The 288,358-nt window shown below is 39.5% G+C and overlaps 1 protein-coding gene and 1 pseudogene across 1 annotated transcript; both read left to right on the top strand.

Annotated features, from left to right (window-relative positions):
* The first annotated feature begins 67,952 nt into the window (after positions 1–67,952).
* Positions 67,953–241,101, top strand: eEF2 (eukaryotic translation elongation factor 2). The gene is made up of 18 exons (XM_067145871.2): positions 67,953–68,077; positions 68,857–69,071; positions 69,152–69,345; positions 109,544–109,752; positions 121,983–122,107; positions 136,752–136,860; positions 161,834–161,947; positions 162,023–162,169; positions 178,403–178,504; positions 183,456–183,594; positions 192,777–192,944; positions 198,243–198,352; positions 201,620–201,799; positions 201,923–202,132; positions 207,429–207,611; positions 228,737–228,869; positions 238,536–238,660; positions 240,734–241,101. The coding sequence occupies exons 1-18, from the start codon at positions 68,075–68,077 to the stop codon at positions 240,800–240,802; spliced, it is 2,535 nt and encodes an 844-aa protein (XP_067001972.1). The 5' UTR covers positions 67,953–68,074; the 3' UTR covers positions 240,803–241,101.
* A 42,677-nt stretch (positions 241,102–283,778) lies between these two features.
* LOC136872304 (uncharacterized) overlaps positions 283,779–288,358 on the top strand; it is a 5,194-nt pseudogene continuing 614 nt past the window's right edge.

Here is a 288,358-nt window from a genome sequence, read left to right as displayed (position 1 = left end):
ATTGTTTTAAGAGGAAGTACAACTAGGCAAACTTCCTCTATAATACACTAATCAGTGTGAATGGAAGGGGTCCGACACTTCGAAAATGAAGGTACCGGCCAAAGAAAGACAAGGACAACGAAGGGCGTTAAAATGAAAAACTCTCTATTCTTCCATACGTAATATATTCGGGGTCGGAAAAGAACAAGTGTTGATCTAGAGAGGTCGGAGAGGATAGATGAAATTGAGGAGCCTGGCACAAGTAAGTCGAAGCAATACAGGACTCAGCTAAGGGCCCCGTGGTCACCAACACACGCTCTAAACTTCAGAGCACCTGGGACCCTTTTCAGTCGCCCCTTACGACAGGCAGGGGATATCGTGGGTGATATTCTACCGCCCCCACCCACAGAGGGTGTTACGCGCTCATCATATGAATTTGTGTATAATATATGTATAAATGAGTAGGGAATTTACCGTATTCTCTCAATTTGATCGAAGCTCATCATCGTGATTGATATCCGTTCTCTGCTAAAAAAGTAAGTTTAATTCTTTGATTATTATTATTATTGTACCGGGCGGTACACCTCCACGCCGCTAATTTAAAAATTGCGCCAGGTGAAACTCCTCTGCTGGAGGAAGTCTGAACTTTATCTACGCTGTTAATTCTTTACCTTCTCAGAAGATGTCACCACGTGGAAAATTTTGAGTTTTTGAACTGTGTCATTTTTGATGTGTTTTTGTTTCGCTTGAAGTAAGAAGTGTGAACTTTCTCTCCTAGAGGACACTACTGAAGATCAACAAGAGTGCACCCTAGTGCGGAGTCAAAGAACTATTTTGTTGGAGAAATTTTTATTTCAAATGTTTGTTTCTTGTTAAATTTCCTTCTGTTATTGTTTAAGTTGGCTGTATACCCCTCTTTTTCCCCTTGTTTTAGGTTTATCCTATCCCGAATTTCTTTTAGTAATTTCCGACCAATCCGATGTATTTTCCCCCAACTTGGATATGTTTCTGTACGCTAGCCAATAAAATTATTGTGGGCGGGTGTTTTCATTCCCCTAACGCCTAGAACCTTCCGCGAGAGGATATAAACTGCTGATTTTTGGGTCTCTGCGCCAATTCTGTTCCATCTTTCAGTGTGTTAAGTACATAGCAGGGGGCGGGAAGCGCCTCTTTCTTCGGCAGCGGTCAACAACAAGGTAATGGCCGATTAATAACTTCTTTCTTTGCTAGCTCAGCAGTTTAACTTTCGGGGCGGGTTCTAAGCGTTCAACCATGTAACCTTTTCCTAAAATGTAACTACTCTTTTCATATATTCTATTTTAAAACGACATATCGGGATAGAGAGTGCTTAACCCTCTCGAGCTCCCACTCACATCGTCTTGAGGTGAACTTATTTTTCTCAACCAATTCTTCCGTAATGTAATGTAAATTGCTATTAAGTCACCTCTGTAGTATGGGATTAGCCCTTGTATTAACGGCCTAGTGCCAAGTAGGTCTTAAGCAAAGTGTATTAGGAGTGCAAGTTCGCCTCCTCTCAAATTGTATTTTAGAGGTCATGTATTAACCTTCTTGTCATTTAACAGACCTCAGTAGGTTGGGTATTTTATCCCTGTGTATATGTCCTTTGAGGACAGCTTAAAGGTGGAGTTCGGAGTGGCCTATGATAGGCTTGTATTTTAGGGGGAAGTTGCCCTTTCTTGAAAATTGTGTTTCTGCCTCAAGGAGGCTTTTGGGTGTAATTGGAAGCAAATGTTTCTGGCATGTTTGGGGGTTTTCGGCCCCTTTGTTGTATGGTGTTTATTGTAAGGTTGGGCTCATTGCTCAAGAATTATGTTTCTGACTTTTGAAGCCCCAAATGGGATACCTATGTAAATGTATTTTTCAATCGTGTTTCGGCTACTAAGTACCTGTTCTATTTGTTGTTACCTAATTTTGAAAAGAAAATATAACCTTGTTAAATTTTAAAATTAATTTCACTTTAGTAGCTTGAAACCTATTCACCACCCAGCACCTTCTTTCATGCATAACTACAACCAAAATACGGTAACAAGTGGTAGCAGAGCGTGGTTGAATGGGTCTCAATTTAGCCCCTTTTGACGGCTAAATATTGTTTGTTCCGAACTCTAACTATTTTCCCAGTTGCTGGAATTTTTTGACTTTTTCAAAATTGTTCTGTTATCATGCCAGGCCCTCGCGATGTTCTCCATCTTAATTATTTGCGCAAAGAGGAGTTGATCTATGAATTAACTATCAGAAATGTGCAATCTGGAGGCACGGTTGCAGTAGACACTAACAAGCTTAGAGAGTCCCTAGATTTGCCCATTTCCATCCCCAATTTGGGAGAGAAAGAAATTGACGACTCTCTTTCCACGATCACGGAGAATATTACTGGGCTAGCTTCTGTAGTTAGTTTTTTTGATGAAAATGATCCTTCTCCCAATCAAATTAAGCGTGTGCAAGGCAGGCTATATCATTTTTCGAATAGGGTTAACGATCTGTTGTCTCTAAAACTGAATGACGTTCAGAGGAAGGAAGCTAGTACGCTCCTGGAAAATATTTCCGAATTATCTAGTAAGGTCACTCTATTGTTGACTGGGGAAGTTCCTCCCAAATCTGATCAACCCACCATAGTGAATGCAGGTAGCGAGGAAGCACCTCCTAAGGGAGAAGTAAATAGGAAAACCATTGCTGCCCAAACTATCTCTGCCCCATTGGACAACGAGCCTGAACGCCGTGCATCGTTGAGTAACATCCGTTCTGAATTAACTTCCTTGCCATTGAAACCTTTACCTACTATGTCACCCGGGTTTAGCAGCTTGCCTCATCCATTGGCAATGTTGCTCAGAGGTATCTCTAAGTTTTCGGTTAATACCACCAGTGAAATAATTTCATTTTTACGATTTCTGGTTGAATTTCAGGATCATGCCCTTGTGTTTTCTCTTTCTCCATGTCAAATTTTGCAAATTATCTATCCGTATGCTATTGGTATTCTCTCTGATAAAATCGTAAGAGCCATTGCCGAGCAATCATCTATTGAGGATTTCCATGCCCATTTGCTAGCTAATTTCATCCCGGCTAGGGCCAGGTCCTCCCTTATTCAGAAGTACTATTATCGTGTACAGCGCTTGGATGAAAACTTGGCTGATTTCATACAGGACATTAAGTTTTACACTAGGGTGTTTGCCCTTCATTTTCCTGAAGATCAGATTGTACAGGCTATTGTAGAAGGCATTTCACCATCTTATAGGTCATACTTGTGTTTCGCGGCGTGCCCGCAAACTTTCTCTGAACTTGAAGCGTTGGCCGTCTCAGCGGAAGGAGTTAGGTACGCCGATTCCTTGCGTGTGGCAAAAGAACCCCCTCCTTCGTTTAGTAATACTCGGCCTCCACCTCGCCGACCAGTCACACCCCGTAAATGTTATGCTTGCGGGTCGCCTGACCATCTTCACAATAAATGTCCATTGGTCAAAAGTAGTAGGGCAAATAATGGAGCTGGTTCAGCACAAGGCTGTTTTAAATGTGGGGCTTTCTCACATATCGCCAAGAATTGCCCAAACTCGAATAGCACCCCCTCCTGCTCAACTTCTGGTGCAAATTCTACCTATGCCAATAATAAAAAGTGACTAGTGGCTTCGGCTGAGTCAACTAATCCATCTTCCCGAGACTCAGCCCCTGGTAAACAGGTTGTAAATTTAGAGAACGAGCAACTTTCAAATTTATCTTTTGAAGGTCCCAAAGAGTGTCTTAGGATTGCGGCGGATTCCCCCGCACCGGTTCCTTTTCTTAAGATTGAGTTAAATAACGAGCCTATTACAGCTCTCTTAGATTCAGGCAGTGTTTGTTCGATTATTTCGGCTGAATGGTATTCTAAATTGAAATCGGTTTGTAAACTTCCTGACTATGTCTCTTCTCCTGTTCAATACGTTTCGGCTAATTCATCTCCATTAGGAATTCTAGGTTCCTTATTGGTCAAAATTCGTATTTTTAGTTTACATGGAAAGTTAAATTGTTTGTGGCCAAGCAATTGTCTTGCCCCATTATATTGGGAGCTGACTTTATTTCTCACACTGGTCTTGTGCTCGATCTCCAGTCTAGGTCGTGCACATTCAAATTTGCTTCTAATTGTAAAATCCCACTATTAAAGTGTAATTCTGTGTCATGTTCGTCTATTTCGCCTACCCAGGATGAGATGTTGTTAGACCTTAGACATCTAACTGAGGAGCAGGCTGATAGTATTCGCAAACTGTGTCAGTCGTTTCCCGAGGTGTTCTCTGATACTCTTGGTGTTACTGACCTTATTGAATACAAAATTGAGGTCACGGATTCGATTCCTGTCCGTTTTCCACCTTATAGGCTATCTCCACCTAAAATGAAGGCTCTGAAATAAATTATCGATCAGATGTTGAAGGATGGTATTATTAGGCCCTCTAAGTCGGCGTATTCATCGAATATTTTCCTAGTCCCGAAACCCCAAGGCGGCTTCAGGCCTGTCATTGATTACAGGGCTCTCAATCGGAAGGTGGTGTTGCAATCTGTGCCCCTTCCTGACCTTCATTCTTGTTTTTCATGGTTTCGTAAGGCCAAGTTCTTCACCATCTTGGACTTAAATCAGGCCTACAATCAAATTCCCCTTGCCGAAGAGTCTAAACACCTTACAGCGTTTGCCACGGACTGGAATTTATATGAATACAACCGCGTGCCTTTCGGGCTCCCCACCGGAGCAGCTGTGCTCACTAGGCTACTAGATAGGGTCTTCTCCGACATCAAATTCGAATACTTATATCACTATTTAGATGATGTCGTCGTATTTTCAGAGACTTTTGAAGAACATCTAGATCATTTGCGAGAAGTTCTCGATCGCCTTCGTAAGGCTGGGTTAACTGTTAAGTTGTCCAAGGTTGCCTTTGCTAAGCCCTCTATGTCATTCCTAGGGCATATTGTGTCACCCGATGGTGTATCAGTCGATCATTCTAGAACACAGGCCATCCGTGATTTTAAACCTCCCAAGGACATTAAAGGTATCGCCAGGTTCATTGGTATGGTGAATTTCTTCAGAAAGTTCATTCCTAACTTTGCTAATAGAGCGGCGCCCTTAAACCTTCTTCTAGGAAAGGCATCAAATTCGAGTGGGGACCTTCTCAACAAGCCGCTTTTGAAGATCTGAAATTAGCTCTCTGTAATGCCCCTGTCCTTGCTATGCCTGATTTCTCAAAGAAATTCATCGTCCAAACGGACGCGTCATCGTCAGCTGTAGCTGCAGTCCTTCTTCAAGAGACTGAACTAGGGAGGCGACCCATCGCCTATGCATCTAGGACTCTATCGGCTCAAGAAGCCAAGTATTCCATCTATGAGCTCGAAGGGTTGGCAGTCTTATTTGCCTTAGAAAAGTTCCGTCTCTATCTGGAACATGTCAAATTCGACCTGGAGACAGATAATCAAGCCTTAAGCTGGGTCTTAGGTAGGCCGCGTCGTACTGGTCGTATAGTCCGCTGGGCTATTCGTATTTCCGCCTTCCAGTTTGATGTTAGACATATCAGAGGTACCGAAAATGTTGTTGCTGATGGACTCAGCCGTATGTTTCATAACGACGTCGAGACCCACGAACCGGTCGACAGTTCATCACCTTCCGAGTCCATACTATCTGGTGTTAATGCCATCCTAACAGATGCTCCCATGCTCTTTACGGATATCGAAAAATACCAACGTGAAGATCCGACGCTGGCTCCGATAATGGAAACCCTTTCTTCTGGGGAACATGTTGTCCCTTATGTTCTGAGGAATGGTGTTCTATGTTGCCCTTCGAGGCATGATAAGTTGATGAAAGTTGTTGTTCCAGCGGTTCTTGTACCTATGATCTTCAAGTATTATCATGAGACCCCATTAGGAGGGCATCTTGGTATCTTTAAAACCCGTGAAAAGATTCGTGAAATGTTCATCTGGAAAGGTATGGACGGCGAAATTCGTGAACTTGTAAAAGCTTGTAAATCTTGTTTGCTCAGTAAACCGACCATGTCCACCAAGGTAGGCCTCTTGTCTTCTCAGCAAGCGTCGCGCCCCATGGAACGCCTGTATATTGATTACGTAGGACCATTCCCCCAGTCAAAGGGTAATGCCAACAAGTTCATCCTTGTGTGTGTACATGGTTTTACAAGATTTTCGTGGTTATTTCCGACTAAGCTGGCTACCGCTCAGTCTACCATTACTTGCTTAAATTCTATTTTTGCTTCTTTTGGTCCGTGCCAATATATTGTATCTGATAATGCTAAGGCTCTTACATCTAATCTTTTTCGTAAATTCTGTTTTGACTTGTCCATCTCTCATGTAACTACTTGCTTATTACCCTCAACCATCCCTGGCTGAACGGGTTAACCGTAATCTCAGGTCCGCACTTATTGCCTATCATCATGAAGATCATTCCAGGTGGGACACGTCCCTGCATTGGTTAGCTTTTGCTTTGAATTCGGCGGTTCATGAATCTCATAAGTTCACTCCAGCTTCCTTGATGTTCAAGTTTATTCCCAACACGCCGCTCTCTAACCTTTGGTCTCTGAGTGACATTCTACCCGAGACAATAGATCCGGATAATATTAAAGATCTTTGGAAGAAGGCTAAAGCCAATCTTAAGGTATCTCCTGAAAAGGTTAGAGAAAAGTATGATCGTGGACGGAGACCCACCACTTTGAAGGTAGGTGACCAGGTGATGGTCAAGAATTTTGTTCCCGCGGGCAAGCTTGCCCCCAGATTTCATGGGCCTTGTATAATTCTCGATTTTCTTACGCCAGTTACGTTGTTAGTAAGCAATCCAGCCACCGAGAGGATATTTAGGGTTCACCTGTCACAGGTGAAACCTGTGTAAATTTTGTGTCAACTTGCTTCATATAATTTGAAAGGAATATGAAGGTTATACTTTTTTTGAGTTCAACTTTTAAGGCTTTCTGCCCCTTCTATAATATTTTGTCTTATATGTATGCCTCTTGTAAAACCTTCCCCGATCCGTTAAACTGCCATTCTGTCCTTGCCTCGGCCATTACCATGCTCCCGTCTCCTGCTTCAATACACACTGTGGCTTGATTTGAGTAAATGCCATGGATATCTGCACGCCGCTGACCCCTCAACCTCCTCACCGAGCCTGTGCCCTTAAAAAAAAAGATGATGGTCCAACACAATTCTGCCGCCAAGCTTTAATGTTTCAGTGCCCCCGCAGCCGCGCGGCGCCGTGCAGCAACTGGAGCAGAGGACGGGCCCCCTCGGCCCCAGCGAGGACGACGTGTGCACGGCGAGCCGGAGCTCTCCTCCCGGCCAAGGCTGATGTGCGGCGCACGACCTGCTACTTGCCCGCAGCCTGTATATGTTCACCGCGGGCGCGGCGTGCTTCAACACCTCTGCTCCCCTCATAGTGCGGGCGAGCGGTATCTCAGGGTACTTGAGGGGTCCGAGCGGCCTCCTTTGGACGCAAGCCGCAACGGCCGGTCTGGCCATCCCACTTCATCACCATCTACTACATGAACAGTTACTATAAGTAATGACTACACTTGGGAATTCAACTGCAATATTTGGTGGACTTTGAAATTTTTTTTTTCCTTCACTTTCAAGTATAAAAAGTTATCTTCAGAAATTCAACTTCTACAAATATAAAGACTTTACTTCATCTGCAACAACAAAATTTTGAAACTAAATCAAACCAAATTAAGAAATCTTATAAAGGCTTCTGCAATCAATCTTCATATCCACAGCATAACTTGGACCTTGTTTCAAACAGATTTCATGTGTCACCCCTGGAGGAACTTTTTGGGGGGGGGGGAGGTCTGTACCGGGCGGTACACCTCCACGCCGCTAATTTAAAAATTGCGCCAGGTGAAACTCCTCTGCTGGAGGAAGTCTGAACTTTATCTACGCTGTTAATTCTTTACCTTCTCAGAAGATGTCACCACGTGGAAAATTTTGAGTTTTTGAACTGTGTCATTTTTGATGTGTTTTTGTTTCGCTTGAAGTAAGAAGTGTAAACTTTCTCTCCTAGAGGACACTACTGAAGATCAACAATAGTGCACCCTAGTGCGGAGTCAAAGAACTATTTTGTTGGAGAAATTTTTATTTCAAATGTTTGTTTCTTGTTAAATTTCCTTCTGTTATTGTTTAAGTTGGCTGTATACCCCTCTTTTTCCCCTTGTTTTAGGTTTATCCTATCCCGAATTTCTTTTAGTAATTTCCGACCAATCCGATGTATTTTCCCCCAACTTGGATATGTTTCTGTACGCTAGCCAATAAAATTATTGTGGGCGGGTGTTTTCATTCCCCTAACGCCTAGAACCTTCCGCGAGAGGATATAAACTGCTGATTTTTGGGTCTCTGCGCCACTTCTGTTCCATCTTTCAGTGTGTTAAGTACATAGCAGGGGGCGGGAAGCGCCTCTTTCTTCGGCAGCGGTCAACAACAAGGTAATGGCCGATTAATAACTTCTTTCTTTGCTAGCTCAGCAGTTTAACTTTCGGGGCGGGTTCTAAGCGTTCAACCATGTAACCTTTTCCTAAAATGTAACTACTCTTTTCATATATTCTATTTTAAAACGACATATCGGGATAGAGAGTGCTTAACCCTCTCGAGCTCCCACTCACATCGTCTTGAGGTGAACTTATTTTTCTCAACCAATTCTTCCGTAATGTAATGTAAATTGCTATTAAGTCACCTCTGTAGTATGGGATTAGCCCTTGTATTAACGGCCTAGTGCCAAGTAGGTCTTAAGCAAAGTGTATTAGGAGTGCAAGTTCGCCTCCTCTCAAATTGTATTTTAGAGGTCATGTATTAACCTTCTTGTCATTTAACAGACCTCAGTAGGTTGGGTATTTTACCCCTGTGTATATGTCCTTTGAGGACAGCTTAAAGGTGGAGTTCGGAGTGGCCTATGATAGGCTTGTATTTTAGGGGGAAGTTGCCCTTTCTTGAAAATTGTGTTTCTGCCTCAAGGAGGCTTTTGGGTGTAATTGGAAGCAAATGTTTCTGGCATGTTTGGGGGTTTTCGGCCCCTTTGTTGTATGGTGTTTATTGTAAGGTTGGGCTCATTGCTCAAGAATTATGTTTCTGACTTTTGAAGCCCCAAATGGGATACCTATGTAAATGTATTTTTCAATCGTGTTTCGGCTACTAAGTACCTGTTCTATTTGTTGTTACCTAATTTTGAAAAGAAAATATAACCTTGTTAAATTTTAAAATTAATTTCACTTTAGTAGCTTGAGACCTATTCACCACCCAGCACCTTCTTTCATGCATAACTACCACCAAAATACGGTAACAATTATTATTATTATTATTATTATTATTATTATTATTATTATTCTTGTACCGGGCGGTACACCTCCACGTCGTTAGTTCAAATATTGCGCCAATTGAAACTCCTCTACAGGAGAAAGCCTGAACTTTAAAAAAATGTATTATCTCAACAGTTTCTCCGAAGATGGCTGTGTGAATTTTGATGTGTTTTTGTTTGTCATTGATCAAGAAGTGTGGACGTTCTCTACGAGATGCCTCTACAAAAAAACTATGATCATGCACTCTGGTGCAAAGGAATGAACCTTGTTGAAGAAATTTTGTATTCAAAAGTTGTTGTCTTTACTAAATTTTTGTTCTTTTATTTTTGGGTTGGCAATATTAATCCTTCCTTCCGCCAGGTTTGAACTTAGCCAATCCCGAATTTATTTAATTAATTCTCAGCCAATCATGTATGTCTTCTTCGATATGGATATGTAGCTCTAAGCTATCCAATAAAGTTGAGGGGGTGTGTCAACTCATTCTTGAAAGGTCTCGAATTTTCCACGAGGGTATAAAAACTGCTGATTTTCTTGTCTCCAGGCCACTAGTATAACATCTAAGTCAGTGTGTGGATATGTAGCAGGGGGTGGGAAGCGCCCCGTTCTTCAGGCACCAGTTCTTCATCAAGGTAATGGCCTCTTAACATCTTTTCTCTTGCTAGCTCAGCAGTTTTACTCTCGGGGAAGGTTCGAAACATTTTATATGTAACCTACCTCTTTAAAATGTAAATTCCTTTTCAGTCTATGTAAAAACTACAAATCCCTTTTACTGTAAAGCGGGGATAGAGAGTGATTTACCCTCTCGAGCTCCCCTTCATTTTGAAATTGAGGTGACTACGTTTCCATAACCGTTTCTACGCTTCCTTAATGTGTTAAGTTTCCTCATACGAGTCACCTCCATAGATCGGGATTAGCCCCTGTATTATCGGCCTAGTGCCTCTTAGGTTTTAATATGATATTTAGGAGTGCAAGTTCTCGCCTCCATTCCCCTTGTATTTAGGGCCGTTTAAATTAATCTATTATTTTTCATTTGAGGCCCAGTAGAATGGGTACAAGTTGCCCCTGTTTATTTATACTGTAAGTATGCCTTAAGGGCAGTTGAGTGTAAGGTCTGCTTATGGCCTCCTGATAGGCTTGAACTAATGAGAACAGGTCGGCTCTTTCCTAAATTTGATCTCGGTGTGCCTCTAGGAGGCTTAACATTGTAATTAGGAGCAAGTGCTCCTTGGCATGAAGGGGTTTTCTGCCCTTTGTTAAATTGTGGGTGTGAGCTGAGAGCTCAAACTTTGGGGCTTGTAGCCCAGAATTTGTAAAGTTGCTGTGTACCTGATTTAACTGTTGTTATTTGTTGTACGCTCAAAATTCTATGTTACCATTGATAAGTTTTGAAAATATAACCTTGTTGAAATGTATGAAATGAAATGGCGTATGGCTTTTAGTGCCGGGAGTGTCCGAAGACAAGTTCGGCTCGCCAGGTGCAGGTCTTTCTATTCGACACCCGTAGGTGACCTGCGCGTCGTGATGAGGATGAAATTATGATGAAGACAGCACATACACCCAGCCCCCGTGCCATTGGAATTAACCAATTAAGGTTAAAATCCCCGACCCGGCCGGGAATCGAACCCGGGACCCTCTGAACCGAAGGCCAGTACGCTGACCGTTCAACCAACGAGTCGGACTGTTGAAATGTTAATTCATTTTTCGAACTTTTGTAGTTGAGACCTTTTCCAGCCCGCACATTCTTTCACCTCTAACTACCACGGATATTTCCGTAACAAGTGGTAGCAGAGCGTGGTTGAATGAGTCTCAATTTAGCCCCTTTTGACGGCTAAACATTGATTTTGTTTCGAACTCTAACAATTTTCTCCGTCGCTGGAATTTTCCCATTTTTTAAAATTGTAAATTTCTGTCATCATGTCCGGCCCTCCCGATGTCCTCCGTCCCGGCTATTTGCGCAAGGAGGAATTGATTTATGAATTAACAATTAGAAATGTGCAATCTGGAGGCACGGTTGCAGTAGATACCAACAAGCTTAAAGATTCCCTTGATTTATCTATTTCCATCCCCACTTTGGGAGAGAAAGAGATTGACGATGCTCTCTCCACGATCACGGATAATACTACTGAGCTAGCATCCGTGGTTAGGTTTTTGAAGAAAATGATCCTTCTCCAAATCAACTTAAACGTGTGCAAGCTAGATTGTTTCATTTGTACAATAGGGTCACTGATCTATTGCCTCTTAAGTTAAATGACAGTCAAAGGAATTAAGTTGGTGCAGTTCTCGAAAACCTTCTGAATTGTCCAGTAAGGTTAGCCTTTTGTTAACTAAAACCGACCAACCCACTGTGGTAAACGTTGTCAGCGAGGAGCATTCTCCCACGGGGGAAGTAAGTAAAAAAACTGTTGAAGTACGACAAGATTATGTTCCATTTGAAACTGAGTCCATTCGTCGCACCTCCATTCCTCCCTTTGTGTTGAATAATGCACCTTCTGAATCTGCTTCTCCGCCACTTAGGCCCCTTCCTACTACGTCACCTGGCTTCAGCAGTTTGCCCTATCCTTTAGCAATGTTGTTCAGAGGTATTTCTAAGTTTTCTCTTAACTCTACCAGTGACGTTATTTCATTCTTAAGGTTTTTTGTTGAATTCCAAGATCATGCTCTTGTCTTTTCTCTTTCCTCGTGTGAAATTCTGCAGATGATTTACCCTATTCAATTGTTCTACCTGACCAAATAGGGCAATTGCCGAACAATCATCCATAGAGGACTTCCACGCCCATCTGTTAGCTAATTATTCCGGCTCGAGCTAGGTCATCTCTAATTCAGAAGTACTATTATAGAGTACAGCGACTTGATGAAAACCTGGCAGACTTCATACAAGACATCAAATTCTATACTAGGGTATTTGCCCTTCATTTTCCCGAAGATCAAATCGTCCAAGCCATTGTGGAAGGAATTTCACCATCCTACAGGTCATACTTGTGTTTTGCGTCGCACCCTCAAACTTTTGCCGAGCTAGAGGCTATGGCTGTGTCAGCCGAAGAGGTTAGGTACGCTGACACATTACGTGTTGCGAGGGAGCCCCCTCCGTCTTCAAGTAACTTTCGGCCTCTGTCTCGCCGAACCGTAACACCCCGCATATATTATGCTTGTGGGTCACCCGACCATCTTCGAAACAAGTGCCCCTTGATGAAATCCAATGGGACAAACAAGGGAGCAGGGTCATCTCAAGGCTGTTTTAAATGCGGCACTTTTTCCCATATTGCCAAGAATTGCCCGAATTCTAATTGCACACCCTCCTGCTCAACTTCGTGTGTAACTTCCACCAACAATAATAAAAAGTGACTAGTGGCATCGGCTGAGTCCGTGACTTCCTCTTCACAAGGCTCAAACCTGACGAAAATTCAGGGAAAAGTCAGAACTCTTCTAAATTACCATTTGAATGTCCCAAAGAATGTCTTAGGATTGCGGCGGATTCACCCGCACCTGTTCCATTTCTCAAAATTGAATTGAAAAATGAACCTGTAACAGCTCTATTAGATTCTGGCAGTGTGTGTTCCATTATTTCGGACGAGTGGTACTCCAAATTGAAATCTGTTTTTAAACTTCCTGATTTTTGTTCGTCTTCGGTTCAATATGTTTCGGCTAACTCATCTCCCTAAGAAATTTTAGGTTCTCTGTTTGCCAAAATCCGCATTTTGAAATTCACATGGAAAGTAAAACTGTTCGTGGCTAAGCACTTGTCTTGCCCCATTATATTGGGAGCGGACTTCATGTCTCACACTGGTCTAGCGCTCGACCTTCAGAGCAAGTCGTGCACTTTCAAATTTGTCAGTAATTTCAAAATACTCTTGTTATCATGTAGTTCTGAGTCATGTTCATCTATTTCGCCTACCCAGGATGAGATGTTGTTAGACCTTAGACATCTACCTGAGGAGCAGGCTGATAGTATTCGCAAGCTGTGTCAGTCGTTTCCAGAGGTTTTCTCTGATACTCTTGGTGTTACTGACCTCATTGAATACAAGATTGAGGTTACGGATTCGATTCCAGTCCGGTTTCCGCCTTATAGGCTGTCTCCACCTAAAATGAAGGCTCTGAAAGAAATAATAGATCAGATGCTAAAAGATGGTATTATTCGCCCCTCTAAGTCGGCATATTCTTCGCCTATTTTTCTAGTCCCGAAACCCCAAGGTGGCTTCAGGCCTGTGATTGATTATAGGGCTCTCAATCGCAAGGTGGTATTACAATCTGTGCCCCTTCCCGACCTTCACTCTTGTTTTTCATTGTTTCGTAAAGCTAAGTTCTTTACCATCTTAGATCTTAATCAGGCTTATAATCAGATACCGCTAGCAAAGGAATCTAAACACCTGACAGCTTTTGCCACAGGTTGGAACTTGTACGAATACAACCGCGTAGCTTTCGGGCTCCCCACGGGAGCAGCCGTGCTTACGAGACTGCTAGACAGGGTCTTCTCCGACATCAAATTTGAGTATCTATACCATTATCTTGATGATGTCGTCGTATTTTCTGAGACCTTTGAAGAACATCTAGATCATCTGAAAGAGGTCCTGCGTCGCCATCCTAAGGCAGGGTTGACGGTGAAGTTGTCCAAGGTTGCTTTCGCTAAGCCTTCTATGTCATTTCTAGGGCATATTGTGTCGCCCGATGCTGTCGCAGTGGATCATTCTAGAACACAGGACATCCGTGATTTTAAACCTCATAAGGACGTCAGGGGTATTGCCAGGTTCATAGGCATGGTGAACTTCTTTAGGAAATTTATTCCTAACTTTGCTAATAGAGCGGTGCCCTTGAACCTTCTTCGTAGGAAAGGCATCAAATTTGAGTGGGGGCCTTCTCAACAAGCCGCTTTCGAAGACCTCAAATTAGCCCTTTGTAATGCCCCTGTCCTCGCTATGCCCAATTTCTCTAAGAAATTCATCGTCCAAACCGACGCGTCGTCGTCGGCGTTAGCTGCAGTCCTTCTTCAAGAGACTGAACTAAGGAGGCGACCCATCGCCTATGCCTCTAGGACATTATCGGCCCAAGAATCCAAGTATTCCATCTATGAACTTGAAGGTTTAGCAGTCTTATTTGCTATAGAAAAGTTCCGTCTCTATCTGGAACATGTCAAGTTCGACTTGGAAACAGATAACCGAGCCTTAAGCTGGGTCCTAGCTACGCCGCGTCGTTCTGGTCGTATAGCCAGGTGGGCCATCCGAATTTCTGCCTTCCAGTTTGACGTTAGGCATATTAGAGGTACTAAAATGTTGTGGCTGACGGACTAAGCCATATGTTTTCTAATAATGTAGAAACCTCTGAACAGGAAGACAGTTCTTCACTTTCCGAGTCCCTTCTAAGTGAGGTTAATGCCATTCTAACTGATGCTCCCATGCTCTTTAGGGATATCGAAAAATATCAACGTGAAAATCTGACGCTGGCCCCTATCATTGAAACCCTTTTCTTCTGGGGAATATGTCGTCCTTATGTGTTGAGGAATGGTGTTCATGTTGCCCGTCGGGGCATGATAAGAAGATGAAAGTTGTGATTCCAGCCGTTCTCGTGCCCATGATCTTCAAGTATTATCATGAGACCCCATTAGGGGGGCATTTAGGCATCTTTAAAACCAGAGAAAAGATCAGAGAAATGTTCATTTGGAAGGGTATGGACGGAGAAATCCGTGAATTGGTAAAAGCTTGTAAATCTTGTTGGCTTAGTAAACCCACCATGTCCACTAAGCAAGGGCTCTTGTCTTCTCATCAAGCGTCGCGCCCCATGGACGCTTTCCCCAGTCAAAGGGAAATGCCAATAAATTCATCCTTGTGTGTGTAGATGGTTTTACAAGATTTTCTTGGTTATTTCCGACTAAGCTGGCTACCGCTCAGTCCACTATTTCTTGTTTAAATTCTATTTTTGCTTCTTTTGGTCCGTGTCAATATGTTGTGTCTGATAATGCTAAAGCTTTCACATCCAATATCTTTCGTAAATTCTGATTTGATCTGTCCATCTCTCATGTGACTACTTCTGCTTACTATCCTCAACCATCTCTAGCTGAACGGGTCAGTCGTAATCTGAGGTCGGCTCTGATTGCCTATCACCATGAAGATCATTCTAGGTGGGACACGTCCCTGGATGGGTTAGCTTTCGCTTTGAATTCGGCGGTTCATGAATCCCATAAGTTTACTCCAGCTTCTTTGATGTATACGTTTGTACCCAACACGCCGCTCTCTAACCTTTGGTCTCTTAGTGATATTCTACCTGAGACAATAGATCCAGATAATATTAAATATCTTTGGAAGAAGGCTAAGGACAACCTTAAACATTCTCATGAAAAGTTTAGGGAAAGATATGATCGTGGACGGAGGCCCACCAATTTAGAAGTAGGAGACCAAGTTATGGTCAAAAACTTTGTTCCCGCGGGCAAGCTTGCCCCCAGATTTCATAGGCCGTGCACCGTCTTGGATTTTTTAACGCCGGTGACATTGTTAGTGAGAAATCCAGCCACCGAGAGATTCTTTAGGGTTCACCTGTCTCAGGTGAAACATGTGTAAATTACTTGCTCATTGTATCTTTAACATCTTGTAAGAACCCCAAAGGTTATATTTTTCTCTAAATCTTAGGCCTTCTGCCCCTTATAGTTTTACATTTCGTTTTTTTCTGCTCTGTATAAATATTGTAAAACCTTCTCTGAGGGTACTCTGCTGTCCTCTCCGTATGGCCATTACCAAGCTCCCGTCTCCTGCTAAACCACACCAGTGACATTAAAATAAAATAAAATAATACAAAATAAAAGTTTCCACGCCGCTGGTCCCTCTGCCTCAACTCCAAGACAGTGCCCTAAAAACATTAATGTACAACACAAATTCTTCCGCCGAGATCTTACTGTTACAGTGCCCCCGCAGCCGTGCGGCGCCGTACCGCCTCTGAGTGAGGTCAACTAGCGTACGGCGAGCCGGAGCCCTCCTTCCGGCCAAGGCTGATGTGCGGCGCACCACCCGCAAGCTACTCGAGGACTGCAAACACACTTTGCATCTGCGGCGTGCTTCACCATGACTACCCCTCTCATAGTAGCGGGAGAGAGGTATCTCAGGGTACTTGAGGGGTCCGCGCGGCCTCCACTGGACACAAGCAGCGGCGACAGTTCTTGCCGTCAAAATTAAGCGACAGATAATGTACTTCTTAAGCTACATGGACATTCCATATCCGCAATTACTACATTTTTGCTCCAATCAACCTTTGGTGGACTTAGAAAATTTTACTTCCATGAATTAATGTTTTCGTTTCGCAAATTCTACAACAACAAAGAAATTCTAAACTGGATTTAAACTAGTCCCACCCATCAATATCAAACCAATTAAGAGACCTCTGACTACTGAAAAATTGTATTTGCTCTGCTAAATTTTTCTTCTACCTATCTGCAACAAACTTGGACTTTGTTTTGGAAAAAAAAAATTCTCTGCTGTGTCACCCTTTGGACGGACTTTGAGGGGTGGGGGGGAGGTCTGTACCGGGCGATACACCTCCACGCCGCTAGTTCAAATATTGCGCCAATTGAAACTCCTCTACAGGAGGAAGCCTGAACTTTAAAAAAAACTGTATTATCTCAACAGTTTCTCCGAAGATGGCTCTGTGTGAATTTTGATGTGTTTTTGTTTGTCATTGATCAAGAAGTGTGGACGTTCTCTACGAGATGCCTCTACAAAAAAAACTATGATCATGCACTCTGGTGCAAAGGAATGAACCTTGTTGAAGAAATTTTGTATTCAAAAGTTGTTGTCTTTACTAAATTTTTGTTCTTTTATTTTTGGGTTGGCAATATTAATCCTTCCTTCCGCCAGGTTTGAACTTAGCCAATCCCGAATTTATTTAATTCTCAGCCAATCATGTATGTCTTCTTCGATATGGATATGTAGCTCTAAGCTATCCAATAAAGTTGAGGGGGGTGTGTCAACTCATTCTTGAAAGGTCTCGAATTTTCCACGAGGGTATAAAAACTGCTGATTTTTTTGTCTCCGGGCCACTAGTATAACATCTAACTCAGTATGTGGATATGTAGCAGGGGGCGAGAAGCGCCCCGTTCTTCAGGCACCAGTTCTTCATCAAGGTAATGGCCTCTTAACATCTTTTCTCTTGCTAGCTCAGCAGTTTAACTCTCGGGGAAGGTTCGAAACATTTTATATGTAACCTACCGCTTTAAAATGTAAATTCCTTTTCAGTCTATGTAAAAACTACAAATCTCTTTTACTGTAAAGCGTGGACAGAGAGTGATTTACCCTCTCGAGCTCCCCTTCATTTTGAAATTGAGGTGACTACGTTTTCATAACCGTTTCTACGCTTCCTTAATGTGTTAAGTTTCCTCATAAGAGTCACCTCCATAGATTGGGATTAGCCCCTGTATTATCGGCCTAGTGCCTCTTAGGTTTTAATATGGTATTTAGGAGTGCAAGTTCTCGCCTCCATTCCCCTTGTATTTAGGGCCGTTTAAATTAATCTATTATTTTTCATTTGAGGCCCAGTAGAATGGGTACAAGTTGCCCCTGTTTATTTATACTGTAAGTATGCCTTAAGGGCAGCTGAGTGTAAGGTCTGCTTATGGCCTCCTGATAGGCTTGAACTATTGAGAACAGGTCGGCTCTTTCCTAAATTTGATATCGGTGTGCCTCTAGGAGGCTTAACATTGTAATTAGGAGCAAGCGCTGCTTGGCATGAAGGGTTTTCTGCAATTTGTTAAATTGTGGGTGTGAGCTGAGAGCTCAAACTTTGGGGCTTGTAGCCCAAAATTTGTAAAGTTGCTGTGTACCTGATTTAACTGTTGTTATTTGTTGTACGCTCAAAATTCTATGTTACCATTGATAAGTTTTGAAAATATAACCTTGTTGAAATGTTAATTCATTTTTCGAACTTTTGTAGTTGAGACCTATTCCAGCCCGCACGTTCTTTCACCTCTAACTACCACGGATATTTCCGTAACAATTATTATTATTATTATTATTATTATTATTATTATTATTATTATTATTATTATTATTATTATTATTATTATTATTATTATGGTTATTTTCGATATTTGTATATTTACGATTTCTTTTTGCTTTTAGAAAATCATAATCGTCGTTGATATCTGTCGTCTACTTCATTCGACTGCTATCTGCTAAACAGTAAGTTTATTGATCTGCTTCACTTTTATACCTGGCTTTAAGTAACAAATGTGCTGATAGCGGAACTGTTGAGTATCCGACTAACCTTGGAGCTGAGTGTTTGCTATAAATCGTGTAATGCATTCGGGTACAAACTTCTTGCTGTGTGAAACACAACTACCTACCGCTTCCTTTGTGATGCCTATGCTATCTATAGCGGAGCTGTTGAGGATTTAACTATCGTTCAAGGTACATACTGCTACCTTTCCACCCCACGCCATTTGCCGCATAGAACCAAATGACTGCATGATAATCCCTAAAAAGTCGGGATACCGCCATATAGCACCATACGCCAAAGCGCCTGATGGAAAGGGACCTTTTTAGTCTAGAGTCAAATGCCACCTCATCAGGAAGGAACAACAAAAAAAAATTTCACAATGATGGGTGAGCAAATGCTCTTCCGACCGTGCAAGGGTCTACTGCACTCTTCCGTTCCATAGAATCAAACCACCGACCTCCCAAGGCCATGGTGCGTTCGCGGCAGAAGATCAAAGAAAATAACACATAACTAGCTTAAAGGCATAAATGAACGGAAGGAAACCTGGGATACAATGTTATTCGGCAAAATGACAGGCAGACAAAAGTTTAAATACCTATTTATTGAGCCTTGATAAATCAAATTAATTAAAGGTTGATCCTGAATATTTATATTATATCAATGTTGAATATGCAATGTCCAATGGACTAAATACAAATTGTAAAGTGTCAAAAAATTTATTTCTCCTTTACCTCTTTCTTCTTCCCGACATGATGATAAATATTACATTATAATTTGTATAACATACTTTTAAAAAATCAGAAATATCCTTATAAATGCGACGGTTATCATTAAGAACTTTCTTCACTATCAGAAGAAGCAATTATTTATACAACAAATTAAATTGAAGATAACTTGAAGTGGTCACCTAGCTAAATTAATTATATTACAAAAATAAACAAAGAATAAATGAATGCTAGTCTATATAATCCTAATCAAAATAAAATGACTGATGTCGGGTCCAGAAATCGAACCCACATCCCAATGAATCCAATGACAAAAATTACGAAAATAAAACTCGATTTGTCATCCACATAAAGAGTTAAACACGACTAAAAGAATGTATAAAAAAGGAAAATATGTACACATAATATGAAAAAACAATAACAATATACACATGCAATTGGCTGTATATAAAAAAATATGTGACAACAAAAATCCATGGTTGCCTCTGAACTCGAACCGATGATATCCAAGATGGCATCGACAAACGGGACAAAAACTGCCTTTCTTAATTAATCATAGGGTCAACAAATAAATAATAATACTGGCGTTCCAGTTAGTTAAATATTATTATAAGATCATACATGGAAAAGTAAAAGAATCCTTTAAACAATAATCGGTGTCGCACTGCCTTCATTCTAAGTGGAATAGCTCGAACAATACAGCATACAGTAATCCTCTACAAGGGGCAAGCCCTCTTCACTCTCCCCTGGGGTCGTAAATATCCGGACGTCAAAGCCCTAGCAAATAATGGCCCGGTGTGGCAGAAATATCCTTTCAACATCTCAAGGTGAAAGCAAATCGTTTCCCTTGGAACACATATTTGTTAAATAATCTTATTTCATTATATATTCTCATATCATATTTCCAAGCTCCACTGGCTTATAAATTCACTGTCCTGCCACAATTCTATAATACAGTATCAATCCACTGTTCATTGTCTCATATTCACATCGTTCAACTTAGAATGACCGGCTTCGATTCCATCCGATTACAGAATACAGCCTAGGTTTTTCCTACATTTTAAAATCAAATCAATAAAATCAAATATGGATTTTAAACATATCCATAATGTTATTCTCATATATAGAAAGGGAAAATATTCGACATTAAAGGAAAACGCTAATCCCAATAGGAGGGCGTCTGTTCGATGTTTAAGCATGTCACAAGTTACGCTTATAATTAATACAGTCATCTACAAATATTTTATCATGCAAATTACGTGAAAATAAGAGTGCCTTGCTATCCTGATGTTAACAGTCGATAATCCATTTTTACAAGCATAATCACCATGCATTATCATAATAAGCTTGGATATCACGTAAATAAATTATACAAAATTACGGTTTGGGTCAGTGCCAAACCAAATCTACTTTCTATTACTTTTACCTAATCTAAGCACTCTCAAACTAACTAATATTTTATCATCACGTCAAAAACATGCATTACGTTAATTATATATATATTTAAGCCCATGGAGTAGACTATTAATTCCATGAAATGAACATAAATGAATATGAAGACCACTCACAAGTTCTCTCTCTAATGAAAAAAATACGTGCAATTTACATGTCTAACCTAATTTACGTGATCTGCATAATGAATAACCGCGCATTTATTAAAAAAATATTTCATTTTAGTACTTATCATCATGTCGTAACAATCCAAGGTTCGGGTCCGGGGTAAGACCCTCATCTTCATCTTTTAAGCTTCCATGGTGTTGACGTTGGTCACGGGTTCATGTCCGTTGCTACTCCCGCTGAGCACGTTCATAATCCAATGGTTATCTTCTACACTTATAACAGTTTTTATGAGATTAAGACTTGTTGCGTCACTTTAACACAAAAAATACCATTATTACACTATAATGAAATTAATACTTGTTGAATCACTTAAAAAGTTACAATTATACCGTTCTTGCGATCACATAACTTCAACCTTTTTTTAAATACTATTGTTTGTAGACAATTACAATATTCTCGAAGATATAAACTGTACATTTACAGTCTGAAACACTAAATAGATCAGAACACCATCAAACCGTGGTTCTGCTTTGGATCCTTCGCGGGAAGTGGATACTGTTGTCATCGTCGCGATACCTTTTATAAACTTTCCCCCTTCCATGCAAGAGACAGTGGATAATCCCCACTACTTTTTTAATTAATAGTTCCACGTGTCGTATGACATCGGTAATACACTCAAACGTGTGACTCAGATTCTTAAGTAGTCTGGTTATGTGCGGAACCTGAATTGTTCGCCCATTTATTTAAAATTAATTATCAAAATAATGCCCCTACAATGTCCTCCATGAGGGTGCTACGTACAAGGGACGCTTAGCATGTTATATAATGCAACGATTGCGTATTCTTCCACACGTGAATATATTATAAAGAACTGGAATTTTGGCAGATGTCTATAATGAAATCATATAACATCCCGAGGTTTCCCATATTAAATATTATGCATGTCTCGAAATCTCATCATACAAATGCAACTCGCGAGCTGGCAACATCGTGTTCGGCCATTTTTTCAACGGGTGAAGGTATCATTATCGATTTTTCTGGCTTGGCATTTTCTTCTCTCTCTCTCTATCTGTGTATTCTTTTAGTTAAGACGGAGTGGTGTTTAGCAGGCTACAAAGGTTGTGTAAGCATGTGCAATCTAATGCAACTTTTTGTAACAAGTACGAGGGAGCTTTACAAAGGTTTTTCACTGCTAAATAATTAATAAATAAATATGTACATGACCGATAAGGTCACAATACATACATTAATAATTTATTTTTTGTTTTCTAGCTACAACAGGAATTACCGTCGTCGTTGATATTTGCTGTTTTCTTCATCCGACTCGCAGTGTGCTGTCTACGGAAGGTGTATCTATATTTAACGTGCACATCTTAAGGTATGTTCCGATCTTTTTATCAATCTCATGTGTATGAATAGTAAAAATTCTAAAAAATAGTATTTCGCTTTTTGTAGAGACAAATGGAGAGGATTAACCATCTAGGTCATATTTCAGTTCCAACAACCAGGTAGCTCACCAGTCTTCCGCTAAATGAGCGATTTAAAGTGATTTCGCTTCGAAAACTATAAACAAAATTTAGTGAAAGAATGTGGTGCGTCTGTGAGGTCTTCCAAATACTTCTACCCAATAGATTTAGTGTGCTAACCGATTTAGAAATGGAACAACTAAATCAACGTTCTATTATAATATATACCGTGGAATGGAGAACCAATATTGTGTGATTAGTTTTGTTGATTTGTAATTATGGCAACAAATTGGGAAACTATACATACATGTTTTTCATCGCGTAAACTAAGCGGTGTTATACGAAATTCATTGAATGTTTTAGATCCAAATTCTTTCTTACACTCTTGCTATAATGTTTTCGAAGAAAAAATCACGTCTTTGCTGTCTATGCACACGGTGGTTAAACTAAACGCCGCTAGCCTTGCTTGTTCCTTCATTCGTTTCAAGGAAAATTAGTAAATTGATGAAACATTTTACATTTCTTCTAAAATGACGAAACTCTTATGTTCAGACAATATTTCGGAATGGTTTCGCAAACACATGGTCGATGAATTGCTAGGTAAATTTCATAAATTTGAAGAAGGGGCGAGTAATAATGCACTTGAAAATATTTTGCATCATCAAATTAATGTATTGTACTCGCTCAAAGGTAGCATTTATCTCAGGGGGTGTTACAGTCCGAATCTATCGCAACTAATAAACAATAAAAAATTATGAAGATATAAGATCTCCAAATAAATGTATGAGCGCCATCCAATTAGTACTACAATGTTGAACGGGACACTCTAACCATTAACTTTAAAGCTCATCAAAAAACTCACAAAAATATATTAAATCAGATCAAAGGGAAAAATATGAAGGCTCCGTCCTAGGAATGGGGACGGATATTTAAACGGTCACCAAGGGTTTAATATGCTACAAGAACAAGAACCTGGAACTGTTTCCTTGCAAATGCTAAAGGAGCATTTTATTTAATTTGAAAAATTTTACACACAACAAAATTCGTTGAGCCTTAATTGGCCGGTTATTTGGCAAATCATTCCTGAAAATTTACACAATATTTTACACTTTTGGGTGGTGGAACCGTTGCTTTCTGAAAACATTTAACACAGTGACCATTGATGGTCATGGACCAATTACCTGTTGGCCAAGTGGGCACGATCACATGAATCATGTCATCGTCTCCACTTTCATTGATATGAAACCAACCCGGATACTACAAACTCTCCTCGGGTTCCTAACCAAGATATGCTAATCGTTAACTGTATGAAACGACAAAGGGACTCTAACCTAATGGTCCAGGTGTAGGGATTTGTCATAACTTTACAAATAACAAACTTATTATTTACAACTTGACATTATTATGTTATTTCGCCAGCTGACTTCCCTAGTATCATTCAATATCCTCATCCGAAATAATAAAAATTATATTAATTTCATTATTATTATTATTATTATTATTATTATTATTATTATTATTATTATTATTATTATTATTAATATTATTATTATTAGGGCTCGGATATTTAAGACCTACAAATAGCCCGAATAAGCAAGCAAATATGAGCTCAAAAGTGACGAAATATGACCTAAAAATTACAAAATATGTTCTGAAAATGAGTAATTTAAATCTGGTCATTTGAAAATAAGTTATAAATCGAAACGGCAATTCCTTTGATATATATTTACATATTTGTTTACTAAATTATTTATTCTTACTTGCATATTCATTTCCTGAACATGCATGTTTAGCAGTTATTCACAGTCTGTCTTTGATTTGATTTTGGACGACATACCTGTAAATTACTAAGTTCGCTAACATTATCAGATTACACAACATTTTAAAAATCAAAAAATGTTCACCTTGCATTGGTGGTTTGAAATACGAAAAAACTAGAAATCACTCTACTTTTAAAAATGTTTTAGAACGTTTAGGCCCAGATTTCATTAATGTTACTAAAATGCGGTATGGTTTAAATTGAGCACCAGAAAACGAATTAAGAATGTGTCTTTCAATACATTATGGTAGGGCGGCAGGGCGTATTATGTAAACTCGCATAGCTTTTTATTCTTCTCCGCGGTGCAATTAAATTGTATGACAAGATTCATCTTCAAAGCATCAGGCGCGAAAGACGTCCGATTATCACTTAACACATTCTTGTAAGGAAAGAAGCTCCTTTCTTTGTCACAAGACGTTATTGGTGCATATTTAAATAATATTAAATCACTGCTGTCGAGTATGCACTCATCTTGAAGTGTACTGGTACCTTCTCCTCTAAGAACATAATTTATCTTGTAAACTCGGCGAAAACCGTCATTTCGATTAAGCACGTTTTGAAGTTTCCGCTTCACACTGTCGCCAACTATTCCATGTGATTTTGTTGTACTGGAAGTTCGACACTTCTCACAATTTCAGTACTTGCATGAGTTTCTAATTTAGCAGCTTCTGAAGGAGTAATTGCACTCGATATATTGTAATTCCAAAGTTGGACTTAATCTATGCCGGACTTTCTGAAAACTGTTGGAAAACAATTACTGCGCAATCTTTCTAGAAGAGGCAGATTGTTCCACGTGTATTAACTACAGATGTGATACCGATAAGCAGTTTGGTGAACACCAGTTCGCATTCGGTAAGTTGAAGATGATTTTGCACAGCTACCTACAGCTGTCATCAAACCGCCGAAATAGACCAAAATATCACGTTTCTACAAAAATAGCTCAAAATATGACCTTATGACAAAAAATAGCCAAAATATGCGTTTATATGACAAATAAAACAATTGTGACGATAATCACCTGATTTGCACCGAAATACAACCAGGCAAGAAAATAGAGACAAAGAAAAAGTATGAATTTTTCCTAAACATCCGAGCCCTAATTATTATTATTATTATTATTATTATTATTATTATTATTATTATTATTAATATTATTATTATCAGTAGATATCATGATTATCGTAACCCGTAATCATCATTGATTTAATGTTTCAATTTCATATTTCACCATTCTGATTAGACTCAATATTAATTTAATAAATTCTTCTTCTTATTCCTCAAATTATTATTATTTTTAGTTTGAAAATTCTATATTTTAATTTTAATTGTTACGTGGCAGTTAACTATTATTATGTTTAACGCATAACCCCTTTTACAATTCCGATCTAGTTTGGCACTTAATCAATTAAGCCATGATTTACTTGGAATATTATTATTATTATTTCGAAAATTTATATTTTAATTTCAACCTTTAGAACTTAGTCACATATGTTAACTCCTAAATATGAACCACCAAGATCTGATTTCATATCGCTCGGGACATACTAACGGTATTTGAACCCGCAACCTTATTTTCGTTCTGTCGTTAATTTATGGGAACACCATGTCCTCCCGAGACAAATCTCAAGACCTATGGCACCTCGCAGTTGGGCAAATACATCCAATCTCTGCAAGTGATAAATTATTCCCTCTATTTCATTTTGAAGTCCATTTATTCCACTGGAACTCTTCAATCATTTAATTCGTTCATTAATTTTCGGTAAGTGGACACCTGACACTCATGACACCGAATCGGCATATTATATCGACGTAGGCATCGAGATTTATATTTCATCATCAAAAACAGTACGGCTCAATTCTCACCTCATGCCGGATTTTCGTCTCGCACGACTTCCGATCTCAAAATTTCGCTCAAACCACTCTGGGCTTTCAACATATCATGACCATCGTATACACGGGCCTCAATCACTTCTAAACAAATATTTATGATTATTATGGAGTCCAAAAACGTTAAATCAACATTAAGATTAAAATCAAATTTACTGCCTGAATTACAGTCTTCCACGCCATATGTTACCTCAACATTGAAATTACTTTAACTTGCGATCATTCTATCAACTTAGGCCCGTGCCATTATTCACAAAGCATTACTACAAACACGCATTTACACATTACCCATGTTCATTTATCACTCCGATACTTCTACTGATTATTATATTTCTGTCCACTGGCGAAACTTCGCGGTAAAAATAATCATCGATATTTACGGACAATTCAATGGACTTCATTCCATCCCACAACAATTAAAATTACTTGGCAACCCTCTACCTCTGTATAATCTTACAACATGCCTTAATATCTATAAAGTTTCCGATAACTGAAAACCACATTTGAGCACTTCTAGAATATTGATCTTATCTTTACGTGAGTAGTATAATTGGACAGTTCTGCGGCCACCACCACCACAGGCTCCCAGAGGCCTCCTCAACCAACACCACAGCCAGAGGCCTCCCAGAGGCCTCCTCCACCCCCACCAGAGCCAGAGGCCTCGCAGAGGTCTCCTCCACCACCCGCGTGAAATTTGAATATGTAAACAAAGCCTCGTGCTTTTTGACAGCTATCATCGACAACAACGCATCGCTAACCTCACTGCTGCCATCATGACGGGCCTAAACCTCAGTTGTACCAACTTAACCTAACTAGCGCGAGATAAACAAATCCACGTGCTTTTGACAGCCACGTGCTTTTTGACAGACAACAACGCATCGCTAACCTCAGTACTGCCATCTTGACAGGCCTAAACCTCAGTAGTACAAACTTAACCTAACTAGCGCGAGATTTGAATTTGTAAACAAATCCACGTGCTTTTTTGACAGCTGTCATCCGCCATCTTTAAACTACAGTGCACCGTGCTGCCCTCTTTATCGCAGTAGCTGCAAATTCGTCACCTGTCATCGGCAGTGCTGCCATCTTCGCGGGCCGAAACCTTAGTGCTTCCAACTTAACCTCACTAGCGCGAGATAAACAAATCCACGTGCTTCTTTGACAGCTGTCATCCGCCATCTTTAATCTATAGAGCACAGTGCTGCCCTCTTTAGCTACTTAGCTTTGAAATGTGGTACGTCACAGCTGTCATCCGCCATCTTGCATCGCGAACCTCAGTGCTGCACTCCTTACCTACATACCTTTGAAATGTAGTGGCGGCAATTTGAAAAATTCTTTATGCTCTTGTTTGGAAACAAACCTATGCGCTTTTCTTGACAGCTATCATCCGCCATCTTTAATCCAGGGAGCACCATGCTGCCCTCTTTAGCTACTTACCTTTGAAATGTGGTGGTGGCAAATTCTACGCGCTCTTGTTTGGAAACAAACCTATGTGCTTTTCTGACAGCTGTCAACCGCCATCTTTAATCTAGAGAGCACCGTGCTGCCCTCTTTGTACCGGTGGTAAATTCCACGAGCTCTTGTTTGGAAACAAACTCACGTGCTTTTTGACAGCTGTCATCCGCCATCTTGCATCACAAACCTCAGTGCTGTACTCTTTAGCTAGATACCTTTGAAATGTGGTGGCGGCAAATTCCACGTGCGCTTGTTTGGAAACAAAGCCTCGTGCTTTTTTGACAGCTGTCATCCGCCATCTTTAATCAATAGAGCACTGTGCTGCTATCATGCGGGTAATTTCGTCAGCTGTCATCCGCCATCTTTAATCCACAGAGCACCGTGCTGCTCTCTGTAGTAGCGAGCAATTTGAAAAGTTCTGTTAGCTGTCATCCGTCATCTTTAGTCAAGAGAGCACCGTGCTGCCATCTTTAGCTAGATACCTTTGAAATGTGGTGGCGGCAAATTGAAAAATTCCACGTGCTCTTGTTTAGTAAACAAACTCACGCGCTTTTTGTCAGCTGTCATCCGCCATCTTACATCGCAAACCTCAGTGCTACACTCTTTAGTTGAAATATGGTGGCGGATAATTTAAAAAGAAAAATTCTACAGCAGCCATCTCTCGACGCTAATTGCACAAGATGGTGGCTATACATGACTCCTTAAAGGTGCTTATGCAAGATGGTCGCTATACATAGGTTCTTATGAGACGCCCTTGGGATGCTTGCGCAAGATGGCGGTTGCTCTTATGAGGTGGCTTAAGGGTCCTTGCACAAGATGGCTAGAGACGCCCCTAAGGATGCTTCCGCAAGATGGCGGACGCAAGATGGTGGCTATACACGACTCCTTATGAGACGCTTTAAGGGTGATTGCGCAAGATGGCTGCCGCTCGTAGCTTAGAGGCTAACGTGTCGTGCTAGTTATTAAATTTAGGGCTTAAATGCAAAATGTTAAATATCTCGAAACGGTGCATTGTAGAGCAAAAGGGACAAAATTGTTCTGCCTAATACCTAGGTTCGCAGTATCAGGAAAAAGAAAAACATAGTCTAATGATGAGATCAACGGTTAGATTCCTACTTAAACCCTTTGGCATTGGCAGCTATCTAATTCTACAAGGTGGTGACTGCTCTTATGAGACACAAGATGGCTTGAGACGTCCTAGGGATGCTTACGCAAGATGGCGGACACAAAATGGTGACTATACATAGCTCCTTATGAGACAGCCTAGGGGGTGCTCGCACAAGATGGCGGCTACTCTTATGAAGAAAGCTAGCTTAGAGGCTACTGCGCAAGATAACGGTTGCTGTTATGCATGCGGTGGAGAGCAAATTGAAATTCTATGTGCTTAATCAACAGAGCACCCTGCTGCCCTCTTTAGCTGAAATGTGGTGGTGGATAATTTGAAAAATTCTTTTGACAGGTGTCATCTTTAAGCAATGGCGACTATACATAGGCTGTTAAGGCCTTATCATTCTCCTCGTCCTCCTTCTCTACCTCCTCCGCCTCCTCCTCCTCCGCCTCTTATGTCAAGGCATAGCTTTATATCGAACAAGTTTAAACCTGCATCGCGAAGGCAAGCGTGTGCAGCGATAACATTATTGTACATGTTTAGACTTGCGAAACATAAGAAGAGAAGAATCAAAAGCTGTACTCGATACAACATGTGATCAGAACATTGATTGATGTGTTCAGAACACAAAATAAGTAATCAAGACTAGAATCGAACACTGTACTCGATACAACATGTCAGGGGATGCCCTTGTTCTAAGAAGATCAGATTGAAACATAACAAGACTTGAATCGAACACTGTACTCGATGTCGTTAACTTCAACATGTGATTAAAACATTGTTTGGTGTGTTCAGAACACTACATAAGTAGGATCGAACGCTGTACTTAATACAACATGTTAGGGGATACCTTTGTTCTAAGAAGATCAGATTGAAACATAACAAGACTAGAATTGAACACTGTACTCAATACAACGCGTCAGGGGATAACTTTGTTCTAAAAAGATCAAATTGAAACATAACAAGACTAGAATCGAACACTGCACTCGATGTCGTTAACCTTAACATGTGATTCAGAACATTGATTGATGTGTTCAGATCACTAAACAACTAGAATCGAACACTGTTCTCGATGATGTTAACTTCAACATGTGATTTGAAAATTGTCTGATGTGTTCAGATCACTAAACAACTAGAATTGAACACTGTACTCAATACAACACGTCAGGGGATAACTTTGTTCTAAGAAGATCAAATTGAAACATAACAAGACTAGAATCGAACACTGCACTCGATACAACATGTGATCAGAATATTGATTGATGTGTTCAGATCACTAAACAAGTAGAACCGAACACTATACTCGATACAAACTGTCAGGGGATACCTTTGTTGTAAGAAAATTAGATTGAAACATAACAAGACTAGAATCGAACACTACACTCGATGTCGTTAACCTTAACATGTGATCCGATACAACATGTTAGGGGATACCTTTGTTCTGAGAACATTAGATTGAAACATAGCAAGACTAGAATCGAACACTGTAGTCGATACAACATGTGATTAGAACATTGTTTGATGTGTTCAGAGCAAAAGTACAACTTCAATGATTTACTTAGTGTAAAAATCAAAAACATACACTGTGCACATATCGCATAGCTATCTCGCTTAGTAAACGATACAACTTTAATGATTTGCCTAGTACGAAAATCAAAAACACACTGTGCACATATCGCATAGCTAACTCGGCAACATTTCAAATGATTTGCTTAGTGCGAAAATATAAAAATCTATACCGCGTAGCTAACTCGTTCACCGCACTGCTAAGACGCTTAGTAATTGCAAATACACTGATATATGTCATGCGAAAATCAAGAAAGCACACTGCGTAACCAACTCGCTCGGTCACACTGCAAATACATTACGATACGTTACTCTTTTTTCTCTCGAAACACACACACACAAACACACACACGGATAATAATGTTGCGAGATACTACATACTTACATGTTTTTTTAAAAAAATAGGGGGTGAAAAACCATAAATTATATGTACACATGTTGTCTCCTCCAGGTTGTAAGACGAAATAGACGCAGTACTGCGAGTTTCCACTATAGCTGGCGAACGGAAGTAGCAAGATATCTCAGCAAAAAATACGCGTGAGCTTGCATACACGCAAGTCAGACACAATGATGGATACCGCGATTCAAATCCTGGCAACTTATGCCGTCAGGAAGGGCATCTGGCTAGATCATGTAATTACACGTTATGACGATCGCGCAGGTCCCAGGCCTAGCATCTGCTATTTTTTACGGCTTCCGACAGTAGGAGTTCGAACCCGCTATCTCCCGAAGTAGCGAGAATGATTGCGGGTACAAGAGTGTTGATGGTGATAGTGTTCGGTTGTACTTGTTTAGTGATCTGAACACATCAATCAATGTTCTGATCACATGTTGATTCGAATGCAGTGTTCGATTCTAGTCTTGTTATGTTTCAATTTGATCTTCCTAGAACAAAGTTATCCCCTGACGTGTTGTATTGAGTACAGTGCTCAATTCTAGTTGTTTAGTGATCTGAACACATCAGACAATTTTCAAATCACATGTTGAAGTTAACAACATCGAGAACAGTGTTCGATTCTAGTTGTTTACTGATCTGAACACATCAATCAATGTTCTGAATCACATCGAGTGCAGTGTTCGATTCTAGTCTTGTTGTGTTTCAATTTGATCTTCTTAGAACAAAGTTATCCCCTGACGCGTTGTATTGAGTACAGTGTTCAATTCTAGTCTTGTTATGTTTCAATCTGATCTTCTTAGAACAAAGGTATCCCCTAACATGTTGTATTAAGTACAGCGTTCGATTCTACTTATGTAGTGTTCTGAACACACCAAACAATGTTTTAATCACATGTTGAAGTTAACGACATCGAGTACAGTGTTCGATTCAAGTCTTGTTATGTTTCAATCTGATCTTCTTAGAACAAGGTTATCCCCTGACATGTTGTATCGAGTACAGTGTTCGAGTCTAGTCTTGATTACTTATTTTGTGTTCTGAACACATCAATCAATGTTCTGATCACATGTTGTATCGAGTACAGCTTTTGATTCTTCTCTTCTTATGTTTCGCAAGTCTAAACATGTACAATAATGTTATCGCTGCACACGCTTGCCTTCGCGATGCAGGTTTAAACTTGTTCGATATAAAGCTATGCCTTAAGAGGCGGAGGACGAGGAGGAGGAGGCGGAGGAGGTAGAGTATGAGGACGAGGAGAATGATAAGGCCTCAACAGCCTATGTATAGTCGCCATTGTTTAAAGATGACACCTGTCAAATGAATTTTTAATTATCCACCACCACATTTCAGCTAAAGAGCGCAACAGGGTGCTCTGTTGATTAAGCACATAGAATTTCAATTTGCTCTCCACCGCATGCATAACAGCAACCGTTATCTTGCGCAGTAGCCTCTAAGCTGGCTTTCTTCATAAGAGTAGCCGCCATCTTGTGCGAGCACCCCCTAGGCTGCCTCATAAGGAGCTATGTATAGTCACCATTTTGTGTCCGCTATCTTGCGTAAGCATCCCTAGGACGTCTCAAAACATCTTGTGTCTCATAAGAGCAGTCACCATCTTGTAGAATTAGATAGCTGCCAATGCCAAAGGGCTTAAGTAGGAATCGAACCGTTGATCTCATCATTAGACTATGTTTTTCTTTTTCCTGATACTGCGAACCTAGGTATTAGGCAGAACAGTTTTGTCTGTTTTGCTCTATGATGCACCGTTTCGAGATATTTAACATTTTGCATTTAAGCCCGAAATTTAATAACTAGCACGACACGTTAGCCTCTAAGCTACGAGCGGCAGCCATCTTGCGCAATCACCCTTAAAACTTCTCATAAGGAGTCGTGTATAGCTGCCATCTTGCGTCCGCCATCTTGCGCAAGCATTCTTAGGGGCGTCTCTAGCCATCTTGTGCAAGGACCCTTAAGCCGCCTCATAAGAGCAACCGCCATCTTGCGCAAGCATCCCTAGGGTGTCTCATAAGGAGCCTTGTATAACCGCCATCTTGCGCAAGCATCCCAAGGGTGTCTCATAAGAACCTATGTATAGCGACCATCTTGCATAAGCACCTTTAAGGAGTCATGTATAGCCACCATCTTGTGCAATTAGCGTCGAGAGATGGCTGCTGTAGAATTTTTCTTTTTAAATTATCCGCCACCATATTTCAACTAAAGAGTGTAGCACTGAGGTTTGCGATGTAAGATGGCGGATGACAGCTGACAAAAAGCGCGTGAGTTTGTTTACTAAACAAGAGCACGTGGAATTTTTCAATTTGCCGCCACCACATTTCAAAGGTATCTAGCTAAAGATGGCAGCACGGTGCCCTCTTGATTAAAGATGGCGGATGACAGCTAACAGAACTTTTCAAATTCCTCGCTACTACAGAGCGCAGCACGGTGCTCTGTGGATTAAAGATGGCGGATGACAGCTGACGAAATTACCCGCATGATAGCAGCACAGTGCTCTATTGATTAAAGATGGCGGATGACAGCTGTCAAAAAAGCACGTGGCTTTGTTTCCAAACAAGCGCACGTGGAATTTGCCGCCATCACGTTTCAAAGGTATCTAGCTGAAGAGTACAGCACTGAGGTTTGTGATGCAAGATGGCGGATGACAGCTGTCAAAAAGCACGTGAGTTTGTTTCCAAACAAGAGCACGTGGAATTTACCACCGGTACAAAGAGGGCAGCACTTTGCTCTCTAGATTAAAGATGGCGGTTGACAGCTGTCAGGATAGCACATAGGTTTGTTTCCGAAAAAGAGCGCGTAGAATTTGCCACCACCACATTTCAAAGGTAAGTAGCTAAAGAGGGCAGCACGGTGCTCTCTGGATTAAAGATGGCGGATGATAGCTGTCAAAAAAAGCGCATAGGTTTGTTTCCAAACAAGAGCATAAAGAATTTTTCAAATTGCCGCCACTACATTTCAAAGGTATCTAGCTAAAGAGTGCAGCACTGAGGTTTGCGATGCAAGATGGCGGATGACAGCTGTGACGTGCCACATTTCAAAGGTAAGTAGCTAAAGAGGGCAGCACGGTGCTCTCTGGATTAAAGATGGCGGATGAGAGGTGTCAAAAAAAAGCGCATAGGTTTGTTTCCAAACAATAGCATAAAGAATTTTTCAAATTGCTGCCACTAAATTTCAAAGGTATCTAGCTAAAGAGTGCAGCACTGAGGTTTGCGATGCAAGATTGCGGATGACAGCTGTGACGTACCACATTTCAAAGCTAAGTAGCTAAAGAGGGCAGCACGGTGCTCTCTGGAATAAAGATGGCGGTTGATAGCTGTCAAAAAAAACGCATAGGTTTGTTTCCAAACCAGAGCATAAAGAATTTTTCAAATTGCCGCTACTACATTTCAAAGGTATCTAGCTAAAGAGTGCAGCACTGAGGTTTGCGATGCAAGATGGCGGATGACAGCTGTGACGTACCACATTTAAAAGGTAAGTAGCTAAAGAGGGTAGCACTCTGCTCTATAGATTAAAGATGGCGGATGACAGCTGTCAAAAAAGCACGTGGATTTGTTTATCTCGCGCTGGTGAGGTTAAGTTGGTACAACTGAGATTTAGGCCCGTCATGATGGCAGCAGTGAGGTTAGCGATGCGTTGTTGTCGATGATAGCTGTCAAAAAGCACGTGGCTTTGTTTACAAATTCAAATTTCCCGCGGGTGGTGGAGGAGACCTCTGGGAGGCCTCTGGCTGTGGTGGTGGTGGTGGAGGAGGCCTCTGGGAGCCTGTGGTGGTGGTGGCCTCGGGACTGTCCAATTATACTACTTGCGTGAAACATGCTACATATAATTTCAAAAAATTCAAGCACTTGAATAAACAAATCAACACTACTCTACTCTATTAAGGAAACAAAATTATGATGAGTGCTTCATCTAATTATGTACATATTAATTTGTCCCTTTTCTATCTCTGAATTTATACGAGCCGGAAACGGTTCGTTTCACAATCAAGTTACCACAATATAAGAATATGATTTCCTCCCGCTAACGATAGCAATCTACAAATATATATTAAGTGGGTAGTCACCTCAGCCTGTAGTTTGCTAAACCGGACGAGGAGCCTAGCCCCATCCGGTTTGGCACTGCATCCTACTGGTATTCAGCCAGCTTGAAGAGGTAATCCTTGACACTTTTTATTATTATACATTTTAAATCTTATAGAAACAAAACAACTAACTTTTTCACTTGTAATCATTTGCACTCTAACTTTAACATATAATTTTAACACTCTTGGCTTTTTATCTAGCCCACTTAATGTAAATATACATTATTCGTTCTTTCCCCGGACACTAGCACCACGTAACACCTCGGTATTACTTTCAGCGGCCCGGCGCGCACTCGTTTTTTCCCGTCTCACGTGCGTGTAGCTGACCAGGTATCAGTTATTAATTGATTGTTTCCTTGGTGAAATTCCGTCGATCACCCACGACCGTTCTCACGTAACGTACTTCCTATTCTGGAGATGGAATCTCACACTCCTATCCGTAGGTGTTGATTTAATGAGTTCATGTATATATTCGAGCTCTGCTGGTATACTGTTCAAGACTGTAATATGGACTACTTCACGTCATGGTCCACTGTGCTACGTAACATTATAATACCTCAAACAATATTCCACGAGTGACTACACACACGTACTGGCGTATTAACAGCACCAACAATTTATCACAAGTAAGATACGTCCGTCTCCACGAATATGTATTTTTCGACTCCCCTCTCCTCCGAGGTCACGAGAGGTCATCTTAGGGCGCACAGTTCCAATATCCTCATACCAATATTTGCGGCCCAGCCAGTGGCTTAAACTTGGGATCCACTGATGTAATTAAGTTATATTAGCCTCCATGCCAAGTCTCAAATAATATCGTTCGCTGGTAATTGATATAATCTAAATTTCACCTTATCTCGAATTTAGAAATCACTTCCTTCTATAAATTTAATTCGTGGAGTTAACGTTGATAGTGCTTCTTACAACACGAAGTTGTCGTACCTGCTTCTGGTCTGCGAATTTTCGATTGGTCCAAGCTCACGCGGGACTGAGAAGTTACATATTTTTTCTTTAAGTACCAACCTTGCATTCAGCCCTCGCTAGTACCTTGGAGATCCCCTGACATCATTTCTAGGAATTCTGCACCCGGCCACATCTGGTGTGTAGCACTATAATTTTGCCCGCGGCTCTGAAACCTTTCCACTGATTTGGAAATAACTCTTGCCTGTCTCTTCCCCCTCGTCACAATTTCCGAGAATTCTAATACTGCTGGCCATTGTATTTCTTAATCTTAGAGGCGACAGATGTCTGTGGCAGGTTTCGCAATACTATCTCGGCCTGGCCTGTACTTACAATATATAAAGTGAATTATTCTTGCTTCTGAAAATGAAATATATATTCCTCAATAATTAATTCTAATTGATTGACGCCTATCACACCCCCACCAGGGCGCAGTATGCAAATTCGACCCCTTCAATTCAGGCAGGCGACACATTAAATTTCCTCAAGTGATTGTAAATAAGACAGCAGTAATCAATATTGAGAATAACGGGGACACTTGCTTTTTATGGTGTATCGCAATGACGATGAACCCAGCAACAACAGACAGACCATCGAGAACATTTCACTATAAGAATATGTTTATTCAGTTAAAACAGTCATTAAATTTTGAAGGTGTTCCTTTTCCTATGAATTTAACAAACATTTCTACGTTTGGAAACAACTCTAATTTTTCCTTTTCTGTATACGGTGTCGACTGAGACCGTATTGTAGGACCACTTTACACAGCTTCTTCTCAGAAACAACACAATCTTCATTTGGTATATGCTTGCAATGAAAACACAAGCCGCTACTGCCTTATAACTAATCTTTCGCGTTTGTTAAGTTCTCAAGTATCATTACACGATGAGAAAAAGTATATATGTGACAGATGCTTGCAGTACCTCGCTACAGAAAGCTACATACGTAAATGATTGTGCAACGCACCCAGTCGGAAAACTTTGTCTGCCAACCGCGGAAAATGCAGAAGTGAAGTTTGAGAATTATTATCGACAAGAACCTGTTCCCTTTACGGTTTATGCAGATTTTGAATACTTTACTGTACCTTTTCATCGTTGCCAACCAGACTTGAGCGAATCCTACACGGATTACGTGCAAAAGCACACTCCGTTTTCAGTAGCTTACAAAGTCGTTTGTTCCTATGATGCATCTCTATGTATGTATGTATGTATGTTTGGTCATCAGCCCGAAGGCTGGTTGGATCCTCAACAGCTCAGCCATCAGCTGTCATAGATGGCCTAGGCATCACTGAAGAGGCGTACTAGGGAAATGAGGAGTGAGGTAGTTTCCCTTTGCCTTCCTCTCTGAGCCAGAAGTTGCTATTACATATCAGTTTGCCAAGCCCACTGAAATGCATGCCCCAACCGAACTTATGAGCAATAGTTTCACACCATTCATAGCAGAGACTGGCTGCATAAGGAATGGCATTACTAGTATCGCTCATACCTCAGTCACTATCATATTTTCAAAGCCAAGTATAAGACAGAGACAGATCAATGAAAGTAACAAAATATCCTTCTTTTAAGATGCATCGCGGACAAACTGTACGGCATGGCTGTTAAAAGAATTACAAGAGTTAATACTACGCGTTTATTCGCTTATTTCGCAACCAATGCCCATTCAAATGACATTAGATGAGATGATTTTGCATGATGAAACTGATGAATGTTACATCAGTAAACAGCCAGTTACTTTCCCACAGATTAAGGTTAGAGATCACTGCCACTTTACTGGGAAATATCGAGGACCTGCACATGATTCGTGCAATCTTTCATTTCGTGTACCTAAATTCATTCCATGCTTTTTCCATAACTTGTCAGGCTACGACAGTCACTACATCGTTAATGAGTTTGTACAATTAAATTGTAGAAAGTTCACTGTGATAGTGCAAAATCATGAACGCTTTATTAATTCAGTTATCGTGTAGGCGATATTAGAATTCGCTTTCTAGATTCCTATAAACTGATGAACTTTTCACTTGATAAACTTGTAAATGGGCTTTCAAACGACGACTTGAAATACATTCGAGAGTATTTTCTAGATTCTCAACAATTTAAACGTTGTATAAGGAAAGGTATTCTGCCCTATGACTATATTCAGAGCTTTCAAACATTACAAGAAAAAAAATATCTCCTCAGCATGCATTTACAAGTGTGTTAAGTGAATGTAGTACACCGTCACTCAGCTCATCGTCATACGATAAGCATACGGTATCGATTTCTGAAGAAGACTATTTACTTGTCTGCCAGGTGTGGTCAACGTTTCATCTACACACACTAGGTGAATATGCAGACTTGTATTTGAAGGTAGATACACTTTTACTCTGCGATGTGTTTGAAAAGTTCCGTAAAATGTGTTTATCTCTTTACGGATTAGACCCTTGCTATTACTACACTACACCCGGTCTGCCATGGGATGCAATGCTAAAGTGTGCCGGTGTTCAACTTGATCTTCTTACGGATGTCGACATGCTTTTGATTTTTGAACGCGGCATTCGCGGCGGACTAGTTTCCCTTATCAACAGGCATGCGATCCCGAATAATCCCTACCTCGACAACTATAATTCAGAGAAAGAAATTTCTTATCTGATGTATTTTGATGTCAATAAACTGTATGGATGAGCCATCTCACAGCCATTACCGTGTAAAAATTTTGTATGGCTAACAAAAAGTGAAATTCAACATTTTGATGTTTATGAGGCTGCTAAAGATCCTCATCTCGGCTACGTGCTGGAAGCTTCTCTTGCATACCTTTCTTATCTGCACGATTTACATTCCGACCTTCCTTTTTGTGTTGAATAAATGATCCCACCTAATGATACATCGAAACATAGTAAACTCCTTGTTACTAATTTTCCGAAAAAGCGCTATGTTGTCCACATACAATGTCTTGTTCAATGTCTCGAATACGGCTTACAGTTAGAGTGTATTAATCGTATCGTTGCGTTTAAGCAGGAAGCATGGCTTAAACCGTACATAGATTTGAATACTGAACATCGTCAACGTGCTACAACAAAATTTGAGAGTACGTTTTTCAAACTGATGAAAAACTCGATCTATGGAAAAAAACATGTCAAATGTACGCAAACTTCGCGACATTTAATTAATCAATGGGATGGCCGCCATGGGGCGCGCAAGTACATCTTAAAACCAAATTTCTAAGTCTATCTTGTTATTAATCGTGACCTTATTTTTGTTGAAATGAAAACTGAGATCGTCTATGCCAAGTCAGTTTATTTGGGAATGGCTATACTTGATTTTTCAAAATTGCTTGTGTGCTTGTCGTTTTAAAGGGCCTAACATTGAAGGTTATCGGCCCTTTTTCAAAAATTAAAAATGTATGATTTTCATTATGGATTTGCAAAGCAACAGTTTTCTGATCTTACACTTTTGTATATGGATACAGATAGTTTCATTTTTCATATTACGAAGACGGGCGTCTACAATGTGATGCGAAACCATTCTCAATACTTTGACACTTTTCCCTTTTCATCTACTAATCCATTTTACATTCGGCCACAAAACAAGAAAGTCATAGGGATTATGAAATATGAATGTAGCATGAGTATCATGCCTGAGTTTATTGGTTTAGCACTAAAAATGTATGCCTATGACACTCAAAATTCACAATCTGTTAAAAAAGCAAAAGGCGTACGTTCAAGCGTCATTAGCCGTTTACACGTTCAACACTATCACGATGTACTCACATCTAGAAATGCCACTTTCTGTACGCAAAAAAAAAAAGGATTCAATCACGCAAACATCATGTATATACGATCGAAGAAAATAAATGTTCATTGCTTCCTTTCGATGACAAACGTGTATGGGATTGTGATTCCCTTACCAGTGTTCCATGGAGGTACAGCAACAACCTGTAGGAAAGAGGGAATTGGATTATCATTTAAGAAGGGAGATGTATACCAACATTGTAAAAAATACATTATCATTTAGGAGAAATCACGAATAGTATAGTACAGCAAATGATTCAAGATGAATCTTGTACATACAAGATGCGATGTAGAATTAGCATAACAAGATGCATCATTAACTTGTAAGAAATAGAGAATCGCATTATCATTTAAGAAGGGAGAGGTACACGAACATTGTAAGATGCAGAGTATATACATATATGAAGCGGAAACCACTAATGCTGAAGTACAGCAAATGATTCAAGATGAAACTCGTACATACAAGATGCAATATCAATAAATAATGTAGAATTAGCATATTCTTTTATTTTAGATTATGTATTCCTTTGTCCACATGTGTATTACCTTGTCCTCCTACCGCTCCCTCCTCTTGTTTGCAAGATAAGGTTAGGATCCTATGCTTAAATTCTATGTCTGCACATCACTCGAAGAAGAGGAGGGAGGAAAAGGAAGCTGTTACATTTTAAAGTAATTACGTCACAAAAGAAGGTGTTAGAGTGTTCAGAAGAGCAGCTTGCATTAAAAAACAGCAGCTTCGCAAGTATGTCAATGTCTCAAAGTGTTCAGCTTCGTTTAAAAACTAAGAGAATAATATATTGAGAAGAGCAGCTCAATAAGTATGATGAGAAGGCAATGTTTTTTAAATCGATCTTCTTACAAAAATGTATCCCTAAACATGTTCTGAACACAACAATCAGTGTTCTGAACACTTGTTGTCCGATTCCCCTAGGGCCATGAGCTGGGCGCTTAGTCCTGTAGAATCAAACTCGGCACTTTTGAATAAGAAGGATTAACAGACGTGTGTAATAGTTCAATCAATCAATACTGATCTGCATTTAGGGCAGTCACCCAGGTGGCAGATTCTCCATCTGTTGCTTTCCTAGCCTTTCCCGAAATGATTTCAAAGAAATTGGAAATTTATTGAACGTCTCCCTTGGTAAGTTATTCCAATCCCTAACTCCCCTTCCTATAAATGAATATTTGCCCCAGTTTGTCCTCTTGAATTCCAACTTTATCTTCATATTGTGATCTTTCCTACTTTTATAGACGCCATTCAAACCTATTCGTCTACTAATGTCATTCCACGCCATCTCTCCGCTGACAGCTCGGAACATACCACTTAGTCGAGCAGCTCTTCTTCTTTCTCTCAGTTCTTCCCAACCCAAACATTGCAACATTTTTGTAATGCTACTCTTTTGTCGGAAATCACCCAGAACAAATCGAGCTGCTTTTCTTTGGATTTTTTCCAGTTCTTGAATCAGGTAATCCTGGTGAGGGTCCCATACACTGGAACCATACTCTAGTTGGGGTTTTACCACAGACTTATATGCACTCTCCTTTACATCCTTACTACAACCCCTAAACACCCTCATAACCATGTGCAGAGATCGGTACCCTTTATTTACAATCCCATTTATGTGATTACCCCAGTGAAGATCTTTCCTTATATTAACACCTAGATACTTACAATGATCCCCAAAAGGAACTTTCACCCCATAACAAACTTTGAATAACAAACATAGTGTGCCCTGTTTGTTGTATGAGCTTTTAGCCAGAATCAAAGATACTGTTTTACCGCCGGATAGCCTTCCTGACGGCAGGATGTAATTACTAGAAACTAAGTCTATCAAGTAAAAGGAACAAACACAAGAATCTGTTTTACGGCCGGATGCCCTTCCTATCTCCTAACGTCTATCAAGTAACAGGACTTTATGTCACCGGGATTTGAATCGCAGTATCCGTCATTTTATTTGTGTGTGTGTCTTACTTGTCTATGCCCGAACAAGTTGATGAGTATTTTGCTGAGTTGTTAAGTGACTTCCGTTCACGTTTTTGCAAGCAGGAGTAGAACCTTACAGTATTCGCTCTCGTGACTTAGCGCAGACTACATACAAAATATTATGCTGCTTGTCCACAGCATCGCTAAGTCCCGTTAAATTCCGCGCTATAAAGTTTACTTCTGTCAAGAAAGCAGCACTCAAGTAAGCTATGTTCACAGAAACAAGTGCACGTAGTTAAAGAGAGCTGCTGTTATCTTGAAAGATGTCAGCTGTTACCAAAAAAGCCCGTGGCTTTGTTTACAAACAAGAGCACGTGGCTAAGGTACCAGCTATGTAGTTTAGTGCCGTAAAGATAGCAGCACGAAGGTGTCTTGTTTAAAGATAGCAGCTGACAGCTGTCAAAAAAGCAGGTGAAATTTTTCAAATTACCCGCTACTATGTGCATAAGGTAGCAACAGTGAGTTTTAGTGCCGTAAAGATGGCAGCACGATGCTGTCTTGTTTGAGGACAGCCACTGACAGCTGTCAAAAAAGCAGGTGGAATTTTTCAAATTGCCCGCCCCTACGTGCCTAAGGTTGCAAGCATGAAGATTTAGCCCCGTCAAGACGCAAGCACTGAAGTTTGCGATAGTCTTTTGTTTAAAAATGGCAGCTGACAGCTATCAAAGAAGCACGTGGCTTTGTTTACAAACAAGACCACGTGGCTAAGGTAGCAGCTATAAGGTTTAGTGTCGTAAAGACGGCAGCGCTGAGTTTAGCGATGCTCTGTTGTTTAAAGATGGCAGTTGTCAGCTGTATAAAGCACGTGTTTTTTTTACAAACAAGAGCACGTGGCTAAGGTAGCAGCTATGAGGTTTAGTGCCGTAAAGATGGCAGCACTGAGGTTAGCGATGCTCTGTTGTTTAAAGATGGCAGCTGTCAGCTGTCAAAAAAAGCACGTGGCTTTGTTCACAAATTCAAACTTCGCGCGCGCCGAATTCAAATTTCCCGGGCTGCTGAGTCAGCACTCACGTGACCCGCTCCGCGGCCTCTGATTGGAGGGCCGTGGGACTGTCACAGCTCTACTGATACTGTCTAAAATACACAGTCGTGAAGCTCGGCTATTTCTTTTCTTCCATGCGACTGCAGCACTCCACGTGGCCAGCAAGCTAACGGTCTACTGGGATGTGTAATTTGGTATACGTTCTGTGAAGTAAGCGTGTGGTGATTCCATTATAGATGAGTGCTTTTCTATTAAATTAACAAGGTATTTGAATCGCTAATTGCAGAAACCACCTAAGTGCACTTTTTCAAACTGTTGGGAAAATGAAGAAAACTGTGTGGGAGCATAAGTAGAAGTCTGATCTCCTTCTAAATTTTTTAAATTAAACTTTAATGTGCTAGAAAAGTGTAGTAAACAAGAAATAAGTTTTAAACATTTTTAAATGCCACAAATATTTTTTAAACATTATGCTTAGGTTGTTTCTGAAATAAACAACTTTTCCTGTTCATTTTTGTAGCAATTATTTAAAAAACATCAAATTGATTAATCTGTGCAGGTATTGAGATGAAAGGTTACGTAGATAACACCTTTCTATTCATACAAAATTTAATAGACATCAGTTAATGAACCACAAAATACAAATTGGAACAGTAAAACGCTTTCTGGCTTTATTCAGCCTCTGGCATATCCCCAGCAGGTTCTCTCTCAGTTGTTGGCCACTAAATGATGCTGTCATAAAAGTCTTCATAACCAACGGTGTAGTCCATTCATTTTGTCAAGTCTTCTACTTTCTTTTTTGTTGATTGGAACCTAAAATAGGTAGCACTGATGCGGATTCGGAATGATGTGATAGGATAGTCAGCTATGTGGGAAACGATATGGAAAGAAATGTGATTGTAGCGGGAGATCTGAATTTGCCAGATGTAAATTGGGAAGGAAAAGCGAACGATAGGAAGCATGACCAACAAATGGCAAATAAGTTAATATGGGAAGGACAGCTGATTCAGAAAGTGATGGAACCAACCAGAGGGAAAAATATCCTGGATATCGTGCTGATAAAACCAGATGAGCTATATAGGGAAACTGAAGTAATAGATGGTATTAGTGATCATGAAGCTGTTTTTGTGGTAGTTAAAAATAAATGTGATAGAAAGGAAGGTCTTAAAAGTAGGACTGTTAGGCAGTACCATATGGCTGATAAAGCAGGCATGAGGCAGTTTCTAAAAAAGTAACTATGATCGGTGGAAAACGATAAATAAAAATGTAAACAGACTCTGGGATGGGTTTAAAGAAATTGTTGAGGAATGCGGAAACAGGTTTGTACCTTTAAGGGTGGTAAGGAATGGTAAAGACCCACCTTATTATAATAGAGAAATAAAGAGACTAAGAAGGAGGTGCAGACTGGAAAGAAATAGAGTTAGAAATGGCTGTGGAAGTAAGGAGAAATTGAAGGAACTTACTAGAAAATTGAATCTAGCAAAGAAGGCAGCTAAGGATAACATGATGGCAAGCATAATTGGCAGTCATACAAATTTTAGTGAAAAATGGAAGGGTATGTATAGGTATTTTAAGGCAGAAACAGGTTCCAGGAAGGACATTCCAGGAATCATTAATGAACAAGGGGAGTGTGTATGTGAGGATCTTCAAAAGGCAGAAGTATTCAGTCAGCAGTATGTAAAGATTGTTGGTTACAAGGATAATGTCGAGATAGAGGAGGAGACTAAGGCCAAAGAAGTAATAAAATTTACATATGATAACAATGACATTTACAATAAGATACAAAAGTTGAAAACTTGAAAAACGGCTGGAATTGATCAGATTTCTGGGGATATACTAAAGACAATGGGTTGGGATATAGTACCATATCTGAAGTACTTATTTGATTATTGTTTGGTCGAAGGAGCTATACCAGATGAATGGAGAGTTGCTATAGTAGCCCCTGTGTATAAAGGAAAGGGCGATAGACATAAAGCTGAAAATTACAGGCCAGTAAGTTAGACATGCATTGTATGTAAACTTTGGGAAGGCATTCTTTCTGATTATATTAGACATGTTTGTGAAATTAATAACTGGTTCAATAGAAGGCAATTCGGTTTTAGGGAAGGTTATTCCACCGAAGCTCAACTTGTAGGATTCCAGCAAGATATAGCAGATATCTTGGATTCTGGAGGTCAAATGGACTGTATCGCGATTGACCTGTCTAAAGCATTTGATAGGGTGGATCATGGGAGACTACTGGCAAAAATGAGTGCAATTGGACTAGACAAAAGAGTGACTGAATGGGTTGCTATATTTCTAGAAAATAGATCTCAGAGAGTTAGAGTAGGTGAAGCTTTGTCTGACCCTGTAATAGTTGAGAGGGGAGTTCCTCAGGGCAGTGTTATCGGACTTTTATGTTTTCTTATATATAAATGATATGAGTAAAGGAGTGAAATCGGAGGTAAGGCTTTTTGCGGATGATGTTATTCTCTATAGAGATAAATAAGTTACAAAATTGTGAGCAACTGCAACGTGACCTCGAAAATGTTGTGAGATGGACAGCAGGCAATGGTATGTTGATAAACGGGGCTAAAAGTCAGGTTGTGAGTTTCACAAATAGGAAAAGTCCTCTCAGTTTTAATTACTGCGTTGATGGGGTGAAAGTTCCTTTTGGGGATCATTGTAAGTATCTGGGTGTTAATATATGGAAAGATCTTCACTGGGGTAATCACATAAATGGGATTGTAAATAAAGGGTACCGATCTCTGCACATGGTTATGAGGGTGTTTAGGGGTTGTAGTAAGGATGTAAAGGAGAGTGCATATAAGTCTCTGGTAAGACCCCAATTAGAGTATGGTTCCAGTGTATGGGACCCTCACCAGGATTACCTGATTCAAGAACTGGAAAAAATCCAAAGAAAAGCAGCTCGATTTGTTCTGAGTGATTTCCGACAAAGGAGTAGCGTTACAAAAATGTTGCAATATTTGGGTTGGGAAGAATTGAGAGAAAGAAGAAGAGCTGCTCGACTAAGTGGTATGTTCCGAGCTGTCAGCGGAGAGATGGCGTGGAATGACATTAGTAGACGAATAAGTTTGAATGGCGTTAATAAAAGTAGGAAAGATCACAATATGAAGATAAAGTTGAAATTCAAGAGGACAAACTGGGGCAAATATTCATTTATAGGAAGGGGAGTTAGGGATTGGAATAACTTACCAAGGGAGACGTTCAATAAATTTCCCATTTCTTTGAATTCATTTCGGAAAAGGCTAGGAAAGCAACAGATAGGGAATCTGCCACCTGGGCGACTGCCCTAAATGCAGATCAGTATTGATTGATTGATTGAAATTGACTGCGTTTCTTACGTTCTCGTGGTACTTCCCTGCCTGATGTTTCATTAGAGTTTGTCATTATCCTGTACGATATAGGCCACCAATGTTTAAAATCTAAGACCTCGTCCGAGAATAGATGATAAACGGTAAAACGTCCAGACACACTTGCCTTGCTCAGCATACTCATCTGGAGTATAAATTCTGACCACCTTCCTCAAGTGCCGTTTAATACTTCCAAAATCACTGTCACAAGGCGGAGAAGAGTGGCCACGGATGGGGAAGTTATGCGTAATCGTCTCCAACTGACCTCTGTCACAAAGATTCAATAAGAAACGCACAACTGTGTGTTTCTGTGTGAGTCACAAAACAGGTTATCCTAACAGAGCCACCAACCGTCATGAGTGGTGGAATGAATTTACCGCAGAAAGAACCTAAGCGACGGCACTTAGGTTCTTTCTGAAATAAACGCATTATTTACACAGCTGCCCAACAGCATTGCTTGTATGGAATATGGTTTGTTTCTGCTAAAAACAATGTATTTATCTCCGAATAGTACAATCCTGTCAAAAACTCAATTTTGATAAAAGTGGCACTTAGGTAGTTTCTGAAATAAACGATTCATTTATGAAACGAGATTTGTGTGGCGCAATAAACTGCTCAATAACAAGATCCCTGAGCTATGATGCTTTAGGTTTTCTAAATACCCTGTACAGCAAAGCTTAAACTACTGTTTACATTTTCGGATAATAGAACAATATTGTGAAGATTCAGAAGCAGAAATGTAACTTCAGATCAGTAGATATTTCGTTTATCAATGATCCACGAATGTAACTCGAAGGAAATCTATCCAATTATGAAATTAAATAACGTTTTAATGCAACCGTAATCTCTAACTCGTAGCGGTGTTTTAATTTTCAATGTGTAGAAAATTGCCTGTCCGCCTCTGTGGTGTAGTGGTTAGTGTGACTAGCTGCCACCCCCAGAGACATGGGTGTGATTTCCGGCTCCACCACGAAATATGAAAAGTGGTACGAAGGCTGGAACGGGGCCCACTCAGCCTCAGGAGGTCAACTGAGTAGAGGGGGTTCAATTCCTACCTCAACCATCGTCAAAGTGGTTCCGTGGTTTCCCACTTCTCCAGGCAAATGTCGGGATGGTACCTAACTTAAAGCCACGTCCGCTTCCTTCCAACTCCCTTATCTATCCCTTCTAATCTTCCTATTTCCCCCACAAGACCCCTGTTCAGCATAGCAGGCGAGACCACCTGTGCGGCGTACTGGTCCTCCTTCGCAGTTGTATCCCAGACTCAAAGTCTCACGCTACAGGACACTGCCCTACAGACGACTGAGTCCGAGGGAAAAACAAACCCTCAAGGGTAAACGGATTAAGAAAGAAAGAAAGAAAGAAAGAAAGAAAGAAAGAAAGAACGAAAGAAAGAAAGAAAGAAAGAAAAAGGATAAAATGCTTATAAATAGTAGGAGGGCTGATTTATTGAAGAAAAATGTGAACTATTTGTACAATAACATAAATTTATGTTCGAATCATTTTGAAGACAGCCAGTTTATGTCAGGAGAGAAGAAGAAATTAGTATGGAATTCAGTACCGTTCCGAATAAACCTCCGCAGATTTCTTCAACCCTCTGTGGTGTAGTGGTTAGTGTGATTAGCTGCCACCCCTGGAGGACCCGGTTCGATTCCCGGCTCAGACACGAAATTTGAAAAGTGGTACGAAGGCTGGAACGGGGTCCACTCAGCCTCTGGAGGTCAACTGAGTAGAGGTGGGTTCGATTCCCAATTCAGCCATCCTGGAAGTGGTTTTCCGTGGATTCCCACTTCTCCCCCAGGCAAATGCCGGGATAGTACCTAACTTAAGGCCACGGCCGATTCCTTCCCTCGTCCTCGTATATCCCTTCCAATCTTCCCATCCCCACCACAAGGCCCCTGTTCAGCATAGCAGGTGAAGCAGCCTGGGCGACGTACGGGTCCTCCTCCACAGTTGTATCCCCGACTCTGAGTATGAAGCTCCAAGGCACTGCCCTTGAGGCAGTAGGGGTGGGATCCCTCGCTGAGTCCGAGGGAATAACCGACCTTGGAGGTAAACAGATTAAGCAGAAGAAGAAGAAGAAGATTTCTTCAAAACGAACGTTATAACAGATAGTAAATCCGTGTCAAAGAAGCACAACACACAGATGTACGTCGTACCGACACAGATAGTCTCTTGGCAACGGTAGGATAGGAAAGGGCTTGGAGTTGGAGGGAAACCATTATCAACCACCTTCAGGGCTGCCGAGTGGGGTTCGAACCCACTATCTCCGGAATGTAATCTGGTCGCTATGTGACCTAAACCGCGCGGCCATTTGCTCAGCTGTCAGAGGAGCAGAAATTCTCTTGTAGGAAGTCGGGGAGAATTCCGAGGGAAAAACCAACCCTGGAGAGTAAACAGATTAAGAAGAAGAAGAAGATTATGCTACTCTGTAGCAGTAAGCAGTTTAGTGTATCAACGTGTTTTCTTAAAATTAACTATTAATATAGTTATTGAAGTGGTTACAGTTTATAATTTACGTCAGAAGGTGCAATCAGCTGTTGGGTATAGAACTGTTCCTCACAGTTGTAGTTGGGTTTAAAGAAATTGTTGAGGAATGCGAAAACAGGTTTGTACCTTTAAGGGTGGTAAGGAATGGTAAAGACCCACCTTATTATAATAGAGAAATAAAGAGACTAAGAAGGAGGTGCAGACTGGAAAGAAATAGAGTTAGAAATGGCTGTGGAAGTAAGGAGAAATTGAAGGAACTTACTAGAAAATTGAATCTAGCAAAGAAGGCAGCTAAGAATAACATGATGGCAAGCATAATTGGCAGTCATACGAATTTTAGTGAAAAATGGAAGGGTATGTATAGGTATTTTAAGGCAGAAACAGGTTCCAAGAAGGACATTCCAGGAATAATTAATGAACAAGGGGATTGTGTATGTGAGGATCTTCAAAAGGCAGAAGTATTCAGTCAGCAGTATGTAAAGATTGTTGGTTACAAGGATAATGTCGAGATAGAGGAAGAGACTAAGGCCAAAGAAGTAATAAAATTTGCATATGATAACAATGACATTTACAATAAGATACAAAAGTTGAAAACTAGAAAAGCGGCTGGAATTGATCAGATTTCTGGGGATATACTAAAGACAATGGGTTGGGATATAGTACCATATCTGAAGTACTTATTTGATTATTGTTTGGCCGAAGGAGCTATACCAGATGAATGGAGAGTTGCTATAGTAGCCCCTGTGTATAAAGGAAAGGGTGATAGACATAAAGCTGAAAATTACAGGCCAGTAAGTTTGACATGCATTGTATGTAAACTTTGGGAAGGCATTATTTCTGATTATATTAGACATGTTTGTGAAATTAATAACTGGTTCGATAGAAGGCAATTCGGTTTTAGGAAAGGTTATTCCACTGAAGCTCAACTTGTAGGATTCCAGCAAGATATAGCAGATATCTTGGATTCTGGAGGTCAAATGGACTGTATCGCGATTGACCTGTCTAAAGCATTTGATAGAGTGGATCATGGGAGACTACTGGCAAAAATGAGTGCAATTGGACTAGACAAAAGAGTGACTGAATGGGTTGCTATATTTCTAGAAAATAGATCTCAGAGAGTTAGAGTAGGTGAAGCTTTGTCTGACCCTGTAATAGTTGAGAGGGGAGTTCCTCAGGGCAGTGTTATCGGACCTTTATGTTTTCTTATATATATAAATGATATGAGTAAAGGAGTGGAATCGGAGGTAAGGCTTTTTGCGGTTGATGTTATTCTCTATAGAGATAAATAAGTTACAAAATTGTGAGCAACTGCAACGTGACCTCGAAAATGTTGTGAGATGGACAGCAGGCAATAGTATGTTGATAAACGGGGCTAAAAGTCAGGTTGTGAGTTTCACAAATAGGAAAAGTCCTCTCAGTTTTAATTACTGCGTTGATGGGATGAAAGTTCCTTTTGCGGATCATTGTAAGTATCTGGGTGTTAATATAAGGAAAGATCTTCACTGGGGTAATCACATAAATGGGATTGTAAATAAAGGGTACCGATCTCTGCACATGGTTATGAGGGTGTTTAGGGGTTGTAGTAAGGATGTAAAGGAGAGTGCATATAAGTCTCTGGTAAGACCCCAACTAGAGTATGGTTCCAGTGTATGGGACCCTCACCAGGATTACCTGATTCAAGAACTGGAAAAAATCCAAAGAAAAGCAGCTCGATTTGTTCTGAGTGATTTCCGACAAAAGAGTAGCGTTACAAAAATGTTGCAATGTTTGGGTTGGGAAGAATTGAGAGAAAGAAGAAGAGCTGCTCGACTAAGTGGTATGTTCCGAGCTGTCAGCGGAGAGATGGCGTGGAATGACATTAGTAGACGAATAGGTTTGAATGGCGTCTATAAAAGTAGGAAAGATCACAATATGAAGATAAAGTTTTAATTCAAGAGGACAAACTGGGGCAAATATTCATTTATAGGAAGGAGAGTTAGGGATTGGAATAACTTACCAAGGGAGATGTTCAATAAATTTCAAATTTCTTTGAAATCATTTCGGAAAAGGCTAGGAAAGCAACAGGTAGGGAATCTGCCACCTGGGCGACTGCCCTAAATGCAGATCAGTATTGATTGATTGCTGGCCGCTGCGAGGGCTGGCATCGTTCCGCCTGTCAACAGATTGCCATTTCACCACTAAGGAGCTTCGCGACTGTGTGTGTTAGACTGTGGTATAGCCTTGGGGTACTCCCGTTACTATTCCACGTATAGAGGAGCGCTCTCCCTCTACGTTCACGAAGAACGATCTTCTGTTCAGAAAGCTGGCTACCATCCGAGTCAAGTATGGCGGCACATGAGCATGCAAGTGCATTTTATATAACAACAGTGGGTGCCGCACGGTATGAAATGCATATTCAGTGTCCATAAATGCCGCCGGAACTGGTTGCCTGAGGACAATTGCAGTGGTAATGTCTTAAGCAAAGGGAAGCACCTGTAGAGGGGCTTAGCGCTTGGATCTGCTCGGGTTGGATGATATCATGGCTAGTAAGGTGTTTAAGAAGTCATATCTCAAAAATCTTTGAAATATGGGACAGCAGTGAAATGGGTCTATAATTTTGCGGGAAAAGATGGTCTTTCACGGGCTTGGGAATCATTACGATCTTAGCAGTTTTCCACTGACTGGGGAAGTACCCAATGTTAACGCAGGCATTGAACATATCAGCCAAATATTTCAATGCATTGGGTGGCATGTGTTTAAATGTGAGGTTGGTATGCTTTCAGGGCCAGCAGCTTTGTCCTCTTTTAACTTTCTAATGACCCGCCTAACCTTCATAGGATTTTATCATAGTTGTAAGTAAGAAACATCACTGTCTTCTAAGTCTCCAAACTTTTCGCAGAATGTCGCCATGAATGTTCTCATTGTCACCGCCGGACGTAGCCCTATTGGGTGTGAATTGACTTTTTAAAGCATCTGCGAAAGCTTCGGCTTTTTTCAGAGGGGAGAAAGCTAGCGCTTGTCTACCGTGTATTGTACGTGTACTCAGTGGCGGCTCGTGAAAAAATCGTCCTACGTGCTACAAAAAACAAGCTAAATACGCTGTTTTAAATCTGCATATTGCCATGATGAACAACGCATACTTCAAACTTGGTAATAATAATAATAATAATAATACAACTTTTCTCACAATTTATAACTCAGAACAAACAAAAACAACATTAATTTGGAAGCAGATGAATTCTTCGACAACTGTCTACGAGATAAATAATTCATTCGAGAAATATTTTTACTAACCTAATGGCGCAACTTACATCAGTGCAAATAGAATCGTGGGAATATAGATCCCCACTAAGAACACTAATTTAATTTCACTTTATATACACTGCAGTGGATAAATAATTTGATAAATCTCCGTATAAACTTGAGCACTAACACAATGACAGAAAAAACACGCACCAGTAATATAACCGCGAGATTAAAAACCGCACAAAGCAACTGAAAGAGCTGCCAACTGATTCATTGAGACCTCCCCGATTACAAGAGTAAATGTCCGGCTCCATGGCTAAATGGTTAGCGCGCTGGCCTTTGGTCACAGGGATCCCGGGTTCAATTCCCGGCTGGGTCTGGAATTTTAACCATCATTGGGTGTATGTGTTGTCTTCATCATCATTTCATCCTCATCACGACTCGCAGGTCGCCTATGGGTGTCAAATCAAAAGACCTGCATCTGGCGAGTCGAACATGTCCTCGGATACTTCCGGCACTAAAAGCCATACGCTATTTCATTTCACCAGAGTAAATTACATTGTAATGCGGGATCACATTTAGGGTCACTCAAAGATTCTTTGACTCACCTACGAATTCCTTATTTTTGACACAAAAGGAAGATGGATATTTTAATAAGCATGTGTGAGATAGATTGCCTCCGCTTACGCTTTACTTTCGAGCCCAGACGATGCTACTCTCTAGTGGCAGACTCGCTTACCACGTTCAACATCACACGGCCGACTTGATGCGTCGCTCTAGCTAGCTAAGGAGCGCAGCGAGGGATCCAGTCGGCCGTGAACATCAAGGTAGCAGGAGACATCGAGTACTTCTACCCCCTTGCGGGAGAGGAAGTAATTATAAACGGGATCAGTGAAAGTTGATCCCGGTTTACGGTATACTCCGCCGGCTAGGGGGAGTGTTGCAAGCTTGGCTGCGCCTGCGTATTGCTTCCTTCAGGCTACAGGCAAGGGCTCACTTCACATGAGCACGAGCCTTGTTCCCCGGGAGAACGGTGCTAGGTGTTCGACAGATCTCGTCCTGATTTTCACAAAACACAAATTCATATCGTACTCAAAACAACGAAAAGGCACCAGGATAATTTTACTGTACATAAATAATATTCCTTACAGTTCCAAGCTACGTGCTGGAGCCCGGTAGCACGTACTGACCGGCCGCCACTGCGTGTACTTAATTTAGGACGAGTCGAGTTACACGCCAAAAATCACTGCCGGTCACTATTTTCTAAAATAGCTGTTAACGACTCCCATCTTTCAATCTTACGTTCAAATAATTTTACTGAACACGTTTCTTTAATTCTTTAAATTCCATATTATCGGCAAGATCACGCAATCTCTGCCAGCGCTCCCTGACATTATTCTTCATTTTGATCAAATTCTGAAGGAGATCTGGAGTTCATGCCTGATTGTCTGGTGACTGGGTTTGAATCTTTGTTACGTGAAAGTAAAGAAATCCAGGCGAGTCATTTTGATTGAAAATACGCCCAGCGCCAAGCGATGGTGATCCTGTATTCGCCTGGTTTTGCTGCACTCGCTATTTACAGTCACCATATTTGCCTTTGCGCAGCGTACTGCATTACGTTTTTATCAATTAAGTGCGTAATTGCAAAGTCTATTTTGACTTCAGTCACAAAAGTGTGCCTGGTTTTGAAATGTTTCTAAACATGTCTACTATGTTTATGAAAATCTATATAGTATATTGGATGCGATTAAAACGAGTACATTTCTATGTATACACACAACCATCCAAGCGCTCAACATTATAACCCGTTACTGAAAAATTGGATTCAGGTTTTAATCATGACTCTTTCAATAAGATGATATGGGTATATCTATTCTTCTATTATGAGTATTAATTCATGCTTTTTCGGAGTAATACTCCTACTGTTCCATTGAAGTATTCGTATCCTTCTCTACGGAAAATTGACTAACCTTGTTAAAGCGGATTTTTAATAAATGAGCCCATGGAGGTTGTTCACCCAAGACTTCGGCTATTCGCTTGAAATCGTTCTGTATTTCTGCTCGAACAGTCTTTGTTAATCTAGGGAGTCTAGTACGATCTGATGGAGTCAGATGATACCCTGAAATGGAAGATGTGCTAGTTAACGTGTCCACTTGCGCCTTGGGGCTGTGTAATAGATGCTCTTGGAGCATTCTCCAAGATAGGATTTTGTAATATCGCGTGATAGTCTGCTCTATCAAATCCTAGCAGGGGAGTTGGTTGAATTGGATTGTGAATCACTTCAGTGAATTTTAGTTTGCGCGGTGTCCCATGTGGAGACGGCGAATTGCTCTCACGAAGCTGTGGAAAGAGATATAGGCCTCTCACGATACGTCACACGCCACACATTTTTTCGGCTGGGTGGCCCTCATCTCATCTGCGACTCAGCCGGCCCAAGCAACAATAAATAGGCAGACGCCTCTTTGGTTGTCGCCTTCCCCATCCACCATGGATACCCGACTCATCACTGGCGTGGACACCCTTCTCGCAGAATTTCCCATTATCGACGAACTTCGAAAATCTGGTTCCCCGTCCGTGATGTTCTCCGGCTCTGGGATCGCTCCACTGATCGCATGTCAAAGCAGGTCTTGGCCTACTTCCACGACCCAGATAAGGCGGCAGCCCTCCAACGCAGCGGAGCAACCATCAAAGGCAGGCTTCATGACGTCCTACCTACTCCTGAGTATATCCTACAACAACTGCGCTTTCACCCTTACACTAAACCCGCCGTTCTCCCGCATCCAACTCGCGCACTCCAACATTCCCCCCGACCCCACCACCTATTCGTCCACAGTCACCACCACTACTACTACCACCTGCACTACTTCTGCCCATACTCCCCCTTCTACTTCCATCCTTACTACCACTACCAGTCACCCCTTTCTTATTATGTCAACGTCCACTACCTCCCTACCTACCACACTCCGCAGTCCCCAGCAACACCCTGCCAACTCCACGGATGACACCTCTGCAGCTCAACTAGCGTACCAAAGACAAGAAACCGCCGAAACAGCCCATCAGCTGCATCCGTCCCCGAGCTGTGTCATCCGTGGCATAGACCCTACAATCATCGAACAGGATATACTGAAGGATCTCCAACTGGCAGGAGTCCCAGATCGAGTTCCGCATCTTCAACACTCACGGCTCAACATTTATGATCCGCCTCCAACTCTGATCTGACGCCGATGTCGACCAGCTGATCACCACCGGCGTCCGTCTCCATAGAATAACTTACCGAGTGGAGCATTCTCGCTCCCCTCCCAGTCTTGGTCGCTCCCCTTCCACTACCCCTTTGCATAGCCCACCATCAGCCTCGCCACCCACCCCACCACCGCAAGCCATTTACCTACCAGCTCCACAAACCAACTCTTTCCTACCGCCCTTCCCGATATTGGACCTTCTTCGTCTACTTGCCACTTCCTTCACCAAGATGACCACAACCCTCTACTACCTTCTTTCACAACACTACCCTACTCCTTACTCCAACTTCATACCGAACCCGCCCATTGTACCAGCTCAATACATGTAACGCACTTATGTAACTCTATGTACCAATTTATTTTTTCCAGAATGCGCGCCCGGGATACGTAGATACAAATAAATTTCTCGTCTCCTTTCCCTCTGGTGTTTGTAGGGGTTTGCCTGTGCGGGGTGCTCTGCGGGTCTCCCCTGGGTCCCGACTTGTTGTCACGGTGCCCTAGCGCCAGTTCAATAGCAAACTCCTCTTCATGGTATGTACAACACATACCTCGCACACTTTCATTCTTCTAGGATCCTTTTCTTTTATATACGGCCAAAGAGCTTCACGTTCAGCTGGTGGCCCGCCCATACACCAGTATGGTGATGGGAGTGAAATAACCTTGTGAATGAATGAATAGGCCTCTAAGTGGGGAAAATTCTTTCGGGTGAGTTTGTCTTGGACTTCTTTGAAGGAAATATTGTCCACACACATAATGCGTTTGATCGCAATTTGTCGCTGATGGACTTCTCATCAATCTGGGCCTACAATGTGATTCAGCCCACCATGTAGGCATCTACGCATTTCGTCAGAGTATTTGTTACTTTCGTGAGACATAGAGCATTTTCCACATCTCGGGAGTTTTGTTCTGCGATTCTTGGCCTTGTACCCATAGCGTTCACACTTACTACAGATAATGGGGCGAAAAATGAATGTCTAGACCTCTAGCATTATGTGGAAAATAGCAACAAATTCTGGTACAATTTGGCATTTGCTGGTTTTTAAATGCTATTTATTCGGGGAGTCGACCTATGAAGATCTTTTGCACCTACTTGCACCATATGTGAGGATCCTGCGTGTATTATGTAAATGGCGGAAGTATTAAGTGTTGAATGTGGGGAAAGGAACGTTAAGGATGACGCAAACACCCAGTCCTCAGGCCAGGGACATTAATCATTTAAAATTAAAAACCCCTGACCCGGGCAGGAATCGAACCCGGGACCGCCGGATGGCAGGCGGACGCGTTGCCCCCTACACCGCGGGGCCAGGCCGTTTGCAGGTTAATTTTACCGTGCCAGTGAGATCAAACGTAGTTTGTCCATCAACTGTCACACATCTGTTGAACCGTTGGGCCTTAACTATAGGAGCGGGAGATTAAATGTATTTGATAACGTCCTCCTCGGTTAATCTTTTTCCGACTCCCCTAATTAATCCAATGCGAAACAAGCTGAATTCCGGGATGAAAAAATTAAGGTGATGAGATTCCAAAATGTGGTGTGTAAGAAAATTGTTTGCATTGGCAGCTGAACTAAATAGTTGAATTATCGTCGCCATAAGACCTATCTGTGTGGGTGCGACGTAAAACCCCTAGCAAAAAAAAGTTGAATTCTTTTAGCTCATTTTTTCGATGGATGTTAGTTCTGCAATGAGATTATCATAGAAAATTCTACCAAGGGCCATGGGGTGGATATTTCCAAAATTTTGATCATCAGCCGACACCACATAGATTACTTATGGACCTCGGTGTTCTGAATAGTAGTAAAGCGAATTTGGTATAACGGTCTGATCAGATAGAATATTGGATGAATGTTGTTCACCACTGAGCGCTGGTTTGATAATAATCGATCAATCAATCAATCAATCAATCAATCAATCAATCAATCAATCAATCAATCAATCAATCAATCAATCAATCAATCAATCAATCAATCAATCAATCAATCAATCACTACTGATCTGCATTTAAGGCAGTCGCCCAGGTGGCAGAATCCCTATCTCTTGTTTTCCTAGCCTTATCTTCAATGATTGCAAAGAAATTGGAAATTTATTCAGTATCTCCTTTGGTAAGTTATTCCAATCCCTAACTCCCGTTCCTATAAACGAAAATTTGCCCCAGTTTGTCTTCTTTAATTCCATCTTTATCTTCATATTGTGATCTTTCCTACTTTTAAAGACACCGGTCAAAATTATTCGTCTACTGATGTCCTCCCACGCCATCTCTCCACTGACAGCTGCTAACATACCACTTAGTCGAGCTGCTCGTCTCCTTTCTCCCCAATCTCCCCGGTTCAAACATTGGCACATTTTTGTAACGCTACTCCTTTGTCGGAAATCACCCGGAACAAATCGAGTTGGTTTTATTTGGATTTTTACAGTTCTTGAATCAAGTGATCCTGGTGAGTGTCCCATACACTGGAACCATACTCTAGTTGGGGTCTCATCAGAGACTTACATGGCCTCTCCTTTACATCCTTACTACAACTCCTAAACACCCTCACAACCATGTGCAGAGATCTGTACCCTTTATTTACAATCAAATTTATGTGATAACCGCAATGGAGGACTTTCCTTATATTAAGACCTAGGTATTTACAATGATCCCCAAAATGAACTTTCACACCTTCAACGCAGTAATTAAAAATAAGAAGACTTTTCCTATTTGTGAAACTCACAACCTGACATTTAACCGCGTTTATCATCATGCCATTGCCTACTGTCCATCTCACAACATTATCGAGGTAATTTTGCAGTCGCTCACAATCTTGTAACTTATTTATTACTCTGTACAGAATAACACCATCTGCAAAGAGCCTTATCTCTGATTGCACTTCATTATACATATCGTTGATGTATATATATGATTATAATAAAACATAAAGGTCAAATAATTGCTTTTAGGAATTCCCGTTTTAATTATTACACGGTCAGCTAAAGCTTCGCCTATTCTAATTCTCTGAGTGATGTTTTCTAGAAACAGAGCCACCTATTCAGTCGCTATTTTGTCAAGTCCAATTGCACTCATTTTTGTACCAGTAGTGTCCCATTATCTACCCTATCAAATGCCTTAGATAGGTCAATCGCGATACAGTACAATTGATCTCCTCAATCCAGGACATTTGATATATCTTGTTGGAATCCTACAAGTTGAGCTTCAGTGGAATAACCTTTCCTAAACCCAGACTGCCTTCTATCCCACCAGTAATTAATTTCGCAAACATGTCTTTTATAATCAGAAAGAATGCTTTCTCAAAACTTACGTGCAATGCACGTCAAACTGACAGACTATGTCTATCATCCTTTCCTTTATACACAAGGGCTACTACAGCAACTCTCCATTCATATGGTATAGTTCCTTCATTCAGACAATATCCATTGCCTTTAGTATATCCCCCGAAACCTTATCAATTCCTGCTGCTTTTCTAGTTTTCAACTTTTGTATCTTACAGTAAACGCCATTGTCGTCATAGATAAACTTCAATACTTCTTTAGTTATAGTCACCTCCTCTATCTGGACATTATCCTTGTAAACAACAACTTTTACATACTGCTGACTGAATACTTCTGCCTTTTGAAGATCTTCGCATACACACTCCCCTTGTTCATTAATGATTCCTGGAATATACTTCTTCGAACCTGTTTCTGCCTTAAAGTACCTATACATACCGGTACTCTTCCATTTTTCACTAAAATTTGTATGGGCGCCAATTATGCTTGTCATCATGTTATCCTTAACTGACTTATTTGCTAGATTCGATTCAATTTCTCCTTACATCCACAGCCATTTGTAACTCTATTTCTTTCCAACCTGCACCTACTTCTTAGTCTCTTTACTTCTCTGTTATAATATAGTGGCTCTTTACCATTCCTTGTCACCTTTAAAGGTACAAAACTATTTTTGAATTCCTCAACAGGTGCTTCAAACCCTCCCAGAGTCTGTTTATATTTTTATTTACCGTTTTCCACCGATCACAGTTACTTTTTAAACTCCCTCATGCCTGTTATATCAGCCATATGGTACTGCCTAATAGACCTAATTTTAATATCTTCCCTTCTTTCACATGTATTTTTAATTACCACAAATACAGCTTCGTGATCACTAATACCATTTATTTCTTCGGTTTCTCTATAGAGCTTTTCTGGTTTTACCAGCACCACATCCAGTATATTCTTCCCTCTAGTTGGTTCCATCACTTTCTGAATCAGATGTCCTTCCCATATTAACTTATTTGTCATTGGTTGGTCATGCTTCCCATCATTCGCATTACCTTCCCAGTTGACATTTGGTAAGTTGAGATCACCCGTTACAATCAAGTTCATTTCCTTATCGTTTCCCACATAGCTGATTATCTTATCAAATAATTCTGAATCAGCATCTACGCTACCCTTTCCTGGTCTCTACACTCCAAAGGCATCAAGTTGCCTATTATCTTTAGAGATGAGACTTACGCCTAGAATTTTGTGTTTTCATCTTTGACTTTTTCGTAGTTTATAAATTTTTCTTTCACCAGAATGAATACTCCCCCTCCTGCCATTCCTATCCTATCTCTACGATACAAACTCCAATTCCGTTTGAACATTTCTGCATCCATTATATCATTTCTCAGCCATGATTCAACACCTATTACAATAACTCCTAAGTATATATGTAAGTATCTGGTAGTCTTACTATGTGGCTGAAAAGGGCAATTCTTCTTTTTCGCATTGTGTCCACAATTGATTCATTTTCCCGATAGACTATTTCATTAGGCAGCAGTCTCCATTGTCCATTTACTTGATGTTTTTTATTGATGATTGTAAGTATATATCTGTTAAATTAATTAATTCTATTCCTTTCTTTACAATACTTATACAGTTGAGCACTAACATTTTTATGTTATCCCTAGTTGATTTCCTATTCCCTGTTCCCTTAACACCGCGCCATAGGCCACCCCGTTTCCCTGAATGTACCTCCCTACAACCCTTCAAAACCAATTTCCTAACTTATATGTACCACTGCGTTTTAAGAGAAGGCCATCTGAGCGCAGATCCCTATCTCCTACCCACCCATTAGGATCGAGAAATCTCACTCCCAGTTTCCCACATACCCACTCCATAGTCTCATTTACATCCCCAATCACCTTCCAGTCAGTATCCCTCCAACAGTACCCCGAGCTGCATTTATGTTGGTTCTTATACCTGCTTGTCTTACGTTGTTAGTACCAACGTGAAACACTACCACCTTCTCTTCTACTTTCCTCATCATCTGCCTTAACCTAATTCCTGGATAACATTCTACCCTGGTACCCTTTTCTCCACACACTTTACGAAATGTCTAACGATGGAATCCCCCATGACCAGAGCCTCAGCCCAACCCACCTCATTTGATTCCCTACCCTCCTGGTCAGTCCTATCTTTCCTGACAGCTGCAGAACCTAGTTCCTCCTCCCTTTTCTCCATCCCACAACCCTGTTCCACCTGTCTTTTCCTATCCACTACTCCAAATTTCCCTTTCCTACCTTTTCCCTTTCTCCTACTTCCACACTTCTCAGCAAAAGTTCCCTGCTCCTCATCTCCCTCGGTTGTTCTACCTGCAGTGACTCATACCGATTTCTCACAGACACCCGTCCTGAATGGAACCCTTAGCCTGCAATCTCTTTCCCCTTTATACATTAGACCACCTGTCTTCTACAATTACCCCATTTCTTTCCCATCCATCTTTTACACCTACTGTATCCTGTACATTGTTTGAGGGAGGCCTACTTTCCTTCCTGTCCTCTGAGAGAATCCTAATTATCTCCCTCAAACTCTCCAACTCCTCCCTCATTCTCCTTAATGCCTGGCCACACCCACACTTCCTACACTTGACTCCTTAGCCATTCTTTATTGAAAAATGAAAAGAAAAGGAAAAATAAGATAACATATTCTGTGCAGAATAACAATGAAAGGAAATAAATATTATCTAGGATAGTTCACAAAGATCTCACGACAATAAGTAAATTAATACAGGCTACTACACTATAATACTATTTAATTGTACGAATTTTTATTCCTACAACACCCTAGCAGGATGAAAATTGCTGTTATATAATGGAAACGGAGAATATTACACAAGAATTACACAATTCTTTACTGCGGTTAAGTCTACCCTAATTACTACAACAGAATTCTAGTAAGAGAGTTACTACAGATACCACAGCTACTATTGAATATTGAAGAAAAGATTCGCCCGAATGGGCATTAGATTATAAACTAGGTTCTACAATAGTCACTCAACGACATTGTTCTCGCTCGGCACATAATTATATATCTATCACACTTATTACTGCACAGAATACACACATAACTTTCATTAGAATCGTGATAGGTTTTGTTCACACAAGTCTTATGGTGAAAGCCATGAATGGCAAGTCGTGTTATAATATGTCTTTGCTCTTGGTTTTCTCTGGTCCAGTTCCTGTCGAGAATGGCGTCTGTGGTGTAGAAATCTACATCGATTTATCTCCTCTTGGCTGGGGTATCCTTCCTTCTATATGCTCGGTATAGCTTCTTGTGGATGGCAGTGTTAGTTGTAACCTCAGATTTTCTACATAGCAGAATTCTTTAGTTAGTTCATAAACCATAAAACACAAATACTGATACTATACTACTCAAATATTTCCCAGTAATAGAATAAACGCACTATTTTCTCATAAGATTCGGTACTATAATACACTACAATAATTTTAAACTACGTTCAGACTATTTTCAGTTACTACAATACACTACAATAATTCTTTTCAGTTACTACAATACACTACAATAATTTTAAACTACGTTTAGACTATTTTCAGTTACTACAATACACTACAATAATTCTTTTCAGTTACTACAATACACTACAATAATTTTAAACTACGTTTAGACGCATTCTATTTACAACTGGTTATAACAAAGCACAAACAGAAAATAAAATTATAATTAAAGTTCGAAATTCACAAAACTACTCAAAATAGTAGAATAGGCACTCTAATTTCTAATAGATTACTATACTACAATAACTTTTAAACTACGTTCAGACGTATCCTAATCACAAGAGGTTATAACTAAGCACAAATAGAAATGAAAATTTCAATTAGGCCTAAAGTCAGTTATTCGCAAGAACTACTGGTACTCAAAGATTACCAACAAAGTTAAACACGTAGACAGATTAATATTACTACTAGTTCATCTTACTATGCTGTAATAGAAATGAAACCTGCCGTTTGCACAAAAATACACTTGAATATAACAGGCAAGATACTATCTAATATACCGTATCTACACTAAAATTCTCAACTGAAATGTCGTTATGTGATTATTACAGATGGCATATTTCTATTATTTTTCCTACTCCGCGGGACGGAGAATAAAGTGTCCATAAATGCTTAAAAATATGAGGTTGTTTACAATAATTTCTCAAAGGTATTTCTATCTAAACTACGCCAGGGTCTTGAATTGCAATTATTGGGATGTAGGATTTTGATTACTAGCTAACCGCTCATAAATACTGAAATATCGAGGGTGTGATATATAAATTACGGATACTTTAACTGCCTACTCAGAATTACAAATGATCTGTATACAAGAATCATTTGATTTTTATTTATATTTTCTTGATACACTCCATCCTTTTTTCATGACTGTAGCCAACAATGTCAATATTTTAATACGAAGAGCGACAATAATCAACAACAATAGGACTTTTTGATATTTCGCCAGTGAAGTACTGTATATTCTGGTGAAACCATTTCTTTAAACAAAATTTACAACACTATCGTTTTATTTAAAGAAGTCATTATATTCGTGATTGGTGGAACCATTGAACTGCTATTTGAAATACCCTGTCAAATGCCTGCACTAATAGACTGTAACCGGTGCCGAAGTTACGACTCTTTTTAATATCCCGTCTTTGTAAGTATCATATCAACACACCTACTGATATTTAGTAATATTATTAAAAAGAAAGAGATATTTCTTCTTCCACGCAATCCTAAATTACGGGTTGTAATTACAGGGAACGCGTACGGAACTACTCAGTGTGAAATTGTAAATAAGTACCACAAATCGCAGATTGCTTAAAACAAACACTAAACACCAATATTTGTGGAACTAAATGTATCACACAGACACATACACACACACTTTGCTGAATATCTACCACTATTAACTACTTTATCACTGAGATAATACAGAGCTCTTGGAACAAATACATTAGAGACAATACGCAAAATTTCGGATTGAGCCTTGTTAAAATGGGAGACAGTTCGCAAATGGCGCTCCTAGTGGCGTGACCTGAAAATTCGCGCTAATTTCAAATATCAATGGAAATGTATATACGGAAATGGATAAATAAATTACGTCTAGAAAGAAAGTGTTGCTGAGATATTAACTTCAAAGTTGCTAAAGCAATTCTGGATACATGAATGAAGAATTATTTAACAGGTTATTATTTAAAGACTGAAATTAGACATATAATCAAGATGTGAAATGGACTGCTGTGAAAGGGCTTGATCTTTCATTTATGCATTACTTTTTTAGCTTTAGCACACCTGCCTGAACTTTCACGACTAGATTTGTCTTTTTTTCTCATTTAAAAACATTGTGCATCACATTAGGACACTTGTCAATAAAAATATCGGCACATTCCTACACACATGATTCAATGAATTTACATTTAAGAGCTGGACAATTTTCCTTTTAACATGAAGCCTCCTAACAGAAAGTGAATCTATAAATTTAGCCGCAAAACATTACATTAGGGTAAAGCAAATTTGCATCATCATCACATTTTTTATAGCAACCATTTATTCTTCAGTGCTTGACAACGCATTACGGCATTCAAAATGTGGTAATTTGGAACACAACCAGCCACACACATTATCATTTTGCTGAATTAAATCAAAACCTACAGATCACACTGACAACAACAGATCGGTATTGAAGGTTAACTACTGCACTAATACAATAAAATAAGCTTATTATATTTTAAGCCAGTTAAAATATGGATCGGCAGGTCAGGAGTTTAAGAGGTAGGCCTTCTTTAAAACTATCTTTGTAACTGGAAGAAAATATATATATGCAAACATAATATTTACTTATATTTTCTTGTCTCGAGGGAAATGGAAGAAAGACCGCGAATCCTTCTGTACTTCATTGTTATTGCAGCCAAACGCAGCACATATCTTTCCACTCATACTGACAGGAGATATAAAGGAATGACGCACGTTACTATTTACTTATGTCAACTTAATGCAAACGCATAAACAACCCCAAAAACTTCACAAACAACTTCACGTGATCTTATGACAGAATCAGTAACTCTCAGGTCGCACCGTTAGATAGAGCTCTAATCGCTGTCCCACGATATCTCGCACAGTGTCGCGTATTTTCTCTACTGTATTTGCTTGGAACTGCCAAGCACTCGCTAGCGCATCCAACAATGGATCCCAGTGTCACTAGTATTGGCTGACTGCACTGTTTCTTTATGGTCAATGTTAATGGAAACGTCCATGTCTGGTGAACGATTAGTACCACCAAATCCTCTATCAAAAAGAGCCGTACTTCGAACGTAATGATTGCACTATATTCCACTTAACCTGTTACACACGACTCAATCAAAAAAGTATGTAGAACCGCACACTACCACTGTTCGAAGCGAACTCAACATGAAACTTCAAGACAGAGTGGATTTTCGACACATGATAACTCGTTTCTCAGTACACGGATTCCACTTTCGAGTGTGAAAAACCAAAGCCTTCCACGAGGCAGCCTTTGGATGCGTCTTTGAACTATATGGACAGGAATGTGAAGGATATCACGCTGAGCGGTGTAATATGAGACCGGGGGCTCTTAAGGACTTACTTAGTGTATAATCTTTTATTTTCATTTTGATTAATGGCTAGTAGCTGCAGTAACCTCTTATTAGAAAATAACTTAACATCACTGACTTCAGTATTAACAGGGGAGAAAGAGTAAAGTTGTATCTTTAGTGCGCAGGCTTACGTGCCAGGGAGTTTACAAAGATACATGTTAAAGAAAAAGTAAGAAAACCAAACTGGCTACCACGGAATAAAATTTTATTAACAGCACACTAGGGAATTGTATGCCTCTAACTTATCTTGGTTTTGATATACAAGCAGTCTCATTCGTTGGAATTTGTCCACGAGCTGAGATAATACGAAGTTCAAAGAAAATTCGCGGAAGTAGGAAAATATAGGGGTTGTGAACATCAAATTATTGTGAATATAAATATTCCCTGGGGTACCCAGTGCCTCGGTGTATGATTCTAGAGGCCGGTCTCCACTGATTAACAACAACCTGTTAAATGTTAAAAGTGTTAAATGTTAACTGGTGACACCATCAACACGTTAAATGTTAAATGTAGAATACTGTTTCATTTAACATTGTGTCCACACTTAATAAACATGTTAAACTTGACTTTCTTTGCTTATATATATAGGTAGTTCATCATCAGGGGCTGCCTGGCCGAGGCAGTAAAGGCGTGCTCGTTTCGCCCGGAAGGACGTGGGTTCGAATCCCCGTCAGGAAGTCGTACATTTTAAACGAGATTTCCACTTCCGGAGGTGCATATGGCCCTGAAGTTCACTCAGCCTACACAAAAAATGAGTACCATGTTAATTCCTTCGGGCAAAGGCGGCCGGGCGTAGAGCTAACCACTCTACGCCATCACGTGCCGAGGTTAACAATGGTGGAAGCCTTTACCTTCCACTCCTCCAAGGACCTTCGTGGCCTGTATGGAGGTGACTTTGCTTTGCTTTTGCTTTTTAGTTCATCATATCAATTTCGCGAGATGTTGGCACAGCTTCGGCAACTTCCTTTCCGTTTCATTGTTAACAGATAGCCAAACGATGCAAACGACGTGCTTCTCGTGAAGTAGGATTATAGTTACAACATTCCGCAACACTCATTATCTTTGTTATAACGTACAAATACAGTACTGGTACCGATACGCGCACGTGTGTCGTTCTCTCTGCACTATACTAAAATTTATAGTCAGAAATGGAGTGGAGCAAGGAGATTATTCTGAATGATATAATAGAAAGGCCTTGTTTGTGGAATGTCTCATCAAAGGAATGCAGGGATAAAGCGAGGAAAGCCGACATTTTCCAGGAACTGTAAATTATTTATAATTGTTCCCGCGAATGCATCGAAAATACCTAGCGTCCCTCCGCTCCCAGTACAGTTGAGTATTGTAAAAGAAATCAGAAATATCGGGGGCGGGACCGGACAAAGTTTATACCGGTACTTCAAAGTGGTTTGCTTTTGAAGCAATGAGCAGAATGAGGGGAGGATATATGTCTAATAGAACTGCATTTCTAAATCATAACAAGAAGAAACAATGGCAATAACAAAGGCCAAATCCTCTTCATCTGAGTCCACTTCTTTGGCCTTAGTCTCCTCCTCTATCTCGACATCATCCTTGTAACCAACAATCTTTACATACTGCTGACTGAATACCTCTGCCTTTTGAAGATCCTCACATACACACTCCCCTTGTTCATTTATTATTCCTGGAATGTCCTTCTTGGAACCTGTTTCTGCCTTAAAATACCTATACATACCCTTCCATTTTTCACTAAAATTTGTATGACTGCCAATTATGCTTGCCATCATGTTATCCTTAGCTGCCTTCTTTGCTAGATTCAATTTTCGAGTAAGTTCCTTCAATTTCTCCTTACTTCCACAGCCATTTCTAACTCTATTTCTTTCCAGTCTGCACCTCCTTCTTAGTCTCTTTATTTCTCTATTATAATAAGGTGGGTCTTTACCATTCCTTACCACCCTTAAAGGTACAAACCTGTTTTCGCATTCCTCAACAATTTGTTTAAACCCATCCCAGAGTCTGTTTACATTTTTATTTACCGTTTTCCATCGATCATAGTTACTTTTTAGAAACTGCCTCATGCCTGCTTTATCAGCCATATGGTACTGCCTAACAGTCCTACTTTTAAGACCTTCCTTTCTATCACATTTATTTTTAACTACAACAAAAACAGCTTCATGATCACTAACACCATCTACTACTTCAGTTTCCCTATAGAGCTCATCTGGTTTTATCAGCACGACATCCAGGATATTTTCCCCTCTGGTTGGTTCCATCACTTTCTGAATCAGCTGTCCTTCCCATTTGTTGGTCATGCTTCCTGTCGTTTGCATTTCCTTCCCAATTGACATCTGGCAAATTCAGATCTCCCACTACAATCACATTTCTTTCCATATCGTTTCCCACATAGCTGATTATCCTATCAGATAATTCCGAATCCGCGTCAGTGCTACCCTTTCCCGATCTGTACACTCCAAATATATCAAGTTGCCTATTATCTTTAGAAATGAGCCTTACACCTAGAATTTCATGTGTCTCATCTTTATTTTTTTCGTAGCTTACAAATTCTTCTTTCACCAGAATGAACACTCCACCTCCCACCCTTCCTATCCTATCTCTACGATACACACTCCAGTGCCGTGAGAAAATTTCTGCATCCATTATATCATTTCTCGGCCATGATTCAACTCCTATTACAATATCTGGTAAATATATATCTATTAAATTACTTAATTCTATTCCTTTCCTTACAATACTTCTACAGTTCTACAGTGTTTTCTACTTGAAGCGGAAAACATGCCAACATGTTAAAAGTGTTAACCTCTACATTCTGAGTTACCATGCAAAGTCAATTGGAACACACAATCACAATATACATGTCAATTGTAACATGTTGGTGTTAAATGTTTATCAGTGGAGACCGGCATTAAGACTAACATATTATATAGATGACATTATGAAATCTTTGAATGCTTGCCTGCAATTTTTATATTTGTTGGCATTTCCATGTTTGGTAAATTTGCAAGAAACTAATGCAAACATCCAAAGCATGGTTAATGGGTGACCTCGACGTACCATGTGTTTTTTGTCTAGGCTGGCCATACATGGCTTTCATCACTGTATCTGCAGGAATACCACCTTTCATAACCCAAACAATGAGTGCGTTTGCAACCTCTGTGGTCAGAAGTGCAGTCTATATCATATAACGGAATGTCCGAAAAGGGTGAAATCAACCACCGAATATAGTAGGGAAAACTCTAAAGCTCTGAACTGAGAATAAAAAATTAAAAAAATGCTATTTTGTAAATGTTTTTACTAGGTTAAGTAATGCTCTTTCGAGCGCACCTTAATAAATTATTATTTGTCGAGCAAAATTTTATTAAGAATAGCTATTGCGTATGGTGTTGTTAATGTACAGTACTATTAACGGATTGATCGCCGATACCGATGGAATCTGTAACTTCGCCCTGGTGGAGAGCTTTGTAACTTAAAATAAGGTTGTCTCTCGTTGCGCTAGATTGCACCACTTATGGTAACATTCTTCTCTGGCATAAAACTCTCTGACGTTTCGCGCACCGTGGCATTAGTCCTTTTCACAGGGAGTCCGCCATTGTTGGGTCGTTGTAAAATTACTTGACTAAGGAAATCGGTTATCATCCAAAATGGTAAGTGTCAAATACCTATTTCTTGTGTTTTTATAAGTACTTTACTTCTTGGGGATCATATTCACTCAATTGTATCGAATCTGAGGACTGACCAGTTTTGTGAAATAAGACCGGAATGAGACAGGTCGCACACTGCACTTTGAGCAAATGTCAGTGACTGTCTGAGAACGTTGTGCTCATTTTCTGTTTGGAATTAAAATGAATTTATTTTCCATTGAACATAACATTTAATGTTCAGATTGCTTGGTTGTTACAATTTTTGTAGAAATTATATGCCCCCCAGTCTTGCTGTGTATGGTACGTCGAGGTCACCCATTAACCATGCTTTGGATGTTTGCATAGTTTCTTGCAAATTTAGTGCGGGTAATTCAGCCGTCTCTTCGTTTTGCGTACAGCGAGTTGTTAAGATTTAAAGCTGAACGTGTTAAGCAATAGCTTCCGATCATGACATATGCTTACTTCAAATACAAGTTGTTTATCAATGTTGAACTTGACCCTTTATATTCCGAGACAGTATTTTAGTTTATTTCGGGGGAGGAAATGTGAACTTTTATATATTGTTTGGTTTTTTGCCTGTTGCATGTCGGAGAGTTTGAGCACAGCTTGAATACGATGGTAATTTATTTGCTTATACAGAAACGTAGGCGCTCTTATTTCCTCCTGTAGAAATCCGTGTAATGAACTTCCGTTATAGTGTTCAAATAGTACGTAATAGTACCCATTCTAATTTTTTAAATATGATAGTGCCTATTCTAATTTATTATATTTATCCTTTTTAGGTGACGTTTACGGTGGACCAGATCCGAGTGATGATGGACAAGAAGCGAAATATTCGCAACATGTCCGTAATCGCTCATGTGGATCATGGCAAATCGACCTTAACAGACTCCCTGGTGTCCAAAGCAGGAATTATAGCAAGTGCTAAAGCAGGTGAAACGCGCTTCACTGATACTCGGAAAGATGAACAAGAACGCTGTATTACCATCAAATCAACGTAAGATTTTGTTTATTTAATTTGTATGTTTGCATTTGCTGTAAAAGGTTATAGTGCTCATAAATCTAATGTTTTCTCAGGGCTATATCTATGTTCTTCGAACTGGAAGATAAGGATTTGGTTTTCATCACCAACCCTGATCAGCGTGACAAGAATGAGAAGGGATTCTTGATCAATTTGATCGATTCCCCTGGACACGTAGATTTCTCCAGTGAAGTAACTGCGGCTCTGCGTGTCACTGATGGTGCGCTGGTTGTAGTAGATTGTGTATCTGGTAAGTGTTAAGTTTTCTGTTTATTTGTAACTCTTTGCATGCATGATTCTTGGATTTTTTGTTACATGAACGAATCTTATCCGCGACGTTACATTATAATTTTTGTGCTAAATAGAAGATAGTTCCTTTTACGCAAATTAAGAGTAAAATCAGTGGTAAATAAATGACATTCTTGCTAGAAAAATTTGTATAATATGCAAACTTTTTCTTGAGCCCTAGTTCCCATTATGCACTATGGAGTTCAGGGCTCAAGAAAAGCTTCGCGTACTATACATTGCTACATTACAACTATGAATTCTACTGCACCATAGCGTTTCATTATGTTTTTCTGTTCATTTTACACTTGGTGTGTTAGGTCTTGGTTCACCTTTGCTTTGATGTTGCTTGGTAGGGTGAGTTGTTGACTTGTGCCCATAACTCAATATAATTTGTTGATGGATTATGCTATTTTTCTTACAACAAAAATAATTTTTGTGTTACTTGCGATATACTTTGCACGGTACAAACCTAGTGTAGGCACTCCAGTTTATAACACAGAACTTCACGACGTAATGTATACAAATTATTTATTTATTCAGGATCAGCAACAGTATAACACTGAATTAAAAAGATCCGAGCTATGTACAATAGATCGTCATTTCCCTTTATCCAGCTGTAGCCGGGTAGGGGCAAATATGGTTCCTCTCCACTTTCTTCTGTCTTTTCACCACTCCTCCTCCAACACTGTCCCAATCCAGGCTTTCTATATCTCTTTCAGACCGTGTACGCACAATTGTGCGGGTTCGTATTTTCTTTATGTCTGAGCTTATTTGACATTTTCTTGGCGCTAGACTGGACTGCAGTGCTTGTACGGGACACGTAGCATGTACTTCAGCTGTTTTTACTTTGTACTTGACTACCAGGGGGCACGAAAAAGAGTTTAAAAATACAGTTCATTAGCAATATGGCGGGAAGCAGTAATGCCTAAAGTAGGTATTTATTTATTGCATTCATATTAATCTAGAAGCTTTACTGAATATCAGAATATAATCTATGAAGTGTGTAGATTGTGTAGCAAACGTAAATTGTGTACTTTCAACATCGTACGTAATACCATGAGGTTTTGAATGTTGATACGCACATATGTGCGGGCTAGGTTTCCTTACAGCCAATGCATGCTGGAGTGCTGGGTGCTGTCGCAAAAAGGACTGAGAAAGAAATCTACTCTACATGAGAAATGTAATGTATAAGATTTTAACTGTTTAAAATCGTTCCACACTGTAAAATAGGACATTTGATCATGTACATGTGAATATGCACATGTACTGAGTTGAATTTTTTATTTTTTGCCAGTAGTGAATGAAGTCCTGACACGCACTATTGTGTGGGCTCTGTTTTTCAGCCGATAGTTCTTATTTTGTAAAATAAACTGTAAGAACAAGTATTTGAGAGCATTTTAGTAAGTTTTTGACGTTTTGACACCGCCAGTTTTCTTTCAGGTCTGAAAGGGATAATGCTGCATTGGATGGTATCCTTCCATCTCAATCGTGGTCGTCCACGGCCTCTCCTTCCTTGGATTTGCATTTCCATCACCTTTTTTGGCATTCTTTCATTGCTCATTCGCTTTATGTGCCCAAACCATCTTAGTCGGCTCTTCTCTATTGTCATTCATTTTTTCCACTCCAATTTCTTCCTGGATTTTCTCATTCCTCATTGGACTCAAAACGAGAACAAAAATACCCGCAAGACGCATTCATCTCTATGAAATGTTTATATTCATTATTTTAAAGGATTTTAACATGTACTGTCTATTTTAATGTGATTTTAATATATACTGTATATTTCAATGTGTTTAATGTATTTGTAATTTAAATTCAAGCTTAAGTTAGGTTCCACAAACAAATTCTAGTCTTAAGGTGATAGCTCTATACCTAGATACCTGAATTATAGTATATAACCATTTTACACTCAGCATGCCCAGTTTGGCCACTTAGACACGATGCTTCCCCACGGCATTTCCCTTTAGAAAAAGGCATACTAACTAATGCTTGACACACGTAAAGGAATGCATATACAGCTGATAATAATAATAATCGTATGGCCTCAGCTACCGTTTGCAGACATTTCGAATTGACGCTGTCTGCTCGTCAATTTCGACGTTCCGGTTTACTCTGTCTGCCATCTAGCGGACCTAGAGTAAACCGGATCTCTCTTGGGCGTCTATGGCTGAGATTTAATTAATTTTGTCAGGTAAATACCAAATGTATCACCAGAGATCTTTTACATGCCGACATCGTACGACATGAGTGTCGAATGGACTTTTTTCCGCCCTTCAAAAATCCGACTACCTCTGCCGGGTTTGAACCCGCTATCTTGGGATCCGGAGGCCGACACTCTACCACGGATCCACAGAGGCAGCTATACAGCTGATGACTAAGGTCGAAACCGGTCCTGTAAGCTAACTTACGGTAATAAAATTGTATTGGTAAGGTGGAACCTTTTCTTGTCTATACATAAGTGAACTATCAATACGGAAATGAAACTAGTAAATCAAGAGATAATGTATTAAACATTGCTGGAATACGTACAGAAAGAAAGGGATCTTGGGGTGAGAGAAAGCCGGGAGTAAGGAATGTGCAATAGGGTCTTCATTCTGGTACTACGGGATGGGACGTGGAGCGGAAATAAGGAAACTGAAAGTGGAGACCTGAACAGACCATTAGCTGCTTTGTATACCAGCTTTAGGTCGTCTACTTTCCTCGGAGTAGAAAGAGTCTTGAGTTTGTTTCCCAAGCACTTGGATAGTGCTTAAGTTGTGACATGCAGGACCTTGGCTCTGACTATAGCACAGAAAAAAGATTGTACACAGTCAAGGTGGCTGAGATTTGAAGAAGCAGAAATGGACCAGACTAGAGAGGCGTATTCAACAATAGGTAAGATACAGGAAACGTAGAGATAGCTTAATTCATTTCTTTCTTGAAGTGCTGTGAAACAAGTCCCTACTATCAGCCTCGTTTCCGCTACTGCTATGTTCCCCAGTCCCTTTTTCCTTCTGTTCTTGGAGGCGAATGCCTGTCTGAATAGCAGTAGGCCCTACGCTTTGAAAGTTGTAATGTTTGAGATAATGTGTTCCACAACTTGATCTACAGGAACAGAGACGGCTATACAAGTGTACAAATTTCCTCTCCCTCTCGTAAAACTCACGAGTTCTCCGCGCTGATTCTAATGCCCGACTATTAAGGGCCACTCCGTGGCGCAAAGGATTATCACTTGGCGGTTCATAACTGTGTTGTCGTTTCCATGACATCACACTGAATTCGTTAAAATAAAATTTCACAATTGTCTCACAAAGAAAACAAAACTTTCACAAACGCGCAAAAATCTCACCCGACCGCTTGCTAGCGAAGACAGACAAAATGGCAACACTTCAATACCGTAGTCAAGCTGGATATGAATGGCACCACTATACTGCCAACAACGATCAACTGAAAATAGTTTGTATTATTTTTGTGGCTCACTTAAACTTTAAATATTTTTTGTTATAAAAGCAAAATTACTTCTGGGGGACGGTGGGTGGGTTCTTAACTGTCGTAGTGAACACCTCTCCTCTGCAAGGTATTCCACTTAAGATTTCCAGCCAAAATTTTTCCTTCCGCAGCCCAGAGTTCATAACATTATAAGGAAGCTAAAATAATGCAAATCTTACTTGGAATACCTTGTAGAGGAGAGATGCGTTCATTGCGATGTCTATGAACCCACCATCCCGCCCCCAGAAATACATTTACTTTTATAGCCTAATAAGAGGAGCAGCCGCCATTGGCCATGGCTAGCATTACTACTCGCATTCTCATTGGTGAAAGCGAATGGAGTGTGACGTCATTGCCATCAATGCTGATAGGTACATTGTGTTACCAACCCCGGATGAATAAAAGCACAAAGAAAAGACCATGTAAAGGAAACAATGTGAAATACACAACAGCAGTAATTTAATTCAATACTTACCAGACCAATGGTCTTATCCACAGCAATTGTGTTTCCTCACGAAACTAGCTGCCTAACGCCGCTTTGCGGCTTCTAACCGCCCAGACCAGTGGTCTTGTGAACGGCAAGAATCCTAACTATCCAGACCAATGGTCTTGTCCACGGCAAGAATCCTAACTGTCCAGACCAGTGGTCTTCTACATTATTTCTTCCTTTCTTCCTTCCTGCCTGCCTGCGTGCCTGCCTGCCTGCCTTCCTTATAAGAAAGAAAGATAGAACACTCATTAGTTACTATGTACAGAGGTTGGCAGCCCTGATCACCTCTCGACAACATTCTGCCAGAGTGTGCAAACGAACAACAGTCGTACAGCGCGCAGCGGAATGTAGCGAGTGCTGGCCTGCGGAAGGTAAAATTATAATGATTTCCAACATATTACATCGTTATCATGCTATAAGAGTCTTGTCTAAGCAAATAAAAGATAAGCACTATACGGAATGAAATAAGAATTAACATGAATAAAATGCATAACTGTATCTGACATAAAAAGTAGTAATTGGTGATTCTGATTGACGGGTGACGTTTCTTCATTTTTGTAGACATGCCAACATGAATTACAACTGTCAAGTGTAACCTTGTGCCGATCCACCTACAGTGTAGGCACTCTACTCTCTCCGCTTGCTGTTATCAACTGTTAAGGAAATGTCCATAGGTTACAACCACTAAATTAAACTTTTTTTCTAGCTGTGCGCGCAGTATGCGCCGCGGCGATAGTTAAGAGCCTCCCAAAGGGAGTGTTGTCCCCGAAGGGAGCCACTGTTCTCATGACAGAGCTTGGCCTGGATTTGCAAAGATAGGTTACAGCTACTAAATTACATTTTTTCCTTGCCGTGCAGGCAGTATGCGCCGCGGCGACAAGAGCCTATACAAAGTATGGAAGGGTGCCATTGTTCTCATAAGAGCTTGGCCTGGATTTGCAAAGATAGGTTACAACTACTATATCGCACTTTTTTCTTGCCGTGTTTTTATATTGCACAGGTTTGAAGCAACGAGTTAGGAATACTGGGAATGACGTCATATCGCCCAATGGCCGTGTTCCTAGCCAGCCGGCTAAGGTCAATGGCACGTGAAATCTTTCATTAGGTTATAAAAGTAAATTTACCTTTTCGGGCGGGCTCGGTGGTTCCCTTGGTATTCGTAATGGACACATCTCTTCTAAAAGTATATTAAGGTCCTTGATGGATGCAGTTCTTCTCCCACCACCCTCTCTGATGTCCTGCAGGGCAGTGTCCTAGGTCCACTTTTTGCCTTGTTTATTGATGACCTTATTGATACTGTTTCCCACCATTCATGTGAAATCCTTCTCTTTGCAGATGATTGCAAAATCTTCAAGCAGATCAAGGTAAAAATATAGAAACCGGTACTCGAGGATTATTACATAGAATGTTACTTGAAATGTTTCCAAGTTTACCTTGTATGAGCGTGGAAGAGAGACGTGCTCAATACGCTTGACAGGGACCCTCCCGCCCGCCCCTAGAAGTACATCTACTTTTATAACCAGAAAGACTGTTTTAGACGCCATACTTCATTGCTTATAACGGTGATTTCTTCACATAACGAAGAGGATGATGCCGGTAACACCTAGGATGAGGCCGAGAATTTGTTACCAACCATTGCCACACTCCCTTCGAGAGGCTCTTTTCTATCGCCGCAGCGCATACTGTCCGCACGGCAAGAAAAAAGTATAGCCATATCAAACTAACAGTTGGCAGCATTGTCGTTCCTCTCAGCGCTGCTAGTGCGACAGTGAACTGGCGTGCACCACATAGTGGTGGCGCGTGTTACTAAACTTTGAGTACCGCTTTCTATAGTTTTGCCCAGATCGATTCTCCCACAGATACAATCCAATTGCAAAATGAACTTTATTCACTGTCAGGTTGGTGTACTACATGACGTCTTAAACCTCATCCCTCCAAGTGTTCCACTATTTCGTTCACACTTCGTAAATCCTGTTCTACAAGAAAATCACCTACTGACCCAACCGATTGCACTTGTTGACAATCAAAAAGACTTAGGAGTGCATTTTGACAGTAAACTGTTGTTTGTCTTGCACACAAACAGGGTTACCTCACGTGCTGTGTCACGCCTTGGTTTACTCTACAGGTTTTCTGGCAGCAAGGATAGGAATTGTGCCGGCTGTAGAAGCCGACAGATGAAATGATATTGGAGTGTGTTGCTGCAATGAAATATGACAGCAAACTAGAGTACCCGGACAAAAGTCTGTCCCACCTCCGCTTTATCCAGCACAAATCTCACCTGGAGTGACTGGGATTTGAACCACGGAACTCAGCAGTGAGAGGCCGATGCTCTGCCGCCTGAGCCATGGAGCCTGGAATGTGCATATACGAGCCATTAATTAAATTAATATCAAAACTTGAATTGACTGTAATGGTACCACTATCACGACCACATGGTAATGGCTGCAGGTAACCGCCCCTCCACCTTCGATCTACACATGCGCACGAAAAGTACCATCGTAACGAACGTAACCACTTGGCGATTTCCTTCAACCCCTAACGCCAATACTTACCTGTTTATTAACAAAGAAAGCAGGTCCCCACTAGTTTTACTTGAAAAATTTCACAATGTTTATTCGCAATGTTTATGCATTTTTTGAGTAATCCATTACGAGCCACACATATTTGAATATTTAGATGAACCGAAGCTCATAAGGACCGAGGATGTTACGTTCCTTCCGCGAGGAAGGGTTGGCGGCCCTGGCTTACGTCACATTCTCGCAGGTGTACATGTGTTGTTTATAGAGGTACAGGCAGTGTTATGATGTCACAATCATTTTTCTTATCCACTGTCTGTCTATACCGGTCCCTCAGTCCTGAGGATCGTGTTCTCTGAAGATATTTCTTTGGACCCGTTTCCATCCTCCGTAGTCTTCTGCTATACGGGTGGATTGTATGAACGATGTCTTTGTTGCATGTTTTATGCCATCTGTCGAGCGTATAGGTGCTCACCCATGCTCCTTCTTTCCAGGCACGTTTCCCAAGATTATGTGATATAAGGCTTCCTTCTCCAGGACGCACAATATGACCTAAGAATTGGAGAACTGTCTGTTGACATTTTGCCAATAACCTGGTACTGATGTTCAGCTCCTTGAGGATGGATTCGTTGATTCGAAATGCTGTCCAAGGAATGCGAAGCATTCTTCTCCAGCACCACATCTTGAATGAGTTGATCTTATTAAAATCTGAAGCTTGTAAAGTTCACGTTACAGCACCATAGAGGAAGAGAGAATGTCAGTGTCTCTACTAGTCTCATCTTTAGCTTTACAGAAATGGAGCGATCCTTCCAAATATGAGATAACTGGGACATGATGTTCTTGGCCATGGCAATCCTTCTCCTGATCACTGTTTCACAGCTGTTGTTGCTAGTTATAATGGCACCCAGGTACAACATTTCCATTTCACTGAAGGCACTTTGTTCAGCTTGCCGGGCCTATCAACTACCATAATTTTTGTGTTTTGCATGTTGATCTGTAAACCCAAACTGATGCTCTGTTCTGTTATGGTCTGAAAGATCTTGTCATTTCTGTCTTGTCCATGGCAATCAGTAGTGTCAAATGCATATTGGAGATTCAGTATCTTTGTACCACCTATAAGAAATCCACAAGTCCATCCAGCCAATGCAGTTCTCATGATGTACTCGCCGTAAATATTTAAAAGCTGGGGTGACAATATACAGCCTTGGCGAACGCTCCTTTGTGTCTTGAAGATTTCAGACATCTTGCCATTCATCCTGACAACTGCTGTGTTAGACTCATATAGATTCTTTATCAACCTGATATGTTTTGGAACTCCCATTTCCAATAACACTAGCCAAAGTTTCTTCCATTGAACACAGTCAAAAGGCTTTCCTATAGTCTAGAAAGCAAATGATCATAGGAAGCTGGAATTCTCTGCTCTTTTCGATTAGTTGTCGGATGTTCAACAGCTGTTCTCTTGCGCCTTTTCCTGTGACTAAACCATCTTGTTCAGGGGGAATCTGTGAACGAATATAATTGTGGAGTTTGTCTTTCATGATATACATGATCTTGCTAGCATGTGAGATTAACGATAAAGTCCTATAGTTATCACATTTCATTGTTGAGCCCTTTTTATGCAAGGGGGTGAAGATGGATGTAACCCAGTCAGCTGGCCATTTGCCATTTCTCCATATTTTATTGCAAATGTCTGCGATAATTTGCGCAACAATATCGCTAGTCTCTTTCAGTAGTTCAGCTTTTATGTTGTCAGAACCCGGTGCTTTGTGTGGTCGCAACGATGTGATTGCCATTTTTGTTTCCTGAAGTAAGATGTCTGTTTCTTGTTCAAAATCTCGCCATTCAATCATCGGCTGTAGTGTCTCTTCTTTATACAACTCCTCATAGTACTGTTTCAATCTATTCAATACAATTTCAAAATCGTGTATGCTATGGCCATTAAGAATCTTCTATGGACCATACATGAGGTTTGTATTTATTTGACAGCTGTTTTACTTTACGGTATATATGTTGTCTTATTGTGATGGCCATGAACTTCAATTTCTTTACAGATTCCTGACAGATACTTATGTTTGTCTAAGCGGCAATTACGTTGAATTTCATGACACAGCTCAAAGTATCTGTCTTGAATGCGCAAGCCTGTTTCTTTCAGTTGTTTTCGCTGTGAGCTGCCACGTATGATTACTGATCCCACACTTACGATGACTCTGTATTGGAGAAGAATGTTTCATTGCAATGGTCACTATATTTTGTTTGAGGTCTTCCCATGTGGACCCTTCATGGTACTCTGCTCCCTTCTAGTGTTCAAAACAACATTTTGGATTTCCACACCAAAATTCCTTACGTTTTCATCTTCCATCTTTTGCATTTTACAAGGTACACCGCGCATACCTCTTGAGTTTCAACCGGAACACCATAAAAAGTAGTTGGTGATATGTGCCACAATCTGCACCAGGGTATGTTTTTGCGTTGGTAGAGGATTTCCAGCAATTGTTAACCTTTTGATCAGCAAGTTTTTGAAAATTTTGAATTAATTTTTAAGTTATTTTAATTCTAACTTTTCTCTGTTAAGTTTACATGATTTACATTTACGGTGCGTAACTGATACCTTCAATTTAAATCAGTTGCGTAGAAATATTTTTCTCAAAATATTGAAAGCAATAGTAAAATTAACAAAAATATAATTACTCTCTATATGTGATAGTTTGTACCATTTATAACACACTTACTTGATTTTACAACAGTTTCACCCATAAAAATATCTAAGGTATGGTATTGACCCACACAGTCAAGTTTTTCATATTGTTCAATTTCCGTATCCTTCCCAGTTCAAACAATAAACAAAACGAAACACTTGCCAGTAAAACATAGTCTCTAGGTTATGCCCTGCCACTTATGTAACTTAGGCTTTTCCTTCACGTCTGGATTTTTCCATAACGAATAAGTAGTACTTGTTCATTTCTGACACTATGAAGTTCATAACATTACGATCAACAACTTTCTTGAAAATCGGCACATCAAGTCTTGAATTATTGTCATTATCATTCAAATGAAAATTATCACTAACCCCTGAATTTGGATCAAAATGAGCAGAAAGCGTAGGAAGAAACCTGGCTACTGATCTCCACTTTCTACCTTCGGTTTCAACAGCTGACAGCTTAGCCTTTGTTGGGGCAGTGGAGCGCTGCGCTTTGTCCTCAATTTCCTTATTGTCGTCTTCCGAGGAATAACCAATTTCACTCTCATTGGACACACAATACTATCACTATCATAAATATCAATTTCATCATCAGTCAAAATATTACTTATATCTTGCGGAGCAATTTCGCATCCTTGATTCCATCCCGCCATTGCAACGTGTATTTGTTAATTATCAGAGAGTGGTTGTTTCTACGGAAACTAAACATGGGGGAAACGAAAAATGTGTATTGTCAAGGAATAGTCATGCAATGCACTCAGTGGAAACAACAAAAGAAAATAGTTCCTGGGTGGTGGTGTAATTTTTAGCACAATCGCGTAAGAATTTAGGTTACGTAAGTACGGATGCTTCGACAGAACTTCATTGCAGAACATACTAGATGTGATAAAACACGGAATAATGTTCACTGAGCATGTTAAACATCCCCAACTTTGTTCTATAAACCTTCCAGTATGATGTCATGAAACGGTTTCAAACATTCAACATGAAACGTGAATAAAGAACGGTACTGTTCAGGTGCAAACTTCGAGAACGTAAATAGACGGCAGTACTCCCGTGGGCCACACACAACACTGCCGTAAATAGACGGCAGTACTGCTCATTAGGTTAACAATCAGATTTCTACGAAGACAAACAGGGGTGCACCATGTATACAGTCAACGAATATGATGTTGAAAGAATGTGTTGGTTACACATAATTCACATTCCATAGAAAACTGTAATAGCCTCTCTCTATCACTTCGCTTTCCAATGCCATGACGGCCCACGATGTGTCTAAACTCACCGACAGTTGTAGTTTCTCCGATCTTTGCATTAAAGTCTCCAAGAACCACTGATATTTCCTTACTTGGGATATTCTTCATTACATCATCTAATTCTCCATAGAATTTCTCGATTTCTTCTTCGCTCGAAATGGATGTTGGCGCATACACTTAAATGATATGGAGTTTACATGGTGCTGCCTTAAGTGTTAAGTGGATGATTCTGTCATTAACACTAGAACCGCCGGAATATATTATATACCTGGAACCGCCGACGCGGTCACTTTGACCGCTATTGAAATTATTATATCTTCGTTCTCGATACGCACGGTTACTCATTATTATCCTTTTGCCTCTGTTTCTGTACATTGATTTATGAGTTTCAATATTTATTTGTCAACAAAAAACGCCACGCACTCGTTACACTGTCGTCAGTTTCATACCGCTATGAATATGGAGTAAGTCCTGGATTTTCTTTCAAGGGGTAATGCGAGCAATCCAACCAGGTGTCATCTTCCCAGTCTGCTACAGTCCACTCCCTGATGCCATCAGTACCTGAGGACGCATTATCTGGCCATAGTAGGCTTTTACCTTGGTTGTCGTGTCCTCAATGATACCACGCTTTACATTTTACTATGTCTACGGCTGTACGAGAAGAATTGAAAACTCGTCAGTATTCAGCCGATGTGAGGAATCATAATTTGAATACGGTATAAATCAAGGAACTTCACCATATTTGTTATGCTGATAGTTATAACAATACTAATATCAACTTACCTTTCAGCTTGAACAATTCGGTTTTGAGCGTGATCTGAATCACCGCTTTCCGAGTTATCACTTGACTGGTAGTAATATTTGTATGCATTTTTCTTTTTACGTCCTTTATTTGCCTTTGCTGGCGAAATGTAGTGTTTACAGTGCACTATGTCTTATGGTATGGGCTAGAATAAATTTTTCACTTTCATTGACCTGTCTCAGTCTCTTCCTTGGCTTTGACAATATGAAAGTGACAGAGGTATGCTAGTAATACCATTCCTTATGCAGCTTGGTAGACTGATATGTAATAGCAACTTCTAGTTCGGTGAGGAAAGCAATGGGAAACTTCCTCACTCCTCATTTCCCTAGTATGCCTCCTGAGTGACAGCTTTTGGCGGAACTGTGCAGGATCAAACCAGCCTTCGGGCTGAATACACAACATACATAAAATGCAGGTCCCTTATATCTGGACCACTTTCTACATCAAACATATCTTCAGGAACGTCATTCAATAGACTCAACAACTGATGGTTTACTAGATATGTTTACTACACTGTGAGAAGCTGACGAATGATAAAACTGCCGGAGACGCAGCGGAAATAATGCTCGTACAATCTATATATATAAAATAAGAGTTTTGTCTGTACATTGCTCATAATTTGAAAAGAATGGTATTTCTGTATCGATCATGTCCACAGTAACAAGAAAATGCAGTTTTTACTTTTCCGTAATTTCTGTCTGTATGTATGTATGTATGTACACGCATCACGAGAAAACGGCTGAAGAGAATTTAATAAAAATCGGTATGTAGAGTCGGGGGCTGAGCCGCTACAATCTAGGCTATAAATTCTTTTATTCACGCTGAGTGAAATGGTAGTTTAGGGGAAGGCCTAAAATTCAATTCTCAAATATTTATATTAGTGGTCATATCGATAAATACTACATAAGTAAAGTTATGTAGAATTAAATTTCTGATCATTTACGTCTTATGAATTTTTACCGTACCGGCTATGGTAAAAGAGATATTCATGAATTTGGATTTTTGTTGCTAAGTCCATATCAACGCCGAGCCCCGACAAAATGGGTAAACAGAATTTAATGAAAATCGGTATATAGAGTCGGGGAATAAGAAAATACAGTTTAAGCTATAAACAATGTTATTCACCCTGGGCGAAATGGTAGTTTAGGGGAAGGCACCTAAAATTCGAGTTTTAAATACCTATGTTCTTGGTCCTATGGAAACTAAAGTTATAGAGAATATAATTTCCGACCATTTATGTTTTATTCAGTTTTACCGTACCGACTATGATAAGAGCAGTACCGGTATTTCAGAACCAGAAGACAATTAATAATGTGACAGCCTACAATATCGAAAACGCGTAACATAGATCAACAATAACATTGCACTGACCGTTGTTTGTTGTAATGTTCTTTGTCTCTTATGCTGACATTCAACTCCGATAGATGAGATTGCTGCGTACCGAGTATAACAGCCTAACTGAATATTGGCGAGAAATAGTTAAGGAGTTAGATAACTTTCTTCTTTAGCATGGCAATCCTCTGGTTCATATATTTTCTGATACTGCGGGTACGTAACACACTGGTTCATCATAGTATGCCAGCTATTCGATACCTACTCTGACGCGCTGTTTTGAATGAGCAGCGTGCGCACTTAAGTCAGAGGCTCAGTTAGTAGTAGGAGTAGGAGTAGTAGTATGAACTGGTCTGGAATTACAATTTAGCCCTATTCCAAATTATAGTACCAGAATTCACTAAATAACTCAAAATTCAACCTTGAAAAGAGCCGTTTCTTAGGAAAAGCTTCTTCCTCTTCACTTTCATTAAATCTAGGCTACATTAATTTTATTCCAAATTAGCAGCGAAGATGTAGTTTGTTCTCTGGCTTGGAGGAAAAATTGCTTTCACGTCAGATAGTTCTTTCCCCTCACTGTAGTGAATTGAGATTTTCCGACTCATCGGGTACTCCCAGGAAGCCGATAAGTAAACGAGCATAGTTTTTGCCTGGGACTATCGACTATTTGAACCCCCCTTCCCCCACCGAAAGAAAGGACGACGATTGTTCACGGATCACGGATGTCTGCGTCTTGGTCATTCCAGCTCTGTAGCTTTGGGCTGTTAGTTCGGCAGCATAGTACTGTTCGTTAAAAATGTGTGGTTTTTCATTTGATCGAATATTTCATATGAAGGCATTGCTTTTAATCGCGCCATTCCTACCGACGTCATTGTAATGACCCATGTTCATTTCAGTTGGGAAAATCACTAAGAGAGTCTTTCTGAGAGTCTATAAAGGCAGGCGGAGAGGTGAGTGTCTGGCATTATAATGAAAACTCCCCAACATGATTGTGACTGACGGTAGGCGAGCTGGCTTACCATTACAATGAAAATTCCCTAACCCAGTCTTGATTTAAGAAAAGACGTTGGTGACTTGCCCGTCGTGCTTCTAGGGCAACGTTAAGAGCTACGCAACTTAATACAATCTTGCTCACAAAGTTTACACTACCTAACCTAGAATTCTGTATAACGTTTAGAATTCCGTAGCGAAGCACAGGTACATCAGCTAGTTCGTAATATATCAGAGTTCCATTGTTGTGTTTTTGAACATTCCTTTGTTGATAGGATAATTATTAGTACATGATTACATCTCACCGAGAGATGTGTGTTATAACACATTTTATTACGAAAATTAATACAGCGGTCCAAATGACCGCTCCGTTGGACCGCTCCGGCAGTAGTGGGTATACCCGTTACTTACACCCCATCCATTGATGCAAAATTACTTATATTTAACAGGGATTTTCCTGACCACTAATCAGGAAAAGTCACTGAAGCTCAATATCCTACAATAAAAACTGTTGTCAAAATTGAGTTCAGAATATGTGTAGCGGTCATTTTGACCGCTCTGGCGGTTCTAGTGTTACCACATGAACATCCATCCACCAGATTTGCCAAATGCGGAGAGACAATTACTGCAACGCCATTGGCGCTTTCATTATCTGGTTTAGGAAAGTACACAGTGTTACCCTTTGTGGTGCAGAAGAAGCCATTACTTTTCCAGTGTGTTTCAAATAGACCTAGAAAGTCTAGATTGTGATTTTCCATTTCCTTCTCATTGATCTGAAGTTCCCAGGTTGCAAGAGTCCTGTTACATTCTAAGTTGCTATTTTATTTTAGCGTCAAAGAGATGTTCTCTTTAAGATGTTACTCTTCCCAGTTGCACATTTCCCACATAAGGTCTGGGAATCTACCTTAGTATGCCCAGTCGCCAATTTCACACCATTTAGTCTGGACCCGAGTTGCCGCAGAGTGTCAACTGGATCGCTCGACAAAATTCATTTCCAAATTAGCCATATCTATCATTCTCTTGGGAAGGTAGTGTAGTTTCCTCTTGCTTTCCAGACCACAGTATCATGGGCGTTGATGCTGATTCAGCGACGCCCATAATCAGTGATGAGCTGATGCAAAGTCATTCTTTTTACGCCTTATCCTGGTACTGATAGGTACTGCTGCCCTCTCTCAGGGATGGATTTCAGTGGCATTTCCTCCACTGAGGGGACCATCATCCCACCTAAAGGAGCTTATCCACCCTTTGGGAGTCGGGTTATTTACCGCCGCCCAGCACTTGGCGTTGAGTCCTGGCTGTACGGTCTACTCCATTACCGTAGCAGGGTAACCTGGTCAGACAAAATTGAACGATCTTGGCCACAGTGAAATGTTAAATAATTAAATTAGTCCCCTATGCGCAGTAGCCAAAATTCGGACTTGGTTTTCAGCTATTAATTCAGTCTCTTAACACCCTAGATGTCATCACCCCTCAAGCACTAAGTAAACATGGTCGGCCTATGCTCTCTTAGTCATAGTTAACTCTTCATTGTTGTATATGTCAGGTAATAGTACAAAAACCCAGTGTTTCGCACCTGTACTCGCTTCCTTCTGGCTCCTACAAGTGAACTGGCGATGGATGGCCTGTGTATCATAACCCAAAAGTTTGAGTGCAATGGTCACTCTAGAAATTTGTCGATTCCTTAAGGAATGAGTAGCCGGGCGGGGAATACCACGTAGAAAATTAATATAAAATTTCAATTTATTCCCCTCAGGGCATTAAGTATAATATTGGACTGGTAAACATGAGCGGCAAAATTGAACTATCTTAAGTGTTATGTTCATGAACAAGACATACCAGTATTTTGAACGTTTAGTGTTTTACTGCTGTTTCATAATTGTGTATCTCTTGGGCTTACCACTCTGCTTTGGAGTGTCGTACGGGATTGTGACCTCATGTGGAATAGTGTGCTCTCATGCGATTCCATGCTAATCCAGACACTGCTCGCCCACGACACTACGTGATAGTCAAGCTAAATATTCAAGCTCTGATGTAATTATGCTGACAATAATGAAGATTTATCATTTAAATAAACAGTTTTACTGTCATTGTCATTTCCCATTATCCAGCTGTGGCCGGGTGGTGGCAAATATGGTTCCTCTCCACTTTCTTCGGTACTTCCACCACCACTCCTCCAACACTGTGTTCCAGTCCAGGTTTCTTTCTCTAATACTGCGTTGGATTGTGTCCTTCCATCTCAGTCGTGGTCATCCGCGGCCTCTCCTTCATTGCATTTGCATTTCAATCACCTGTTTTGGCATTCTTTCTTCACTCATTTGCTTTATGTGCCCAAACCATATTAGTCGGCTCTTCTGTTCTATCATTCATTTTTCCCACTCCAATTTTTCCTCGGGTTTTCCTCATTCCTTATTTTATCTCTTCTACTCTTCTGTATCATACTTGAGAACTTCATTTTGGTTGCCGGTATTAGACTCTCATCCTTCTTTTCATTGTCCTAGTTTCTGCTCCATAAGTTGGATACATCTTGTAGATAGTTTCCTTTGCTTCCATTGGCACATCTTTATCCCATAACATGTTTCTTACACTATGATAGAAACCGCTTCCAGTCTGAACACACTAATTTCAGCATGCAGTCGAGCATTCTCCATTAATTCACTCCCCAGGTATTTGAAAGTCTCCACTACTTCCAGGGAACTTGTCTGCAAGTCTAATCTGACCTTTCCCTTCTTTCTCCCCTCTAGTTATAACTTGACTTTTACTCTTTTCTACATTTATTTCCAATCCACATTCTTCGATCTTCCCATTCATCACATCAAACTGTTCTTGAATATTCATGTCCTTCCCAAATCACAATATCATCCGCAAATATGTTCAGTTCTTTTCCTCCATATGCTGATTTTGCTATTCTCATGTTATACCATTAATATTGTAAACAGGATTGGTGGTAGAACACTTCCCTGTTTCAGCCCACTAGTGATTTTGAACCAGCTTGTGTTTGCACGTAACTACAACATTCCTTGTACATTGCCATGATCATTTTTATTAATCCCTGTCCAATTCCTTTTTGCACCGGACTGTCCCAAACTAAAGTCTTATGTCTTTTCAATGTCAGTGAATCAACTTCTGAAAATTTAAGTTTATAATTCCACCTTTACAACTGTAATGGTCTTTATTAATAAGACTGCATTAAACTATATTAGTGTTACATGTTTTGTCCTCTTATGGGACAACTTCAGTCACACACACAATCATTGGCAATATGGTAAGGACACATTAAAATTAGTGAATAAAAAGTCTATGAATCTTGCGACGTGGCGTATTAGCGTCTTGTCAATCTTGAATCTTTTAATTAGCACAACATGACCATGATGTGAACCATGAAGTCCAGTTACATACAAGGAATTGCACAAATATAATACAACATGAGTGGCTATGTGAATTAAATTAACCCTAATAGTTATCAAATCAAATCAAAATCTCTTTTATTTGCAAATGAGGTGTCTACCTCGGTGGCAAATGGTACACTAAAATACATTATTGTCAAGCACTAAATATTAAAATAACAAGAGAAGAAAATTTTTCCTATAATACAGTGTTATACAATTTACGCTAACAATGTTTTCTATTAAACACACAGCTCATCCTTAATAAATTTATATTGTTTACAAAATTCTACTTATAATATCTCCTGTACTACTTACTAATATAGTCAACTAATATACAGTAAGTGGAATTACTTCAAATGATACTATACAACTGGTATAACATTAATATTTACATTGCATTTATTTATTTACTTTTTTTTTACCCATTCTGGATCCTAAGTAGCATAACGACCTACTGCGTCTTAACCAGAGCCCCTTTTGCCACCACTTTTCAGAGTTCCTGAAGGGCCTTCACAGCTACCGTAGCGGTCCCAGGGCCCTCGAAGTCCCCACTGTACTTCACCCCTACAGGCAGTTCCCTACTTTGGCTGTCCAAACTCCTTAGACCAGGGGATGGAATTAATTTATTCACACACATTTTTTTATTTACAATAACCTGCACTGGTCGAATGCCCTCTAACACTTCATTTATTTTCTCTGTTGCTGTTTATTCTTTTCTTGAATATCTGTACAGATTTTGGAAAAGGATCAAACACTACCCCTGGTAAACTGTTCCACTCCTTCACACCCTTCCCAATGAATGAAAATTTACCCCAATCGCTTCTGCTAAAATTCCTTCTAATTTTATATTTGTGGTCAGTCCTGCCAAGAAAATTATTTACCAACTGAAGCCTCTCACGGATATCTCCCCATGCTTCTTCTCCTGTATAGGCTCTATATAATCCTATAAGTCTAGTTTTCTCCCTTCTCTTACTTAGTTTCCCACCCAAGTTCCTTTAACATTTCTGATACACTACTCTTTCTCCTGAAATCCCCTGTTACAAATCTTGCTGCTTTCCTCTGCACACTATTACCGAGCTCGATAGCTGCAGTCGCTTAAGTGCGGCCAGTATCCAGTATTCGGGAGATAGTAGGTTCGAACCCCACTGTCGGCAGCCCTGAAAATGGTTTTCCGTGGTTTCCCATTTTCACACCAGGCAAATGCTGGGGCTGTACCTTAATTAAGGCCACGGCCGCTTCCTTCCCACTCCTAGCCCTTTCCTGTCCCATCGTCGCCATAAGACCTATCTGTGTCGGTGCGACGTAAAGCAACTAGCAAAAAAAAAAAAAAAAAAACCACTATTTCTTTTATTATGTATTCTTGGTGAGGATCCCAAACACTGTTTGCATATTCCAATAATGGACGAACCATACTCAAGTAACTTTTTTCTTTTAATTCTTTGTTGCATCCTTTAAGTAGCCTCATTATGGCATGTAATGATCTGTATGCTTTCCCAACAATGTCATCAATATGACCCTTCCAGTGCAAATTACTTTCAAATCTCACACCTAAGTATTTGCACTTGCCATCTTTTGGGATAACTACCTCATCCAAAGTATATTCAAATTCAGTTTTAAAGCTCCTGTTTGTAAAAGTTGTAACAGTTGATTTGCCTCCATTAACCTTCATATTATTTTCTTCAACCCATTGTTGGATACTTTCAAGGTCCCTTTGTAATTCTGAACAATCCTCAGTGTTGTTTATTTCCCTATAAACAATTATGTCATCTGCATACAATCTTATTTTTGATGTTATATTGTTCCCTAAATTATTTGCGTATATTATGAAAAGTAACGGACCGATTATACTACCCTGTGCAATTCCCTTCCAAACTTTCTCTTCCTGAGATACATTAGTTCCTACTTTGACTTTCTGAACCCTTGAATTTAGAAATGCTTTTATCCAACGTGTAACCCTTATGTCCAATCCTATTCCCTCCAATTTCTTTAAGAATATTCCATGTTCCACTCTATCAAAGGCTTTGGAAAGATCTATGGCTATGCAATCTAACTGACCTCCTGAATCCAACTGATCTGATATGTCCTGCTGAAATCCCACCAGTTGTGCCTCACAAGAAAATTTCTTTCTAAATCCATACTGGCTCCTCATGAACCAATTTTTATCATCACTTATCCCTCTGATGTACTTTGATATTAAACTCTCCAGAATTTTACAAACTATACTGGTCAGGCTGATTGGTCTGTAGTTCTCTGGTTTCCTTTTATCACCCTTTCCTTTATAAATTGGTATTATTATAGATTCCTTCCATTCCTTTGGTATTACACTATTATTTATGACATAGTCAAAGAGAAATTTTAAATAAGGCACTATGTACCACCCCATTGTCTTTAATACTTCCCCAGTAATTTGATCACTTCCAGCTGCTTTTCCTTGCTGAAGCAGTTGGATTTCTCTGAAAATATCTTCGTTTGTGAATGAGAAGCTTCTTGTTTCCCTCTGTCTCTCTCCCTCTCTATCTTCTGTTTCGGTTTCCAACTCTTGACAATCATCTACTGAATCTCTAAATTCCCTACTAAATAGGTTTGCTTTCTCAGTATCTGTTAAATAGTGTTCACCCCCTTCTCCCACCATTGTAGGAATTTGGATTCCTTTTCCTTTTTGATTCCTGATATATGAATACAGCTTTTTCCATTTCCCTTTGTGGTCATTACCCTCTTGAAGTATGCCATTCATATAATTCTCTTTTGCTTCCTTTTTCACTCTATTCAGTTTCCTCATTAGCTGTTTTCTAGTTTCTCTACTCTCCCTACCCTCTTTGATTTTCCTGTTTACTATTCTACATTTTCTTTTTAATTTTCTTATTTCCCTTGTATTATAAACAGGGTCTGAGGTCATTTTACCCTTCTTAACAGGTACAAATCTCTTCTCTCCTTCCCAAACAATTCCTTTAAATTTAGCCCCAAGTGTATCCACGTTACTCCCTTCACTTATCCAACAACTGAATTGTGATTTAAGGTAAGTCCCAAATTCATCAACTTTAGTTTTTCTGTACAATTTCTTGTCTTGTGTAACCCTCTTATTAAGCCTTTTTGGTACGAGTCCTACATCCATTATTACAGCCTTATGGTCTCCTATTCCTTCAATTACCTCAGTTTTATCAACAATTTCCCATGGTTTAACCAAGAATACATCTAGTAAGTTATTGAGACGAGTCGGTTCTTGTACTACTTGTGTAAATCCTCCCTCCCAAATTAACTTATTTGCCAGTTTCTGTTCATGGGCTTCACTTGCAGCTCCTTTCCATTCAACTTCAGGCAAATTTAGATCTCCCCCAATTATTACCATATCATTATTGTTTTTACGAGTATAATCTATTATTTTTTCAAAGATTTCCATGTCTCTTTCCTCTCTTCCAGGCCTGTATGTTCCTATAATTCCCACCTCCTTCATATTATCACAAACTAATTTTATCCCTAATATTTCATCCCTTTCATCGGTAAACCATTCATGTGAACAGTAAGTTTCCTTCACCAGAATAAACACCCCCCCTCCCTTTTTATTCCTCGGTCTCTACGATAGACTGTGACATTGTGAACATATTGTACATGTTCTTGAATGTGTACATAAAATAGTCTAATATTAATGCCATGTTAAAATAGCCTCTTGTAATGAGTTGTCTCATCTTTAACTTTTTCGTAGCTTACAAATTCTTCTTTCACCAGAATGAAAACTTCCCCTCCCACCTTTCCTATCCTATCTCTACGATACCCACTCCAGTGCCGTGAGAAAATTTCTGCATCCATTATATCATTTCTCAGCCATGATTCAACTCCTATTACAATATCTGTTAAATATATATCTATTAAATTACTTAATTCTATTCCTTTCTTTACAACACTTCTACAGTTCAACACTAACAATTTTATGTCATCCCTACTTGATTTCCAGTTCCCTGTTCCCTTATCACCGCTCCCTATGCCATCCCGTTTCCCTGAATGTACCTCCCTATTACCCTTCCAAACAAATTTCCTAACTTATACGTACCACTGCGGTTTAAATGAAGGCCATCCGAGCGCAGATCCCTATCTCCTACCCACCCATTAGGATCTAGAAATTTCACTCCCAGTTTCCCACATACCCACTCCATAGTCTCATTTAAATCCCCAATCACCCTCCAGTCAGTATCCCTCCTACACAGTATTCCACTAATAACAATCTCCGCTTTCTTAAACTGCACCCGTGCTGCATTTACCAGATCCCACACATCTCCAACTATGTTGGTACTTATATCAGCTTGCCTTACGTTGTTGGTACCAACGTGAAACACTACCACCTTCTCCTTCCCCTCCTCCCTCTCTTCTACTTTCCTCAACATCTGCCTCAACCTAATTCCTGGATAACATTGTACCCTGGTTCCCTTTCCTCCACACACTTTCCCCACGTGTCTAACGATGGAATCCCCCATGACCAGAGCCTCAACCCTACCCACCTCATTTGATCCCCTCCCCTCCTGGTCAGCCCTATCTTTCCTGATAGCTGCAGTAGCTACTTCCTCCTCCCTTTTCTCCTTCCCATGACCCTGTTCCACCTGTCTTTTCCTATCCTCTACTCTACATTTCCCTTTCCTACCTTTCCCTTCCTCCTACTTCCACGCATCTCGGCAACAGTTCCCTGTCCCTCATATTCCCTTTGTTGTTCTACCTGGAGTGACTCGTACCGATTTCGCACAGACACCTGATCCTGAATAGAGCCCTTGGCCTGCAATCTCCTTCCCCTTAGAACATTAGACCACCTGTCTTCTACAACTCCTCCCTTTCCTTCCCCTCCCTCTTGTACACCTACTGTAACCTGTACATTGTTTGAGGGAGTCCTATCTTCCTTCCTGTCTTCTGTGAGAATCCTAATTATCTCCCTCAAACTTTCCAACTCCTCCCTCATACCCCTCAATGCCTCACCACACCCACAATAAGTACACTCGCGCTCCTTAGCCATTCTTTACGGGGGAAAAATTTTAAATTAAAAAATAAAATAACTTATTTGCAAAAAAATAAATGAACGGAGGGATATATTGTACCCTGGTTCCCTTTCCTCCACACAATAAGGTAATTAATATACGACTACACTACAATACTACTTAGTCGTGCTCTATTTTTTTTTATCGTACAACCCCTAACAGGATAATAGCTGCTATTAATTACTGAATATCGAAACTAATACACAAGAACTACACAATTCCAAACTGCAATTAAGCCTATCCTAATTTCAACAATATTTTAGTAAGAGTTTCTACGGATACCTCTACTACACCAGTACTACACAAATATTTTACAATAATAAAATAAGCACACTAAATTCTAATAGGATATTACTCGTATACTACTGTACAGTACACTACAGTAATTTTTAAACTACTTTCAGATGTATCCTAATTACGATACCGGTACCGTACCGTATGTCACTACTAAGCACAACAGAAATTAAATTTGCAAGAACCACTTCAAAGATTACCAACGAAGCTAAATGCTTAGACAAATTATTATTAGTATTACGGTCTAATAGATATACACGAAAGATAACACACGAATATAGCAGGCAAGATACGGCACTATCTAAATGTACTGTATCTATACTACAATGTATCTACACTACACTGCGTTTGGTTAAATGCTTAAGTATCAAAAGGATTGCCGTACACGAAGAAAAACACGAATATAACTGGCAAGATACTATATAATATATATAACCTGATCTTCACTACAATTCTCTACTGAAATGTGGTTATGTGATTATTACAGCTGGTGGATTACTATTTTCCCTACTCCACGGGACGGAGAAAAAAGTGTCCTTAATTAGGCCTACTGAAAAATACGATGTCTACAATAATTTCTCAAATATTTCTATCAAAACTACTACTACTACTACTCCATGGACTTGAACTGCAATTACTGGGATATATGAACTTTATTATTATTAGCTAACATCAGCGCTTGGAGTCTTTTTTAAGTCATATAGCAACAGAACGTCAAAGATAGAGATTGGCTACTTCGCTATATTTTAGATAAAATTCTGACACATTTTAATTAATGATTTTATAAATTTGGTGACCCAAGTAGTCAATACTACGAGTATATAACATTGCGTTTCGTGTAATCGCGTGGGGGCGTGATGTAATATATTAATCTATGCTAAGTAAGGCATCTGGGAGTACATGACTCAGTCTTACGTGTGGAGCATGAGTTCATATTTTCGGAAAGCGTATCAGAGACCGTTCATCATACTCGCCCACTTTCTGAAGGGAATGGAGATAAGTAATTTAATTTGCCTGCGATGAGATTCATGACCAAATTAATCTCTAATGAAACTAAATGAGTGAATTAACAGTCGTAATATTTAATATCGGTAAAATGAAGTTTCTTATATAAGCAGATGCCGTCTTCTGGCCTCATAGAACTAAGCCCCGGTAATTACTACCAACTGAAAATTTATTTTAACTAGCAGCAGGCAATATACCTACTTTAATTTTGTCGTCCGGCTGCATGGATACATGCTTAGCATGCTGGCCTGTGGTCCAACGGGTCCAGGGAGTCCCAGGTTCGACTCCTGGCCGGGATTTTCACTTTCATTTGTTAATTCCTATAGCTCGGGAAATGAGTGTTTGTGCCGTCTTCAGCATTGGACTTCGTGGATTGCAAAATAAGAGGCGTATTTCTATTTTTAATCTATTCACATAATTCAATCGATTATCCATCCGACACACACTGAAAAATTTATGCATGACGCAACCGATTATTCTACGCGTTATAACTGAATGATATTTGAAATTCATTTGATTATTTATTCCATTATTTAAATAACCGGATGGAAGCTATTTGATTTTTAAAAATATCCGATTATATCATCACTAGTAGGGTGGGCATATATCCATTCAAAGAAGAACTGGCCCTGCTCGTGAGGTTTGAGACTGGCCCAGATAGAGAAACCTATTCTTGCTAATCCTCTTCTTAGAATTCGTGAATTTTGATACTCGTGAGTTTTGAGACTCGTGGGTTCTGAGATGACACACTGATGGCCAATGGGTATTCTTTCTATAACTTTTGAAATGAAATCTGTAAAATTTCATTCGGATAAGATTTAGGTTGGCTGAAATACAAAAGAAAAATGGAAACAGAAACATCACTACAGTCTAACTGGGGAAAGGAGTACCTCACCCCTTCACCGTGGAACAAAAACCTTCGCCAGAATTATGATCTATAATTAGACTGGAGCTCGTTCATATAGTTTTATCATAGAAATCACCACTACAATATTCACAGACGAAGACTAGTAAAATCCTGAGGGGATGATTACACTGTCGTTACTTTCTGTACAATAATGAATAAAGTCATAAAAATTCAATCGTTTGTGTTCCTGGGTTAAAATACATGCTTGTACTGCCAGGGAACTACTCCTTCATTAACCAAATGATTCCTGAGACGATCCCTCATGTTCTTGGCCAACTGTGTCGAGTTTGTCCCCCCATATTTCTCCAAATTGCTAAGTTCTCTCAGAATTAATGCCGATGCCCCGAGTGTATCTCTCCTAAGCCAGTCTCTTACCCATTCCCTTTTTTCCTCATTTACTTCGTCTTCTAACTCTTCACTAACCTCTTGCAGTAATATGTTTGTAAATGTCTTTAAACACTTCCTTACGATGTGCTTACGTCTTGACATGGTGCTACTACTGTACTCTACTCTACTGTATGGCTCTACTCCCGTATGAACGATACGAGTGTCAACTCTACCAGACAGCGGTAGAGTAGAGTAACGTGGCTACTCTACTAACTACTCTGCTCGCCTCGCTACTCTACCCGTGTAAACCAGCCCTAATTCTTTAGTTCTATTGCAAAATTCTATTGAGATTCGTACTGTCTTGTTTGCTAAAAATGAGGAGTGATTTTTAAGGAATTTCTGAATGAATTGCGAAAATTTATAGGTTGGGCTAGCTCTGTAATTTGATTGGTTTCATGGGTATTTATGCTCTTTGGGTAGGCTTTAGCAGTCGGTAGTTGTGGGTTCATTATGAGTTTTGCAGATTCTGTTTCGGTGCGAAGAAAGTGTGTGTTCTTAAGTAGACTTTTGAGGTTTCTTTGTGTGTTGTTGGTTGGATTAAAAAGGTGTTGTCTTGGAAACATTCTTTGGTCTTTGCTATGTATTCGTTCTTGTCAATAATGACAGTGGTGTTAACTTTGTCGGCATTTGTTATTAGTAAATTATTCTGTTTTATTTTTTAAAAGTTTAAGTGCAATTTATTGGTGGGTATTGTTATTTAGGTTGTTGTGAATGTTTTTGATATATTGCGGGATCCTTTTGTTGATTTCATGTCTGACCTCTTCTTGTAAATCTATGGGATTTTCTGTATGGCGTGTCCTGTTGCAGTAATGGTAGTTATGGTGTTTTGAAAGGATGATGTTTTACCCCAGTTGTGTTTGGGTCCCTTGCTTAACATAGCAGTTTCTGTTTCATCGAATGTGGCTTGTACGAGATTTTTCACAGGTGAATGGAATCTGTGTTTGGTGTCTGTTAGGGTGGGTTGGAGGGTTTTTGTGTAGGATGTTGGTTGGTGGTTTTGGTTTACATGGTTGTTTCAGTGTTTATAATTTCTTGTTCAATGTGTTCTGTTTCTTGATGGCCAAAACTTGTATTTTTTCTTTTGAAATTTGTTGGAATAATTCCAGTAGCTATACGGGAGGTCATGAGATGCCTTAAGATGTGTTTGGTGTAGTTCATTATTGAGGTATTGTTTCTAACGATATAAGAATTTAATTTCTTCTTTTAGCCAGATTTTATGTTCTACTTTGTGTGTTGTGTGTCTGAGCAGTGAGTCTGTTGTATTTCTTGAGGAATTTAGGTGTTAAGTTATTTTATGTGCACAAATTTATTTAATGTGCATGTTCAATTAGTTTTAAGCTTAGTTTAAGGTTTTTACTACCATATTTTAATCTCGCGGTATTACAAATGAACTGACGATAACATCCAACTCAAATCCCCATTAGACATCCGGATGTGCTAATGGATGACATCTTTTTAGATAAGTAACACAAACCTATGCCTAATAGATGTAATATTATGATTTGTCAGCTGATGACTGAATAGAGTCAAAACCGGTACTGATGTAAGTCTACATTTACAATAAACAGTATTGGCAGGTGGAATTTCTTTCTTATCCATATACGTGTAATTAGTCAGTACGGACATGAAACTCATAATGATACGAAAGCCAACTAGACAAAATGTAGTGCATTCAAATATCAAAATCTGAAGATAGCATTAATGAACGCAACCAAAAGCATTGCCTTTTTGACGGAATGCCTAACAAATAACATGCTTGATCCTCTAGTTTCTTTTCGAATGTCCGGAAGTACGGATTGGGGTGAACAATGAGCTCCGCTTTAGACATATTTTCAAAATTCTGGATTCCTGGAGGAAGTTCAATGCCTCTAGCTGTTATCCACATAATTTGATTTTCCTCCATGAGAAATCACTTACATAATCTCCAAATTTGACTATTACTTTCCTGTGATTACTTGTAATATAACCTGTGTATATATCTGTACATATTTTTCTACTTATACTCCATTGAACTTTCTTTTTAGTGTGTTTTGTTTATTCTTCTCTGCTGTTATATAAAATGGTATTACCGTTAATAAAGTTTTAATTAAAGGAAACTGAAGCCATTAAAGGTTTTTTGGTCATGAATGATACCATGTCTGATGCATAACAGTAGCAGACTTTGCAGGTGAAAGGGTCAACACTTTTTTCAAACCATTCTTGATAATGTGAAGAGTTCATTTTGTTGTGGTAGTCGCCGTTGTTTTCCTTTCCGATAAAGCAAAGTTCTGCTTCAGGTAAAACCAGTCTTCACTTCCGATGTGGAGAATTAACATTTTCCTGCTCCTGATGGTATTCCTCATTGTTGGCTTTTATTGGACATGAAAAGTTTAAGCCCCTAGGAACAAGTGTGTGCCAAAAAGTCCTTTATTATTTCTCAGACTCCGTAGGTGAACGGTGAACGTGTTTTTTTGCGAATTCAAAGATCCCGGGTTCGATTACTGCCCAGGTAATTGAAATTTATCTTTGCTTGGGGCTAGGTGATATGGCTAATTCGAAGTGTATCCTCTCTTCACAGTATCAATAGTAATGGTGAGATGCCTTCAACTTTTGGAACTTAAAATTCTGGTTGATGCGAGGAAATACTACTCTTCATTATCTAGCATGTTATTCCCTAATTCCACTTCCTTACCCCACAGCAGAACACATTGTGAAGTAGCTCTACAGGACTTGAGGCTGATGCCGAGCCGTAACAGAGTTCAGTTGGCGCGGCAAATAGGCCAACTGGGCAACACCGCTCAGCCGATACGCTGCTTTCTTCTCTCAAATCCACTCAAATATAAATCAATATAAAATATATAATTGCACCCATGCAAAAAGCAATTTTAATTTCAGCCTGACGTGCTTCATAACAAGCCAAATTTTTTACGGCAACTATCGCCCTGTAATGAAAGCGTTAAAATTTTAACTGGTTACAATAAAGATTTCTGCTCCACATGATTAAACGTAGAATATTATAAGCTAAACTTAGGTGTAGCCTGTTTCTATGTTGGGACAAAGGATAAACTTTTTATTAACGTATTAACTTGGATGTCTATACTGTCGCGTAATTTCTTACCTTCACAGTCCCAATGGTCGCGAATACGTGTGGCGAACAAGACCCAAGAGGTCGGATGTTTCACCAGAAGAAAATGATTCAAATATACTGACTTAAATAAGAACACTGTATACGGGAAAGTAATAACTTTATAAGTTGAAATTAATTAATTAATTAGGTTTCCAGACGATCTAAAGGTCCAAATGGATAAAAGAAAGTCACAAATTCATTTAACTCAAATTAAATCTTTTAACGCCAGCTCAATAGAAAAAATACCCCCCTCTTTTTTTCTTTCTTTACACTCCACTTCAAACACCAGATCAAAAGAATCATGGTAAATTATAATTACTTGGGTTTACAAGATAACAGAGATTTATTTTATTTACAGTTCTGTGATCTTAGATCACACTTGATTTTGAAATTTGGGAGCCGAAAACAGTCTCTTATGGCTATCTCAAATCGAAATAAGGAATTCCTAACACAACGGTCAGCAAGATAAAATTCCACAAGAACAAGTCTCAGAATAATAAAATCAAGCGATCACCAAACGACAAACTCTCCAGAAAGAAATTATATTTAAATATCAGTTATGCAGAGAACGACTCTATCCGACATTTGGCATTCACCAGCCTACAACTATAAACCTCACGAATATTTCTCTTGTTCACAAAGGACACACTTCATATGCAGAAAACAATAAAGGATAATACGTCAAATTTCAAAGAAGGTAGTACACACCCACAAATCTGTTTACTAAGAGTAGCCATGGGAACACATCATGTGACACCCAAAAGGAACATGGCTGCTCAAACAGACTGAGGCAAGGTCTGTCTAGGCAACACCTCCTAGATACATAAGGCCTCACAACTGTTCTGGGAATATACTGTGATGTCAAAATCGGGAGGCAAGCTTGAACCTTTTCAGTAATAACACAGCAATGAGTTTGGCCATGTAACGCTGAAATTAGAAGAGTTTTAATTCGTTTAATGGTGCCAATTGTTAATACCGTTGTACGTAATGGTACTGACGTGTTGCATACTCAACTTTAAGGAGAATTCCGGCAGTGATAAGGAAGTGCATGCATTAAGTTTACGAAAGACGAGGTTATGCGGCAGATATGCTTACGTGCAATTCCAAGACAAGACTACAGATTTACTAATAACTCAATGGTGAGTAACTATTATTATTACATTCTCACACAATCATAATGAGTATAGGCCTATGACGTATTTAACTACACGCAACAGCTGGTGATATGTAGGCATATTTACTCTTCAATGATATAAGGTTATGTTAGATCACAATCATGGGATACATTATTTCAACGTTATTATTATTATTATTATTATACGCATTAAAACATACCACCTACAGGAGCTGCTGGTGTAGGCCGATTCACTCTGTAAATGCACGAATTTCGCTCACGGTGATACATTATTTTACAGGTATGCCACAGACATTTCAAAGTCTGTGATATTTTATGGGAAGTAACTGGTACTGATCCTGCCAGAATGTGACTATAAATATGATGGGCAGTTGGAAAAGATATAAGCCACTGCTGTCTCTGACAATCATGGTCTTGGAAGAGGAGTAGTTAAAAGAACCAGGCAAAAATGTAGAATAGAAAGGAGCAATAAAGAGAGCCATTGAAGATAGTACATATCTCATACACAGAATTTCAACACAGCTGAAAAGTACAATAAACACGTTACCTGATGGTTGTTGTACTGTGATGAAGAGAACGTAATTTTTCTGTACGTCGATACATCAAGGCAACCATACTGCATGGCATATGTAATCATCTTATAAGACATGGCCTTTATTCTAAACGGGTTTTATTAAAGTAAAAAATATTTCTAATGAATATGTGGACAAAATTACTAATACAAATGCGGTATATTCTTTAGTTACAAAACATCATAGCTGCATCACAAGGAATGAGTGTAACAATGTGTAGAAAGATTCAATAAATAAGTTAATTGTAGTCCTAGTTGGTGAATTGAACACCGAGGAAGGATGTACCCACAGTTAATTTAATAGTCATAGTTAAAATATTTCTTAGTTCATAAAGGAGTATGTGTATGATTTTCTTGTTATTTGTTCAACCTTCTGATATCTCCTCATGTTTACAAATTTATGGCCGACCCCGTGGTGAGTGGATATAATGCCTGCCTCTTACCCGGAGGCCCCGGTTCGATTCCAGGCCAAGACAGGGATTTTTACCTAGATCTGAGGGCTGGTTTGAGGTCCACTCAGCCTGCGTGTTTACATTTGCGAGCTATCTGACGGTGAGATAGCGGCCCAGGTCTAGAAAGCCAAGAATAACGGCGGAAAGGATTCGTCCTGCGGAACCCATGACACCTCGTAATCTGCAGGCCTTCGGGCTGAGCAGGATCAAGGCCAAGCCCTTCAGGGCTGTTGCGCTGTGCGATTTTTACAAATTTATGAGACAGTAGCAATTTAATGTTGCCACAATATGTCAATACTTTTAAAAGAGTAGGCTCCAGTCCGAATGGTAGTCCAATATTAGGTTAGAAACTTACATACTTTCTGGAATACATAAAGGTTTCGAACAGAATTACAAATTAGTAACATCGATGGTAGGTGAAATTCTCATAACCATACATGAACTTCAAGGCAGGAAACATTGTAGGCTCATGTGCATATACTGCCAGTGATGCTACATCAGCTTAGATGTTAGGCCTATGCTAATATTATACGTGCTAGTTTTCTTTTAAGATCACGTAATGCCTATTTAAATTGAAATATGTTTGTAACATTCTGTTGTGATGTTAGCAATTCGGCCTAAGTGAGTTAACATTGCAAAATGCTGTCGTGTTTTACAACTGTCTGCTGTTTATCTTTAATGGCAGAGTCACTAAAATACGGTAATAACGACAGTATAATTCAATATCCTTCAAATTTGAAACGCTGTTTGTCAGTAAATAAATTATTCCATTGGCAAAAAATATTAAAATCATGTCTGTGTTTAACTATGTTCCGCGTTTCTCTGCATTGCCATCGCCTCCGTAGCGTGACGTCACTACGCTGTTGTTAGGCCTTATTATCTAGGAGGTGTTGGTCTAGGGAGGTCTGGTCACGCTACCACAATGCTTTGCGGTGGTGGCCATATTGGGTCTCAAATATCGTTGTTATGTGGGCGTGCCCGATGTAATGATGTGAGTTGTTACTTGTATTTTGAAGGAAAACGGGCTACTGCGCCACACCACATTGTCAAAATAAGACAACTGACGGAATCAGTGTTTCGCTTCCCGAGAGATAAGCAAAGGAGAGCTCAGTGGATACAAAACTGTAGGCGTGACAAATGGCAACCTACAGATAATTGCTTTTTGTAAGAGGTTAGTGAAGTTATACATTCGAATTGTTCCTGAATAATAGTATGTTTATATGAACGTTTTATATTTATAGGTCTTATTATGTATTTATTCTAGCATCATTTTGAAGAATCGCAATTTGAACTAAAGAGGGCAGATGGACGGAAACTACTCAAGTGGAATTTTATCCCAATAATTTCCAACGTCCTTAATCCACCTAAGTCTCTGACATATAATAGGAAACCTCCCAAAGGAAGAGAATTATCTTTCAAAACAAGCAAGAAAAGTAACAGGAAAAGTGTAATAGTAGTATTGATGTTTATGAAAATTTCCTTTTCATGTGTCCGGCTCCATAGCTAAATGGTTAGTGTGCTGGCCTTTGGTCACAGGGGTCCCAGGTTCGATTCTCGGCAGGTTCAGGAATTTTAACCATAATTGGTCAATTTCGCTGGCACGGGGGCTGGGTGTATGTGCCGTCATCTTCATTTCATCCTCATCACGACGCGCAGGTCGCCTACGGGAGTCAGATCAAAAGACCTGCACCTTGTGAGCCGAACTTGTCCTCAGACGCTCTTGGCACTAAAAGTCAAACGCCATTTCATTCCATTCCTTTTCATGTAAACTACAGACAGTATCATTCTAACCTTACATGCAACGTAGAAATGTTTCACAGATATTTGAAATGCTTGTTCCTGTTCATTTACCAATTATAATCACAACAAACAATAGGCCTATCACTTCAAACCAACAATTTATGTCCAGCTAGCCATCATTACAACAATTTTATTAATAATAGCAGTCTTATACTGTACTGTAGTTATTATTTACAGCAAAATTCCATTCATCTTAAATGCTCTATAGGGTACATTATATGGCTGGACAAATACTTAAAGATCACAACACTCGCTTCACTCGCACTAACCAACTACCGTAATTTAATGTACCGTAGCCTAACATAATATCCTAATGTAATCCCTAAAATAGCCTAACTTAGATTAACTCAATTTAATAATGACTGAATTTCTATTTCTTATGGAATTGTGTCTACCAATGGCTTTAATTTTCTTAACCATTATTATTATTATTATTATTATTATTATTATTATTATTTGCATAATAATTAGGACTCAGCTAAGAGCCCCGTGGTCGCCAACCCACGCTCCCTGGTTAGGAGCGTCTGACGCCCCTTTCAGTCGCCTCTGATGACAGGCAGGGAAGACCGTGGGTGTTGTTCTATTGCCCCCACCCACGGGGAGAAATCTATTTTGGGTTGTGACTACAAGGCCCTTAGCTGAGTCTTGACATTGCTTTCACTATTCTAGCCCATCCGACCTCCCCTGGTCAACACTTGTTCTTTTCCGACCGCGACGGCATTAGCGCATTCGAGGCCTAGGAAGTTTTTCATTTCCACGCACTTTGCGGCCTTCATCTTTCTTTTGCCGGTACCTTCATTTTTCGAAGTGTTGGTCCCCTTCCATTTGTTTTCTTCTGATTAGTGTTTAGAGAGGATGGTTGTCCAGTTGTACTTCCACCTAAAACAATAATCACCACCACCACCACTTTGTACTATATAGCTGCATGGGTTATCAATAAACTAGTTAAGTGTAGCTAAGAACATCATACTTGTTCATATGTGCAGAATATTTTTGCCGTAGAACCCAAAGAAATACCACATGAATGGATATCAACAGTTACCATACATAATTTAATGCACTCAACTCAAGATGCATTCAGTGTTTGTCAACATACTGGAGTAACCTTTTAGAAACGCAGTATCGGAAATTAATTTCTTAATAAAGAAAACGCTAAAGGTAATTTATTACAACCGTCGTTTAGTACTTTAAATACAGTACTTCAAGTTCAGTATTTCATGTACCGGTAATCATAATATGACACAGGTACTGTACAGATTTCTATGTGTCTGTCAATAAGATTTCGTATTTGACAGATTATATTAATAAGAAACACAGTAAGACCAAGTTGTAAGGAAGTAAAAGAGAAGAACATGGGCTTTTCTGTTGATTCTTGTTTCTCAAAAAAGAAAAAAGACTTTCAGGCTCTGTTAATTATTTTCCTATTCAAATAGCTGTGAATGTATTCATATCATTTAAGTGTTATACACTTATATATACATGACTAGTAGATGCCCAATTAAATTATTTATGAAAAATAGTTGTTATTTTGTTTTTATTTCAATGTACGGTACCGAAATCCTCTAAATTCGAATACACTTGCCTTTGGTTACGCTCGCTTAAAGACCCAATATGGCGGCTCCATAAGTAGCATTCGTGACTTGACCTCCCTAGACAGACCTTGGACTGAGGTAGTGAAAAGAAACAATTTTACGGCTCATTAAATTTACACCCGAGCTCGGAGTTTAGTAAATCAAACCATAATTACGAAAATGCTGGTTGAAATACTTCACATAATAACAGTATAGATTTTCGTGATATTACATTTGAGTTACAGTACAATACGTAAATTTTAAGACACATAATTTTAACGATTTTAGAAATGGTTGCTCAACTAAGCTTATTCTTCAAAATATTTATTACATCAAGCAAAACCCCAAATGAACTTAGAACAATTCTACTAGATAATGGTGACTGAAAGGCAATATCGTAACCTTCCAAACATAATTTCATTATCCGAAGTAATCCAGCACAACAAAACAATTTAGAAACATATATCCAGAAGATGTCGTCCACAGTTGGACTTTAGGTTGATTTGATCACTTCATTTCTCCTTGAGATTAGTAATAACTGGTAGTGTACTTACAATTTTTCCAGGAAACCTTTAAAACAAAATAAATAAAATGTATACCTTGTTCAGCATACCGGCGATCAGTTTAACCCGGGTCTACCTGCAGCCCCATATCTCCTTCATTCAATCAATTTCTATTAGATTTCACCAGCACAGCAAGGGAGGACGCTCCTTTTAACGATCGACAACAACTAAAAACAACTGCCACACTCGTCGTCGTAGCACATAGATGCGTTGACAAACGACTGTCTCACTTCCATCACTCAAATATGTCTCTCCACTATACAGTCAGGCACTCAGAGGAGATCGCCTGTAGCGGCGCACAACAGAACTGTTGTGAAAACACAGGGCAGCGCAATGAATTTACCACCCGCTGACAGTTCAAGGGAACGGATACATGCAGAATAATGCTCCTTGTGACATATTCAAGTATGCTGGGTGGCAAAGCACTTCAAAATTTAGTATAATCGCCATAATACGTTCTTCCACGACAGTAGTTCATTGTACCATAATGAATATATCCAGCAGCATTTCAGAGCGCCTACAAGTGAAGTGGTGATGGTCGGCTTCTTTATCATTACAAATTTAATGAATTTAAATCAGTATTGTATAGGAACAAACAAGTGTGGAATAGACATACATACAGATAGGAACAAGGAAAGGAACACAATGTGATGAACAGAATGGCTGGTCAGTGGAGGAAGAGAGCGGCAGAAAGATGAGTTAAGGACAAACTTGAAAAAGCAGGACAAGGACATCTCCCACATTTTCACACTGCTGCCCTCATTATTTGAGCCCACAGGTCTCCATTATCTCCTGCGACAGTTTTGGCCAACGAGAAGACCATTTGCCGGACTGGTTCGACCGTTGATCAGTGACAAGAAAATTAGATCACATCAGTTTATAGGAAACTTCAATACGGGTGTATTATGCAAAACTTGTCCGCTAGGCAACGTAATGGTATTATAGGGTATGCGCTTTCCGCTTTTAGATTGCTTTACGTGAGACATGGGTATTTCTGAATTTGATAATCGAAGCTAAACTGTTACTTTAAATGCGCGAAAATGAAATTACAGTATTCTATTGATGTTTTGAAGGAGATGGGGAAATAATATAGGGGTAATGAATATAGGGGCAATGTCGATTGCGGATTTGAAGGAAAATGTCGGAAATAATCTGGAAAGAAGCAAGAGTGGATTGAAAGGGAGATTGTTTAGACAAATTATTTAAGTGCAAATAGCCTTTTGAAAACATGCATTTGCATTTTCTTTCAGTGCACGAGTTTCATGAGATCATAAGTTAGATATAAAGGTGTCAAATTATAGGGCACTCTTTGATTCAGGGTACATCGCCAGCCACCGCACAGGGTGTTATGGCTGGTTCCAATCTTCTAAATTTTCTTGCTCGGAGTTATTTCCAAGGTGCTGGTGCCACTCCATGAAAATATCGAAGGTATAGTGTTCTCCTTAAGCGTTCGTCTTTCACAGAAAATTATTGAAATAGGTCAAATAACTAATCAGAATGCCACTAACTTATGAAATGATTCCTTAATTAGGACTAATTAGCTTATTTACACATTTCAGTAATGACAGAATCTTCAACTGCAAAATGCTTTGGGCAGGCTTTCATAATATCAGTCACGTTTATTCTCAGGTCCTGCATGTGAAGTGCATGCAACCCCTTTTACAGAAGGGCTACTGCTTAGGAAATTGATGGTATGAATATGATTGACCTTGATTTTGGAACATTGGAACACACCAATATTCGGGCATCCCTTTTTTTTGTCGTTCCAATATATTAAAACTCTAACTTCGATGAACTAGGTTGTTGTTTGTCCAACCCTTGTCCTGTGTTTCTCTATGGGGTCGGGTATGAGGTGAGATGAATCTGTCGTGGCAGGTTTTTATGATTGGATGCCCTCCCTGACGTCAACCTCATTAGAGGAGTTAATGAGATGAAATTAATGACGTGATATTATATGATGTAGGGAGAGGGTGAAACCTAGTGCCGGCACATAGCCTACTCCTGTCGAATAACACCTAGGGATCTGTTCAAGGCTTAATGCCCCCATTCGGCGGACGAATCACCATCACTGCATATGAGAACTGCGGAGAGTTTGGAATTTAATCCAGGTCTGTGGCACACAATCTAGTGATTAGAAATTGTATACCACCACCTCTCCTGCCCTGCCAGTCGAAATTCAGGTGGTGAATTTTTTCGACCAACGGTACTCGAACCCGCTAACCACGGTGTCAAACCTTTTAGTTCGGGCACCTGCCTTAATGGTTATGGCCACCAGGCAGGCTCATCAACGGGCTCCATTAAAAATCTAGAGGAACACCTGTTTATTTCAAATCTTGGACTGATATTTCAAGATAATAAACCAGGCAATACAAAATCATATTGTCAATATTTATAAACAGAATAAAGCAACTAACCTTAGATGGGCAGTCATTTTTATTCCTCCAACACGATCTCAAATTTCAAGCGGTTGTTGCTGCAAACAAACACACAAATAAAACCCTGTGTTGATTTTTCACTATAGGTAGTACCACATTGACAATGTAAAGCGGAGTGGCCAGATTTATGTTGCAAGTAATGATCAGTATGAGAGAATCTGAAATAAGATGCACTGGTAATATGCTGTACCGTACGGCGCTTCCGGGTTATATTAGGAAATGGTTTTACAGGAAGTAGATGAATATTGTTACTTGGCTAGTAAAATAACGATGGCAGAAGTAAGGACATTGAATGCAGACTAACACAAGCAAAGAAGGCCTTTAAGTAAAGAAGTTTGCTCACTTTGATCATTGATATAGGAATTAGACTTTTTTAAGACTCATCCAGAGCATGGTATTGTATGGGAGTGAAACATGGACGATAACATAAGAGTGCTGATGTTGAATCACAAATGAAGAGATACTGAATTGAATTGGTGAGAGGTCGATTTGGCTACATTTGATGAGAAGAAGAGATAGAATGATAGGACACCCAGACTTGTGCAGTTGGTTTTTGAAGGAAGTGTAGGTGGTAAGAACAGTAGGGCTAGACCAAGGTATAAATATGACAAGCAGATTAGAGCAGATGTAGGATGCAGCAGTTATGTAGAAATGAAAAGGTTAGCCACAGAATAAGGTGGCATGGGGAGCTGTATCAAATCAGTCTGTGGACTGATGATTCAAACAATAATAATTAATATGGGCCTAACCCAAACAAAGATTCGGGGGAAATGTGCGTTTCAGCTGATACTAATTAATTCAAATGCTGGAAGTGACTTAAACTAAAATAGTTCATTAGGAAAAAACAAATTAACAATAAAATGTATGAGAAGAGAGCAGAAGCCCCTAGGAAGTCAACCATAAAAGCAGATAAATAGTTCAAGTTACAACACTCCATAAGTAAGTTGGTAATGAGCGAGATTGACTACACATCACCATAAATATATTATTCTCTGCGGATAATTATCACTACGTGCAAGTATCATGCACACAATATTTAAAAGTAAATCACTTGGGTCACATCATAATCAGCAAGAAGAACATGTCGGAGGTTTTGTTCTGTTTACTATTGGCACATTGAACCTGAATCTGAGGCTCAGGCTGAAGTGTAGGGAGTTCAGTCAACTGGAATCTTGTCTTCATGAAATCAGATTTTAGTTCTTGTATTACTTCAAGAATATAATCACGTAGAGAGATTCTCTGTCCCGTAACTTCCTTGTAGACGATCCATGAATTTATTGCTGCTAGATAAGTACGTTGTAAAATACATGTACAGGCCACCTTCGGCATCCAGCTCTAGTGGTGTATTTATGTGCCATCTAATCAGCCACATCTACACCATACTTAGTTCCGTTACAAAATTCAGTAGTACTAGGGAGCTTCTTGTTATCTTCACTGACTTGAACGCTCGATTGTAGTGTGCTTAGCAGATCTACTTTTCTTTGATATAGTGTGAGAGTAGTGTGATCTTCCTTCTGAAGTACGATAGTCTCGTACAGATTCATACGTTGTGCTTTGGTTGACTCTGGCATTTCCTTCCTCACTCGATTGATTGTTCCAACAATACTAGTTTTTTCTTTCAGTCTCTTGGCCAACTTTACTGATGTAAAGAAGTTATCCGTGGTCACGTTACGTCCTTTCATGAGGTATGGGTCCATAAGTTTCATGACATTTCGTCTTTGCCAAGATAAGGAAACCCATTGCACACATACTTAGAATCAACATCTACCAGTAGCCAGAATTTTATGCCAAATTTATCTCGCTTGTTAGCCGTGTACTGCATGAACCTGCACAGAGCTTTGCTGGGGAAGAGTTGTTCATCAGCTGTGACATTCTCTCCTGGTTTATGGGACGCATAACAATTCTCAATAAATCTGTTCCAAACAGCAGAGGCCAAAGCTAATTTATCTGTCTGCAAACGAGTGGATCTAGTTTTATGGAGATCGAAGCGCAAATACCGTACAATTTCTTTGAACCTGTTTCTTGCTGTAGCGTGAGTGAAAACAGGGGGACCCGATGAAGAAGACCACATATGATCTACAGCTAGACTAGTAAGTATATAAGCTCCACGGGCATATAACAAAGCAATAAAGGCATCTAAATCTTCCAAAGAAATAGACGATTATCCATTATCTGTCTACGAGCTTTGGTCTCTGTGCACATCTTTATATGCTTCAACATGGATGCGTCAATGAATAAACGCCAGGCACTAACCTTGCTATTAGTCTCTGTTATGCTTAGCGTGAGAAGTAGGCCCTGCTGCCTCTTTTAGTACATTCTGAGCAGCCATTCTTCCATGGGGTTCCCACTGCTGGCGATAACGGTCAAAATAGTTGTTCCATCCTTACCACATAATTGATTCCCTGGTGCAGATGGTGACTTACCAGTTCATGGCTCCTCCCACTTTGTCCCCTTCCCCTTCGAACAGGTCGCCCGCTGCTAAGAGATTGTCCTCTGCTGCAAGATTGATCACGGCTGGTTGAAGGAGTGACTGCGTCTATTGTAGGTGCAAAGCCAACTGTGTTCATATTTTCATTAGCCAAATCACCATCACTATGTAACACATTATCACACTGTTGAGGTATAAAATCTTCAGTCACTCATTGCGTCCATATCTGATAATGTATCTTCGTCACCTGATTTGCCTTCTAACTTCAAGTTCTGCTAATAATTGAACACGAGTAACTTTCTGCCGCCGAGCCAGTATTACGCACTATGCGATGCAAGGGACAGGCACTAACTCGTCCACTCACGACCACTGCTAGAGGCATACTATTTAGTTACATCATACGCCCCTATAGCGCCACTTGTAAATATATCACAGGAAGCAAGTAGTGAGCAGAATAGAGCTCTCCGTACCAAGGAAGTTGAAGCAACCTCTTATGGCCTTCCGAGGTATAACTGGAAATATAGATATTCCCTTATCTGCGGATGTAATTTTTTTTCGTGAATGTACATAACCGTAAAACATTAAGTCACAAAAGCACAACCTTGTGCATAAAAAACAAATTACGAGCGTGGAAATACCTTTAAATTCGCTAATGGTCAAAATGATGCTCTAGCCGTTCTAGTGTTAAAATACACAAGCACTCGAGCATCCCAAGAATTACTGCTTGTCTAAAGTCCAGTGCTCTGTCATCCACCTTTGTCGTTGGGTACAGTAGCATTCTGAATCTAAGACTGGTCAGTTTTTGGTGATACAGTTTTAATGTTTTATTTAAAAAAGTCTCAGTCCCTGAACAATTTCAAATTCATTTTGAACTTTACCCTTTCTTAAAGCACTATAAAATCTTTAAAATTCCATCGTGTCCTGTTGGTGATGTGAGACTCGTGTGCTAGGCTGTACTGCCAACTTATGTGCCCACCATCCTCTGCAAACTGTGATAGAATCATGTCGTTAAGGGCAAACAGCTATTGAGCTTTCATTCGGGAGATAGTGGGTTTGAACCCCACTGTCGGCAGCCCTGGATATGATTTTCTGTAGTTTCCCATTTTCACTTCAGGCAATTGCTTGGGCTGTACCTTAAGGCCATGGCCACTTTCTTCCCACTCCTTGCCCTTTCCTATCCCATCTTCATGATAAGACTGTCTGTGCAACATAAAGCAGATAATTTTAAAAAATACAAGTGAAACTATGGTATGGAGGAGATAATGGCTTCCCCCAATAATCTCTTCAGTGGTCAACTACCTTGAAATCATTTTTAACCATGGCCTTTGCCGTTAAGGGTGAATATCTATATCACAGCCCCTCTCTTTCAACGTCAGGAAAGTCAAGGTGAATTTGTAACAGAGGATTATTAGTTTTATTATTGTGCTAGTATTTTTGGTGGTTCATTTTTGTAATCTTGCAGAGTTTAACTCCTGCTTCATGCTACCAGTGTGTGGAGTTTGGTTTCCTAAAAGCTTTGCACATTTTTAAATTAATTTTTCCTAATTCTGCAGGTGTATGCGTGCAAACCGAAACTGTCCTTCGGCAGGCTATTGCTGAACGTATCAAGCCTGTTTTGTTCATGAACAAGATGGACCGTGCTCTTCTTGAGCTGCAGCTTGAGGCAGAAGAGTTGTACCAGACCTTTCAGCGTATTGTGGAGAACGTCAACGTTATCATTGCCACGTACAGTGATGACTCTGGTCCAATGGGTGAAGTCAGGGTAAGTACCTGATAAATGGTCTTGATGTAATGCCCAGTCTTAAAGATTTGTTAAATGTAGTGCATTGGTGACTTCCATTTTTGTTCTCTTGGTACATCACAAGGGAGAAACTGTCCTATTGGCATGTACCTGCTGAGATTTTGTTAAATTCTGCAAGAAACATTTTGCGTGAAATTGCTGCCAAGGAGTTGAACTTGGTCTTTTTCATAACCTTTTCCTTGCTAAGATAGTTTCATGAAGAAAAACCTATTCTGAATTTTTTTAAATAATGGTCAAAAATAACATGAGAGAATCTTGCCTTCTTGTCTTAGGTTGTTCTACTGACTATGGAAGGTCCTGAACGGATCACTTTCTAACACGAAATATAACTACGCTATGTACAGCAAATTCAAGCTTGCCCTTCTTAACCCTTTCCGGTCGTTAGCGTCCGAAAGCACCCGACTGTTCACTTAGCCTTCCGGTCCTTTGTGCCCGGCTGCATTATATGCATGTCTGCGATCTGTGATAGTTTTGTATATTTTGCGGTAGTGACATGTTTATAAGGCATTTATGAACACGCAGTACAATCTACAAGGCTTATGAAATAAAAGAGCGATTATCTGCCTTGACGTTGCCTAGGCAACGGCTTCTAATTTCCGTGAGTGCGGGTCAGCTGTTTCGTTCATAAACTTGGCGGGATTGAATACCACGGATATTGAAACTGAGGTGAATATAGGTGAAGAAAGTGACACAGAATCATTGAGTAGGGGTGGAGGTAAATTTTTAGCGAATGAATAACATACCAACGAAGATAAATTTGGTGATAAATGAAAATGAATATCGAGAAATCGGACCTGATTGCGATGCCGCGGCAATTCAGGTACCACGAACATTTAGTTTAGTTACTCTGAATGATTATATGGATGATGTTGAACCTGTCCATAATTGGGAAAGAGTATTACGAGGAACAGAGTGTGTTCTGTGTGTGTTAGCAGGAGATACAGTGACATAGCCTATTGCATATATATCAATGTAACATTCAAACGGGCACATTTCGGTAAAATAAATACAGAATGAGAAGACACTTGCCCGGATGAAATAAAATTGTATATACATGGGCATCATTCCACTTCCAAAATCCAGTGATTATTGGTTTGAAGGGATTCAGACAGTATGAGCATGTGACAAATGCAGCCTACCTCTGTGTCCTATCACCAAAAGGGGGAAGGAGGGTTTGAACAATAACCTTATGGCTCTATGAATAAAGAAATGGATGTGATGGTATATTTTCTAATATTATTAAAAATTGAAATTCACTGTGTTCAAATTTTTTACTATATTTAACTTTTTCTGAAACAATGCACTATGTTTGTTTCCCTAAATAATAGGTTGAAACCTGGGGATAAGCGGAGTGAACATGTGGGCGGGAAAGGGTTAAAAAGCTGGCATTCAAACATCAGTGTAATAATCAAAAGTAATTGTGAGAGAACTCAAAGTTGTTTTTGGAGGTTACAGAAGGTCCTGACTGCCCACTTTCAAACACAAATATATAACTATGCTGAACTGAATAACTTTGGGGCAGCCCAAAATAAGTTTTAAAAAAAAAATCTATATTATAACACACAGAATGCATCAATGCTTGTGCATCTGGCATGAAATCACTTGATCAGAAATCATCCAGATCCAGTTAATAAAGTTATTATCCAAAAGTGGTAATTCCTAAAGTGTAGGTAGCTGGTATGTTTCACTATGCATATTTTCTTTGGAAGTTTTGTGCACGCAAGTAAATCTCCTTCAATACCTTACAAAGGTATGGCAGTTTCTAAAACTGATGTGTACACAGGGGCCAACATTGCATTGCATTGCGATACCTTGCAGAAAATTTCTTCTTTGAGGTAGGGGTTCAGGGGATGGGAAATTCTTTTTTTTTGTCACCAGCTGGAGGCCATCCTCTTTTCCTTGTATGTCAGGATACATGAAATATCTGGAAAATCTGTAAGTGAAATGTTTTCACCTGTTTGCATATTGTAGAGTGTTTGACAGTTCAAAAGGGTAATATCTACCAGTTGGAATAAGAATTTCCTGTACCATTTCAGGGACTTCTGGACACATTCTGTGAAACTAATACCTGGACACATTCTGTGAAACTAATACAGTAAAGCCTCGTTAATTCAAAGTCGTTGGGACGCTAAAATCAGACTTCGAATTAAGTTATTTCAAACTGACCACCGCTAACTCGAAATTCAGAAATGCCAAAATATTCTAAGATCCTTTAATGCATGCAGTCACCTTCATTCACAGTTAAACCTTTGAAATGTCGCGGAAAAATATATTTCCGAACGGTTCCCAACAAGGTGCATTTATTGAAATGACTTAATTGACTTAATTCCTGTGGCTCCTTCAGGAGCGTAGGGCTTTGATGAATTTTTGCTACTGGATTCTGCTGCGGGCCAAACATAGTTCTCCCCAGGTCTTTCCTACCTTGCTTGCCTCCTCCAATATGGATCTCTTCCAGGTCTGCCGTCGTCGACCCCGCTTTCGTTGTCCCTGTAGATTCCATTCCAGGGCTTGCTTCTCAATGGCTCCATCCTGCTTTCTCAACGTGTCCTATCCACTTCCGCTGTTTGATCTGATTTCCGATGGGTGTTCGTTACTAATCATGTCCGGCCAATGAATATTTAAGATCCTGCGCAAACATTGGTTTACAAGGGTCTGCAGCATTTTAGTAATTCCTTAAGTGACTTTCCAGGTCTCACATGCATAGAGGAGGACTGACTTGATGTTGCTGTTGAAGATCCTCAATTTCGTTTGTTGAGATATGGCGCAGTTTTTCCACAGTAGATAGAGCTGCACAAATGCACCACTAGCCTTCCTTATGCGTGACTTAAACATCCTCTGTAGCCCCGCCTTGTTTGTCTACCATACTTCCCAGGTAGCAAAATTGGTCTACATTTTCAATTTCCTGTCCATCTAGACAAAATCGTTCTGGGGTATTTGAGAACATCCTCATATCTTTGGTCTTACCAGAATTAATCTTGAGTCCTGTTTTTTCATGCCTCAGTTTCTAGCTCTTTGAGTTTCTCTTTCATATGCTGAAAGGTGTGTGTCAGCAAGCAAATATCGTATGCATAATCCAGATCGTCCAGTCTCTAGCAGTACCCACTGTAAACCCCTTCTTTTCTGCATACACTTCCTCATGATATCATCTATCACCAGAAAGAAGATGATAGGCGACATGACACACCCTTGCCTAACTCTGGAGGTCACCCCAAATGCTTCTGATAGCTTGCCTTCATGAACCACCTGACACTCATAGCCGTTGTATGTCTCCTTAATCAGGTTGACTATCTTCCATGGAATTCCGTACTTCAGTAACAGGCGCCACATAACGTCCCTGTCAACTGAGTCGAAAGCCTTTTCAAAGTCCAAAAAGAGCATATACGTATTAGAGTTCCATTCACAACTCTCCTCAATGATCTGAAGAGTGTTAATCAAGTCTACACAACTGCGACTCTCCCGGAAGCCAGCCTGCTCCTTCCTTAGCTTCTGCTCAATTGTTGTTTTAATGCGGTTGAGGATGATACGCTTGGATTACCTTACTGGGAATAGATAGTAATTTAATTCCTCTCCAGTTGTTGCAGTTGCTTCTCTCTCCCTTTTTAGGCAGCTTAACTATGAGTCATTTCTTCCATTCCTTTGGCATCGTTTCCTCCTGCCAAATTTTCTAAAATAAGGTATGTAATGCTGAAGCTGTAGTATCCATTTCAGCTTTTAAGGTTTCTGGTGGAATGTAGGCTAGCCCGGGAAACTTCCCGCTTTTAATCTGTTTAAGCACTTTCCTAATCTCTTCTATTGAAGGCTCATCAACACGGATGCGAGGATCACCGTCCCATTCCTCTTCTTCGACTTCATCTACCTGATAATTTCCTTGGTTGAGTATTTCCTCAAAATGCTCTTTCCATCTGGCTAATTGTTCATGTTCTCCAGTGAGCATAGTCCCTCCTTTACTACGAATGGGACGCTTCTGCCCATAACTCCTCTTAGATAATGTCCTCGTTATTCGATACAGTTCCTTCACATCACCTCGACTTGCAGCTATTTCGACTTGCGTCTTCTTCGACCTGCCTACATCGGTCATTGTGATTACTCCTGTTTACTTGTCTAACTCACTGTATTTCATCTCGAGTTCTCTTTTTATATGCCTTGTCCTAGAGTTGAGGATAAGTTGCTTCGTCTCCCTCCGCTGTTTAATCTTCTCCCATGTCTCTTCTGACATCCATTCTTTCTTCAGCAACTCTATGACCTAATGCCTCTTCGCAGGTCTCTGTTGAAGTCTTTTTAATGGCTTCCCATGTTTTCTCTACTCCTTCAATTGCTTCTAGATCTAGGACTTCAAACGGTTTATCAACTGTAACTTAGTTTCCAACTATCGGTTCCTTCTTCAGTTTACCAATGTCATAAAGCCTACTTCGCCTCTGGGAAATTCTTGTGTGCTGATATCTTGAATTTAAACCAAGCCATCACCAAGTGATGATCAGATCCAACATCTGCTTCTCTCTTATTTCTCACATCGTGAAACGAGCCCCTCCATTTACGACTTACTGCCACATGATCAATTTGATTCTCTGTGCGATGATCGGGCGACACCCATGGGTCTTTGTCGCACTCCTTATGTGGGAAAAGCATTCCTCCAATAACCAGATCATGTTCTGCACACAAGTTAATGAATAATTCACCGTTCTCATTCTGCTCACCAAGCCCTTGTTTTCCCATAATGTGTTCCACTCCTTGATCTTTTCCACTTTTGCGTTAAAATCTCCCACGAGCAGAACAACTTCTTTCCGTTTTATTTTCTTTAAAACGCCTGTTAATGCTCAATAGAATTCGTGCTTCACTGTCTCTTCAGACGGCTCAGTTGGGGCATAACACTGCACTACACAAATATTGCGAATATTACTCTGAAAACAAGCTACAGGGTGGCGCACGATATGTCATACACTGGAAATTATTAATTTATAGAAAATGTAATATACAACATATTGAATACAAAATGGCGTTACAACATTCACTGACGTGCATGGTTAGTCCGTGTGCAGGACATGTTCAATATGTCCACCTTCTCGGTGTTAAAACAGCTTTGAGACGAACCTGCATGCTCGCGATCACTCTACGACACAAGTCCTCACTCAACCCTCGGAAGAAAGTCACAATGGCCGCTTGCAATTGCTGTACATTTTCTGGTTTATGGCGGTAGATTGTCTCCTTCAAATATCCCCACAGAAAGAAGTCTCAGAGATTGGGATCGGGGCTATGCAATGGCCAGATTGAGCCGCTCTGAAAACGCTCGGGATATCGGTGGGACATCACATGGGGCCCGAAATGTTCATTCAGGAAGTCCAGAACATTTGCCATTTTGTATGGAAATGCGTCAAGGTCAGACTGCAGTATTCTCTGAATTGACCGATGAGAGATGCCCAGCTGAACACATGCAATTCTGGTGGATTTGGAGGGGCTCCGAGCCACAACCACTCTCACAGCAGCAACATTCTCCGGTGAGCGGACCTGCTTGATGCGGGGCAGTTTTCTCTCAGTATGTTGCCTTCTGTTTCAAATTGCTTGGCCAGTCTATACCGTCTGCCGGCAGGGAGCCCTCAGAGTGCGGAAATGCACACGAAACCTTCCTGGATCCGAGCTTCGCTCTTTGTTTCCGCATAAAACACTATCTTCACCTTCTGTTCACGCGACAGTCTCCCTTTGTCCGCCATGCTGTATAACTGGTAGCCGGTACGCATGCGCGAGATGTGGTGCTGCCTGTCGGATCACGCATGAAATAAGGTTTCTGTTCACGAAAGGACATGGTTGTGAGCCCAGGTTTGCACATTTTATAAAACATTTCCGATGTATGACATTTTGTGCGCCACCCTGTATAATAATTAGCTCTGATATAGGGTGCCATTCCAGGAGTCTCTGTTCTGTTCTCTTGCTCAGCAACAGTTCAACACCATCCCTTGCAACCTCTCCATGGTCTCACCCCGAATACAAGAGGGTCATTCCATTCCGGCACTTAAACCAAGAAAATCTAGTCGGTAATTCTCCATTTCTCTGATCTGTTTGTTTCCTAGGTTCTCTCATTATACGAACATTCCAACATCCAAATCATGTTACCTGTTTCGTGCCAAAAGTTATCAGCTCTTTATCCGTCCGGCTATTTCTCATCTGTTTCTTTAATAGGTTTATCTAAGAGCTTACGAGTTATTGGCCCATAAACTCAGAGTGCCTTGGTGGGGCTGCCACCTTAGGGCCAAGGCACTCCCCCTTACACAGATGTTGGTGTATATACTGATGAAAGAGCATTTCCGCTTCTCTTATTGACGGTGTATACTTCGGTTATACTGCCGGTACTCGGTCGCCATTGACCTGATCTGTGATAACGGAGCACCGCGAAAAGGTTGGGTTTGACATTTGGCTGAGAGAGGCTGTGTATTACGCGTCATCAGTCCTTGCTCCCCTATTGAAATAATTGTCTTGGATAATGCCATACACTGTCAAACGTAACCTCACACCCAGGAAAAATAAAATAAGATTCAAAGACAAAGTGTAATCTATTGCATACGCACAAAGCAATTTAAGCAAATAGGTTATAAGCTATTTAAGTACAGTATAAAGCACTTGCACAAGAAAGCCAACAAGATTGTCCAAATTGGAAACACGACACCAATAAAACAAATTTTAAAAATCCAGACGTATATTTGACACTTATCAAGATGATCCATTAAATTTAAAACTTCAACAGCGTATGGTGAAATGTTATATTTGGTCTACTCTCCTTTATGGTTTTGAAGCTTGGACGTTAAGGGGCCACCGTCAAAAGACTGGAAACCCTGGAACTTTGGCTTCATAGAAGAATGCTTAGTCTTGTGGATTGACAATGCCACCAATGAACAAGTATTACAGAGCGTAAATAGCAAAAATAAACTGGTAACCACCATCAAATGCAGAAAAATTGCATACCTAGGGCATGTTTTGCGTGGTGAAAAATATGCAGTTTTAAATCTAATTTTGAAAGACAAAATTGAAGGGTGCTGAGCAGTAGGCAGGAGAACATGCCTTAAGAATATTAGACTGCACAGGTATAAAAAGCACTGAAGAACTGTACCGTGTAGCTGAAGACAAGAAAAGCACTCTCCACATTGATCGCCAACACCTGGAAGCCTGGGCAGGGCACACAGAAGAATAATAAATAACTTTGTACAGTACCTGAAAAGTTTGCAAATGTTTAATGGTCCGGTAGAGTTTATTTTCGTCACGTCATCAGGCTTATTGCCTTAATTGTAGCGTCGTCGGCATAACTTGCGCATATGACAGAATCCAACACAGCTAGAGTGGCAAATACATAATATTTTGATGGAATAATTGCCGCCTGCCGCGTATCTTCGTCGTGTTCAACATCAGCTATAGCTGCATCTCCCTCTGGCATCACGTGATAATGGCGGGGTCCTGCTCTCCTGAAGTAATCTCCACATGGTCTATGGCGATATGTTTGGAGAAAATTATACTGTCATCAGACTTTTGCCGTAACTCCTCCCATTCATCTTCATTGTCTTCTTCTCTTACTTCATTTAACGAACCAGAACCACACTTGACGCAGTTCTTGATTCATTATTTATATTGTTCACGAGCACTAGCATCAACTGATGTCGTTCATAGTCAATAAGACTCTACCAAGAAAGAAGATATGTGCAAAACATAAACATATAAATTAATCGGTGCTTTACATATGTTTTTAGTATATTTTAATTGTTTTGCATGTTTGTAAAACTGATTAGCTCTTAAGCTTAGGTTAAGTTTTTATATTCACAATTTAAACTTCAAGGGCATTTACACTCGTGTACTGCAATTTAAACGATAAATAATAGCATATGCCCCATTAGACAAATCCGGATATGCCAATCAAAGATGGCATCTCCCTTCAGACAATATAATGTAATTCATGCAAAACATCAACATTGACTAGCTGATGATGGTCAAATAGGCCGAAACCGGTACTGTAAGAACTACAGGTATAATAAATTGTATTGATCAGGTGGAATCCTTTCTTTTCCGTATACAGTAAAACCTCGTTAATTCGATGTCGTTGGGACTCAAAAATCGGACTTCGAATTACGTGATATTGAATTGACCGCCAATTCGCAATTCAGAAGTACCAACCCTCGTTGCATTACAAAATATTCTAAGGCCCGTTACTGCATGCAGTTAACCTTGATTCACAGTTTATACCTTTCCAAATGCCATGAAGAAAGAACTATTTCCAAAATGTATCCAGGAAGGTGCATTTACAGTATTCAAATAATGCACTTGGATATCTCACGCAACGAACATAACCTCACGCAACGAAAGAAAGAAAAAAAGCACGATTCAAAGACGAGAAATCTATGCTGGCTCCCATGTGCAAGTACTTTATTCATTGAAATACTATACTGTAATCATTTTAGATGCCTTGTATTCACACAGAAAGTGCCCAATGTCCTTAAAATCGAACTTCCCTATGACTATCCTTGTACGATTTCCCGCCATGGCACTTCTCTTGTACTTCGGAAACGTAAACACTTGCCGCGTCACAAAGTATTCAGAGATTCATTAATACATGCAATCACCTCGATTCACGGTTTAAACCTTTCAAATGCCAAGGGAAACAACTATTTCCAACATGTATCCAACAAGGTGCATTTACAATGTTCAAATAATGCACTTGGGTAAATCACTTACAAACATAACCTCACGCAACGAAAGAAAAATATCACACAATTCAAAGACGAGGATAAATTATGCTGGTTCCCCTGTGCAAATGCATTATTTTTTGGATTTCTGTACTGTTTGCATTTTTAGATGCTTTGTTCTGGGACGGAAAGTGCCCGACACCCATAATATTGTGGCTTACCGATCTTTCCTATAACGAGGGGATAAAGTTTCTCGCTTCAATGTGCAGTGGATTGCAATGCACTACAGACTATAATACAATGACCCGCATCCCTCACACTTGTACAATTCCCCGGCTGGAACTTTCTCATTTAAAACCATATTATCGTTTGGGCTCGCATTAAAATAAAGCAATGCAGTTTCATCGGCAATCACAATATTGTTCGGTGCTTATGAATTTATTATATGAGCCACCTTTTTTTTTTCGTCAACTGTTGGTGTCGCCAGTGTTCGCGGATTCTGTTTTCCCGCACACTTCCCGTTGCGTGATATTATGGCGTTCCTTAAAAGTTTGAATACAAAAGAATTCCGATTTCATTCAACTTAGTAATTATGAAGCGCACTGTAGATCCACCGAAGTGAATGTAAATGTGGAAAGCTACGGTACCTCTGCACGTTCCGGAACACGCGTTCTATTATGATGCGGATACATTTAGAGTTAAAATTACTCTGTAACATACTACTGTTTTAAAATGTGAAGGCAGTTTCGAATTAAAAGTCTAAATTTCAGTAATGGGGCCGACATTGTACTTCGAATTACAAATTATCCGTATTTCGAATTAAACAATTTAAATAACATGCAAAACTGTATCTCATGTTTCCGGGAACGAGACCTTCTTCGAATTAGGCGGGATTTTGAATTAACCAATTTCGAATTATCGAGGTTCTACTGTATGTGCAGTTCGTGAGTGTTGATGAAGGAATACCGTCCCAGGCAACTGTCACACTCCACACTGCATCAGTCACGTTCTACTTGCATATTTCTCCTGCCGGAATATTTCTAGCAGCTTCCCGGAGAAAGAAGACTTGTATTTGCACGGAAAGTACCTAGTACCTTTAAAACATCATGGCTTCTCGAACTTGCCTATGACAACGGGAGGAAGTCTCTAGCTTCCGTCTACATTGCAACACAGGACTGTGACCCTATCCTTGTAAGATTTTCCGCCGTGGCACTTCTCTCTCCTTTAAAACCTTAAGTCTGTTTGGGCTCGGCATTAAAAAAATGCAGTCTCATCGGCATTGAAGATATTGATATAGATGTTGATTCCCATAGGGAATCTGAAATATTTGTCCTGAATGAGTAAATTTATAATACGAATATAAATGGTCCGTTATTGGAAATTATAAATTTTCCAGCTAACTCATTCTTGGTTGCCAGCGTTTCGCCAGCTACAAGCCTACTATGTAGGGCAATGCAGTGACGCTGCACTAGGGGAAGCATGTGCCTCCACTTGTATAAATGCTGCTTTTGGCCTTTATGTCAAAAATTAAGTTCCCTAAAGGAAATAATTAAATTATGTTATTAAATTAGTTTTTCCTTCAGGGAACTAAATTGTTACATTATTGTAGTGATGTCTCAACGGCGTACTAGCCGTCAGCGTCTTGGAAAGGTATAGCAATCCAACTGATGAGCGGACTGGCACAGTGGGGCGAAACTCGCGTAATTTCACGATTGAAAGGCCTAAAGAGCTTATGTGTCTTCGGATGAAACTATTATGTACACATGTTCTGAAATTAAGTGAGCAAACTCTCATGTCGTTCTGGTATAACTCTTTGAGGAGGAATGGCTGTAAGTCAGTGTGCAACTTGCATTTTAAGCCATTCTAAGTGCAGTGAAGTAACGTGCATTGAGTTTGCCGACCAATCTACATAGCTGTCCAAACATCTGGGACCTATTCCATGAACGAACTTTGCAACTTTTCACTTTGCACTTTTCAGTTCAGATTTTGTTCCACCATCACTTTTCAGATTTAGCTTGAAAAGTGAAAAGTTAGGAATGTTTTCACTTTTCAAGGCCTATTATGTTCGTTCCTCCATTGGTACAGAAATGCAAAGTGCAAAGAAATGAAGTGAAAAGTTTTCATAAATCTTGCAAAGAGATGATTCCCTTTTCATGTGTTAATTAACAAGTATTCACACTAGTTTCTCGGCGTAGAATTTGGTTTAGTGATATATAAACACATTATGGCGTGAGCTTTTGTTAGCATCAAGTGAAGACAGTGATGAAGAATCCAATAAGAGAACGTACAAAGACAGGATTAATTTTCATAACCTCACTTCGACGTAATTTCGCAAGTGATTTCGTCTTACCCCAACACAGACTGACTATATTCTTGAAATGATCGATCATTTATTGAAACGTGCAACAAAAAGAAGTCAATTCTTTTCCGAAAAAGAACAAATTCTTGTATGCTTGCGTTGGTTAGTAAATGGTGCTGAACGGTGTAGCAGCAATGCATGGGACATCAAAATCAATTATTTGCTGAACTGTTACGAAAGTTGTAGATGTTATAGTAAATGTAATATTTCCTAACAGTACGTTGGCTTGATAATCCACTTAATATAGCGACAGGATTTCTAATGAAGGGTGAATTTCCTTCTGTGTGTGGATGTGTTGACGGTACTCTCGTTAACATTGATGTGTGTCATCATTTGAGAGGTTATCTTTAAAGTTGTCAAAAAAGGATGTCATGTTTCTCCTTGACAACTTCCAGCCCAGCCAGCTTGTAATAACATTTCTTTCCCATGATAAAAACGTTAACGGTACGACAATTTTACCGCCAAGTTTGCCGCGAAAAGTAAAGCATAAAAATTAGAGTATTAGGCCTCTACAGTTTGCTCATGGAATAAACTTGATTGGATCACTCAAATTACTATGGCATGAACTCTAAAAAAAAAAAGAAAAAAAAAAATGCTCATTTGCCTGTAAGTGCATCTCAAATTTCCTGATTTCTCAGGGTCATTAGGTAAAACTTTTTCATCATTTTTGCCCCTACTTCATCTTTTTAAACATTTTACTTTTAGAAACCAATATTGTACTCCTTTCAGCATGAATTTTCCTGTAATTTGATACCACAAGAATTCTCTTAAGTTTTTTTTTAAGATAATGGCTAAACTCATTTTGCACCTTAGTACAGATATATATATTTAGTATGTTGATTAGGAGTGTTACCTATCATTTACAGCAAGAATCTTTTTTTGTTGCAATTCCACCTCTAACAATATTTCTACTGCACTGCATCTTGGAACATCATTTCAGGTTGGAATATTGTGATTGAGCAATAGTCTGTAGCTTATTTTTATTAGGAAATGTGATATGTTCATTTTACATCAATTTGTTAGAAGCTGTCAGCTTGATTCTTTCAGAAAATGTTTATTTTTTAAGTTAGTTACTTGGGAAAAATTCATATATTTAATGCTTCGTTCAGATGTCAACTGAAGCATTGATTTTATCCACAAGTGCATGCATTTTATTGGAAACTTTCTCATTGCAGGTAGACCCTAGTAAAGGCAGTGTTGGCTTCGGTTCTGGTTTGCATGGATGGGCCTTTACGTTGAAGCAGTTTGCTGAGATGTATGCAGAGAAGTTTAAAATTGATGTTGTCAAGCTGATGAAGAGGTTGGTTGATAAATCTATTAATACTTGAATTGGGAGACATGTTACACACAAACATACCTCCTTGTGTCAATGAGTTGCATGCTTATTATTATTATTATTATTATTATTATTATTATTATTATTATTATTATTATTATTTCGAAAATCAAGAGAGTTCATAACGTGTGCACTGTCATTTATTGGGCTTGTTAGTATGCATAAGAATAGACTACAGTAGACCACAGAGTATGTTGGCTGCAAGCTTGCTCAGGATTTGAAGGGCCTATTGGCAGTCCTGAAGAGGTTTTACATGGTTCCTTCCCTAATCTATCGATGAAGAAAACTGTCGGGGTTAGTGCAACGTTAAATCGATGAAAAATGTAAAAATAGACTACGTCAGTAGGTAAGTTTTGAGGCAAGCTGGTTGAAGCATATTCGGTTAGGAAAAAAACGGAACCAATTCCTGGTGTGACTCAAGACAGGTACAGTAAAACCTCGTTAATTCGAAGTCGTTGGGACTCAAAAATCGGACTTCAAATTACGTGATTTCGAATTAACCGCCAATTCGCAATTCAGAAGTACCAACCCTTGCCGCGTTACAAAATATTCTAAGGCCCGTTACTGCATGCATTTAACCTTGATTCACAGTTTATACCTTTCAGATGCCATGAAAAAAGAACTATTTCCAAAATGTATCCAAGAAGGTGCATTTACAGTACCGTATTCAAATAATGCACTCGGATATCTCACTGGTAAACATAACCTCACCCAACGAAAGAAAGAAAAAAAGCACGATTCAAAGACGAGGAGAAATCTGTGCTCGCTCCCATGTGCAAGTGCTTTATTAATTGGATTACTGTACTGTATGCATTTTAGATGCCTTGTATTTACACAGAAAGTATCCGATGCCCTTAAAATCGAACTTTCCTATGACCCTATCCTTGTACGATTTCCCGCCATGGCACTTCTCTCGTACTTCAGAAATGTAAACACTTGCCGCGTCACGAAGTATTCTAAGACCCATTAATACATGCAATCACCTCGATTCACAATTTAAACCTTTCAAATGCAATAGAAAAAACGATTTCCGAAATGTATCCAACAAGGTGCATTTACAATGTTCAAATAATTCACTTGGATAAATCACTGACAAACATAACCTCACGCAACGAAAGAAGGAAAAAATCGCACAATTCAAAGACGAGGATAAATTATGCCGGTTACCCTGTGCAAATGCATTATTTTTTGGATTTCTTTACTGTTTGCATTTTTATTGTAGATGCTTTGTACTGGCATGGAAAGTGCCCGACGCTCTTAAAACATTGTGGCTTATCGAAATTTCCTATAACGGGGGGATAAAGTATCTCGCTTCCATGTGCATTGCAACGCACTGCTATGACACCCATCCCTCACTGTACGATTTCCCGGCTGGCAATTTCTCCTTTAAAACCATAAAGCCGTTTGGGCTCGCATTAAACTAAAGCAATGCAATTTCACCGGCAATGTCAATATTGTTATTTATATAAAAAATGTCAATATTGTTCAGTGCCTACGAATTTATTGCCACGTTTTTTCGTCAACTGTCGGCATCGTCAGTGTTCGCAGATTGTTTTCCCACACATTGCATGTTGCGTTATATTACGGCGTTCCTTAAAAGGTTGAACACTAAATAATTCCGATTTCATTCAACTTAGCAATCATGAAGCACACTGTAGACCCACCGAAGTGAGGGTAAGTGCGGAAAGCTACCCCTCCACGTTCCGGAACGTGCGTTCTACTATGGCGCGGAGCGGATAAATTTCGAGTTGAAATTACTCTGTAACATACTATTGTTTTAAAATGTAAAGGCAGTTTCGAATTAATAGTCTGAATTTCGGTAACGGGGCCGACATTGTACTTCGAATTACGAATTATCCGTATTTCGAATAAACAATTGAAATAACGTGCAAAACTGTTCTCATGTTTCCGGGAACGAGAGTTTCTTCGAATTAGGCGGGATTTTGAATTAATCGATTTCGAATTATCGAGGTTCTACTGTAACTGTTTTCACAATATTATTTTCTCTCTACTACTAGGTTTGGCATTAGTATAATGCTGATATCCTGATTACGTTCTGGTTTAAATCACGTTCACCAAGCGAGTTGGCCATGCGGTTAGGGGTGTGCAGCTGTGAGCTTGCATTCACGGGATAGTGGGTTCAAACCCCACTGTCGGGAGCCCTGAAGATAGTTTTCCGTGCTTTCCCATTTTCACCCCAGGCCTTAATTAAGGCCACGACTTCTCCCTTCCCACTTCTAGCCCTTTCCTATCCCATCCTCGCCATAACCCCTCTTTGTGTCAGTGTGACATGAAAGAAAAGCCACGTCCGTTTAAATATTAGGTAGCTGCCAGCAGTTACCCAAGCAGATGTTGGCTACCCTGTTTTTCATTAATTATTGGACAGGAATATCACGAATGATTTTTTTTTTTTTTTTTCATTTCCCTAAATGTGCTTAAGGAGGAGTATAGAGCACTGCTAAAGGGTCTTGACTGATCTTGTGTTAAAAGGGAAGGATGTGGTAGAATTCACTTGGATTCTATAATAGTGTGGCAGAAGATAATGGAGGGGATTAGGCTCTGCATTCTAATCAACCGCTGCTACACGATACAGTGCCATGCAATCAATCCACATGGACAACCATTATTTTACCTTTGGAAGGCTGCTGCATCCTGTAGATATCATTGATCCTTGTGATGTTGTATTATGGGCCCTCGCGTGGCAACTGAAGCTTTGGTGAATTTTTTTCTCTGCACAGGTCAGTACTGCCAAACTAAGTTGCCTACACCTGCTGAGTTTTGTCAGAATGTTGTATATTGTAGCATGGATGTTGGTGAGTTGGTCCACCAACTTCCATGCGTAGTCAGCCTGATCTGATACCAATCCAAAGATCTGGTTTCATGGCAGGAGTAGGTCCCTCCCAAAGACCATGTTGTGTCCATCATCTCTTGGGTGGATGCTCAATAAGCCATCAGGAAGAACTGGACCATCTCATCCCAGTTCTTCTGGTGCACCGGAATCACTTTCTTGAGGTGTTCTCAAAACTCTGCACCGTGCTGTCCGGCAGGGTGGAGAGTTTCGTTCATGTCTTCTGAACTCCCAGATGTTGCATAACCTTTTGCATCAGCCTTGACGTGGAAATTACTGCCAACATCATTCCTTAAGTGGATCCATTGTATTGCTATTGGGCACTGTCTGAAGTCTTACAGGCATTATCAGTGGGGCAATCTGCTTCTTGCTGTTGTTGGTAGACCACTTCACAGGTGTCTATTGGGCCCGTGTGCCTTGAAGATTGGAACGAGTTCCGTGATGTCTTGCTATTCCGGTCATTTGTCTAACTCAGCATTTTGTAGAATATGCCCAATGTCATCCTTCAGCTGCTCCCACCTCAGGGCATTTCGATCCCAGCCTTCAACAGCAGTGGCTCTCACAGCCCGGGCGTCCACGGTGCTTGCCTGCCTCTCCACCTGGCAGTGTGCACAATTCTCAGGGCACAGCTTTCTGGAGAGCAGCCTGTCCATGTTGCGGAAACTCAGAAGCCAGGTCAGGTTGGTGCGCAAGTGGAATGGCTGCCCGTATAGGTACTTGAAGTGCTCAAAGGTCTTAACGATTGATGGCGTCTCTGGTAAGCGATTGCCTTCTGTTCATTGTGCCCCTGTGACAACACTTCACCAATTCCTACGTCGCTGGTGTTGGTGTCCGCGATGAACTTCTCCCATGCTTGGGGCCATTTGCAGGGATACCTTCAAGGTATGCAAGTGAGCCCCTGCCTCTAACGACCATTGGAACGGCCTTCTATTCTCAGTGAACAGCATAAGTAGCTTCGAGATTTGAGCTTAGCTGGCTATATGTCTGCATACCTGCCAACCCTTCCGATTTACCCGGAAACTTTGTTTTTTAACTCTTTTTCTGATTTATTTATAATTCTTCCTATTTTTGACCAGTATAACCTCTAGTATGATCGTAGGATAAAGGCTGAATTCTTATGTGCTTGTGTAATTTACCAACCTCATTTTGAAGCGTGTTTATTTAATGCTTTATTTCGTGAGTGTGTTGTCCGTCGCCTTCGTGTATCGTTATTCCTGCTCGCTGCAGCAGCAGGTGTGCTTTACAGCTGGGGATTCGGGACGGCAATCGTCCTTCAAGCAAGAGAGGCTAACGCACGCTAGCGACTCCGTTATTCAGGACCAGAGAATGAGTTTCTTATTGTGTGATTCGTACACTATTAACATCCTTTCTCTGCGTAATTTCGTTGGAGTTGTATGCCACGTGTTGTTTTCTTGCAGTTCTGTGCTTTTCCCTGTCTCAAAAGTCGTATGTTAATAACGTGACATACCGATCTGTTTTGTATGCGGTAGCTTCGCTTTTTGTTCATTCTCCCTTCATAATTTTATTTGAATTTATTTCAGGGAGTTGTGTCGGTGACATTTTATCATATTTTCTCTTCACGTTATGGCCAAAAAACATTACAAATGTTATCTCAAAGTGTTCAGAGATATGAATAAAAATAAAATTTCTGTTAATTTTACAGTCTAATAAATAAAGGAAAATTATGCGTTTTGTTGCGTGTGTCGGTGTGATATAAAGTTGAACCTGGATATCTCGAATCACCTCAGCAGATAAATTTTATTTCGAATTATCGAGATATAAAGAATACAGTTTATTAGCATGTATATATAGCACATAATTGAATCATAGGTGCCTACGGGCTTTTACAGACGTGCCAAGTCTCCCGGTTTGAGCAGGAGACTCCCGATTTTTCATCGTTCCTCCCGATCTCCCAATCGCCGGGTCCGATCTCCTGATTTTCAGGGCAATTTTCGTATTATTTTAAACTCCCGCTGATTTCCTCGTTCTGTCGATATATGGCTGAGTATGGTTGGTCGATAGTAGTTCTAATAATGATACCGGATGGCAGTACGGGTCACGGTGGCCAGTCATGTGCTCCTCTTTGGTCTATATTACAGCCATTCTTTTTGCAAGCGAGTCAAGCAGTCTCTTTGGAGTAACCTAACCTCAGAAGTAGCACACAATAGTCGTTCTACCCGGGGCAAGACCTGCAGAAGTGCTAGTGTTGTGCCTTAATATTTGTTTTGGTCAAAATGTGAATCCAGAAAGGTAAACGTTCACATTCTGTACTATATGTAGGTGTGATTTTTTTCAGTTGCACATCGCGGGAAATGCAATATACTCAAGCATATGCAAAGGGAAAAACATAAGGAGAGTGTCCAGTGTGTAGAAAGAAACCAGAAAGTGAACTTTTCATGTAAAAACCAAGATGTAAATCCTGTGACAAATGCCGAGGCGTTATGTCCTTTATAGTAGAACATACCCTGCCTGTAAATTATGCCGATCATGCAGGACCTTTGTTTCGTAAAATGTTTCCTGATTCGGAAATCGCTAAACGATATGGGTGTTAGAACGAAAAGAGTGGCTATCATTACAGAAATGTGCATGGAAGAGAAGGTGAAAATTGTATCACATTTGCAGTCGAATGCATTTTCTGTTGCTACTGATGGTAGCAATAAAAGCGACCTGAAAACATGTCCCATTGTTGTAACATTTTTTAGGCTTAAACTCAATAAAATTCAGAGTTGTCTACTCTCTGTGCCTAATTTAGAAGGGGTGCTACTGGAGCTAATATTGCCAATCTTTTGCTCTCAACTTTTTGGGAATTCTGCATTCCAATAAAAAACTGCCTAGCTCTTGGTGCTGATAATGCTCCAGTAATGGTAGGATTAAAGAATGGTGTGGCAGGATGTTTGAAGCGGGAAAATAGTAACATAATTATCGTAGGCTGCTCTTGTCACCTAATTAATCTTGCTGCCGAGAAGGGTGCGGCGTGCTTGCCTGTAAATGTAGAGGATAGTATAGTTGATATATTTTATCTGAATAGGAGTGCAAAGAGGAAAGATAAGTTCAGAGAATTTCAGACTTTACACAGCACAGAGATCAGGAAAATTCTGAAGCATGTGCCTACTCGATGGTTATCACTAAGAAGGTGTTTGGATAGGATTTTGCTTCAGTGGGACCCTTTGGTTACATTATTCAGGAGCGAAATTGTGAGTAAGGGTTCTCAGATGTGAACTTTGAAGACTTACAAAATTCCTAAGAACAGTTTAAGTGCAGATGTCTTGTTTGTCTGAAAAGGTTAAGGATTGTCATAACATTTCACCTCGCTCCTCAGTTAAAAGGAAAACCCAGTCATCAGTTTCACTAACAAGAAATGAAACGTGAAGAACGACTCTTCATGTTCCTTTCATCAAATTTACATAAATTTTTTTGCCTTTTTCTCTCAAGTTTTATGGATATCTTTGAGAATCCAAACGTAGCTCTTCAGTCAAGTATGCCGCACGTCCACTTATTGAGGTCAGTTTTGGAGGAACTGTTGAACACCTTGAAGTCTGGGGAAAAGTGCATATTCTTTAAGTCTGTTAGAAAGTGTTTCTCTTCATCGTGTGACTACATGGTACACAAATTTCCATTCAAAGATGAAATTTTAATTAATGCAGAAGTTGCAAATATTTCTGCTATAAGTAAGGCATCCGTTTCTAGCCTTAGATTTTTCATTAATAAGTGTCCGAACATTTTGACTAGTGAAGCGGAACATTTGGATAAAAAACTGATATTCTGCACTCCCAGTTCTGTAACTTTCAGCTCGAAGAAACAGACCTGGCAAAAGGAAGCATTGATGTTCAATGGGCATTGGTAGGTCAGATGAAATCAGCTGATGGTGTACTTTAATATGACACTCTGTAAGGTGATGCTTGCTATTTTATCAATTCCACATAGCAATGCAGAATGTGAAAGGATTTTTAGCAGAGTCACAAAGACAAAAACACAGTTCAGATCCTTGCTGTCTAAAGAAACTTTGGAGAAATGTTTTAACCTTGAAGTCAGTTCAGCAAGGCAAGTGCTTTGAGCAAAAATTTAGTTTCGAGTTTCTGAAGAGGGCTAAGTCAGTTACTGGTGTGTTGAACAACAATTAGTCGTAATGTGATCACCATGTTGAAGGATGAGAAGTCACATGTTCCTACAGTTCCGGTATGTCCAGTATTTAGTAATCACATGTAAATGATGAAAAATATATATATGTAGGCCAAATAGAATTGTTAATGTATTGAATTATAATGAATTTGTACATGTTCTGCCATCAGTGATATGTCGCAGTACGTCGCGATTCGCTGCAAAATTTCTCCTGATTTTTCACTTTTGAAGGTTGGCGTGTCTGTATTAACATTTTTCGCAGTGTATCTGCAGGTACAGTGAAAACTATATGTACCATTTCTAAAGATGAGATGAAAGTATTAAAAGGTGTGAAAAACATGTGAGGACAAATATAAAAACCTTTTTCTCTTGGGCTTATAAAATATGTATACTGAAACGTGTGAAAAACACCGAACAAATATGTAAACCTGCGCATGGGGCCCAATAAAAATATCAAAGTATTATTGCAGATCACACACTTTCTTAAACAAATGTTACTACAAGCCTTTTATTTCGTATGAACGGCTTTTTCAATCAACAGCTGGAACATAACGTTCCCTGCATATTTGCGACCCAACAATGTACCGTAAAACCTCGTTAATTTGAAGTTGTTGGAACTCAAAAATCGGATTTCGAATTAACCGCCAATTCGCAATTCAGAAGTACCAACTCTTGCCGCGTTACAAAATGTTCTAAGGTCCGTTACTGCATGCAGTTAACCTTGACTCACAGTTTGTACCTTTCAAATGCCATGAAAAAAGATCTATTTCCAAAATGTATCCGAGAAGGTGCATTTACAGTTTTCAAATAATGCACTTGGATATCTCACTGGCAAACATAACCTCACGCAACGAAAAAAAAGCGATTCAAAGACGAGGAGAAATCTATGCTGGCTTCCATGTGCAAGTCCTTTATTCATTGGATTACTATACTGTATGCATTTTGGATGCCTTGTATTTATACAGACGATGGCCTTAAAAATCAAACTTTCCTGTGACTCTATCCTTGTACGATTTCTTGCCATGGCACTTCTCTCGTACTCCAGAAATGTAAACACTTGCCGCGTCACAACGTGTTCTAAGACCCTTTAATACATGCAATCACCTCGATTCACAGCTTAAACTTTTAAATGCCATGGAACTATTTCCAAAATGTGTCCAACAAGGTGCATTTACAATGTTCAAATAATGCACTTGGATAAATCACTGACAAACATAACCTCATGCAACGAAAGAAATAAAATCATACAATTCGAAGCCGAGGATAAATTATGCTGGTTCCCCTGTGCAAATGCATTATTTTTTGGATTTCTGTACTGTTTGCATTTTTAGGTGCTTTGTACTGGCATGGAAAGTGCCAGGCGTCCTTAAAACATTGTGGCTTATCAAACTTTCCTATGACGAGGGGATAAAGTTTCTTGCTTCCATGTGCATTGCAACGCACTACAATGACCCTCATCCCCGACCTTTGTACAATTCTTCGGCTGGCACTTTCTCCTTTAAAACCATAAGACCGTTTGGGCTCGCATTAAAATAAAGCAATGTAGTTTCGTCGGCAATGACAATATTGTTCGTTGCCTACGAATTTATTATATGAGCCATGTTTTTTCGTCAACTGTCGGCATCGCCAGTGTTCACGGAGTCTTTTTCCGCACACTGCCTGTTGCGTGATATTACGGCGTTCCTCAAGAGGTTGAATACAAAAGAATTCCGATTTCATTCAATTTAGCAATCATGAAGCGCACTGTAGGCCAACCGAGGTAAGCGTAAGTGCGGAAAGCCACCCTGCCACGTTCCAGAACACGCGTTCTATTATGACGCGGATAAATTTCGAGTTGAAATTACTCTGTAACGTACTATTGTTTTAAACTGTAAAGGCAGTTTCGAATTCAAAGTCTGAATTTCGGTAATGGGGCCTTCATTGTACTTCGAATTAAACAATTTAAATTACATGCAAAACTGTATCTGATGTTTCCAGGAACGAGAGCTTCTTCGAATTAGGCGGGATTTTGAATTAACCGGTTTCGAATTATCGAGGTTCTACTGTACTTTTGTATCTACCCTGCACAACCGTTGGACATAATGCTGGCACTGCAGCATAAGATATTTGAACTTGACATAATGATATCAGTGACTCTTCAAACATAAGAATTGTTTCCTGTTTTTAACATTGCAGCATAATATAATTTTTTTTGGAATATGTGGTATTCATGGGATTCCAGGAAGTTAGACTTTTTTAACTTCAAGAACTGTACCATATGTATATATTTAGACATTAAGCATTACATTTTATTAGAATAGTGGCATTCTTCTTTAATCTTAGTGATGTTTTATTCTGTACAGTCTCTATTGAATAAGCAGATTCATCAACAGCTGACGATGACCTGTTGAACAGGCCGAAACCGGTAATGTTTTAATGTAATTTAAATTATTAGATTCTTAGTATAATAAAGTATTGATTAGGTGGAAAACTCTCATCCTTCATACTTGTGTGGTCAAGCTATCAATATGGACAATGCTGATAGATTATAATACGTATAGTACGGTTAAGTTACGATAGGTGACACAGTTTGGATAAGAAAATAAAACTTTTGCCACAAAATGTGATCCTTGGTACGGTATCGTTTTCCCACTCTGTGCATTCGAAGGTGATGTTTGAATCAATTAGTAATAAAAGAGGCTCGAGTTATTCCACCTTTTTAATGCAAATTAAATTGCGTTTAGTAAGTAAACATTTAATGGGACTAGTTCAGAGCTATTTAAAGGTCATCCTCTGCCATATCGCATGTAGGACAAAGTACAACAAGAACCTAGTCTATCCGGCCCTCATTAATCCGGATCAAAAATAATAAACGTATCTTTTTACTTGTACAGTATTTCTTTTACGGCGTCGACTCTTCTTGAATGTCTTTTCTGCCAAGGATAGTTACGGGCAGGAATTGGAAGTAATTCGGCCACTGTCAATCAAAGCTACTGTCCCGACTTTCCCCTGGAATTGAGAATGGGCAACCGTGGAAAACCATTCCCAGGACGGCTGAGGTAGAATTCGAACCCACGCTCATCTGAATACAACGCACTATTAATTCACTGATGATGAATTTGAAAATGAAATTGGCGCTCCATCAGAAGAAACAATGACTCCTGGAGATGCAACAGTGCAGCTGGACAAACTGATGGCCCATTTAAAATCCTTGACTGAAGCCACACTGGCAGAACTGTTGTTAGTAAAACGTCTTTGTGATCATGCTGCGCGCAAACGCTATACAAATATTAAACAAAAAACTCGCAGATTATTTTAGTGCATAAAACAGTCATAAATGTATGAAAAGTGTTCTTATATTTTTTGTAGAATTGAAAAGCGGTATTAGTGTACAACTTATGTTAATGGCTTATATAACATCTCTGTATTTTTTAGTTTTCTGGATTATCCGGATTTTGGATAGTTCAGATCAGTTCCGGTCCAACTTAATCCGGATAAACGAGGTTCTCGTGTATTTGAAACAGTTGTTTTTTTAAGACTGTCTTAAAACCTATAAGACAGAGCTCGATAGCTGCAGTATCCAGTAATTGGGAAATAGTGGGTTTGAGCCCCACTGTCAGCAGCCCTGAAGGAGGTTTTCCGTGGTTTCCCATTTTCGCACCAGGCAAATGCTGGGGCTGTACCTTAATTAAGGCCACAGTCGCTTCCTTCCCATTCCTAGGCCTTTCCTATCCCATAGTTGCCATAAGACATATCTCTGTCGGTGCAACGTAAAGCAAATAGCAGAAAGAAAAATCTATAAGTTTGTCACTATGAAAAATTGTTTTTTAAATTTCCTGAAAACACATTTGATGTAACAAATTAGTTCACTTTGCTGTAGGAATATATGAGAAGAAGTCAACTCTTCTTCGTAGTGTTCAATAACGTAGATACAATTCAAAATTCGCAGTCTTGATAAGATGAGAAAATAGGCATACGATTGGCACTAGGAAAGTTTTGCATTGCGAGTGAACGCTTAAGACTTTTTCAACGTAATTTCCACCACATTCAATACACTACACCATACGTCAAAACCAGTCACTGAACCAGCTCTGCCACTTTTCTTCAGTTACATTTTCACACTCTTGATCCCATGCTGCCAGAAGCTCCTCGTCGGATGCAAAATGCCGCCCCTTCAGCTTCACTTCTGGGAAGAGTTCGAAGTTGCATGGGGCAAGATCAGGACTGTATGGAGGGTGATCAAGCATAGTCAACCGTGATCTGGCAAGAAAATCCATTGTGACATTAGCACGATGTGCTGGAGCATTGTCGTGATGCAAGAGCCAAGTGTTGAGCCGTGACTTAGGACGGAGCTCCCTGAGAGCCTGGATGACCTGAGGCAGACAAGTCTCACTGTACCACTTTGCAGTAACTGTCCTGTGTGTTTCTAGCACAACCTGAGTCAGGATGCCCCGTTTAGAGAAGAAGAATACTGCAATCATCCTTTTCTTCACTGACATTAACTTTTGCAGTCACAGGAATACCCTCATCTTCAAACAGCCACACCTTGTTTTGGGATTTTGTTGTTACATCATAATAATATAGCCAAGTTTTGTCACCTGTAGTGATGCTATTGACGTTCAAACTGTTTTAGGTTTTTCGGCACCATTTCATTCGAAGTGCCCTTTGTTTCTCTGAAAGCGAATGGGGCACCCGAAGGGAACAAACATTTCTAACATGGAGATGGTCGTGTAGAATTGAATGAATAGCTGGTGCAGGGATGTGGAGGGTCTCTTCTACCTGCCAATATATCAACAGCCTCTCTTGCTGCAAAATTTTCCTCACAGATTCAATGTTTTCCTCAATCTCTGATTCAGACGGTCGCCCAGAACGAGGATCGTCTTCAACCCCGAAATTTCCCCTCTGGAACTCTTTGTAGGAGCTGAAAATTGTTGTCCGAAGTGGACAGTCTTTCCTAACACAGGAGTCATTTCCTCCAGGCACTGGTCAACAGTTAATCCACGAGCAAAATTATAGCGGATAATTGCGCGATATTCACCTTTAGACCCCACTGACATCTTAACTTTCTTTCAATCCCACTGCTTGGTAACAACTGGTGTAAAGGTCACGCCTTGCTGTCTTCTAGACCGGTATTCACCACTCTTTTCATCCGTTACCATAACAGGGATGTCCAGCCAAACGTTTTTGCGTATTGCAAAACTTTCCTAGTGACCTTTGTATATGATTAGTGGTGATGTGGTAGAGGAAAAGTCTTACCATATTATTACTGCGAAGCATAGATGCACTTTAAGCTCATTCATAATCTTGATGAGATGTAGAATTGAGCATATATGCAAAGTATTGCCTTAGTAAAATGTGAGGGGAACAAACATATTATTCCTAATGTATCGACAAGGTGGAAAATCTTCATTATATATCACTCGTCGTGGCAACCGGTTGTACATGCGAGCAGAGAAATGGTGTCCCGGTATAAAGAAAGCATGTTATACCCTCATCTCCACGCTCAACACATTGCTGCAGGTAGACCACCCACTACAAGACTGTTGTGATTGAAATGGGCACAGTGGTAGATGTATAGTTTTATAGACAGCAGGAATGTTTTTGTGATGGATTGTCGTATTGTACAGATACGTGGAACAGGTATTAACGGCATGTTTTCAAAGGGTTCTAGTCTGTATTATGCCAATTTTCAGTTCATGGTTATTAAACACTCATAATTGTACAGTAATTCTGCAGCCGCAAGAAAATACGGGATAGGCCTAACTAAAGCCAATATTCGGCGTTAGCGTGAATACGGATAGCTAAAGGAATGCATTCAGTGGACTGCAACAAGGTCGCTTTAAAGAAGTCTACATGAAATTGTGAGGTATGTGGAGGAAAAATGGGCAGAATGGCCATACCACGGTGCAGTTAACTTGTTAGTTGACCTTCAACGTCCGCGATTAGGCCTATACATCGCTAGCTGCTGAAGCTGGCTGAACCCGGCAAGCCTGACGTGCGTGTAGCAGCCGGTTGTTGCTGACGCTGAGTAAAAGTAGTGGTTTATAGACAGCAAGATTATTTTCCTGATAAATCGTTGTATTGTACAGATGCTAGGAATAGATGTTGCTGGCAAATTTTCAACAGGTTCTCTTTGATATTGTGATGCCAATGTTAGTTAATGGTTATTCAACACATGTAAATATAATGTGCAGCTGGAGAAAAAATTCGGCATCACTAAAGCCAATGTTCGGCGTTGGCGTGAAGACAAAATAATCTATAAATGTGTACTGCACTAGAAAGGCATTCATACAATATTACAAAGTACATTTTAAGCCTGATTTAAACTTTTTTAAGGCAAAAGTGTCGGTCGTATTGCATCCAGGGTTGTCTTGGATGTAATTAAACATACACTTTTACGTAGTATCGGATTTTGAAAATAACAAACAAGTAAGCCGTAATGTGGATATCAACGAAAACTCATGTTTTGAACAAACTGAATTCATTTCACACGGATTTTAATGTGTATTGGGGGTTTTCGCAACTTTTAACAAAAAATCGAATGTAAGGACAATCCGCTATAAGCGAATAATTTTTTTTCGCTATTGCGAATTCTCGCTATAGTGGACTTCTACTCTACTGAAGAATTTTAATATTTCCATACACTGAATGTGGGTTCTGCTCTAAAGTGAATTACGTTAAATTGAGTAAACTTATAAAATTATGTTGCTCTTATTGAATAATTTTTGGGACTTATCTTCCGTTAATTGTGGATTTTTTCCCCCCGTGGTTTCCCATTTTCACACCAGGCAAATGCTGGGGCTGTACCTTACGGCCACGGCCTCGTCCTTCCATCTCCTAAGCCTTTCGTATCCCATCATCGCCATAAGACCTATCTGTGTCGGTGTGACTTAAAACAACTAGCAAATGAATGTGGATTTACGCTAAGTTGAGGTTATACTGTATAAAGATCCAGTAATGCTGCCCTGAGGGACCCCCTCTTAATTGTTTGAGGACCCGTTAATGCTTCACCTGCTCCAATTCTCAAGAGTTCTGTTTTATACAAATTTAGCCACCTGTTCAAAAACTCTTCTATCTAGTCCAATAACAGTTATATTCTACAGCAATCTCCCACGATTTACTCTATCAAAGGCTTGTATTTGTTTGTAGGGATGGACCATTTGACCTTAATCTAAAAGACCTGCTGATCTTGTCGGAATCCTGCAGGTTGAGCCTCACTTGATTAACCTTTCCTAAACTTTAACTAAAGTCTGTCAAACACCTGTTGGTAATTTTGCAAATGTGTCTTAATATAATCAGAAAGAATGCTTTTCCAGAGCTTGCATGCAACACAATCAAGCTATTTGGTAGGTCATTATCGTCTTTCACTGATGTACTGATAAATATGTCTAGTCAATTTGAAATTAATTTGTTTGACTAACAGTCAAATTGCATATATGTTTGCCTATTTAATTAAAGAAAGTGAAGATCCTGTGCCTATCATTGAAAAGTGTTACAATAATGTAAATTTTTGGTAATGACTGGCTGCCAGGATAATGTTCGGAAGGTTTAAGTTGTGTAGGCTGTGAAAATGACTTACCTGCATCTTCTTCCTTTGACATTTGTTCTAAATTCAGGAAGTACATTTCTTGTGTTCATTCCTATCATTTAATTCTGTTGTAGATTATGGGGTGAGAACTTCTTTAACCCTAAGACAAAGAAGTGGGCCAAGCAGAAGGAAGATGACAACAAACGTTCATTCTGCATGTATGTTTTGGATCCTATTTACAAGGTAACGTTCGTTCTGTTGTCTCAGTAATACAGTACTGAATTTTAAAGTTTGTAGAATGCCATGCTTTTATTGACATTGTAGATTCAGGAGGTAGCGGCTTTGATCCCTACTTTCGGCAGCCCTGAACATGATTTTCTGTTTTCCCATTTTCACACCAGGCAGACTCTGGGACTGTACCTTAATTAAATCCATGCTCGCTTCCTTCCCACTCCTAGCCTTTTCCTAGCCCATCGTTGCCATAAGACCTATCCACATCTGTGTGAGATAAAGTGAATTGTATAAAGAAAGTAGATTAAGATCTGTAACAATTGTACGAGGGTAATCCCTAAAATAAGGTCTCCTGTTTTTTTATAAATACAGAACTCTGTTCGTGTGGGTGTCGGTCACAATATTGTGAAGTGTTCAGTTTTCTTGAAACAGTTTGCATGCATTATTGAGTCCAAGAAAGGTGCATTTTTTGCATTTCATACAGTTTGTCAATGTGGCCCTTTTTTTATCAGTATGTTGTAATGAAAAGCTAGGTTTTGGTGGTTAAAGTGGAGGTGATGGTGTGATAAAATGCAGAATGGTTATTTACATCACTCATTTTGGAGCATAATTTACCACTTGTAGATCATGCAAATTGCCTTGTAAAAATATGTTTCCAGACAGTGATATTGCAGAGAAATAACTAAGAAACTACTGCAATTATGTTAGAAGTGGTGAAGAAAGTTAAAATGTGGAAACTTTGAAGAAATAGTCGTTTTCTGTTTCAACAGATGAAGTAAGGAGATTCGAACCTAAATCCCAGATTTATTGTATTTTAACTAGAAGAGACAAAAAGTGAAAGCTGCTTTGTCCCTAGCCTGTACGTGACTCCTCCACCAGTGTGAACGTAGGTGCCCTTCATCTCAGTGTGGAAGAGTGTAATATTCCACTCAGCTATTAAGGTTTGCGTTGTGATAATGCACTGGTAATGGAATGAATAATGGAGTTGCAGGTGTTCAGAAACATGATATGCCTGATTTTGTTATGGATCTTCATGCCATTTCTTAAATTTGGTTGCAGGAAAGGGAGCATCATGCTTGCCATTCCAGATTGATAGTTATTTGGTGGACATACACAACTTTATGCGAAGAAGTATGTAGAGGAAAGAGAAACTGAAACAACTTCAGGAACTGTAAATTGTCAAGGCAAGGATAATTTTACGGCATGTATGAACCCTCAAGCTTTCTGTGGGCAAATGTTTGGAACAGTGCAGTCCTTGCCCTACCTGCTCAACTATGAAGTAAAGTCTGGTAAAACAGGTCAGCTGGGAAGTCTCGAAACTTAACCACTTTTCTAAGTTGCAACAAACTCCAATATTCACCCTCAGGGCAAAAATCTTTTCAGCTGTCCCCTGCTTTTGTACACAAAAAACAACAGTATTCCTTTATGAAGTGCAGTCATCTCGTGAAGAAAGTGTGTTTATATTCCTATCATCAGATTTACATACGGCTTTCTGTTTTTTTTTATCAAATGGTAAACTGGTGTAATTTTGTAGTTAGGTGTGCCTCATCCGTTTACTGAAAGATTGCTGCTGAATGCATGAAAGTATTTAATATCTAAACTTGTACAACCTTTAGTGGTTAAATCTTCTCTTTTGGAAGTTGATTACGACAACCGAGGAAACCAGAAGAAAGCTTGTGACTTGGTCGTCGGTATTTGCACCTCCCAATTTGTAGATCTGAGGCATGATTATTTATTCTCATCAGTTCGAAACATCTGCCAGTGATCGACTTACGGGTTGGCACACCTTTTACAGCATGGCTTTAATGAAAAGGGGTGGCTTCTGCTACACTTACACTACTTGGAAAGAAACCATTTAGAATAGATTCTTACTGTTTGTATTCGAGAACGAAACTAGTTTTAACAATTTCAGAAAGACTGGAATCAAATGCTCTGGATGACAGTAAAGTTAGTCATTTCAAATGAAAGTAGTAATGAAAGTGATCAGGTTTAGTGTGATGGGCCTACTGCTCAACTAACTAATGACTGGCCATTGAGTTCTTTTATACTATATTACATAATACGATAAATAAAACTGTCCAAACCGTATCCCTTTTCTCTGCGGGGTTGTGTATGAAGTGAAATCAGTCTTTGTAGTGAGTTTTTATTACTGGACTTCTTTATACCCAGAAGTCGCTGCACGAAATGAGAGACTATCGCATATTTAATCCTCTTTTTGGTGGTTTTAAAAGCTGGAACAGACTTGAACACTACAGATTGCAGTGGTTTAGATATGTCACTTTACAAAGGAAAAATTAAGTGTATCCTAATTTAATACAAAACATAATTCCATCATTAGATAAAGCAATAAAATTCAAACTTGTTTAGACTCGTTTGAGCCATCTTCCATGAAATAAGAGGAGGTTAAAGTAATCTACATAATACAAGCTAAAAATGAGCTACAAACATAATGACATACCTGCCAACTTTCCCGATTTAGGCATGAGACTCCCAATTTTCGACATTGTTTCCCGCTAAGTAATTAAAAGAAATAAGTTTCATAATGATAGATCCGTATTGAACTGTGATTACAATAGAGTAAAATAATATATTATTATTGGTCCACCTTTTCAATACAAAATGAAAATTACATAGGGACTAGTTTCGACCTAATAATAGGTCATCATCAGCCTGAAGTAAATTAAAGCGTAAATATCGAAGAAAACATAAACAATGTAAACATAAGTACAGTCTTTTTAAAGGTACATACCATGTGGGAAGTTGAGTAGAGATATATTAAAATTAATAACTCTTCCAATTGACGAAGTACTGAGCGGAAGTTATGTAAAGTTCGGTGCGCCGTATATTATAAAAGACCACTGTGCACTAAATGATGTAATAAAGAAGCATAGTAGGTTGAATGCTGGCTTCTTCTTAGCTGTTGTATATTCGAAGAAGATTACGTCGTATTTTATAAGGTATTGATAGACTCTATTGTTTCCCGCCTCCCAATTATTCTATTATTTCTCCCGATTGTAGCTTATTTTTTGTTGAACTAAAAAACTTTTTTTTTTTCAAATCCCGCCATTTCAGCATTGTACGCAAGTGGGCGGAAGTCTTTCGCTCATTGCCGCTTTCAAATTAAATATCGACGTTTATTAATACGAGAAATGCGCGCGAATGTGCGATGTTTATTGAAACCTGAATATCACTACGCGTATTTTGATCGTCAGTCTCTCGACACATGCTACGTTCGTGTTCGTTCACATCAGTCTAAGTCGATTCTAGAGACTAGTCGCTAGGTTTGAAGTTTTTTAATAAATTAGTGACAGAATTTTCTGGAGATTTTAGGAGCTATTTGGAGACAATTCTGGCGAATTTAAATTTATTACTATAAAAAATTGTATTGCGGGCACGTAATGCAATATATTCTATGCACTTGCTAAGTAATGGCATCTACAGTAAATGCACGACTGGTTCACACATGTGGAGCATGAGTTCATACTATTTTCGGAAGAATTATCAGAGACCGAACATTCACTCGCATACTTCCTGTGAGGGACTAGGGATGTGTAATTTTCAACCTTGTAGCATCGCATAGCAACAGTCGTGTTTTCAGACAATAAGTATTATAATATACCATAGTACTCCTGTATTTCGGGTTTGAGCAATTGTATCTCCTGATTCCTCCCGATTTTTCCTGATTTTCATATCCAAATCTCCTGATTTTTGGTTTTGCAAAGTTGGCAGGTATGTAATGAAGGAACAAGACAAAACAAGAGACGTGATGGAAATAAAAACAATACCAATTTACAATATTTACATCACTAGATGGAGCGATAAATAACTTGCTGAGACATATTCAGTGAAAAAATGTTAATATAAAACATAATTAAATCCCGAAAGTGTGCTGAAACTAAGAAGAAAATAAAATAAATGATACAGATGGAAACGAAACAAACCGGGCGAGTTGGTCATGCGCGTAGAGGCGCGCGGCTGTGAGCTTGCATCCGGGAGATAGGTTCGAATCCCACTATCGGCAGCCCTGAAGATGGTTTTCCGTGGTTTCCCATTTTCACACCAGGCAAATGCTGGGGCTGTACCTTCATTAAGGCCACTGCCGCTTCCAACTCCTAGGCCTTTCCTATCCCATCGTTGCCATAAGACCTATCTGTGTCGGTGCGACGTAAAGCCCCTAGCAAAAAAAAAAAGAAGCAAGTGGTAATGGTGAGGTTGCGGACCTCTTAGTCTAAACATTTAAGTTTGATAGCAATTCAATAACAAGACGAAATAACTATGTTGAAAATTCAGACCGACAGTCTGTAAAAACATGAATGGCTAGGAGGGGAGCGAAAAAGCTTGAGAAACCAAGTTTGAGAGGAGACAACGTGCCAGGTGAAATGTGATAAGTGATGGAAAAACGCCAATGAATTTAAAATTTTAGAATAGCAGCATTCTCAATTTCTCGAAGATTGTTTGCGATGTTAGCTATGTGTATTTGCCTCATTTTAAATGGATCGGAGGGCAGCGACAAAATTGAGAAGCTGTGTTAGAGAAGTAACCGGTGCATGATAAAACTATAAGTGACCATAGTGGAAACCGTCAATGAAGTGAAGTGTGTGATGGTGATGGAATACAAGGCAAAGATTTCTGGAAAAGGTGTGCTTTAAAAAGGCAGGTCCCTGTAAAAACTTTACATAGGAATTTTTTTTACTGTACTACAGTAGGCATGGTTTCACTGTAGCCATTTTTTTTAAATTTTAATACCAGATTTTCAATGATGATATTCACACAGACCTGTTCTGTATTGTTTGATGACAAAAATATAGCTGAGGATTCTGGTATTAGATACTCATTGAAAGGTGTTTGTGGTGGGTTTAACATGAGGACTGCACTGGTTAGCAGTCTTTGTATATCCCAAGTGCACGTACATTTCGTGGCTTAATGTAAATTTGTGATGTACATGTTCTGTAAGATATTTATCACACACAAATAGGGACCTGAATATTTGGCATCTATTTTCCTTTAAATTGGCATTTATTTTTGCATAATTAGCATCTATTGGGTGGGGGATTCAGGCCTTCACAACTTCATTAATGATACATTTGACTTTTACATTTTAGGCGTACAGAAAAAAACAGTTACTTCTGTCTGTAATAACTGTACTGGTACTACGAATCACATTGTTGGTGTCCACAATATCTGTGACAAAATTTTCATGTTCATATTGAACAGCAGTCACGGCATGCACATCACACTTCTCTTTTTGTTTTGACACACATTAAATTTTCGTGAAAGAATCATAACCCCTCCTTATTTCACGACATGGAATTATTGTAAATCCCTGGCTTTTTTGAATGCTGGTTTCTTTCCCAGTGTTCTAAACCACTTGTCTAATATAAAAAGTGTGGTATGGCTTCACATTGTTTTGTGATTGGGATCACTGTCGTTTAGTGTAGCAAATAGCACGCCCACCAAGATGCATGGCTAGTGCATACTGTGGAGGCCACTGCGTCGGCTAATGGATTGCACTAGCCATGCAATCCATTAGCCGACGCAGTGGCCTCCACAGTATGCACTAGCCATGCATCTTGGTGGGCGTGCTATTTACCAACTGCTGAACCCAGTTTAGCACACTAGGGCAAAATGCTGACAACCAGGAATGAGTTAGCTGGAAAAATGATATTGTCCAATAACGGACCATTTATTTTGGTATTGCACACTCCAGTTCCGTGAGAAAGATTTCTGCATCCATTGTATCATTTCTCAGCCATGATTCAACTGTAACAATATCTGGTATTAATTTATATTTAATTTATTTATTTTGTTTGTGGGTTACTGTAGTCGCGTCCTAGTTCGTGAACCATGGGCAACAGCTGAGTGGCCTAGTAAGTGGTCCTGAGAGTCGGGATACCAGTTGCTGTGGAATGGGAGTGGGCATCTCGGACATATTCTGAGTCGTGGCCCTCCTTGTGCTCAGGCGGCTAGGACTATACGATTCACCGGTGGTCCATAACCCGTTAGAGGAGAGATCCTCACTTGGACTATGTGCAAGTAGGGCAGCATCCTGCTTCATGAATTTACCGAGCTCAGAACACTTTAAGAAAGCCTCGGACCTATGGGAGCAATGGAATCCCACTCCCATTTGACAGGCGAGGGACTCCTTGGAAACAACTTGGCGAACGAAATGGAATTCGATGGGGAGCTATCAATATTAATGGGGCTTATGGAAGAAAGAAGGTAGAACTGGCTGACTCAGCAAAGAGGATGCATCTGGATGTGCTAGCAGTAAGTGATATTCGGGTAAGGGGAGATAATGAGGAAGAGATAGGAGATTATAAAGTGTACTTGACGGGTGTTAGAAAGGGAAGGGCAGAGTCTGGGGTAGGGCTCTTTATCAGGAATACCATTGCACGCAACATAGTTTGTTAGGCACGTAAATGAGCTAATGATGTGGGTAGATTTGTCAGTGGGAGGAATTAGGACAAGAATTGTGTCCGTGTATTCACCATGTGAGGGTGCGGATGAGGATGTAGTTGACAAGTGATATGAAGCATTGAGTGACCTCGTGGTCATGGTCAACAGCAAGGATAGAATAGTGCTAATGGGCGATTTCAATGCGAGAGTTGGGAATAGAACTGAAGGATACGAAAGGGTTATTGGTAAATGTGGGGAAGATATGGAAGCTAATGGGAATGGGAAGCGTTTGCTGGACTTCTGTGCTAGTATGGGTTTAGCTGTTACGAATACATTCTTCAAGCATAAGGCTATTCACCACTACACATGGGAGGCTAGGGGTACCAGATCCATAATAGACTATATCTTAACAGACTTTGAATTCAGTAAATCTGTTAGGAATGTAAGTTTTGCGTATTTTTTGCTGATACAGACCACTATCTGATCTGTAGTGAACTAAGTATCTCTAGGCCTAGGGTAGAGAAAGTGAAATCTGTCTCCAAACGAATAAGGGTAGAAAGTCTCCAGGACGAGGAAATTAGACAGAAGTACATGGATATGATTAGTGAGAAGTTTTGAACAGTAGACAGTAAGCAGGTTCAGGATATAGAAAGTGAATGAATAGTATATAGGGATGCTGTAATAGAAACAGCAAGGGAATGCCTAGGAACAACTGTGTGTAAAGATGGGAAAAGGTGAACATCTTGGTGGAATGATGAAGTGAGAGCAGCCTGTAAACGTAAAAAGAAGGCTTATCAGAAATGGCTCCAAACAAGGGCCAAGTCAGACAGGGATTTGTATGTAGATGAAAGAAACAGAGCGAAACAAATAGTTGTTGAATCCAAAAAGAAGTCATGGGAAGATTTTGGTAATAACCTGGAAATGCTAGGTCAAGCAGCAGGGAAACCTTTCTGGACAGTAATAAAGAATCTTAGGAAGGGAGGGAAAAAGGAAATGAACAGTGTTTTGAGTAATTCAGGTGAACTCATAATAGATCCCAGGGAATCACTGGAGAGGTGGAGGGAATATTTTGAACATCTTCTCAATGTAAAAGGAAATCATCATGGTGGTGATCCCAACAGCCAAGCTCATGGGGAGGAGGAAAACGATGTTGGTGAAATTATGCTAGAGGAAGTGGAAAGGATAGTAAGTAAACTCCATTGTCATAAGGCAGCAGGAATAGATGAAATTAGACCTGAAATGGTGAAGTACAGTGGGAAGGCAGGGATGGAATGGCTTCATAGAGTAGTAAAATTAGCGTGGAGTGTTGGTAAGGTACCTTCAGGTTGGACAAAAGCAGTAATTGCACCTATCTATAAGCATGGGAACAGGAAGGATTGCAACAACTATCGAGGTATCTCATTGATTAGTATACCAGGCAAAGTATTCACTGGCATCCTGGTAGGGAGGGTGCGATCAGTCGTTGAGAGGAAGTTGGATGAAAACCAGTGTGGTTTCAGACCACAGAGAGGCTGTCAGGATCAGATTTTCAGTATGCACCAGGTAATTGAAAAATGCTACGAGAGGAATAGGCAGTTGTGTTTGTTTCGTAGATCTAGAGAAAGCATATGACAGGGTACCGAGGGAAAAGATGTTCGCCATACTGGTGGACTATGGAATTAAAGGTAGATTATTAAAATCAATCAAAGGCATTTATGGTGACAATTGGGCTTCAGTGAGAATTGATGGTAGAATGAGTTCTTGGTTCAGGGTACTTACAGGGGTTAGACAAGGCTGTAATCTTTCACCTTTGCCGTTTGTAGTTTACATGGATCATCTGCTGAAAGGTATAAAATGGCAGGGAGGGATTCAGTTAGGTGGAAATGTAGTAAGCAGTTTGGCCTATGCTGACGACTTGGTCTTGATGGCAGACTGTGCCGAAAGCCTGCAGTCTAATATCTTGGAACTTGAAAATAGGTGCAATGAGTATGGTATGAAAATTAGCCTCTCGAAGACTAAATTGATGTCAGTAGGTAAGAAATTCAACAGAATCGAATGTCAGATTGGTGTTTCAAAGCTAGAACAGGTCGATAATTTCAAGTATTTAGGTTGTGTGTTCTCCCAGGATGGTGATATATTAAGAGAGATTGAATCAAGGTGTAGTAAAGCAAATGCAGTGAGCTCGCAGTTGCGATCAGCAGTATTCTGTAAGAAGGAAGTCAGCTCCCAGACGAAACTATCTTTACATCGGTCTGTTTTCAGACCAACTTTGCTTTACGGGAGCGGAAGCTGGGTGGACTCAGGATATCTTATTTCTTGAGTTAGAAGTAACAGACATGTAAGTAGCGAGAATGATTGCTGGTACAAACAGGTGGGAACAATGGCAGGAGGGTACTCGGAATGAGGAGATAAAGGCTAATTTAGGAATGAACTCGATGGATGAAGCTGTACGCATAAACCGGCTTCAGTGGTGGGGTCATGTGAGGCGAATGGAGGAGGATAGGTTACCTAGGGGAATAATGGACTCTGTTATTGAGGGTAAGAGAAGTAGAGGGAGGCCAAGACGACGATGGTTAGACTCGGTTTCTAACGATTTAAAGATAAGAAGTATAGAACTAAATGAGGCCATAACACTAGTTGCAAATCGAGGATTGTGGCGACGTTTAGTAAATTCTCAGAGGCTTGCAGACTGAACGCTGAAAGGCATAACAGTCTATAATGATAATGTAATGTAATTTATTTATTTACATAGTTTACGCCCACATTGGAGCACTTAAATCAATCCATATACACTACAGTCTTCACAATATTAGTTGTAATGTTTTCTCAACTTCCTCTTCCCTTCCCAGAACTTCATTTATTCTGACGTGGCCACCTTCTCTTCATGGTGTACTGTTTTCGTTTGACTGGTTTTAACTTTAGTCTTGTATCTCTACTTCTCAGAATCCTCTTCTCTTTTCTCTCTACAATTTGTTTCATTGTTATATTCAGCTCTTCTAAATCATTCTGGACCTTAAAAAACCAGTGGTTCTTGGTTTTACTTTTCCGAAAGAAATTGAATAATTGTTTCAATAGTCTGGTGTCTGGTAGTCTTACTATGTGGCTGAAAAAGGCAATTCTCCTTTTTCGCATTGTATCCACAACTGATTCATTTTCCCGATAGACTATTTCATTAGGCAGCAGTCTCCATTGTCCATTTACTTGATGTTTTTTATTGATGATTGTAAGTATATATCTGTTAAATTACTTAATTCTATTCCTTTCTTTACAATACTTCTACAGTCCAGCAGTAACATTTTTGTCATCCCTACTTGACCTCCAGTTCCCTGTTCCCTTATTGCCGCTCCCTAGGCCACAAAGTTTCCCTGAATGTACCTCCCTATAACCATTCTAAACAAATTTTGTAACTTATATGTACCACTGCAGTTTAAGTGAAGGTCATCTGATCGCAGATCTCTATCCCCTACCCGCCCATTAGGATTTAGATATCTCACTCCCAGTTTCCCACATACCCACTCCATAGTGTCATTTAAATCCCCAGTCATCTTCCAGTCAGTATCCCTCCTACACAATATTCCACTGATAACAATCTCTGCTTCCTTAAACTTTACCAATGCAACACTATCCTGGTTCCCTTTCCTCTACACACTTTCCCTACATGTCTAACAATAGAATCCCCCATGACCAGAGCCTCAATCCTACCCACCTCATTTGATCCCCTCCCCTCCTGGTCAGTCCCATCTTTCCTCACAGCTGCAGAAGTTACTTAGTCCTCCCTTTTTTCCATCCGTTATTACACTTTCCTCGCTTACTTTTTGTTGAACTCTACCGTCTTGCATTTATTGTCGTTCATGAGGAGCATAGGGATGATTTTGAGCGGTATTTCATCTTTTAGGGGTTTGACAATCATGAATTTGATTCGTTTTTGTTCGAGATGGTTACGTAGATAACCGGTATCACTCTGGGATGTGGTCTTCTGGACAACTATAGTTTGTCCTTGTTTTATTGTTAAGCACTATTATGCATTCTTGGCTGCTTTGATCAACAATAGATCGTTAGTAGGTTGTCAGAAGATTTGTTTTTGTGTAATACGGTGGCCAGGTATTGTTTTGGAAGACTTAAAATTGCAACCAATGCAAATTAAGTGTATTTATATACACTATTGCCCCTTTGTAAACACTTGTATAAACCTGTTTCTTCATGTAGTATGTCTAATGTTATCATAGTTCTGTCATCTTTACTGATTTATTTTCTAATCATGAATGATAATTTTCATTTGGCGCAAAGATGTTATTCGTGAGAAGTTTGCAACATGCGTGAAGTGCGAAAGAGCGGAATGATGGAATTTATAAATAAAAGCATCTGTAAATCTTAGATTTCTTTATATTTTAGTAATTAGACTAATGTAGTAATTTTTAGGATCACCATGCTCTCTTGGGGGAGCAGTTTTGTTCCCTTTATGGATGCCCTGAGTTTGATTGTTACTATTACTGGCATTTACAAACGCACTTACGAATGATCAAGTGATCTGGGATGACTTAGATTGAGAGTTATAGTTTTCTTGGAAGCAATGGGCTTGCTAAGGAACATTCAGCTTCGTTGAGAATCTGTGAAATTCGATTCAAGGACGGGGTGATATGAGCATTGTTCTGGGTCGTGGCTTACGAGGGTAGAGTTTGATGACAAGGCACGCTGATTCAACCCAGGCTTGACATTTATATACCTTTTTATGTTTGTTTTTTCTTCTGTTACAAGCGAGGAGGAGAAATCTGTAGAGCTATAGAAGAAACAAAGGTGTACTTGTAACTTGAAATGGGCTGGCTAACTCTGTATTTATATGGAATTGTTCAATATAAATGTTATCTTTTATGATTAATGTATACTTTTATACATAACAATTTTATAATCATTTAGTATCTAATTACCCTAGAAACAGTAACTGGTTACGTATGTAACCACTGTCCCCTTGTGTATCGGCTGGGTACTTAAATGGATAGTGGTCACTTAAGTAACCACATATAATTTGATCATTTTTTGGCCAGAAATATTTGTATGGACTAAAAATTGGTACCGATACTCAGAATTCATTATTGTGGAAGCCATAAAGTTAAAAAAGAAACCAAAAGTTGAAACAATAGTTTTCAGCCTTTAAAGTGTCTTCTAAAGGGCATGTAAACTTACTCGATAGGAGTTGGATTACCTTTGCTTTGTGTAGGTCATATGAGCAAGAGAGAATCAGACTGCGAATGTATTTATTTAAACCATACTTACCAGGCAAATATTTCTCACAAAAGGTTCTCAAGTTTCAGCTTATTGTTTCATTTTCAAGTTTTTCTAAGGGAATATTTGTTTTTGCAAATACTTCAATAGTTTTTTTTATGAAGTCTTCATGATGCTCTGTTTGACACCCTCTAGTCCAGGACCTCTCAAACGCTCAAAATCTTGCGCGTGCAAATAGAGACGCAAAGACTCCGTGCACTGTGGCATTGTTCCAACTCGCTTGGCTCGTATGGTGTAGTGCGCTGAGAGCGACAAAGCGTTCGGTGATGGACGGCTTGTTTATCAGTGAAATAGATAAGCGCAAGACAACATAATAATGGAGCAACCTGTTTCGAAGAAAGCAAAGACTTCCGAAAGTCCATTTCAATCGAACTGGGAACTTTCGTATTTCTTTGTCAGTCGTGTCCGTGGGACAAGTTAATCAAAAAGATCTATTTTCCAATACAAAAGCTTTGATCAAATTCTACGAGAATTTGTCGAAGGCAGATTTTCCTAAGCTGCATCGAGAAGCAGCTAAGATTATTTCTATGTTTGATTCCACATGCATATATGAAAGGCATTTTTCCTGCTTTGACTTGTACGAAAACTAGATTGTGTGCAAGTAGGCCTATTTCTGATTGTAATTTAAAGGTCTCAGATATGCTGTCAGCCGGTCCCTTGTTCTGGGCATAACTGGTATCGTAAAGATAAAGGAAAAGAAGAGCTAGAAATTGTCTGCTCACACCAAATTGAAAGAAGAGTGTTTTAACGCTGGTAACATGGTGCCTTACAGTAGTGTCACCGCACATAAACATTTCGCAGTGAGGGGAGGATCAGCGGGGAAGGTGGAGAAGGCGAAGACAACCAGAACAGGTGAGCCAGGTGTAGGGGAAGTGGAGTGGGGGTTTGCACTCTGGTCAACCTAGTGAAGTCGCCTCCTGCACCTTGCGCCCGTGTACTGCATAGTGCATGCACCTTGAAAGGCTCTGCTCTAGTCTTTCAATAAGAGGTTTGTTTGGGTTCAGAAACTGTAGCCCATTCTCGTCATCTCGCAACGTGTTTTTCCGTTATAACATGTTTCTGAATATTGCCCCTGTCCCGCCCAACGCGGCAGTTACAATATTTGCAATATACCATTGAGTCGGTACAGTAAAACTCGTGAATCACACATTTGTGATATTTTTGAGTTTTGGGTCACAATTCGCATTTTGTCGCACTTTCATTTACGCACAAGAATTATTTTATTTCACATTAAAATTACCATAGGCATAGATTCGGTATGAAATTAAAAAATTTGCACTTATGGCAAATGCAATTTTTTCCTGGTCCTTACATGTAGAGTTCTATAAGTCTTTTACCGTATTTACGCGAATAGTCCCCACATATATATATTTTTAAAATTTTGAGGCACGAAATTGGGGTGTGGGTTTTATTTGCGTCAGGGTCGGTACACGCCCCAGGCTCGCCTATTTTGATGTTGAGTTTACAATTATGCTTCACGCAACCGCAGGTGGAAGAAAACTGTCCTCATGTCATATTTAAATGGAAAATAATTCTGACTTTAAATTCTAAACTGCCTTTATATTTTTTTAAATAGTATTTTACGGAGTAATTTAAATTCAAAATTTCTCTGAGTCACGATAGTCTTCCGGAATGTGCAGTGGTAGCTTTCCGCACTTTTGCTCACTTCAGTTGTGTCTATGGTGTGTTTCATAGTTGAAGTTTGAGTGAAATCTCAATTCTTCTGTATTCAGCATTTTAAGGACAGAATATCACGTAGCGGGCAGTGTGCAGAGAAGCAGAATCCATAAAAACTGGCAATGCCAGCAGTTGGTGGAAAAGCATGGCTCATAATTATAATCAGTTCGTATGCACCGAACAACATTGTCAATGCCGATGAAACTGCATTTTTTTAAAATGCAGAGCCCAAACGGACTTGTTGTACTGTACTGTGTTACAGTGCAGACGGGGGTGAGAGAGAGATATCCTACAGGCTTAATCCACTCATAAACTTGTCCCAGTCTCATTTTTCACAAATTTCCCTTTTATTATATCCTCTTGGAGTCCTGAGAGAAAATTTTATGGATTCTTGAAAAAAAAATTATTGGTCTGTATGAGACAGAAGAAAAGGGATAATGGTTTTAAAAAAATAATCGTGATATTACATTTTGTGCTACAGTAGGTATCATATTGGATACCTCAGGACTCGAGTAAGTAAATTTGGTAATAACTAGCAAATAACGTATTTCATAATTATAGCACATGACAATATACCTTTTACACTAAATATTGACCAGACATTAAAAATGAGGTCAAATAATACAATTATTTAGAATATAAAAGTAAATTATTTGCTTTTAAAATTAAAAATTCAGGTCGGACATTATTTATTGCAAAATGATGAAATAAATGTCACCCTCTGATGTTCGAAGAAGTTTACATTTTTCTGTAGTAATACGCACTGGAGAAATTACACTAAATTACAGCAGACAGGAACATGAGGTGACACACTACAACTAATTAGTACCAGAAACAAAAGTAAAATATTTAAAAATTATTGTAAATTAGGCTTAAAAAAGGATAATACTTTTGCCAGAATTGTGAATATACTGTAACTACACACTTCACCCTTCACATTTTTAGCACAGCTTAGAAAATTAATAATTTACACACTAAATTGTGAAACCTGCCTAATTACATTTCTCTCTACACTTGTATTTCTTGTGAAAGTCCATGAAGCAGTTACGAGCAGAGCTAAAACACAAGAATACTTTACATGTGGTGCAACGTACAAATGTCAGACTTTTACATCCTGGATTTCTACATTTGGACCTGTTTTTATGCTCTTTATCAATCATTTGGGGCAAATGCTGGGCAGTATATAATCTCATCTTTGAGGATGGCAAGACTGTTGGTGCTCTTGGTCTCTTCCTTTCAGGAGTTGCTTCATCTTCATTTTCCTCATTTTCAAGGATCAGTTTCTTCATATTCAAATTTTCAGCTATATCCAGCTTGAAAAGATAGTATGTAAGAATATCCTTCGTACGCCATCCATTTTCTATTGCAGCCTGACGATACTCTAAACAAGATGCAGCAATAACAAAATCAAAAAAATGGTGAATTACCCTCACGGTTCACTTTTTTTGTCCTAGACTTCATGCCATATTCTCCTGTTACCCTGTTCAGTAAGTCCACCCCACCCATATTAAGGTTATACATTTTCACCAAATAAGGTCTTGGATCACTCATGTACTGTCCATGCTTTTTTGCCCAACGTCAACATTGCTCAACTGGTTCTGCACCTAATTCTGTTGGTGACATAAGATGACATAAAGACAGGCTTGTTATTGAACCATTTAACTACTGCGACTTTATTATCCTTTCTTACAACCTTCTAAAAGCTATCCCGTTTTCGTTCCTCTGAAACTGAATTATCGTCTATCACCTTCAGGTTATTTCTCAGTAAATAAAACCTGTCACGAGATATAGCATCAGCAATTAGTGGATACCTTGTTTTTCTTTCCTAGCACATTCTTAGCCTGGGAAAACCTGAGAGTGAAGCAACTAGACGGGTTCCCTGAAGTTTCCAGATATAATCTGCTGTACAATCTAATGATTTGTCTGTAGACCTACTTGCTAATTTTCATTACAAATATACTTCATAGTAGTGATGTTTTCTTTATCATGTCAGGCAATGCAGCTATATCCGTAAATTTACACGTTAATATTTACCTCGCAAAGGGATATGAAATGTTTGTTTATGCCTACGTTACTCTTTTGGTGGAAGGACATTTTTTTCCTTTTCTAAATGAGCCTTTCTAAAATTAGGGTGCTGTAATAATTCGTTTAAGTACGGTATCTTGAAGGACCACCACCATCAGTTTCACTGGTGTGGTGTGTTTTTTCATGTATGTGCAGAAACAACGAACTTCTTATATCTTTTAAGTTTGACTTTCATTTTTGTGGTCCCCCCTCTCATTTCATCTCAGTTTTAGTGTACTAGTAGATGGTTTTCAGTAGCTGTTATGTCGATGTAGCTAAAGTTTGTTCCTCATTATTAGGGCGCATCAGAGTTTTGTGCGAGATTACTGAATTACCTTCATACTTTACCAGGTAGTGACTCAGAAGAAATGTTTAAAATCCTGTGAGCTGGGTGACAAACATGACACAGAATATGAACTGCACAAATCAGGTCAAGGCAAATAGTCATTTAGAAGATGAGTATACAGAATCTGTTCCAACAGTTAGAAGATCCAGTACCTCTAGGCCCAGTTCCACTAACACCACAGGTTTCCAGCTCACAACAGAGGATGATTGCCCAGTTGTACTTCCTCTTAAAACTGTAACCACCACCACTCTCAACAAAGGTTGGAAACTTAAAATTTCATGTCTATCTTGATCTCTGCATGCTGTAGAAAGTTGTGAGACTGCCGCTGGTGGAACGGTGTGATCGCGAATTCTACCACAACATGCACCTGGAAGTTTTGGGCATCACAGTGTGCTGGCAGAAACTCCATTACCTACTTGTCATACTAAGAAAATTACTGTCGCAATTAGTTGAAATTACTAGACTGCTGATACAGTAATATTCTACCAAATATTTTTAAAAAACTGTTCAGAAATTAGAGGCTGGTGAGTTCTCCAAGACATCATGTGGGGTACTAAGAGATTGACAAGTTAGAAGCTGCTATAGGCATAATGTTTGCAAGTGGCGTGCATTGAGGAAAAAAATATACCCGATCTGAGAGACTCAAGACAGATGCCTGACACTCGGAATGGTGATGCATTCAGTTTTTGTATGATTGTCCATCTAGAGTTAAGAGTTTATCGTAGCTCTTATGGCACCAGTGTTGCCGTGTCTAGCGAGTGTAGCAGGGCAGCTGTTGTAGAGCATTCGACACGAGTAATACAGCCCGCTTCTGGACCAGGTGTCGGCAAGCTCCTCATCCGATCCTTTGCGACATAATCTGAACCCTTTTACTAGAATTCTCGCAAAAATGACAATTTGGTAAAACGGTTTTTATTAAAGACTGAGTTATTCCGTAAGAAATGAAGAATCCGAGGATAGTAATTGATTTACATAAGAATGTTTAGAACGGATTTTAAATTCTGCAACAATTTACTACTTATTTACATTGTAATTTTAATTACGTATGGCATGGCTGACAAAACTCAAATGACATGAAAGCTAACACGTGTTATCAGTTAGATATAGATCAAGTTTAATACGTAATATGGCAGTATATGCTCGGTCAGCCTTGGTCTGTGACAGAATACAAATTATGTTGCAGCGACACATTCACAGATCACAAGTCACTTTCATTTGTAGAGGACCGAGCTCGATAGCTGCAGTCGCTTAAGTGCAGCCAGTATTCGGGAGCCCCACTGTCGGCAGCCCTGAAGATGGTTTTCTTTGATTTCCCATTTTCACACCAGGCAAATGCCGGGGCTGTACCTTAAGGCCACGGCCGCTTCCTTCCACTTCCTAGGCCTTTTCTATCCCATCGTCGCAATAAGACCTATCTGTGTCGGTGCGACGTAAAACAAATAGCATTTGTGGAGGGGAAGAGAGTAGCCGGAAATAAGTCATTTTATCATACGCCACTTCACATTATTTCATACTTAGATGAAAGATAGTTAACAAATATTCAGTGGCATAAAGTATATTGGACACGGAAAGGTAAATACTACAGGCTGAGGTAGAAAATTTGCAAGAATCTGTTCCTTACAATATTTCTCAAAACAATCACCATCCATTTCATCATAAACGTCACCAGTGTTTTTCTTACACAAAAATAGATGCTTCACATTGTGCACAAATCCGTGCTTGTTACCTGCATGCAGTAACTCAAACTGTGGCCCACGACCTGGAGGCCCTCTCAAACCACTGGAAAGTCTCATTAAAAATGCCTGCCGCAGACTTTATGGACTTGTCAACCATCGGCTTTTGCACTGTTGTGCCGGTATTAACATACGATTCATCTGTGTATGCATTGTTTCTATTTCATTTTCGGAATTTATTCACTTCTGATAAATACCTATGCCATTAAGGCCCGGTTTCACAGTATACGCTTAAGCCTTGGATCGGGCTTAAGCGGGAGCTTAAACTCTGGACGAGTTTCACAGTGGGGAGTGCAAGTGGTAAGCCGAGCTTATCTGTGACTGGCTTAAGCTGTATGAAACTGAGGTTTAAGCTAACGATTCAGTTCAGATGGTAGAGCGCTGGCCTTCTTATAGCCCAACTTGGCAGGTTCGATCCTGTCTCAGTCCTGTGGTGAAGGTGCTCAAATTCATAGTTAGTGGGACGTAAAACCAATAACATTAACATTAAATAACTTATATTTCTGAATATATTTTGAGGCTCGTGAAATAATACAGTTTCCGTGTTCCGATATACAGTAAGAGAGACAAATGTCGGTCGGTCACCTGCTTTCTTGGCTTACGCTGCGTGAACCATCAATGATAGACCCCAAGTGTAAGTGTACGAATTGTAGAGCATAGAAACCTCTACAAAAAAGTCCGCGATGGTATGTACCTGTTTCCAACCATTTGCCTTCTAGAAGCAGTTTTATGCTATACTCAGCGGTAAAAATATAACTTCTTAACATTAAATAAATATTTCGATATTATCCTCGAATTCCTCATCGAAATAAATTGTTTGACCTCCTCCAGTATTTTATAAGGATTACAATAACCCTGTCAGGACATTTGCATGAATGGTTCAGAAGTTATGGCCATTTTAGACTGTAGTGGTAATACATGTTAGCAGGACGGGCAAGTGACCTTTTTTAAACTTTATTTTTGTTACTATTATTGGAATCACATTTTCCGTTCATTTTTCTAAATTATCTTGGCTGATAAACGATGTATAACCTACACGTCAATCAATCATAGGCTACGGATGTAAACAAAGATGAGAACTGAATCATTGCGCATGCGCAAGCATTACCAACTTCGGAGATGTTCAGCTTAGTAAAGCTGCACATGGTCCCCCTACTGTGAAACTTGTAGTGTTTAAACCAAAGAGTAAGCCTTGCTTAAACGGTGTGCGTGGCTTACTAAAGCTTCGGCTTAAACTGTGAAACCGGGCCTAAGACACAACATAGTCCCTTTCAATTAGCATGGCTTTGTTCCCCTCCATTCGTAAGTAAAATCAATTTCTTTAAATTTAAAATCTTGGAGCACAATGCATCAGTCTGTTGCAGTGGAGCATTAAACACGGAGGAAACTTACTGAAACTGTGCCTTTCTACAACTCCACTAAGGTTGGCATGCACCATCGTGGAGTGAATTACTCTGGAAGTAACTAAAGAAGTCCATACTACAGAAGTAACTACTACGGGAGTTATTTACTCTGAAAGTAACGGAGAGCTGAAATACAATTTATTCTTTTAGTTACTACTATTGAAGTAGAGTTCACTACTCATGCAGTGGTGTTGTGTTTGCGTGTTTTCTTTCATGAAATCTGTTTTGATATGGTGGTGTGTGCTAGGAAACAAGGGAAAATCTTAATGCGAAAGATAAATGCTTGTTAGAAATAATGATCTATGCTAAGGATGTAGTGTAAGAAACACAGCATAAAATGCATGGAAAGCAGTGACAGGAGAATTCAATACTTTAAATGATGGAAAGCGCGGTGAAGAGCGACTTAAAATTCTGTGGAAAGGCTTAAAAGCAGAAAGCCATGGACACGGGGAAAAAATAAAAGTTGGTGGTGGTTTCTTCATACAGATTGCGAAGTTTTGGAGGACAGCCATCACTACTATTCTTGCCACATGCTGCAGGTGTGGAGCGAATTTCCGTTTCAAGGAATTGTGGAATTTTTTCCCACCCTCCAAAATACGTAGGTGGTTTGAAAAGTTCTCGGAATCTATTAGAATTATCTTACCTCCTTGGAACTGCTTTTATTTTTCAACATAGTCTCCCTGTAGACTAATGCATTTGGTCCAGCGATGTTCCAATGCCTTGATCCCATCTCGAAAATGAGATTCCTCCAAGCCTGCAAAATACCTCTCCAATTCGGCTGTCAGTTCTTCCCTTGTAGAAAATCTCCATCCACCGAGGAAAATTTTCAGCTTGGGGAATAGACAAAAGTCTGATAGTGTCAAATCAGGTGAATAAGGTGGATGTGGCAACAATTCGTACCCCAGTTCATGAAGTTTTTGCCATGGCAATAACACTTGTGTGCAGCGGAGCGTTGTCCTGATGAAAGATAACCTTTTTCCTTGCCAAACCAGGCCTTGTTTTTCATATCTTTTCTTGTAGTTGGTCTAGGAGGTTTGCATAGTATTGCCCCGTAAATGTTTGGCCAGTAGGAAGATAATCTATCAGCAGAATGCCTTTTGCGTCCTAGAAAACTGAGGCCATGACCTTTCCGGCCGAATGCACTGCCTTTGCCTTCTTTGGTGGTGGTGAATCAGCATGTTTCCACTGCTTTGACTGCTGTTTTGTCTCTGGGGTATAGTAGTGGACCCAAGTTTCAGCTGTAGTCACAAACCGGCGCAAAATCTTGTTGGTTGCACTGAAAACGGGCCAGACTTTGTTCGGACATTTCCAATCTGGTGCGTTTATTGTCCAATGTCAAGAGCCGCGGCACCCATCTTGCAGATAATTTTTTCATACCCAATTCTTCGGTTGAAATATAATATACCCGTTCAGAAGACATCCCTACAGCTTCAGCAATCTCCCGTACTTTCAGTCAACGATTTTATGCACTTTTGTTGCGATAAATTCTGGGGTCGTAACACTTTGGCCGTCCACTACGCGGACCATCATCCAAGCTCTCCCAACCAAATTTAAACTTGCTGGTCCACTTGGCAACAGTTGAAAATGAAGGAGCAGAGTCCCCCAGTGTGTTCTGAAAGTCGGTATGAATTTCCTTTGCTTTCATACCTTTCTTTACAAAGTATTTAATCACTGCTCGAATCTGTTTTTTCCATTGTCACAAATCACTACGCGGGAACAACAGAGTCGTCACTACCACCCTCCTGCAGCTAGAGGACTGACGCGCTACGTGTTCACTCACAAAGGATGTGTGATTATTTCGTGGGAACCTCGTTGCTCTAGCACTGACATCTAGCGGTGATTCCGAGAACTTTTAAAACCGTTCTCGTAGCTTTCCAGATTATTGTATGTTTTTGCACGAGCAGTGTTCGACTGGTGTATTTGGTTCTTGGTCAGGTTACGTATGGGAATCGTCTATATCATCTTGCAGTGGTGTAGTGAGACATTTAGTACAGACGTCCCTTATCTCCCACTAACATTCCATTATATAACCATGCTCAAAGTTCGTTGGAACACCACAATTTCCCACATTCATGCATCATGCGTAGAACCAGGCCACCAGCAAACAATATTTATGATCCTCATACTTTCATCCCAAATAACTTGTGTGTTAATTGAGAAGTACCTCTTCGGATTTCTGGAAAGTCACCCTCGCCGCCAGACGGGTACGAAATGGGAATATGTGTGCAGTCAGTTGCACCAACGATGTGTGGGAAACTTGCTGCCGTGAAGTATTTTGGTTAATTTCTTAGCATTCATCATCGTTTGCAGGCATATCTATGTATCTCCTTAATGCCTCACTCGTGCTCTAACCATGTGATTAAAGATATGGCCAGCAGTCGTGCTGTGAACGTTAATTAGATCAGTATAATATATCTGCAGTGCACACAACTGTATTGGGAGATACTGCTGAATTCCTGTCTGAATTATTTTGTGAACTCCAATTAGATTTAGAAGGAAAATAACGGATTCCTTCCCAAGAGCAAAACGTTCCTTTAATTCACTCTGTACATATCATAGGGATCTCACCTTTCAGGCACTGGATGCACTATTACATTCAGTCTTCTTTGTTGAGATAGTCAATATAAGTAATCCATAAACACATTTGCAACTTCTTCCTCTCGTATACAACGCAGTACTCTAATTATTAATCAAAAAGTCTAATCGTAGCTTAGTCCATGCACGACGCAAGAGTAAGTTCTAACATGTTTGTGTTTATTTATTTAGTAATATACTAGAAGATGGTGCTCTTCAACATTTTACATTTGTAGTAATTTAGTCCAGTCACCGAATGCCGACTTCAAAGAGTACAGCGGAAGTAGAACTTACTCTTATTTGGTGCACCCCACCCTAAATGTGGAATTGATACAGTGGACCGAACGCACAGTATTTGTACTCTGCACTACGGCCTCTGCCTAAGCCCAACTTACGCCGCACGTGGCCGCCCTGCTTTAAGTGTGTGCACAGTCGTATATGAAATCTTACCTTATAGAAGATGCTGGAAGTGTCATCCTTCATAATAAGGAACTTCATAAACACCATTAGGATTTTCTGCACACCAATAATGAGAGGTATGACTTCACACAGCCATTGAGATGAAACCTGGCCTCGTCCGAAAAGAACACAAGCTGTGGGTTGAATAAACAATCATTCAGTAATGCAAGATACCACTCACAAAATCTCACCCTTGTGGCTCGATCAGCCGGTTTTAAACAGTTGGCCCGTGTAAACCTGTATTGTTTGATGTGTAATGGCTTTTTAGCTCTGTGCAGAAGAGCCCAAAACCCTTACTTGTGCTAATTTTGTGAGTGAAACTGTGCTCGTGAGGGTGGCACTTCACCAGGAAATTGCTGATGAAATGCATCGCTTACCCACCGAGCCGACTCATACTTAAAATAACTTGTACATGCGAAAATATTGTTGCAATAACTGTTTTGCCATATTAACGGCTGCGATTCAGACTGGCTATTGATGCTAGGTCGAACATGTACATGCTTCTTGCGAGGTCAAGAACTATTCACGTGCCTCTCATACTGCTGCATGGGTTTCGGAGAGCAGAAACGCCGCTGGATGGTCTGGATTTATAAGAGATCTTTTATACTTAGATCTGGCTACTGCGGATGGGCTATGCAAGTTTTTCAACATTCTGGACCTTGCTGTCAATACCTGGAATCTTTACAGAGGCAAAAGGAGGAAATGTTGCTCAACATGAATTTTTTACAAGTGTTATTTCTAATATCCACTTATTCACCTAGCATAAGAATTATAACTTGTAATGGATTTTTTTCCAAACTGTCTCTTCTGCATCTAAAGCTGTGAAAGAATGGGCCTGCTCGTTCACCCATTGATAACATTGAGCCAAGGAAAATATGCAGGACCTTCCACTTTGGAGAACTGCAAAGGTTCAAACAGAAAAAAGTGTTATGTCCAGTACAAGAAATGTGTATGGGCTGTTTTGGAAGTCTTTGATGCTGGTAAAGTCTATATATATAAAATAAGAGTTTTGTCTGTTTGTTGCTCAAAATTTAAAAAGGATGGTATTTCTGTATCAGTCACGTCCATAGTAACAAGGAAATACATTTTTTCAATTTTCCGTTATTTCTGTATGTATGTATGTACACGCATCACGAGAATTTAATGAAAATCGGTATGTAAAGTCTGGGAATAAGCCGCTACGACCTAGGCCTTAATCTTTTCACTCTGAATAAAATGGTAGTTTAGGGGGAAGGCATAAAATTTTATTCGCAAATATTTATTAGTGGTCCTATCTTAATTAAAATAGGTATGCAAAGTCGGGGAATAAGTTGCTACAATCTAGGCCATAAATAACTTTATGTACTTTGAGCAAAATGGTAGTTTTGCCCAAAATTTAATTCTCGAATATTTGTGTTATTAGTGGTCTTATTGACAATTACTATATAAAGAAAGTTACATAGTATTAAATTTCCGATCATTTATGTCTTATACATTTTGACCGTACTGGCTATAACGGAGATATTCATGAATATGAATTTTTGTTGCTAAGATCATATCAGCGCCATCACGAGAAAATGGGTAGACAGAATTTAATGAAAATCGGTATGTAAAGTTGGGGAATAAGGAACTACAGTCTACGCTATAATTAATTTTATAAGACGGCCTTATATTACAAAGTCGAAAGAAAACTGAATGTGAAGGCCTACAATACAGAAAGCTCAAAACATTGATCAACAATAACATTACATTGACAATTGTTTGTTGTGATCTGCTTTGGGTCTCTGTTACCATTCATCTCCGATAGATGGGATTACTGCTGTATACCAAGTTTTTTTTTAAATTTGCTCTACGTCGCGCCGACACAGATAAGACTCATGGCGACGATGGGATACGAAAGGGCTAGGAGCGAGAAGGAAGCAGCCCCTGCGTTAATTACGTTACAGCCCCAGCACTTTCCTGGTGTGAAAATTGGAGACCACGGAAAACCATCTTCAGGGGTGTCGACAGTGGAGTTCAAACCCACTACCTCCTGGATCCAAGCTCACAGCTATGCGCCTCTAACAGCACGGCCAACTCACCCGGTCGTACCAAGTATAACAGCCTGCCTGAAAATTGGCGGGAAGTAGCTGGGGAGTTAAGATAAATTTCTGATACTACTGATAGTAACAAACTGGTTCATCATAGCATTCGAGCTATTCAATTCCTACTCTGAGGCACTGATTGGAATGAGCAGTGTGCATATTTAACGGAATAATGGTAGAGAAGTGCTCATGGCTGTCTGCGGTATGGTTATTGCAAGATCGGCACCATTGTACTGTTAGTTAGAAGTGAGAAAATGTGCGGTTTATTAATTTGATCAAGTATTTTATATAACATTGCTTTTAATCACTACATTCCTTCCGACGACGTAAGGTAGGAAAACCACAAAGATAGTCTTTCTGAGAATCCCGTAGCGAAGCACGGGTACGTCAGCTAGTGTTTAGATAAATATGGTGGGTTTGATTGAGCACAAGATAAATTTTATATGCATTATTAGTTTCTCCTAACCATAATTAAGCTAAGCTTTGTCTTTTGCCTTTGTGTTTTTAAAGAAATTTCTTAAAAGGAATGCTGCGATAATATATTGAGCAGAAAACCAATTAAAATATTACAGGTCATAATGACAGAGTGGCCCTTCTCTGTACTGTTAAGTTGCTGTATTAAAGGGATCAAAACTTGGAATCCTGTTATTTTACTTCTGCTCTATTCTAGTCATTTTTCAGAATCCACTCTAACTGGCAGAATTCGGTCGCTTCTTAGGTTATACTCTTGTTGTGGTACGTTACCCTGTCTGGTTCAAATTTCTCGTTCCATTGATGGCACTGTTAAGTATTCTGCAAGGATAGGTCTTGTTCAGGTCTTGTCGGAAGAGTGTCCATTTGAATTTCATGGTTAAAGTTCATCACTTTAGTCGGATAGTTAATTTATTCTTATTTTAATACGACAAATATGTTTTTAGAAACCTTATTAATCATCCTGTAATGGCTTCTTTAAATGCAAATGTGTCCTATTGTTCTGATTACCTAGTTGCTTATGTACTTTCTTTATTCTAGGTTTTTGATTCTATCATGAACTACAAGAAGGAAGAAGCTGAAGGTCTTATGAAGAAACTGAACATCGAGCTGAAACCTGAGGATAGAGACAAGGATGGGAAGGCACTCTTGAAGGTAGGCTAAAGGAATAGTTGTTAAGTTTGAGTCGTGAATTTATGCATCATTTATTAATGCCAACATGATTTACAGGTTGTGATGCGCACGTGGTTACCTGCTGGTGAAGCATTACTTCAGATGATTGCTATTCATTTGCCATCGCCTGTAGTGGCACAAAAATATCGTATGGAAATGTTGTATGAAGGGCCTCATGATGATGAAGCTGCCATTGGTATCAAGGTATAGTTCTGTTTCAAGCACTATTTCTGAAAATTGTACAATACTATGTTTCTACTCTGAATCAACTATGAAGTGAAACATTGGAGAGATTAAATTATTGTTTAAATTTAGTTCCAAATATTTATCATGCCATGAGAGATTACCCAGTTGCATCTTTTGACAGGTTTGGTTTGCACCAAGTTATGGCATATGAATTGATTTGCACTTTGCTTCGTTGTTTAACTGAAGGATGTATCTTGTATGTGTTCTGAAATTTGCTGTGGGTTTGTGGCCTCGGTTGTGTCCCAAGCTAACTCGCCCTCCATGCATCTTGGTAGAGAGAGCATTTCTTTGCAGATTTAGTGATCTCAGTTGGCACCATGGCATTGAAAAGTTGCACAGACCTGGTAAGAAAGATTATTGCAAGTATTTTAGGTAGTGGTTTTGCAGGGAGCAGTTTTAGTAATTACAAAATGTCTTCGGAGATTCTAGTGTTACTGATATTACTGCAGTAGAGTGAATTGAGCGGGTGTCGAGTTTCCGAAATGTCAAGTTTTACGGAATAAGGGCTGGGTTATGCACAAGTCTTAATGCAGTAAAATCTCAATAATTCAAGATCTTGCCTAATTTGAAGCAGCTCTCGTTCCCGGAAACATTAAGTACGGTTTTGCACGTTATTTAAATCGTTCAATTCGAAATACAGATAATTTGTAATTGGAAGTAAAATGTTGGTCCTGTTAACGATATTCAGGCTTTTAATTCAAACCTTCCTTTACATTTTGAAGAGCATTAGTATTTTACAGAGTAATTTAAATTCAAAATTTCTCCACGGGGAGTATTCCGGAACGTGCAGGGGTAACTTTGCGCACATTCACCTACTTCGGCGTCTACAGTGTGCTTCATATCTGCTATGTTCGAGTAGAATCATAATTATTTTGTATTCGGTGTTTTAAGGAACACCATAGTATCATGTAGCAGACAGTGTGCGGAGAGGTAGAATCCGTGAACACTAGCGATGACGACAGTTGGCGAAAAAGCGTGGCTTCTAGCCTATAATCAATTCGTACGCACCGAACTATATTATCAGTGCCGATAAAACTGCATTGTTTGTTAGTTTTATGTTTTCAAATGCTGTGGCCAAACGGGCTTATAGTTTTGGTTTCAAAGGAGAGAATTGCCAGCCGGGAAAGTACTGTGGTGTTATGCAATGCATGCGAAAGAGAGAGACTTCCTCCCCCGTTATAGGGAACTAGAAAAGCCACGATGTTTTTAGGGTGTCGGGCACTTTCCACGCCAGTACAAGGCATCAAAAAATGCAACAAATAGTACAGTAATCCAAAAGATAAAGCATTTGCACAGGGGAGCCAGCATAATTTTTCCCTCATCTTTGAATCGTGTTCTTCTTCCTTTCATTGCGTGAGGTTATATTTTACCATTATTTTTTACAAGTGCATTGTTTGAATAATGTAAATGCACCTTGTTGGATACATTTCTGAAATAGTGTTTTCCATGGCATTTGAAAAATTTTAAACTGAGAATCAAAGTTAATTGTATGCAGTAACGGGTCTTAGAATATATTGACGGCAGAAGGGTTGGCATTTTGGAAGTACGTGTTGGCGGTTAATTCAAAATCATGTAATTCGAAGTCAGATTTTTGCGTCCCGACTTTGAATTGAGGTTTTACTGTATTTCACTGCATATCACTCTAATGAAAGTTCTTGCAAATTACAGGACATAGAACAGTACAACATATCCTAAAATATGTAAAAATTAAAATGAAGCTTACGTACAAAACTAAATCCGTAATTGTTACGGATTTCACCTCACAATTACGGTCAAAGGGGAAATTATTATAGAAAAGCAGCATGGTCACAAAAAACTAATTTTTTTACGGAAATAAGTTAAGGAAGGAAAATGTTCAATATTCTCAAGCAGTTTTGCTCAACCTTCCTCATTTCATGCTTGTGAGTTGGCAACTGTACTTAATCGATTGTCAATTCCTTTTGCTATCCATAAGCGTTGTGAAATTCATTGTTTGGATGAAGTAGTTCTACTCTGCTGTTCTCCACTATAATCCTTAAGTAATGTTTTATTTGCAGAATTGAGCACTATATTAAGCATATCTATACAGGAATTTTTTATGGTTCAGAAGATGGTGTCATTTTACGACTTGGCAGACAAAAATTTGAAATGTTAAAGAGCCTTGAATCCATCCAAATCCGAACTTGGTCACGACCCCTCTGGGTGCTACAGCGCCTAGGTGGTGGTGTAAGGTGGGACCGCTGAATTCTGAGGGTCCTTTGTCTCACGGTGACGAGTTGGTCATTTGTCAATTTCTTTGGTTGAGTTCTTGGTAATTTGCCATCTTGTTGTAGACGTTTTGTCCTATACTTCCAGTTATTTGTAAGGGTAGAAGGTGAAGTGGGTGAGATGTGGTGTTCGAAGCAGGTTTTTTTGGAAGAGAAGGGGCCATTTCGCTTTAGTGCATTTAGAAAAGTAGTAGTTTGCCATCTGTACTGGCCCATTTGTGAGGGCTACAGGAGGCAGGTTGAATCCATATAGCTTTAAATCTCTTCATAAAATTAATCATCCAGCCACAGCTAACCTTCAAATCCAAGACATTGATTCCATGTGCAGCGGCTATTTCTCGTTCTTTAAAATACAGTGGAACCTCGATTCTCAGTTTTTCGAGGGACCATGAAAATAAAACGTACAACACGGGGAAACGGAAAATCCAGAAATGAATGAAAACCATCAATAATTTGGCTAAACATCACAAAAATGAAATATGTATAATTATAATCTTACAAAAACTGCTAAACTAAACCAAACCAAACTACAGCCTCAATGGGACTTTGCCTGCCAAGCGACCGCTGCTCAGCCCGGAGGCCTGCAGATTACGAGGTGAGAGTGACAAATCTTCTTGGGCCGATATTCCTGGCTCTCTAGATCGAGTTCGCCATCTCACCATTAGATAGTTCCTCAATTAAAGGTAATCACGTAGGCTGAGTGGAGCTGGAACCAGCCCTTATATGCAGGTAAAATTTCCTGACCCGGTCTGAATCGAACCCGGGCCCTCTGAACGAGGGGCAGGCATGTTGAGCAGTTTTGATTCCTGCTTGAAAGCCCAGGTACTCTACAGTGCATTGACGAAAGTGCCGAAAACCTGTTCGGCAGTACACTAAAAAAAAGTAAAAATATAAACATTTAACCCTGGACATAATGTGGACGTTTTATAAGTGTGAACATTGATGAAGCTCGTTCAGTCTTCAAGCAGAGCTGTCGAAATGCGCCGTGTCTCCTTACAATATTGTTGTGGCCACTCTCTGCTTTATGATTTCCGACATTCTCTGAACAATAACACCCGAATGCGATACTAAGATGGTTCCTTATGCAAGTTCACCGCCGATCGCTTTTCCAGTAGCCTACAGTACTTGCTCTAATTATCGCTTTGACGGGGCGTTAACGCCAAGTTCCTTAAGTATGCCATAGCAGTCTTTTCGTGAGATTCAGGTTATTTAAAAAAACGATTGATCGAGGATTTAGCGTTGATGGGACTGAAATTTCTGGGCGGTTGATCTGGGAAATTGTTTCTTTGATGAACGGATAATGTGGGAATTTTACAATGTGATTTTACGATGCTCGTGCGACCACGTAATTTGAACGCATATTCCGGGAACAGATAATAGAGGTTCCACTGTACAGCATATCGTGAGATACGGCTTATTCAGCGTTGCGTAACGAAATCTTATATTTAAGCACATCCTCATCTACTTGCAGAAACTTGCCGCTTTTTGGTCTGCGAAATGTTTTGCGAGACTTGTTGGTCGCTTGTAGCGCACGTTGCATTTGGAAACTGAATCCTTGCGGCCCGCTGCCCTATTCCTGTATGTTTCTGTAACTGATCACTGCGAGTTTATATGATGTAGTATTACTCGAATACTTACTCATTGTGGACTAACAAGCAATTTCGAGATTACAGAATGTCCTGTATCCAAAACTCTTAAAATATGTTTGTACCCAACTGGAATAGAGCGTCACTAATCACTTCTGGGCTGATTCTCTAACTGAACTAGTACAGTGGGGTTTCTGAACGGCTAATAACAGCATGTTACCCTGCATTTAGAATGCCCGGTTTTGCAGTAGGGAGGCTGCTACTTAAGTAGTTGACATCTTTATTTCAAAGCGCATCTAGAGCTGTGTGGTGGATGTTCAATGTTCTCCACTTCGGATCCTAAAATATTGGGATGCAGTAATACCAGATTTCCGATGATGATCTTCACACAGACCTGTTCTGTTCTCTTTGATGATAGACATGTAACTGAGGATTATGGTATTATGTATTCCTTTAGGTGTGTAATGATGAACGTAAGTGGCTATACAAAGGGATTAAAACCTCTAGAAGTGAAAGTGTCCCGTACATGTGATAATGAACCATGCAAATCATTTTTTATGATGTGGTTTAACTGTTAAGAAATCAAAGATGAAACGGTAATTTGAAAGACGGGGAACTAGTAGGGACAGACCAAAATTCTATTCCTTCCATTGATATAACAAGGATAAAGTCTTGTTTTCCAAATGAGAGGTGCAAGCTTTTTGACTTTGAGTTACTGGGACTGGAACATAGATTTGGATATTGTGGTATTAATTCTTCAGAGAGCAAGTTTAAGGGATGTACTGCTTCACAGATATAAAAAAATGTCTGTGGTATTTGCATATGACATGGAGGGATCTTATGCAAACTTGAACTTATATTTCTGTTACTATGAAAAATATTTGGAAGTGATAACCCTGTTACTTGGGCTGCAAATAGATTTACGTCAAATTTTGCTACTTGTGCATTTGGAATAACCAAGGTAAAAGAAGCTGCTGTATAGGAAAGAACTGGCCAAAGTGATTTGCTTAATCCAGGAGGGGAAAAGGTTATCAGCCCCTTACATCAATTCTATTGAACTTGGCCTCTTCACTAGTGTAACATTGAATCCTCAAACACTTAATGGGAGGTGGTACACCCTATCTCTGCATTGTTAAAGTATGCTTTTTCATGTACTGTTTTTAACTAGTAAACCTGTGTTCATAAAAATGTTCATACTAGTAGAATGGTGAATTTTGTTCATTACCCCATTGCCTCCGAGTTTCTAGCCGCACAGATGCCAGGGGAAAAAAAATTGAAAAAATAATCCAAAATTTTCAGTAGTTTGTAGACCACAACTTTGTCTTTAATGTTAGAGACCTAACGAAATGGGTTAAAGTTAACCACAAGAGAATAATATAAAAATTTCAACTTTCTAGCATAAATAGGTTTTTAGAAAAAGGTACATGAACATTGAAAACTGTAGCTTGGTTTAAAATGCAAGCAAAGTAACAATACCTCAGTGCATGCCTGGTCCATATTCTGGATCATCAATTTCATCTTCCCTGGCCTCCTTGTTTCTTTTGATTACCCTGGACTGTTTAATGGCCGCCTCAGCTTGCACATCTGATTTCCTCACTCTTTCTGCATCAATGGCACTGCAGATTTGTCGCATGTTCTTGCCAGGATCAATGCCTATCTTCTCCAACACCTTCACTCTACCAATACACACTTCATTGTAAGTCAGTACAGCATCATATAACCCCATGCATATTGTGTCATACACAACAAACACTATTGGGCATACGGTTCCACACTACACTGTTAAAAGATTCATTTAGATTCTGCGTTTTTCCTTGTAAACATTTGCGAAGGAGTTCTGGCTTGGTAAGAGAATGTTTATGATATGATTCCTTTGTATGAACTGACCTGTTGAATTTGCAGCAGGTTGATAGTCCTTTAGGGCATAGGAAGTGCTGAGGTGTCTGATCTGTTGATACCTAGTGTAGAAAAATTGCCCAAAATATCTTGCTGCATATTTTTTACACTGTTAGTGTATCTGTTGATAGCTTGTATAGAAAAATTGTCCAAATGTCTTCCTGCATATTTTTTACACTGTCAGTGTTTCTCCTTATAGCCATTCCATAGTAAGTCTGTATATTATCAATTTCCTTTCCTGTTAGTCTATCAAGCCCAGATATTAATTTCCCATCTTCCAAGTTTCCTGCCTTTATATTCCTTCTGTAACCTTCGAAGCTGAGATCCCATCCTCTTCTGGGTGTGTCCTATACATTCCAGTTTTTCAACTTCCATATCCCCATAAGGTTTATTTTCCAGCACCTTTTTAAATCCTTCACTATCTCCATCCCCTAAATACTTGGAATATCTAACCCCATACTTTTGCACTGAGCAATTAAAAATTGCAAGAGCTCCTGTTGTCTCCATCTCTCCACTAATACCTCTGCATAACTTGCTTTGCATTCACCACTGTCCTTATGCAGTTTCATTTTATCGCTGGAGTTCTTCACAATTTCAAGTTTTTGGCAGTATTTAGTTAAAGGTTCTACATCTATGATCTTCCCCGTATCTAAAATAGTTGCAGCAACTATACCATTTGCAGATGTATGTCCACGTTTCTGCCAAGACAGTCTCTAGCAACAGTCAGATCTGTTGGGCCTCCATTTTCTAACATAGTCTCCTTTAAAGCATCATTCATAGACATTTCTGCACATTATTTTATGCTTTTGTTCAATACAGCACTGAATTTCATGAATTTGGTAGGGGGTCTGGGCAAGTTCATCATTGCACAAAAAATGTTTTCCTGCTTCATATCCTTTTCCAATTGACCTCATACCATAGATGAACCTAGTATTTACCTCAAATCCTTGTGGAGCCTGTACAGAAGTGTAGAACTCATGTTCCATGTCACAATTCATACACTTCAGCGCTAATTTAGCTGCTAAGCCTTTCCTTTTTTTTATTATCCTCATATAAGCTTACCTTACCTTCACTACAGTTTTTGTACTTCTCACAGTCGCTCATAGCACTGGAAAATAGATCAATATTAATTATATGATTCCCAATAGCTCCCCTGACCAGTTTCACACTGTGTGTTTACCTGAGAGTTATCACTATAATCAGAAAAGACTTTTCCTCTTGAAGAACTAGTAACTTGAGTTTCACCTTCGGCAGAACTTTCAGGAGTTTTATCTAATCTCAAAATTACTGGTAGTATCACTAACACCTGCCGCAACATTTACTACTGGAGCATTACTATTACTACTATCTGTTAGTGTTTTGCGTTTTCTCCCCGGACCTCCACAACATTTTTTGTACACACACTGTGTTCTAGGCCAGGCGTCATCACATAGTTGCTCTAGGGAACGGGTGCTACTTGCTCTGCTCTGGTCGGTTGTCTGTCACGTGACAAGAGAGCAGCATTCAGGTGAGTTGGATACCGTGGCTGTACTGTACTTCCCGCTCGGAAATGCTACCATATGAACAACTGCTATAATAATAATTTGGAGCATGTATCATTTGAGATGAGCAGGACACAGATTGCAGAGTATAACAGGACAACAAAATTGTTCATTGACAAAGGAATATACACTGATGGTGAGCAAATGTCATGGGATAGCAGAGCACTGATGTGCAGGTGTGTTGTCTGCACACCCCACTCCCCCTGTGCCAGCGGCACTTGTGAGCAGTGACTGTGCATGTGACAGGTGTAACTTTAAATGTTGTCATGAGCTGACACCGTTCGAACGGGGTATGTTGGTTGGTGCCCAACGGATGGGAAGTGCGATTTCGGAAGTGGTGCGGAATTCGGCTTCACACGATCATCCTTGTCCAGGGTGTATTGTGAATGGTTGAATGCGGGTGTCACCGTCCACAACCGACGACGACCAGCCGTCCAGCCACACTCGGTGACCATGACCGGCAACATCTGAGACGGATTGTCAGTAGTGACAAGATGGGCAACCGTGCAACAAATCACGGCGCAATTCAACACAGGCCGTGCTAGACACGTCTCCCAGTGGAGAATCCATAGGAACATGGGTTCTGTGGGGTATGGGAGCCGGCGCTGCACACGGGTGCCACTGTTAACCCAACGTCATCGGGCACGACAATGCGCATTTGTTGCCAGTCACCAGGAATGGACACTGGAACAATGGCGTAATGTTATATGGTCGGACGAATCACGATTTCAACTGTTCCATGCCAATGAGAGGCACCGTGTATGGCACAGGCCACATGAAGCAATGGATCCTGCCTGCCTCGAAGGTGTGATCTAGGGCGCTGGTGTCTGTTATGGTCTGGGGTGCATTTTCCTGGTATGGAATGGGCCCTCTAGTTGTTCTGGAAGAGACTTTGAATGGTACGCTTTATGTTGAGCTCCTCGGAGACCCTCTCCACCCAGTTTTGACCTTCCAACGCCCAGACTGTTCTACGCTGTTTCAAGATAACGCGCCGCCACATCGCGTCACCCAAGAATGGTTCCAGGAACATGCGGTGGAGGTCCGACTGACATGGCCACCCAGGGGCCCCGATATGTACCCTGCCGAACATATCTGCGATGTCCTGGAACACAGGCTCCATGCCATGGATCCTGCACCCGCGAACAGACCAGCATTGGCGGCCGCTCTGCAAACGATTTGGTATCAGCTGCATTCTGAGGACTACCAGGGACTTGTTGACTCGCTTCCACGGCGTCTCACTGCAGTTCGCTGGGCCAGAGAAGGCCCTACACGCTATTAGGTGACTATCCCATGACATTTGCTAAATCAGTGTACAGTAGTGTGCAATATGTCCTGAATAAATACATTTTCACAATTAACTGAATCTTAGGGACTTGATTTCGAAATAAAATACAATTTGTGTGATTTGCACACATTCTTTGCACTCTCATTAACATACATTTCAATATTTGTATGGCATTTATGACTATTAGAACAAATTAAACACACAAACTAAAACATAATTGGTGTAATCCTCCTTTACGGGACCTTTGGGTTCGTTTAGATAGTATTGTATGTGTGTTTGGCAATATTGTTTGCGTACTGGCAAGTCGCAAAGCACATTTCAAGTTTTCATCGGTGAGCCGACTTCTGTGTCTAGTTTTACAAATCTGCATTAATGAAAACATCTTTTGACATAAATAAGTTGGTGTGAATATACTTAAAATATGTGCATTAAATTAGTGCTATTTAGGAAATATCTCTCGTGGAATGCTAAAAAAAATTCAGTCAAACAGTTTGTGTTTGCAAACTTACCTAGGTGTACCACCTCCCCTTAACTTTATTGATTTTTCTTCTCTCTTTACTAGTGTAACCCAAAATCATCCAACGCTTATTTTCATGATTTTGTATGTATATATTAAACTGTTGGTGTAGAAAGTATTTATCATCGTCACTGTCCCCACTCCAGTTGCCCGGATGTAGTTAACAAGCCTCCACTCCTTTGTGTCCTTCCACTTTTCCTGCTCGATTACTTATTGTAAAGGTTGAATTTTTACCAGAATGTACCATAATGTTAGCGGTCAAAGATATTCAGACCGGGCCTGGCCTGCCTGTGCCCCGCAACCATAGTTTTGTGGCCCATGGATACTTCTAGTACAGCAGCCGATTCCAGTTTGAAATTTTGCTCAGTAATATAGGCATTGTTTATTAGTCGGGACCTGAAAAAATTGCATTTGCGATAAATGCGAATTTTTTAATCTTGTACTGAATCCAAGCCTACAGTAATTCTAATGTGGAATAAAATCATGTTTACGCATAAATAGGTGTGACTAAATGCGAATTGTGACCCAAATTGCGAAATTAGTATGAATATGCAATTTTGGAGCAAATTCTGCAAAAATGTGCTATTTTACTGGCGAAGTCGTCGGAATTACTAAAATATGATGCATAAATCTTTTGACCGTTCTGATCGATGAGGGAAAGTTGCCGGTCGATTGCTGCTTGCTGACTTTAATCGATATTTGCAATGGGAATAGCAAGGGGAATAAGATCTGTTTCGATTATAATCGAAATGTAAATCGAGTGTCACGGAAATAACGAGATAGACGCAGCATTGTTTTCCTGTTCAAAATTGAAACTAGTGAAGAGTAGAAAGTTGAGCCATTGCTTAGGTTATGGGGCACGCGACAAAAACCGCACGAAAGGGCTTGGCAATATGCAAGGGATGGTTTATATGCCACAGATTCAGTGAGTGTTTTGCAAGTATTGTAATTGCCGAGTTGGGTTGGATAAAAAGGATGGCATTGTGAAAAATGTTAAATCTGAAAAACACGTGGGTAAGCGACGCGATAACGAAAGTTCAATCCCTGCTGCTAGTACGTCTCAAGGAAAGCAATCTTCTGTGCTTACACAGTTAGGTAGTCGTAAAAGATGAAAAATTTCCGGAGATAACGCACAGTTGAAGTATTTGCCAAAGCAAATATACCTCTGGTAAAGCTGGAAAGCAAAGAGCCTGGATTACTGAGTTTTCAAATGAACTGCCATGTGTGAGAACTCTACGTGAAGTATATTTACCGGGTAAGTTTCGATTTCATTGATCGGGTACGGTTTAGGTATTAAGACATCGAAACCCCATGCAAAATTGAGGGATACCGAATTTGAGTGCGATTTCCATATCGAACTATCTTACCCATACCCAATTGATCCAGTAATTTTAAATTATTTTGTTATAATTTGAGAGGTCTTGATGCAAGAAATGCTACAAACTTCTCTCGTGCTGTTTTAGAAGCTATGCGCAGTTATAGTGTACCATATGATGCGGTTAAAGTGTTTGTTAGTGACCGTGTCCGGTATGTGACCCAGTGTTATGAAACATTAAGTACGGTCATAGGGAATCATTTAATGCACACAGAGCTCGATATGCTATCACTTAAGTGCTGCCAGTATTTGGGAGATATTGGGTTCAAATCCCACTGTCGGCAGCCCTGAAGATGGTTTTCTGTGGTTTCCCATTTCCACACCAGGCAAATGCTGGGGCTGTGCCTTAAGGCCACGGGCGCTTCCTTCCCACTCCTAGCCCTTTCCTATCCCATCGTCGCCATAAGACCTATATGTGTCGGTGTGACGTAAAGCAGCTTGCAAAAAAAAAAAAAAAAAAAAAATTAAATAAAATGCAGGTACAGTGCTGGGCACATAAAATCAGCTTGGTTGGCAATAGTTGGGTCGCAGTGATGACAGATTTAAATCATGTGGTTGCGATGGTAAAGTCTGCATTTTTTAACATAAGAAAGCGAAAATATAATTATTTACAATTCTTAACATCGAAGTGTGTTGCTTCAAAGGAAGCAAAGATTTTTCCTGCACATGTCATAACCTGATGGAATAGCTGGTTTCAGGCTGTCTTCTATTTGAGTGCTTACTTTATTGATGTTACATTTTTCAAGGTGTCTGACATGAAAGACAACAACTGTGCTATTATGTATCTGACTGATATGAGTGACCGAGAAGTGAATAGGCTTCACTCCCACACTGTTTTTGTCACAGATCATGCAGCTGGATTGGTTGACCTCCTTACTGAACTTGAAGGGTCTCTGTATCCTACCTCTCATCTCCTTTACCCCAAACTGCATAACCTTGACGCTAGTTTTACCTTAATTTGTGAGGGGAATTTTTCTGCGGCAACTAATGGTGCTTTGATTAAGCTAACTCCTCTACAGCAGGCTTCATGTAGACACACATTTGTCAAAGCTGCTCATTCTTCACAGTGCAAGCTAGCCACATTGAAAGCTAAAGACCCCAACCATAGGTATTTTGTGCCAATTTCTCAAGCTTTGTATCCAAAAAATATAATTTTGAATAACGCTGATTAATTAAATAAGCTTGAGAAATTGTTTGGAGTAACAGATCTCTCACGAAATGATATCTGGTCTGGTTACTGTTCTCTGAAACGTGCAATTCAAACTCAGATGAAAGAACGTGAAAAATGTGATGTCATGCTTGCATTAACTGCAGTTCAGAGTTCAGCATATTTGCTAAATACTGTCTTGAGTTGTTGTGGACCCCAACGAACAATGTAGATAGCGAGCGTGTGTTGTCTCATTACAACACCGTGGTTACAGACTGATGGTGCAATTTGGAAAAAAATCAATGCCGAAGTATTACATTGCTTTCGTTTGAACAATGAATGTGTATTGTATGTGAACCAAGGACAATAATTGCATTTCATAAACTTGGAATCGTTAAAATTAATAATACCATGCAATTATTTTAGCTTTGTAAATAGATGCTAATTTTTCAGGTCCCTACTTAGTAGCGACTCTGGTGGAATCCTTAAGGTTATGATCGCGAGCAGTGCATACATTTGCCCGTGTTTAGAGTCAAGGTCGGGAAGATACCTTTGTATTTGCTGTTTACCAGCCTGTTGTCCCATTTGTCTGCATGCATGAGGTTATGTACTAATTTTTATCTACAACATATACAAGATGAGAATGGGAGTTATTAGTGGTAGTTGCAATACTTCATTGCAACCAATAATGGCAAGTTGTAACTTATTGTGTGCATACAAATATCTGCTTGTAAGGAGTACAATGTTGAGAGATGTTATAATACTTTACATGAAAAATAATTGAAGAAATATGAAGGAGCATCAAGAGCTGCAAGATTACAAGAAAAACTTGAGACATCAGACTGGTATGTTTACAAAAATGTGTAAGCAGACTGCTCCATTAATTGCTTCTTACAGTGTATCTTTTTTCATCATTTTTGAGAGAAATCTGCCTTTTAACCCTCTCGTACGCACAAGCCTCATGTGAGGTCCCAAAATTGTTTCGTTTAGTGCGCTGTTTATTTAATATTATGAATCTGTGGAAAATTATGACTCTGTTCTTCACTTTAGACCTCATGTGAGGTGTGATATTAGTTAGAACTTGTAGGCAGTTGTGGCGCTCTTGTTATTTGTGTGTTTCATGTGGAGACTAAATTATTGAAATTGATACATCCTTTACAAATATATGCAACTGGTAAGTAAAAATGTTTTATATAGCAGAAAAGCATGCTCTTTTCAATGGTATTAGTGTTTTTATTGTACATGCAATTTATTACCATTATTTTGTATAATAATATAGGGGCCTCATATGAGGTCTAAATGTACGAGAGGTTATGGTTCAGTCATAACCTCAATTAGATTTACACCCTATTGCAGCATTTTGGTGGAATTTTTTATGCAAACCAAGACAGACTGCTGATGTTTCATGGCACAGTTGTCATATATTCTCATTTCTATGCATTTAGAACAAAATGGATGCAGAACCAGGGCCCTCTGTAGAAAATGTAGTCTTCACAATGAATGTCGCAATATACTCTGCGCCCTGTCAGTAATACCTTACAATATGACATACAATCGCTTTTGCGTGATACGGAAGTATTTGCACTTATTGACAATCGGAACATTCCAGCAGACATCAATGATTGGCTTATACGTTTACGTCCTATGATTGACCATTTCAAACACATCTTTAGATGTTCTTCCCAGCCAGAAGAATTTTCATCAGTTGATGAGATGGTCCAAAGGCCGATCAAGGCTGAAACAATGTATGAAGAGTGAACCCTAAAAATGGGGCTTCAAAATTTGGGTCTTAACCAGTTCCTCAGGATACATCCATAGCTTTGAGATCTATGAAGGAAAAGTGCAAAATGGTGAAGGTCGTTCTGAATCTGGAGCAGTTGGTGATGTTCTTAGGCTGCGTTAAGACGTGAAGTTCAAAAGCCATAAGCTTTTGATAATCTGTTTACGTCGATTAATCTTCTCTAGAAACTTCTTGAAGATGACATTTATGCATCCAGGACTATCAGAGCTAACAGGATTTGTGGTACTGATCTCAAGCTGCGGTCTGTGAAAACCATGAAGAAGGAACCGAGAGGGTTGTACTCTGTTAGGTCGCAGCCCAACATCACAAAACCTGCTGGCATGATAATTCATTTTTACATTAGCATCTACATTTGCTGGAGCAGAACTTGTAGGCGTTGCCAAGAGATGGTGTCAAAAACTGCGCACAATCATTGAAATTCCACGCCCATATTCCATCAGCATTTACAATTCCCACATGGGTGGTGTACATCTAATGGACTCGCTCGTAGGTCTTTATCGGCACACCATAAGGCACAAAAGGGAGTACTTCAGAGTATTCCATTATCTACGGAATGTGACCATTGTAAACTGTTGGATCCTCTGGAGAATGAACCTACATTGTGAGAAGGTGGATCTGTTAGAATTCAAGTCCTCAGTAACTACTTCTCTCATTTACACGGGAAGCAATCAACCCAAGAAAGGAAGACCCACTTTACAGACGCCACCAGCAACCAAAAAATGATTGAAAGTGAAAGCTACCGATAAGGTGAGAAAGGATAGAAGTGCCACCTACACGGTTGTTCAAGGAAAACCAGGTATGTCTGCCTTCGCTGCCAATATGCTCTTTGTCCACAGTGTTTTGAGGAATTCCATAGCAGGAAATAACTACACCACCCACTCCTTAATGCAAAATTTACTTTGGTAAAACGTGCATGTAAAACTGACATCCAGCGCACAGTATCTTCCAAGAAAATTATTCCTCAGTTCAGTTGTGGTGTGTGTGGACTCCCTTCATGCACATAGGCCTCATATGAGGTCCGTGGAATTTTCAAAGAAAATGAACTATTATTTCTTTTTCTTTAGCGTGATTGTATTTTGCAACCTTCCAATGAATAAAAAATCAAGACAATGTTTTGTTTCACTTCAAACTGAAAATGCGTGCATGAGAGGGTTAAAGTCTTTTTTTTTTTCCCAATATAGCCACGGCAGCTTTGTATGAGGGGAGTTACGTCTCAGAATTAAGAACAAGCTAGTAGCTGATGCAAAATAATTGAAAATATTGAAATCAAATATTTCAGTATTACTATTAGTAGTAAAAAATATATCTTGAATGCAGAAGGTCATGGGGGTTGGTATACAGATGCTCTTCTTTTCGTCACAAACCAGTTATTAGCGGAATGGAATGTTACCTGCTCTGTTGGCCAAGGTCAGCTGTGGCGGGGAAGAAAGGGGAAGAGGTCGATATTCTTGTCTCAGTTCCGCATAGTTCACAGAGAGATATTAATACATTGCTGCTTTCAAAATGCCTAAAGTAAAACGGAGTCAGTGCATTTAAAACGACTAGTATCCGAATTTGGTGACAATGTGTGTTCTACTGATGGAAGCATATTGTTTTGCAAACTGTATGGAAATAAAGTAGCTGCTGAAAGAAACAACATATCGGTCGCGATAAACACCTTCATGCCTTTCAGTGTATTTCTAATAAACCTGCAACTCGGCGCTTACTGCCTTCAATTCAGTCTTCAAGCAGAGCTGTCGAAATGCGCTCTTCAAATTGTTGTGGCCACTCTCTGCTGTATGATTTCCGAGGATTCTCTTAACAATATCACCCAAATGCGATGCTGAGATGGTCCTTATGCGAGTTCACCACCGATCACTTTTCCAGTGTAGTACTTGCTGTGATTATTGCAACGACGGGATGTAAACACAAAGATCCATAAGTATAGCGTAGTTCTTCTTTCGTGAGATAGTTTCTTGAAAAACAGCTTGATCGAGGATTTAGCGTTGATGGGACTAAAATTTCTGTAGGTTGATCCGGGGAATAGTTTCTTGGAAGAACGGATAATGCAGGATTTTTATGACATGATTTAATTAGGATACTCGCGGGTCCTCGTAATTCCAGCAAATAATCCGGGAAAACATAGTTGCATAATGTTCTGTACTCGGTGTTTTTGTCCAGCACTTTTCTCACTTTTGATGCACTGCCCGCAGCAATTTCGCCACGATTGTTGTTAAGACTAGTTTCCACCGGTTTGTTGAGAAAATGGAATCAACCCTTTCTTTGCAGTTTTCTCAACAATGTGATTATTGCTGTAAATAAGGCGAAATTTGATTTTATGAATGCCAAACTACCTTCAATGTTCGGTTCAAATAGTATGTTCTGGGCAATTTTTATTGCTGCAGCTTCTTCACTATCAAAACTCTGCACTATTTCCTTCACTAACTTGAAGTTTTTGCTATAATACATACACGCGTTTAACCACGTGAAATAAGCAGTTTCTACAGACTTCCGTATTGACGTTAACTATTCACTTTTGATTAAAATTTGTGATTCATTAGACCACTGAGTTAACAGAACATAGTTAAAACTGTAGTACAGTATAACCTCAATTATAATTAATCACAAATTGTATTGAAAAGTGAATAGTTAACGTCCATCCAGAAGTCTGTAGAAACTGCTTATGTCACGATTGTAGCTTTGCATTGTGATGTTACTAGTTACATTCTTTTTATTCATCCTTCAGGTAGCAAAGTGGTTCTAATTCTAGCTGTTCTACAATATGTTTTAAGATGTTTACGGAGTTTGTCTTTTGCAGAACTGTGACCCCAACGCACCTCTCATGATGTACGTTTCAAAGATGGTGCCAACTTCGGACAAGGGGCGCTTCTACGCTTTTGGACGTGTATTTTCAGGAAAGGTAAGTCTAGAGTTATGCCATATTTCATAGTGAAAGGAGGATATAGCTGGTCAGGTTCAGGAGCAAGCAAGTCAAATGTTGCTTATTACTGCTAGATGGCATATATAAGTACAGTAGCATTTTGACCTTTTCTTCATATTGTGTATTTCTACCGTGTTTATATTTGAGTAGCATAATATTGAACAGATAATAATTTTGAATTTGGGTTCTAGTCCTTTCCGGTCCTATTGTTTCCAAAGGGCAGTATTATTAGTGAAACATTGAACTTTTTTTAGCTAAGGATTTGGAGAATAAATGTATGAAGAGCCCCTCACACAGTTCTTCACTTAAACTTCATTAAAACCCAGTAGTTGTTGTAATTGTATGGCATTGGCTACTATATGCAGGAATTTTGATTTGACGCCATTAAAAACTTTACATACAATTTACAAAATATTCGTTTAATGTTAACGTAGTCAATACTTAGAATACCACATTTTGTGGTTAAACAATTATAAAAATAGATCGTGAACATGTTTCGCCCTTCTTAATGGGCATCATGAGTACAATGGATAACCTTAAAACAAATGTTTACAATTAAGACTGTTTACAATTATTGGTCATGTAAAATTGGAACGAGACGTGATGTTTAAAGTTATTTTCAATATCATGATAAAAAAGTTTGACGTGAATGTCACAAACAAGTTAAAACTATTGTAGTACAATTTTACAGTATTGTCTAAAAAATATATATTTATATTGGTGAGGAGTGTTTTAATCGGCATTCGTCTGGAATTGAAATGGATCCTCTTCTTTTAACTTTTTGGTGAAAGTCAAAATTATTGTCGTGTTAACCACCAAGTAGATTTGAAGAATAAAATATGTATAAAACATATGTTCCTATTGTAGAAAATTAGATCAGGAATGAACATTTGGTGTTTCTTCTTGAGTTAAAATGGTTAAAACACATTCAGGTGAGATTACGTTAAAATGGAATATACGTTGAAAATTTTTCCGATGTACTAGTTGGAATATTTATCACTATAACCGTGGTCTTACCATTTGTTGTGTAAAACTCAATGGTTTGAATGTTGATAATCGAATGCCGTAGAGTGTCTATCTTGTTCTGTTATTAGTGTTAGTCTGACTGGCGTACAGGCACATTCCCACCGGCGTGGAGTATGTAATGCTGCCTCTCGAAGTTCTCTCTACACTGCGCAGTTACAGTCCCGCGTCCCGTGCGCCCGCTGCACAGTTCAGCTAGTAGGCGAAGGGCAGTGCATAGTGGCGCTTCTGACGGGACAGCGAGTCAGTGTCTCCGGCTCGCTTGAGAATGTTTCGGAACAATTGACACTCAGTGTTCTGGAACAGTGGAACATAACTGTGCACCGGCACGGTGTGCCAAAACAGGGACATAGTGCCCAACCCTAGTATTGGGGACACTGTCTCGCCGTCAGGTAGCTCTTCAGTTGTTCTTGGTGGACTTCGAACCAGCCCTCATATCTAGGTAAAAATCCGTGATTGGTTTGGAATCGAATCTAGGTATTCCGGGTAAGAGGCAGACAAGGTGCCCTTACAAAATGGGGTAGCTCAGTCCACTAAGCCGGGATTGTATAAAAGGGAATTTGAATTACATTAAAGAACATCATTTTGATTTTGTTCGTGCACGATTAGAAGGTGTATTTGAGAAGTTGAAGCCTTTTGTAGTAATGTTGCCAAGAAAGATCTAAGGGAGGCAAGATGGCAATGGGTAAGTGGTAAATTGAGTAAATTTGTGATATTATTCAACATGTTAATAAGTTTTGGTAAGATTGTAGTTAAAATACAACTTTAGGAATTATGTTATTTCTTACCGAGTAGGTCATCTTGTGGAAATGCTAGGAATTAAGTGCAAGTAGGCTGAGTTATGGGTATTTTTAGGCCAGTTGTAAGGCTCCAAATATTTCTGAGGTGTGCACTTTAGTTTTGTTGCAATTCTTGTAGAAGTATATTTATACATCCTACTTTTGCTGCCTTCGTGTTTTCATCAATCACTGTTGGAGGTTTCTGGTTTCACTGTTAAACCACCTGTTTTCTTCTTCTTTTGCGGTCTTCTGCAACCAGTTTTTTATCCTATACATTCTTCAGCCAGGCCGAGTGACTGAGCCCAAGTTGGCAACTTGTGTCTCGACTTCAAATTTTATTTGAAGGTGTTTAAATACACCAGTCTTGTGTAGATTTACCAGCACATGAAAGAGCTTGTGGATCAAATTCAGGCACCTAATCATGGTTCAAAAACTGTGAACGTAGTTATTTTAGTGAATTGTGTTATTATTCACTCTCCAAGACTGCAGGTCCTCTGCAATCCTAAGATGTAGCTTCTGTTGTGATTTCGGAATGTCCGTAGCTTCATCTTGTGTACCAACCCAATTTGTATGAAGAAATTTCAAATTACACGTTCTTACCTGCCAAACCTTTCGGTTTACCCGGAAACGTTCAGTTTTGAACTCATTTTCAGATTCATTTTAAATTCTTCCTGTTATTGACCAATATAATCTCCAGTATGATCAATACTCTTCCCCTAGGATAAATTCTTTTGTGCTTGTGTAATTTACCCAACTTCATTTTCAAGCGTATTTATTTGATGCTTTATTTCGCGAGTGTGTCGTCTGTCGCCTTTGTGTATCGTGTTTCTTGCTCGCTTAAGCAGCATGTGTGCTTTACGGCTTTTGATTCGGAACTGCAATCGTCCTACAAGCAAGAGAGGCGAGTGCGCTAGTGACTCAGTTAATTGGGACGAAAGAATGACTTTCTTCTTGTGTGGTTTGCACACTATTAACATTGTTTCTGTGCATAATTTCGTTGGAGTTGTAGGCCACATGTTTTTTCTAGCAGTTCTGTGCTTTTCCTAGTGTTAATAACGTATGAGACATCCGATCTGTTTTGTGTGTGGTAGTTTCGTGTATTTCATTGCAGTTTTTTTCATTCTTACTTCATAATTTTAATGAGTTGAATGTATTTCAGGGAGTTGTGTGTGTGACAGTTTCTGGTATTTTCTCTTCAAGTTATGGCCAAAAAAACATTACAAACATTATCTCCAAGTGTTCAGTGGTACCTATAAAATTAAATTTATATTCATTTCAGTCATGGTTCATGTTTGTGGGTTACTGTAGTCACGTCCTAGTTCATGAACCATGGGCAATGGCTGAGTGGCCTAGTAAGTGGTCCTGAGAGTCGGGATACTAGTTGCTATGCAATGGGAGTGAGCATCTCGGACATATTCTGCATCATGGCCCTCCTTGTGCTCAGGCGGCTAGGACTATATAATTCACCGGTGGTCCATAACCCGTTAGAGGAGAGATCCTCACTTGGACTACTGTATGTGCAAGTAGGGTAGCATCCTGCTTCATGAATTTACCAAGCTCAGAACATTTTAAGCAAGCCCCGGATCTATGGGAGTAATGGAGTCCCACTTCCATTTGACAAGCGAGGGACTCCTTGGAAACAACTTGGCGAACGAAATGGAATTCGATGGGGAGCTATCAATATTCTCAGAGGCTTGCAGACTGAATGCTGAAAGGCATAACAGTCTATAATGATTATGTATGTATGTATGCCAATTTTGGTCTAATAAAGACAACTATTACGTGTTTTGTTGCGTGTCGGTGTGGTGTAAATGTGGTGAAACGTTGATATTTCGAATCACCTCGGGAGTTAAATTGTTTCGAAATACCAAAATTTTGGGATATAGAAAATACACCATTTGTGAGCATGTAACGCACATAGTTGAATCGTGTATCTACGGGCTGTCACTGAATACATTATTTTTAACAGTACTTAAAAATACACAAAGAATATTTTACGGCATCACTTTTAATTATTACACTTTCTATAGGACAGGATACACTACATACAGTAGTGAAACTAGAAACATCGCTCCGTTAACACCTTCGGAAAAAATGCGTTGGTCTCTTTTATTTGTTACTGTTTACCTTTCCTCCCTTCACATTGAAACTCCTCGTCAGTACCACGCAACTGAGTTTCTTAAATGGAGCTTGTCATCCGCTACTTCTGGGCTTGCTTTCACACGTGACCGGTAATTAATTGACATTGCAAGTAATCAGTAATTGTAAGTCTCTGTATTTAATTGACACCCGAGAAACAGCGAGGCTTTTGCAATTTTCCGATCACTGGAAGTTTGAGTTTTTCGGTTCTCTTCATATTAGCTCCTAGCTTCATCTGTAACCCTTTCTTTACTTGTTAACTGTTCCTCACGAACTATAATGCCGTATTGCGCAGTTAATGTTGCACAAAATTCGAGTTAGAGTATTTTTTATTTAAGGCTGGAAGTGTGTGCTTCGAGAAATTCATGTCACCAAATTTTGAGTAATAGAGAAATAAATACACATGAAGAATAGGACAAACGGCAGAAAATATAAGTTACTTCGAGATAGTGAAAATTCAGGTAATGGAGGTTAGATATTGAGGTCAACTGTGTTATTATTTATATGTATGTGTCATAAATGAGTGATTAGGTACATTTTCTTGTAACCATTTTTGTTTTTAGTTTAAGGTTTTAACTTTTATGGTGAATTCACATTGTAACTGTAGATATGTATCCCTTTTATCCTGTCCTTTCTTCACTTAGACCGTGGCGCAATATATGTAATGAAATCCAAGATTTTAAATTTTTTTTTTTTTTTTCATTTCTAAAAGTTGGCAGCTATGCAGTTTACTTTCTCCATATTTCAGCTCTATTGTGATCTTCAAGCTCCTTTTGTGAATAAAAAATTTCTCCATTTTGTGTGTAGGTTATTTGTTGAACAAAAGCAGTTTACAGGGGTAGTTAGCCATATTCATAGTATAAAGTTATCTAAGAAGCAAATATCAGGTTTATTGCTTGTTCTTTTACAGGACTTCCTTTGGGAATAAAAGTACTAATGATTTGTACGTTTTACCTTGTCCTAAAGCTGGAATTTTAATATTATTGTAGGTGTGCACTGGTATGAAGGCACGTATTATGGGGCCTAACTACACTCCTGGCAAGAAGGAAGATCTTTATGAGAAAGCTATTCAGAGAACTATTCTTATGATGGGGCGTTACGTAGAAGCTATTGAAGACGTCCCAAGTGGTATGTTTGATCTGTTTTTCATTATTTTGCTGTTCATTTCAGATGTGGCATAATTTGTAGTTTGAAGAGACAATCTTTATTAAGACTTCCATGTAGAAATTGCCTTCCAGACAAAAATGCATGATATTGCTATCAGTTCATGTAGATTTCTCCAAACTGTATTACCTGTGACCCATGAATTGCATACAGGTATCATGTTGCATATAATTAAAGAGGAAATTCGATCATGTTGGTCTGTTTTATTCACTGTTCATCATTTTTGTTTATTTGAATGGTCTTTCATACCATAAATAGATGCAAGTACTACTATGGACTTGATGCCCTAAATGTTGAGCCATATACAGTCCATTTTAGTGTAGCAGCTTTTGGATTGTGGATGTTGTCCTTCAGGTAGAATTTACAATTTATTTTTTCTGCTGTTGGTCTCCCAATCTTCAGTACATTTTTCATTTTGTTTTGCTATATTGCTTTTATCCTGTTAAATGTGCTTGTTTTGGACTAGTATATTCTAAATCCATCGGTTTGACCTTTACTGTAAATGTATGTCTACGCCTTGGTCCCATTTCTGCATACAGGTTTGGGGATAAGGTGAAATTAAATTATATGCCTTTTTTTGCAGCCATGCCTTTCCTCTCGCCAACCTCAGTTGAGTAGTTAATGTAGGTGTAAATGGTGGTGAATGAAATTGGAAAAAGAAGTGTAAAGAATCAGCTGTGGTCTATTATTAAGAACTGTCCCTGCATTTGCCTGGAAGTGAAAATCTGAAATCACATGAAACCATTCTCAGGATAGCAGACAGTGGGCTTCGAATCCACTCTTCTCCCTAAAGCAGGCCTTCGCTTCATTGCTGTAGCACGTTAACACTTGTAGCCACTCTGCTCGGTTGATCTTTGCTGTAAAACTTTGTGGTTAACATATTTTGAAACTGGGCACGAACATACTTAGGCCGTGGTTGATCATATGAACCAAGGATGTACTTGCAAACTAGAAAACTTTAGGTCCCCCTTCATTTCAGGTTTATCGTGGAAACAGCACAATTTGTGAACGAACGTAAATCCTAGAATGGGGTGCAGAAATTTCTCTGAAATGAGGTGCCAGCCCAAACATCTGGAAGACTGCAACAATCCCATCAACCTGATACCTATAGTGTTGCGATACTCAGCGCTGATCTCGGTATTACTTTTTCTAATTTGGACAATTAAATATTTGAACATGAACAGAGACATAGGATTATTGGCTGTAAACAGTACTGTCAGCTTTATTGTACAATAAAATTAAAAAGTTTTCGAACATTGACTTAGTCTAATAGAATAATGATCTAATTCTTGCATGTTTTTTTGTGGTCTTGCTATTATAAGAAATACTGAAATTCTGGTCCACAGCCCTTGCAGGATCAAACTCCTTTACTGCACATCCATTCATATTAACATATCACCAAATCACATTAAATATTTGTTTCGGATTATATGAATCTGTCTTTTATAACGTTCATCTGATTAAACCCTCGCTCACGCAATTCTGTAGAGACTGGAAGAATAGATAGTAGCTGTCCTAGAATAGGAAATCTGTCGCTTAGTGTCAATCCAAGAATTTTCCACACATATCACTCATTCTGTAAGCGTTGTATCTAAAATTCCCACATTTTGCAGGTTGTTCCCTGAAATGTCCAGCTATCACAGAAATCTCACCATTATTTTCCAGATGAATTCCAGTTTGCCATGCAAAAATATCAAATATGGTTGTGCACTTCTGTAGAGTTCCTTTAACTAACCTTTCCTTCAAGTATTTGACCATATGACAAATCAGCTTTTCTTACTGCAAATAAACATCAGAACTTCCATCTGGCCTGACTTCCTTCAGCTCTATCTCTTGAAAATTGCCACTAATGCAGGTGCTGGGGATAATTTCGAGTAATTAAAGTAATGCTACATTACTTGCTGCATTTAGCTCAAATAGTGCTGAGAAATAGCTGCTACCTCTGAAACCGGAAGGTATATTCTTCAGGATTTCTTGAAAAAAAACCCAGCATATGAACATACTTAAAATCAGTGAGTTATCTCAAGAGACCGTTTGCCACTCTAGCTGCTTATCTTGCATTTACATTTTCGAATTACACAATGACACATTTCCAGTTACTAGAGCTGATACACAACCATATTTGCTGGCTACCCATTTTACATTGTGCAAATAAATTTCTGAATTCTTGTCTCATATGTACTTTAAAGATTTACAATGGAATAAATGAATATAACTCATGAAATTTTCTGTTATGTTGGTTGGCACTTTCGAGTGATCAAGTTTATATAACCCGCCTACAATTCATAAGCGACACACGCGGACTATATTACACTACAATACATGTAATATTTACAGTCTTCACAGTGTTGCGTATTTTACAGCTGTTCATTATGATACACACGGAAACGGATCATGTTATATAACCTGTCTTGACATCTCGTAATTTATGATTCCGTTTGAAAACGCGATCGTTTTCTTGGTATGTAAACTTCCACTACCTAATTAAGTAGCCACTGCCAATCAAAGCAGTGCTCTTGATTGACAATGTGCCTTCTCATCCACACGAAAGTGAACTTAAAGAAGGTGATATTTACGTGAAATACCTTCCCCTTAATGTAACTTCTATTCTCGAAGCTATGGACCAAGGCGTTATTGCTGCTTTAAAGAACTACAGGTCATCTCGGTTACAACAATTGGTTGAGGAAGGCATCGATATTCCAACATTTTGGAAGGACTTCAGTTTGTTGGGTGCTCTTTATGCAGTCGGTAAGTCATGGGACAAAATTACCGCTACTACACTTGCGCGATCGTGGAAATCTGTTCTAGGTGAAGAGCAAGCATTTGCCGGCTTCGGTGACGATATTTCGAACGGGCAACGTAGTCTTGCTACAATGATATCATTACAGAAAAACCTGGATAAATGCCAAGAGGCAGAAGAAAGTGGCATTATTGAGTGGTTAGACGTCTATAAGGACGATTACGGTTTCAGGATATCGTGCGGAATTTGACGGTTGGTGAGGAAGCGGAGATTCCGACGATATCAGGTGCGGGAGTGATGCAAAGTTTCCAAAAGTTTCCCACGGCCAAGCTAGTGTCTCTATAGACACACGTATCTCTTACATAGAGAGTAGAGATAAATTTTCATTTTCAGATGTTTTCTTGAGAAATGTACGATCTGTTTTACTTCTCTCCCTTTTCAAGGGGTGAATAGCAATTAATTGTTTTGCTAAGGCTTGGAATACTATTGTTTTGGTATGATGTAGAGTAGCAGGAAATAGATTCCCTTAGATCTGATCTTGGATTTCAGAATAGTTTTTGTTACTCTGAATGCATGATATGTGTAGTTTGCCCAGTACTTTTTGGACATGAACCACATCACTATTTCTACTACGTGGTTTTTGATGGGCCATTGTAGGTGGTAATAGTGAAAATCCACTGTTGTGGTGTTCCGTATGTAGAATATTTTAATTTGTAGTTACACGTATTACTCGTTGTATAGAAAGTATTTTCTTTCTTTCGTAGATAGTTTTGTTCCACTTCTTGAAAGCATTGTTGCTTTTCTTACAGCAATGATAGGCTGAAGTGGAAGAGTAACTGTTACAAAGTTTTAGTTGCTGACCTATATTTGTCAGTAGCTAGAATAGGGGAACATACACTGCACTTATTTATAACTAGTACAAGCTAAGTGTGCTTTTCACTAAATTTACTTGATCCCTAGTTTGCGGAAACTACTGGGTCATTGTTCATTTTTGCTGTGGGTATCTAATGAGTATAGCACAGTAAAGAAATTGTCGTCCTGTAAAGACTTGATGCACTTGAGGCTATAATCAAAATTTGTTAAGAGGTGCAATTCAAGGAGATTGATGTTTGCATTACTTGATTCCATTTTGTGCGTGCTTCAATCTTATTTAATTATTGCTGGTGTACAGATGTTGATTTCTTATGAGACTTTGATAATTTTAATACAAACTTTTTGAAATTCTTGTCAGTGATGCAGATACTGTAATATCGGCAATTTCTTATTTCTACAATCGAGGAAGTAAACGAGAAACAGTGTATGTGCAAAAGTTCCTGGGACAAAATCATGTTTGATGTTTAGAGAATACTCCCAGGATTCTAAGGGCAAATATTAGTCAGCTAAGGAAATATACCCCGAGTACACATTTCCTTTTACTCGGAACTTTTTTGAAAAATCAAATCCATCTTTCTTTAATACTAATATATTTTGGAATTAACTGAAGGTTGCAAAACTTGTTGGTTTTATGTTCGTGCTCCTTGAAGTAACATTTCAGTTTGGTTAGTCATAATAAAAAGGTTATCGTTCAATTTCATCACCAAGTAATGCAAAACACAAATACATTCTGCGAACTGCTTTATAAAGAAATAACTGGTAAATTAGTACAATAAAATGTAACTAAATTATTAAATATTCTGATTTGACAACCTGCATATTATCAAAATACTGTAGGCATGGTTCCTTTCGTCCATTGAAGTTATGAAAATTCATGTTTCCTTCCAATACTGGATCAGTGTGTTTCTCTGGTACGTAAAATTTATTGAGAAACTTCACAGGCAGAAGCATTATGTGCGTTTTATTTTCACTCCGGTCAAAGAAGCATGTTCAGTTTGGATTTCGTGACAGTTTGGACAAGGAGGAACAGGAATATGTTCATTGATAGCAGGAACTGTTCCTTCAACTCTAATGGTGAGGGAATTCGCCTCAGTATCTTGCAGTGTATTTTCTCCTGTTAGTGAGCGTTGCATAATACACCTGTTACATGAAGCATTTTTTCGTGTCTGTACTTATTACATCTTTTAATGGTTTTCCGGTGGACTGGCGTCGCAAAAACGGATTGGTGATGACCAATATAGTTTCAGTATTGGGCGATACAGGCAAATGGTCGGATTTTAGTGTATGTGACTGAAGACTAAAATTCTTTCTTACAGCTCATCCAAGAGCAACTACACAAGTGACACTGACAGCAACAGAGCGGATAACCAGGTGGATGTAAGTAATTAGCGATCCTGGACCCACGACTATTATCCGCGATTGTAATATTGATCCAGGGCAAATTTCGCAGTTCATAATACTCAAACACGCACTGTAGAATATTTGAAGAATAAGAGTTCAACTGCTGTGAGTATTTTTGGATAAACTTTTCATTTTCTGGTGAATAAAGACACACATATTTCATACTAGTGGAATAATGTGGCTGCACATGTCGACACGCTACGACTGTGGAGCCAATCTCTGCATTCGAGGCATGCATGGGTTCGAACCCCCACAATCAGCTGTCCTGAGAATGGTTCTGCGACTTCCCATTTTCACTTCCAGTTCCTATTCGGAGGCCATAGCCTTTTACTTCCACCTACTTTAACCCTCATAGCTTTATTAACTGTTTCACTGATGTTTGTGTCGGAGAGGGCATTTGGCCTTTAAAAACATGCTAAATAAATCACATCTCATCCCCAACCCCATGACAGGCAATGGTATTAGGGGTAGACATACTGTACAGTGGACTGAATTGTCCTTCCAAGTTAACCGCATCATATTGTGGCGTGGAAATTATCGCTGTTGGAGGGAGTACTACAACGTGTGTATGCGAGTGAAAACAGGATACTAGTGCTGATGAAGGTGAAGGAAGATGTGTGTGTCTTCCAAACCTGTATTTCTGGTGAATTATGGCATTTTGTGGATAAGAAGTAGTGCTTCCAATGGGATGTGCGCAAGTTTTATCATTGGCTAGCCTGAAGAATCTCTTTAAAATGTTCAGTGCAACAGAAAAGTTTTAATGAAGAGCAGCAGCATTAATGAAAAAAAAAATATCAAACTGAGAAGGGCGAGAGTCAGGAACCATAGCCTACATCATGTCAAGCTGCTGACAGCTGCATGGTCACCTACAGTACACAAAACTTTTCTTCAGCCCAAGTTTCCATTCAGCACTATGGAGCTCAGGGCTCAAGAAAATGTTCGCGTACTATACATTCGACTGGAATAATAACAATAAGTTAATTTATGATATTTATCACACATAATACTATACATTCCTCGGAATATCTGGAGCAACTTGACGGGTCAAAATTTTTTTTAAGAAGCACGTGCTAAATGATAGTCCCATCTGACTGGTTCAACAGCTCGATTTGAATAATTGTATTGCATCTTTTTATAAGCCTTTTGATAAAATTGAGATGTAAATACGTGGATTCTTCTGCCGGGTTTAACCCATTGAGCCCGGCATATTTGTTGGATTGAAACTGCATTGGCGCTGGGATTATTTTGGAGGAAATATAGTGGCGCTTCATATCATGAGAAATTTCTTAGTTACAAGACCATTAAAGATTTAAATATACATAAACACAAAAGGCTTCCATACCACAAACTGCGGAACAAGGAATACAGTAAAACACTTTATTTTATTAGCATCACGGGACCGTAGGCCTACTCAGTCCTCCTGCTGAGCTGTAACCCAGTTTTCTCTTTGCACTTTCTCTTCGATTTCCACATCTATTTGTTATTCAGGAGCATTGCTCACACTAGTACTAATATTACTACTAATTTCACTGAAAAAATTACATTCCTAATCATCATTACTTCCTAAAAGGGGTTATATATCCGTAAATATCAGTTCTATACTGGCAGCCATCTTGTTTACAAGAGTCTCAAAGGTAGAGATAGCCCACTTCAAACTAATGTTACCAAGCACACTATCAATATATATTACCAAAGAGCATATAACATTGCTAAGAAAGAGTCCCTACACAAATCACAAATGCAACTCACTCTGCCATCTCTTGAGGAAAAGTAGAATTACGTAGTAAAGTGAGACAACGGAATAGTTCCGTGGTCCGGCGTTCGGTCCACCGAGACGAAGCACGGAACGGTTCCGTGGCTCGGGCCCAATGAGTTAATCCACATGGTTTTATGATTGGGACAGTGTTGAGACATCATCTCATTTTTCACCACCTCTGCTAAATGGACTCGACTGTTGAGATCAGGCAACTTTCAGCCACGCATGAAAGTGTGTGACATTCACCTCTTGTGCAACGTCAGTGCCAGAAGGAATCTGTTAGTCCCATTATCAGGAAAAGTTTTCACCATCAGAATGTTGGTCAGGGAGCTAGTGGTGTACAATTTCTAATAACTAGGTGCAAGCCAAAGCTCTCCAGTGTTCATATGTAGTGACGGCATATGGCTGTTTATGGCAGTTTGTCAGCTGGATGGATACATTAAGCCTCGAACAAACCGCTTGGTGGTGCTATTTGATATGAGTAATCAATGTGCTGACACCAGGTTTCACCCTCTCCCTTCCTGTCATACATTTTCATCTCGTCATTAACTCCTCTGATGAGGTTGATATCAAGAAAGCTTACGGTTATAAAAACTCTGTACAAAGATTCATCTTGCTTCATTCCTGACACCATAGAGATACAGCACAAGGGTTGGACATACACATTGTTCACAAGCTAACCTCCACAGTGGAAGCTTAGGTTGTTAATTTGCCATGCTGATGTGAAGAGGGTAACTGATGGACTCCAGCCATACAGTCTATCAAAATCATCAGCGGCATGTGAAACAATTCAACTGAAGAGCAACAGGTAAAAAAGGAATAAATTTACATGAAATATTAGAAAAAGAAGACATCAGCAAATCTGAACTGCAGCGGAGATGTTGGAGGACAATTTGCGATTCAGCCTTTTGATATAGGACCGTAGTTTTTAATCCTCCTGTGCATGTACCTTAGCAGACTGCAGTTAATATTTGTGCACCATATAAGTGCTAGGGTGGCTAAGCTTAGACTTATTCACTCCAAAATTATGTGTATAGTACTTTTTCAAGAGACCCCATGTTGCCTATTCCAAACCTATCAATCAATCACTACTGATCTGCATTTAGGTTAGTCACCCAGGTGGCAGATTCCCTATCTGTTGTTTTCCTAGCCTTTTCTTAAATGATTGCAAAGAAATTGGAAATTTATTGAGCATCTCCCTTGGTAAGATATTCCAATCCCTAACTCCCCTTCCTATAAACGAATATTTCCCCCATTTGTCCTTGAATTCCAGCTTTATCTTCATATTGTGATCTTTCCTACTTTTAAAGACACCACTCAAACTTACTAGTCTACTGATGTCCACCCACACCATCTGTCTACTGACAGTTCGGAACATACCACTTACAAGTAATAAATGTCATTGTAGACCGTATTGGACATCAGATATGAACATTAAAACGAGAATAATAGTTAACACCACCTTTCCAATACTTATCTTTCCTTATATTTAGGAAATAAACATTACAACAGGCGTTGTAAGATGGGACATGTTTCGCTTAACAGTCGTAAGCATCATCAGCCGAAAATAAATCTTAGCCTAAAGTTAGGTCAGGGCCCTGAACCCAGTGTCCTTAACATATATGGCACCCTAAGAATCAACATTTATATTTAGAAACTGAAAATAGGCTTGTTCCTGAATCAAGTAATCCTGGTGAGGGGTCCCGTACACTGGAACCATTCTCTAGTTGGGGTCTCACCAGAGACAAATATGCTCTCTCCTTTACATCCTTACTACAACCCCTAAATACCCTCATAACCATGTGCAGAGATCTGTACCCTTTATTTACAATCATATTTATGCGATTACCCCAACGAAGATCTTTCCTTATTAATACCTAGGTATTTACAATTATCCCCAAAAGGAACTTTCACCCCCATCAATGCATTGCCTACTGTCCAACTCGCAACATTATCGAGGTCATGTCACTGATGTACTGCAGGCACTGCAATGGATCCTGAACCATCTTTCTGCTGCAGTTCAGGGGATTTGTTGTTGTTTTCTTTTTGCAATGTGTTATATAAATTTGTTCCAATTTTTACCTCTTTATAACTCCTGTTGTATTGTTACACGTGCTGCTGTTACACTTTTGTAGACCCTATGGCTCGAGTCCAGTCATTAATGACTTTTGTATGTGTAGCTCATCACTAATAGAAGATTGTAAGTACTGGAAACTAAAAAGTGTGAAGTTAGTTCCTCTGTATGTGACTTAATACAAGGTTGTGTTGGTTGACTGCATTCTGGTTGGTGTTCATCAGTTTTTGGTGAAAACTGGTGCAATTACAACCAAAAATAATTGTATTACTTTTATCACTAATACAACGTGGTTGTGTTAGGTAACATCTGCGGTCTGGTTGGTGTTGATCAGTTCTTGGTGAAAACTGGCACAATTACAACTTTCAAGGATGCCCACAATATGAAGGTGATGAAGTTCAGCGTATCTCCTGTCGTGCGTGTAGCTGTAGAACCCAAGAATCCTGCTGATCTGCCCAAATTGGTGGAAGGTAAGTAGAATATATGATTAATGCAACTAATAGATACCATTATTAAAAATAGGACAGGATTTCCACCAATCAATACTTATTTATTGCATATATTATAGATTACGATATTAGATACCATTTCGATGGCTATGAAGGTATAGAATTATACGAAAAATGTATTCATAATTTATGTTTTGAGTGTACGGTATGTGTGGTATTGTATTTCTTCCTATTCCGTTGAATCTTCAATTCAGATAGATTCCATATTTTAATTCTAATTAGCCTAATATTGTTTATTTAGCTGTGTGATTGCATTACCCATATTTGTAAGCAAATGTTCAGTAATGAGAGCAGAAGTTTTTACTTTGAATTTAGTTTTAGATTCCATTTTAGTGTCCTTACAGTGAATTGTTCTAGACGAATTGATACTTTTCCTCTTTGCTTTTGATTCAATTTTTACCTTCACTTCGTTGTATTGGTATTCAGTGATGATTGTTCCACAGACCTGTTCTGATACTCATTGATGTCAGAAGAACGGCCAACTGAGAATACCTCACACTGTGAAAGGGTGAATCATCAGAAATTAAATTGATTAGATAGTAGTTATCGTGTACATATTTTGTGAAAATTTTTATTGATTGTGTAACCCATAAACAAGCCTTAAGTGTCCTTTACCAACAAATTTTAATTATGAAATGTTTTGTGCTTTTTCGCCTAAGCTTTAAGATAAGCAGCTGATGGTGATAGCCAAGCAATTACAACATGTACTGCAATTTTTAATGACATAAAATTTAGCCTTAAGGTTAAATAATAAAAGTATCGATCAGGTGGAAATTTTTTTACTTAATTCTTGATAGCAGTTGTTAACTCGTTAAAAATAAAGGCCGAAGTAAACAGTCTCTTAATTTTAACCCTTTCCCGCGGATTGCGTAGTAAAGCGTACTGGAGTCGCACATTGACTCCCGCGGGTTGCGTAGTAAAGTGTACTCGACTTTCAAACAGACTTCCTCTGTCACCTGTCTGCTAAATATATAACTTTTTGGAACCAGTGAATTCCCTACGCTTCCTAGATACTACTGGCATCAATGGAATCCTAAAATAGTGTTCTTTTATACGTTTTCTTAGATAGACCAGACAGCTGACGGAATGTAAACACATTGCAGCAACATGGCTGCTCATAACCAGTTGAATGTGGAGGATATTTGTTACAAATTAGGTCAATATGTTGACAAATGCAATGGTAGTGAGTTTGAAGTTGTAGGTATGATAATCAAAATGGTATGGGAAGCATTCGGGACAGGATATGAATCTGAGAGAAATCGAAATACGGCACAGGACAGGAAATGTTCATTCAGGTACCGTCTCCTCGAAAAATATTAGGCCTACTTGTAAAAAACATAATTATCAGTTTTAATTCTTCAGTTAAATCTGTTTTGGACTATGAGCCTCTACTTAATTACATATTAGTAAGGGCCTTATTTTTTGGTGAAATAAAACTGTTGATTTCGGTGTTAAAACTAACACTATTTCAGTAGGTATTTCGTGAAATAAATTGTCATACTGATCGATGTTTCTTGTGAAATATTCCTTATGGTATGGGATAAATCTAATTAATTTTGTGATTAGGGGTTTTAAAGTGAACACTTGTAATGTATTAAATTGTTATTAAACCTTAGAACAACCAAATATACAAAATGTTGTAGAAATAAATACCGGTAGGCCTATATAAATCACTGAAACCTCAAAATGAAGTTAGGCGGAAGTTGGGAATTTATACGTAGCCTACACGTTTTTGCCGGTCCCGTGGTGTAGGTGTAGCGTGCCTGCCTCTCGCCAGGAGGCCCCAGGTTCAATTCCCGGCCAGGTCAGGGATTTTTCTCGACCTGAGGGCTGGTTCGAGGTCCACTCAGCCTACCTGATTAGAACTGAGGAGCTATTGACGGTGAGATATCGGCCTGGATCTCGAAAGCCCAGAATAATGGCCGAGAGGATGCGTCGTGCTGACCACACGACCCCTCGTAATCTGCAGGCCTTCAGGCTGAGCAGCGGTCACAGGGCAGGCCAAGGCCCTTTCAGGGCGTTAAGTGCCATGGGGTTTGGTTTGGTTCTACATGTTTTGACATTTTGAATGACTTGTCTCCTAAGTAAAAAAACTACGCATGGTTTCAACATTATCAGGATTCAGAGTTGTGCGACAGTCAGAAAGTATTTTTTGTAAACAAAGCAGCCCCTTTCGTTGACCACATTAGACGTCGGAAACCATAATACTTGCGAACACTTGGTGCAAATCCTCCTAAAATTTCACTAACAATGTCTTCTTGCTTCTCTTCTATCAGACGTGCTTTCACTGGATTTTGCAAAGCCATATATCCCTAGAAGATATTCATGGATATGCTGGTGCCGCCTGGCCGGGGATGAGTAACTCAGACGGTTGGTAGGTACAATCCTGGCTTAGTCCGGTGCTTAAATACGTCAGCCCCGTGTTACTAGTTTTATTGGCGCGTAAAAACCTCCTGTGGGACAACATTCAGACATCTCGGCATCTCCGAAAACCATAAAAGTAGTTAGTGGGACGTAAAAACAATAACATTATTACAACTCAACCATGCGATTTATTTATTTATTTATTTGCTCTTTGCTTTACGTCACACCGACAGATAGGTCTAACTGCGACGATGGGATAGGAAAGGCCTAGGAATTGGAAGGAAGCGGCCGTGGCCTTAAAACTCCCGCATTTGCCTGGTGTGAAAATGGGAAACCACGGAAAACCATCTGCCGATAGTGGGGCTCGAACCCACTATCTCCCGATTACTGGATATTGCCTCCACTTAAGCGACTGCAGCTATCGAGCTTGGTGCGATTTATTTAGAATAGGACTACTAATATCGTCATATTTTATAATAAAGTCGGTATTATTTATCTTCCCTTTTATATTCATCCATGTCCTCATGCCAGGATTAGCCAATTTTTCTATAGAAATGCTGGCTTGCATGAATGCTTTTGTTGTGTCTATTACAAATTGCTCTCTATCACTTTTCAACTTCTTTGCGGTGTGTAAAGTATCACCGATTGTTATTTGCCGCTTAAAATTATGTTCATTTGCTTCATTCTTCTTTTTGTGTGTTTCTGATTCTCTACAGTATTTATCGCACGCATGTCTTCGTTTTCACGTTATGCGAACATTACAGTACTTACACATTAGAATCTTCCTTGCAGCATTTTTGTACTTAAATGCTGGACATTTGCTGATAAAGGTTCATAAGTGGCGAACTTTCAATGCGAAAGAGTATAATGCGCACTGCTGTATCTACAACCGATCTTGCTACGACCACAACGCGGGCAATGCTATTAAATTCCCCTGTTATTTTTTCCCATGTGTTCTCTTTTAATTTTACACAGTCAGTCTTCTTGCATTCTATAATGCTTTGGTACTTGCTGGCTAATTCAATAAGCCATGTTTTTTCTAAAGCAGAATAATTCGTGCCCCTATTTCTTTTCTGAACTTCTTCCATTTTTCGATCACGATCACGAAAGAATAATATCTACTACCACGGACCTGAGGAAGAAAACAAAATACCGCTCAAACAGTAAACAAAAGAACAACGCAAGAGGTGTGTTCATGATTTCTGATTTTCAGTCACTGCCTCCTTGATTAGTACAGCAGCTGTTTCCAGTGAGGGTTATTGCGGTGTTAGTTAACCCTCTGCCGAAATAGCTTGGTGAAACGCGTGGCTCATGAGAATGAGTTAACAAACCCAGGGTTACAACATATTTAACCCGCGTTGATGAAACCAGGCCTCAGTGTGGCATTATTAAGGTTTTGTTTAAGTTTGTGTTTATGACCTAATTTTAATAGGTTGGTTTCATCTTGTATGAAACAATCTCCATTATTTTAATGCCCATTTTTGTCATTATGAATGTCTATTTTAATTATTTTACTGCTTGTTTCCATTGGATGGGACAAATTTGAAGTGATAAGAGGTAAGAGGGACATGTCAGGTGGACTAAATGAGGGAAATGTTTCACGGGCTATATAAGGAGTTTAAGGACCTAAAGCTGAGTATTAAGGAAGATATGAGGAAAGTAGAGGAGGAGGAAGGGTGTAATGAAGATGAGCTGGAAATATTGCAGCAGAAGGTAAGAAATTTAGAGCAAAATCTGGGGGAGGCAAAGCGATTAGTAGTTAGGGGTGATCAAGAAATTATGAGGAATATTTTCATAAGTGGAATTTTAAGTGCTTATTTGTCTGCCTACTTTAGGCAAAATAAATTTCTGAACTTCAGGTAGTAATTACAAATGTAATATTTATAGCCTTTTAAATCCCAACAAAGGAGTGCAAATCAAATGTGAAATACAGAAGAATTAATATTTCAAAATCAGAGTATAAAGAATGTTCTTTATGATTCAGTAATGAAACATGAACATATATAAAACAAGGAAATATATCTCCATATTATCTGGCAAAATTTAATTATTGTACAGAAGTTCTTCACAGAACTGTTAAAACTGTTTTCTTGCATGTGCAGGGCATATACTGTACTACAGTATTCTACTTGGGGTTTAACTAGTCCATGTGATTTTTTTTTTTTTTTTTTGCTAGGGGCTTTACGTCGCACCGACACAGATAGGTCTTATGGCGACGATGGGATAGGAAAGGTCTAGGATTTGGAAGGAAGCGGCCGTGGCCTTAATTAAGGTACAGCCCCAGCATTTGCTTGGTGTGAAAACCATGTGATATTGGGAGCATGGTCACTTTCCTTAATACTACTACTACTACTGCTTGATGTGTGGACATTATCACTAGTAAACACTGCATTGTCATCAACAGGACTTGTGTGTTTGGGATCTGCATCAATGACTTAAAAATGAGATCCTTCAGATCCTTCTAGCTAGTCGTATAATCAACTTTCATCAGAATATCATTCATGTTTAATTTTGGGATGAATTATATTCACGAAATATAGACTACAATTATGCTACCAAGCACTGCATAACTGCCATATAAATCTAAATGTATGAAATTCAATTGCAATCATGAACAGTGTTACATCAAAGAGAAAGCTAGTTTCTCACTTATTCTTTATTACCTGAAGACCAAAATGAACGATCAGTGATGTGCTTCCTAATACGTGAAGGAATTTTGTAGTGTTGCCTGGAATTTCGAACTAAATGAAGATATTTCAGGTTGGTAGATAGATGCTGCCAGTAGAGTGCATGATGCAGAGCTGATTCATGAGCAGTTGATGGTTCCTAGTTTAATTGGTTATGGTTGATGTTGCTGCCTTTAAACTTCAAGCTTGTGTTGTTTTGCTCTTTCAGGTCTCAAGCGTTTGGCTAAATCTGATCCTATGGTTCAGTGTATTATAGAAGAATCTGGTGAGCATATCATCGCTGGTGCAGGTGAACTGCATTTAGAAATCTGTCTAAAGGTGAGTTTCTTAATATGTATGTGTTACTGTTACATTTGGTTTGTTACAGAATTATGGCTCAATCCTGTATATCCCACATATGCATTTTCTGTATATTCATGAACTCTAATGAAGTACAAGCATGGTGGTGGTAGTTCGCCTCCGTAGCATAACGGTTAGTGCTGCCGTTCTCTGGGGTCCGCGTTCGATTCCCGGTACTACCAGAAATGTAAGAATCGCAGGAGGGTTGGTTTGTGGTTGAAAATATCACCACCTAAATTGATCTTCAAGGATTTCGTTGCTGTGCATGGTTTCAATATTTCACAGCTTATTTTTTACACTTTTTTTATACCAGCATTTTTGGAAAATGTAAGGTGTGACCATTACACGGATAATTTTTTAATACCAGTATTTGTATTACACAAAAAATTCTAACTAAATTGTATTTTATACAAATTTAAGCTACGCGTAATGCTTGTGTATATACATCAAAATAATTAAAATAATCCACATTAAAATTTGTAATTTATTTGACACAGTTCAGTGAACGTTTCTCCAATCTGAAAATAAAAATTAAGTTGTCTCTAATTTGAGCATTGAGGTTTTGCCTTTGGTAATTTAAAATCCTTCGTGGTACGTTTCGACTGCTTCACAGGCGTCATCAACTACATTCACTTATACTTGGGTACATAAAGGTGAAAGTATGCACAATATATTGTTCTCATAACAACCTCAATCTCGTCTCACGAAAAGCTTATAACTTTGTATAAGGGGAGGACGACGATTGGGAGTGAAGCAGGGGAGGAATCCTTAAAATATGTACTTAAAAACGTTACTAAAATGCTATTAAAACGTTTGTTCAGCTTCCAATTTAAAAGATAAAAAGTATTTGTCATGCTCGAAAGTGTTTCACAAAACACATCTTGTTACACTTATACTTGAGGTGGTTCCCTTCTCAAATTTAACGTTGTAAATGCTGAGTTACCAGTTGACAGGTACCTCTGTGCTGAATTTTATCATTCGCATGTAAAAGAAATGTAGAAGCCTCAATTTTTTTACGTATTTGGATGATGTTAAAATGTTTTTATATGGTTCTCTGTAAATCTAAAAGCAAATGGAAAATCCTACACTTACGTTCAATATTATATTGAGAGAAAACAAAATTACACTTTTTGTGCCCATGCGTACATCATATTTATACAAAGTTAAGAGCCCTAAATAAAATTATTTCCTGAAATATGTAGGCAACTAATACATGGAACTCCTTAACAAGTACTTAAGTTGGTATTTTAAAATACTTTTGTAACCTGGAATGTTGTGACAGCTCAATGTTTTCCACCAGTTGTGATACAGATTTGTTTCAACAACCACCAACTGTACTAACACCATTGGCAGAATCTTTTTTTGTCAATGATTTTGTGGATCCCAGAGTTGGAGAAAAGTCATCAGTCTGCCACAAAAATGGTGATGAAATAGCATTTGAATTTGCAGTGTTTTTCTGCCTTCGTTTCGGAGGAAGCTCTGTTTATTTCTCACTTCACAATATTTTCGGCACTCTCCTTTCAAAATCGCGTAACTCATTGGGCCCGAGCCACGGAACCGTTCCGTGCTTCGTCTCGGTGGACCAAACCCCGGACCACGGAACTGCTCCGTTGTCTCATTTTACTGCGTAATTCAACTTTTCCTCAAGAGATGGCAGAGTGAGTTGCATTTGTGATTTGTGTAGGGACTCTTTCTTTGCAATGTTATATGCTCTTGGCTAATATATATCGATAGTGTGCTTGGTAATATTAGTTTGAAGTGGGCTATCTCTAGCTTTGAGATTCGCTTGTAAACAAGATGGCTGCTAGTATAGAACTGATACTTACCGATATATAACCCCTTTTAGGACGTAATGATGATTAGGAATGAATTTTTTCAGTGAAATTAGTGGTAATATTAGTACTAGTATGAGCAACGCTCCTGCAGAACAAATGGATGGGGAATTCGAAGAGGAAGTGCAAAGAGAAGACTGTGTTACAGCTCAGCAGGCGGATTGAGTACGGTCCCGTGATGCTAATAAAATAAAATGTTTTACAGTATTCCTTGTTCTGCAGTTTGTGGTATGAAAGCCTTTTGTTTTCATGTATACTTAAATCTTTAATGGTCTTGTAAGAAATTTCTCATGATGTGAAGCGACACTATATTTCCTCAAATAATCCCAGCACCAATGCAGTTTCAATCCAACAAATATGCAGGGCTCAATGGGTTAACAATTCATTAAAATCATCACTTTACGCTGTGGTTAATAACGGAAAGATTCTTTTATCTGAAATAACATCGCTGCAAGAGCAACTACAGTAGCTTGTTGTTCCGCCATGCTTGTTTACATCACAGACAAGCTCCACTGACGTCTACAAAAGGCCCTGTAAGTTACTTCCCAAAGCTATAAACCGTGATCGATTAGCTCTGCATAATGCCCAACATATGGCAGAGCATGCCAGAGATCGAATCGGCACTAGAGTCAACTGGGAAACTCAAAAAATTAAAGTTCTTGTGCATCATCTAGAAATGGGTGTGGCAGTGGTGGACTGGCCGTGTCAGCTCGTCTATAGGCGGATGTAGCACTCATTGGGTTAAAATGCTCTTGCAACTCAGGATGTGCTTTGAAATTTGACACTTTTCCATTTTAGGGATTCCGGATCTTTTAACGGTTGCATGTATATTGATATTTGCACCTTAGAGTTTTGACTAGAGTCTAAAGCCTTTGTTTTCCAATAACTACAATAAACTTGGATATCACTGTTTCAATAAGCACTTAGCAGTTTCATGTCAAAAGCTGGACGAACGCAGATTCATAAGTTTACAGTTAATTCTGTGAATACCAGTTGTGATCTGAAATTGAATTTGTGACCCCTGTAGAGTCGTGAATCTGTGTTTTGGGGCGTTAGCTCCCATAACATTGTGTCATTATGAAGAGGTCGAAAGGATGACTAACCTTGCGTTGGTTTCAACTAGGAGTTAAACCAAATTTTAAGTGCTTTCTTGTTCATACCAATAAATCACATTTGTTTCTATTGCTTTACTTTTGAACCTGATCCCAGACCCTCTTCTATACAACTGTGGTACTTCCTAATCTCTAGTTCCCACATTAGCTTAGCTTTTCGCACACAAGGAATTTAATGGCTCCAAACCGTTAATGTCGTTAATCACCGACTCTTGTAACTAATATACAAAAAAACCTACATGAGTAATATGCAGATTTCAGTGCAGAATGTTTTCCAATATGTAAATTTGCTTCTCTTGTAGGATTTGGAGGAAGACCATGCTTGCATTCCAATCAAGAAGTCTGACCCTGTAGTATCATACCGAGAGACTGTTTCTGAAGAATCAGACCAGATGTGTTTGTCAAAATCTCCTAACAAGCACAATCGGTTATTTATGAAGGCTGTTCCCATGCCCGATGGTCTTGCTGAGGACATTGACAAGGTAAGTTGTCAATCTTTACATGTTTGCATATGAATTTTGGAATATTTTTGTAAGAACGATTGAGCAATAACTAGAAACTGAAGCAGGTCGTAAGTTAGTTTAAACTATGTTTGTGTTGTCTAGGGAGAAGTTAATCCACGTGATGAATTTAAAGCTCGTGCACGTTATCTGGGCGAAAAATACGACTACGATGTTACTGAAGCCCGAAAGATCTGGGCTTTTGGTCCTGACGGCACTGGGCCTAATCTGCTAATGGACTGCACGAAGGGAGTACAGTATCTGAACGAAATTAAGGACTCTGTTGTGGCTGGTTTCCAGTGGGCAACTAAAGAGGTAAGTGTTGTTAGCGTGTAGTAGTTATAACTTTCCTCCTATAGTGCATGGCAACTGTCGTTAATTTTGTTGTCTTTCTTTCTGCAAGGAGATCTTGCCTCATTCTGTAGTTGAATTCCCTTGGTCTTTCCGTCTGTATCAAAGCTTTTCTATTATTCATCTCTACCTTAGAGTGCAATATGTCATGCTTATTGGTGTGTAATTATTCATTTAACATTTTGACTGCTGTATGTTCATAACCCTCTGGTGGGATTTTTGTTTTTTAAGTAGAACTTTTCCAGATTCTATTACATGAATATAATACAAAAATGGCTTAAAATGAATCTAGAATAGGCTTGAAATACACTTAAGAATGATTAGTACACATGGAATTGTCTGATCTCACGATAATCCTTGAAGCCGGATAAAACATTGAAGTCCAAGACCACATCTACCACACGTGTATTGATTCCTTCCTTCTACTTTTTTTTTTCTGGTAATTTGACTGCATACACTAGAATCTCAATAATTCAAAATTGTTTAATTCAAAATCCTGCTTCATTCAAAGAATATTTCATTCCCAGAGAAATCAGGTACGGTTTTGTATGTTACTTGAATGGTTTAATTCGAAACATAGATAATTCATTTTTCGAAGAAAATAGTTGGTCCCATTACTGGATATTCAAATTTGTAATTCAGAATGGTCCTTAATTTTATTTAGAATGTTTCGCAGCATAATTTAAATTCAAAATTTCTCTTGTATCACGATAGAACACATTTTCTTGGACGTGCAGGGGTAGCTTTCCATACGTTCATTTTCATGTCTACAAGTAGGCAGAGTGAAATATTCTACATCAATTCCAATTACCAGTTCATTAGCCTTTTGGCAAAGCATTGGTCTGCTGATTGGAATGCGTATTTGCTTTGCGGTGTTTGCTCCCACATGCCCAGGAATTTAGTAGGAAAAAAGGAAGTTGAAAGGATGGACACAGGAATTCCAAACCACATTATGTACAAGGCAATAGAAAGAGATGCCTATCTTACACATTATGCTGTTATTACAACCTAGTAGTTTTTATCCTGAAGCAGTGGCGGCTGGTGCACAAAATCAGTTGTGTGCTGTAACCCATTTCCACCCCCACACACCCCCCCCCCACACCCCGTCCAAAATAAAAATATTTAGAAACATATAGAAAAACTCGCTCAGTGACGATCTTGCTACAGAATTTGTCGATCACCCTGGCGTTGAACCCGTCCATGCTGGAGACCATCTTCTTGTCAATGGAAAGCATTGCGAGGGCACTTAGTCTTTCTTGTAACATTGTGTTCCGCAGGAAGGTCTTGATCCTCTTCAGTGATGAGAAACATCTCTCAGGCTCTGAAGTATACTAATATCTTCAGAAGCTTAGTTATTTGGCAGAATGTACCTTGAAGATTACTGGAAATTATGAACTGCAGAAGTGGAACTGCCCCACCAATATTCTTAAAATCTGGCCTTCAATACAGAACCGACAGCTCTGTTCTGAGCCTTTTCTTTTCCACCATGCTGTAGGCCTGGGCAGTCGCATCAAGTTCTTTATCCGGAAACGTTTTAGAAAAGCGTTCAAAGTTTTTGGACTCGTAACAATTTTGCTGCTTCCGGGTGATCCAAGGTTTGGAAGTGATCACGGGCCTCTCATGCTATTCTATCGCACACTTCCTTGGCATCAGTACGCCGACATGATAGTTTTCTGCGCTTGTTTTCTGAAGCACACGTTCCTTCAGAAGTACTAGCAGTGTTTTCTGCCGATTCTCTTATTTTGTTTATCACTTTAATGAAGTGTGACACAGCATATTTTATTTTTACAGCATCAGCTGTTCTTGACTCCAACTGGTAGTACATGTCCACATGTGGCATCAATTTATGAAAAAATGATAGCCAAAAGATGAACTCCTCGTCTTCTAGGCTGCAACGAAGCCCGTTTGCTTCAAGGCAAGTTTTGTAGGATGGGGTTTTCTCCAACATTAATAAACACACTTTTATGGAATTGCTTTGTTCGTACACCACATTTACGGTGCGCGACCTGAAATTCCATCTAGTCGCTGGTCCTGTTGGAATTCTTCGAGCTGCCACTGCTTCTAAAGCAGACATCCGTTGCGGCGACCTTGAAAAGAAAACGGAACGCTGAAAGGTGAGCGAAGAACACACTAGCCGACTGATTCTGCGAAGCAGCATGTTCCATTGTCAGATTCAGCTGGTGTGCATAGCAGTGGATGTAATGTGCGTTGGGATAGTAGGCTTTTAACTTTGCTTGCACTCCACCTTTACCACCACTCATTACTGATGCCCCGTCGTATGTCTGCGCAATAACTTTCTGCGGTGTACATTTAAAACATGTTGTTCATTTCACTTAAAATGCATGATGCAAGAGCATCCGCATCCTGACCTGGTTTAAGGAAGCCCCAAAATCGTTCGTATGGAATACCATCTTTTTCATACCGAAATACCAACACTAACTGCGTCTGCTCTGAAATATTGGTAGTTTCATCGGCCATTACACTAACAAAATCTGCTGTATTTCTTCTGCTGTCACTTCTCTGCAGGTCTCAAGCATGCAGTCCAACAGCTCGTTCTGGATGGTTTTTGAGGTCCCTTTGAAAACTCTATTAGATTCAATGTGCTCCTTTACTGCACTGTCTATGATAGAAATTAAATCTACTAGGCCCAAGAAAACACCAGGATTGTCGGAACTATCACTTTCGTCGTGTTTCTTAAAGCTAATTCAAACGCACCGTAAAACTTAATGCAGTCTACAATTCTTGATAGCACATACCTGTTCTTTTCCACTTGTTGATTGTGCTTTTCTTTTTCTTCGTGATAAGCACGGCTTAAAAAAGGTTGCAATATTAACCCTTCCTAAAGCACTTAAATTTAAGGAATTATTAATGTGTTTCTTACTGTCATTATGCTTCTTAATTAAAGCATTTAGATATCCAAGATCTTTAACACCCACTGTTCCCAAGGAATCACTATTGCCAAAACGCAAACACGGAAAACATAAAAGGGCATTTCTAATCTTGCATCCGCACACCCAATCGTTTTTATACACTTTTCTATTAAATTTTCTAGTGTACGGAGTTTTATTAGATATGCCTTTCTGAGCAATATCTAAATCTGGGGTAGGTCTACCTAACTTCTTTACCTTAATTTTTTCTTCCAGAGTTCTGATTGAAAATCCTCTTTTCAAAAGGCTCTCCAGTGAGTTTTCCCTTCTAAACTAACACTCGAATAACCTCAACACATACACGTTCCTCATACAAAACTAATTAAGCACACGATAACCTGCAATGACAAAACATTCACAAACTCAGGAACACTAAAAACAGAACTTCTCACTGTTGCCAAAAGCATTGAAATAAAACCAGTAATGCATAATACACGTTATGTTGCTATAGTGATATTTATGAACTAAGCCTTTTGTAATTAAAGAAAATGAAAACATTGTGTCCTTATTTTGACAACATAAAAAGTGCAATTTTTTTCGTTCATCGTTTTACAAATGTGGCTACGGAATAGGCAAGTTGCGAGTATTAAAAGATCTGGCGGGAACAGCTTATGCCTTCTTCCCGTTTGTTTTGAGCGATTCCCTCTTAATATTACCACTGAATCCAGAGGGTGCCACCTGCCACGCTCTCATTTCGGTCGAAATGCAAGTGTGATCACTGATCAGTGCTGCCTCTCTGTGGTCAAACGCAGAATCATTAGCAAATGAGGTCTTGGCTGTTCTTTCCACAGCAGATCGGAAGAGTTGGGTACACATGCGCATTAGGCAAAAGAGTTCCTGCTTTCTGGCAAAAATCTTAACGTATTCTCGCTGAGCTGTATATGCACAGCCTCCGGAGTGGGGCGCATGACAACTTACCTGATGGTGAGGGGAGTTGAACGATTTCCTGTTCTTTGAATAACGTTTTCAATGCACTGTATTTGATTGTACTAGATAACCTTATTAAAGGAATTTATTTTGAAATATACAATGTGCTGCAGCCCCTCAGCACATACGGTACGGCCGCCCCTGTCCTGAAGATCACTCGTGTTATACTGCCTCTGCCATCTATGCAAGAGACCTGTATTGAACTAGGTGCATGTTCTATAACAGCAATCTATTTGCCTGTATATATAGGCTTTCTGATTATTATTTTTATAAAAACAAACATTACAGACTTTAAGAAATTAAGTACAACCTTGTCTGTTATTTAAATGTTCATATATTTATGCAGAATATTGTCCTAATAATTGTTCTCGTAAGAATAAGTGGATCGGTCCACGAACGATCTGTTGCTCCAGTTTTTACGTCCACTTCTAAGCCAGTCTTCCGAATTTTTCATAGTGACTTGGGATTTCTTATTCGTGTATTTAGTCGGGAGCACAGATACTTTTTTTTTCTCAAACAACCCGGTGTTGAAAATTTGCCAGTTGATAGTGGCGGCAGCTTTTCACCTCTGCCACTGTTGGCGCTCAACAGAACTGTTACATGTTTGCCTATTTTTCCATTGTGTCAATTTTCCCCTCTGAATGCCGTTGTGCGACCAGGCATTAAATTAAGGAAAATGCCTGTCTCCTCCACATTGTAATGTAATTGTCCTTAGCATCGAATCGAGATGTCAGCTCTTTCAAACTGTTTTCTTCCCAGTCTTGCACGGTTCTGGCATCGACCTTTCTGCTTTCCCCACACACATTGTGACTGCAGATGCCTACAATTTGTGTAAGCAGCCCAACGAAACACTAAAATATTCCACATCAATTCCAATTGCCAGTTCACTAGCCTATTCGCAAAGCATTGGTCCCTTTCTTGCCTGAACCACTATAATAAACAATTTTCCAGACTTTGTTTTTTCTGCCCCGAATACACTTCAGTTTTTGTTGTAAAATCTAACGCCCCCCTTTCTTCAATTTCTGCTGCCTTGGCTACAGTCTTATTCGAGGTAGACAGAGCAATCCCCAGTTTATTACAAACTTCAACTTCTTCGTGTTGTCGCTTTCCTTCACTGCAATGTAATGTAAAACGAACTAAAAGGTGAATTCAGTTTAGCTGAAACAATTCAGGAAAGTTGTTAAATTCACGCAGAGGCTTACAGACTGTAAGCTGAATGGCATAACAGTCTATAATGAATATGTATGAACAATAAATTCTAGAATATTCCTCTTTTTGTAATGCAATATCCTAATATTTTGGTGATTTCTGATCAGGTTTAAGTCTGTCTTGTTCCCATTCTGTGATAACCTAATTTATATTTTGCTATTACTTGGTGATTCATGTATTGTGGTTTTTTCTCTTAGGGAGTACTGGCAGAAGAGAACATGCGTGGAGTTCGTTTCAACATTTATGATGTGACCTTGCACACTGATGCCATACATAGAGGTGGTGGCCAGATCATTCCAACTACACGACGCTGTTTGTATGCCTGTGCTCTTACAGCACAGCCACGTTTAATGGAACCTGTGTATTTGTGTGAAATTCAGGTTAGTGAGTTTCCAAGCATAAAATCTGAAATTCTGTAGTATAGCCTTAGTTCAGTTTTTATTTCTGTGATGGAATGCAATAACAGTAAAAGTCAAGAAATATGGTACAAGAGTACAAGTCAACTTGTACTGTTCTGATGACAGTGGAACCTCAATTCTCCGTTTTTGGTGGGACCCGGGAAAAAAAGTGTACAGCATGGGAAAAGGGAAAACCCGGGAATGAATGAACCATCAACAATTTGGCTAAACATCACAAAAAAGAAACGTGTATACTTACAATCTTGCAAACACCCCATAACCAAACCAAATTAAACTACAGCCCCAGTTGGCCTCCTGCCTACCAAGCTACCACTGCTTGGTCCGAAGGCCTACAGATTACGAGGTGACATATGATCAGTGTGACGAATCCTCCCGGCTGTTATTCCTGGCTCTCTAGACCAGTCGCCATCTCGCCATTAAATAGCGCCTCAATTAAAGGTAATCATAGAATGGGTGAACCTGAAACCAGCCCTCGCATCCAGGTTAAAATGCTTGACCTGGCCGGGAATCGAACCCGGGCTCTCTGGGTGAAAGTCAGGCAAGTTCGACTGCAGGGCTGGCTTCAAACATTAATTACCAGTGCGAGACTTTAATTTCGAAACTTTACATTCAGTTTTACCAGGGAAACTTTGTCAGTTTCCTCTGAAAACTTCTTTCAATTCAGCAACTTTGATCAAAATGTTCAAAAAACCTAATACTGATTGGAATGATAACAATAAGTTAATTTATTAATTTGACCACCTAATCAATACAATAAGTCTTGTCTTTGTTGATTTACATTGGCATGTTAACTAAAATGGTACATGTTTTGCCTTTTATATAAGTATCATCAACCATTACAACCATTATAGTTCAAGTCTCTCCAAGGCTTTTTAAAAATTAGTTTTATTTTATTTATATGTAAATCAGGTGCCTGATTTTATTTCAAGGTTATGGCAATGGCTGATGATGCCTATATACAAGGTGAAACATGTACATGTATTAAAAGTTGTGATAATGCAATGCTAGATTGGTCATGGAGGGGACCCAAATGTGACCTTCGTCATTTGACATTGGTATTACGGTGCTTGTTTACCATCACAAAATTTGTAAAAACAAAACATTTCATGAACCTCAACATGACTTAGTTTGTGATCTCTACAACCTGCTGTGTCACATACCGTATTACTACAAACTATTAAAAAAATTCAGTCAGCTCATAATGTAAGACAGTATATTCTTTCTTTATGCACATTTGTGCACAATTCTTCCATTAATTGAATAAAAAAGAAATGTGAAAAACTCAACTACAAATATGAAAACATTTGCTCTAGCCCCATAAAAGTATCTGTGTATTATTTTTTTTATTAAGTTAGTCACTTTAACCCTAAGGTCTTATTGTGACTTCTAACTGTAGAATTTACATTAAATTACAGTAGAGTGAAGAATAATGTAAAAGATTTTGGTATTTTAAACTGAACAGTTAAATTTTTAAATACAGACCAGTGTCTTTGAAAAACTTGATAATTTGTTTGCACAGTGAAGGAGATGAGAGTGCCTCCTTAATATCCTTAAGTATATACCGTGGTACTGGCGCCATTTGTCATACAGTGAACAGTCTGTAATGATGTGCTTCACAGTCAACACACTTTGGGCAGTTTCTTCTCAAGGAGGTAGCTGTGACTTATCTTCGAGTGGCCGATCCGTATTCTAGATATTAGGACTTGATCTTGCCTGTGCAATTTGTGAAGATAGTGTTGTACTCTAGATTCCGCTGTTACTTCGTGGAGTTTACTGTTTGAAGTTTGAAGCCATTTTATCTTCCACTGTTGGTATAATTTTGTTTTAGCATAGGCAATAATGTCAGTGTGAGGGGTAGCTATCGTTAGATCACCTAGCGGGAGGTAAGTAGCGTCTTTAGCTGCTTGATCAGCTGATTCATTGCCTTGAATGCCTTTGAGAGGGATATCCACACAAGGATGACTTGTTTGCCTTCCTTCATGATGTTAACACAATGCGGACTGGTCCCGAGAAAACTTGTGTTAGCAGCAGACCCAGCAGATTGAACTTTAGTGCTATCTTTTGAGATATACGGGAACTATTTGGAGGTCAAGGGTGATAGAACTGTTATGTATGCTTCTGCACAATCGATAGTCGCATTTCTTTTCGAGTATTTTTCATATCATAGATTTTCTTTGCATTTTTTGACAACATGTTTACAAAGTTCAAAGAGCCATGCAAGGTGGCAGCGCCGAGGGATCGCACGTGTTTAGACAAAGATGAAATTATTCGTGAATTATGTGCTGATACAGGCTCCGAATATCTTAAGTGATGCAGAATGTTCGATGATGAAATATCTTCTAACGGAAATGTTTCAAGTGATGACGAGGATATATTTTATCTTCAAGGTGTGGAACTCACGTAGTGCAGAACAAGTCTGATAATTGTGTTACGAGTGTAAATATTATAAATATTTTAAATAATGTAGTGTTTTCTGACAACTGGGTTATGGACAACAGTGAACCTAGGCCAGAGGATTTTGAAGGTGCTCCTTGTATAAAGGTGACGACGAATGAATCTGGAAACATAGTACAAGTAGCAGGACTTATGTTTGGTGAGGAATTTTTTCAGTATGTAGCTGAACAAACTTATACTATGAGCAGAATTCTCATAACGTATCCCTTAAAACACTAAAATGGACTAATGTCACTAGCAGGGAAATTAAAAAAATATTGCTCTATGTATATTGATAGGTCAGGTGAAGAAATCATGTCTGAAAGAATATTGGCCAACCGATCCCCTAATAAAACACCCATAATTCTGAAAACTACGAGCGAAATAGATTTCAAGAAATACCCTGCATTTCAACAACTATTCAGGAAGGCCACTAGAAAAATACACAGTAGTCCTTCGAAAGCTAGTGAAGTTCTGACAGTTTATTTGAATGCATGCACTCCAGCTTAGAGGTAGTTAGAAAGCGGCCGGGAACAGGGCCGTGCATGGGGTGAAGGGCGCCTGGTCCACAATGTGTTAAACAATAGTTGTATTTCTTGTCGAAGGATGCGTTTCGATGATGGACTTTCTATTGCATTTAATGCACTTTATGAATCAGAAAAAATGGAGTAATTGTAGGTGCTGGTTTTTAAATTTTGTAGCATAGCCTGCTTTATTGCGTACGGCTCATTAAAGACTGTATAGTAGTCAGGCAATCGGTATAGCATGGTACATTCAGGATATATAATCTCGCATCCATTTCTTTCCTCACATTTTGATCCATCAGTAAAGATTGCAGTGTGGTATTTATTAGAAATTTCAAGAAATAATTGATGGTAGTGAGATCTGTCAGTTTCATCTTTAATACTGTACTTTGAAATAAAGTTAATTGTTGGAAGGGTAATAGTCCATGGTGGGACATTCAGAGAGTTGTCTGCGAGGAGTATTGGAGGGATATTTAAATTTAATTCTTCAAGAAACTTGGCTATTCTGACATTGAAGGGCTGTGGTTGTGATCCTGATTTAATGTGTGTACCTTGGTGCTCGTTAGGAAAAGCATACAGCTTAATTCTTGATTCACTCATAGTTGCTACCTTGGGCGCGTAAGTCAAACTTAGTTGTGTACATCTAATTGCGAGTGGTGGTTCATTTGCTTCTATTTGAATGCTGGCTACTGGACTGGTACGGAAGGCTCCCAGAACAATTCGAAGAGCTGTGGACTGGATGGATTCAAGGATTTTGAGTGAAGACATTCTTGCAGAATTGTATACAATGCTGCCATAGTCTAATTTAGCCCCAATAATGGCTTTGTACATGTTCATTAGGACTTCGTAGTCTGCCCCCTAGATCTTTGCTGCCAGGATCTTCATTATGTTCAGCCTTCGCAAGCCGTCAGGTGAGGTATCCAACTTAACGTATTGTCGAATAAAACTCCTAAGATTTTCATAGTTGTTATTGTTTCAATTTTGTGATTGTCCATGTATAGCTCAGGGTCTTGTACAGTATGTTTACATTTAGAGAAGAGTATGCATCTGGTTTTAGTTTTGGAAAACTTGAAACCCTGTAACTTTAGCCCATTTTTGGATATTATTAATTAATTCTTGAAGTAGCTGTTGAGTAGTTAATTTCTTCCTGCACTTAGTATAGTCAAATCATTGGCAAAAAGGCAAGCCTTTACTGGTAGGTGAATGTTGGAGACAATGCCATTTATTGCAACGAGGAATAATGTGACACTGATGACTGGTCCTTGGGGAACTCCATTGTCAATGGTTACTTCATGTGAAAGAGTTCCATTTGTCCTGACTTGAATTCGGCGATCTTTAAGGAAATTATAAATGAAGTAAAGCCTGTTTCCTGAAATGTTAAGTTTCAATTAGATAGTCTTTCCACACCATGTCATATGTCGTCTCAATGTCTAAACTAACAGCTATGAGGTGCTGATTATTCAGGAAAGCTTCTCAGATTTCTGATTCTAAACATATCAGAGTATCTGTTGTTGAACGTGCTTTGCGAAAACCATTTTGTGCATCACTAATAAAAGTGTGTATGTTCCAAATATAGTCTTAAGTCCGCCTCCGTAGTGTAACGGTTAGTGTTATTAGCTGCCGTCCTCGGGGGGGCCTGGGTTCGATTCCCGGTACTGCCAGGAATTTAAAAACTGGCAGGAGGGCTGGTATGTGATTGAAATGGTACATGCAGCTCACCTCCAATGGGGGTGTACCTGAAAAGAGCTGCACCACCTCAGGATGAGGACACGAGTTTACTTATTTATAGCGAGAATTCATAACAACGAAAAATTTACTCGCTATAACGGATTGTTATATCCGATTTTTGTATAAAAGTCAGAAAACCCTTCCTGCACTCTAAAATCTGTATGAAACGGCAATCAGTTTGTTCAAAACTTGCGTTTCCGCAGATGATATCCACACTACGGCTTACTTATTTGTTATTTTTCATAATCCGATACGTGAAAGTGTGTGTTTAATTTCATTCTGAAAAAAATATAGTACCGTATTTCTCCGAATCCAAGATGAACCTCCCTTTATCCTTCAAAAAATTTTAATCAGGCTCAAAAGGAAGTTCATAAAATCTATGAATGCCTTGTTGTACAGTAGGCCTACGCATTTTTAGACTATTTCCTTTTTTGTGGCTGCACAATTGTTATTTCAGTGGGTTTAAGGACCGTTAACTTAACATTGGCATCATAATACCGAAGAGAAACTCGCTCAGAATTTTGCGGCAATACTTATTCCATGCGTCTCTACAATACAGCAATCCATCAGGAAATTATTCTTGCTGTCTATAAAACTGTAACTTTTACGCCGCGTCAGATATAACCTGCTACTGCTACACGCACATCTCGCTTGTCTGGTTCGGCAAAATTCAGTGACTGGCGATGTATGCTCCTAATCGCGAACATTGAAATTGAACAAACGAGTTTATTGCACCACGGTATGGCCCTTGCGTTTTTCATGCACATGCCTCGCAATTTCATCTTCGACTTCTTGAAAGCGTCCTTGTTGCGGACCACTGAATGCATTTTTTGTGCAGTACACTTTTTTTTAGCTCTTTGTCTTAACGCTAACGCCAAATATTGGCTTTAGTTAGGCCTATGCCATATTTTCTTGCGGCAGCGCAATTATTCTACATTTCCGAGTATTTAATAAACATTAACTTAAAATTGGTATCATAAAATCGACTAGAACCCGTTGAGAATTTGCCGGCAATACCTTTTCCACGTATCTTTACAATACGACTATCCATCACGAAAATATTCCTGCTGTCTATAAAACTTCATTTTACTAAGCGTTAAGTACAATAGACGCGTTATGACTCTGCCACTGAGTAGCCATGGCTTTTCTAAGAATTCGAAGGGTCAATCAATCAATACTGATCTGCATTTAGGGCAGTTGCCCAGGGGGCAGATTCCCTATCTGTTGTTTTCCTAGCCTTTTCCTAAATGATTTCAAAGAAATTGGAAATTTATTGAACATCTCCCTTGATAAGTTATTCCAATCCCTAACTATAAATGAATATTTGCCCCAGTTTGTCCTCTTGGGTCGCATGTTTTGATGCCGTTCTGCAGATTTGAGAAACACACAGGCACTGTACAACCGTTGTCGAAGTCTTGGATTCGGAGAAATACGGTATCACTCCAGAGATTTTTGTGCACACACCTCAGCTTTCGTCTTCAAACAGCGTCACCTAACCTAACCGTATATTATGTAGGCTGTCATGAAAACATACTTGAAACGCATGTAAAGAAATAACCTCCTCGCGAAAAATTTACGTGTAAATAGCTGTAACTAGACGCGAGAAGATATGAAATATCATCTGAAATCAGTGATGTACTCTGCCATATCTTGAGGTGTATCACATTCTTACTTAATTGCAGTATTTAGCCTCAAAATTAAGCGGTAGTTTAGTCAGCCTTAATTTTTAACGAGTTAACAACAGTTATCGGACACGTTATTTACGCATTTATTGCGAAAATGTTATCCTCTTTCGTTTTGAATTTTCTTTACGGAACAGCTGTCGATGGATATTACTAATTGACTCTGGCATCGCCTTCGAATGTCGACGAGAGAAATCGCTAGTGAACATAGCGAGGAAACGATGCCGAAGGTAATCGATCGCATGCAATATCATCGCTGGGGTGCATAAATATCGGTAACGGAAAAAATCGCGCTCTTATTCGCTCATAATAATGCATGCGCCAGTGATAGGGTTCTCGCTGTAACCGAAGGACGATGCACAGTTTAATATAGGAATTTTGAAGGGACAGAAAAAAAGTTGTCGCTATAACGGAGTTCTCGTTATATGCTGTACTCGCTATAGGGGACTTCTACTGTACCAGCGTAATCTCTTAACAATTTTCTCCATTAGCTTACACATTGTATTCATCAAGGCGATGGGACGATAATTATCTGGGATCAAAATGTCCTTTCTTGGTTTGAGTATAGGCACTACAATAGCACAACGCCATTGATCTGGAAATAGTTTGGAACTCCATATATATAGTTGAAAATAGCAAGTAGATAATTGAGTGCACTATGTGGAAGCTGTTTTAAAAATTCATATGGAATGGTGTCTGGGCCAGGACTAGATCTGCTGCATTTGTTGAATTCTGTAACAATTTCTTGTAACTGTAAAGTACACTGGCCGGCAAAAAAAGTGGATCACTTTGAAAATGTTGATTTTCTGTTCGCTAAAACAAATTTTTAAGGACATATTTCATTTTGTGATGTTCCTCTTTATAAATAAATGTTTTCAGCACTCTCTGGTAAGTGTGTAGTGCATATGGTCCGAATTGATCGACTATTAGAGATAATTTTCCATGCCATTAGCTTTTATGACGATCCCTTTTAACTTTTGTGGTTTTATGACGGTCCCTTTTAACGTGGTTCCTCGCCCCCTAATCAAGCGTTAAAGTTACTGTAAACATTTGCAGTGATAAGATGTTCTTTGTAAAAACTCTGGGGAGTTCCAAATCAGTTTTTGTTCGATCCTTGATGAGTCAACAGCGGAAATCGTCTAGAGGCTACAAGAAATGTCCGTGTGAGTGAGAGAACCGTAAGACGAAGACTCCAGGAGGCTAACCTTACTTCAAGAAGGCACACTACAGGGCCACTATTAACGGGGCAGCATCGGAGAAGAAGACTCGAGTTCGCAATGCAGCATCGAAACTGGACCATTCAGGACTGGAGCCTGGTGCTTTTTACAGATGAGAGCCACTTCTGTCTGAGATCTCCAGATGGGCGAGAAAGAGTGTGGAGGCGGCCTGGAGAGCAATTCTTACCCGTAACTCTCTCCCAAAGGACACCATTTGGGGGAGGCTCTGTGATGGTGTGGCATAAACTTTGAATCCCGTACCGAGCTTGTGATTCTTGATGGCGGTTCTCTCACTGCTCACCGCTATGTGGAAGAAGTTATGCAGGATCATGTTGTCCCATTTGCACAATTTACGGGCGACAATTTCATTTTAATGCACGACAATGCTCGCCCGTATCGTCACCCGTTACCTAGAAGAAGTTGGAATTCAAACTCTAGACTGGCCAGCAAGGAGTCCTGACCTAAATCCCATAGAGCACGTACAGGATATGATTGGGAGAAGACTTCGGTCTCAGAATATCGAGACTCTGGCTGAACTGAGGGCACGATTGGTGACAGAATGGAACAGTATTCCTCAGGAAACAATTAGGAATCTAGTGCGCAGTGTACCACAACGCCTCCAGGAGGTCATCACTGCCAGAGGCGGAAACACCAGATTTTGATGTCTCTAGTGGTTTGCTAAAACATTTTCTGACAGTGTAAATCAGTGAAAGTGTTAAAATTGGAGTTAACTTAAATACAGTGAAAGACATGCAAATGAGTAAAAATTACAGGAATTACAGAAACGATAAAATGTCATAATAAAGTGAATGTCAGATAAATTTTGAAAGTGAATTTAGTGTTAAACGTGAAGGTAACATAATGTTTGATTAGTATTATCAGTATCATTATTTATTTAGGACACTGGACTAACACTATATCCATTGAAACAATTTTTTTCAAAGTGATCCACTTTTTTTTTGCTGTTCAGTGTATCATCATAAGCATAGTTCAGGGTAGGTACAGTCTCACTTAAGTCTATTGGATCTCGAGTTGTTTTCATGTGAAGAAATTCAGGTTCATAATTGTTATTGCTAGAGATGTTTGAAAATGATTTAGCCAGTTGCTCAGCTATTTATTGAGGCTGGATCTCTTGGAGAAGTAATAAAGAATATATTGTATTTACCGCTTATTCTTTTGATTTTATTCCACATAACTTCTTGTGAAGTCTGGGAGGTTAAGGAGGAGACGAATGTTAACCAGGAGGTTATCATACTTAATTTTTATTTTATTTCGTGCTATTGCTTAATATTACTGAAAATTGATTTCATTTTCAGGCGTGGGATTTCTTTTGTGCAGGTAGTAAGCACGGTTTTTATTTTTGATAGCCTCTTTACAGGAGTCATGCCACCAGGGAACTGTTTTTGGAATACTCTGGTCTGCAGATTTAATTATTACTTCAGTGAAGTCTTGAATAATATCATTGATGTTCTTAGAAGGAAATTTATTTGTTGGACTTCGATCATTTAAATGGTTATTTAGTCTTTGTAAATGATTGCCAATTTGCCTTATTTATGGTATTGGGGTTTTGATGTGTTGTCTAGAGAACTTTGATCATCGTTAATTATGATGGGGAAGTGGCCACTTCCCTGTAGAGTTGAATAAATGGACTAATTAAATAGTGCAGCTATGTCTGGCATACATATAGTTAAATCTATTCTACTATATGTTCCGTGTGCTATATCAAAACGGGTTGGAGCAGTTGAGTTCAATAATACTAGAGTAAATTCATCTAGTATCTTCTCTATTTCTTTCCCCCTTGCATCAGTATTCCAACTACACCATAAACTGTTCTGGCTATTAAAATAACCCATCAAAATGAAGGGTTTGGGGAGTTGGTGTATTAGGTTTCTTAAATCATCAGCTTGAGATGTACTATTCGTAGAAAAGTAAACATTACATACGCATATAGCTTGTGGTAGGTATAATAAAACTGCGACTGCTTCTAAATCAGTAGTTAAAGGAACCTCTTGATGGTGTAAATTATTTTTAACATAAGTAGGTACGCCTCCACTTGCATGATTTGGATGAATTCGGTTTGTATCATGTACGTTGAACTGTCTTAAATGGGAAACAAAGTTGTGTCTAAAGTTAGTGCCTTGTAGACAGACAACTGGAGGCTGATGTTTATTTAATAGAAGTTGTAAATACTCTCGCTGTGATCGAAAACTGTTGAGGTTCCATTGAAGTAATGTTATAGTCATAAGAATGACAAACAGGTGTAGAGGGAATGTTATCATTATGTGAGGGAAGTAGAGTCATCGCTGGAGTAATCTGGAACTAAACTGATTACTGCTTCACCTCGGTTTTCACTGTTAGCCTTAAGCAGTTTCTTGACTATTCGAGTACTCCTGTTCTTAATGGATTTTTTCAGTGTAGTATGGATATTGTTTTTGAAGGGCTTGGGCTAAACCCTCTAGATTTGGGGTGTAATTGGAAGCTATTGTGATGTCATTAACTCCAATACTGTTTTCAAAAAAGGATTGGAGTTATAGGTAACTGAGGGGAAAGGACTGAGGGTTGGCTTTTAGAACTTGCTTAATTGGCTTAAGCATATCACTAATAGTTGTGCTTTCTTTTTCTCTCTTTGGTTTCTTGTAAGTTTGTTTTGTCTTGTGTTTCCCTGTCTGTTCACTTATCTTAGGTTCAATTGTAAAGGGAGGTTTCTTAAAATCAATATCTTTTCTGCCTGTAGTTTCACTGCTTGATAGTGATATTGGCCTCTGATCCAGCAAGATGAACACATGGGGGGTTTTGAGGACATTGCAAAGGAGGGATTAGAGTCGTTTCAACGGAGGGTAAATGCACACAGTTTTGATTTTGAGAACACTGAAGAGATGTAGATGTAGCAGTTGTCTGAAGAGTAGTTTGCGAAGGAGTACAGGTAATATTTTCTTGACAGTTTGTTTTAATTTTTTGTGTATTCTCCGCTAGCTGGGGAAATTTTGTTAGATTGATCTTGCCACAAGAATTACCATTTTGATTTAATGAGGAGCCTTCTTTTATTATTTCATCATTATCAGGACAGTTTCTAGCTAAGTGCCCCTCAGTTTTACAAAGAAAGCAGGAAGTCTTCATTTTCAACATAAATCTGTCTCCGAAAACTGAGAATGTGAGAAAATCCAGGGATTGTTAAACCTGCTCTAATAGGTGATATCTTTGACATTGGTTTAATGTTGAGTTTGAGAAATTCAATAACAATATTAGGAATCACAGGACAAACATTAGATAGAATAACTCGTTTGTTTTTAGTTAGGAGAGGTCTTATTTCCAAGGAAACATTATTTATGAGAATCTTGGGATGTTTTGAAATTAATTCTTCAAACACACTTTTGACTTGCAAGGAAGATGCATATTCTTCCATTAGATATCCGTGAGACAAATCTGATGTTACTAGGGTTAGTCACTTTTCCAATTGCTAGAATATAATCTCGTATACTAATACCATCACAAGATTCAATAACAATAGCTTGATCTTTGGTAGGATAGGATTGCATTGCTGCAGAGTAACTTAACCTTGGATTGTTGGGAGATTGGTTAAGTGTGTTAGGAACAGTAATAGAGGTTGTCGTGAGGTTACTTGAGACTTGCTGATTTTCATTATTTAGATGCAGTGAGTTAGAAAAATCTTGCCAACCTCCAACAACAGAGGCAGCCATTATCGGTTAGCTAACAGGTGAGGTTATAGGTATGAGATTGATCCTTTAATGAACACTAATCTCCAAAATGCAGATTTAAAACCACAGTTACTACAAAGGTACTTAGCAGCTTCACTCTGGTGCTTCAGACGGTAAATTTTAGCTTAGAATTACAGATTATTCAATAGTTCCAAGCGACAATATTACATGCGAACATCATGTCACTGCCATCTTGATGTGTGTGTTATTGCAGGTTGCTGTCTTTCTAAAACAAATGTAATGTTAAACTGTTAGTTGAAGCCTTGCCATATTTATTCGCCTATATCGAGCACGCATGCACCCGCCCCTTAATTGTCTGCTATTGTTGGGTCAAAAAATCATCTGAAAAGGATGCGAAGGAGCAAGTGCAACATTCCATTTATATTCCGCGGTGTTTTACTTCTCAATTGACGTTTTGACCGATTTTTATCCCTGTCTGGTGGTTATACGCTGAAACAGACATCCAACCAATCCCAAGCTGCCACTCATATCGACTTATATCGACAGGCTGCGATCTCAAAACCTAGTTGCCAACTTTTCACCACCTGGTTAACGTTTCTCACTCAGCGTGTATGATATTCGGTATAGCTCGTGATCTTTTGCATTTTTCTTCAGTAATTAGTGGTTTTTCATATTAGTCTATACCTCTCTAGTATAGTACAGTTTAGCATGGCATAAGTTAATGCAATACAGGTTTTGTAGTTCAGTATATAAAATTAGCTGTAGTTTTATTTACATGCGTGTATCGGTTAGTGTACTTACTTTGTGTGTGTATAGAATGTCTCATTGTAGTTGGCGAAAGGCAAGTGGAAAGAAAGTAACCCCGAGATCAGTGGAATGTTCCCTTTGTAGGCGATAAGAAGTGTAATTTTTGTGAATTTGTTTTCAATCCCAATTCATTAGCTTTTCTGAGTACGGTATTAAATTCTACAAGGACTGTTTACCACGGTTGTATTGCATCCTCTTCTTGCGGCAGTAGCGCGCTGGCAACAGAGGTAAGGTGATGCTAATTTGTTTTGCAGACCGTCAACTTAGAAATAAAGCCGTGCGGAGTACAATGGTATAACCTAAGCTTCTGCACAACCTGTGCCTTGCTTGGCCTTTGCAACACCCACACAACTTGGATTTTTTGATACCGTACCAGATGATAAAGATGTTGATTCCCGTAGGGAACCTGAAATACTTGTTCCGAATGAGTAAATTTATAATACCAGTATAGTTGGTCCGTTATTGGACATTATAAATTTTCCAGCTAACTCATCCCTGGTTGCCAGCGTTTTGCCCCATTGTGCTAAGTTGGGCTCATCACTTGCTAAATAACGCACCCACCAAGACGCACGGCTAGTGCATACCATAGAAGCCACTGCGTAGGCTATTTGGAGCCACTTTCTCATTTTCAAAAATTGATGCCTGTCTGGCCATCAGGTAATCAAGTTGTTGATTCCTTTAGGGAACCTGAATTTTTGAAAGTGAGGCAGTCTCTCATAGTGCATTGGCACTGCTGGTGGCCCCAAGCAGCCTATGCAGTGGCCTCCACGGTATGCACTAGCCATGCATCTTGGTAGGTGGGCTATTTACCAACTGATGAGCCCAACTTAGCACAATGGGGTGAATGAGTAAGTCGGAAAATTTATAATGTCCAATAAGGGACCAACTATATTGGTACCCTACCAGATTCCGAGCTCTGCATCCTATGCAACCATTAAGTCTTATCTTGCTTCCTGAAGGTGCAATTTGCCCTGTGAAATTCAAGAATTCAAGGTCTTTTCCTGATATTACAATATTTAAAAATTAAGAGTGTTCCTCCTATTCAATACAAAGATATTTATTAATGTGAAAGAATCACATATTGTTCAAATGAGGTACTAGTTTCGGCACCAGATATGTGCCATCATCAGCCACAAAGTCAAATCGGGCAAACACAATAAAACCCCAAAAAAACTTTATACACACTTTAACATCTGCATGGATGAATATGAAATATGACTTTAAAACAACTTTAAAAACACACTATAACATTTGCACAGATGAATATAAAATAAAATATGGTAGATGAAGTTACATTCCATTTTAAAATCCGTTAAAATGATGACTCCGTTGTTGTACACCCATGGCGGTTTGTCCGGCTTATATATAACTTTAGTTTTCTAAAACTGTTAAATTATGCTGCGAGGTTTGTCATATGAAGTTGACACTATGTGTGTTCTGTAGTTTGGTTCCGGAAAATAAACGTAAACATGAACTTGGTAAGATCCAAAGAATTAATTCCCACTTCAATATGGGTTGAGGAACTTGGGGAAGAAATTAGAAGTCGAATTAGGCAAAAGATCGGAAGGAAAGATCAAAAAGAAAAGTCTAGAAAAACCCAGAGAATACTAGAAACCAACTCACCTTGAGCAGCCTGAGTGATCGGCGGACAGAGCTGGACTGATGGATGCAATTATAAGGTTAAGGGGCGTGGCGTAAGGGAGGAGAGGGGAGGGGTAGAGGCGGAGCAACTGTCACAGAGCTAAGGTGGAGCGGAAGGATGTGGTAGTGGGGGTAAATGATGTGAATATGTACTGCGTATGGTTTGAAAGATAGAATTGTTTTTAGGTGGTCTAATATTTCTTAGCCATTTAATTAAGAGATCATAAAGAATATTAGTTTTCTCGGAAATTTCATTTAAATTATAGTTAGGGTTGAAATATTGATCGCAATGAATGAAACAATTTTCGACGATGTGCATAATTGGCCCTTTGTTTGCTATTTGAAGTATTTCAAAATCATGTTCTATATCAGTAAACTTATGATTTGAGTCGTGAATGTGTTGGCCTATAGCAGAAAACGTGTTGTATCTTACCGCGTTGACGTGCTCTGAATATCTGGTTATGAAGTTGCGTCCTGTTTGTCCCACGTAGGAGGCGCTGCAGTCGATACACTTGAATCTATAGATTTCCAGATTTGGAAAATCTGTTACCGGTGTTGACTGATGTTGAATTATGTATAATTTCTGAGGTCCTATTATTAGTTCTGAAGAAGATTTTTACGTTATGTTTTTTAAAAACATTGGTGATTTGATGGATACCGTTGTTGAATGTAAAAGTAGATGAAACGTTAGTGATAGGTTTTTCTTTAGTGAGAGTAGTCTTGGGCCGGTGTCTAAATTTATTGATTATATGTTCTATAAATGATCTGCTGTAACCGTTGAATTTGGCAATTGCTCTTATAGTGTTGAGTTCGCTATTGAGGTCTTTTTTAGACATAGGTATCGTGAATGCACGATGAACCATGCTATTATACGCTGCATGTTTGTGTGTTTGAGGGTGCATGGTATCTTGACGAATAGTATTGGCTGTTTGTATCTGTTTTCTGAAAATTCTATATGAAAGAGCAGATGGATTTCTGAGAATAGTTAAATCCAGTAAATTAATTACTTATTATTTTCGGACTCAAGTGTAAATTTGATGTGGGGGTCAATATTTAGTTCTTGCAGGGTAGGGGTCGCATTCTTGATTTCTTCATCCATTATAACAAATGTGTCGTCAACATATCTGGCCCACATGAGGATGTTTGTAAAAGTATTGCTATTTATTTTTGTATATTCCAGAAAATCTAAATAAATGTCCGCTAGAATTCCCGAAGCGGGTGATGCCATAGCCAGTCCATTTTGTTGATAGATGGTTTCATCGAATTTAAAGAAATTATTGTTGAATGACCAGTTTCAGAAGAGAAATAAAATCTTGTATTTCTAATTTGCTGAGAGAGCTCTGTTTGTTAAAGTTATCTTCAATAATGGAGAAAAGTTTGGTTGTGGGTGTGCTTGGATACATATTTACTATGTCGAAAGAATGAAGGGTATGGTTGGGTTGTACATTAAATGACTTCATTTTTTCAACTAGTTCGGTAGTGTTCTTGATGGATTTTTTAGAGAGAAATTGATAGTTCTTTGTTAAAAGTCGTTTGAACAAATTGCGCAATTTTATATAGGGGGCTGGGTTTATAGTTAATAATAGGCCGGATAGGGACGTCAGTTTTATGTATTTTAGGGAGGGCTTTAACTGTGGGTAGACCTGGATTCATATTTAATAGTTTTGATTTTTCTTGATGTGTAAAATGAAAAGATATATTCTTTAATGTTTGTTTTAACTGTCGCTGTATTTTCTGTGTAGGATCTTTATTGATTATTGTAAACGTGCTGTTGTTAAAAAATGCTTCCTGGCACTCAGTGGAATTTATTTCTAAATCAGGTTAATAATAAAATGTTTGACGTACTCTCACAAAAACAGTTTACGTTAGAGAAGAAATTAGCTGCATTAAAAATGAACAGAAATGCATCAAAAACTCAGCCCAAAGAAACTCAATCGAGAATTTCCATCCTCCTGTTGTCAATCTTTCAAACGTAATTTTAACCACGGAAGAAACTGCCATTTTAGCGAAGGGTCCGAAGCATAATTGGCCTAATATGAACAAAATAAATGCAATCACTAACTTAATGATTGAGTCGGAAGCTACAATCAATAAAATGCCGCTAGAAGATCAAGACGAAATTAGATTTGAAGTAAAAAGAAAGTTAGATAAGATGTTCAGTTCTAATAAAGTAAATAAAAGAAATCCCCCTATCAATTCTAATGCCAATAATTTTACTTCCGAACATAAACAAATCGCGGAACTCAAAAAGAAAATTAAAAATAACGATCTGATTGTCACAAAAGCGGATAAAGGAAATACTACAGTTATCATGGACAAAACTAATTACATATCTAAAACCAAAGAATTTTTTAACAACAGCACGTTTACAATAATCAATAAAGATCCTACACAGAAAATACAGCGACAGTTAAAACAAACATTAAAGAATATATCTTTTCTTTTTACAGATCAAGAAAAATCAAAACTATTAAATATGAATCCAGGTCTACCCACAGTTAAAGCCCTCCTTCAAATACATAAAAATGACGTCCCTATCCGGCCTATTATTAACTACGAACCCAGCCCCCTATATAAAACTGCGCAATTTGTTCAACGATTTTTAACTGAGAACTATCAATTTCTCTCTAAAAAATCCATCAAGAACACTACTGAACTAGTTGAAAAAATGAAGTCATTTAATGTACAACCCAACCATACCCTTCATTCTTTCGACATAGTAAATATGTATCCAAGCATACCCACAACCAAACTTTTCTCCATTATTGAAGATAACTTTAACAAACAGAGCTCTCTCAGCAAATTAGAAATATAAGATTTTATTTCTCTTCTGAAACTGGTCATCAACAATAATTTCTTTAAATTCGATGAAACTATCTATCAACAAAATGGACTGGCTATGGGATCACCCGCTTCGGAAATTCTAGCGGACATTTATTTAGATTTTCTGGAATATACAAAAATAAATAGCAATACTTTTCCAAACATCCTCATGTGGGCCAGATATGTTGACGACACATTTGTTATAATGGATGAAGAAATCAAGAATAGTGTCCTCTGTACATCGACACTCTTCCTGGGGGCCAAGTGCACTGCAGTGCTGCCGAGAGGTGAAGGAAACTTTTAACATAGAAGCCATCAACATTTGAAGAGTGTCAGTGAATGCTGTTGTTGTGGGTTTTTTTTTATGTTCTGCAGCATCTGTTGGTGATATGCCTCACAGCCCTCGACAAACTGATCAACAGTGACACTTCTAAAATATGGCAACTTATGCTTCAAAGACACACGTGATTTGGGTTCCAAGAGCACTGCTTTGTCCTGCAACTGCAGGATTAAATAAATTGCACACTTCGTTGAAAAACACGTTAGTATCGCTGACGCTCATGTGCTTTGAGAGCTTAGTTATGCATGTAAACATACACTGCTTAAATTTCACTTAATTTCCTCTTTCTTTGTATTGCTTGCCAAATTAACTTGTTCTGCATTTTGTGTGATCGTCCTGAATAGAACAGCACCATTTCTGCTTCGGTTGTCCGACGTCTCGTCTGCGTTTACTGCAATGGGTTTCCCGTTCAATGCAGCATTCACCTCTGCCCTTGCTGAGTCTCCACAGTATGGAACATACTCTCTAGTAACGGTATTAGCTTGAGGCAGATCTCCTGATCCTGGGACGTACCTATGGGACCAATAAAATTTTGTTAACCATGGTAGTAATAATAATAATAATAATAATAATAATAAAGTTTAGAGGTACGGACATATACTTAAAATATTTTGTGTAGTGCTAGCCTAGCAAATTACTGAACGAGTTTTGAGGCTTTTACCTATAAACTTCCTTTTATATACAGATGATCTATTAAAGTGTAACATTTTAAAATAACGTCCATCCAAGTGAGTTTGGTTTTATTTTTGCTCGAAAATTATAACAACACAGTTAAATTCCACGTGGAGTCGTCATATTAGGAAACATGCATCCGCGTGTTTGTTGGTCGAAAGTTTAAGATACCTTCCTAATATTCAGCAAGGCCGTATAGCAATCGCAATACGCTGACTTAGCAAATGTCATTGGATAGTCACCTAATAGCGTGTGGGGCCTCCTCTGGCCCTGCGAACTGCAGTGAGACGCCGCGGAAGTGAGTCGACAAGTCCCTGGTAGTCCTCTGGACGCAGCTGACACCAAATCGTTTGCAGAGCGGCCGCCAATGCTGATCTGTTTGTGGGTGCAGGATCCGTAGCACGGAGCCTGCGTTCGGGACATCCCAGATATGCTCGATAGGGTTCATATTGGGGCTCCTGGGGGGCCATGGCAGTCGTTGGACCTCCGCTGCATGTTTCTGGAACCATTCCCGGGCGACGTGGGAGCGATATGGCGGCGCGTTATCATCTTGGAACACCATAGAACCGTCTGGGCGCTGGAAGGCAAAGAATGGGTGAAGAATGTCTCCGAGCTGCTCAACTTACCGCGTACCATGCAAAATCTCTTCCCAAACAACTATGGGCCCATTCCACTCCAGGAAAATGCACCCCAGACCATAACCGAGATACCAGCGCCCTGGACCACACCTTTGAGGCAGGCAGGATCCATCACTTCATGTGGTCTGCGCCATACACGGCGCCTCCCATCGGCATGGTACAGTTGAAATCTTGATTCGTCCGACCGTATCACATTACGCCATTGTTCCAGTGTCCATCGCTGGTGACAGGCAACAAATGTGTGTCATTGTGCCCGATGACGTTGGGTTAAAAGCGGCACCCGTGTACGGCGCCGGCTCCCATGCCCCATAGAACCCATGTTCCTACGGATTGTCCACTGGGAGACATATCTAGCAAGGCCTGTGTTGAATTGAGCCGTGATTTGTTGCACGGTTGCCCGTCTATCACTATTGAAATTCCGTCTCAGAAGTCGCCGGTCACGGTCGTCGAGGATGGCTGGACGGCCGGTCGTCCATCTGTCGTGGACGGTGACACCCGCATTCAACCTTTCACGATACACCCTGGACACGGTTGATCGTGTGAAGCCGAATTCCCGCACCACTTCCGAAATTGCCTTTCCCATCCATCGGGCACCAACCACCATACCCCATTCGAACGGTGTCGCCTCACGACGACGATCCATGTTACACCTGTCACATGCACAGCCACTGTTCACAAGGTCTATACAACTGCCGCTGGCACAAGGGGCGTGTGGTGCGCAGACATGCGTCAGTGCTCCGCTATCCCATGACATTTACTCGGTCGGTGTACTTCAAAATCACCATATATATGGTTCTTTTGGGGGGTTGAGGGGGGAGGGATATAGGCTAGTTTATGAATATTTCAGAGTAAGTTAGGCTATATGACTCAGGATGGTGTAAATGTATTTTAAACACGTATATAAATAACGTCCAAAAATATATCTGAAGTTTATGAATATTTCAGAGTAAGTTACGCTATGCGACTCAGGATGGTGTAAATGTATTTTAAACACATATATAAATAACGTCCAAAAATATATCTGAAATCGGCACTTGCTTTCCAAGGAAGTCTCGTCTGGTCTAGCTTGTGGATTGGGGATATTAGCACTTTGAAGACAATGTCACCCCATGTGGGGTGACGGAGCCTCATACAAAATATAGTATGTCACCCCTCATGGGGTGACACGGTAGTGTGTCCAGGCCTCTCAACTTTAGGCTGTCGCACGAAACTAGCGCTACCATTCGCTGTTTTATTGCATTGCTTGTTCACGTAAGGTGTTCATACAGTGCAGCGTAGTGCCCGTTCCGTTCTCACCACGCTGTGCATTGCGCAACAGACAGTGGAATTTCTCTGACATACGCAACCATCAGAATTCAATTATTAATGGCAAGGAAAATAATGTGGATTGGAGTTTATTATTGCTTTATTCTTACATACTGGTTGAGATTTAGCACTCGGATGAAATTGTAAACCGGGGCTACGTGTAAATAAAAATGTTTCTGCAAACCTGAGAATGTTCCCCAGTAATTGTCACCGGCTGGTAAACGTAAATTCGTGTCCTCATCCTAAGTTGGTGCAGCTCTTTTCAGGCACACCCTCATTGGAGTTGAGCTGCATGTACCATTTCAAACACATGCCAGCCCTCCTGTCGTTCTTAAATTTGTGGCAGTACCAGAAATCGAACCCGGGCCCCCGAGGACGGAAGCTAATAACACTAACCGTTACGCTACGGAGGCGGACACTGGCTGGTGATTTGCTTGAATCATTGCCCGATGCAGCATCGGAATCTTTGCTAGTGTCCTCACTACAAACTGCTGTCAAATTCCGACTCGGAAAAGGTGGCATCACATTGCAAGTCCTAAATGTCCACATCTCTTGATTGAACATTCGAATCCTTTTCAAGCTGTTCTTTTATATCTCTATCGGTAATCGTGGCTTACTCAACACAGAAACACATAACATGAATAACTTTCAACATAAATTATGTCTTTAATTATCATCTACGAATGAAATTACGAACATCCGTAGCCCACAACAACCTGAAAAATGTATATCGCATTTCAGCAGTTTACCACGAAAAAAGCAAATGTACACGTCAACGCTAAAGTGTTAGTCTGCAGTCACATCTTCACAGTATCCTCAATGAACGTTTGTTTCTCGCTGTTTGTTCCTTTTGTCTTTCTATCCATTTCTAGTATTGTGGCTTGACGCCACGTTGTTCGCATGCTGGTTGGGGGGGAAAATCGCTCCTGGTTTCTGCTTTTGCCTTACTTCTACTAAACAAGTTTCTTCTTCCATTTGTATTTGTTACATACAAATGTTCCGATTTGTAACTATCGGCACGCTATCACTTCGCTTTTACCCATGGCTACCAGACAATAAATCGCTACCGTACTTTAAAACAGAACTACTTCTATCACCTGTCAAGAATAACAGACTAAGATCAAGGGTCAATACAAAGCGAATGAATGCATGTGTTTGAAAGAGTATTAAGCTGTTGGATTTGTTATTCTTTGCGCTGTTCTTTCACCATTGAAATATATTCCACACATTGAAAGATTTAAGACGCCATAATAATTTCCCTAAAATTAACAATATATATCCTATTATTCAGAGAAATACATCTATTTATCATAAAACAGAGAATTTCACACAAATTGCGCAATTTCGCATTTTGAACCAATTTTGTCGCTAATTCAAATTTTCTGAAAACCACTTGTAATGGTTATATAAGATGAAGGTACATACACGGACAAAGTTTTAACATGTTTCGCATATATCGCAAATGCTAAAAACCACAAACTCGACACATACCGTATTCTTTGAATTTGTTTTATTAATATAAGAATCCCATGTTAAGCTGTTTTCAGTATACAAAAACCAGTTATAGAATTACATTCTCATTTGATGTGTTGTTTCCAGTGTCCAGAAGTTGCTGTTGGTGGAATCTACGGTGTCTTGAACAGGAGGCGAGGACACGTCTTTGAAGAAATGCAGGTTGCTGGCACTCCGATGTTTGTGGTCAAAGCATACCTCCCTGTCAATGAGTCCTTTGGTAAGTATTTACTTTGTTACAGAAATCAATGTTGTGTATCAGATAAGTTGAATTCGAGTACTACTTTTTCCTCTTCCATTCCCTTTTCCAGATTATCTATGGGTAGGTTGGTGTACCAAAGCCCCCCCCCCTTACTCGATCTTGCCACCACTCCTCTTATAGTACTTTATTGCTATCAACTCCTTTATTTGCAATACAGTCCACAACATAACTCCTACATCTCATTCTAGGCTGTCCCCTAGGCCTCAGGCCTCTTCGCACGCTCTGTATCCATGAATGTTCTCTTTGGTATTCTCTCTCCTGGCATTCTCATCATGTATCCAAACCATTTTAGCTTTGCTATATCAATCTCATCTTAAAGTTTACAGACTCCCACGCTTCTCCTTATTTCCTCATTTCGTATTTTATCTCATCTTGTCTTTCCCTGTATGCTCCTCAAGAACCTCATTTCAGCTGCTTGTATCCTACTTTGGTTCTGCTTAGTCAACGTTCAGGCTGCTGAAGCATAGGTCAGTATAGGTTTATAGAACAAGTATGAAACCTTCTTGCACTTCATTGGCACTTTTTGTTCCATACAATGTCTCTCACACTCCAGTAGAAATTACAAGACTGCTGTATTCTTAAATCAATTTCTCTATCCCAATTTCCATCTTGTGACATCATGCTACTCAAATATTATAAAAAATTCACTACTTCATGAGGTTCATTGCCTATTTTCATCACTCCCCTGGATTTTCTGTTACCTATCGTTAGGGGCCTTATTTTTTGGTGAAATAAAACTGTTGATTTCGGTGTTAAAACTTACACTATTTCGGTAGGTATTTCGTGAAATAAATTGTTATACTGATCGATGTTTCCTGTGAAATCTTCCTTGTAGTAGCGTATGGGGTAAATGTAACTAACTTTGTGATAAGGGGTTTTAAAGTAAACTCTTGGAATATATATTTGTTATTAAATCTTAGAAAAACCAAATATGCAAATTGTTATAGAAATAAATATATAAATCACTAAAGAAAACCAAACCCCATGACACCACAGCCCTTGAAGGGCCTTGGCCTACCAAGCGACGGCTGCTCAGCCGAAGGCCTGCAGATTATGAGGTGTCGTGTGGTCAGCACGACGAATCCTCTCGGCCGTTATTCTTGGCTTTCTAGGCCGGGGCCGCTATCTCACCGTCAGATAGCTCCTCAATTCTAATTACGTAGGCTGAGTGGACCTCGAACCAGCCCTCAAGTCCAGGTAAAAATCCCTGTGTCCTGGCCGGGAATCGAACCCGGGGCCTCCGGGTAAGAGGTAGGCACGCTACCCCTATACCACGGGGCCGGCATATAAATCACTGATACTTCGAAATGAAGTTAGGTGATCTGCCCTGTGATATACATTTATATATAGCCTACATTTTTAGATGTTGAATGACTTGTCTCCCAAGTACAAACTAAGCAAGGTTTCAACATTATGAGAATGCAGAGTTGTGCGACAGTCAGAAAGTGTCTTTGTGTAAGCAGAGAAGCTCCTCTCGCTGATAACATTAGACGTCGGAAACCATAATGTTTGCGAACACTTGGATGTAAATTCACTGTGGTCTTTTATAAAACCTCGTAAAACTTTGCTAACACTGTCTTCTTTCACTTCCTCAACCAGATGTGCTTTCATTGCATTTTTTCAAAGTAATGTAGCTGTGGAAGATGTTCATGGATATGATCTTTTTCCCCGGTTTTGGCTGAGTAGCTCAGATGGTTAAAGCGCTGGCTTTCTGACCCCAATTTGGCAGGTTCGATCCTGGCTCAGTCCAGTGGTATTTGAAGGAGTTCAAATACGTCAGCCTCGTGTCACTAGTTTACTGGCACGTAAAAGAACTCCTGCGGGACAACATTCCGGTATCTCAGCGCCTCCAGAAAACGTAAAAGTGTTTAGTGGGACATAAAAACAATACTATTCTTACTACTCAAACAGGCGATTTATTTACAATAGGCCTACCAATACCATCATATTTTACAGTAAAGACAGTATTATTTATCTTTCCTTTATTATTCATTCTCTTCCTCATGCCAGGATTATCCTATTTTTCTAGAGGCATGTTGGCTTGCATGAATGCTTTTTTTGGAATCTATTACAAATTGCTCTATAATTTAACACCTTTACGATATGTAAAGTATCGCAGATTGTTATTTGCCGCTTGGAATTATGTTCTTTTGCTTCATTCTGATTCTCTGCACTGTATATCGTAGCCTACATTTCAACTTTACGACTATTACCGGTACACTATTGATACATTAGAATCTTTCTTGCAACGTCAAATACATAGAACCCCTCACTGATGTATTCTTGGGCCCTCGAAAAACCTGTTGTGACTTCAGTTTTCGGCATTTTTATACTTAAATGTTGGACATTTGCCAATAAAGGTCCGTAAGTAACGAACTCTCATTGCGCACTGTTGTATCTACAACCGGTCTTGTATCTTGTTACGACCACAACGCTATTTGCTGTAATTGATAACAGATATTGATTTTTATCGACTGCCTTAGAGATCGCGGAACTGAATACACATACTTTCGATACACAGTATGTACCGCTTTGTGTGCATTTGTGTGGGGAATATACAGCGCTATCAAGCAAATGAGAAGGAAACTACAATAGTCAAGTTCTCAGAGGCATTTAAACGTTTATTAGAGAGCTCTTCTGGTGCCATTTTGCATTTTTCACACCAAATGGTGTATATTTCGCGATTATTTGCGCAATTAATCAAATTTCGCGATATTTCGCGAGTTCATTTTGCTAAAATACGGTATTTTTAGTACCTGGGAAGTCATATAGACAAGAAAGAAGATATCAAGAAAGCTCGTGCATATCGTTATTACCAACAAATACGGCCCCTACCTATCGTCATGATCAAAGTCTTGTTTTTTTTTTTGCAGTACTAATCTTCATTCCTTCATTCCAAAATTTCTTCTCATTCCATCAGTCAACTTGTGTCTGTACTTCCTCTTCATTATCTCCCCAAACTACAGTGTCATCAGCAAAGAGCATAGACCTCACTTGCTCACCCATCTTCTCTTCGACATGATATAGAATTCTATCCATGATGATAATGAAGAGTAAGAGGCAATACACTTTCCTGTCTTAAGCCGAACCATTCAGTTTGACCCACTTTGGTTCTAACACAGCTTTTGCAATTTTTGATACAATGCTATTACCTTCTGCATTGTTTCATTCCCAATCTATGCCTCTGTCAGTGTTTTCTGTACCAAATTCCTTAGGACACTTTGTCATATGACTTTTTCAATATCTAGAAACGTTACTACCATGCCCTTTTCATATTCCCAATACCTGTCCCGTCATTTGATGCAATGTAAATATTTAGGTGAAATGTGGGCCTGCCTCTTCTGAATCCATAATGGCATTCTGCCGATTTTCCCTCTACTCTCTTATTCGTTTATCCAAGATTATTTCGAGGATCTTGGCTGTAGTTTGTATCGGTGTCACTCCTGTAATTTTCACATTGCTTCCTGTCTCCTTTCTTGAAAATAGGTACAGTAGAACCTCGATAATTCGAAATCGGTTAATTCAAAATCCCACGTAATTCGAAGCTTCGTTCCCGGAAACATGAGATACAGTTTTGCATGTTATTTAAATTGTTTAATTCGAAATACGGATAATTCGTAATTCGAAGTACAATGTCGGCCCCATTACCGAAATTCAGACTTTTAATTCGAAACTGCCTTTACATTTTAAAACAATAGTATGTTAGAGTAATTTCAACTCAAAATTTATCCGCGTCATAATAGAACGCGTGTTCCGGATTGTGGAGGGGTAGCTTTCCGCACTTACACTCACTTCGGTGGGTCTACAGTGCGCTTCATGATTGCCAAGTTGAATGAAATCGGAATTCTTTTGTATTCAACCTTTTCAGGAATGCTGTAATATCACGCAACAGGCAGTGTGCGGGAAAACAGAATGCGCGAACACTGGCGATGCCGACAGTTGACGAAAAAGCGTGGCTCCTATAATAAATTCGTAGGCACCGAACAATACTGTCATTGCCGATGAAACTGCATTGCTTTATTTTAATGCGAGCCCAAACGATCTTATGGTTTTAAAGGAGAAAGTGCCAGCCGGAGAAATCGTACAAGAGTCGGGGATGGGGTCATTGTAGTGGGTTGCAATTGCAATGCATGTGGAAGCAAGAAACTTTATCCCGTCGTCATAGAAAAGTTCGATAAGCTACGTTTTAAGGGCGGCGGGCATTTTCCATCTCAGTACAAAGCATCTAAAAATGCAAACAGTACAGATATCCAAAAAATAATGCATTTGCACAGGGGAACTAGCACTATTTATCCTCGTCTTTGAATTGTGTGATTTTTTTTCTTTCGTTGCGTGAGGTTATGTTCGTCAGTGATTTATCCAAGTGCATTATTTGAACATTGTAAATGCACCTTGTTGGATACATTTCTGAAATAGTTTTTCTATGGCATTGGAAAGGTTTAAACTGTGAATCGAGGTGATTGCATGTATTAATGGGTCTTAGAATACTTTGTGACGCGGCAAGTGTTTACATTTCTGAAGTACGAGAAAAGTGCCATGGCGGGAAATCGTACAAGGATAGAGTCATAGGAAAGTTTGATTTTAAGGGCATCGGGTACTTTCTGTGTAAATACAAGGCATCTAAAATGCATACAGTATAGTACTCCAATGAATAAAGCACTTGCACATGGGAGCCAGCATAGATTTCTCCACGTCTTTGAATCGTGCTTTTTTTTCTTTCGTTGCGTGAGGTTATATTTGCCAGTGAGATATGCAAGTGCATTATTTGAATACTGTAAATGCACCTTTTTGGATACATTTTGGAAATAATTCTTTTTTCATGGCATTTGAAAGGTATAAACTGTGAATCAAGGTTAACTGCATGCAGTAACGGGCTTAGAATATTTCGTAACGCGGCAAGGGTTGGTACTTCTGAATTGCGAATTGACGGTTAATTCGATATCACGTAATTCAAAGTCCGATTTTTTAGTCCCAACGACTTCGAATTAACGAGGTTTTACTGTATAGCTGTAGTGACCCCTTTCATCCATTCTTTTGGAACAGTCTTTTCTTTCCATATCACTGAGTCTATACAACCACTGTAGGCCAATTGCTGCTCCTGCTCGTCAATTCCAGCTGTCTTGCCTCGTTTCATCCTTTCAGTGGCCCATTCAATATCTGCCATGGACACCTTGTTTTCCTTATCTTCCATCTGCACTAAATCTGGTTCTTCGATTTCTCCTTGTACCAAGGTATTTTGCACGTTGTAAGGCTGTTCAAGGTATTTTCCCCACCTCTGCAATATATCCTGCTTCTGTCTCATCACTTTCTTCCTGTTCATTTTTAATGAAGTTAGCACCTTCACCTGAGTTTACCCACTGGAATAAGTTTTTTTTTTTTTTTTCTTTCAGTTGTATCTTCTTGCAGAGATTCAGTGAATTTTTGCCAGCATTTCTTTTCCTTTTCTTGAACCACCTTGGAGCACTCCTTCTTGCAGTGCCTGTATTGTTTTGCATTCTGTTGCTCCGTATCTGTCATTTTTTCCAAGCTTGTTTCTTCCATTTAACTATATCTTTTACCCTGTCATTTCCGCAGGGTGTTTCTTGATCTTTCTTCCTTCCTGATACTCTTCCACAGGTGTTTTAATGTGTGTCTGGAACTCTTCATTTATTTCCTTCTGCAATTTCCACACCTTTAGCTTTCTTTGTGATCTCCTTCAAAAGATTCCGTTTGGGAGGGCTGATGCATCTTCCAACATTTTCCTGTTACATTTCTCAACCAAAATGTAATCTATCAAGAGTTTTGATTTAGTTGTCCCAGCTATATCTTATCTTTTGACTGTTTTTCTTTCAAAACCTTGTGTTACCAATAAGCTCATTTCTTCTGCAGAAGTCTACCGAACAATATCTGGAAAAACTGGTTGTAGTACTACCAAACATAGACAGACCCTTGGTTACTGAATAATCATAATAGTTGCTGTGGTGGAGCTGTTTTAACATTGGGCAGTTACGTCCTAGTGTGTTGTAGAGACATTCGCAAACATGTGGGTTTTATCCATGCTATATGGAAGGAACTGCTGATATGGCTATGACATTTCAAAATTTAAAGAATGTTGGACAAAAATTATCACAGTTCGACGTTAGACCCCTTTAAACAACAAACATCAATCAATCAAAAATTATCACAAATACGAGGACAAAATACAGTGATGTCCAGTTCAATGAGATTTTTGTTATTGATAAATGATATAAGAACGTCAATGAAGGGAATCAATAATGTACAAATTGTACGGAGAAAACATTTCTTCATCCACTTTGGCACTGGTGACAAGATGCGATCTTTTCTGTATGATTTCTGCACACGACTGGTACCCAGGGAGCATTGAACTGTTTTATCATTTCTGTGTGGTGTACATTCTTAGCAGCGGCCATAGCTTACTGTGAGGTGCAGTTGGTTCTCTGTTATATTGTGTGTTTGGTGAGACAGATTCTGATCGCATGGGAGTCCTTCCGGTTTAGTTGCAAGTTGTTATTTTGGACACTTATGAACGTGTTCTTGTTACTGACTACTAATAATGAGCATCTTAATTATTTTAATTTAGCTACATGCGTAGTAAACACAAGGACGCCGGAAGATGGAACGGAATAGAAAACCAGTCTCAAAGAAATTAAATTGTCTGCAAAAGAAATTAAATTGTCTGCAGTTCCGCCAAAGATTATATTCTAGTTAGTGTTTATGCCACTTACGAGGTTAATTTGAACGAACCGTTAGTAAAACAATATTTTAAATAGCGGAAGTATCCTATAATAATAAAAACCCACGTCTAAACAACCACGAACTACAATCGTTCACATTTCAGTGTAGTTATGGTTGCACAAGGAACATTTTCAGAAGGCCGCTATCAAAGCTAGGCGGCCCATGGTCTAGTCGGTAATGTGTCTGCCTCTTTACTCGAGGTCCCGGATTTGATCCCTGGCCAGGTCAGGGATGTTTACCTGGATCTGAGGGCTGGTTTAGGGTCGCTTATCCTACACAGTGAGATGGCAGCCGTGGACTAGACTGCAAGTAGAGGGTCTCAGACTACATGAAACCTCAAACTGCAGGCCTTTGGGCTGAGCAGCGGTTGCTTGGTAGGCCAAAGACCATCAGGGCTGTAGTCCCATCGGGAGGAGTGTGTGTGAAAGGCAAATACAGTTGAACCTCGATTATACGTTCCCGGAAACTACGTTTTCCCGTATTCTCCGTTCAAATTACGTGGTCCTGCGAGCGTCCCAAAAAAATCGCATTGTAACAATCCCGTATTATCTGTTCCTTGAAGAAACGATTTCCCGGGTCAACCGTCCAGAAACTTCAGTCCCATCAGCGCTAAATCCTCGATCACGCCTTTTTCAAGAAACTATATCTCACGAAAAGACGGCTACGGCATGCTTATGGATCTTGGTGTTAACGTCCCGTCATTGCGATAATTAGAGAAAGTACTGTACTGGAAAAGCGATCGGCGGTGCACTTGTATAAGGAACCATCTTAGCATCGCATTCGGGTAGTATTGTTTAGAGAATCCTCGGAAATCATAAAGCAGAGGGTGGCCACAACAATTGGAAGGAGACAGAGCGCATTTCGACAGCTCTACTTGAGGATGGAACGAGCTTCGTCAAATGTTTGTACTTGCAAAATGTCTACATTATGTCCAGGGTTAGATGTTAATATTTTTTACTTGTTTCAATCGTATTGCCGAACAGGTTTCCCGCACTGTATAGTCGCTGGACTTTCAGGCAGAAATCGAAACTGCTCCTTAACACAAATTTTGTACTTTAATATCGTATACGATTGTGTTATAGAGATAAGAACAGATGTTGCACCTCACATACATAAAGCCATGGCAGGTTTTGGGATTGCCTGTTACTGTTTTGGTCCTAATATAAGACTGGGAATTTCATGTTTTTGTGTTAAAATTTTGTTTAAAAAACCGCAGTCGTTTTATCTGCTCAAATTACATTTAAAAAGTGTGTAGCATTTCGCACTCGTACTGACTTGTACAGCGAACGCTCTTTCCAGCTGCGCTCAAGGTTACGAATAACTGTAATTTCATAAGTTTTGATGATATTTTTTTCTCCTTCCAATTTGATTGTAATTAATGACGGGCAGAATTGAATATAATGCATTTGAGGATTAATATTTAGATTCGAAACCATATCCTCGAGTTCAACATAACCTTTAAAAGTCTATGTAGACCTAATTTACGTGGAACACTATTTCCATCAACTATGTGCTTTTATTAGATTAAGATTAGAGAATTAAAAACTACTTGTGGTTGATTGTTGTTTGGTGTTACCGGTATTAGATTTTTCGAAATTTGGCTGATCACAGTTGCTGAACTAAAAGAAGTTTCCCCGGTACAACTGAATGTAAAATTTCAATATTTTTAAGTCTTGTACCGGTAATTAATGTTTGAAGCCAGCCCCGCGTTCTAATTTCTCTGCCTCTTACCCGGAGGGCACGGGTTCGATTCCCGGCCAGGTCACGCATTGTTACCTGCATACGAGGGCTGATTCCAGGTTCAATCCTTCTACGATTACCTTTAATTGAGGAACTATCGAATGGGAGATGGGGACCTCAGTCTAGAGAGCCAGGAATAATAGTACAGAGGATTTGTCACACTGACCATGTGTAACTTCATAACCTGCAGGCTTTCAGGATGAACAGCGGTCACTTGGTAGGCGGAAGGTCCATTGTGACTGTAGTTTGGTTTAGGAGTATTTATAAGATTATAATAATGCATATTTCATTTTAGTGAAATTTAGCCAAATTGCTGATGGTTCATTTGTTCTCGGATATTCCGTTTTCCCGTGTTGTGCGATTTTTTTCGCGGTCCCTCCTAAAACGGAGATTTGAGATTCCACTATAATCCTCTTTAACACAGTGCTCTTGCTTCTACTGAGCAGGTTTGGGAATTTTACAATTATGTCCTGAGAAACTGTATAGACTGCCACGCCAATATACTGTGTAGATAGTTTCTTGTTCCCACACTGTAATCACAGTCCACTACAAAACAAAAACAACTTTCTAGTGTGGAAATGTAAAATTGGTCATCTGATCTGTGAAGATTTCTGCCTGATTTTAGACACTTTACACTTTTGTGCTGGTTTTTGCAGCAACTTCACTGTCACCTAAGGCAGATTTTCTCAGGGGGACATTCAGTTTACAGCAGTGGGTTGTTGTGGTACTGCCAGTGCCGTAACGAGTTTTGCATTTGACCATGATGTCACTGGGAACCTTATAAGGACTCTGCAGATCAAGTGGAATTAATCTAGTGCTACACAACCAATTTCTTATGTTACCTACTTTTTGCAGTATCTTGTCCAGCACCTACTTTAAAAGGGCTTCTTGTAGGTAGTGGACTACATTGCAGCATCATGGCACCCTGTTTCAGAACTTAATTCACAGTTCTCTTTAGAGGTACTTCCTCAGGGTGGTGATCTTAATGTATTTTCTTTGTGACCCTTATTGTGTTTTCCTTTTTTTCCAAGTCTGTATCCCTGGTAAATTCCACCCCATCTCTTTGAAGGTGTTTCAGTTTAGCTCTTATACTTCTGGTATGTTTTATTGTAATGTATAGGCAGTTCTAAATTTTGGATTTTGTTGTAGGTTTTACTGCAGATCTTCGAAGCAACACTGGTGGTCAAGCTTTCCCTCAGTGTGTGTTTGATCACTGGCAGGTTCTACCTGGTGACCCATGTGATCCTGGTACTAAGCCCTATGTTGTTGTACAGGCAAGTGATTTTCTTGTATTACTTTCTAATATTAACTCTGATTATAACACCAGTCTACTTCTGTAGACTCAATTCCATGTAATATTTACTACAGCAATGTACTGCATTGGACTTACACTGACTGAACATATGTCATGGGATAGCGGAGCACTGATGCACGGGTGTGTTGTCTGTGCACCACACGCCCCCTGTGCCAGCATAAGTTGTATAGGAGATCTTGTGAGCATTGGCTGTGCATGTGACAGGTGTAACATGGAACGTCGTCGTGAGCTGACACCGTTTGAACAGGGTATGGTGGTCGGTGCCCGACGGATGGCAAGTGCGATTTCGGAAGTGGTGCGGGAATTCGGCTTCACACGATTAACCGTGTCCAGGGTGTATCGTTAAGGGTTGAATGCAGGTGTCGCCGTCCACAACAGACGAACGACCAGCCGTCCAACCACCCTCGATGACTGTGACCAGCGACATCTGAGACGGATTGTCAGTAGTGACAGACGGGCAACCGTGCAACAAATCATGGCTCAATTCAACATAGGCAGTCCTAGACAAGTCTCCCAGTGGACAATCCAGAGGAACGTGGGTTCTATGGGTATGGGAGCCGGCGCCGCACACGGGTGCCACTGTTAATCAGTCATCGGGCACGACGACGCGCATTTGTCATTGGTCACTAGGGATGGACACTGGAACAATGGCGTAACGTGATATGGTCGGACAAATCACGATTTCAACTGTACCATGCCGATGGGAGACACCGTGTATGGCGCAGACCACATGAAGCGATGGATCCCGCCTGCCTTGAAGGTGTGGTCCAGGACGCTGGTGTTTCTGTTATGGTCTGGGGTGCATTTTAACGCGCTGCCACGTTGCCCAAAAATGGTTCCAGGACCATGCAGCGGAGGTCCAACGACTGCCTTGGCCGCCCAGGAGCTCCGATATGAACCCCATCGAGCATATTTGGGATGTCCTGGAACGCAGGCTCCGTGCCATGGATCCTGCACCCACAAACAGACCAGCATTGGCGGCCGCCTTGCAAACGATTTGGTGTCAACTGCGTCCAGAGGACTACCAGGGACTTGTCAACTCACTTCCATGGCGTCTCGCTGCAGTTTGCACGATCAGAGGAGGCCCCACACGCTATTAGGTGACTATCCCATGATATTTGCTAAGTCAGTGTATTTCCCCACTACTGCTCACACCATCTTAGTTAACAGAACTGCTGTTAATGTTGCATACATGTTTATGCATACCTTGAATATGCACAGATAATATTGTGCCTCTGTACCGCACTAGTGGGCCACCATGGGCTTGTGCACTGACATTACTGTCGGATTTTTTATTATGGACTCTCGAGTTTAGGCTTTAATTACAAACCAATAGGCCTATTGCAAAGTGAGCTATATCAATATTTTCCTTGTTTAATTCTGCATTAAAGTATATAAGGCACATTGTTTTTGAAGTTCATTATTTATTTTATGTGGTTGTAGTAAATATTGTCCGGGTCTTTGGCTTCTTATCTGTCGACTCGGTTAATAGCTTGCTGTAGCTGTCTCTTAGTAAACACCACCCTTCCAGAGCTGTAATGTAGAGCTAAGTATGCAGATGGGCCCTGCAACATGGTTTTCGATTTTCAGTGACCTTGTCACAGAGGTGGTGGCAGTTCAGATGTCAGCTGGTGAACACAATTTTTGTAATGAAAAGTGCCGACTCTGTGGTTCGGATTCCATATACAAGTGGGCCATCTATGAAAATGATCATTGTCAATGGCTCCATAAAACTGCAGCTTGTATGCATATAGAGGATAAAATGGTTAAGGTTGATGTCTGCTATAGGTTTGCTTATGAACCAGGGGAGCGCAATAGTGTTAAAATAAACTCTTGGGTTATCCTAGGGGTTTTGATTGGCTGCTTAGACAATTTTGTTATGCTTTGTGATTTCACTGGTCAAGATTTCCGTAGCATACTGTTGAAACATGTTCCATTCTTCCTTACAAATTAATGCTGATGTTTTTCTTGTTTCTTTCTTGTGTCTTCTCCTTAGTGGTTTTGTATTTAAAAGATCCTTTTTGTTTTTCAGGAAACCCGTAAGAGGAAGGGACTGAAAGAAGGCTTGCCTGATCTTACTCAATATTTGGACAAATTGTAAAGAAAGGAATTGTTAGGAGAGGTGTACAGAATATTTAACCAATTTATTATGGATGGCCTATGGGCACTCTTACTCTCAGCTTTGGCTGTATTGAAGACAAGAACTTTTTTGTTGAAAATAAAGTGAGCTAAATGTTCACCTGTGATTATTGTGCACTCTGCTTATGTCACCTTTTAAGCTTATTGCTTGTTGATAAGACCTCACTACTAGCTTTATTCAGTATGTGCAACAAGTTGTGTACATGTTTGTAAAAGGGTTCCAGGAATAAAAGAATGTTGTGGAGGACTATACACAAATAATTCCTTAAAAACTTTGCATTGGACTGAAGGTTTTCCTAGTTTGTCATGTTGCATGAATGAACTACTAAGTTTGTGGCTACCCAGATGCTCCACAAAAGCCACACCTTACATGTAGGTGTGAGTATGGCAGGTATTAACTATAAGATTCATCTCTTCTGGTTGCCTTCTCTGAGGTTGTTACCAGATTGTCAGGATCAGCATTGCCTAAAACTACTGTGCTTTGTAACAATATAAATATTTAGTGTATCCAAAAACTATAAATATTTTTTTTTTAATCTAAATGCTTGCATCTTACCTGGCTTTCCTCTAATATTGCACAGTAGACAGATCTCTATTGCAAGGGGCAAAAAGTTTGGCATTCTTATGGCATTCATCGAAATGTTCTGAATCATTTTTAATGCTGGTGCTACCTATTTTCATTTCATCTTTAATTATGCATATTCCCAGATAGTAAGTTTGTCATGGGGTAGTTTTCTGCACTTTTAACAACTTTGATAGTCTTTCAAGATTCCATTAAGCTAGGTTTTTTTTAGAGGGATGGGTGGGGGGTGAACTTGGAATCCTTACTTTTTATTGAAAATATTTAATTTCCTCTTGGTGGTGTTCATATGTTGAACAGTCCCTTCTCCAGAATTCTGAAAATTGCAAATGAATCACTTTTTAATGGCGAATTTTCAACCTGTTGAGATACTACTCGCTTATAACAGGTCAATGTTTGTACTGAAAATAATGTTCATAATTCGAGGTGTAAAGTTAACTTGATTGCTTATAATTTGTGCAGAATGGTTATTGTCTTTCTTTAGCTTTACTGTTAAAGGTAATGTAATATAAAATGAAACTTATCATTTAAGGTGTTTTGATGGCATGAATTGACGTGTAGCAGTGCATGCATGCTCTCTTGTCTTGCTAGTCAGACTTGCCATGTCTTCAGTTGATTATGAAGAAGGGTGGACAGGCTTGGAGATCTTATCTGGAAGTTAGCAAAAGTGTATTATCACAAAAATAGACCATTGTGATTGTTGAATACTTCATACTGTGCAGAATATAACAGGAAAGTTGAAATCATTTATAAATTTCATAAATCTTTAGGGGATTGTGTTCCTTTCTGATTACTTTCTTTTGGTATTTTTCGTAATGTTAAGTTTTTATTGCTGGAAAATAAAGATTTATTTTCATATACATCCAGTTTGGTTCTGTTAATTATTTTGAGTATTATATCAGTTTCAGTATTTAAATTTATTACTTTGCATCTGGGTTGAATGATGTATAGATTCAAGATACTGATTAACTTAAACCACTAGAAAGAAGAGCTTACTTTTTCAACTGCTACTTAATACTCTTGTTCTAGATCACTGGCTGGGTTTATTATTTTTTTCGATGAGTGAAAACTGAATTAAGTTGCGATTATCTCCCTGATGGTCGGTGCTCGTGGAATTTTGGAAGGAGTTAAAAGTTTCTATGAGCAGCATTGAAAGCATAGTTACCACCACCATACGTCGAACTATAATCATTCTGAGATCTCATTTGTTCAGACTCCAGAATTTAAAAATCATATTACTGCTATATTTGTATAAGATCAAATTTTCTGTGGCCTGATACGCTATACTTGGTCCATTGTGGCAACCCGTACTGCTGGAAGTCATTCGTTCAGTAAATATATATACTTAATATTTAACTGCTTTAAGAGGTTGAGTTCCTGTAATTATGGTAAGGTAAATAGGACTGCTGTAGGATTCCCCTTAATAAGCTATTCAACAGCCCTTTAAAATACTGAAACTACTGAGAAATTTGAATAATTTTACGTTTTGAACATTAAAACTGAAATGAAATATGTAGGCTAATAATACTATAGGGTTATCCTATGCAAACTTTTGCTGCTAGATGGCATGAGTACTACTGGAACTAGAGTGAGATGGTTTTCAATACATGTAGTACGTGACTAGGCCTAGGTTATGCATAGTAAAATTATGAATGAGAATATGGATGATGCCAATAGTGGCATATTTAATATTTATCCGAACATAGATAAAATTAACACTTTAAAAGAAGAGTGGTTCATGGTGTGGGTTACTGTAGTCCCGTCCTAGTTCGTGAACCATGGGCAACAGCTGAGTGGCCTAGTAAGTGGTCCTGAGACTCGGGATACCAGTTGCTATGGAATGGGAGTGGGCATCTCGGACATATTCTGAGTCATGGCCCCCCTTGTGCTCAGGCGGCAAGGACTATAAAATTCACCGGTAGTCCATAACCTGTTAGAGGAGAGATCCTCACTTGGACTATATGCAAGTAGGGTAGCATCCTGCTTCATGAATTTACTGAGCTCAGAACATTTTAAGCAAGCCTCGGACCTATGGGAGTAACAGGGTCCCACTCCCATTTGACAGGCGAGGGACTCCTTGGAAACAACTTGGCGAACGAAATGGAATTCAATGGGGAGCTATCAATATTAATGGGGCTTATAGAAGAAAGTAGAACTGGCTGAGTCAGCAAAGAGGATGCATCTGGATGTGCTAGGGGTAAGTGATATTCGGGTAAGGGGAGATAACGAGGAAGAGATAGATTATAAAGTGTACTTGACAGAAAGGGAAGGGCAGAGTCTGGGGTGGGCTCTTTATCAGGAATACCATTGCACGCAACATAGTTTCTGTTAAGCACGTAAATGAGCGAATGATGTGGGTAGATTTGTGAGTTGGAGGAATTAGGACTAGAATTGTCCCCGTGTATTCACCATGTGAGGGTGCAGATGAGGATGAAGTTGACAAGTTTTATGAAGCATTGAGTGACATCGTGGTCAGGGTCAACAAGGATAGAATAGTGCTAATGGGCGATTTCAATGCGAGAGTTGGAAATAGAACTGAAGGATATGTAAGGGTGATTGGTAAATGTGGGGAAGATGTGGAAGCTAATGGGAATGGGAAGCGTTTGCATGGACTTCTGTGCTAGTATGGGTTTAGCAGTTACGAATACATTCTTCAAGCCTAAGGCTATTCACCGCTACACATGGGAGGCTAGAGGTACCAGATCCATGATGGTCTATATCTTAACCGACTTTGAATTCAGGAAATCTGTTAGGAATGTATGAGTTTTCTGGGAATTTTTCGATGATAGAAACCCCTATCTGATCTGTAGTGAACTAAGTATCTCTAGGCCTAGGGTAGAGAAAGTGAAATCTATCTGCAAACGAATAAGGATAGAAAATCTCCACAACGCGGAAATTAGACAGAAGTACGTGGATATGATTAGTGAGAAATTTCGAACAGTGGACAGTAAGCAGGTTCAGAATATAGAAAGTGAATACCTAGGAACAACTGTGTGTAAAGATGGGAAAAGGCGAACATCTTTGTGGAATGAGGAAGTGAGAGCAGCTTGTAAACGTAAAAAGAAGGCTTATCAGAAATGGCTCCAAACAAGGGCCGAGGCAGACAGGGATTTGTACGTAGATGAAAGAAACAGAGCAAAACAAATAGTTGTTGAATCCAAAAAGAAGTCATGGGAAGATTTTGGTAATAACCTGGAAAGGCTAGGTCAAGCAGCAGGGAAACCTTTCTGGACAGTAATAAAGAATCTTAGGAAGGGAGGGAAAAAGGAAATGAACAGTGTTTTGAGTAATTCAGGTGAACTCATAATAAATCCCTGGGAATCACTGGAGAGGTGGAAGGAATATTTTGAACATCTTCTCAATGTAAAAGGAAATCATCCTGGTGGTGTTGCAAACAGCCAAGCTCATGGGGAGGAAGAAAATTATGTTGGTGAAATTACGCTTGAGGAAGTGGAAAGGATGGTAAATAAACTCCATTGTCATAAAGCAGCAGGAATAGATGAAATTAGACCTGAAATGGTGAAGTATAGTGGGAAGGCAGGGATGAAATGGCTTCATAGAGTAGTAAAATTAGTGTGGAGTGTTGGTAAGGTACCTTCGGATTGGATAAAAGCAGTAATTGCACCTATCTATAAGCAAGGGAACAGGAAGAATTGCAACAACTATCGGGGTATCTCCTTGATTATTATACCAGGCAACGTATTCACTGGCATCTTGGAAGGGAGGGTGAGATCAGTCGTTGAGAGGAAATTGTATGAAAACCAGTGTGGTTTCAGACCACAGAGAGGCTGTCAGGATCAGATTTTCAGTATGTGCCAGGTAATTGAAAAATGCTACGAGAGGAATAGGCTGTTGTGTTTATGTTTCGTAGATCTAGAGAAAGCATATGACAGGGTACCGAGGGAGAAGATGTTCGCTATACTGGGGGACTATGGAATTAAAGGTAGATTATTAAAATCAATCAAAGGCATTTGTCGACAATTGGGCATCAATGAGAATTGATGGTGGAATGAGTTCTTGGTTCAGGATACTTACAGGGGTTAGACAAGACTGCAATCTTTCACCTTTGCTGTTCGTAGTTTACATAGATCATCTGCTGAAAGATATAAAATGGCAGGGGGGGATTCGGTTGGGGGAAATGTAGTAAGCCGTCTGGCCTAAGCTGACGACTTGGTCTTAATGGCAGATTGTGCCAAAGCCTGCAGTCTAATATCTTGGAACTTGAAAAGAGGTGCAATGAGTATGGTGTGAAAATTAGCCTCTCGAAGGCTAAATTGATGTCAATAGGTAAGAAATTCAACGGAATTGAATGTCAGATTGGTGATACAAAGCTAGAACAGGTCGATAATTTCAAGTATTGGGGTTGTGTTATCCCATGATGATAATATATTGAGATTGAATCAAGGTGTTGTAAAGCTAATGCAGAATGCTCGCAGTTGCGATCAACAGTATTCTGTAAGAAAGAAGTCAGCTCCCAGAGGAAACTATCTTGACATCGGTCTGTTTTCAGACCAATTTTGCTTTACGGGAGCAAAAGCTGGGTGGACTCAGGATATCTTATTCATAAGTTAGAAGTAACAGGCAAGAATGATTGCTGGTACAAACAGGTGGGAACAATGGCAGGAGGGTGCGTGGAATGAGGAGATAAAGGCTAATTTAGGATTGAACTCGATGGATGAAGCTGTACGCATAAACCGGCTTTGGTGGTGGGGTCGTGGGGCGAATGGAGGAGGATAGGTTACCCAGGAAAATAATGGACTATTATGGAGGGTAAGAGAAGTAGAGGTAGACCAAGACGACGATGGTTAGACCTGGTTTCTAACAATTTAACCCAATGAGCAGTACTGCCGTCCATTTACGTTCTCAAAATTTGCGCCTGAACGGTACCGCCGTCCATTCGCGCTTCATGTTGATTGTTGGAAATTGTTTCCTTGCGTCGTACTGGAAGGTTTTTAGAACAAAGTTGGGTTATATTTGACATATTCAGCGAACATTATTCCATGTTTTATTACATCTCGTATGTTCTGTCCCAGTATCCGTACATTTTTGTGCTACAAATTGCAGCACCCAGGAACTGTTTTCTATTGTTGCCTGTGAGAGCTTTGTATGACTATTCCTTGACAACACACATTATTTTTCTTTTCCCTCATCTCTGGTTTCCGTAGAAACGAACTCTCTCTGATAGTAAACAAATACACGTGGTAATGACGGGATCGAAGTGAGGATGCGAGCTTGCTCCGGAAGATATAAGTAATATTTTGACTAACGAGGAGTCTGACCACGAAATTGATATTTATGATAGTGATTTTATTGTGTCCGATGAGAATGAAATTGGTTATTCCTCAAAAGACAACACGGATATTAAGGATGAAGTGCAGAGCTCCGCTGTCAGCTATTCAAACTGAAGGAAGAAAGAAAGTGGAGTTCTGTAGGCAGGTTTCTTCCTACACTTTCTGCTCATTTTGATCCATCAAATTCAAGGGTTTTGATAATCTTCATTTGAATGATAATGACAACAATTCAAGATTTGAAGTGTCGATTTTCAAAGAAGTTGTTGATCGTAATATTTTGAACTTGATAGTGTCAGAAATGAGCAAGTACTACTTATTTTTTACCGAAAATACGGACGGAAAAGAAAAATCGAATTTACATAAGTGGCAAAGCATAACCGTAGAGACTCTTTATCTTTTCCTGGCAACTGTTTTGTTGATGGACCATGTGAAGAAAAAAATGAAAAGATCTATTGATATTATTGTTTATACTGGAAAGGATACGGACATTGTACACGATGCAAAACTAGTGTGTCTGGGTCAGTACCATACCCTAAAGATATGTTGATAGGTGACACTGTTGTAAAATCAAGTCAGTGTGTTGTAATGGTTATAAATTTGATCACATATAGACAGTAGGCCTAATTATATTTGTCAATTTTTATTATTCCTTTCATTATTTTGAGAAAAATATCTACGCCACTGATTTATATTAAATTCAAGGTATCAGTTGTGAACCTAAGTGTAAATTATGTAAATTTATTAATAGAGAAAAGTTAGAATCAAAGAACGTAAAATTAAGAATTCAAAATTTTCAAGGAAAAGCTCGCTCCTGGTGGCCTGGGAGTGTCACCAAAACTCACTGATAAAAAGGTTAAAGATAAGAGGTATAGAACTTAATGAGGCCACAACACTAGTTTTAAATCGAGGATTGTGCCGACGTTTAGTAAATTCACAGAGGCTTGCAGACTGAATGCTGAAAGGCATAACAGTCTATGATTATGTATGTGTGTTAAAAGAAGAGTTGAGGAAGCGAGGTGAGATAGTTTGTGGTAATAAACAAGACCCCTGTCAAAGGTTTGATGGAGATCTTGTACACGCTGTCTGTGCGAAAGTATTTTAACCCCTCAGCGCCGACCTCTATACATGGTTTAGACCCTCTTTTCTTCCGTAACCGCGACCTCTGTACGTGGTATAGACCCATACATGGTTTCACATTTACGGCTATAGCGTGAAGAGTTTTGGAGTTACTGATATGCAAATCGTTTTGTTTCCAAGAAGACAGTTTCGGGTTTATCAGTGTTGTATATAAGAATTGAAAAATCGTTATAATGTAGTTGTTTTTGCAAGGATAATTATTTGTCAAATAAGTCTGAACACTAATCTCTTGCTTTTTTTAAGTCTGTTTGCTTCATTCTTTCCCACGGAATAAAATAAAGAAATGATGATCTGAGAAGTTTGTCTTTTCGTGTGATGTTCTTTGCTCTATTTGTACATTGGGAGTGCGGTTTATTTATGATATTTGTCTTTATTTCTCAGCTTGTAATATTTTCGTAACTCCCCCATGAGCGCTCTGTGTAGGCATCAGTTAGTGCTGCTTTCTGTCATACGATACGAGAACCAGTTGTTCATGGTATATATCTCGTTTGAAAGACGTCTCGACCTTTTATCTGAAATATGTATCCAGTTGGTTTGTTTCGTCATAAATTTTATTCCCCTCATTCAGTTTCGTCCTGCTGCTTTCGGTCTCGCTGCAGCTTCATCAGTCCGTGTGACACGCCGCGCTCAGCCGTGGTATGACTTGACAGTAACATGTTTGAAATATTGTATAATTCAGATGAAAGTTTAGTCGGAAGTAGTAGTGACAGTATAAGCAGCAGTGATAATGAAATATATGATGTAGCAGTGGTAAATGATGAGTGACGATGAGGAGGAAGCAGTACTTGGAAATCTCTTGTAAGAGACTACAGGTAATTATACAGGTCAAAGAGAAGTTTTCAGCGGTGAATTTTGATTGCTAAATTCTCTAATAATACTCACACAGGTCACAGACAAATATTGAGCAATTACCTTATCGGGTTCAGCTGGTGAAAGGTTTGTTTACAAAATACGCTCGGGAGGAAGGGGAACGAAATATTCAAGGCCGGCGCGCATCAGATAATACAGTTCCAAGGTTGCAGGAAAGACATTTTATCAGGAAATTAGCACCCAAGAGTTGGAGATCCAAACCTCAGAGACATTGTATCCTGTGTTCAAAACACGGCGGAAAGAAGACGTCAGTGTACTGCTGCCAGGAGTGTGACTTGAGTCCCTGTCTCAAAGATTGCTTTGAACTCTATCACATGGAACTAAATTACTAAGGAAATGTGAAACAATTATGTAATTATCTGCATGTACATAGTTCTGTCATAAGGAATTCCAAATTTCGTGAAAATCGGGCTACTCTTATACTTGTAGTAACGCTTTAAGTGAATCGATGTATTTCAGTCGCGCGTAGTTGAAATCTCATCCGGCCGCGGGGTAGGAAGCTATTTAAATGGCTGCGACGCTGAGGGGTTAAATAATAAATACAGGGATATAATCAATACCGTACATACTGGTACTATAATTAAGGTATCTATGGATGTTTGTTGTTTTTAGATTGCGGGCTTGTATGAAAATAGGAATACATCAGACAACGGAGACCAACAGAAAATAGGGTTACCATTATATGTCCAAGTGACATGAACTTTAAGGATTTATAAATCTCTTTTCTGCCTCGAGTGAAATGATCACATATCCACTTGATGAATTACTTCGTTTTCAGAAAATCCGAAATCAGTGGAGCTCCAGTGAAGAATTACAAGTCATGCTGTGATGCCGGATATAATTTATTTAATGAAAGGTTCGTTAAAATCATAAACTGTGTGTTAAGGCCGGTCTCCAGTGATTAACATTTAACAACAAAATGTTAAATGTCAAAAACTGTTTCATTTAACATTGTGTCCACACTTAATAAACATGTTAAACTTGGCATCCTTTGTTTATATACAGGTAGTTCATCATATCAATTTATGGTAATACATTTAGATGGTTTCTAGTATTTTTAAATAAGGACAATGGACTCAGATGAAGAGGAATTGGCCTTTGTTATTGCCACTGTTGCTTCTTATGATTTAGAAATGCAGTTTTATTAGGCACATTTCCTCCCCTCACTCTGCTCACTGCTTCAAAAGCAAACCACAAATATAAACTTCGTCCGCTACCGAATTTTCTGAACTTTCTGCAATTCTCGACTGTACTGGGAGCGGAGGGACGCTAGTTTTCTTTTCGATTTACTCGCGGGAACAATTATAGATATTTTCGAGTTCCTGGGAACTGTCGGCTTTCTTCGCTTTATATCTGTATTCCTTTGACGAGACATCCCACAAATAAGGCCTTTCTATTATATCATTAATTAAGTCCAGAGTATTTGGCTACCTTGATGGCTGACGGACGTGCGTGAGATCAGCTCCTCAGTCAAAGTGAATTAGCAGGTGTTATTTCCTAGTAACATATATCAAACGTTGTGTTAAAGTGTGCAAACATAGTTTGAAAGTGTTTAAAGTGAAAGTGTCTCCCTGTTGTGGTCATATTTTTATCAGTTCATTAAAATATTCCATTGTAAAACAAGATGACCAGGAGTAACAAGCGCAACAGCAAGGAAGCGAACGGTAGTGCCAACCTCGTGGAAGAGACCGTCACGAGGATCCTGAATGAGACTCTCAGCTCGGGTAAGTTTCTGGACAGAATTATAGAGGCGATATCGGAGCGAGTGACCACACTTGTCGTTAAGGAACTAGAGAAATCTCTCCAGTTCAATGCTGAACTTGTAGCGGATTTAAAGAAGAAACTTGAGTGTCGGGACAAGGAAATCCAAGCACTTAGGTCAGAATTCGAAGCTAGAAGCGACTCTCTCGAACAACATAGTAGGAGAAATAACCTTAGAATCTTTGGAGTGCAGGAGAGCTCACAAGAAAATACTGACGAACTTGCTGTAAACGTCTTCAGAGATATAGGCGTGAATATAAACATCAATGATATTGATAGAAGTCACCGTGTTGGGCCTAAATCAGTAGGGAAAACTCGGCCTATCATTGTCAAGTTTACTTCCTATCGTACACGACAAGAAGTATTCCGTAACAAAAGGAGACTAAAAGGCACTCATGTTACCATCCGCGAAGATCTCACGTCCGTTAGACTCTCCATACTGAAGGCTGCCATTCACCGTTTCCATGTAGCGAACTGATGGACTGCAGACGGCGATATCATCATTAAGAAACCCGATGGGGGCAAAGTGCGCATTAACCGGCTGTGTGACCAGAGGATAGAGATAGCAACTAAACGGACAATTCACTTGACTGTTCTGATCTCTATTTACTATATTTCATTTTATTTAAATACCACCTTAGTGTAATTTAATTAGATTAGCTCACTGTACTTAGATTATTTCATTCACATAATTATTAATTTTTCATAAGGTAATTAGATTAGCTCACTTTAGTTAGATTATCTCATTCGCATAATTATTACTTTTTCATAAGGTGGCAACGAGCACTAATGGGTTACTCTCCTCTGACAGTACCGGACATTCCTTCCCAGCCACAATCCCGTTCAAGGCCTCACTCACCCCTCCACTCTCCACAAACAGAACACGACCTTGTGACAACTGTCCACTGACCCCTCCTGGAATTACCCCCCTTCCTTCTCACTCAACTAGAGACCTGCTACTAGCTAAAGTTTCCTCTTTCCCGAAAGGTCTCCATATAGCCCATCTAAATGTACATTCATTGTCTGCCCATTTCCACGAACTTCAAGAACTTGTCCCGGACGTATTTGATGTTTGCCTTCTCACTGAAACCTGGCTTCATGATCTGATCCCTTCGAAGACTTTCAACATACCTGGCTACTGTTTACTTCGGAACGACAGAGCTGGAAAGAGGGGAGGAGGTGTAGCAGCGATAGTCAAAACCAGTTTAAAGCCTACGATAATTGCATGTTCAGATAGCGAATACAATAGAAGACCGGAGTTCCTGCTCTTGGAAATAATAGTAGCCCATCAGAAATGTGCTGTCTGTGTGGTGTACAAGCCACCTGCGATTGGACATTTGGAGGACGTAGAAAATGCTTTGTTACGCGTACTCCCGCAATATGAACATGTAATTGTCATGGGCGACTTTAACACAGACACCGGAAACAACAATGCCGTATGTCGGCAGCTTTTAAACATGACTACATCTTGCGATATGAGCATTTTGCAAACACTCCCTACTCACCACACCGCCACGTCACACACGACAATCGACTTAATGATTGTCAAGAATACAGACAAAGTACTACAACACGGACAGACATCTGTATCAGGAATTTCAGCTCATGACCTAATATACATATCCTACTCCTTAAAGACCCGAAAGACAAAACCAAGGACTATTACATTCAGAGATCTCTCTAAAATTGACTACAGTATGTTCACTGAAGACGCACTAGATGTTCCATGGCACCATATACTAACAGTTGACGACATTGACGTTAAAGTAAACATATTTAACGAATATCTGACAGCGCTCTATGATCGACACGCCCCGCCGAAAACAGTACGGGTAACGCGAGCCCCAGCACCGTGGCTAAACTTAGAGCTAAAGGAGTTAATGGCAAGACGAGATGCCGCACATAGAAAGTTTAAGCGACAACCGACACAAGACAATTTTGACGCATTTAAACGGCTACGAAATAAAACATCGCAGTCAGTACGCAACGCTAGAATTAGACATGCACATACCCTGCTAAATAAAAATACTAGACCTGCTATGGCTTGGAAAGAACTAAGACACATGGGAATAGGTAAACAAAGAGACGACCATCCTATTGACGTATCCCTCGACTCCCTCAATACATATTTTACCACTCCCGGACATACCATTGACAGAGAAAGGAAACATAGAACACTATACAGCAATTACAACTCCCCTGCACCTGACAGAGAAAAATTCTACTTTTCACATGTGACACCCTCGCAAGTTAAACAAGCCATATTTAGAATAAAATCGAAGTCCAAAGGGATAGACAACATAGAAATAGAACTTATTAAAACAATAATTGACATAATTTTACCTACTATAACTCACATATTTAACCACTCACTAATGACTGGCACGTATCCCTCCTTATGGAAATCTGCCGTTGTCGTCCCGCTCGCTAAAAAATCACCGCCTGAAGACGTAACTGACTATAGACCTGTGAGCATATTATCGGTCCTTTCAAAAGCCCTAGAATTCATTGTACACCAACAAGTCTCCAACTACTTGCAAATACACGATATTCTTGACGAACACCAGTCTGGTTTTCGACGTAACCACAGCACTACTACTGCACTACTTAAGGTTACAGACGACATTCGCAATGCGATGGACAAAAGACAAGTTACCATACTAGCTCTTCTTGATTTCTCTAAAGCTTTCGACTCTGTTGACATAGACATACTACTTTCCAAACTATTTAAACTCCAGTTCTCGACAAACAGTCTTCAGTGGATGAATTCATACCTCCGTGGTCGTCTGCAGTGTGTAAGAAACAACAACAATGAATATTCATCCTGGCGATCCGTAGAGGTTGGTGTTCCACAGGGGTCTGTCCTAGGACCGCTTCTATTTTCTGTCTATATAAATGATATTACATCGTCGGTAAACAGCTGCAGACACCACATGTACGCTGACGATATACAATTATACTTGCACTGTGAACCGGAAAGACTAACCGACGAAATTAAAAATTTCAATAGAGACTTACAAGAAATCTGTAACTGGACTGACATGCATGGACTTAGATTAAATAACGTAAAATCTCAAGCTATAATAATTTCACATCCTCGGCTTTGTTCAATAACTATAAGCAAATTCACTTTACCAAAACTTTACCTACAAAATTCACCCATTAATTTCAGTGAATCTGTCAAAGATCTCGGCGTTATGATAGTGGAAGCAGCAGGTTACCAGCATCTCCAGGAAAGTATTTGCGACACTCAACTCACTTAGAAGATTCCGCAACATATTTTCTCGAATATTAAAAGAACGCCTTATTTGCACTCTGGTATTGCCTCACTTCGACTACTGTGACGCCGTGTACAACGACCTGACTACTACTCTTAACGACAAACTACAACGCGCGCAAAACGCCTGTGTTCGCTATATATGTGACCTACGTTACTTTGACCATGTTACACCTGCCTACGATGAACTCGGTTGGCTAAAACTCAAACAGCGCCGTAATCTTCATGCTTTATGCCTTCTTCGTCGAATACTCTCCTCATGCTCACCTCCCTACTTGTACAGTCAATTTCATCACCTCTCATCCAATCACAGTTTTGGAACACGGTCAAAATCTGATACACTCTTATCTATTCCACCTCACCGCACCACACGATACACAAACTCATTTGTTATTTCTTCGGCACGACAATGGAATGCACTGCCCGTCTCTGTCAGAGGAGCTTCGCCTGCTAGTTTTAGGCAACTTTGTCACCGCTACCTACTAAGTAATGCTATGGAGATATTGTAGATTTAACCTCCCTCAAACTAGAGACTTTATATAATCCCACTGTTATTACTAAGGATAATAGAAATTAGCTAATCATGTCATAATTGTGTAAATAATCATCATCATCTTCATCATTCTCCTATTTTTTTCCTTTTTTAATCATAATATTGTATTGTTTAGTAGTTGCCAGATATTTCAATTGTAAGTGTACTTGTTTCAATTTTGCACATGTAAAAACTGTCTTTTCTGGTTAGATGGAAGAGAGGGCCTAATGGCCTTAATCATGCCAGACAAAATAAATCTATTGTATTGTATTGTATTGTATCTCCTTGCTCTACTCCATTTCTGACTATACTATAGTGCAGAGAGAACGACACACGCGCATGTACTGTATTTGTAGCTTATAACAAAGAGGAGTGTTGTAATTATAATCCTACTTCACGAGGAGCACGTCGTTTGCGTCGTTTAGGTTATGTGTTGGCATGGAAACATCATGGAAGTTGCCGAAGCTGTGCCGACATCGTACGAACAACGAATTTACTTGTCATGTTTTCCACTTGGAGCGGAAAACACGCCAACATGTTAAAAGTGTTAACTCAACATTCTGAGTTAACATGCAAAGTCAATTGGAAGACACAATCACAATATACATGTCAACTGTAACATGTTAAATTTAACATGTTGGTGTTAAACAGTGGAGACCGGCCTTTAGAGAGATTTGTGCTGTCTTCTGTGCGATCACAGTTCACCAAAAACAAACAGTACACTGTTAATTTTGTACTAGATCGCTGTGGTTCTGGCATTCTAGTGGCAAGTTGTGTGTGTGTGTAGCAGGTGTTGGACCAAAAGGCTGTTGTAAGCATAATGCTGTCCTTTATGCCCTTGAATACTTCAGCAAAACTAGTTTGATAAAATGTTCAGAAACGCATGTAAACTTTGGGAAAGCATTCTTTCTGATTATATAAGACATGTTTGTGAAATTAATAACTGGTTTGATAGAAGCCCAACTTGTAGGATTCCAGCAAGATATAGCAGATATCCTGGATTCAGGAGGTCAATTGGACTGACATTTTACAAACATTTCACCAGCCTGCACGGAAAAAAAAAAGTACATGGAAGTCCCATAAGTGTCTAATCTGACCGTAGCAACAGGTTCATGGTTATGTTGTGTTCCAAGACCAGCCTCACTCAGAAACCAGGAAGACATTTGATTGAAAATTCAGGAATGAAGCTGTCTTATTTGTCATCACTTCTCAAATCAAATCTTAACATCTTGCCTGTTGCACATGATCATTTTTATGGGACAGGCACAGACTCAAATTATTTATCAGAGTTAGTGTCTGTCTGTCTCTGAGGATTCCATAAAAGATATAGAAAGGGAAACAAGAGGGCAATCCAGATGTGCACTATGGTACAAGGAAAAGAAGTACAGGCTAACTGCAGTTATTTTGGTAGAATATGCCACACTTATGCTCGGTTTCTGGAATGGTGAGATATCTTTCCAATAGCTATTGCTTTGTTACAGCTGTCGACTCGATAAATCTTCGCTGCGTTGCACAGTGGAATAGCAGCTAACTTATTGAACTGTTGACTATTTAGCTTGTTGATCAAGTTTCATAAATACACACTAGATGCCACCCCTCGTACTGCTTTGTTTTTGTGCATTAGATATGTTCGAATGAATGAATGGATTGCCAGGCGCAAGCGCACAAGTAATGCAACGCATTTGAGCTTTCTGTTCAGCTCCTACTATCTCCTCTTTGCCATGCAGCAAGAAATTGGTATCTCACTTAGTTTACAATAGGAGTATATTATCCCGCTTATTCAACACAATTAATTAATAGAGAAATGTACACTCAAGTTTGAGCATTAAATAAATTTCACATTTTAGTCTTTGCTATAGTGTAATTGTCCTGGTTCTTTTCGTGCATGTTATGATGTGATATCTACTACACTTCTGTCCACACAAAATGCACTTACAATCTTCGTCTGGCTCATGGAACTTCTGGTGTACGCATACCTTGTGGTGAAACCCATGTATGGAGAGTCGTGTTATCACGTGGCGCTGTGTGTTGCACTCTCTAGTCCATCTATCGTCCGTCATCGCTGGTGAGGCGTAGAAGTCGAGGTCGATTTCACTTTTCTTCCTTTCCCTGATGTTTACTAGTGCCCTGCTTGCTTCCGTTGATTGTAGGTAGAACTGTGATCGTATGTCTTCTATGAAATACGGCTCCCGCAGCATTTCGTATACCATCCGGGATGGCGCTGTCTTTCCGACTCGGGTAATCCTCTTCATGAACATTGCTTTTATTCTTTCTATTCTCATCAGGTCTCCGATCTTCAGCTTTTCCCACACGATCTCAATTCCATATGTTATCACTGGCGCTACTGTCGTCTTGAAAAGTCTCATCGCTGTGCTGATTGAAAGGTTTGAAATGTTTTGGATGCTGTATGAGGCTCTGATTGCTGCTGCCGTTCTTTCTTGAATATGTATACCAAAGGACGCCGCCGTTGTCTGTAGTGTTATTCCCAAATGTTTGTAATTTCGTACCTTTTGTAATGGCTTTTGGTGTAATGTTATGTTGTCTTTGGGCGTTGATTTCCCACCTTTTCTGAAGGTCATTTGTACTGTCTTTTCTTCATTTATCTGTAGGCTGTTTTCCTCCACCCAGGTCTCTAGTCTGCGGACTGCCCTTTGCACATCCTCCTTTTCTTTCGCTCCGATCAGCATGTCATCTGCGTATAGGATCAGCTCTGCTTTTGATCCTTCCTCTACTATGCGGTTCACATCTGCTGTATAAATGTTGAAAAGTGTGGGACTCATGGGATCCCCTTGCATAACTCTGTTCGTCTGTATTATGTCTTCAGAAATTTCTACGTTGTTGTTTATTCGGATCATGTTCCTCCGTAGACATGCTTCAACTATTCTCACTAGTGGGTCTCTCTCGCCGATTGTCAATTTCATTTTCTCGATTAGCTTTCGCCTGTCGATTGAGTCGAATGCCTTCTTGAAATCAACAAAGACTGCGTGATATTTCCCTCCTTTGTGTCTTAAGGCTTCTTCTACCTGATTTATTAGGTATTTCACTGCCTGGACCGTGCTCCTGCCTTTCATAAAACCGAATTGATTTTCTGGAATGTACCCACTGAAGGCTTCCAGTAATCTTTCATTTAGTATCTTCGTGAAAACTTTAAAGGATGCATTTTCTAGTGCTACTCCTCTAAATGAGTCTAGTGATGTTCTGCTCCCTTTTCCTTTGAACAATATCTTTTAGAGTCGCTGTGTTCCATCCCTCTGGTATCTTCCCAGTCTGTATACATTTGTTCATTAGGTCTTTCCAGTTCTTCCATCTCGCCAAGTGAATCTTTTAAGTGTTCCATGTAAATTTTGTCTGGTCCTGCGGATTTCTTGTTTCTCCCTCCTTGTATTGCTTTCCTAATTTCATACGTTGTTATTGGCTCCACAGCATGCGCGGGTTCTGCTGTTTCTATGTCATGCTTGCTTCAGCCCTTCCTTATTCAGTATGTTCGAGAAATGATGTTCCCACTTCTCCATATGAATTTCTCCTGTTGCAATTGACGTCTTCTTTTTCAGCGCTATGTATGGGTCTGATTTTGCTTCCTCGGCTTGTTTCCTTCCTTGTTTCTCTGTATATTTTTCTTTTTTATTAGTTCTTTATATTTTTTCCTTTTCTCTGCATATGCTGTTAAGTCTTCTGGGCGTCTGTATAATTTTGCTGCATTCAGGGCCTTTAGAGTTGCTTTTCTTTCCTTGTAACACTCTTGGTCAAACCAAGCTTGTGCGTGTCTTCTTTCCTTTACTATAATAGCATTCGTTATTACTTTGGTGGCTGTTTCTAGGGCTTCTTCTAGTCTTTCTTCTTCTATTAGGTTTCTAGCTTTTCCGATGTTTTCCTTGCTTTCTTCTACTGTTTCCCGCTGGATTTTTCTAGTATATATACTTGGTCTTTTTGCTTCTTTCCTCTTTTGTTGGATTTCCATGCGTAGGCGTGTCATTATAGGTATGTGTTCCCTTATTGGTGCTGCAATGAGTTCCATAGGCCTTCTTGTTTACACAATTGTAGTTGTACTCCTCTAAAAAATAGTAGGTCGATGGCACTATGACCGTTATGTGCAAAGTAGGTTGGTGTTTCTTTTTTGTTCGCTATTTTGAAGCCTTCTTCTTCCAGTGTCTCAAGAAGGATGCGAGTTTTGGTATTTTCTTTGTCTATCCTGCAGTTAAAATCTCCGGCAATTATAACGTTCCTTTCTGCTTTCGTTTGTTCTATGGTTATAGATATTTTATCCATTATGTTTTCTATAGGTGTATTTGGCTGAATATAAATTCCTATTATCGTAATTTCTGATGTGATTATTGTGACCATGTTTTCCTCCTTGATGATTCGCTTGATATCTCCCAGTTTCCCTTTTATGAAGATTGTGACTCCCCCTGCTGGTCTTCCTTCCGTCGGGGTCGCTAGCGTGTGTAGACCATAGTAACCTTGCAAGTCCATTGGTTCCGTGAGGAATGTCTCTGTCAGTATCATAACATCTGTGTCGTCTATTGTCTTCTGTGATATGTGGGGTATTGCGTTTCTTATTCCCTCTACATTCCATAATAATACACTTATTTCCGTGCTCGACCAAGGTCCCTTCTTCTTTGGCAATTGGGTGAGATGTTTACTGGAGTTCCACCCCTCGTTCTTCCTCTGGTCTCCTATCATATCTCCAAAAGCGAAATCTTCTGACTTATTCCCGGTGGCCAGAAATCCGCACTCTGTGCATCTTCCAGATAGATATATGGGAAACCGACCTTAAAAGCTTTTCTGTCTCCCAGTGTATGAAGTTCTTCACATTCTATGTGTCCTATGATGCAATTCCTTTCCAAGAATTTTCTTATATTTGTTGCCGTGGTGCTCTGTTTAAGCCGACCTACGTGCAGCCATGCCATTTTTTCTGCCGCTTCTAGTTCACCGTCGTCATTTTGTCTTTGATTGGTTAAGGGCGATATGTTATTCCATTTGTTTCTCGTTTCCCTTATTGTCTCTCTCTGGCGAATTTGATTCTTCTCTTCGCGTGTACTAGTGCTTGTTTCATCGAATGCATTCTGTGCTGTCCTGACCGTGTGGTTTATTTCTGTTGTAATTTTGCTTTTTAGACTTTGGTTAACTTTTTGCTCAATTATTTGATCTAGCTTGTTTTCCAGGAATTCCATTATGCTTTCTAATTTCTCATTTACTGTCTCGACATTTATTGTCGTCTGCTTGACTATAGCGTTATTGCATTTCTTGCCTTGTGTTATTGGAAATGTAGGATTTGCTGCGTGTTGTATTCTTCCTTGGTGGTTTTCCTCGATCGGCAGATGGTGTGCTATTCTGACTCCCAGTTGCACTTTTATTTATGCGGCCGAGAGATGTCCTCATGTTATTTGTTTCCCCGAATGTTTTCTGGGAACGATCTATGCCCTCTATATCTTTACCATCCGGCTTGCTGCTCTCTCCAGTTGTTGGCGCCTTTGCCTGGTTGTCTTCCCCTCGTGTTTCTGTTGTTGCGTCTATAGATGGTGCCACCTGTCTCGCGCTGCTGCTTTCGTCCCCTTCTTCTTCTTCTTCTTCCAAGTCAATGTGATGTTTTCTAACCTCTACTGTTGTATTTGCTTCGAAAATATCCACGCGATTTCCTGGCTTCACATTTTCCTCTATTGCTTTGATATATTCTGTTAAGAGTACTCACTGCGTTCAGAATGTTGTCTTTGGTGTCCTTCTTCACATATCCTCCCGTTTCAGCTATGTTTCTTAGTTTTTGTAGAGCGCTTTTTGCTTGCACTTCCATTTCTTCCGCCATGACTTCTGCACGTTCAACACAATTAGTACCATGTTATGTGGCTAAATAAACAAAGAAAATCTAAATTTTATGGGGACATGTTTTGCCCTTTCTTTGATTGGGGATCATCAGCCATGTTAATTTAATCTTTAAACAAACATTGTTTAGAGGACATTGACATATATAATTTGTAAAAATTGAACTATGATGTCTTTATTAACACTATGGAATAGTAGTTATAAAATATGATGTTGGGACAAGACATATACAATACATGTTAAAAATCATTGTAAACAAATTTCAAATCTTGTCTAAAAGAAAATTTGTGTCGTATAAAGTTCTAAAAACGGCACATGTCTGGTACTGAACTGGATCCTCTTCGTAAGAAAATTCAGCTAGGGCAGTTGTCAACGTAAGTTTCCAATAGACTAGGATGGTTAAAAACTTGAGGGTGTAAAATTATCTTCATTAATTTGGTTGATATAACCAATGCAAAAAGATGTTGATGTGCTGGTTGAAGCTGCTTTTGAGACGATATTTCCGACTACACTATAACCTCGATTCTTGTTTTTGGAGGGACCACCGAAAAAAACCGTACATCATGGGGAAAACAGGAAAATACAGGAATGAATGAACCATGAACAATTTGGCTAAACAACACAAAAAAGAAATATGTATACTTAAAATCTTACAAACACACCAAACCAAACTACAGCCCCAATGGGCCTTCCGCCTACCAAGCGATCGCTGCTCAGTCCGAAGGCCTGCAAATTACGAGGTGACGCATGGTCAGTGTGATGAATACTCTCGGCCGTTATTCCGGGGTCGCCATCTCGCCATTAGGTAGCGTCTCAATTAAAGGTACTCGTAGAATGAGTGAACCTGGAACCAGCCCTCATATCCAAGTAAAAATACCTGACCAGGCCAGGAGTTGAACCTGGGTCCTCCAGGTGAGATGCAGGCAAGTTCGACCACGGGGCCGGCTTCAAACATTAATTACCAGTACGCGACTTAAAAATCTCAAAACTTTACATTCATTTTTACCGGGGAAACTTCGTCAGTTTCCTCTGAAAACTTCTTTCATTTCAGCAACTTTGATCGGTCAAACTGTTTGCAAAACCCAATAACATCAAGCCAAACAACTGACTACAAGTATTTTTTAATTCTATAATCTAATAAAATAAAGCACATTGGATACAAAAGCGCCCAACATGATTGCGAAATCCCTTTTTCTTTAAATCTTCCATTTTAATTTGGTCACCAGTGTATTGTTCATAGTTTATGGAAATCTTGTACCGCGCAAATTAGGCCTACGGCCTACATCGACTTTTAAAGGTTATGTTTAACTCTAGAATATTGTTTCTAATGTAAATATTGATTCTCAAGTTTTCAAATGCATTATATTCAATTATGTCCGTCACTAATCACGATTAAATTGGATAAAGAGAAAAAATATCAAAACTTCCGAATTTACGGTTATTCGCGACCTTGAGCTCAGCTGGAAAGCGCGCTCGCTGTCCTAGTCGGTACGAGTACGAAATGATGCAAAGTTTTTACATGTAACGTGCGCAAATAAAACGACTGCGGTTTCAACATTTAAACACAACGTGAAATTCCTAGTCTTACATTGGGACCAAAACAGTAATAGGCAATCCCAAAACCTCCCATGGCTTTATGTATGTAAGGTGCAACATATGTTTTGGTCTCGATAACGCAATTGTATACGATAATATTAAAACTTGTGTTACTTAAGAAGGAGCAGTTTAGATTCCTGCCTGAAAGCTCAGTGGTTATACAGTGCCCTGAGAGAAGTGCCGAAAACCTGTTCGGCAATACGCTCTTATCCTTTTTGCATCTAACCCTGGACATAATGTAGACGCTTTGCAAGTACGAACATTTGGCGAAACTCGTTCCGTCTTCAAGTGGAGCTGTCGAAATACGCTCTGTCTCCTTCCAATTATTGTTGTGGACACACTCTGCTTTATGATTTTGATTCTGTAAACAATACCACCCGAATGCGATGCTAAAATAGTCCCTTATGCAAGTTCACCGCCGATCACTTTTCCGCTTCCTCAAATTACCGCAATGACTGGACGTTAACACTAAGATCCGCAAGTATGCCGTAGCCGTCCTTTCGTGAGATACAGTTTCTTGAAAAACGCGTGATCGAGGATTTAGCGTTGATGGGACTGAAATTTCTGAACGGTCGATACGGAAAATCAATTCTTCGAGGAACGGATAATGCGGGGTTTTTACAACGTGACTTAATTAGGATGCTCGCGGGACCACGTAATTTGAACGGATGATACGAGAAAACGTAGTTTCCGGGAACGTATAATCGACGTTCTACTGTATTTGACAGGTAATGTTTGATTATGTGAAAATGTAGTCCTTCTAGAAGATGTAGAACAAAAAGAAAAAGAATGTGGTTGTACTGCAAAGGAACAAAAAGACTAGTTTGACGTGTATGTTTAGAGCGTATGTTAATGTCCATGGATTATGTATTATGTAAGGCGGGTACTTACTCATTTACCATAGTCATATCTAACTTATTGTACTAGCAGCGTTCGGCTGTCTGGAGTTCCTGCTACTTGTGTTGTAGCGATGTGATAGGGGTGGAGTTGCATGTTGAGGGGAAGCGGAGGTGGGCGGAGCATTACATGTAAATGTTAATGTGGGAGGGGGGTTGTTTGGAGGGGCAAGTGCAAGCTTAGTATTCGGTGAGATTAGGGGAGTTTTCGATTCAAAGGATTTAAATATTCATGGGACTCTGTTCTGCTTTGGATTGTCTGATTTTAATAGCTTAGGCATTAACGTATATAAGGGGCCCTTGATTTCCGTATCATCGTTATGGTTTCAAACTTTATTAAATGTTTTGTCCAAGAAAATATATATATTCTCTAATTCATTTAGAAGTTTACCTTTGTTTGTATTCCTGATTATTGTGAGATCCTTCCTATTGAAGTAAAACGGTGACCAGTTTCCTTCATGTGCGTGCTCATTGCCGAATATTTATTGTGCTTTTCTGCATTGAATTGTTCCATGTATCTTATGAAGAAGCTTTATCCAGTCTGTCTAACATATGAAATTCCACACTAGGAACAAGTTGACCTCTAGTCCCCTGAGCCTGAATATGTGTTATTATTATTCATTTTATTATAATTGAAAAGTATATTTTGTGTAGTGTTGATTGTTCTAAAGGCTATATTGTATTTGTTGAAAGTGTTAGCAGTTTGGTGGACAACTGGGTTACTGTATGTAAAAGTGGCGTACTCAGTTCTTTTAGGTTTGTCAGGTATAAGGTTTGTGGATAACTTGTTTTTAATCTTATAAAGTAAGCGGTTTACCATTTCAATCGTATAGCCATTAATCTTGGCAAGATTCCTTATGTAATTTAATTCCATTTTTAAGCTTTTTGCTTTACGTCGCACTGACACAGATATCTCTTACGGCAACAATGGGATAGGAAAGGCCTAGGAATTGGAAAAAAGTGGCCGTGGCCTTAAGGTACAGCCTCGGCATTTGCCTGGTGTGAAAATGGGAAACCAGGGAAAACCATCTTCAGGGCTGCCAACAGTGGGGCTCAAACCCACTATCTCCCGATTACTGGATACTGTTTGCAAGTAATCATCTTCATATTCCGTATCAAAATCTAATCACAGAGAGTTACAATATTGAAAATCTTCCACCTTTTTGATACTTTTTATTTGCCTTTTAGCAAATTTTTATTTGTAAACAGTACGTTTCGTTCTCACTTGGGAACATCTTCAGCTGTTATTAAAGCTTAGGTAAATCGCCAAGTTTTTAAACACGTTATTTGCAAGTACATTGATTCTCTTTAAAAACTACTAGAATACCAATTAAATTAAATGATACTAAAACAGTGTGGGGGTTAATGTGTTAATGAAATGAGAATGGATGATTACATAATTGGTCAGCTTAAAAACTTGATCTATTCATTGGAATAGTTGTTAAAAGTTTCACTTTGTTACATTAAAAATGTCTGTCTTCCAGTTAAAAGGTTTTAAAAATGATTGACTTCATGACACTGTTCAAATTGTTGTTGAATGTTTTTTTCTTTTCACTCCTTCCAGGTAAGCTGTTATTTATTATGAGCCTGCTTAAAGTGTCCTAAATTGAGTCTAATGTGGAACTTTGAAGCTGATTGCTGGTCAATTTTTGGGAAGGGAGCTTCGTCTCAATTTCTGAAATGAAATGAAATAAAATAAGGAAATGGGAATTTGTTTTTGTAATGAAAACATGTGTCTTTACATAATAACTTAATGTATAAAAAGGTTCTTTACCTTGCTGTTGTTAGACTCCAATTCTACTGAGACCCTGGAGGGACGTTTGATGCTGCTTTATGTCTAGTAAAATAATGGTGTATGTGTTCCGTTGTTTGCTCCTCCTTTCGGGGAGGCAAGGCTGCGGAGAGGGGATGTACAAAATGGCGGAGGCTCGGTCTTATTTATCCTTTTACTGTCTGTATTGTGTCTTTTGCCTAAAGTTTCAAGACTTGATAATATCCATTCAAATGTAGGGTTTCTATTGTCAATTGTTTCATTCAGATTATTGTCCTGATTGCTTTTTTTGTTCTAAATAAATATATAGATTTTCTAATGTATTTAGAAGAGCTCCTTTGTTTATTTTATGCAATATAGTTAAATCCTGCTCTATGGTTGTGAAGTGATGTCCGGTTGAACTCATGTGTTGGCCCATCGCGGAAATTTTTTTATGTCTTTCAGCATTGACATGCTCTAGGTATCTTACAGTAAAACTGCGCCCTGTTTGTCCGACATAACTTTTTTCACATTGATGACACTTCAATTTGTAAACTCCTGATTCAGAATGTTTGTTTTTTCCTAGGGAATTAACACTATTGTAATTAAATAATTTTTGCTTTGTGTTATTGCTGATTGAATATGCGATCTTATAGTTATATTTTCTAAACAAATTGGTTACTGTATATAAGTTGGGGTTATTGAACGTGAACTTGGCGTATTTGTCGTTTTTGTTTTTGGTGTTAGTTTGTAATTTCTGTTTGAATTTACAGATTATTTTGTTTATTATTTTTTGTTCAAAACCGTTGTATTGGGCTTCTTTGCGAATAAAGAGCAGTTCTTTTTCTCGTTCTGTGTGTGTAAGGGGTATATTAAACGTTCTATATATGTAACTGTAGTAAGCTGACCTTTTTTGCGATTCCGGGTGCAATGAGTTGTTCTTTATTGTAATGGGAGTAAAAGTGGGTTTTCTGTGTATCTTGAAGACAAACTCTTCCTTTTTCCGTGTTGCATTTATGTTTATATTTACCTTTTAACCGGAAGACAGACATTTTTAATGTAACAAAGTGAAACTTTTAACAACTATTCCAATGAATAGATAAAGTTTTTAAGCTGACCAATTATGTAATCATCCATTCTCATTTCATTAACTCATTAACCCCCACATTTTAATATCATTTAATTTAATTGGTATTCTAGTAGTTTTTAAGAGAATCAATGTACTTGCAAATAACGTGTTTAAAAACTTAGCCATTTACCTAAGCTTTAATAACAGCTGAAGATGTTCCCAAGTGAGAACGAAACATGTACTGTTTACAAATAAAAATTTGCTAAAAGGTAAATAAAAAGTATCAAAAAGGTGGAAGATTTTCAATATTGTAACTCTCTGTGATTAGATTTTGATACGGAAAATAAAGCTGATTACTTGCAATCTTAAGGCCAACTAGGCAAATAAACAAGCCAACATCTATTTTAATCTAAAGGTGAAGGTAACTAAGTTAACCAAGGACATAGATTTCTTAAAGAAATGTCTCAAAGACAATCTAGTTCCTAAAATTTTAAGTACAACCCAAAAGAAACATACTCTCTAGGCACCACTATGAAACAAAAAAGAGTCAATCAAATATGGCTAAACGAAATAAAATACCTTTATAGGAAGAAAACATTTCTCAATGGTAAAATGTATTTGGCACATCTCCAAAGTCCAACACTACTGTTACCCTTAGTGGGATTCGTTTCAAAGATACACCCATGAAAAATGGATATCATTTTAAGCAAAAAACAAGAAACCCTTAATAATAAATTAATACCGTTAAAAAATTTCAAGACGAAAAATGAAAAAGGCATGGCTTACTCTTCAAATTCAGAAAGTGAGTTTGAAGAATACCCCTTTCCTGTTAAGAACATTTCTAAGGTTAATCTCACTGAGGAGGAAATGAAAACCCTAAGTCAAGGCCCTAATTTCAATTGGATAGGTAAAAACAAAGAAAAAGAGCTAATAACTACCATTGCAGAAGTAGAAACGGCTATACAGAAACTCCCTAACGAAGTTCACATTGACGTCAGACACGAGGTAAAAAAGAAAATTCCGAACGTTATAAAAGGCTTAAAAGTTTCCCATAACAGAAATAAACCTACTTCTAGTTTATCACATGAAATGAAACAGGAGGAATTAGTAATTACCAAAGCTGACAAGGGAGGGACAATAGTAGTTTTAGGTAAGGAGGAGTACGTCGAAAAAACAAACTTTTTTCGGAAATAGATCGAGACCCTACTACTAAAACTCGGAAAAAGTTAAAAACATTCTTAAGAAACGCAACCTTTATTTTAAGTGAACAAGACGTCCAAAAACTGATAAATGTGAATCCCGGCCGTCCAACAGCAAGGGCCTTACCCAAGTTACATAAAGAAGGAATTCCCATAAGACCAGTAATAAACTTCCGCAACAGTCCTACTTATAAAACATCGCAATACGTACTACATACATTCCCAACCAAACATTATGTTTTTCACAACAAGACACCAATAAAAAATCCTGTAGATTTTTGCTAAGTACTCAAAAACTTTAAATTAACACCACATCAAGTAACATGTTCCTTTGATATCAAGGACATGTATACAAATATTCCAGTGGATGAAACAATAAAAATTATCAGGAAGAATCTAATAGAATATAAACAACTCAGCCTACCAGAAGTAGAAGATTACATTAATATACTCAAATTCGTTACGAAACACAATTACTTCACTTTCAATAAGAAAATATATAGACAGGAAGGCCTCCCAATGGGTGCTCCCGCTTCGGGCATTTTAGCCAATATTTATCTTGATTACCTCGAACATACCAAAATAATAGGACAAATAGAAGGTCTTGAATTATGGATACACTTTGTAGACACTTTTGCCGTAATAGATCGGAGAGTGAATAACAGTGACGATATCCTCAATAAATTAAATACACTTGATTCTAGAATAAAGTTTACAGTAGAAAAAGAAATAGAATGTTCCATAAAAAATTTTAGACTTAAATATAACACGGAAAAAGGAAGAGTTTGTCTTCAAGATACACAGAAAACCCACTTTTATTCCCATTACAATAAAGAACTACTCATTGCACCCGGAATCGCACTGTAGGGGACCCTGGGTCTTAACCTAGTATATCTAGCCTCATATTTAGATTTTGAAAAACACATTTTAAAGTATTTCTGTTGTCAAACCATGACACATACACTTAGACAAAAACACAAATATCATGGGTACAATAAAATAAATTCAAATGGCTGACTTCTGAGGAATTTCACGTGCCCTACAGGGGACATACAGTTTTAACAAAGGATGAGTTAGTCACATCTTCAGATTTGTAAAAACATATTTTAATCCACTTCTGTAGGCAAACCATGATATACATATTCAGAAATAATAGAAATATCACTTTCACAATAATTATATTAACAATTATAATTAACATAAAACAAAATTAGAAAATTCATGTAATAAAAAACTTCAGAAAATACAAATTCAAAATAGCCCGGAACAGTAAATTACAGCTCATGAAAGCCACTTAAAATTCACAAGTCACTTACAGCACATGCTAGTCATTTTCATCGCGTGATAGCCATCTTCAGTCCATGGTAGTCACTTACATTCACAACTCATGGTACAGTTTGAAACAATTCCTTGTGTCCTGCAGACAAAGAAACATTTTACATGTTGAGCAGCGAATGCGTGCCTTGTTGGCATTGCCACCAGGAAATCGGCATCTATTCTTGGTAACGGGGGTTGGAAACTCAGGCAAGTGCAAAACATCTTTTGTCCTGAGGCTGTCTGAAGGATGGGATACCTTGGTCTTGGGATGCTTTGGCGGAGGCCCTTCTGGTTCATAGTCCGACCCTGAATCAATTGCAGGCACATTGATCAAACTTTCTTCTACTTTCTCCGTAAACTGTAGGTAATCCAGAACATCCTTCTTCGGTGTTCGTAGGGCAGCCTGGTCTCTTCTGTAATCGATCCAGGAGGCTGCAATAGCGAAGTCAAAGAGATGGAAGATGAGCCTTACCGTCCATTTTTTGGTTCGTGCGCAGATCCTATAAATGCTGATAATCCTATCTAGAAAATCAACGCCACCCATATACATGTTGTATGCCTTGACAATTTGTGGACGTTTAACTTGAATATACATAGCATCCTTTTTCGACCAACGTCGACATTCATCAAGGGGAATCTGGCCTTCTTTACTCGAGATCATGGTCACTGGTCTGTTATCATTCCATGTTACTAGTGTTATCTCTCCATCATTTCGTACGGTTTGATCTGTTGACCCTCGACCTTCTTTCTTCATGTCTCCATCCCTCTTGAGATTGCAAGATTTTGGAATTCTACACTTCTGGATCGTACCTGTCGCTTGACACTCTGCCCTAGCATGCAGCATGTCAAGCAACTGAATGGATGTGAAGTACCGATCCACATAGATGGTGACTCCACGGGGCAGGGTTTCGGTTAGACGCATGACCACTTTACCACCTAAATCAAGCTGCTGGTACTACAGATCATGTGTAATGGAATCTCCTTTACCTTGATAAATGAAGAAATCAAGGGGAAGGCCATGTGGCGCAGCTGCAACGAATAATTTCAACCCACATGGGTTAGGCTTCCCTTTCACAAACTGCCGAGCAGATACATGTCCCCAGAAGGGTACATTTGTTCATCAATGCATACACGACTGGGCTGAGGATTTCGTAAACACCCGTTCTGAACTGACTGGATAAGCAGTTGCTTTCCAAATCGTAATCTATAATCTTCATTTCCGTATTGACGAATTACACAATTAAAAATAGGAAAGAATTTCCACCAATCAATACTTGTTTATTGCTTATATTAAGCTACAGGACTGGTTTCGACCCCATATACAAGGTCATCTTCAGCTGAACCATGAATACATATTTATATGATGAAGCTTTGATTAAATTGCATTGTCAAAGGAATGTCACATGATGATGTGCATTTAGTCACATACAAATGGGGCATGTCTTAACGTGAATTGGCATATATGTCAGTATGTGCAATATTGCAACTGTATGTCTAAAATATTATGTTGTCCTAAAATTAGTGTATAAAACATACCTTCACTTAAACTAACTTATATATATATGTACAGCATAAAATACAATATATAAAAAACATTCCGTGCACATGAACATTCGTATCTTGCTTGTTGGTCAATTCATCAACTCTCGTATTTAAGTCCCATTTACAGTTGTACACTCAGCTGCTGTTCTTGGAGTTTAAAAGATATGGTTCAATACAGTTATCCCCGCTCTAAAAAACTCTTACCTTAAGTTAATTGACAAACAGAACGCGACACGTAACAGAAAAACATCAAACAACACACCCAGCTCCACCCCTACCCCCACAACAACAACTCTCCCTACGCCTCCTTCCCTTCCCCTCACAGCAGCTAGTATGAGCCCAAGAAGAACACGAAGTAGTACACTACAAGCTCGCACGTCAAACGCAACTCGGCTACACCAACAATAGTAAGTACATATTCAAATTTACACACATAACCTTTAGACATTCCTCCAACATAATATCTCTCATAGCTCAATCTTATCTTCCACAGATAAACACAACACCATTGCACAGCTACAAATGGGAAAGGAGCCATTACTTTGAACCCAATTTTACGGACGCCACAGGACAACAAGATTTGATTCTAACATGAGGCAACATACATAGCAGAACTGAACATATTTTAGCCGAATTTTATCCATACATCTGGCAACTTTTTTTAAAATTGGAAAGTGTTTTATCCCACATGAAGACTAAATCTTTTACTCATGCAATTTTACAACCATATCTTTTAAACTCCAAGAACAGCAGCTGAGTGTAGAACTGTAAATGGGACTTAAATACGAGAGTTGATGAATTGACCAACAAGCAAGATACGAATGTTCATGTGCACGAAATGTTTTTTATATATTGTATTTTATCCTGTACATATATATATATATATATAAGTTAGTTTACGTGAAGATATGTTTTATACACTAATTTTAGGACCTCAATATAATATTTTAGACATACAGTTGCAATATTGCACATACTGACATATATGCCAATTCACGTTAAGACATGCCCCATTTGTATGTGACTAAATGCACATCATCATATGACATTCCTTTGACAATGCAATTTAATCAAAGCTTCATCATATGAATATGTATTCATGGTTCAGCTGAAGATGACCTTGTATATGGGGTCGAAACCGGTCCTGTAGCTTAATATAAGCAATAAACAAGTATTGATTGGTGGAAATTCTTTCCTATTTTTAATTGTGAACTTTCCAAAACCGATTGCTCTCCTCTTCCGTTGTGACCCTTGAATCATCTCGCAACTTAAGGTTATTTCTGATAATAAAATAGCGATTTCTGGACATTGTGTCTGAAATTGCAGGAATTCTTGTTTTCCCTGCCCAGTACATCCTGATCCTAGGGAATTTCAAGTATGACATTATGACTGTGATACCGAAAAAATTTTCATCTCCTCGGCAGAACAATTCAGTATCATCCCAGTATCCTTGAGGTAGCGCTGATTTGTGTGCATGGCTAATGCTTCAAAAATTTGATGAGGAATATATTTATTAAAATATTCTATTGGAGGAAGATTTACTGGATTGGTAGGTATCTCGATGTGAGCTGGAGGTAAAGGGTGAAGTCTTCGGTTCTCTTCCAATATGTTCTACAAACCGGACTTGGCTGTACATGTCTTGCTGTCATCAACACCTTCGTCTCCTTCCTCATCTTCTTCTACATTTTCTTCAGCTGACTCGCCAATTAATTCGAAGGATGGGCCATTTCGTTCATTATCATCATCATCATCCGGCAGGTCATCACACTCTGAGATGTTGCCATCAATCTCCAAATTAACAAAATTAGCGAAGACCTCAGATTCTAAAAGAGAAAAAAGGACTTCTGTAACTGCTGCTATCAAAAAGTGGAATAACCTCACTCATAGTTTCTACTTTGCATGTGATGATTCAACAGTATCATCACAAATATATGTATTGAATAAATATAAATTCGAGTTAAATGATAATACTTGCACTTAGTTCATTACGTGAAAAAAAAACCAACTCTGAGTTGCAAACAAAGCCCAATTCGCTTTTAAGGTTAACATGAAAAATTTTCTGCAATTTATAACACTGAGACCCAACGTCCCCGGTAGGGGACACCATACTTTCCTTACTTGTATAACATTGTCAGAAGATGTTTCAACAATTATTTTAAAGTAATTCATTAGCAGAAGCCTTGTTGATAAATAACTGATAATTGTGCATTTCTACATTAAAATATAATGATTCCACAAATAAACTTACCTAGAGCTGCACCTGAAAATGTCTCTGCTAGAAGACGCCATTTTGATAATTCGCGGTGTATTCCAGAGAAGCTAAATTTCATCAAACAGTAGTTTGGCGTGTGCTGCCATCTCTCCTTGCAAGCCTGAACTGATACGGGAACTGTTAGTTTCCTGGCTTGTCCACCAGGGACTTTTAAACAAACTGCTGTTTGGTGTCCCCCACAGGGGACTGTGGGTCTGAGGAGGTTAAATACAGTAACCAATTTGTTTAGAAAATATAACTATAAGATCGCATATTCAACCAGCAATAACACAAAGCAAAAATTATTTAATTACAATAGTGTTAATTCCCTAGGAAAAAAACAAACATTCTGAATCAGGAGTTTACAAATTGAAGTGTCATCAATGTGAAAAAAGTTATGTCGGACAAACAGGGCGCAGTTTTACTGTAAGATACCTAGAGCATGTCAATGCTGAAAGACATAAAAAAAATTTCCGCGATGGGCCAACACACGAGTTCAACCGGACATCAGTTCACAACCATAGAGCAGGATTTAACTATATTGCATAAAATAAACATAGGAGCTCTTCTAAATACATTAGAAAATCTATATATTTACTTAGAACAAAAAAGCAATCAGGACAATAACCTGAATGAAACAATTGACAATAGAAACCCTATATTTGAAGGGATATTATCAAGTCTTGAAACTTTAGGCAAAAGACACAATACAGACAGTAAAAGGATAAATAAGACCGAGCCTCCGCCATTTTGTACATCCCCTCTACGCAGCCTCGCCTCCCCGAAAGCAGGAGCAAACAACGGAACACATACACCATTAATTTACTAGACATAAAGCAGCATCAAACGTCCCTCCAGGGTCTCAGTAGAATTGGAGTCTAACAACAGCAAGGTAAAGAACCTTTTTATACATTAAGTTATTATGTAAAGACACATGTTTTCATTACAAAAACAAATTCCCATTTCCTTATTTTATTTCATTTCATTTCAGAAATTGAGACGAAGCTCCCTTCCCAAAAATTGACCAGCAATCAGCTTCAAAATTCCACATTAGACTCAATTTAGGACACTTTAAGCAGGCTCATAATAAATAACAGCTTACCTGGAAGGAGTAAAGAGAAAAAAATATTCAACAACAATTTGAACAGTGTCATGAAGTCAATCATTTTTAAACCTTTTAGCTGGAAGTTGGACATTTTTAATGTAACAAAGTGAAACTTTTAACAACTATTCCAATGAATAGATCAAGTTTTTAAGCTGACCAATTATGTAATCATCCATTCTCATTTCATTAACACATTAACCCCCACATTGTTTTAGTATCATTTAATTTAATTGGTATTATAGTAGTTTTTAAGAGAATCAATGTACTTGCAAATAACGTGTTTAAAAACTTGGTGATTTACCTAAGCTTTAATAACAGCTGAAGATGTTCCCAAGTGAGAACGAAACGTACTGTTTATAAATAAAAATTTGCTAAAAGGCAAATAAAAAATATCAAAAAGGTGGAAGATTTTCAATATTGTAACTCTCTACTGGATACTGGCCGCACTTAAGCGACTGCAGCTATCGAGCTCGGTGTTTTTAAGCTTGTAGGGGATAACGGCATTCTTAAAGCTCTATGTTTCAAACTATAAAACGATGCCCGTTTCTGAGAACCGGGTTGTAGTGAGGAATTACTTATGGTTACGGACGAATGTGTAGGCTTTCTATGAATCTGAAACTCAAAGGTGTTAGTTCGGGTGACCTTTATGCCTAGGAAATTTAAGGAGCCTTTGTCTTCATCTTCCTTAGTGAAATTTACGTTAGGGTTGATGTTATTCAGGCTTTCTGAGACTTTGCTGCTATTGGTGATATTCTTATCTATTATTATGAACGTGTCATCCACGTACCTCAACCATAAGCAAATCCCTTTTATATTAGTTCTGATTTTTGTGTGTTCAATCGTGTCCATACAAATATCAGCTAGGATGCCCAAAATTGGGTCACCCATCGCTAGGCCGTTCTGCTTATAAAGTTTCTTGTTAAAAGTGAAAAAGTTGTTTAAAACAATATTTAATAGTGTCATGAATTCGTCGATCTCCGTTTTACTGAGGCCACTGTGTTTACAGATGTTATTATAGTTGATGTTGACAGTGTGTCTGGTTGGGATGTTTCAGTACATGTTAACCACGTCAAAGGAGCATATTGTATGATACGGTTGAAGTTGTTTAGGATCTCGCAAAAATCAATGGAATTCTTTAAAGGTTGCTTGTTATTAAATGTGTAATGTTTCTTAAGGAAGCCATGAATATACTTATAAGCTTTATAGGTTAGACTGTTTGGGCAGTTGATGATGGGGGACCTATTGGGATGTCATTCTTATGTATGTTGTTTGAAATACTTTTAATTGCATTAGGGCTCTTGCTACAGGGATGTTGGGATTCATGTTTGAGTCTTTGTTGATCTTGTTCATTAAAAAGAAATGTAGATTTCTTTAATAATGTCTTTACATTATGCTGTATTTTTCCTATCGGGTACTTATTAACCACCGTGCAACTATTGCTATTTAAAAAATCAGTTTTTTGAATATATGTTTCTTTATCTAGTAGAACTATTGATCCCCCTTTGTCGGCTTTAGTTACGATGTTGTTTTCTATCTTGGTTTTCAAATTTTGTATTAATGTGTGTTGATCAGGATAAAATTTAGTATTCAGATCTGCTAATCTTGGAAGTTTTCTCTTTAATTCTGTTTTTATGTCGTTTTGTATTTCATAAACTGTTTATGATGTCTACCTCTTCATTCTTGTTAGGCCAAATATACTTAGGACCCTTGTTCAAAAGCTCTATCTCTTTATCTGAAAACTGTGTATCTGTCAAAAAATATTACTGTAGGAGTGTTGGTACGTAAAGGATTTATCTTCTGTTTGTCTGTATTTTGCTTAGAATGTTGTTTGAAATACTTTTAATTGCATTAGTTTTTTTATCTAGTGTCGCCTGTATCTTATCTATGAAATGCGTCAATTTGTTGCCTGCATGTTGTTGGAACGATTTCCATTGTAATGGGGTTCATTCTTGGGCTACTATTAAATGTGTTCTATATAACTGTAAGTTCAATTGGGCTTTCTTTTGGTACATTATTTTGATGTCATTCCTTAACCAGATATCATTCACTCTATTTTGAACTCTGTGCATATTAACATTTAAATTCTTTCTTTGTATTGATTTCAAGAATTTTGTAATCAATTTCAGTCTCAGACAGTTTTTCAGGAAAGCTATATCCTTGCTTAATTTTCATATTTTTGTTTTAAGGTTGAGGAATCTATTCAATTGACATCTTGCCTGGTTGGCTACTACATTACAAACCATCACCCTCATTTTTGGTCCATATTGAAAACAGTGATCTCACTTAGTTTACAATAGGAGTATATTTATTATCCCACCTTTCAATACAATTAGTACCACGTTATGTGGCTAAATAAACTTAGAAAATCTAAATTTTATGGGGACATGTTGTGCCATTCTTTTATTGGGCATCTTCAGCCATATTAATTTCTTAAAACAAACATTGTTTAAAGGACAATGACATTTATAATTTGTAAAAATTGAACTGTAATTAACTTTACAGAATATTGGTTATAAAGTATGATGTTGGGACATACAACACAGGCTAAAATTATTGTAAACTAATTTAAAATCTTGTCTAATAGAAAATTTGTCATGTAAAATTCTAAAAAACGGCACATGTCTGGTACTGAATTGGCTCCTCTTCGTAAGAAAATTCAGCATATACTTGCTGGGGCAGTTGTCAACGTAAGTTTCCAATAGACTAGAATGGTTGAAAACTTCATTGAATGTATCCACTGGCGCTGGAGGTCATTCGCAGCGTGTAGATAGTTGTAGACAGGCTCTGTACATGGCACACAAGTAGGCATGAAATGAGAGATATTAATAATGAAAGACAGTTTGCCTCGAAGTGGAGTATTTCAAGTCTAACCTCAATCAGTGGGCCCTTCTGACAAAGAATTAGTCGTATCACGTCAAGTATTATGGAGATAATATTGCTGGATTACATTGAATCTGACTTTATCCAATCGATTAACCTTGTTCGAACTTATATCGATTTTCAGGGATAGTTTCCATGTTCAATCATCTTTGGGTCCCATGATGCTACAGTATTTGTGTTGTTAGAAATCCATATGCTTGTGCTGTAAAACTTTGTTCCTTGTGCTTGTTTATTATATAGCTGAGAAGGGTAGGAACGGAGCGGAGCACTTGTTTTCGCTCGACCTCCGGTAGTCCTCTGATTGAATTCACTGGCAGAAAATTCAAACGCTTTAATGTACGCAATGTTGTAACGGTGATCTTAGGAGGAATTATAATTTAGATTTCAGTACTAATTCAACAGATTCATGTCTTCCCCTACGTTTGTCATTCAAATGCTGTAGTCGTTTCAAGATCGCCGCATTACTTGTTACGCTATAACAGATTTTGATCTGCTGGCCAGCATTTTCGGGAATTTTAACCTTAATTGGTTAATTTCGCTGACACGAGCTGGGTGTGCCATCATTTCATTCTCATCACAACGCGCATGTCGCCTATGGGAGTTAAATCAAAAGACCTACATCTGGTGAGCCGAACTTGGCCTAGGATATTCGCGGCACTAAAAGCCATACGCCATTTCAATTTTTACTGAAGAGTACAAATTGATTGGAACTGGTTATATGCTATACCGGGCTGAGTATTTCCGACGGTAGAGCGCTGGCCTTCTATGAGCTTAAGCTTGCGGTTTCAATTCAGACGTTGCTCGGCGGTACTTGAAGGTGGTCACATACGAGAGTCTCGTGTCGGCAGGTGTACCGGCACATGAAAGAACTCCTGTGGGACAAAATGCCAGCACAACGTCGCAGAAAACCACAGAAGTGGTTATGGGAGTACAATAATAATAATCTTTCTATCAATTTACTCTCCAGGGTTGGGTGTTCCCTCGGACGCAGAGAGGGATCCCAACTATACCGCCTCAAGGACAGTATCCTGGAGCGTGAGACTTTGGGTCGGGGATACTGTTTTTGTTTTGTTTTACGTAGCACCGACACAGGGAAAGCCTGGGAGTGGGAAGGAAACGGCCGTAGCTTTCAGTTAGCTACCATCCCGGCATTTGCCTGGAGGAGAAGTGGGAAACCACGGAAAACCATCTTCAGGGCTGCCGACAGTGGGATTCGAACCCACTATCTCCCGGATGAAAGTGGGTTCGAACCACACTGTCGGCAGCCCTGAAGATGGTTTCACGTCGTTTTCCATTTTCACGCCTAGAAATTGCTTTTCTTAGCCGTTCCTATCACATCGTCGCCATAAGACGCCATGACGTAAAGCAAATTGTTACAAAACTAATCGACAAATGAAACAAGAACGATAAATGAGAATGTATATATTTCATATATTCGCCTTCTTCATACTTATAAACCAGTATTTACTACGTCGCTAGCACATCCGTTGCGCACCACGGATGGAACGGCAAGCGAGCACGCATTCAGTACTGTTCCTTAGTGATAGGCAGTCTGAGATGCGGTCTCGAGATTTCTTGAGACTAGCGCAGGCATTATTTCTCGCGAGAAATTTCGAGAAATCTCGAGAGCGTTGTCCCCACATTGTGCGGCGAGCAGCGTTTCGTAGGCGTACAGGTAGTCGGAGCTGAATGTTGATTGTGCCGAGTATGCGAATAGCCAACCACGGGCCTTCTCAATTTCGTAAATACGTGTCAACAAGCGACTAGAGCGTTCATTTCTACCGAGGTCTATTTTGAAGCAGTATAACGTAATTGCATTCGGGCATTGTATGCACTGGTAGGTACATGAATGAGTGGTTTAAGTACAGAATCTGACGGCTACTGTAGGTAAACGTAACTGGATACTAGAGGCGTACATTATTCGAACTCGAGACGAGGCAAGATGCGCCTTGCTGCATATGTAACCACCATTACGCATGAGTGGAATGTGCAATCTAAATTGCTTCAGTTTGCTCCAATTCTTCCGACAGGCAGGTGTACATCGTTATCAGACCCCGCATTCAATAGCATATGACCACTGCTTGTGTTTAGCGATATTTTGTTGATGAAGGAAATAATTCCTTACTATGTTGTAGAGTATTCGCGTCATAATCACGTACGTACTTCGATATGTGACGGTGCAATGTGAAATTGTGTCTAATTGTACGCGACAACTTGAAGACGGTGTCCGAAACGCAATGTAAGTCGTGGATGTCGGTTATTTTTAAGAGATGTCACATAGCACAGTCCACTGTGTTGCTTATTCAAAAGAAGTAAAATACATCGGCAGAAATACTTCTGGGGTGATCCGGCACTTACAAACGCATAATATCAATGAAGAGGAATCGTCACAGAACACCTCCGGCCCGGTCTGAATCGCAAGAAACTACCCTGCCGACGATTGTGAGGCATCCAGGTAGGTTTACATCCTAATAACAATTAACAAATTATACAGGTTATTCAGCTAAGAAGTCCACCTGACATAACTCGTGAACAGTTTAAGATACTGGCATTCTGTTTTCACTCATAGTTCAACATGCAGTGCTTTCCTAGGCTTTTGACAAAATTTATCGTCACACACGTTTCCATATGAGAACTGCTGATGATAACTATCAAACTTACACTCGTAGTTACTGGGACGTCGCACAGCTCGCAGCACACGAGAATCGGTCTCGAGAGCGTTGACCATCACCCGTGATGAAGGAATTGGAGCAAAGTCGGGCATTTTAGATTACACGTTCCACTCATGTGTAATGGGGGTTGCGTATGTAGCAAAGCACATCTTCCCCGTCTCAGGTTCGAATAATGCACGCCTCTAGTATCGAAGTAGGCGTTCATCCTATCTACAGTTATTCACCTAAGACGTCCACCCCAAATAAGTCGTGAACAGTTTAAGATACTGACATTCTGTTTGCACTTTCGTTCGTGGTATTAAGGGGCTCATAGTTGAACATGCAGTACTTTTCCAGGCTTTTGACAAAATGCATTGACTCACACGTTTTCATATGAGAGCGTTATTTCACGCAATAACTGCCAACGGTATACTATCAAGTTTACAGTCGTAGTTACTGGTACGTCACACAGCTTGCACTACAGGAGGATCGGTCTCGAGATTCTCGCGAGAGTCTCGAGATCTGCGACGTCAGTCTCGAGCGAGAGCGTTGCCCATCACTACTGTTCCTCCGCTCGCCTACCGAAGCGCCGGATTGGTTTCTAAGCAAGTTTACTACCATAGAATACCGGAGGGAGGACTGCATTCACACTACGGATTGCAATCATAATAGTAACTGCTCCGTTTCCCAGCTCTACGTCCAATGACGAACCGATGCAATCTCGGATGAAACTGTGGAACATGACATACCTAAGACGAAGACAGGCTGGCTAGAGCTGAGAACAGTAGGAGCGGACCGGAGCAATTGTTTTCGCTCTTCCTCTGGAGACCTCCGGTAGTCCTCCGATTGAATTCCCTGGCGGAAAATGCAAATGCTTTAATGTTGGCAGTGTAGTAACGGTGAGGAATTACAATTTAGGTTTTAGTACTAAGTCCACAGATGCATGTGTTTTTCCACGTTTGTCTTTCAAATGCTGCAGTCGTTTCAAGAATGCCTCATTATTTGTTACGCTATGAATAACAGATTTTGATCTGCTGAAATTCAGTTTGCGTCCGCCTCTCTGGTGTAGTGGTTAGTGTGATAAGCTGCCACCCCTGGAGGCCCGAGTTCGATCCCCGGTTTTGCCACGAAATTTGAAAAGTGTAGCCTCGGGAGGTCAACTGAGTAGAGGTGGGTTTGATTCCCACCTCAGCCATCCCGAACGTGGTTTTTCGTGGTTTCCCAGTTCTCCTCCAGGGAAATGTCGGGATGGTACCTAACTTAAGGCCACGGCCGCTTCCTTCCCTCTTCTTTGTCTACCCCTTCCAATCTTCGCATCCCCTCGCAAGGCCCCTGTTCAGCACAGCAGGTGAGGCCGCCTGGCGAGGTACTGATCATCCTTCCCAGTTTAATCCCCGACCCAGGGTCCGAAGCTCCAGGACACTGCCCTTGAGGCGGTAGAGGTGGGATCCCTATTTTCTATTTCCAACTGTAGGATCTTTCTTCTTAAATCATCCAACTCGTTAGTTCCATTTTATCCGTTATAGTCCACCTTTTCTTCAGTTTCATCTTCCTTAAAATGAACATAGACAAGTTATTTATTCTTTCAGTTAAAAAAATGCAATGTTATATAACATTTAAACGTGTATTTATTGTGTTTCTTCACTCACCTGTTGAGATCAGCAGCCGGCGATCTTAGAAGTTCAGCTACATCCTTATGTCTATTTCTCTGCTTTTCCCTCTCAATCCTCCTGCCACTATTAGGTGTTAATATATTTCCTCCTAGTGGTATAGTCTCATACATCCGGTTTTAATTCACGGCTGCTTTTATTCCGATAATTTAGAGGTGTCTTAAGGGGAGTTTGAAAGGCCTATCCTGCCAATGTTAAATATGCCAAGATGTTCCTATATTTTGGGAACTAATGAAGATACGACTCTGAATTTTTTACAGCTGACATTTCTGTATTATTTATGTTGACTGAAGCAGAATTAAAATATAGAAACCAAAAGAACGAGATATATTAATTTTTAAAAGGTGCCATTTTTTACACAAAATATTTGAAGGTGGACACCCCTTCATGTATCGAAACCTGTGCTATGATTCTGCTTCACTATGGACTGTAAGATATAATAAAGCATCTCACAAAGTTTCATGTATGTTATCACAAGTTTTTTTCAGATACAGGGACATTAATAGTAAAAAAAGTCATTTTGAGAAAATCATGTTTAAAACTTGAAATTATAAGAACTCACTCAGATTTTTAAATTAAGGCTCTAAAGCACCCCGCAGCATAGTCAGTATCCTATTCCTGGTACCCCTCCTCTAAAAACCTTTTCCTTCGCAATGGCCTTGCTGCTTTGGGGTTGAACTCTGCTGCACACTGTGCCTTGGCAATTCTTAATTTGTCAAATAACGTTGCAGTCCCTTCATAGTATGACGACCAGGATTGATGTTGAGATGCAACAACACTCTTACTCTTCCCATGTTCCCACCATTAAATGTTAATACAGTACAGCATCACTGACTCCCCATTTCAAAGTTCTTAACCCCACAAATTAATACATTTTTGTTGAAAGAAGCATTGGGATTCTGAGTACGCCCATATAGACACTTTCTGAGAAGGTCTGGATGAGCTAGGTCTCTGTAGATTTGCTTGATAGCTTCCACAACTGCTTCGGGTGTAGAATTATTGTGCTCAAAATACTCTCCTGAAACTTCAGCCTTCCGGATCCCAGTTCTTCAAAATGTTTACCTAATTTAGATTCACTTTCACTAGTAGGGGGCGTGTCTGTCTTGTTGTTTGGTGTCGCATTTTGACAATCTGTTTCTACACTGTTGGCGGATTTTACCTCATGTGAACCACGTGGTCTTGTGTTTTTAGTATGCTGGTTGCCACAAAACTTACGTTTCCCAAAACTTCTAGGCATATTTATACTTTGTGTACCAAAATAAGTGCGATCAAACGGAAGCACTTCCAGAGACACTAATTCACACGAAATTCAACATTCTTTACACAAAAACAAGCATAGCGGCAGGTATATTTGAAACATATGAGTAACGAAAGCCGAGTATTCTCTATCGATAGGCGGAAACCACAGCCATCTACGTGCAGTAGTTTCAGAGATATTTGTAAATAAAGAGATGCATGTCCGAAATCGACCAGCCTGACGGATATGCAAGCAATATAATAAAATTAAAAATAAAATACTTCTAGCAGCCACACAGAGATAAATTATATATCATTTTATTCATGAAACACTGAATAATATTGTAGGACGTATTTTGGAAAATGTCAAAAAAATCACATTTTTGCCTTTCAAACTCCCCTTAAAGAGATTTCAAAGCACGTCACAGCGAAATAAAGCGAGCAAACTCGACCTAACGTAATAACAAACTTTGTATTAACTTAACACAGTATGTATCTAATAAAGACAATAATAATTTATCGTGTATTATAAATACGTACCGTGCTTCACACTAAATTTATCATTGCCCTGGCAAGCGTTTTCCCACAATGTGGCAAGATCTTTATTTTTCGGGGAATGGAAAACACTGTGTGTATGATTCTTTGGGTTTCTTGTAGTAGCTTAAACGGCCTGTTACTGCACAGCCCGGCATTTTCAAAAGTGTGATCCGTGCAGATTAATGAAAAGAATAAGAGCTTCAAATTATGTATGGCACGTATTTAATACATAACGCATGTTTAACACACAAAAAATACAACAGCGACAAGCCATGTAGCCGTAGAGCCAGTTTCTTGCAGTGCTCCCCGCGTGACGTCACCTGCGCCGAAGCAACGCGTTTTCGTCTCTTACTGACACACCATTATACTCACATCACGGCTAGCACATCCGTTGCGCTCGGTTGCGCTCCATTAATGGAACTGCAAGCGAGCACACATTCAGTACTGTTCCTCCGTCCTCCGCTCGCCATCCGAAAACACCGATTGGTTTCCAAGCAAAAGTTTACTACCGCAGGGAGCGCTGCACTCGCACTACCGATTGTTTGAGTACACCTCAGGGGCTGAGCTGAAAGCTGAATGGTTCTATTTATGTAGTTCTATATATTTCCTGTCTCAGTGCATTTAATTATGTTATTTTTATTGTCATGTAAGCCCGTCTGGGGGCCATGATCGTTAAGGCGCTGAAGTCTAAACGGTCTGACCGAGATTAGCCGGTTCGAGTCCCATTGGTCGAAAAAATTCACCACAAGAATGTTGGCCGGCAGGGTAGGGGAGGTGGTGGTATACAAATTCTAATCACTAGATTTTGTGCCAAAAGCCTGGATTAAATTCCAAACCTCTCCGCAGTGCTCATATGACGCTGTTGATGGTTGGGTGGGCACGTTAAGCCCTGAGCAGTAGTGATGGGCAACGCTCTCGCTCGAGACTCTCGAGACTGACGTCACCCGAGACTCTGGCGAGAATCTCGAGACCGATCCTCCTGTAGTGCAAGCTGTGCGATGTACCAGTAACTACGACTGTAAACGTAATATATAGCATAGTATAGTACATCATTGGCAGTTATGGCGTGAAATAACGTTCTCATTTGAAAACGTGTGAGCCAATACATTTTGTCAAAAGCCTGGAAAAGTATTGCATGTTGAACTATGACCTCCTTAATACACTTAAGGAAATGGAAATTGCAACACCATGAGGGCATTGGTCGTTTGTGTTGATTTTCAAGATATGGAACGATGCCATGTAGGTATGTAAACGATCAAAGTTTTAGACCCATTGGGTTGTTGCTACGGGTCTCCCCACGTGATTGGTCGCGGAGGAATCAACTCCAGTATACGGACTCTGGTGTAGCGTAGTTGACTTGCAGTCTGTGCAGTGAAGTGTTCCCCGTCTAACATGCCTCGACGACAGAGAAGAGCACGCTATCAACAACTGTCGCCGTTTGAGAGGGCGCGGATGATTGGGCTGTGTGAGGCTGGATTATCGCTAAGGACTGTCGCTGCACGTGTTGGGCGACAGGCATCTACGGTACAAAGTGTATGGCAGCAGTGGTCAAATGAAGGTACCCACACTCGTAGACATGGCACAGGCCCAGCGCGACGGACAACTGTGAGGGAGGATCGCCGCATCATTCGGATGGCCCGAATGGAACCCCATGCATCAGCAGCGCAAATTTGAGCAGCTGTGTCACCCCACGTTTCACAACAAACAGTTGGTAATCGCCTGCTTGCAGCTGGCTTACGGGCCCGTGTCCCTGCAGAAGGTGTTCCATTGACCCCAAAACAGCGATGTGTAGGGCTGGCCTGGTGTCGAGAAAGATCGACGTGGGTCGACGAATGGCATAGGGTCGTCTTTAGTGATGAATCGCGCTTCTGTCTTGCCCGCAGTGATCGCCGGAATCATGTGCGCCGAAGTACCGGGGAGAGGGGCCGCCCAGATCTTATTGTCGAGTGGCACACAGGGCCAACACCAAGCATTATGGTCTGGGGAGTCATTGGCTGTAATGTGAAATCACAATTAGTGCTTGTTGAGGGCACTATGACTGCTCGACAGTACGTTGATAGGGTACTCAATCCAGTGGTTGTCCCTATGTTGGCGAACATAGCTAATGGGATGTTTCAGCAGGATAATGCCCGGGTTCATATTGCATGCATCTCCAGAGAAGCTCTCCACGACATCCCAACCTTAGAATGGCCCACCAGGTCCCCGGAGCTCAGTCCTATTGAGCATGTGTGGAACATGATGGGTCGACAACTCGCCAACCGTCCTCTGCCACCCACAACTCTGGAACAACTGACCCATGCAGTGCAGCAAGCATGGGGCACAATTCCTCAGGAAGCGATCCACGGCCTTATTGACTGCATGCCTCGACGAATTCGTCAATGTATTGCAGCTCGTGGTGGGCACATCCTGTATTGATTGTTGTCCAAACTTGCGGTCAGAGGGATCTGAAAGTGTAATCATCGAAGCACAATCGAACACTCGTCCTGCATGTTCAATTACAGCAATGTAGCACCACTCTTTCTGGGTGTTGCAATTTCCATTTTCATCGGTGTACCATTAACGAAAGTGAAGACATAATGCCAGTTATTAAACTGTTCGCGACATATTTAGGGTGGACATCTTAGCTGAATAACCCTGCATATTTGTGAATAACTGTAGATAGAATGTACACCTACTTGGATATTAGAGGCGTGCGTTATTCGAACAATAGACGGGGAAGATGTGTTTTGCTACATATGCAACCCCCCTTACACATGAGTGGAACGTGTAATCTAAAATGCCCGACTTTGCTCCAATTCTTTCAGCAGGGGTGATGGGCGACGCTCTCGAGACCAATTCTCGTGTGCTGCGAGCTGCGCGATGCAACGTGCTAACTACGAGTGTAAGCTTGATATTTATCATCAGTTCTCATATGGAAACGTGTGTGACGATAACTTTTGTCAAAAGCCTAGGAAAGCACTGCATGTTGAACTATGAGCTCCTAAATACCATTAACGAAAGAGATGACATAATGCCAGTATCTTAAACTGTTCACGATTTATTTCAGGTGGACATCTTAGCTGGATAACCCGTATAATTGGTTAATAACTGTTATTAGGATGTAACCTACCTGGATGCCTCACAATCGTTGTCGGCAGGGTAGCTTCTTGTGATTCAGACCGGTCTGGAGGTGTTCTGTGACTATTCCTCTTCATTTATATTATGTGTTTTCAAGTGTCGGATCATCCCAGTATTTCTGCCGACGTCTTTTACTTCTTTTGAATAAACAGAACAGCGGGCTGTGCTATGTGGCATCTCTTCAATATAACAGACAACCACGACTTACGTTGCATTTCGGACATCATCTTCAAGTTGTCGCGTACACCTAAACGCAATTACACATTGCACTGTTATATACCGAAGTACCTAATTATGACGGGAATACTCTCTAACATTGTAAGGATTTATTTCCTTCGTCACTAAAATAGCGGCAAACAAAAGCAGTGGTCATATGTTATTGAATGTGGGGTCTGATAACGCTGTACACCTACCAGTCGAAAGAATTGGAGCAAACTGAAGCATTTTAGATTACACATTCCACTCATGCGTAATGGTGGTTGCATATGCAGCAAGGCGCATCTTACTTCGTCTCGAGTTCAAATAATGCACGCCTCTAGTATCCGGGAACGTGTACCTACAGTAGCCGTCAGGTTTTGTGCTTAAACCACTCATTTGTGTATCTACCAGTGCATACAATACCAGAATGCGCATCCTTTATAATTATGTTATACTGCGTCAAAATAGACCTCGGTAGAAATGGACGCCCTAGTCGCTTGTTGACACGAATTTACGAAATGGAGAAGGCCCGTGGTTGGCTGTTCGCATACTCGGCACAAACAACATTCAGCTCTGACTACCTGTAGGCCTACGACACGTTGCTCGCCGCACAATGAGCGGACAACGCTCTCAAGATCTCGAAATTTCTCGCGAGAAATAGTGCCTGCACTAGCCTCGAGAAATCTCGAGACCTAGTCTCAGACTGCCCATCACTACTGAGTAGACCCCTTGGGTGCTATTCGACAGGAGTAGACAATGTGCCGGCACCGGATTTCACCCTCTCCCTGTTATCATATATCACGTCATTCATTTCATCTCATTAACTCCTCCGATGAGATTGACGTCAGGAAGGGCATCCGGTCATAAAAACCCTCCACGACAGATTCATCTCACCTCATACCCGACCCCGTAGGGAAACGGGACAAGGGTTGGACAAGCATTTTTATTTTCGTGTGGTACTTGGATATTGATGTGATAACCCATTCTCTTGTGCTCTTGCTTTTGAAGGGCTTTCTTATTTGTTATAATATCAGCTTTGTGTTAATGTGTCAATCATTCATTTGAAGTTAAAGCTGCTTTGAGGTGTGAGGTTATGTTCTCAATAGCATAGTATGCCATACGAACTAGGAGTATCAGATCATTATTTACAACATAGTAAGTACTTGGAAATAAAAATATATGAATCACGAAGTATTGGTCATGGAAGTAGCAGAACTACATTATAATCGTGGAACGGGGGGGGGGGGCGATGGGCAGGGTAAAGGAGGGGAGGGGAGCTGTAAGCATAACCAGTTGTGCGTCACTGCGCCGGATGTTACCTCTCTGCGATATCTGTTTATAATAGCAGTAAGGTATTGCACAAACCACGCACTGTTGCGCTAACTCTGATCGGGGACAAACTACTAGTGGCTTGGTACCGAAATTCATCATTGAGTTACATTTCTATTCTAACCTCTTTGGGTGGAATGGCGTAGTCCGAGTACACGCGCGCCTCTACGCGCACGGCCAACTCGTCCGTAAAGCCCCTAGCAAAAAAAATTCTTCATACAAGACATACAAGCACATTATCACCGAAGAAGACTATCTCATTCCCAAATACGTGTGAAATCCACCATTATATCATCGCGGTCCAATTCAAATATTTCTCTTACAAAGATTTGCATGCATAACGTAAGTCTTACTTAATAGGAAGACTTCCAATCTCGACACATCAATTGCTTTATGATTGCTCCAATAAGAATTATCTATGCAATAACTGGCATGTTAAAAAAATCAATTATGAAGACTGTACCTCACGAAACATAATTGACAAATCCTCAGTAAAATCCCTGTGTAAAACTTTATAGTTGCTTGCTTGAAATCAGCTGAATAGTGCATGGAAAACTATGACTCCAATTACGCCATTATTCAGAAGATTAATGACACTCCACGGATGTCATGAATACCTAGCGACGATCATATCACATCACTCAATTTATATCCGTTGAACACGTCACATGAAACAAAATCTACACTACTCTAATGCATCCACGAAATAGAATAAAGGAAAGGCCAATCGTTTGGGTACTTATCGCGTGGGTACAGCGGATTCTTGTGGGTACAGCTCCATCATTTTGTCTGTTGTAACATCATGGTTTAAATCATCTCAACATATTTCCGGACCCGCCAGGATTCCAATCTGGCTTAGACCTGCATGTTCATGCTGGTTAATGGCTAATAACAAACCTTAATGTAGGTAGGCATCATGATACCTGAAACTTGTACAACAGCATTAGTATGATATTACACACCAAAAATAAATATATTAGTGTTTCTTTGCGACACTCGCCTTATCTTTATATTGAACGCTACAGTATATCTCGTAATTTTACAATTTACTCCTACAACTTATGACTAGCTTCCTTCTTGTGTATAATTGTCTCAAGCGATGTTCAATCTCTTTTTCAATTACATTGTTCTAAAATAAAATAAAAATAAGTAATCATTGGGATATACAGTAATTTCTTTTCCATATGTTTTTGACATTTGAGGAATAGTCTCCCTGACATAAGACACTCGTAATTGGGAGCTCAGAGAAAGGAACACGCTTAACAATCCGTGGTGTCTTCTTCAACTATGTACCAATCGATTTGCTTCATAACAGACTTCTCGATTACTCGAAGATATTCGTAACAGCTATACAGGGTGTCTCAAAAAGGACTTTACAACTTTGACAGCTCATAGTTATTTATTCATTTCAGTTACAGGCATGGTTTTGGTGTCATCTTGACTGACAATAGATCAAGTTTTGACTCGCGTGGTACACTAGTACAGAATCGCGCCACTGCAAGCGCTAGCGGCAGTTGCAGCAAAGATAGTTGCCTTCACCGGTCCCGAGCGCGCTCGCTGTTTTGGTTTGAAGAGTAGAAGTCGGCGACAACTGTGCAACGTAATTTTCGTACAAAGTATGGCAAAGATCCTCCCAGTCGGCCTACTATTTATGAGTGGCATAAGTGCTTTATTGAAAATAGATATTCGGTAAGCCATAAGAAATCCTCAGGTCGTCCACGTACGTCTGACGATGTCGTAGAGCAAGTGAGACAACGCTTTGAGCACAGTCCTCGAAAATCGACACGGCGTGCTTCTCGAGAGCTGGGCGTCGCACATGCGACTATTTGGCGTGTGTTGAGAAAACGGTTACATCTCAAACCATACAAGTTCACAATGGCACAGCAACTAAAGGACACTGATAAGATTGC

The sequence above is a fragment of the Anabrus simplex genome, chromosome 4 (genome assembly GCF_040414725.1).
Source record: "Anabrus simplex isolate iqAnaSimp1 chromosome 4, ASM4041472v1, whole genome shotgun sequence".
NCBI lineage: Eukaryota > Metazoa > Arthropoda > Insecta > Orthoptera > Tettigoniidae > Anabrus > Anabrus simplex.
Note: the sequence above shows the minus strand (reverse complement) of the source record. Positions and strands in the feature narration are given on the sequence as shown.

Coding starts and splice junctions, on each gene's coding strand:
- eEF2 (XM_067145871.2), top strand. Junction 109,753..121,982: donor GTCCAATGGGTGAAGTCAGG/GTAAGTACCTGA, acceptor TTCTCATTGCAG/GTAGACCCTAGTAAAGGCAG. Junction 207,612..228,736: donor TGTATTTGTGTGAAATTCAG/GTTAGTGAGTTT, acceptor TGTTGTTTCCAG/TGTCCAGAAGTTGCTGTTGG.